General features: G+C 46.3%; 1 protein-coding gene across 2 annotated transcripts; it reads right to left on the bottom strand.

Moving 5' to 3' along the window:
- Nucleotides 1–424: 424 nt before the first annotated feature.
- LOC147101454 (rho GTPase-activating protein 27-like) lies at nt 425–231501 on the bottom strand. Of its 2 annotated transcripts, XM_085966576.1 has the most exons (18): nt 231076–231501; nt 156567–157634; nt 55782–56183; nt 52673–52903; nt 50684–50764; nt 46811–46942; nt 43256–43342; nt 42656–42723; nt 37588–37675; nt 35047–35151; nt 32653–32751; nt 30671–30767; nt 27817–27945; nt 25755–25853; nt 18967–19044; nt 15855–15989; nt 12309–12414; nt 425–7511 (listed from the first exon to the last, which is right to left on the bottom strand). In XM_085966576.1, exons 2-18 carry the CDS (start codon nt 157575–157577, stop codon nt 7313–7315), a joined length of 3147 nt encoding a protein of 1048 aa, XP_085822702.1. In that variant the 5' UTR covers nt 157578–157634; nt 231076–231501; the 3' UTR covers nt 425–7312. The 2 variants fall into 2 exon arrangements, with proteins under 2 accessions (XP_085822702.1, XP_085822701.1); XM_085966575.1 differs by lacking the exon at nt 43256–43342.
- Between the last annotated feature and the right edge of the window lie 12292 nt (nt 231502–243793).

Here is a 243793-nt window from a genome sequence, read left to right as displayed (position 1 = left end):
ATATCAAGGGGCGGTGGTTAGACTCTCGCTTGTTGGAAATAGTCATTGCCTGGCACTTGTGTGGCGTGAATGTTACCTGTCACTTATCAGCCCAAGCCTGAATGTCGTCCAGGTTTTGTTGCATGCGGGCATGGACTGCTTCATTATCTGAGGAGTTGCGAATGGCGCTGAACACAGTGCAGTCATCAGCGACCATCCCCATTACTGACCTCACTTTGGAGGGAAGATCATTGATGAAGCAGCTGAAGATGGTTAGGCCTAAGACACTGCCCTGAGGAACTCCTGCAGCGATGTCCTGGGGCTGTGATGATTGACCTCCAACCACCACAACCATCTTCCTTTGTGCTAGGTATGACTCCAGCCAGTGGAGAGTTTTTAGTAAACAGTTTACATTTTAAAACAAATTCTAAAACGTTAAATGATATGACATTTTAATTTCTTTATTACTGAAAAATGCTAATGTACACATTTTGTTCACCTGCACAATAAAGCTCCAATAATTTCATCATTCATTTAATATACATTCACGTAACAGCAGTGAGGTACCAGAGAGGCAACCAGCAGAATAGATCAAGGGTGGTGAAGCTGCAATTCCTGAATAGAATCTGACTTTATATAAATATATACAAGAACTTGTATTTATACAGAGAGAAGTCTCAGTGCACTTTACAAAGGGGCAGGTGTAGACACCAAGCTTCACCAGGGGGCAAGTGGACACCTAATTTTACATGCAGGAGAGGCAGACGCCAAGCTTAGTGAGGGAAAAAGGTGACAATGAACATTACTAGGAGGTCAGGGGAACACTAATTAGGAAGTAAAGGGGTTTGTTGAGGGAGGGACTGAAGGCACAATTAAACAATAGGCTTCTAGGAGGTTTTGAGGAGCTGGGAGGGAGGTAGAAAGGCCAAGTGGTTTTAGAAAGAGTGTTCCTGAGGACTGAGGAATCATAATCTGTTTAGTGGAGAGTAGAGGATGGGGACAATCATCTCAAATCAAGGAAACAGTGTTCTGGCTGGAGAAGATTACCCAAACAGGTTGAGCGAGCCGAGGGGGTGGTGTGCAGGGTTTGAAAACACGGACAAGGACCTTGAGTTCAATTTTCTGGGGAGCCAGTGGAGCTGAGCAAAGACGGGTGGAGGGGGGGCAGTGGTGGAGGGAGGTGGGGGGATGGGTGAGGGGACTTTGTGCAGATGAGCACTCAGAACCACAGGGCTCTGAATTGCTTTTGAAGGATGGAGGCCAGCGAGGAGACCGTTTGGGAAATGAATCCAGGAGGTGAGGAAGGAGTGGATGAGGGCTGCGGAAACGGGGAGCTGAGGTAGGGGTGTAGGTGGACAGTGTCACAGAGGTGGAAGGAGGCGGTCTGAGAAATCGACCAGAGGTGGAGTGGAAGCTCAGCTCAGGGTCAGAGGATCCTGCGGTTGCACTGTATGAGGGTGGATATCGGAGTACATGGAGCCCCGTCCAACGGCAGCGTATAGAGGGAGACTGCAGCCGGGCGGCCCACCATTTTTTGATATACACTGCTGACTGGTCCAGTACTTAGACAATCAGCCATACAAGTACAGCATTAAAGAACCCAATCTGCTAGAAACCGCAATTTTATAACATGTATATATATTTTTTTTCCAATTTCCATCCTCTTTCTCCTGCGGTACAGAACCATTACCCAAGTAAACCATCGCACTTAGTGTGGGCAAAACTGTTCAACTGTGGGAGGCATTGTTGCCGAGCCCTATCGATGCCCTCACCCTAATGTCCACATGTGCACTATCTCAGCAGGGGTCAATGGACAGCGATCAGGAGCTGGAAACTCAGTTGATTTTTTCCCCCCCCACCCATGAGGCACTGAGTCCAACTGCTTTGCGTGTAGCTCACTGCCTTGGCTGAGAGCAGCTAGCTCAGCATGGACCAGGGACTGAACCTGGGGCCCTCTGGGCCTGTAACAGCTCAGCCTGACACAGGGCCCTGTCGGGGAGCTGGAGCATGAGAATAGGCTCTTCCCTTTTCTAACACTGGATATTTATCACAATCAGGTATTTTAATGCTGGACTTTAAATTCAATATATTAAGGAAACAGGATTTCAAGCTTTAATTTATGCCAAGTGTCCAGCACTATAGTTAAAGGTTAAAAAGTCAAACACCAGCACTCCCTTTAAGAGCATGGGCTGGCGATATCACAGAATCACAGAAACCCCACAGTGCAGATAGAGGCCATTTCGGCCCATCGAGCCTGCACTGACACATATCCCACCCGATCCCCGTAACCCCTACACCAACACATATCCCACCCTATCCTTGTAACCCCACGTATTTAATCCCCCTAACACTAAGGGTCAATTTATCATAGCCAATCAACCTAACCCGCACATCTTTGGCCCTATTCTTAAAATAACAAACCCAGATCCTTAATTTGGCTTCATTTAAAGTAATTTTTAAATAATATACGTAACTTTTGAGTCTTTTTCTAAAGCTATTTACACTTTCTCAGAATGCTATGCTCTCGAGGAACTCGGTAACGAGAGATACACATCAAATAAAGTAGAAGCCATCTGCAGGTTAATGGAAACATACGTTTGAATTTTCTGGGATTTGGGAGTGAGAATAAAACTACATTTAAGATTAACCACAAGGAAATGCGCAGCCTCCATGTTGCCTGTGTTACATTCTGTTGCTTAGCAACCCACTTGCCTCAGTAACAGATTCAAAATGACTCCTCCTCAGCCCAGACTGCTTATTGCAGAAGTGATGGATGCCAGGTTAGCACACTGGCTAACAACACCGCTAAAATAACAAGCACAAGTAGTAACCGTACCATGAATGTGTTAAGCAGTGCGCTCGGAGCAAATTAAACTCGATTGTTTAATAACTTTACAATCTGTGGGTGGAGAACTAAGGCAGCTCCCCTTTGCACACTAAGAGGAGTCCTAGGTTTGCTGATGGGTTCTATTCTACACCCATAAGAACCTTTTCATTTTAACTGGAGTAATCATCGCTAGACTGTCAATCTTTTAAAAAAAAAAACAATTCATTTTTTTTTAAATAAGTGAATTCTCTGTTCTGCGAGTCGTCAATCACTCAGCTTCCTCACGTCCTCAGAGATGCCCAGTGGGTTGCTCGCTGCTCTGCGTGTGAGGGACTCTCCGGGCGATGCGATCACAGAGTCTCGTACCGTGGTGGAGGGGGAGAAGCAGAATATTCCATTGGTAGACTATATGATGTCTAAGGCCTCAGTTATACTATCACTTTCAGTTGAACAGAAGTGGTTTCGAGGGGGCATGAAGACGAAAGGGGCAGTATAGTTCAGAAATAACAACAGAAAATGCTGGAAATACTCAGCAGGCCAGGCAGCATCCGTGGAGAGAGAAACAGAGTTAACGTTTCAGGTCTGGGACCCTTCAGATTTCCAGCATCCGCAGTATTTTGCTATTGTATAGTTCAGAGTCAGGGTGAGGTTCTTCACCTTTGACCCCCACTAGAGCAATAGATGCCAAACCACCTCTAGTAGGTGTGTGGAGTTCATGCCAGGTATAGCAACACTCCAACTCAAAGCAAAGCCACATGTACTGCTCTGTCTGCACTCCTTCGATGTTTAAAGTCGGCGAGGAAGTGGGCAGATTCTGTGTATGCATCCAGATATCCATGCAAAGAGCTCCACTGCTAGTCAGCTCAGTATAAGGCACAGACGGGTGTGCTACTTGGGTCTGCAGACTGAGCAATGCACTGTACAGAAACTGCTTGGGATTGTGGAGTGCTGGTTAACTGAAACCACAAGGTGTAGGCAGAGAGAATTATGAGGCAACCTATTATGAGATCATCTGATACACCTTACAGGGTAAATATTGTGAATGCTCCCAGCACCCACTGGGAGCCCATATCAGGAACTTATACGTGCGTGGCCGCTGGTTATTTTCTGTCCATAATAGAATATATTTCCATTCAATTAATTTTAATTTAAGGGGTGGCCCCATTCAAACTCCTAGCCCCCCCCCCCTCTCAACGTGTGTGGCTCCGTGTTATGAGCACAGCTTCATAAAATCTACCCTCACAACATGTCTCAGAGAATCTGCTGCAGCAGTGCAGTCGGGAGATTATATTGCGAGTCAGGATCTGGCAAAGGGATACTCCCGGTTCAATCAGGAGACTTGTTCAGATTACAGCCATCAGCAAATGAATCACCATGTAACGATGTGATTGACTTTAACCTCTTTCCTTGATAGTTTCCTTGGCGATGCACTCTGGACACTGGCTGAGAGAGGGAGTGACTAGAACTGTCTCCATAGACTCTGCCAATACTGCTCTGTAGAGAACTAAATGGGGAGGGGGGACAGAGAGGTGGGTCACCAAAATGTTCTCCCCACACTTGTCAGTTTTCCCCTTCATCTCCTCAGCCACGGATCTTATGAACACTTTGTGCTGCTCCTGACAGCCCAGTGGGGAGCTGTAACTCACAACTCACCCTGTGAGCAGGTCAGGAGCGAGAAATACTGAAACAGTTGGGTTCTGTTAATATTGACAGTAAAATATGTGTCGATAAAATATCATTCACTTTATCAGTGCTCATACAGGCAGTGGCTATGTTGAGTTTTGACTCCCATCTATTGCAAGTTCTGGTGTATGGGTCATGACATTGCGCACTGTTTTTTTTCCAGATTAGGCGAGACTCCTAATTATCTCCCTTCCAGGATGTCCCCAAGTCCTGCACCTCATGTGGTTCAATGCTGCGGTCTCTGTGCCTCTCTCTCTCTCTCTCTCGAGTGGGCCGGTCTCCAATCTTCGCCCACTTGCCGAGGTGAAGCTTGTGCCCGCTGCCTGGCACCTCTGCTCCGTGAGGCGCTGAAAATCAAAGCTGCTGCCCGCTCGCCCTGCGACCTTCCTGGTCCGCGTGGCTCAGTACCACACCAGGCGGTGAGCTCACCCACCGAGCCATCAGAGGATTTTACATTTTGGGTTGTAATCGCCCTTGGATGGGGTACTTCTGTCAGACAGCGCCGTAACTCAGGCCTTTTTAAAACTGACACAGCCACTGCATGTGAGAGCACTGTACACAATCGGCATGACAGCTGACATTTATAAGCTCTGACACGTCTGATTAAAGCGCAGTGCTGGGAGGGCCACATTCCTGCTGTTGTACTCAAACAGTCACCACAGGTTATACCACACATGTTACATTGGCCAGCAATGCTTCGCACCACTGCTATAACGGATTCTAATGGTAACACAAAGGCTTTAACCCCAATTCCACAGGAATCATTGAATCCTGCAGCACAGGAGGCCATTCGGCCCATCGTGCTGTGCCGGCTCTTTGAAAGAGCTCTTCAATCAGTCCCACTCCCCCTGCTCTATCCCCAAAGTCCTGCAATTTTTTTCCTTTTCAAGTATTTATCCAATTCCCTTTTGAAAGTTATTATTGAATCTGCTTCCACCACTCTTTCAGGCAGTGCATTCCAGATCATAACAATTCACTGCATCAAAAAAAATTGCATCTCATCTCCCCTCTGGTTCTTTTGCCAATTATCTTAAAATCTGTGTCCTTTGGTTACCGGCCCTCATGCCTCTGGAAACAGTTTCTCCTTATTTACTCTATTAAATCACTCCAGCTTTCTCTCCAGTTCTATTTATGCTCGTTTCCTCTTCCAAATCTTTCTCCAGGTCGCTTCCTCGTGTTCATTCTCACCGTTCTGTTTCTCTATTGTGACTTTCCGTCGATTGTCTGCAGCCACTTTTCTCTATAACTGAGCTTCTGGACTGAGCCCCATAACAATACTGACCCCTTCTGGACACATCACTTACTACACCCAGGAACCACTTCCCTCCAACACCAGACATCAGCAATATTCTGAGCTCGTTCTGCCATAATGGATGGAAAAATCAAAGGCAACGTACCCTCGCTTTTCATGGTTGGTACGTGAGGCTCCTCATCGGAAATGCAAAGTCGGAAAATCAGCCCTTATCAACAAATCTTAATGTTTGAAGATTAAGACTTCCTTTTCGATTGGCATTACTTTAAATTGGCGATAAATAACATGGAATAAAGAAAGATGGCGTTGTGCCATCTGCTATTCCGACTCACTCAGAAAGCCAGAATTCCTTACCCCCTCACTCTTCCCTTTCTCCTACAATTCACCATTTTAAAACGAAACACTTGACATCACCTGACCACTACTTCTTCATTTACCTCATTTTCCCTCCTACTCTTCTCAGCTTTGTCGGACAAAGCCCTGCACGATGGGCTTTGACCCTTTATCTAGGTTTCCCAGTTGGAAAAAATAAAACCCTCGATGATCAACTGGTCTGTGAACATCAGGAATTATGGAGTAATGAAACCACACAATGGGATGACCTTTCATATCTCACTAGTTTGCCTGTTCTAACTTCTCTGGCCCACCATTCCATAGTGCCTACCCTCAAATGTCCGGTTTCACCCACAATCAGAAACGTTCTTGTTTGAGTAAAATGACTTCTTTGGTTTGAAGGGTCGGAGGAGGTTGTGCCACTGCCTTACTGCAAGAGCACGGTGTGCTGAGCTCTCCTCCAATAGCGTAAACCATAGCTTGCTTGGTGTGCTGAGCTCTCCTCCAATAGCGTAAACCATAGCTTGCTTGGCTATCTGACTCACCAGCCCTGGAAAATCATTTCCACTCTTACTTTCATGTGTGATATAATCTCCAGTGTTACATTTTTCCTAATTCAATGTGTTTTTAAAAAAAAATGCGCATTGAATTATTAAATACAACATCAACAAGCGGAAATAGAAGAACATGAACATCCAATGTCTTGGGGGTCGGATCCCGATTAATCCTCTTATTACTGATGTCAGGTCTCACATAAAAGTGCTTCAAACAACAGAGAGAGAAGCAGGTTTTATAAAGTGCTGCGTGCTGATTCTTCGCAAAATGCTCCTGTTGGGTAGAATCCCAAGCGCCACCATTAGCCACACAGTGAAAGCTGCAATCAAAAATCTCCAGCAAAAATGGCTTCCAGGAGGAAGCTGAATTAAGCATGGCATCTCTTCCTGGATCCAGATACAAGGAACTCCCAGTGGAGGTGTCCAGCAAAAGGAAAGACCCATTTATACTGGGCCTCAAGGCCCAATACTTCGTCGACTGAAAGTATGATCCGGCTTCTCCTCCAATAGTCTTGAAGTTGAATCAGACTATGACCTGAGGGACAGCCTTCCTTCTTTTTGCATAAGGCCATGACTGCTAGATCCAGTGCACGCAGACACCTCTGGCTCCTTATTACTCTATGTACACACTCACACACACATCAGTCGCTGTGTTGGGCAGCAGTGCCCCACTCAGTCTGTTGCTCATCTAATATCCGCCAACTCGCGGCTTTTGTTGAAAAGTTGCTGGTACTGGTTAAGGACGAACTCTACAATCTGGTTCTGGTAGACCATGTGGACCGCAATGTTTCCTGTCTCTATCTCTGGTTTCAGGAGGGTGGGGCCAAACACGATTGCCATACTCTGAGAGCTCATCCGATTCTGGTTGCGACATTCTATCACACTGGAAGAGAGTTAGAGGGATTATTATAACTTTGAAAGCTATGTGTCATTTTATGCCTCCATTGTTCAACAAATAAAAATTGTGCTTAGATTCGCTACGAGTCAGCCCCACGATAGAATAGGGACAAAACAAAAGTTGAATAAATCGCGTAGCAGACATCGAGGTTTTATTCTCCAAAAATTCGACAGTGCCCAATCCAGTCCTGAATGGATGTCCAGAAACTTATCAGTGGGTGTCATAAGAACATAAGAAATAGGAGCAGGTGTAGGAGATACGGCCCCCAGAGCCTGCTCCGCCATTCATTAAGATCATGGCTGATCTGCTACCTCATCTCCACTTTCCTGCCTGATCCCCATAGTGTCATTTGTTAATGATCAGGAGCAGGACCAATAGCAGATTTTCCCCTCTTTAACCCTGGGCACTAAGACCAAATGTAGCACCAAGTGTGGCCCTGGCTGAGATTACATTGCATTTAGAGCAGAGGAACAGGCCATTCGGCCCAACTGGTCTCTCGCTGTGTTTATGCTCCACACGAGCCTCCTCCCACCCTACTTCACCTAACCATATCAGCATATCCTTCTATTCCGTTCTCCCTCATGTGCTTATCTAGCTTCCCCTTAAATACATCTATGCTATTCGTCTCAACTATTCCCTGTGGTAGCCATTTCCACATTCTAACCACTCTCTGGGTAAAGAAGTTTCTCCTGAATTCCCAATTGGATTTATTAGTAACTATCTTATATTTATAGCCCCTAGTTTTGGTCTCCCCTGTAAGTGGAAACATCTCTACATCTACCTTATCAAACCACTTCATAATCTTACAGATTAGCTAACTCAGCACAGGATGGTGATTATGGCACTCTCCAAGAATCAGTTATTGACTGGATGACCTTGCTGAGCTACTGGCAGAGATATCAATGATTTTCTCATTTTTATCCCACATTTCTCCCCTCCACTGCTGAAGCTTTTGATTCATGTACGGTCTCTAAATTGACACACAGCTTGTCCAACATCCAGTACTGGATGAACTGAAGTGTTCTCCAACTAAATATTGGGAAAACCAAAGCCATTGTCTTCAGTCCCCGCCACAAACTCCGTTCCCGAGTCACTGACTCCGTCCCTCTGCCTAGCATTTGTCTGAGGCTGAACCAGACTGTTCGCAACCTTGGGGTCATATTTGACCCCGAAATGAGCTTCCGACCACATATCCATGGCATAACTAAGGCCGCTTATTTTCACCTCCGTAACATCGCCCGTCTCCGCCCTTGCCTCAGCTCATTTGCTGCTGAAACCCTCATCCATACCTTTGTTACCTCTAGACTTGACTATCCCAACGCACTCCTGGCTGGTCTCCCACATTCCACCCTACGTAGACTTGAGGTCATCCAAAACTCGGCTGCCCGTGTCCTAACTCGCACCAAGTCCCGTTCACCCATCACCCCTGTGCTCGCTGACCTACAGGCTCCCAGTTAAGCAACACCTCGATTTCAAAATTCTCATCCTTGTTTTCAAATCCCTCCATGGCCTCATCCCTCCCTATCTCTGTAATCTCCTTTAGCCCCACAACCCCCGAGATAGCTGCACTCTTCAAATTCTGCCCTCTTGAGCATCCCTGATTATAATCGCTCAACCTTTGGTGGCCATGCCTTCTGTTGCTTAGGCCCTAAGCTCTGGAATTGCCTGCCTAAACCTCTCCACCTCTCTTTCCTCGTTTAAGCTGCTCCTGAAAACCTACCTCTTTGACCAAGCTTTTGGTCACCTGCCCTAATTTCTTATGTGGCTCGGTGTCAATTTTATCTTATAACACTCCTGTGAAGCGCCTTGGGATGTTTTACTACGTTAAAGGCACTATATAAATATAAATTGTTGTTGTACGGTTGGATGAGCACTGTCCAAGGGCCACAATACAATAACTCATTGAAGTGGCTATTCTTGAGCGAGCCTAGATCATGAATGTCAGGAGGCTATATGACTATGAGGCACCACAACCGAGCCAAATTATGTTCTCACACAACATCTAAACATGCAGTAGGACCCCAGTTGCTTTTTCCATCCTTTAGGCTGGAAACAATCAGGCAAACCCTTACCACAACCCCAAATAAGATCAGGTAAATCAGCATGGACTGAGGATCAAACCGGTGGCCTTTCTGGTCTGTATGGTTGCATTTGGCACTGTGTGTTATAACCCAGTGATGACCTCTGCACACCAAATATGCCATCTCTTATGCAATCCTTTCTTTCTGCCTGTATCCTCAGGTGTAAATGACCTGTCTGCTGCTCCAACACATTCTTTTCCGAGACCTCAGAAAGCTGGAATTCCTTATCCCCTCACTCTTCCCTTTTTCCAACAATCTACAATTTTAAAACCCAAGCTTGATATCACCTGACCACTACTCTTTCACTTACCTCATTTTCCCTCCTACTCTTCTCAACTTTGTTGGGGTCCCGCACAGTGGGCTTTGGCCCTTTATCTAGGTTTCTCAATTTGAATAAACAATCCTTGACGACCAACTGTTCCGTGAACATCCACATTAAGTAAATCCAGTCCAGTACTGATCTGTGACTTCACATGCAGCGTGATCAGGTACAAGGCATTCTTAGAGAAAACCTCTGGTTTAGTTGAAGTTCTGGATGCTATTATAGCTCGTGTAGGAGGGCTATCTAACACTTGCTTAGGAATGTTGGGAGTAAAAGAAAGAACTTGTATTGATATAGCGTCTTTCACGACTTCAGGATGTCACAAAGCACTTTACGGCCAATTAAGATAATTTGTTTTATTGATGATGGTTGAGGGATAAATATTGGCCAGGACACCGGGGAGAACTCCCCTGCTCGTCTTCAAATAGTGCCATGGGATCTTTTACGTCCACCTGAGAGAGCTGATGAGACTTCCGGCAGTGCAACACTCCCTCCGTACTGCACTGCACTTTCAGCCTAGATTATGTGCTCAAGTATATAAATTAGGCTGGGAGAAATTCCTGAATTATCTGCCGGGTTCTCAATACAAACCCGCCTCTTCCGAACTTTACCTGTGAGCACAAACCGAAGGATGGGATATGATGCTACGACTACACAAGGTGTTGGCCACCACTGGTCACCACTGGAATTATTCTAACTGTTCCCTTTGGGAGGGTTCGGTAACAACGGTGATATCAGATCTCAGGAATCAAAGCTCTGAGAAAGGGCTGGGCTTTTTTCATTTGAACAATGCAGATTATGCGGCGACATAATAGAAGTGTTTAAAATGATGAAAGGATGGGAGAGGGCAGAAAGAAGCAAATTGTTTCCAGTAGCTCAGGGGTCTAGAATGAAGGACTGTAGATATAAGATTAAATGTAGCGAAATTTAGAATAGGGCAGGAGAAACTTCTTCACACAGAGAGCAATGAGTTTGTGGAATTCACTTCCAAAGTTAGTGGTTGAGCTAGAAACTATGTCAATATCAAGATTAGATTGGAAAGGTGGATGAAGGAAAAGGAGTCGAAGGGATATGGAAACAGGGTGGGTAATTTTTTAAAATTCGTTCCTGGGATGTGGGCGTCGCTGGCAAGGCCAGCATTTATTGCCCACCCCTAATTGCCCTCGAGAAGGTGGTGGTGAGCCTTCTTCTTGAACTGCTGCGGTCCTTGTGGTGAAGGTACTCCCACAGTGCTGCTAGGGAGGGAGTTCCAAGATTTTGACCCAGCGACAATGAAGGAATGGCGATATGTTTCCAAGTCAGGAATGTGTGTGACTTGAAGGGGAACTTGGAGGTGGTGGTGTTCCCATGCAGGACTGCTGCCCTTGTCCTTCTGGGTGGTAGAGGTCGCGGGTTTGAGAGGTGCTGCCGAAGAAGCCTTGGTGAGTTGTTGCAGTGCATCTTACACACTGCAGCCACGGTGTACTGGTAATGGAGGGAGTGAATGTTTAAGATGGTGGATAGGATGCCAATCAAGCAGGTTGCCTTGTCCTGGATGGTGTTGACTTCGAGTGTTGTTGGAGCTGCAGTCATCCAGGCAAGTGGAGAGTATTCTATCACACTCCTGACTTAAGAACATAAGAACATAAGAATTAGGAGCAGGAGTAGGCTATATGGCCCCTCGAGCCTGCTCCACCATTGAATAAGATCAGGGCTGATCGTCGCCTTCAATTCCACTTTCCCGCCCGATTCCATATCCCTCAAGTCCAAAACTCTATCTATCGCAGCCTTGAATATACTCAACTATTCAGCATCCACAGCCCTTTGGGGTAGAGAATTCCAAAGATTCACAACCCTCTGAATGAAGAAATTCCTCCTCATCTCAGACTTGTGCCTTGTAGATGGTGGAAAGGCTTTGGGGAGTCAGGAGGTGAGACACTCGTCGCAGAATACCCAGCCTCTGACCTGCTCTTGTAGCCACAGTATTTATGTGGCTGGTCCAGTTAAGTTTCTGGAAATGTGAATGGAATTATTTACTTGTGTGGAGGGTGAACACCAACATGGACTGGTTGGGCCGAATGGCCTGTTTCTGTGTTGCAACTTCTAAGTATTTCTATCTCTGCCTGTTTTTACTGGAAATGAGATTTGAACAAGACCAAATGGAGTTTTTATACTCTTAAAAGTTTCCTATTGGCAATGTTGTCAGCAATCACCAGGATCCATTTCCCAGAGACATCTGTCCTTATTCCAGATGTGCTAAACTGCTGCACCAGCGAAGAGCATTAAAGGATGCAAAGGACTGAGGTGCAACAGAAACTAAGAAATGGTGTAACTTCACTTTCATCATTTCTTTGGGGTTTCACACTATGTACTTCATCCAGAGTGAAGGCAGGTACTCACTTGCACAGGTGTTTGAAGAGAACTTGCATGGTATCATGGTTGTGTGCAGGGAGTGAATGGATTAATTCTTTCATATACGTCAAACGTTGACCAGGATCTAATATTTCTGTAAAAAAAAAAGGGAAGCATTTTGAATGGGGGCAGGAACATTCAATAAAATAAAATTACTTTCTCCCTCAGTTTTTGCCCCAGTTAGATTTTCTTGTGCCATGTAACATTCAGGGCCGATAGGTAGACAACTTACTTAGCAGGCCCTGCAACTGTCAATCTGACAAGGGTTGATTTGAAGTGCATGACAACACAGTCCCCCTGAGTTTGGGAGCTTCGCATAAGCTGAAGTGCCTGTGTACATGGGAAACTGGGAGCACAAATCCACTTGCTGCCATTTCATAGCACATATCACATGCAATCCAGTTTATAGTTGGTGATCACCACCCAAGGTACACAAGGAGTGGTTAGGATTCATTTATTTTACACAGGGGCTTGTTAGGACATGCAATACCCTACTAGAAACAGCGATGAAAGTAGAGATCCAGAATAGTTTTAAAAGTGAGGTGGATAAATCTTTGAACAAGAAAAACTTAAAAGGGCATTGGGAAAGGCAGGGGAATGGGACTATGTAGCGATCCGAAACAGGCTTGTTGGGCTGAATGGCCTCTCTCTGTGCTATAAAATTCATACAATGCCACCTCAGCAACACAAATCATTTTCTTTTTCCTTTCCTATCTTCAGCTCCATTACAATGTAAACCATCTTACAGCTTGTTTTATTGGATATAGTAGTACTCCGACATTGGCTGCTCATTACGTATTCAAACCCTATTCTTTTCAATACTGAGTAAAAGGTTAATTTAAAAAAAAAGATTTGTTAAATTTCCCATTTTGTAAAGGATCCCTTCTTTGTATGCAGGGTATGACCCTTCTAAAAGGAGATAGAGGAGAAGGAGAGGGACATGGCTTGTTTCTAATAAACCACGAATATCTCTTGTCCCTAATGGTGGCATAGTGGTTAGCACTGTTGCCTCACAGCGCCAGGGACCCGGGTTCAAATCCGGCCTCGGGTGACTATCTGTGTGGAGTTTGCACATTCTCCCCGTGTTTGCGTGGGTTTCCTCCGGGTGCTCCGGTTTCCTCCCACAGTCCAAAGATGTGCGGGTTAGGATGATTGGCTATGATAAATTGACCCTTAGTGTTAGGGGGATTAAATACGTGGGGTTACGGGGATAGGGTGGGATATGTGTTGGTGTAGGAGTTACGGGGATCGGGTGGGATATGTGTCGGTGCAGGCTCGATGGGCCGAAATGGCCTCTATCTGCACTGTGGGGTTTCTGTGGTTCTGTGGTAACTACCAGGAGGCATTAGGGACCATCTAGGTATGACTCTCGGCCCTGAGGGAGATGTGGCAACCTCAATCTGCCAGTAAGCACAGTCAGACTAAACCTATATCAGCACTTTGTGGCCTTGTGTGCAATCCACTGCTAAATTATTGAACCATATTAGCCCAGAACTTCGGGTCTCCACGGGTGAGTACGCACAGGGTAGTCACCCGTAAGCCCAATGGAAGTGCCGGTTTCCTGCATGCACTGCGCATGTGCGGGAAACTGGCACTTCCGTTCCCCTGAAAGAAGGGGTTGACAGGTGGAACGCGTGCGCATCAAACTTACGTTTTTTTTGCAGGTTTTCCCGGGAGGGTAAGTCTCCAGAAGTTAGACATTTAAAAAGCAGTCGCAAGGCCTGCTTTTTACAAGGTAAGTGGTGAATTAATTAAAGTTAAAACATTTTTTCCACAGGTTTATTATTTTTATATACTTTAAAGAAAGGTAAGTTTATTTTTAGCCCCGTTAGAAAATAAAAAAAAAATTTTCAAAAATTTAAATTATTGTTTAAAATAGTTATTTCATGTAATTTATAGTTTATTTTAAAAATTTGATTAAAAAAAAAATTTATTTGAAGATTTAGTGATGTTTTGGGGCTCGTAGTATTTATAAGTTTGACGGCCCTTCCTGTCAAACTTATGAATGAAGCATTCCCTGCTCCGACTGGCTCTCCATGGCCCACGTGATCCCAGGGGACACATCGAACTAACTGCGCCCCTGGGATACGCAAGCACTGTGCGCCGGCAGTTGGAGCAGGCCCAGAATCGGAATTCCACAGGGGCTCACAGCTCAATGGCCGGCGCGCTAGGTAAGTGCAGGTCGGGGGCTTACACCCTTGGGAAGCCCCCGACCCGAATTTCTGGGCCATTGCTTTCATGGGATATAGTTCTTAGGTATCATTTACAACCAATCAGTTCCCACTGACCTCACCATTTTCTCGCTTCCCACCCCAATTCCCTTCAGTGGGTTCGTCCAGCCCACAAATATCTCCACGGAAACCAGCCATTTTGTTTTTTGCTCACAAAGCAAGGAGGGGCACTTAAACCAGGTAACAGGTAACATTAAACAGGTGTAAACAGCCTCCCCTCTCGACAGGAGTACACACCAGACATTGCATCAGCCTCGTGTCTACCCACTGGCAAACTAGACAAGAGGACAATAATTACGCAGCATCCCTTGTGCCTACAAACGTGCATTCACTGCTTCATCTCATGGGTCAAATATATTACATTTCATAGAAAATAATAAGTTATAAAAGTGCTATTTTGCTGTACAGATCAGGGGAGAACTTCAACTCGGAACTCACAGCCTGCCATCAGTCCTAGAACACCAGTGGCTTTAAGTCTCCCTGTGTGGTATTAGTAATGAAAATGTTGATGGCCAAAGGAATATCAAATGAATGCAATATCCGTATATTTTCAAAAATTTTGTGGAGCACATTCATTTTTTATCCACAAATCTTGCTTTCTGTTGTCACAATGTCTCGTCAGCCTTCTGCTAGAGTTCAGAAGAATGAGAGGGGATCTCATTGAAACTTATAAAATTCTAACAGGACTAGACAGACTAGATGCAGGAAGGATGTTCCCGACGGCGGGGGAGTCCAGAACCAGGGGTCACAGTCTAAGGATAAGGGGTAAGCCATTTAGGACTGAGATGAGGAGGAATTTCTTCACCCAGAGAGTGGTGAACCTGTGGAATTCTCTACCACAGAAGGCAGTTGAGGCCAATTCATTAAATATATTCGAGAAGGAGCTAGATATATTTCTTAAGGCTAAAGGGATCAAGGGATATGGGGAGAAAGCAGGGACAGGATACTGAGTTTGGATGATCAGCCATGATCTCATTGAATGGCGGAGCAGGCTCGAGGGGCCAAATGGCCTACTCCTGCTCCTATCTTCTATGTTTCTATGTTTCCTACTGTAATGTCAAGTCTCATAATGTAGTTGTAGGTTTTGACCACAAGGTCACTCCATGGAGTAAGTTCTGAAGCCTCTTTCCCAACTCTGTCACCATCTTGTATATAAAAAAATTATAATCACCAGCTGACCATGGACAATATCACAGGCAATTTACCAATTTTAATAAAACCTGTAACCTGTTGGCAAAAACAGCAACTAGGGTGCTACGCCAGGCAGCATAACCCTAAAGATAAATATTCCACTTTTACTTACTCATTGCGCTAATGAAACTATCAAAATAGTTGAATGGGAAGAGTGGCTCAGGCAGCTCTCGGAAGAAGAGTTTCAGAGCCCCCGTGATAACATGGACATCATCCCATGGACCATCCTCCAGGTTAACATTTTCATCTGTACAGAGAGAGAAAGTAGAAGCAAAGAATTAACAAGTTAAACTTCCACAGACCCACCACTGTGTTAAAGACGCGCCCTTCTCAGGGTTACCAATGGGCTCCTTAATGGTTCGCTTGTCGTGGTTACCAAGGCATGCAGACCAGGAAGGCCCCATGTTCAAATGTTACATGGTGCTGAGCAATCACTAAGCCAGCTGACCTCAGCAGGGCAGTGGTGGCCTTGGGTCACTCCAGTTGGAAAAGATGCCACATTTCAATTTCCAATTACAATCCAGTAACTCAATGCTGGAACGTGTGCATGTGGATGAGGGATGAGAAGAAGATCGGGCTTAGCTGTGATCCCCTACATGGTTAAGTAGCTTGTCAACACTCACTGCCAAACCTGGCCACTTGGGTGAGATACTGGCACTTCAGTATGAGTCAGTATTGCTGGCTGGGTACGGAGAAAATTGGGGAAAAAATTGAAGTAAGATTCCACTTTGTTTTTTTAAAAATTCATTCTCAGGATGTGTGTGTTGCTGGCAAGGCTGGCATTTATTGCCCACCCCTAGGTCTGAGCAGCTTGTTTGGCCACTTCAGAGGGCAGTTAAGAGTCAACCACATTAGTGTGGGACTGGAGGTACATATAGACCAAACCAGGTAAGGGCAACAGGTTTAGTGCCCTAAAAATCATTCGTGAACTAGTTGGGTTTTTAAAGGTAACGGTGGAAAAATTCGGTATCGCCCTGTTTGGGGCGCCATTATCGGCCGTGCGCAAAGTTTAGTGCCTGGCGCTAATTATCGCCTCCGACAGCAAACTTGGCTTTTATCGCCGCTGGAGGTGATTGGAGCGCTAAATCAGGCGCTTCACACCTGTCTTAAGGCGCAAAGGCCAAGGAGCGAGGCGCTACCTCACAGCGCTGGCAAAGATCATGTGATGTCAGTCAGCAATGGAACACAGACACACTGGCACCGGCTAATTCTTAAAGGGGAGTTCTGACGAATGGTCATCGACCTGAAATGTTAACTCTGTTTCTCTCTTCACAGATGCTGCCTGACTTGCTGAGTTTCTCCAGCATTTTCTGTTTTTATCTTAAAGGGGAGGGTTGATCTTGGTCTCCATCCACATCCTGCCCATTGCAGCCTTGAATCTCGGCCTGGAGAGACCTGTACATCAAATCTGCTGGGAAGAACAATGGAGAGAACCAGGGAAAGAGCTCCGAGTGCAGACCCCACAGTCTCTTCTAAATCGATACAAGGGCAAATCAAAATGAACCTGCAAAGTGCTGCTCAGTACCCAAAACTCCTTCACACAGCGTTGAATCTCTCCAGAAGTCTCTCTCTCTCTCTCTCTCAGAATGCATGGTGCACAAATGTCACCAACAAAAAAAGGCAGGAAGTGGTCACCTTTAAATAGCGCTCCCCAGTCCCTTTCTGACTGCAAAACGCTCCCCGCAACCTGTCGTTGCTGGCGGCAGGCAGTAAGGCAGGGTGCGCCACTCAATATCCGGTCTGGGGCGCTACTGGGGCGTTGTGCACTCGACTGACGTCACGATCTGCCGGTGCAAGAGATCGTGGCGGCAGTGTTTAGTGCCGCCGCAAAATGTCTAGTTAATTTCGCGAGCGGCGCAAACATCGCCGCGCCCAGGCGCTAGTTGCTTTGTGCCCCATTAGCGCCCTCTTAAGGCACTAACGGGAGGCGCAAACAACTGAATTTTTCCCCCAACCAGTCAGCTTCGTGGGTCACTTTTACGGATACCAGCTTTTTATTTAAACTGAATTCAAATTCTCAAACTACCATGTTGGGATTTGAATCCACGGTCTCTGGACTATGAGCCCAGTAACATAACCACGACACTACACCAATGTTCCCATTAAGCTGCGTGGCCGCGCAGCGGTCTGGAGGTCCCGCGCAGCTGGCTCACCGGCTTTTAAATGGAAAAAACGCGCATGCGCGGAAATTTGAATGGGCCGCGCATCAAAAACAAAAATGAGAGGGAACATTGCACTATGCTACCTGCTTTATGGCTTGCAAGCCTTCTTTCCAATAATAATGTTTGCAGCATTTAGACAATGTGATCTTCACATACAATGAATTGTTTAAATTATTTCTAGCAGACTCTTTCATCTGAGGCCCCGTTAGAAAATGTTATCACTTTTGGAAATATTTTAGCGAGTCCCAGGAGGTCCCAGAATCAATAGGGATGAACTGCAGGATAATTTCTCATTCGATTGTTTGGATTTATCCAACTTTGCAAGACTGCAGCATTTAGAAATGTAATATGAATCGAAATTCAAATTCAAAATGACCCCACTTGACTGTCACCATCCATTATCTTCCAAGCTCTACCCATCAGGGAGACAAGTTTTCAAACCAAAACAATGATTTGAAACTACGATTTAAAATAAGGAGGGGACCTCCATTTAACATTCACTCTGGAATCAGGACTAGCTTGATTCTAAAACAGAAAAACTCTGCTGCCCGTATCCTAATTCGCACCAAGTCCTGTTCACCCATCACCCCTGTGCTCTCTCACCTACATTGGCTCCCGGTCCAGCAATGCCGCGGATGTAAAATTCTTATACGTGTGTTCACATCCCTCCATGGCCTCACCCCTCCCCATCTCTGTAACCTTCTCCAGCCCCACAATTCCTCCGAGAACTCTGTGTTCCTGCAACTCTGGCCTCTTGTGCATGCCCGATTTCCTTTATTCCACATTGCCGTCCATGCCTTCAGCTGTCGTGGCCCTAAGCTCTAGAATTCCCTCTCCAACCCTCTCCGTCTCGCCTCCTTTTAGACGCTCCTTAAAAGCTACCTCTTTGATCAAGCTTTTGGTAGCCTGTGATAATATCTCCTTATGTGGAGTGGTGTCAAATTTTGTCTGATTAGGCTCCTGTGAAACGCCTTGGGACGTTTTACTACGTTAAAGGTGCTATATAAATACAAGTTGTTGTTGTAGTGCGAACAAGCTCTTCGCCGTGCGATGGGCTCTCACCGTGATTGACTTTGAAACGTAGCTTCTGTATGATAGCCAGATTCCCACTGACTCGGTACAAGCCATCAATGTCCAAACCTAACGAGAGAGAGAGAGAGAGAAGGAGGTCACTGAGCAGTCTTTACATGGCACAATGTTCAGTCAGAAATCAGAGAATACTGGTGATAACAGGTCAGAAGGGTTGACACAAGTCTATCAAGGAGTGACAATGTCATATTATTATGCCTCAGTACCAAACCCAAAATAAACATCAGCATACTCCACATTGATGTGTGAATTAATGCACATAGAACGTACAGAAACAGGCCATTCGGCCCAACTGGTCCATGCTGGTATTTAGGTTCCACACCAGCCTCCTCCCACCCCTCTTCATCTCACCCTATCACCATAACCTTCTATTCCTTTCTCCCTCATGTGTTTATCTAGCTTCCCCTTAAATGCATCTGTGCTATTCACCTCAACCACTCCCTGTGGTAGGGAGTTCCACATTCCAATCACTCACTGGGTAAATGCAATTTTAAAATTTAAAATCATTCACAAGTCGTCCTTGATCTAGTCTATGCTGGATTAGTAGATTTCAGCCAAGGCACTGATTGTGGGGACGATCATTTGGCCTCAGCATACCTGGACCAGACGGCAGAAAAAAGTTCTTGAAGATACAGCCACAACATCATCATATATATTCTTGATAATCAGTAATAATCCATAGTAAGTCTGTTTCAGGAGACTGGCCGAGTTTTTATATGTTTTAGCTTCAGGACTAGATAAGATTTATATAGGAAATAAGTTTTGTATCGAGCATTTCCATCACTCCTCAAAGTGTTACATTTGTCACTCTTGAAGGTGTCGTATAGGCAAAGTGTTTGTCATGCTTGGCCATGCACGGTTCCACTCCTACTTATCCAAACACAACTAGTGCACCTCCGCACTGGCTTCCATTCCTGCCCACGTGCTGTCACCTTTAGAGTCCCCAAGGTTCAATCCATGGCCATTTCCTGTTGGTGACATCATCTGCTGGAAATGGGTCAGTTTTCCAGACATGCTCATGATACCCAGCTCTATTGCTCCACCATCTCCCTTGGCCCTATGACCACCTCCATGCTGTCAGAGTACCCGCCTGGTAACAAGCCATGGATAAATCAAAATTTGACATCAGATAGACTGAACTCATTGGTTTTATGCCACCCTGTGGCTGCCCTGGGCCTCGCACTCCACCACTTCCAACTGCCTTCAATGTGACCTGTCTACCTCCTGCTATAAAGCCCACTCTCGCGCTTCCCATATAAGTCACTCTTCCAGGCTCCTGGTCAGGCCTCCCTTATTCCAGCTTCAGCTCTGATCCTCCTGTGGCATGAGGTGAGGATTAAAGGAGCAATGAATTTATTCAGCATCAGGACCGGGAAGACCAGCTGATTTCCTGGAAACTAACTGTGCTGCTTTACAAGCAGCAGGACCAGTGCTTGGGAAGTCAACTGATGAGCTGGTCCCGACACAGAGAGCCTATAACTCCACTAAGCTCCCACTCTGTGATTAGTTTGTAATTTTAGAGTGAGAAAAGATAAAATAGAATAAATAAAGTTATCCCAGCTTCAGCCCCGTTTCCACCTTCCTAGAATGTGGTTTCCCTCTTCCTTTCTAGCCTGAGTTTCCCACTCCCTACTGGCCCAATCATTCCCTCACAACCCAAAATCTGGTCCAGTACCACCTTTCAGGCCCTCGCTCCCTGGATCTCTTTCATCATGTCCTAATAACCACCATTGGTTCGGCCACAGCTCCATACATAAGATTATATAGGATATACAGCACAGAAACAGGCCATTCGGCCCAACCAGTCCATGCCGGCGTTTATGCTCCACTCGAGCCTCCTCCCGTCTTTCCTCATCTAACTCTATCAGCGTAACCCTCTATTCCCTTCTCCCTCATATGCTTATCTAACCGTCCCTTAAATGCATCTGTACTATTCGCTTCAACCACTCCCTGTGGTAGCGAGTTCCACATTCTCACCAGTCTTTGGGTAAAGAAGTTTCTTCTGAATTCCCTATCTGATTTCTTGGTGACTATCTTATATTGATGGCCTCTAGTTTTGCTCTTCCCCACAAGTGGAAACACTCTCTCTGTATCCACTCTATCAAAACCTTTCATAATTTTAAAGACCTCTATTAGGTCACCCCTCAGCCCTCTCCTTTCAAGAGAAAAGAGACCCAGCCTGTTCATCCTTTCCTGATATGTATACCCTCGCATTTCTGGTATCATCCTTGTAAATCTTCTCTGCACCCTCTCCAGTGCCTCTATATCCTTTTTATATAGCGACCAGAATTGTACGCAGTACTCCAAGTGTGGTCTAACCAAGATTCGATACAAGTTTAGCATAACTTCACCACTTTTCAATTCTATCCCTCTAGAAATAAACACTAGTGCTGTTTTTTTATGGCCTTGTTAACCTGTGGCGCAACTTTTAGTGATTTATGTATTTGTACTCCGAGATCCCTTTGCTCCTCTATCCCATTTAGATTCTTATTTTCCAAGTAATATGCGACCTCCCTATTTTTCTTACCAAAATATAATAGCTCACATTTATCTGTGTTAAATTTCATTTGCCAATTATATGCCCATTTTGCCAGTTTATTAATGTCCTCTTGTAATTTGTTGCAGTCCTCCTCAGTATTAGCTATCCCCCCCAATTTGGTGTCGTGCACAAATTTAGAAATGGTGTTTTTGGTTCCTAAGTCTAGATCGTTAATATAAATTGTGAACAGCAGTGGTTCTTGTGGAAAACCACTGCCCACCTTCTGCCACTGTGAATAGCTACCCTTTACTTCCACTCTCTGCTTTCTGTCCTGCTATTGCTATCACAATACAGTATATATTAATGAGCTAGACAAGGGAACTAGATGGAATATCTCCAAATTTGCAGACGACACAAAGCTGGGTGGGCGTGTGTGCTGTGAGGAGGATGCCGAGAAACTCCAGGATGATTTGGATAGGTTGGGTGATTGGGCAAATGCATGGCAGATGCAGTATAATGTGGATAAATGTGAGGTTATCCACTTTGGTGGCAAAAACAGGAAGGCAGATTATTGTCTGAATGGCAATAGATTGGGAGAAGGGGAAGTGCAATGAGACCTGGGTGTCCTTGTGCACCAGTCACTGAAGGTAAGCATGCAGGTGCAGCAGGCGGTTAAGAAGGCAAATGGTATGTTGGCCTTCGGAGCGAGAGGGTTTGAGTACAGGAACAAGGATGTCTTGCTGCAGTTGTACAGGGTCTTGGTGAGACCACACCTTGAGTATTGTGTGCAGTTTTGGTCACCTTATCTGAGGAAGGATGTTCTTGCCATGGAAGGAGTTCAGCGAAGATTCACCAGGCTGATACCTGGGATGGCAGGAATGACATATGAGGAGAGATTGGGACGACTGGGCTTATACTCGCTGGAGTTTAGAAGAATGAGAGGGGATCTTATTGAAACTTATAAAATTCTGACAGGACTGGACAGACTAGATGCAGGAAAGATGTTCCCAATGGTCGGGGAGTCCAGAACCAGGGGTCACAGTCCAAGGATAAGGGGTAGGCCATTTAGGACAGAAATGAGGAGGAATTCCTTCACCCAGAGAGTGGTGAACCTGTGGAATTCTCTACCACAGAAGGCAGTAGAGGCCAATTCATTAAATATATTCAAGAAGGAGTTGGATATATTTCTTAAGGCTAAAGGGATCAAGGGGTATGGGGAGAAAGCAGGGACCAGGTACTGAAATTGGATGATCAGCCATGATCGCATTGAATGGCGGAGCAGGCTCGAGGGGCCGAATGGCCTACTCCTGCTCCTATCTTCTATGTTTCTATGAAGCCAGCCAGCAATCCATTCTGCTACTTGTCCCCTGACTCCGTAGTCCTTTACTTTATACATTAGTCTATTATGTGGTACCTTATTGAAGGCCTTTTGAAAATCTAGATAAATTCCATCTACTGCATTAGCCTTGTCTACTCTCTTTGATACCTCTTCAAAAAAATCAATTAGGTTGGTTAAGCAAGACTTTCCCTTTTGAAATCCCTGCTGACTATTTATTATTATATTTTTGGTTTCTAGACATTCTTCCATTTTCTCCTTTAGTAGGGATTCCATTATTTTTCCTACCAGAGCGATAGAAAGACCAACTGGCCCAGAGCAGGGATACAAGCTATTCCAGACTCTCACCTGCTCCCTGCCAACACTGGCCCCTTTCCCCCCCCATCTCTTCCCACCTGAGTGCTCAGGCCCCACCCCAGCTCCTGACCTCCCGATCCTTCCTTTGCACTCAAAAAGAAGCAAGATCACTTCTGTAGCTACTAGAGCTTTGGATAGTGTGGGAGGCACAGAGGAGTGGAGACAACAGGAAGGAAGGACTTACAGAAAGAAGAAGAATGAATGAGAAAAGATACACAGCTGACAAGAAAAAGCGTGAACCATATAAAGAGAGAGGAAGAATGGAAGGCAAACAGAAAGAGATAGAAAGAGTTAGAGAGATAGAAAAAGTTAGAAAGAGATAGAAAGGGCTCGATTTTCAGTGTGCCGTGGAGTCGGGATTGGAGGTGTGCAGGGGGTTAAATTCCCGAAATCAGGGGTCCCCGACCCCATCCCGCCCCCAACCCACCTCCATGTCAGTTTCAAAGAAGGCGGGTACTCACCCTGCACTGGGACCCGCCTCCCCGAGGCGGGAAGGGATTAGTGCCAATTAACTGCCTGTTAACAGGTAGTTAACAGGCAGTTTTTAGCCTAATCCCTATTTTTAAGCTTGAACTGTGGGATTCCCGATGGCTCCAAACCACGCCAAGTTGGAGGAGTCGAGCCGTCGGGTTGAAGGGCTTGGAGGGGTCGAGATGTCGGTGTTCAGGAGAGTGATGTGTGCATGAGTGCAAAGATGAGTGTGTTTGGTGTGTCTAAAGTGATTAAATAAGTTTTACATAAATTTTCTTACCTTTTCAGCCTTCCTTCCTTTCGGTTCGGGGAGTCCCTCATCTCACCGGCACAGAAAGCAGAATGGCTGCGATCTGTCAAAAGTGACAGCCTGCAGCTTTCAGTGCAGGAGAGATTTCTAACTGAGTCTGTGGAGAAGGACTCAGGTTAGAAGTAAGACTGTCAGTGTGTGACAGCTTCAAACAACTGTGAAACGCTGATATTTCATCTGTCAAAACGTCTTGACAGATGACATTTCAGTCTGTGACGTCACCTGTTGCCGGGTGGTCCTTAATTGGCCTGCTGAGCCCGCTGGGCGGGCTCAACAAGGTCAATCAAGTTAAAATCGCGTGGATTGGCCGCATCTCGATGGAGGCGGGACTACAACCCCGAAAGTTGTAGTCCCGCCTCCAACCCGACTCCTGAATGAAAATCCAGCCCAAAGAGTTAGAGATAGAAAGAGTTAGAGAGATAGAAAGAGTTAGAGAGATAGAAAGAGTTAGAGAGATAGAAAGAGTTAGAGAGATAGAAAGAGTCAGAGAGATAGAAAGAGTCAGAGAGATAGAAAGAGTCAGAGATAGAGTCAGAGAGATAGAGTCAGAGAGATAGAAAGAGTCAGAGATAGAAAGAGTCAGAGAGATAGAGAGAGTCAGAGAGATAGAAAGAGTCAGAGAGATAGAAAGAGTCAGAGAGATAGAAAGAGTCAGAGAGATAGAAAGAGTCAGAGAGATAGAAAGAGTCAGAGAGATAGAGAGAGTCAGAGAGATAGAGAGAGTCAGAGAGATAGAAAGAGTCAGAGAGATAGAGAGAGTCAGAGAGATAGAAAGAGTCAGAGAGATAGAAAGAGTCAGAGATAAAAAGAGTTAGAGAGATAGAAAGAGTCAGAGAGATAGAAAGAGTCAGAGAGATAAAAAGAGTTAGAGATAGAAAGAGTCAGAGAGATAGAAAGAGTCAGAGAGATAGAGAGAGTCAGAGAGATAGAAAGAGTCAGAGAGATAGAGAGAGTCAGAGAGATAGAAAGAGTCAGAGAGATAGAGAGAGTCAGAGAGATAGAGAGAGTCAGAGAGATAGAGAGAGTCAGAGAGATAGAGAGAGTCAGAGAGATAGAAAGAGTCAGAGAGATAGAGAGAGTCAGAGAGATAGAAAGAGTTAGAGAGATAGAAAGAGTCAGAGAGATAGAAAGAGTCAGAGAGATAGAAAGAGTCAGAGAGATAGAAAGAGTCAGAGAGATAGAAAGAGTCAGAGAGATAGAAAGAGTCAGAGAGATAAAAAGAGTCAGAGAGATAAAAAGAGTCAGAGAGATAGAAAGAGTCAGAGAGATAGAGAGAGTCAGAGAGATAGAAAGAGTCAGAGAGATAGAAAGAGTCAGAGAGATAGAAAGAGTTAGAGAGATAGAAAGAGTCAGAGAGATAGAGAGAGTCAGAGAGATAGAAAGAGTCAGAGAGATAGAAAGAGTCAGAGAGATAGAAAGAGTCAGAGAGATAGAAAGAGTCAGAGAGATAGAAAGAGTCAGAGAGATAGAGAGAGTCAGAGAGATAGAAAGTTAGAGAGATAGAGAGAGTCAGAGAGATAGAAAGAGTCAGAGAGATAGAGAGAGTCAGAGAGATAGAAAGAGTCAGAGAGATAGAAAGAGTCAGAGAGATAGAAAGAGTCAGAGAGGTAGAAAGAGTCAGAGAGTGGAAGACAGACAAAGAGATTGTTACAGGAAGAGAAAGACCAGAGTTTTTTCTTCTGGTGATAATCACCATCATGGGAGACCAGTGAGTAAAATTAAAAATTCAGAAATGGAGCTTAAAAGATGTTGTATTGACAGTGATCAGGAATAGTCCCTGAGACTTCTAAGTGGCAGAATTCCATTACCTCGTTTCTCCACAGCCTGAATGCATTGCAGTACAAAGTGTGGCACTGTGGTGCTCTCCCGTCGGCACAGATCCTCCAAACCACTGCCGAATACTTGATCTGTAAAACACAAACCACACAGTGCTGAACTTCTGACCTTTAAAAAGAACCATGGCAGCCTCGCTGCACAAACACAACTGAAATTGGAAAAGTGAGAAAAGCGAATGAGCATCAGAGCAGTCAAAGCACGGTCAGAGACAGTGCTGGAAACGCTCCAGATAGACCAATGGTACATTCTCTCACACCAGTCTATACTGTTACATTAGCATGGGCAATGTACACATGCCAGTGTACTCACTCTACATTTATATGGACAATGTATTCAAAATAATGTACACAGTTACATTAACATTAGAAATGTACACGTACTTGTGTACTCAGTCTACAATTCATATGGACAATGTATTCAAAATAATGTATATGTTTGCATTAACATTGGTAATGTACAAATGCCAATATATCGGCTACATTAACATGGGGGGAGGTTGTATAGCAATATACCTGCTTGCACTAATGTGAGAAATACACTACTATCAGAATACCTGATCATATATCATGGACAGTATATAAAGCAAATGTGGATTATTAAATTAATATATAGACTGTGATATTCATACACCATTGGACTGATATTTCTACTGAAATTTAGATTGAATTATTATGACACTATTGGAGTCACCTGATGTAAAACAGCCGTCAGTATTGGGTGAGCCTGCATGTGATTAGCCTGGTCATTCACTGAAACACCTCAAGTACCACTGAGGTCTTGTATTACCCAATCTTTATGACCTGAACTCTGCCAATGTTCCCTGATATCATCTGCCATTTCTTGTACTAAACAATTCCATTTTTCCTCAGTATGTTTCCCTCCATTTTTTGTTGTGCTTTTCCTAGTGTTTCCGCAGGAGCACAGGCCTTGTTGGGAGCAGACACAAAGGGCCGAATGTCCCCCTGCTCTGCTATAGTTCCTGTGGCTTTATGAGGCGCACAAGAAGTAAGGGAACTTGGAACTAGAAGTGATGGGTTTACTGAAAACATACACAGTTTACGAAAAATTTATAATCATGTACTTGTTTTGCTTTCTGCAGTCTTCGCCATTATGTTTCCAACAACACTCAAGAAGCTCGACACCATCCAGGACAAAGCAGCCCACTTGAATGGCACCCCATCCACCACCTTAAACATTCACTCCCTCCACCACCGGCGTACCGTGGCTGCAGTGTGTACCATCTACAAGATGCACTGCAGCAACTCGCCAAGGCTTCTTCGACGGCACCTCCCAAACCTGCAACCTCTTCCACCTAGAAGGACAAGGGCAGCAGGCGCATGGGAACACCACCACCTCCACGTTCCCCTCCAAGTCACACACCATCCTGACTTAGAAGTATATCGGCGATCCTTCATTGTCGCTGGGTCAAAATCCTGGAACTCCCGCCCTAACAGCACTGTGGGAGTACCTTCACCACACGGACTGCAGCGGTTCAAGGCAGCGGCTCCCCACCACCTTCTCAAGGGCAACTAGGGATGGGCAATAAATGTTGGCCTTGCCAGCGACGCCCACATCCCATAAATGAATTTTTAAAAATTTAAAAAATGTGCATTTTCACAGGCTCCATTCCTCCATTTGAAACAGGATGTCAAACATTGATCATTAACTCACTGCAGCGCAGTGTCGACTCTGTGGTTAGTTAGTAAACAGAGAGGACTGTAAAACCTTGCAGAATGGTTGGACTTGGGGGCTTTTCCTGTCCAGAAACGATGCATACCTCTCAAGCTGCGAGGTGGTGACAGGGTGAGGTTTGGGCCAGTGCCGGGGGTGGGTTGGCGGGATGGGGTCTGAAAGTTTGTCGGTCAATGATTATGCCAGCTTGGACGTCTTGAGTAAAACTGCTGCTTTTCTTAGTGGCGCCGGTTAATGCCAGGACGCCCCAATTAAAATAAGATGGCTGGCAGGGAATGGCGGCCAGAGGAATCCCCAGTGATCTTTGATTGTTGCTACGCAGTCTCGCGCTCTCGCCCTTACCTTGGATATAACCTTTTTCCCTCACACTCTGCAGGGTCGGTCTCCGCTGCAGGAATTTTTTTAGTTTGGTCTTCACTTTCTTGTGGTCCACAGTTTCAGCAATGCTGATCATAGAGGACCTGTGAGCCGCTGAAGTAAAGAGATCAAAAGAAAGAGAGTGTTAATCTGGGCGTCACTTCCAGTACGGCGGTAGCAAGGTGGCTCGGCGTAAAATACAGCATCAATGCCAGGGAGCTGCACCAATCTTTGCATCACCAAAAAGGAAGATGATGTTGTCCACGCATCATGGTGCAGATTCTCTGTCAGACGTGCTGTGTTCTTTCAGCGTTTTATTCATAGAATCATGCAGCACAGGAGGAGGCCATTCGGCCCATCGTGCCTATGCCAGCTCTTTGAAGGAACAATCCATTTAGTCTCACTCCCCTACACTTTCCCCATAGCCCTGCAAGTTTTCCCCTTCAAGTATTTATCCAATTCCCTTTTGAAAGTTACTATTGAATCTGCTTCCACCACCATTTCAGGTAGTGCGTTCCAGATCTTAACGAGACGTTTGGTTAAAAAATGATTCACCTCATCTCCCCTCTGGTTCTTTTGCCAATTACCTTAAATCTGTGTCCTCTGGCCACTGACCCTCCTGCCACTGTAAATATTTCCTCCTTATTTAATTATTGTTTCTATTCCAAATTTCCAGCATTCAAAGATTTTGGCCTAAGATTCGGCGGGGTGTGATGGAGGGCGGGGTGGGGGCTGCGGAAGTATTTTTAAAGTGCAGTCCCTGTTGCAATGTAGGGAAACGTGGCAGCCAAAATACACACAGCAAGATCCCACAAACAGCAATGAGATAATGACCAGATAATCTGTTTTAGTGATGTTGATTGAGGGATAAATATTGGCCAGGACAGAGAACTCCTTTGCTCTTCTGTGATTAATGCCGTGGAATCTTTTTACATTCATCCAAGAGGGAAGACGGGGCCTCGGTTTAACGACTCATCTGAAAGACGGCACCTCCGACAGTGCAGCACTCCCTCGGCACTGCACTGGAGTGTCAGCCTAGATTTTGTGCTCAAGTCTCTGGAGTGGGACTTAAACCTACAACATTCTGACTCAGAGGAAAGAATGCTTTGGAAAGATTTGGAAAGGAATGATAGCTGGAACAGATTGCCAGGAAGGGTGAAACGAGGCCAGGACACTGTACTCATTCGAGAAACTGCTAGATGCTGTAATGGAAGGATGGAAGTGTTGGCGTTATGGGAGGCTGAGATCAACTGAGCTGAAAGGCCTTCTTCGTCCAAACTGATTTTGTGATTTGGCAGCTCTGGGATGAATCAGTAACATTGGAAATGCAAATTCCCGATAATAGACAATTATGTCTCCTTGGGCAAATTACTGAGAACGGGAACTGGGTGCATGTCACATGTAAAAATAGAAGGGGCAAGGGTGGATATGCACTTGCCACAGTTCAGACTGTCAAAGTCCCAGGAGAGAAGGAGAGTGCCTCATCAAGCTCAAAGGGGCTGTGGAACTCCTGCTGGACAGGCCCAGTGAAGCAATCTTACAGAAATAGCAAGAAAATAGGGAGAGGGGAGGGGGCTGGGGAGCAGAGGTGGAGGGGACGGGGAACGCGGCAGAGAGGGAGCTGGGGATGGGGAGCAGAGGAGGTGGGGGAACCAAAGCGGGAGGGGATGGGCTACTTACTCACTGGTTAACAATTAAGAACATAACATAAGAACATAAGAAATAGGAGCAGGAGGAGGCTATTTGGCCCTTCGAGCCTGCTCCACCATTCAATAAGATCATGGCTGATCTTCTACCTCATCTCCACTTTCCTGAACTATCCCCATATCCCTTGATTCCCTTAATATTCAAAAATCTATCGATCTCTGTCTTCAATATACTCATCGACTGAGCCTCCACAGCCCTCTGGGGTAGAGAATTCCAAAGGTTCACCACCCTCCGAGTGAAGAAATTTCTCCTCATCTCAGTCCTAAATGGCCGACCCCTTATTCTGAGACTGTGACCCCTGGTTCTAGATTCCCCAGCCAGGGGAAACATCCTCCCCGCATCTACCCTGTCAAGCCCTGTAAGAATTTTGTATGTTTCAATGAGGTCACCTCTCATTCTTCTAAACTCTAGAGAATATAGGCCTAGTCTACTCAATCTCTCCTCATAGGAAAATCCCCACATCCCAGGAGCCAGTCTGGTGAACCTTCGTTGCACTCCCTCTATGGCAAGTATATCCTTCCTTAGGTAAGGAGACCAAAACTGTACACAATACTCCAGGAGTGGTCTCACCAGGGCCCTATATAATTGCAGTAAGACGTCTTTACTCTTGTACTCAAATCCTCTTGTAATAAAGGCCAACATACCATTTGCTTTCCTAATTGCTGGCTGTACCTGCATGTTAACTTTTGACATAAAATACCTTTTGCACTATTCATTTATTTGTGAACAAGGTCTATGATCGTGTTAATCCAACACCCATAGGATTTATATGCCGACACGCTAACCAGTGTGGGAATTAAATCCCAGAATATTCACAATATAACTAAGCATGTTAATAAAATGAACTTTTAAAAAATAGAACAATATATGTTAATAGGGTATGACTTCTTTTAAACATCTAATTGTGTGTGATACCCTGTGTATTTGCATGACGTTGAAAGCATTCATCACTCTGTTCTGGGAGACCCCCTCCCGACTCGTGGGACTGGCTATCGGAAAATCTGCGACTAATTCTGTTTTGGGGATGTTATGTTTAATTCTCAGTGATATGCATATTAGAAATCTGTCTGTGTTTCCACCATCGCCCATTGGTAAATAAATAAACTCTACAAACCCACCCCGAGAGACTTACTGCGATTTCTCTTCTCATCCTTATCTTTGCTGTTGTATTTCTCAGGTCCGGCCAGGTCATAAACAGCATCAATTTCGTCTGCGCTGACTGGGTCCAACTTAAAAGGGGAATCAAAAGAAAAATCGTTGAGACAATGTCCTGAATTCTACACATGGATGCCATACATTTGTGGGGCAGAGAGCTAGCTTCAGTCACGCACTGCAGGATGTTTCAGAGTTGTGATCAGTGAGTGGGGGGGGTGTGGGTGGAGAACCGGATGAGGACACGTTCTGCAATGGCCACACCCATTTTCACATTCCACCAATTGCCCGCAGAATGGGACCAGCTATACGCCTGCCATTTCTGGCAATAATAGGCAAATAAGGAGAGGCAGACGAAAATATTTTAACGATCCTGTAGCTGGGAGATCGTTCTGGATCAAAGGTGGAAAAATACTTTCCAAAGCTGGGACTGCCACCACCTAGAGGGATAAGGGTAGCAGGTGCATGGGAACACCACCACCTCCAATTCACACACAATCCTGATTTGGACATATAGCGCCCGTTCCTTCATCGTTGCTGGGCCAAAACACTGGGGCCTAGAAATTCAGTGGCCTGCACCACCAGTTTGCGCCCAAAGAGGGCTTTTGCGCCTCTGGCCACAACCACCGCGATATTTAGCGGGGCGCTAATGGCGGCATTAGCCTGTAGCGCTGCGCCGCCACCGATGACGTCATCGGTGTGCGCAGCACCCCGCTGGCCATATTTGGTCGATGCCGCCTCCTCCGCGCCGGCCGCAAACAGCGACCGGTACACAGGGGCCTACCTGTGGCGGTAGTGGGGCGAGTTAAGGTGGAGGTGCGGGCGGCCGCTTTTTCGGCGGCCGCCTGCCCGCACCTCCGTCCCCGGCCTCCTACACCCCCCCCCCCCCCCGCGGCATTGCCGGCTGTTTCCCGAGAGCCCGGCACTTCTCCTTGGTGCCGGGCTCATTTGCTGGCACTCGCGAGCGGGGATCGCGCTGTTGCAGGCACCTCCCCCTTAACAGTGGGAGGAAGGCCTGCAGTACCGCAGGCTGCCGTGCCGCAGCGGGTGGCGCTGCGGCACTTTGCGCGCCGATATTCAGTTTCAGCGCCCCAAGCGGGGCGCCGAAACCCTTGTTTAGCGGCCGGCTTCCACTTGGGGCGCTGAAACTGAATATCCTGCTGGCGCAAGTGGCTCCGCGCGCAGCGGTAATTCCGGCGCCCAGGCGAGCTGGGTGCCCCAAACTGAATTTTTAGCCCTGGAACTCCCTCCCTAACAGCATTCTGGAAGCACCTTCACCACACGGACTGCAGCGGTGAAAGATGGCGGCCCACCACCACCTTCTCAAAGGCAACTAAGGATGGGCCATAAATGCTGGCCTTGCCAGCAACGGCCATATCCCAAGAACAAATTTTTAAAAATTCTTTGCCCCTCTCGTAAATATATCCCAATTTTGCAAATTTGGAAAATCTAGGTGACAACTCCTTCTGGAAAGAGAGTTTTCCAATTAAATCAACGTATTGAACACTATTGAGAGTTTCTAACCTGTAGCCTTGACAACCAGCATGGAGTCTATACTGGCTGCTGGTGAATTGTCAAAGGCACAAGTCAGCTCTTTAATAACATTTGAAACACAAAGCGAGCCCAGGTGCTTCCAGGATTGGCTTCCAGACCAACCTCCCATATGAATGAAGCTTCACAATACACATGGGCCCTTCCCATAGCCTGCATCACTAGAGCAGCTGAGGAGGGAGGAGGACATCTGAAATGTCAGGTCTCCATGACGGCAGGATATTAGATACATTTCCGAACAAGTAATACTCATCCTCTAGCAATAATTTGGCAGTGTTGAAGAGTTTAAACAGACTCTTTCCTTTGGTTTGTAGACAGTAAATATACCACCTGGTGCATGTCCCCTGCCCACAATGCAATTCCCTATGTCCATCACGTGAAATATATCTTGCTTCGTTTTCAGTCACATACCTCTTGATGGATACTCTCACTGATCATCTTATACCAGTCCCCGATGACTGACTCTGCATCATACTGTATGAGGTACTCTGAGCCCCCTCGGGTTTTCAACTGAAAAGAAAAGTACACACTGTTAATATGCCAAGCGCATGAAGCTGAGAAACCAGTCTGGATGCATTACAGGATCTTTGGGTTGGACACAGAGTATAGCAGCCAAAAATCCCTCGGGGTTCGCACTCCTGATGGCTGGAACATATAAAATTCTGAGGGGGTTTGACAGGGTAGTTGCTGAGAGGCTGTTTTCCCCTGGCTGGAGAGTCTAGAACTAGGGGTCACGGTCTTAGGATAAGGGGCGGCCATTTAGGACTGAGGCGAGGAGAAACTTCTTTACTCAGAGGGTTGTGAATCTTTGGAATTCTCCACCCCCGAGGGCTGTGGATGCTCAGTCATTGAGTATATTCAAGACTGAGATCGATAGATTTTTGGACTCTAGGGGAATCAAGGGATATGGAGATGGGGCGGGAAAGTGGAGTTGAGGTCGAAGATCAGCCATGATCTTATTGAATGGCGGAGCAGGCTCAAGGGACCATATGGCCTACTCCTGCTCCTATTTCTTATGTACTTATGACAGTATTTCATATTGGGTTCGGCTGTGAATCTTCCCCCCATGACAGAATAGCCCAACAATAACTGTCCTCACTCACACATTGAGAATGGTTAGTTGGATAAGGCATTGGGCAACCATGGAACTCTGCTCCAGCACCTTCGGAAGAGGAGGGGAGAAAAGCAACAGGGCAAAAAAGATGGGGCAGACAAACTTGCTATTCATCTGCAATATCATATGTCTAAAATTAATCGTTTGGTCTTATTTATATTCCTGTGGGAAATATTTCAGTTCCAATACCTTTGGATATATGTCAAGATTTTGGCAGTTCATGCTCAGGGGAGACTGGAAAAAAAGCAAGAGGGTAGACTTGCTGGTCCTGTAATCCCCATCAGGCAGTGCGCTCAGAGACTGTGGGTCGGAGAATCAGTTCTGAAGTGTTGTAGCTGTATCACTGACATGCTCTCCCTCTGAGAGCGGCTCCTTGCAGGGATCGCGAGACAAGCGAATTTACCCTAATGAATGGAGAGAGTTCGACATACATTTGGTTCACTAGGGCGCGGCACTGATCCCCGAACAGCCAGCTGTGCCCAAAGACAGGTTGAAATAGGCCGCAAAAACAGCCTGATAGCGAATCGGCAGCCTGCTTTACACGGCGGCCCATCTACTTTTCCACTGAAGTCAAGGGTAAAGAAAATCGGGCGCGGTGTAAAGCGGGCTGCCGACTGGCGACGAGCGTGTTTCACGCCAGGTGGCGAAGACCAATTTCACGCCCCAGAGACCCAGCAGCCACGTGGCGGGTACTGTATGCCCTTTTCTGATGGAGTGCAACATGTCGAACAGATTTTAAAACTTCACCAAACCTTAGCTGAAACTAAAGAGGGCAATTTGATCTTAATTGAGGGCAATTTTGTGATCGCAGTTTCTTGACAAACCTCCTAGAATTTTTCTCTTTAGGCAGATTCAATTACAGCTGTCATCATAAAACAATGTTAATAATAAACAATAACTAGCAGCAAGGAATAACAACAGAGTTCGGACATTGTGCTCAGCGCTCAATGCAAATGGCAAAAACTTTTAGGCCTTGAGGTTACGCTGTGCGATACTAATGGTTAAATGCTGAACACATTTGTCTGAAGTTTTTCTCTGTTATTTTGGAAGTGAGTTTTAATTTAAAACAGGTTAATGAAATCGGACAGAGGTTAACATAAGAACATAAGAAGTAGGAGCAGGAGTAGGCCATACGGCCCCTTGGGCCTGCTCCGCCATTCAATAGGATCATGGCTGATCCGAACTTAGACTCACGTCCACTTCCCTGTCCTCTCCCTGTAACCCCTTATTCCCTTATCAGCTAGGAAACTGTCTATCTCCGTTTTAAATTTATTTAATGTCACAGCTTCCACAGCTCTCTGAGGTAGCAAATTCCATAGATTTACTACCCTCTGAGTGAAGAAGTTTCTCCTCATCTCAGTTTTGAAAGGGAAGCCCCTTATTCTAAGATTATGCCCCCTAGTTCTAGTCTTAAATTTGAGACGAATACCTGAGGTCTGAACCCATGATCAGAAAAAGGACTTTAACCTTAAAACAATTGTTTCAGATTCAGCTTGAAGATGGAGGGTAAATGTTGGCAGTGTTGGACAAAAATGTTTGCCTCCAATTCAACAGACAAAAAAAAATTCCATTTTAATCTCTTTCCTTTCACATTTTCTCTGTTTTTTATTGGCCAGTTTATTGGGCAAGTGATTCAATGAAAACTGGGATCAATTCTTTGCCCCCTTGATATTAACAGTGCACCTCCTCACCTCTAATACGTTCTTTTTGCTCGATTTGTCCTTTGCTGCCCATCCGATTGTTGCTCCTCTCAGCTCGACCGTGTAGTCAGGTATGATCTGGCCAATTGCCTGCTTCTAAGCAAAGAGAAACATTCAATATGAAAGAGGCTGAACGTCAACTTCTGCCATCCTGTCGCTTGTTTCTGTGCAATGGAATTGCCCTCTCTCTAGGATGGTGCATTGCATTTATAAAAAAGAAATTGAGTTATGACATCGGTCATATCCTACCTATTGTTTTGAATGATTTACCAAGCCTTTTGACACACTACCTACAGAATACAGTGTACAGTTTTGTTTAGTCACCCAAGGCACCCACCTAGTTGAGAATTGTAGGACCCGGATTGGACAGCAACTAGGTGCAAGCTCCAATGGGTTTGGAAGAGCTTAACCAGCAGTCCTTAACGGGACTGCTGGAGGCCGCTGAAAAAAAGCCCCAAAACTTTGAAAATGTTTGTATTGTGTGGAGTTGGAGTGCTCCTCCTAGCTCCACAAAAACAACTGCAGGCCACTGCCAGCCCAGGCTCAGCCCCTCTCAGCATCACCTCCCCACACAGGGCCTACACGAGGGCCAATGTCAGTCCAGGCTCACCCCCTCTCAGCATCTGCCCCCAACCCCCCCCGTCACAGGGCCTACCCGAGGGCCAATGTCAGCCCAGGCTCACCCACTCTCAGCATCACCTCCCCACACAGGGCCTACCTAAGGGCCACTGCCAGCCCAGGCTCAGTCCCTCTCAGCATCACCTCCCCACACAGGGCCTACCCGAGGGCCGCTGCCAGCCCAGGCTCACCCACTCTCAGCATCCCCCCCCCCACACAGGGCCTACCTGAGGGCCACTGCCAGCCCAGGCTCAGCCCCTCTCAGCATCACCTCCCCACACAGGGCCTACCCAAGGGCCTCTACCAGCCCAGGCTCACCCACTCTCAGCATCGCCTGCCCACACAGGGCCTACCTGAGGGCCGCTGCCAGCCCAGGCTCACCCCCTCTCAGCATCACCTCCCCACACAGAGCCTACCCGAGGGCCGCTGCCAGCCCAGGCTCACCCCCTCTCAGCATCACCTCCCCACACAGGGCCTACCTGAGGGCCTCTACTAGTGTCACAGCTGGCTCAAATCGCTACCATTGATAACAGCGAGCTGCTTCCGGTTGCCCGCTTAGTGCCCACAGCGCGCCAAAATGGGACCCAGTGCCGAGATTGGCACGGGCATCGCGCTCGCACAGCCAGAAACGCGAGCAATCGCTCTACTGTCACATTGGCCATTTTGGGCGCACGTCCAATTTCTTACCCCTTGATGTACTAAATTTTCCCTTATTGGCCGTGAGTTTTTTTCGCCTCTCCCAGGGGATTACATGACTGCGGGGGTGGAGGTGGGGTGGGGGGAGGAAGGAAGTGTTTAGTTCATGATGCTCCGGCCAACATGGAGTGGGGCAGACTTGATGGACCAGCTCATCTTTTCATGCCTGTCAATTTTGTATGTTTGTAAACCCAAGAGTTGTTGCTTATTATTGAGAATCATGATAAGTACGGACAGCTAGGCTAATGTCTCCATCTTGTCCCGTACATGTTAAAGGTTTATTGTACAAAGCAAAATTTATCCTTATAACTTGCATTTAGAGAAACATTTAGAGAAACAGAAATTACAACATGGGTTAAAAAAATATTGGAGGTCATTTTCAACTTTGCTGCGGTAATCTGGTGAAACGCATTGCCCGTTGGCCATTGTCTCAGGCTGAACCAGACGGTTCACAATCTCGACACCCTATTTGTCCCTTAGTGAGTTTCCAACCCCATGTGCTCCACATTGAAAGACCACCTACTTCCACCTCCTTAACATCGCCTGACTCCGCCCCTGCCTCATCCTATCTGCCACTGAAAGCCTCATCCAAGCCTTTGTCAACTCCAGGCTCAACTATTCCACTGCTCTCCTGGCCAGCCACCCATCCTCCACCTCAGCTCATCCAAAACTCTGCTGCCCATATCCGATCCCGCACACCCATCACCTCTGTCCTTGCTGACGTACATCGGCTCCTGGTCCCCCAATACCTCAGATTCTCATCCTCATGTTCAAGTACCTTCATCGCCTTGCCCCTCTTTATTTCTGCAATGTCCTACAGCCTTACCCCCATCTAGGTCTCACATGCTGGAATTCCCTCCCTAAATGCCTCTCCACCTCCTTTAATCTCCTCCCTAAAACCTACCTCTTTGAACAAGCTTTTAGGGTCTCCTCCTAATATCTCCTTCTTTGTCTCAGCGTCCATTTTTCTCTGATTGCAACTCTGAAGCAATTTTGGATGTTTTTCCTATGTTAAAGTTGCTATATAAAGACAAGTTGTTGATGATAATGACAATGATATTTATTCCATTGATCTCAATGCAATGATAATCGGGCGGGCTCTACAACAGCCGGCCAATCCGTTCCTTCCGATTACTGCCCGGGCGGCGAAGTTGAAAATGACCCTCATCCCATTTCTATCAGTCACTCTTTGGAGTATTCCAGTTTAAATCTGGTTACCAGGCTGCCTGCAGACTGATTCTTGGGATCTTTGTAAAACGTCAGAATTCCACCCTGTAGCACAGTCCACGAGGATGCCCAGTTTTTCCTAAAATGAAAACCAAGGTTCAATGTAGCACGTTCGCCATGCTGAAACACCCGAGCACATTTCCAACCAATTGAACAACTGTATAAAGTATTAGTCTAGCAATCAGCAAGCGGACACTTGGAGACCTTCAATCTAAACGCCTTCTGGCGGTGGGTGGAGTGGGGAGGTGAAGAGGGCAGCTTTCCTCTGACCACTGGTTCTAGTGAAATCATGAATGTTATGTTGATGATGCCACTAACGTATAGCGAGCAGAGGAACTCTTGCCCCCTCCCACTCCCTACCCACGGTCCATATAGCCAGGTTTTGACAGCTCAGTGGGGTTTACACATTTGAGTGGGATCCCCTGAAGAATTTTTGAATAATTGAAGTTTCAGCGCAGAAGGAGGCAATTGTGCCTGCACTAGTGCTGGCTCTACGTCGGAGCCCATCAACTCAAATCCCATTTCCTTGCTCTTTCCCAAGGGAGGACGTTTTGAGGTAAACTTTCAGAATCCTCGCAAGCGATGAGGTACCTTGGAGGCCACAAGCGCACAATGGAAAATGGCGGGCACCTGGAGGATTTTCAGACGCGCACGAATGGATTGCGAGGATTCGGAAAAATCAATCCTTTGGACTACAGTGGCCTAGTGCAGTTGACTGAAGTTTAACAGATTCATTAAAGTGATGAAACCTCATTGGTATTTAAGATACTTGGAACGTATTAATGAGAGACTAATGGATAGGGTGCGGCTAACCATGTGATTCAGAGGATATGCAAGAGTGGTCCAGACCAATCAGTTAATCATCAACATTCACCCTCCAGGTTCAGTTACAAAATGGAACATCCTGTTTTCTCAGAGTGATAAATAATTGAATGCTTGGAGGTGGGAATATTGTGTTTGTAACTATTGAGTGGTGAGAATCCAAGTACCTGTGCACTGCACGTCCTTGAGCATTGATGGTGATCACACAGAGAATGTCATTACTGTTCATTTACTGAGAAACAGCAGCACTTGGTTTCCTTATTTGCTGTATATTGCAGTAATCAAAGTACAGCAATAAAGTATTGCACAGTACTATTGTGTACTAAGGGATAAGTTTTACGAGTTAGCATGACTGGCACAGAGTATCGAATGACAAGTGCGTATATTGGGAACATGGGCAGGAAGGTCAGTATCCTGATTAGCGGCGGGCATGATTTTTGAGCCATTAGAACTAGGCACGCTGCCCCCGCCCCCGCACAAATTACCAATATGCAATTCCTGTTGTGCAATGCTCTGTGCTGGGACACTAAAGTGTAGAATTAACCCCTACAGTCCACATAAAAATGTTGTTTTGTGATATTATCTTTCCGTTCACAAGAAATGTTAACTGCAGTCTAACTTTATTTAGTGTTGGAGGTTTTAAGGTAGAGGTTTATGGGATTGCTTGTCTTTACCATGGGGCTTGACCCCACAGTGCAGATAACATTGAGGGAAAAATTCGGTTGCTTTGCGCCTCCAGTTAGCACCCAAGGGGGCGCTAACGGGGCACAAAGAAACTAGCGCCCAGGCACAGCGGCACCAACGCCTCCCGCGAAATCCAGCAGGAGGTTAGCAGTGGCGGTAGCTGGTAGTGCCCCGCGGCGCTGCGCCTCTGTCAATGACGTCATCGCCATGTGCAGCCCCCCGCTTACGCCCCGGCCGCAAACTTAGCTTGTGCCCCCAGACCTACCGCCAGACGCTATGTCTGACAGGGTCAGGGGGGCGTTTTTGCGGCCAGGGCAGTGATAATTAAAGGGCAGGTGCTGGGCAGCCATTTTTTTGGGGCCGCCTGCCAGCACCTGCCCCCTCTGGCCTCCTCCTGCGGGGTGCCGGCCATTCCTCGAGTGCCGGGCTCTTTTGCCGGCACCCCGCTCCCCGGTGGTCCAGCAGGGCCCCTTTAATCAGGGAAGGGAGGCCTGCAGTAATGTGGCGCTACGTGCTGGCGCGCGTGGCACTGCTGCACGTAGTGCCACGATATTCAGTGGGAGTACCCCAAGAGGGAGGGGGAGCACTTCCAGTAGCACCCGCCTGCTGCTTGGGGCGTTACCATTGAATTTCGGGCACGGGGGCGCTAACATTTTCGGGGCGCTAAAAGTAGCGAAGTTATCGCCCCAAAGGGGGCATGTGCCAATTTTCCCCCCCATCAGGTTTTACAGTAACCTAACTAGGGATAGCTTTAAAAAAAAATTCGTTCATGGGGTGTCGGCGTCGCTGGCAAGGCCAGCATTTATTGCCCATCCCTAATTGCCCTCGAGAAGGTGGTGGTGAGCCGCCGCCTTCAACTGCGTGTGGTGAAGGTACTCCCATAGTGCTGTTAGGGAGGGAGTTCCAGGATTTTGACCCAGCGACGATGAAGGAATAGCGATATACTTCCAAGTCAGGATGGTGTGAGACTTGGAGGGGAACTTGGAGGTGGTGGTGTTCCCATGCGCCTGCTGCCCTTGTCCTTCTAGGTGGAAGAGGTCGCGGGTTTGGGAGGTGCTGCCAAAGAAGCCTTGGCGAGTTTCTGCAGTGCATCTTGTAGATGGTACACACTGCAGCCACGGTATGCCGGTGGTGGAGGGAGTGAATGTTTAAGGTGGTGGATGGGGTGCCAATCAAGCGGGTGGCTTTGTCCTGGATGGTGGCGAGCTTCTTGAGTGTTGTTGGAGCTGCACTCATCCAGGCAAGTGGAGAGTATTCCATCACACTCCTGACTTGTGCCTTATAGATGGTGGAAAGGCTTTGGGGAGTCAGGAGGTGAGACACTCGCTGCAGAATACCCAGCCTCTGACCTGCTGTTGCAGCCACAGTGTTTATGTGGCTGGTTCAGTTAAGTTTCTTGTCAATGGTGACCCCCAGGATGTTGGTGGTGGGGAATTCGCTGATGGTAATCCCGTCAAGCGGAGGTGGTTAGACTCTCTCTTGTTGGAGATAGTCATTGCCTGGCACTTGTGCAGCGCGAATGTAACTTGCCACTTATCAGCCCAAGCCTGAAAGTTGTCCAGGTCTTGCTGCACGTGGGCACGGAATGCTTCATTATCTGGAGAGTTGCGAATGGAACTGAACACTGTGCAATCATCAGTGAACATCCCCACTTCTGACCCTAGGATGGAAGGTCATTGATGAAGCAGCTGAAGATGGATGTGGGATTGCTTAGCTCTGTCTAGAGCATGCTGTTTCTACCGTTTAGTATATATGTAGTCCTGTGTTGCAGCTTCCCCAGGTTGGCACCTCATTTTTAGGTACGCCTGGTGCTGCTCCTGGCATGCTCTTCTACACTCCTCATTGAACCAGGGTTGGTCCCCTGGCTTGATGTTAATTGTACAGTGAGGGATATGCCGGGCCATGAGGTTACAGATTGTGGTGGAATACAATTCTGCTGCTGCTGATGGCCCACAGCACCTCATGAATGCCCAGTTTTGAGCTGCTAGATCTGTTCTGAATCTATCCCATTTAGCACGGTGGTAGTGCCACACAACACGATGGAGAGTGTCCTCAGTGTGAAGACGGAACTTCGTCTCCACAAGGACTGAGCGGTGATCACTCCTACCAATACTGTCGTGAACAGATGCATCTGCGACAGGTAGATTGGTGAGAACGAGGTCAAGTAGGTTTTTCCCTCATTTTGGTTCTCTCACCACCTGCCGCAGGCTGGTGTCTATGTCCTTCAGAACTCGGCCAGTAGTGGTGCCACCGAGTCACTCTTGGTGATGGACATTGAAATCCCCCACCTTGAGTACATTCTGTGCCCTTGCTACTCTCAGTGCTTCTTCCATGTGGTGTTCAACATGGAGGAGCACTGATTCATCAGCTGAGAGAGGGCAGTAGCAGGATTTTTCCTTGCCCATGTTTGACCTGATGCCATGAGACTTAATGGGGTCCAGAATGAATGTTTAGGACTCCCAGGGCCACTCCCTCCCGACTGTATACCACTGTACCGCCACCTCTGGTGGTTCTGTCATGTCGGTTGGACAGGACATACCCAGGGATGGTGATGGAGGAGTCTGGAACTTTGGCTGAAAGGTATGATTCTGTGAGTATGACTATGTCAGGCTGTTGCTTGACTAATCTGTGGGACGGCTCTCCCAATTTTGGCACAAGTTCCCAGATGTTAGTGAGGAGGACTTTGCAGTGTCGACTGGGCTGGGTGTGCCGTTGTTGTGTCCTGTGCGAGGTGGTCCGTTCAGTTTTATTCTTAGTATATCTTTGTAGCAGACTGTTACAGCTGAGTGGCTTGCAGTTAAGAGTAAATCACATAGACCAGATTTCCTTCCCTAAAGGGAATTAGTGAACCAGATAGGTTTTTACAACAATCCGATAGTTTCATGGTCACCATTACTGATGCTAGCTTTTTATTCCAGGTTTAGTTAATTATCTGAATTTAAATTCCCCAGCTGCCATGCAGGGATTTGAACCCATGTCTCTGGATCAATTGTCCAGTAACATAACCACTATGCTATCATCCCGTACCTCCTCTAGACCCATCTTTTTGTTTCTTTACTTGTCCCATTACCATGACCTTTTGCCTTGCACCATCATCCCTCTTGTCTTTGAATGACAGCTGCCTTCTACCCTATCACAGACCTTCCCTTTTGTTCTTTCCTCTCCTCCCCCTTTTCCCTGCCTCTGCACCTGCTTAAGAATCTGCTACATCTCTAACTTTTTCCAGTTCTGATCAAAGATCATCGACCTGAAACGTCAACTCCGTTTCTCTCTCCACAGATGCTGCCTGCCGTGCTGGGAATTTCCAGCATTTTCTGCTTTCATTAAAGAAAAGGACTCGCCTTTATATTTAACTTGCATTATTTAATCTGTGAACTGGTAAGGCCTCTGAGAAACAAGGGGCAGGAAGGAAGTAGCATTGCTTTAATTAGCATCTCGCTTATCATACAAGCAAACTAAACATCAGTGAATTTGGCCACGTGTTTAACTCCAGAACTGGTGCAGCTACGAAACCCCACAAGAGTCTTCGAGCGAGCTCAGAAAGGCTTCTTACCTGATGCGCTTCCCATTATCTGCCACCTTGGCTTTGTTTAGAATTCCAGCTTTGTCCAGCGATTGCGACTAAACAATTGAAAAGAAGCAGATGAGTACAGGCTGAAACGCAGGAGCAACGAACGAGGCCTACAGGCCCAGTCGCATGCCTTGCCCATGACACATCGATCTCCCCGGTGAACAGCTGCGTTATTTGGTGAACAGAAATTAGCTGCAGGCCAGGAATGAATGAAGACTCGAAACACCCCCAGTGGCAAATTGGTTTGCCAGTGCCTCAAGCTAGAGTATTCCTGCAGTAAATGGTAAGAACCTCAGTAACAATGGATAGCCCCAGCCAACAGCAAATGAACGTTAATGGATTGAAAAGATGTCAGGCACAAGGTAGAGATTACACCTAGAAAAGAACCAGATACAGTTAAAAATTCAGAGATGTAAAAAGAAGCCACCAGCAGACAGGATCCCTCATGAAGTATAATTCATGCATCAAGAGTAGGCTTTGATGGGGATACAGCCGCGTGTCATAAGTGGGTTATAGGATTAGTGTAAAAGTGGATCAGTGTGAAGAACGGCAAGGCCTCGCTCACAAGCAGGAGACACTAACGTGAGGGAGCAGGATCTCAACACGGTTCCCAAGTGCAATCTCGGCACTGAAATCAGACGCATTTCGTCTGTGGGTAGCGATTGGCGCCTTAAAGAAACAGAACAGCAATTAATTCACGTTAAAACTGCTCTCAGTCAGTTGCTCGTGCTTACATTATGTGACAAATTTGTACTTGCTTATGGGGATTCTGGAGCAGGTTATGGGAGGGCAGAAGAGAGGAGCCCAAAGGCTAAGGACGCTAGTCAAATCTGCAACAGATTATTTATCCTGAGAACATTTGGGGATGAAGTACCTATTTTAACAAATAAATGGGAGAATGTTTGTGTCTGTAGTTAATGGGCCATGAATGAAATATCATGAATGCTCAGCTTGGAAACAAGTGATCTCTGAGATTGCAGTCGTTGCAGACCGCGCGTGATATGTCCAGTATTTAGTAACGTCGCTCAAGTGGGAATGTCAGGGACTAAACGGGATGAACTGGGTTTCCGCCTTATTCCTGTCTTTGCTGTTGTGTGGTCATTTTTCCAGGATGTTGTGACTCACTAAAGTATTTTTTTCAACTCTCTTCAGAAGTAGGGGGATGACATGAGACAGTTGTGTTGAAACGCCCTGGAATAAATTCCACACACGCACAGCACCGAAAACAAGAATAAGGCACAAACCCAATTCATCATGGGCTAAACTTTCCAACCACAGTGGACAAATATCTGGCCCATTGCATAATCCCTGGCATTTTAAGGAAAATAAATCTTACTATATATCCACTATATTTTGCCTCATAACATATCACACAGTATAGGTCATCTAATGGCCATACTCAATGGCATGCATCATTTGGGTTTTAACATTTCAAAGTCCATTTTTATGCCCATACGTGAGTTACAATTTTGAATTCATTATTAACTGGATGATCTGTGATTCAATTCCCCACACACAAATTCTCATCATCTTGTCCTTATTATAATGGGAGGGTCCCAATACATTTTTTTGCATTTTAAAAACAGGTGCACTGTCCCTTACCAAACTACATACACAACACAAAAATAATGTTCTCTAAATGTTCAGAAATAGTTACCAATATTTTGGACCCGATTCAGACCAGTAAATAGTCAATGCAGTGGTTGAGTCCCCAAGTTCACCGGGTTCGAGAGGCCTTAATTGCCAAGTGCTGAGACAAGTCAGAACTACATGGACTGGAAGCTGGGTGGCTTCAGGATTCTGGCCTCTTGTGCATCCTCCCCTTCCTTCACCCACCATTGCAGTCTAGTCCCTAAGTTCCGGAATTCCCTCCCTAAACCTCTCCGCCTCTCTCGCTCCTCCTTTAAGATGCTCCTTATAACCTCCTCTTTGACCAAGCTTTTGGTCACCAGGGCTAATGTCTCCTTCTTTGGCTCGGTGTAAATTTTTTTCTAATTATGCGTCTGTGACGCTCCTTGGTATGTTTTACTGTTAAAGGTGTCATATATATAAATGCAAGTTGTTGTTAAACTGTAAAGATGAAGGGTGTCAGATAGCTATATAGGTAAATTTATTGATCCAGCATTCTGGAAGGGGGCATGAACCAGAGAGTCTGTATTGAGCTGTCGCCGTCCTCTCTCAAACACCACTCCCTTCAAGCTTGGGAGATCTGAATCATTGGATTTACCCCATAGAGTACTGCCTGTAATATAGAACACACATATAAAGAGACCAGTTGCATCGAGTCCCGACAATGATTTCAACTCGGACCAGTAGTAAGTGACCACGGCCTCAAATTTCCTGTGCCAGTGCTCTGGGAAACCAGTGCAATCTAGGTGGACAGAGGAAGAAAATCCAACAGGCAGCTGGTCTGCGGTGGTACTGTAATGGGAGGCGAGTAATGGCCAACCTACATTGGAGCAAGGTGTTGTAGCGTTCATCCCAGAACCTGAGGCAGGTACGCCAGCAGCTCAGTAAATGACCCGGGCACCCACTCTCAAAACGCCAGTGACCCTGACCCCATGAAATAGGCCGGGGTCAGGGTCACAACTGACGGATGTCCTTCCGGTGACAGAATTCGATGGAGAAATTTTGGGGCTCACATTGTTTCTTGACAGTATCCGTTCCCAGATGAAGTCAGCAGCTCACAGGGGCTGAGTGGGCACAGTAAGTTGGAACATGGTTTTTTCCTTTCTGGGTGAATCCAGGCCAGACTGATGAAAAGTTTCTTCTGCTTAATAATTGTAAGTGGCTTAAAGTGGGTTTGGCCAGCCTTGACCCAGCTCCCTGTGGAAGACAGTCTGCAACACAGAGCCGGCCCTAACCCAGCAAACTTGGCAATCTCACACAACTGTTTCCACCAGAGCAGCTGGCATTGGACATGATCTGCTCCTCGGAGATATTGTTAAGGCAAGTTATTGCTGGGGTGGCGTGAAGAGAACCAATCAGATTGGCACACTGGCACGCGCCCATTTGAAAAAGTGGCTGGGCCCTGACCTGTGATCAGCAGCAGCTGTCACTTTCAATGAAAGTCAATTAACAAAATGGTGAAGTTGTCAAACCACAGAATTGCTTACGGTTCATGAAAGAAGCACAAATCATAATTTTATTCAGGGACTGGTGATGTTAAAAGCAGAATGCAAGGCTCCTCGCCAAATGAGTCACAGGGTAACAACATCCATTGTTTTCCAATAACTTGCAGAAAAAACGTCAAGCTATCCTCTTTATACATGTTTGAAAAAAACTGCTCCAAGGTCCCATAAACTCACACTAGGCTGGTACTGGCACCTGTCTGTGTGATACTCCAGTCAAGATATTCCACTTGTCATAAATCGCAACTTCTACAAGAAGTAACTCAGGAAGTACGACTGAATGGCCAGCTGAGGGCGCCGTCCAAGGAGTATAAATACTCGGGCGTGGGCCCAACTTGGCCAGAGACAATCTGGAAACAGGAAGCTAGTGACTACTAACTAGACCTCCATGTTTTGTTACAAGTCGATTAAAGCCTTGCTTTATGTACAACCAAGTGCGTAGTGAGTCTTTATTATGTCACCACTTATTTTAGCAAATGTATGAATGTGTTTGTGTTCATCATGGTGCTGAATATCCTTAATGGATAATTGGTAACTTTTCACCGTCTACTCCCAGGTCAAATGCATCAGGTTCAAAGAGGGGCACCACCCAACAATTCAACTTTACCCCAGTTTGACTCCAACACAAAGCACCCTGTTGCTTTCACCAAGTGAGACTGCTAATCACACTTACTGGGGACAGGATTGCCAATGCCTAAACCCACCCCCACCCCCCAAATGTCTTCAGGTAATCGGGTCCTTCGGGGGGTGGGGGTGGGGGGCTGTCGATCCCCATCAGTAGCCAGAAGGTCCCGTGCACATTAGTCCGACTGGACAAATTTCACATAGGACCCTTACAGCTAGAAGACAGAAGAGACTTTCACCCCATGAGTCTGGGTTTCAACCTAGGTACCAGAGGTGAAAGGTCAGCATCTAACCCAACTGCAGCAGCCAGCCCCGGTCAGTCAGGACTCCTGAGGCTAAAAACTTTGGAGAGCTCCATGTAGAGATTCCTCACTTCGCTCACCTTCTCCTCAGTATCGGAGCGCAATGGTGGAACTGGCTTCTGCGTCGAGCCGTGGCGCCAGTTAGAGAAAACTAGATTTCCTTCTTGGTCCACTCCATTCCCCGTACTAAGTCGATTGGCGGGAATTCCATACTGGAGGAGGGGTGAAAACATCAGTTATTCTTCTTGCACAAACAGGAACAAATAGCCTAAAGAGTTGTACATGCTCCCTGTCATAAATCACAACTTCTACAAGAAGTAACTCAGGAAGTACTACTGAACGGCCAGCTGAGGGCGCCGCCTGAGGAGTATAAATACTCGGGCGTGGGCCCAACTTGGCCAGAGACAGTCTGGAAACAGGAAGCAAGTGACTACTAACTAGACCTCCATGTTTTGTTACAAGTCGATCAAAGCCTTGCTTTATGTATAACCAAGTGCGTAGTGGAGTCTTTATTACGTCACTCCCTGTACTTGGAAGGATATATCTGAGCAGATGGAAAATGGTAATTTCTCAATCACCCCCTGAAAAGGTGCAGGTATAAAAAAAAGAGGCGCCACTCCAATGGGTTACGGGAGGCAATGATCTGCAAACAGTGAGGAACAGTAACATGTTCTACCTGCACAGGTTAAATGACCGGCTAGGACGGGGGTTATCCCTCGCCTAATGATTATACAGTGGCTGCTGCTGAAAGTGCATGTGTGTGCACATTGGGTGAGGCGAAGACTGGGGTCGGCTGTGATCTCCCCCGCACCCCCCCAAACACACAGCCTACTAACGCTCAAGTCCCGATTTTAATGGGGAGGGGGGGTGTGCGAGTACCATGTGTGCAAGCCCTGAAGCAGAGCGGCAAATCCAGGGAGTCCAGGGATGTGGAGACCCGGTCGATCTTAACGGCCGGACCTCAATTCCATAAATTGTCCCGGAGTCCTGCCCGAACCCGGCCTGTTCTACTATCAGGCCAGTGGGCGGGGGCGCATATTCGTCGGTAGGAGCTCGCAGCAGGGGGACCCATGGGAAACGATCAGGGGGCGCCCGGTGCCAGAAAGTCCAAGTCTTCCTTGTGAGACCCAGAACAACACTCCTGCTCCTCCTGGCCCACAAGGAAACCTCAGATTAAATTTTACAACTCTTCTGGCCCCGATTCCCCCTCCCAGCTGGTCTGGCCTGGGGAATGGGGGGGGGCGGGGGGAATCCGTCACTGCTCCCCAGCTCCCGCCAACGACTAAAATTGCAGTCAGATCTCAATGACATCATCAGGATCTGATCAACATATTTAAAAAAGGACCCGGCTTCCTTCCTGTGGGTGTCCTGCTCGCCTGCTCAAAATAACTGGTTAACAGCAGGACATGGCGAAAAGGCAGCAGGACCAAAGGGGGTAAGTGATTGCCCTCATTTTAACTGCCCCCCCGGCCCGGTTTCCACCAGGTAGGTGGGGAGGGGGGCTAAAATTGGGTGCTTTACTGTCTAAGTTCACACATATCCGATGTACTGGAGGGTGAGTAACACCTTTGAAACAGTACTCCAGCAAGGAGTCAATGCCTTGATGAAAGGAGGAGGAGAGATTTTCACAATACTCAGAATAAAGTTTAAACCAGAACAATAAATAGGGTAAATGCATGATACAGCAACAATTTCCAAAAGATGACCACAGCTACAGTACTGCACTGGAGTGTCAGCCTAGATTTTTGTGCTCAAGTCTCTGGAGTGGGACTTGAACCCACAACCTCTGACACAGAGGCGAGAGTGCTGCCCACTGAGCCACAGCTGAATCACTGAGACCAACATCTAACAGTTCAAGTCAAAACTAACCTTCGGATGCTTTAACTGAGTGAGAGATAATCAACACAGGTCAGATTTTATTCTAAACCCTCGGACAGAATATTTGGGTGATGGTCCAGGAAGATCTAATCCCAGCTCCTGTTACCCTGGCGATATGACTGGAATCGGCCCAGGGTGAGGCCATTCCTCACAGCAATCTATCCTGATCTTACAGTACGATAGCAAAATACTGCGGATGCTGGAAATCCGAATTAACAACAGAAAACGCTGGAAAAACACAGCAGGCCAGGGCAGCATCCGTGGAGAGAGAAACAGAGTTAACGTTTCAGGTCGATGACCTTTCGTCAGAACTGGAAAAAAGCAGGAAATGGAAAGCAGGTTTCGGGGCTGGGAAAAGGGGGTTAGGGATGAAAGAACAAAAGGGAAGGTCAGTGATAGGATAGAAAGCAGGAGAGATTGGGAGACATTGAGAGACATGAAGAGGTATTGAAGGCGAGAGGAGGTGGTAATGGGACAGGTTAAGGAACAAAGGATGGCTCTAGATGGGGTGTGAATTGCGCTGGCAGAATGAAGGACAGCAGCCATGTAGGAGAGAAGAGGACGAGAAAAAAAGCCAAACAAGAATTGTGGATAAAAAAAAGAAAATATATATATGTGATAGGGGCCAAGGTTATGATCTGAAATTGTTGAACTCTATGTTGAGTCCGGAAGGCTGTAGAGTGCCTAATCGGAAGATGAGGTGCTGTTCCTCGAGCTTACGCTGAGCTTCCATGGAACAATGCAAGAGGCCGAGGACAGTGAGGTCTGAGTGGGAATGGAGCGGTGAATTAAAGTGACAGGCCACCGGAAGCTCGGGGTCCCCCTTACGGACTGAACGGAGGTGTTCCGCAAAGCGGAATGTGGTCTCCTCTACATTGGGGAGACCAAACGCAGATTGGGTGACCGAAGTAGGCGGGTCAAAAACCCGAAAGGGGAAGACCCGCCTTCTTCCCGACAGGTTCGGGAAAATCTACCCCGTTAACTCTGTTTCTCTCTCCACGGATGCTGCCCTGGCCTGCTGAGATTTTCCAGCGTTTTCTGTTGTTATTTCTGATCTTACAGTAGGTTGATTAAAAAACATTGCCTTTACTGTAAGGTCCCTCCATTCTAGTGAAAGACAAATATAATCCTCAAACTCACTAGGAGTTCAAACTGGAGAAATCCAGCCAACAATGTAACTGGATTCTGGGGAGTGATCTCACTGGCAACTAAAAAAAACAGATCGTACTGGGAAATGTGAAGCAGCAGTTGAATGGGGCGTTAGCCTGCAATTTGGACTAATTTTATTTATAGTCTCTGTGACCTTATGTAAGTGCTGCCTCATTACAGTCAGAGTTCTTCACACCCATTGCCGTACTCAGCCTCCCACTAATGGGCACTGATACTCTCATCACACAAACTGCAATGAGTCTGTAGTGAACCGGACAGTCCAACGCCCATTACCCTCATTAAATATACAATTGTTGTTGTTTTCCTATCTTCACACTCTTCCCTTGGAGAGAATAGTGCGACATAGTGGAGGAATACGCAGGCTGATTAACAATCTGACAGACTGCGATGTGAACGCTCCTCCAATGGCTGTAACCATCTTTATACCAGCCCACAGGGCAGGAGGGTTTTATGGCCTCCCACAACCCATACTGTGAGGGAGGATCACCCAGACCCATCAAGGCAAGTATTCCCCATTGGATGCCAACCCAGAATACAGAGCCAGAGCCCGCGCTCGCTGGGACTGTCTGGAGTGGGGTTTGAACCCTGCATCTTCTGATTCAGAGGCAGCAATGCTGCTACCAAGGCCATAAATATACAGTAATGTGTTGTCATATGAAGTACACCTTGTTCTCACTAAATACATACTGTTAGCTTACAAAACAACAGTGACTACACTTCAAAAGTAATTCATTGACTGTGAAGTGCTTTGGATCAGCTCGACTGTGAAAAGGGGAATACGAGAGATTTTATTTTTTAGATACATAATAAGGGGCCATAAAATGGCTGCTGTCTCTTTAAGACTGGCAGTTATCGATCAAGGTTCCTTTACCGCTCAACTTCCAATATCTATGGCGATTCCTTACCTGTGGAAGTTCCCACTCGGATTTGGCTCCATCTGGATTGTAGTAATAGAACTTTCCACTGGCGTCAATGTGCCTTATCCACTGCGAGGAACAACACAATACAAACCGAGGTCACACACACCATCACTTTCATAGTACAAAAGGAGGCATTGCTGTCGGACAATTAGCCACTGGAGCCAAGGTTTGAGCAGCTATAACATCGAAAGCCCAAAATCCAAGATTCTGGATTGATACGGAAAAGTGAACTGAGCCACTCATGCTGCAGCCACAGTGCAGGCACCAGATGGCAACAATGCAGCTCAATGGCAGCACTAAGCTATACTGCTGGCTCCGCATGCTTTTAAATTGGGGGAATGCAGTGTGCTGCACACGCACATTTAACTGTGTATGGAGGGCTCTGTTAATCCGTGTTCGATTACAGGTGAAATTTTTAATGTCAGCCAAGGGTGGGCTGGCCTTTTCGTTCTCTACTAACATTTAAAATGAGGGTGAAATGTATTTATTGTTCTCTGTAATTAATGACCCACGAGCAGAAGGGTACATTTTTTACAAATGCTTACTCCTGGATCAAAGCCTCAAGCGGCTGGCACTGCATGTCGGAAGCGTGAATTTGTAAAATTTACATTCAAATCTCTATGTAGAAAGACAGTCTTGCAAGTAACTCAACAAACAGGCCTCCTTGCTAAAGGGTTACTGAGAAATGACCTACAGTGGGTTACCTTGGAATTGGCATGGGAATTTCCTTGAGTGGGGGGATGGGGCTGAACAATTGGTCGATCTAACTTTGAGGGAAGATTGGCAGTAACCCTCCCGGATAGATGGGTCAATGGCATGCAACGTTTGACCATGTATACTGGATAAGAGGCACCGTCCTTGAAATTGATACCAACCCTTAATGCAATCGAATCAGATTTCTTCCTCCGCCAGTTTAACAGACGCACTGGGTCATTTATTTTAAGTAGGTTAGTTAAGATAACAAAGGAAAAAATACGATTGCATTAAGTGTTGCTGTGTTGGTCTCCCATGGTGTCATTTCCAGGCCATAGGGGTAGATTTTCCTGGAGCCGTCAGGCGGGATTTCAGGCGTGTGGGGGGGGGGGAAAATCCTGAATTCGTGGGTCCCGACACCATCCCGCCCAAAACCCACCTCCACGTAAGTTTCACAGGAGGCGGGTACCCGCCCCGCACTGGGACCCGCCGACCCGAGGCGGGAAGGGATTAGTGCCAATTAACTGCCTGTTAACAGGTAGTTAACAGGCAGTTTTTAGCCTAATCCTTATTTTGAGGAGTGTCGTGTGGGATTCTCGATGGCTCCAAACCACGCCAGGTTAGAGCAGGCGGGCCGTCAGGTTGAAGGACTTGGAGGGGTCGCGATGTCGGTGTTCAGGTAAGTGATGGGTGCATAAGTGCAAAGGTAAGTGTGTTTGGTGTGTCTAAAGAAGTTTAAATTACCTGTACTTACCTTAACAGCCTTTCTTCCTCTAGGTTTCGGGAGTCCATTACTCAGCCGGCACAGAAAGCAAAATGGCTGCGATCTGTCAAAAGTGACAGCCTTCAGCTTTCATTGCTGGTGACAGTTCTAACTGAGTCTGTGTAGAAGGACTCAGGTTAGAAGTCAGACTGTCAGTGTTTGACAGCTTCAAACAGTTGTGAAACACTGATATTTCATCTGTCAAGAACTCTTGACAGATGAAATTTCAGTCTGTGATGCCACCTGTTGCCGGGTGGCCCTTAATTGGCCTGCTGAGCCCGCTGGGCGGGCTCAACAAGGTCAATCAAGTGAAAATCGCGTGGATTGGCTGCATCTCGATGGAGGCGGGACAACAACCCGAAAGTTGTAGTCCCGCCTCCTTCCCGACAGCTTCAGGAAAATCTACCCCATAGTCTCTGGAAAAAAAACTGGGCTGTTACCTTCAGATTAGAAAGTGACAAATCTCATACACTATACAGTGCACTACAGCTGCACAAGTGCAGTAACATGATTCTTACTTTTTCTTGGGTAACTTCATTGGTATAAAGCAGCTGTCCATCTTGGTCCATCTCGTAGGACCAGCCTGGCGGAGTCTGTGGGCCAATGGGTTGGTATAATGGTGAGTCCACTGGCGACTGCGGCTCGCTGTACCCATCCTGTGACCAGGGCGATGGCTGCCGCTGATGACCCAAGTATCCCGGAGGACTCTCCCCAATGAATTCGGGGTAATCCTCTTCCGGAGTGGGGGGCTGAAAGGAATGCGTCAAGGGGTGAACTTTCACTATCCAAACCCAAGAAAAACTTCAAAGAAGTGGCTGCATAAAACATCTGATTAGCAATGGGATTGAAGGTTACACGACTAAGTATAGAATGAGATGATCAAATATTCCACAAGAAATTATGGTTCCGGGGCAGTGGGTTGCATCCCTGCACTGCCCAATTTTCCAAGTTTGTTTTAATCACGTTTATATTGATCTATGAAGGTTTAGTAAATGTACAGTTTCTGTTCTCCTCCCCTGAAGACAGTACCTCCTTGCTGGGATATTATTCCACAGATACTGACTGCCCTCTATGCATAGCGCCCTTTCATAATCAAATACCCTGGCGACATTTGCTATACCCACCTGGGCATTCTTCACTTTGGAGCCTAGATGGTGAGTGGCGCTCGGCTATTCTATCACCGGAAACGTCACGGGCAACACGCCCACATTTCCAGCAAGGTTCACAATCGGGAGCAGCACCCTGGTTGACTATTCCTCTCCCTATCCTAGGGAAGCTGGGAACAAATGAAGCATCTCAACTGCTGGCACGGCTAAGATCGGCAAACTCAGCATAGCTTAACGATTTGAGCCTTCTGATCTGTATGGTTTAGTACGGCACTGGCTGGTGTTTTTGGGGCACTGGGTTTTTGGAAGAGCTGAAGGTATTATTTTTGTTTGCCAACTATCCGTGGCTCATGCATGTAATGGGTACGGTGATGCTGTACAGGGGGCATAATAATTTTATTATTTCTTCTATTCATTCTCGGGATATGGGCGTTGCTGGAAAGGCCAACATTTATTGCCCATCCCTCGTTGACCTTGGGAAGGTGGTCGGCCTTCTTGAACTCTTGATAGAATGAGCATATTAAGTGAGACTAAAGTAAATCTGCCCAAAGTGGCAGTCCGAAACCAGAATCAGACACTTGTATTTAGATGGTTTTAGAGCCGATCTCGAAAAGACATGTTTATCCCTTTATAAAAGGATGTTAATCTGTATCCAGTATGTTAAAATAGAATTCACTATATCAACGCTACTTGTGTTTGTGTTCAATGTAGTAGACTTTAGACAAAAGGAACAACCACCCTGAAATTTTTCACATTGGTTCTAAGATACCAGATTTGGGGATTTGACTTTTGATATCATGGTTTAAGTCTCTGGATTTTCTTTGGAAAAGACTTGTTATGTATGATTACCGATGGCGCAATTAATCCAGTATATGGCCCTTTGACAACCAGCCAATCAGCATGGCATCAACAGATGCAACAGTCCGCTCAAACAGTAGCCCAGCATGCTGCGTATTGTGCTTCCTATTGGCTGTGAAGCACTTTGGGATGTCCCGAGATCGTAAAAGTCAATATTTTAAAAACATTCATTCTCGGAGTGTGGCGTCGCTGGCAAGGCCAGTATTTACTGTCCATCCCTTGAGAAGGTGGTGGTGGGCCTTCTTCTTGAACTGCTGCAGTCCGTGTGGTGAAGATGCTTCCATGGTGCTGTTAAGTAGGGAGTTCCAGGATTTTGACCCAGCGACGATGAAGGATAGGCGACATATGTCCAAGTCAGGAATATGTGTAACTTGGAGGTGGTGGTGTTCCCATGCACCTGCTGCCCTTGTCCTTCTAGGTGGAAGAGGTCGCGGGTTTGGGAGGTGCTGCTGAAGGAGCCTTGGCGAGTTGCTGCAGTGCATCCTGTAGATGGTACACACTGCACCACGGTACGCCGGTGGTGGAGGGAGTGAATGTTTAAGCCAAACATACAAATGCATGGTCTTACTTTCTTTTCTTTCTTTAATATTTCTTTGCCCTCACTTGGGGTTTCTTTTCTGTCCTCAATAGCTGAGGTGACTAATAATTGGAGAAATGTCAAAGTTACTCTGCCCTTCTATGTATCGCTTCCCCTTTCCCACCTCAAAATAAAAGAGACAAATTGCTTCACTTTGTCAGACCTTTTGAGGATCAAAAATGTAACATTTTCCAGATAGCTTTTTCAGAATGCATGAGATATTTAAATCTCGGTGTTGGGCTACAAAACAAAGTAGGCCAAATCCCACCATGCAGCATGTGTCAAATCATCTGAGCTATTACCATATTTAACAATTACGATATAAAAAGATGGAATCGAGTGGTTTATTATAGGATTAGGACATCACGACACAAGGAACATTTTTATTAATTACCAGATTGTTTCTTTTAACAGGAGGGCGAGTGGAGAACAAACACATACAGACGCCCCTCACAACCCAATCAAACCACAAATCTAGAAAATTATGAAGGCAATCCACAAAGTTAATCCATGCAAATGTAGTAAAAATGAGACATGAGTCAGGACGTTAGGAGATTAAGTAGGCCGCAATTCTTTTCATTCAAAGGGTCATAGAGTTGTGGAGCAAATTGACAAGTAAGGGCGATAGTGTAAAAATAATTCAAGGGACAACTGGACGAATGTTTGGATAGAAAAAGAGTGAAGAGATATGTTGAGATGGTGAGTAGCTGGGGTTGGTGTATGACAAGGGGAGCTGAATAATTTCACGCTGTTAATAAATTTACTGTTGCCGGGACCCCAGACCATTGTCCCACCCCCATCCCATCAAAGCAGCTATTAATGCATATACACAATATATTTTATAAAGCTGCCCTCTGGGCTCAGGACTTTGCCTACCAGGAAGGCAGATTGGGCATTTGAGCATGGAGGTCAGTGGGGCCCACAGGAGATGACATCCATCAAAATGAATAGAAGGAAAATGCTGTGGGGCGCCGCTGACCTTCGAACCCAAATCCACGATTCTGGGCTCCTCGTGGGTGAAGTTCCATGCCAGGGGCAAAAGATTGGTGAACTGTGCCTTCCAGCAAGACAGAGATGGTCACATACCCTCTGGTCTCGGAGATTATCCATGAAATCCGTTGTTTCTTCCTCCTGTTGTTCTGGTGGTTCCCACGTTGTCTCCCCAGTTACTAGATTGTAGAAGTAAGGCTGACCACTCACTTCATCGAGGTGCGATTCCCATCCTCCGAAGGGATTGCTCGTACTGGAACTGCGGGAAGGCGGGGATTGTGGCTCCCTACTGTCCAAGCTATCGAACGGCGAGTCCCAGGTTGTCTCTCCGGTCACGGCGTTGTAGTAGAAGGGTTGACCAGTTGCTTGGTCAGTATGTGTTTCCCATTCTTCTGGCTGACTGGTTGAACTAGTGCTGGGATTTGACTGTTTCTCCGCAAGCTCCCGCCTCAGCTCTGTGACATTCTGGTACACTGACTCAGAATTTTCTTCAAATACCTTTAAAACAATAATATAAATAAAACAAAATGAGATTCAGCTGATGCCATTTAGAAAAAGAAAAGAAAGAACTTGCATCTCTATAGCACCTTTCACCAATTCAGGACGTCCCAAAGCGCATCACAACCAATGAAGTACATCTCTGGCTAAAACACAGGACAGGTTCCAAGCACACGCAAATGATACCCAAGAGCGACATAATTTTACAATTTAATTGCAGAATTCCTAAAATTAATAAATAAATGTGAGAAAGATCTTGCATTGATATTGCACCTTATCATGCCCTCAGAGCATCCCAAAGTGTTTTACATAGAAGATAGGAGCAGGAGTAGGCCATTCGGCCCCTCGAGCCTGCTCCGCCATTCAATGAGATCATGGCTGATCATCCAAATTCAGTACCCTGTCCCTGCCTTCTCCCCATATCCCTTGATCCCTTTAGCCTCAAGAAATATATCTAACTCCTTCTTGAATATATTTAATGAATTGGCCTCAACTGCCTTCTGTGGTAGAGAATTCCACAGGTTCACCACTCTCTGGGTGAAGAAATTCCTCCTCATCTCTGTCCTAAATGGCTTACCCCTTATCTTTAGACTGTGACCCCCTGGTTCTGGACTCCCCGGCCATCGGGAACATCCTTCCTGCATCTAGTCTGTCTCATCCTGTTAGAATTTTCTAAGTTTCAATGAGATCCCCTCTCATTCTTCTAAACTCCAGCGAGTATAAGCCCAATCGACCCAATCTCTCCTCATATGTCATTCCTGCCATCCCAGGTATCAGTCTGGTGAATCTTCGCTGCGCTCCCTCCATGGCAAGAACATCCTTCCTCAGATAAGGCGACCAAAACTGCACACAATACTCAAGATGTGGCCTCAACAAGGCCCTGTACAACTGCAGCAAGACATCCTTGTTCCTGTACTCGAACCCTCTTGCTACGAATGCCAACATACCATTTGCCTTCTTAACTGCCTGCTGCACCTGCATGCTTACCTTCAGCGACTGGTGCACAAGGACACCCAGGTCTCGTTGCACTTCCCCTTCTCCCAATCTATTGCCATTCAGATAGTAATCTGCCTTCCTGTTTTTGCCACCAAAGTAGATAACCTCGCATTTATCCACATTATACTACATCTGCCATGCATCTGCCCAATCACCCAACCTGTCCAAATCATACTGGAGTTTCTCGACATCCTCCTCACAGCACACACGCCCACCCAGCTTTGTGTCGTCTGCAAACTTGGAGATATTACATCTAGTTCCCTCGTCTAGATCATTAATATATATTGTGAATAGCTGGGGTCCTAGGACCGATCCCTGCGGAACCCCACTAGTCACTGCCTGCCACTCGGAAAAAGACCTGTTTATTGCAACTCTTTGCTTCCTGTCTGCCAATCAGTTCTCTATCCAAGTCAGTACCTTGCCCCCAATCCCATGTGCCTCAACTTTACACGCTAATCTCTTATGCGGGACCTTATCGAAAGCCTTCTGAAAGTCCAATACACCACATCCACTGGTTCTCCCTTATCTATTCTACCAGTTACATCCTCAAAAAATTCCAGTAGATTAGTCAAGCACGATTTACCTTTTGTAAATCCATGTTGACTTTGTCCGGTCCTGTCACTGATTTCCAAGTGCTCTGCTATTACATCTTTTATAATGGACTCTAGCATTTTCCCCACCACCGATGTCAGGCTTACAGCTAACCGTTTGAAGTGCAGTCACTGTTGTTATGGTGACAACCCAGCACCCAATTTGCAAGATCCCACAAACAACAAGTGAATGAATGATGAGTTCATGTGTTTTTTTTGATGTTGGCTGAGGGAGAAATGTTGACCAGAACTCGGCGAGAACTCCCTTCTCCACTTTGAATAATGCCACGGGATCCCTTGCCTTCGCCGCTGATTAATGACTCATCCCAAAAGTTGGCATGCCTGACAAGATGGAAGTCCTAGACATACTAAAATGGTGCAAGACAAATAAATCACCAGGAATAGATGCTATTTACATACATCTGAAAGAGGCCAGGGAGGAGATCTTTGAGGCACGGGCAGCCATTAATACCGCCATTAAAAAAGCAGAGAGAGAAATGTATATGAACGCATTAAGCACACACACATTAATATCATATATCTAGGTTCATACTTTTACAGCATTATCATTCAGATGAACCTGGGGGGGAAAATTCGGTTGCTTTGCGCCTCCCGTTATTGCCTAAGAGGGCGCTAATGGGGCGCAAAGCAACTAGCACCCGGGCGCGGTGCCGCCAACACCTCCCGCAAAATTCAGTGGGAGGTTAGCGGCGGCGGTAATCGTAGCGCCCTGTGGCGCTGGCGATGACGTCATCACTGTGCATAGCACCCGGCTCGCGCACCGGCCGCGATCTTCGGTAGCGCTCCCTGACTTACCACCGAACACTATGTCCGACGGGATCGGGGGGGCCTACCTGCGGCTGGGGCGGTGCTAGTTAAAGGTGAGGTGCCAGGCGGCCATGTTTGTTGCTGGCCGCCTGCCAGCACCTGCCTCCGCTCTCGTCCCTGGCCTTCTTACCCACCCCCCCGCAGAGTGTTGGCTGCACTACATGAGCTTGAGCCACTTCTCTTGAGTGCCGGGCTCTTTTGCCGGCACTCCCGATCCCCGGTGGCCCAGCTGGGCCCCCAGTCGCGCTGCGCAATGCCCCTCCCCTTTAAGAAGGGGAGGAAGGCCTGCAATACCGCGGCACGTAGCGCGTGATATTCCCTCGCAGCGTCCCAAGAGGGAGGCAGGGCGCTTCCAGTAGCACCCCGCTTCCCTCTTGGGGCGCTACCACTCAATTTCCGTCGCGGGGGTGCGAATTTTTCCGGGGGGTTAAAAGTAGCGCCCCGGCGAAGTTAGCGCCCCAAAGGGGGAGCGACTCAATTTTTCGCCCTTGGTGTCATTATATGCGATTGGAATCTATAGCATTGAACAAAGCTCATGGAAGAAAATCAGTGGTATTCAATGGTTTGACCTTTTCATTGAAGCAACATATCCAACTAAATGTATAACACCCATTAGAGACCGCACAGCAGCACATACTAGTGTGAACCACGGACCCTTTCAATACACCCACTGAACACAACAGGACCCTGACCTATCACTGATCTTGGGCTGTACAGATTGTGTGATATTCACAATGGTGCAGCATGTAATGGACCTTGCGGCAGTTACCCTTTCCTTAGAACATACAGTTGTCTTCCCAGCCCTCCTAATACTGGAGTTAAAATAATCACCCACATTTCACAATGGGTAAAAAAAACAACCAACTCACAAATTCAGGCACTTGTAAAATAAGAATGCTGTTACTTTTCTTGCTTCTTTCTGAGGCTCAAAAGGGGAGATTTCCCTCTTCAACACTCAACACAGAACTGGAGAGCATATTGGGAAACGCCACACCCCGGCCTGCGAATGATGACCATTAATCAGAGGCTAGCATGGGTAATTTCCCAATACGCACTGCGGCGAGCGCCATTCTGTCTCAGGACCACCAATGTGGAAAATCTCCCTAAAATGTGACCGTCTACCATTGGTTCAACTTCAATTGGAATGAAAGCAAAAGACTGAACAGTGGTGGCTTAAAGAAAGCCCTCAAAGTGGAAAGTCATCTTTAGAACTCCTACTTTGTATAGAAATGACATCACGAAGACAGGCTGTTGGCATATGAGCTTTGTCCTCCACATGAGCTGGGAGTAGCGGGGTTATAAGGGCAAAGGGCACTTCACGTTTAAAAAAAACCCCACAGCTTCAGCCCTGAAAAGCAGAACTGCCCATTTCACCACCTAATGGAGAGGCTGCCGTGTCAGCATTCTAAACACACGCCTGCAGAATCATGAAAAGAAATATCTGCCGTCTATTGCAAGCTGCCTTATGCAATGTCATCAAATCTATTTCATCGCACGCGTTTAGGTATAGTTCTATTTATATATTGCCTGATCACAACTCTTAGAAACATTTCAAAGTGCTTCAAGTACAATAAATTAACGAATTTGCATTTATAGAGCGCCTTTTACAATGTCCCAAAACACCTCTCATCCAATCAATTACTATTGAAGTGCCGTCACTGTTGGGAAAAGCGGCAGCCGTTTTGCACACAGGAAGATTCCACAAGCAGCAATGAGATAAATAACCAATTAAACTGCTTCAGTGGTGTTGGTTGAGGGAGAACTCCCTTACTGTTCCTTCAATGGAATACTATTCGACTCTCTAAGTACTGCACTGGTGTGTGAGTCGAGATTATGTACTCAAATCCCGGAGTGGGACATCAACCCATGACCTGTTAAGTCAGAGGCAAGGGTGCTACCAACTGAGCCAAGGCTGACACCTAACAATTACTTTGAAGTGCAATGACAATTATATAGGGAAATGTGGTCGTCATTTTGTGCACAGCAAGTTCCCACATTCAGCAATGAGATGACTGGCCAATTAATCAGTTTTTGGCGATGTAGGTGGAGGAAGGAAAGTTGGTGAAGGACACCATGAGGAATCTCTGCCCTCCTTCAAATAGTGGCATGGAATCATTAACATCAAGCTATTTAATGCCAAACTGGCCAGATGGCAACCCTGTACGCTATCCAGTGATCCCTACTGAGAAAGTGCAAATGTATGGACAACAGGCCAGGATCAGGCTCAGCTGTGATATCTTCATAGTTGAATATCCAACACTGTAATGGAGGATTCACTCAGAGCATCTGCACTTACTATCACTAGTGTCCATGTGACTAATCAAAAACACAGCAATTGTATCAGGTTTCCTTGTTCTGTCTTTCAGTCTCCAGTGAGGTTTTGCTAAATCTTAAAACGCGAAAGCCATTTGAAGAACATGCGAAAAGTCAAGAAAAGGCCTTTGGGCTCACTGACACCCAATCATAGAAACATAGAAGATAGGAGCAGGAGTAGGCCATTTGGCCCTTCGAGCCTGCTCCGCCATTCAATGAGATCATGGCTGATCATCCAAATTCAGTACCCTGTCCCTGCCTTCTCCCCATATCCCTTGATCCCTTTAGCCTTAAGAAATATATCCAACTCTTTCTTGAATATATTTAATGAACTGGCCTCCACCGCCCTCTGTGGCAGAGAATTCCACAGGTTCACCACTCTCTGGGTGAAGAAATTCCTCCTCATTTCAGTCCTAAATGGCTTACCCCTTATCCTTAGACTCTGACCCCTGGTTCTGGACTCCCCGGCCATCAGAAACATCCTTCCTGCATCTAGTCTGTCCAGGCCTGACAGAATTTTATAGGTTTCGATGAGATCCCCTCTCAATCTTCTAAACTCCAGTGAGTATAAGCCCAATCGACACAATCTCTCCTCATACATCATTCCTGCCATCCCAGGTATCAGCCTGGTGAATCTTCGCTGCACTCCTTCCATGGCAAGAACGTCCTTCCTCAGGTAAGGCGACCAAAACTGCACACAATACTCAAGGTGCGGTCTCACCAAGGCCCTGTACAACTGCAGCAAGACATCCTTGTTCTTGTACTCGAATCCTCTTGCTACGAAGGCCAACATACCATTTGCCTTCTTAACCGCCTGCTGCACCTGCATGCTTACCTTCAGCGACTGGTGCACAAGAACACCCAGGTCTCTTTGCACTTCCCCTTCTCCCAATCTATTGCCATTCAAATAATAATCTGCCTTCCTGTTTTTGCCACCAAAGTGGATAACCTCACATTTATCCACATTATAGTACATTTGCCATGTTTCTGCCCAATCACCCAACCTGTCCAAATCGTACTGGAGTTTCATGACATCCTCCTCACAGCATACCCTTCCACCCCAGCTTTGTGCCGTCTGCAAATTTGGAGATATTACATCCAATTCCCTCGTCCAGATCATTAATATATATTGTGAACAGCTGGGGTCCTAGGACCGATCCTTGCGGTACCCCACTAGTCACTGCCTGCCACTCGGAAAACGACCCGTTTATTCCAACTCTTTGCTTTCTGTCTGCCAACCAGTTCTCTATCCAAGTCAATACCTTGCCCCCAATCCCATGTGCCTTAATTTTGCACGCTAATCTCTTATGCGGGACCTTATCGAAAGCCTTCTGAAAGTCCAAATACACCACATCCACTGGTTCTCCCTTATCTATTTTACCAGTTACATCCTCAAAAAATTCCAGTAGATTAGTCAAGCATGATTTACCTTTTGTAAATCCATGTTGACTTTGTCCGATCCAGTCACTGCTTTCCAAGTGCTCTGCTATTACATCTTTTATAATGGACTCTAGCATTTTCCCCACTACCGATGTCAGGCTTACCGGTCTATAATTCCCCGGCTTTTCTCTACCACCTTTTTTGAATAGTGGGGTAACATTAGCTACCCGCCAATCCATGGGTACCGTTCCAGAGTCTATCGAGTTCTGGAAGATGACCAGCAATGCCTCAGGAGATCTCCTACCTTGGGGTCCAAATATGCCCAGAATGAAAGCCTTTACTGTCTGCACATTTACCACTTGGCAGATTAATCTACCTAGAAGGACTGGTATGATATGATACCGTATCATGTCTCTCAGAAATATCCCAAAGTGCTTCACATACAATTAATTATTTTGAAGTGCAGTCACTGTTATTATGTAGGTGAAGATGGCAGCCACTTTGCACAGAGCATGGGCCCTCAAACAGCAGTGAGACGAACGACCAGTTAGACCTATTAGAGTACCAATGCAGGTAAATGCTTCGTACTCCTGTCATTCGCCTTTCTCTTTCAGCAAGATGCACAAATTTGAACCGTAACTTGTCAACTGTTACGTAACTCCTGGGTGCATAACTATCTCATTACATCCACTGTTTCTGTGCCAATTAGCCTGGGAAACTCAGCGTGGCACTCCATACAGGATAATGAACGGTCAGTATGAATGACTTGGGGGGTTGGGTGGGGAACAGCCACTATACATTCAACAAGGAAATAGTGCACAATCTGCACGTTACATAATTGCTGTAATGTGACACTCCAATGGGAATAGTGGTTGGATTTTCTTCGTCAATGCCAAAACAACACCACCGTGCATTTATAGAGCGCATTTAAGATTTATATAGCGCAAAACATCCCAAGGCCCCTCACAGGAGCGTAATCAGACTAAATCTGACATCGAGCCACATAAGGAGATATTAGGACAGGTTGGTCAAAGAGGTAGGTTTTAAGGAGCGTCTTAAAGGAGGCGAGAGAGGTGGAGAGGCGGAGAGGGATGTCACGTGTTCCTCAGCTGCACCACTGATTTAAATCAGCTAAGCATAAAATCTGCGGTGGTGATAGTACAGGAGTAGACTCTGACCTGTGAAAATTACGTTGACTGACTGCTAAAATCGAAATCATACCAGTGCATAAGTCAACCTCCTCCCCTGCAGCCTGAAGGGCTTACAATGCAACTTATGCCGCCTTTACGTCACAGCGATACCACTGACAGCAACTCTGACTTTTCTCAAGCCTCCAGCACCACCTCGTGCGACTGCACATTTTCAGCCCCAGCACTAGCCGTCCTGTGACCTCGAGACTGCCGATTAGTGCCATTTTTAAAAATATTCATTCATGGGATGTGGGCGTCGCTGGCAACACCAGCATTTATTGCCCATCCCCAATTGCTTTCGAGAAGGTGGTGGTGAGCCACCGCCTTGAACCGCTGCAGTCCGTGTGGTGAAGGTAGGGAGTTTCAGGATTTTGACCCACCGATGATGAAGGAACGGCACAAAGTTATATGCCCACTAGGCCTGGAACTGCCCATACTTCTCTCACATTGCAGCTTAACAGCAGGGAGACACAAGAGTCTCATCTCATCCATCTCTGCTGCAGTTGAGACACAATTTCTGGAGGTGAAAGGTCAATGACAGACCCACAGTCCCCACTGTGAAACTACTGCAATAAAATACAGAGAACTTCCTCTTAACACGAGTCTTCACACGGTGAAACAGCCTCGCTCCTAAAGATCTAAAATAAAGCAACAAGTTGCAATTTTTATTCATGCAAAACATGTTAAGATCTCTCCCAGCACGGAATCAATGTTTACAATGAAACAATAAAATGCACTGCAATTAAATTGCTTCAAATATAAAGTATTTTGATAAGTCAGAACACATATTATAGATAAATGACTGATGTAGACTAGACAGCAGTGAGAGTTCCCATTTATAAAATGCAATAAAAGAATGACTACACCACTGTTTTCTTCCCGTGTGTGGAATCTTATGAGATTTCTATTAGGTATCAGGGGGACAATGATACCAGGATAGCAGTTAAAGCCTTCACAGTGAGACAGTGGCAGCTAAACAGCCTTAAAATGGTGAAGAGCTACATAGCCATTCCCCAATCTGGACTGAGTCTGTTTGGATCTATTCATTTTTCTTTCCTCCCAAGATTTGCTCAGCTCCGGTCAGTTGGCCCATTCTTCTGCCTGTTCTGGGTGTGTCCAGTAACGTGCAACATTGAGCTACCTGCAGAACTGATGGGCGCGATCCTGCCAGCCCTGGGGAGGTGGGTTTGGAGACGGGACTGCCGGGAAAATGGCAGAATCTAGGGGCGGGTACCCATCCCGGGAAAATGGCAGAATCTGGGGGCGAGTACCCATCCCGGGAAAATGGCAGAATCTGGGGGCGGGTACCCATCCCGCCCCCAACCCGCCTCTGTGCCATCTTCCCGGGAGGCGGGTAGCCGACCTGCGCCGGGTCCCGTCTCCTGGAGGCGGGAAGGAGATTACAGCCACTTGTTAACAGGTAGTTAACAGGCAGTTAAGAGGATTATTCCCATTTTACCCACACAAGTGCGGGCTGCCCGAAGGCTGCGAACCCCGCCAGGATCACCGAGGCGAACAGTGGGTCTGCGGGGGTCTGCGGGGTGCAAAAGTGCGCTGTGAAGGTAAGTGATGGGTGCAAGTGTGGAGAGGTAAGTATGTGAGGTGAGTGGAAAGTGATAGAAAATGTTTACTTTCTTTGTTTCTTCCTGCAGGCTTCAATCGTTGGGGATGTGGAGAGTCTCGCATCTCACCGGTAGAGATGACAGATGGCTGCTGCATTCTCCAATACAACAACCATCTAATTTCTGCTCACAAAAGAGGTTTGATGAGTCTTGAATACAAGAACTCATCAAACTACAGAGAATGTCAGTGTTTGACAGCTTCACAGAGCTGTCCAACGATGACAATTCATCTATCAAAAATTTTTGACAGATGAAACGTCATACGCTGACGTTTTCTGTAACCGGCTTCCCCTTAATTGGCCTGCTAAGCCCGCTGGGCAGGCTTAACAAGGTCAATCAAGGGAAAATAGCGTGGGTTGGCCAAAAGTCAATGGAGGCGGGCCTAAAACCCAACAAGTGGGAGTCCCGCCTCCAAAAGTGCCCCATTGGCAAAATCCAGCCCGATGACCCAGTCCAAAAAAAAACAATCCAAATTTTTGAGTTTGAAAGATCGGACAAACAACATTCAGAGCCGATCTGGAATCTCTGATGTTACTAAGGTACTTGGCATTCAATAAGTACGAAATGCAAAATACTCAGCAGTGATACAAGAAATCAAATAGGAAATTCAGAAGAAACTTCTTTACCCAGAGAGTGGTGAGAATGTGGAATTGGCTACCATAGGGAGTAGTTGAGGCGACTAGCATAGATGCTTTGAAGGGAAGGCTAGATAAGCATATGAGGGAAAAGAGAATAGAGGGTTATGCTGATAGAGTTAGCTGAGGAAGGATGGGAGGAGGCTCGAGTGGAGCATAAACTGGTTGGGTCAAATGGCCTGTTTCTGTGCGGCATATTCCATGTAATCCTATGTAAAGTCAAACTGCCACATGTTTTACTAGAATCACAGATGTCAGCTTTGGCTCAGTGGTAGCACTCTCACATCTGAATCAGCAGATCGTCGGTTCAAGTCCCACTCCAGTGCCGCAATGAGTGTACGTCCTTCGGAGGAGATGTAAATTCGAGGCCCTGTCTGCCCTCTCAGGTGGACATAACAAATCCCATGGCACTATTTGAAGAAGAGTAGGAGAGTTCTCCCTGGTGTCTTGGCCAAAATGTATCCCTCGAGCACCATCGTTTTAACAGATTATCTGGTCATTATCTCACTGCTGTTTGTGGGACCTTGCAGCGTGCAAATTGGCCGCTGTGTTTCCTACATTACAACAGTGACCACACTTCAAAAGTATTTAATTAGCTGTAAAACGCTTTGGGACACCCTGAGGTCATGAAAGACGCTGTATGAATTCTTTCTTTCTTACAGAACCATTCAAGAAAGAACCATTTACCTTCTGAAGCAATGGTAAGTAGAAAGGCAAAACAAGTTTGCTTAATATCACCCGTGCAAATGACAGGGCTGATGGGGTTAGTTGAAGAGGGCTGGGAGGAGGCTCATATGGAGCAAATAGGCTGGCATAGACCAGTTGGGCCGAATGGCCTATTTCTGTGCTCTGGGCGCTATGTAATTCTATGTAAAATGCCACACAAAGCGTTGGCTTTTCCTCTCCCCGATGTAAGTAGCTATTCCTGCAAAATGCCAAGCGCATGGCTACTTGTATACAAAGCTTTTCCAGTTGTCTGGCAGCTATTTTAAGCTTCCTTGTCAGTGAAGGCATTAGCCTATTTAATGAGTGAGTGCTCCTACTAATATACCAGAGATATATTTCAGGCAAATGTATTAACCCTTCAGCCGCTAGCATCCCACTTGTAATTACAGGGCCTAAATATTTTACCAGGACTGCAATCTCAGTATCTATAGGATGTTTAAAACTAATCTGCGGAAACAATGGACCAGATCTATTCTCGAAAAATAACAGCGTGTTAACAACGTGCGCCATCATTAATGTGCAAATCGACCAGCAAGTTCAGGGGATTGAGAGATCCGCCATGAGTAGAGTATCTCCAGAACCTGCTGGTTCAATTCCACTGCACCACCGTTTGCTTCGCACCTCTTGCCCTTAGCCTTCCCGTTACTTTTAAAAACATGCTGGATTTGCACATTAATTGCCCATTAAACGCACCACAGAAAGTGAAGTCGGGTAATTAACAGCGTAAGTACCACTTTAACAACGTGATCATTGAAACTGCAATGCCAATCAACCTCTCTGGCCCAGAAATTAAACAATTTTAACTGTGGAGTCTCATTCCTTCAGGTGGTAAATTGTTCTTAAAGATGTTAAAAATGTAAAATATTAATTTATTCCCTTAATTTTCATTTCTGTCTCTTTTTTCTCTCTCTCTTAATCCTGATTTGACTCTAATTCACCCTCCTTCTCCGTCATTTCTGTTTCTTTCTCAATCCTTAATTCTCATTATTTAAGGAGATACACTGTTGGTCCCGTTGTTCACTGAGGTTCCAGATACCCCATTGCCCTCGCCAAGCCGTTATCTGCTCGCACTACCAACAAGTTACGGTGCAAAAAATCTTTGAGCTGAAGGGTGCAGAAAAAAGTCTAACAACAACAACAACAACTTGTATTTATATAGCACCTTTAACGTAGTAAAACGTTCCAAGGCGCTGCACAGGAGTATTTTAAGACAAAATTTGACACTGAGCCACATAAGGATAAATTAGGGCAGGTGACCAAAAGCTTGGTGAAAGAGGTAGGTTTTAAGGAGCGTCTTAAAGGAGGAGAGAGAGGTAGCGAGGCGGAGAGGTTTAGGCAGGGAATTCCAGAGCTTATGGCCTAGGCAACAGGCGACACGGCCACCAATGGTTGAGCGATTATAATCAGGGATGCTCAAGAGGGCAGAATTAGAGGAACGCAGATATCTCGGGGGGGTTGTGAGGCTGAAGGAGATTACAGAGATAGGGAGGGGCGTGGCCATGGAGGGATTTGAAAACAAGGATGAGAATTTTGAAATCGAGGCGCTGCTTAACCGGGAGCCAATGTAGGTCAGCGAGCACAGGGGAGATAGGCGAACGGGACTTGGTGCGAGTTAGGACACGGGCAACTGAGCTTTGGATGACCTCAGGTTTATGTAGGGTGGAATGTGGGAGGCCAGCCAGGAGTGCGTTGGAATAGTCAAGTTTAGAGGTAACAAAGGCATGGATGAGGGTTTCAGCAGCAGATGAGCTGAGGCAAGGGCAGAAACGGGCGATGTTACGAAGGTGGAAGCCTCGCTCCAGCAAAATGTGGGCCATTATTTCAGTGAGCGAGTAGTCAATCTATGGAACAGGCTCCCTACGGAGATGGTGGCAGCAGATAGTATTGATTAATTCCAAAAACGAATTAGATAGATTTCTTTCAGAAAGTAACATTTTGGGATACAGTATGTGAGACATGATATGTGGTGAGTGTAGCGTTGCTTGGGAGGAACAGGTGACTTTGGACCTATGGTACCCAAAGCCCTCCACCACTGGGGGGTTTCCTCACCTAATGTCCAGGTCTGTTGTAGACTCATTGATAAGAGATTGATTGCTATGATGAGTCCATGGAATAAAAGGGACAGTGGAATCATGGATACGAAATTGGCTAAGTGACAGGAAACAGAGAGTAGTGGTGAACGGTTGTTTTTCGGACAGGAGGGAGGTATACAGTGGTGTTCCCCAGGGGTCGGTACTAGGACCACTGCTTCTCTTGATATATATTAATGACTTGGACTTGGGAGTACAGGGCACAATTTCAAAATTTGCAGATCACACAAAACTTGGAAGTATAGTGAACAGTGAGGAGAGTATAGTAATAGACTTCAAGAGGACATAGACAGGCTGGTGGAATGGGCAGACACGTGGTAGATGAAATTTAACGCAGAAAAGTGCGAAGTGATACATTTTGGTAGGAAGAACGAGGAGAGGGAATATAAACTAAAGGGTACAATTCTAAAGGGGGTGCAGGAACAGAGAGACCTGGAGGTATGTGTGCACAAATGGTCCTCTTGAAGTCTATCACTATCCTCCTCACTGTTCACTATACTTCCAAGTTTTGTGTGATCGGAACGTTTTACTACGTTAAAGGCGCTATATAAATACAAGTTGTTGTTGTTAGTGGGATGAGGGACTTCAGTTACATGGATAGACTGGAGAAGCTGGGGTTGTTCTCCTTAGAGCAGAGAAGGTTGAGGGGAGATTTGAGAGAGGTGTTCAAAATCATGAGGGATCTGGACAGAATAGATAGAGAGAAACTGTTCCCATTGGCGGAAGGGTCGAGAACCAGAGGACACAGATTTAAGGTGATTGGCAGAAGAACCAAAGGCGACATGAGGAAAAACTTTGTTACACAGCGAGTGGTTAGGATCTGGAATGCACTGCCTGAAAGGGTGGTGGAGGCAGATTCAATTGTGGCTTTCAAAAGGGAATTGGATAAGTACCTGAAGGAAAAAAAATTTGCAGGGCTACGGGGAAAGGGCGGGGGAGTGGGACTAGCTGAAGTGCTCTTGCATTATCGTTGTATCATGTGACTACCAGGATGGTAGAAGGCGAACAAGATGGACCGTGGTCTTTGACTAGCAATTCCTATCAGCCTCGATTTACGCTGGGCTTTGGATTTTCTAACTGTGATATTGTAAAGTGTCAAGCAGACAGCAGCAGAATGGGGCGGACCTTGACTGGGAAATTAGTTAGCGAGTTCTTACTTTGGCTCCTTGCCATTTCAGAAATTTTCCACTGTAGTGAAATTAGATGTTACATTCTCTGTTATTATTGAAATAGTAACTCTGAGCACAGAGGACACCAGCAGGGCAGGACGGCATGGGAATTCAATTTTAAAAAGTTCCTCAAGAGCATGTAATCAATTACAGGGCAATCAATAGCAATCCCAGCCCTGTGAAATTTAACATTTTTATGGAATAATGGCCCTCCTCCTTAGCTGCCCGCTAGGTAGCCAGCCCCCATTCCATCCTACAGGGAGTTAAGGCCCCCACAGCACTCATTTTCTGTAACTTCCCCCACCACCACCACCCCTTGAGGTGGGCTCCCCGTGCAGGAAGGAATCCCACCACCAGCCTGTCAGAGTCGGCCTAGTTGGGTGGTCGCAAGTCCCGACCCTCCAACTCTACGCCGGATTTCCACCAAAGTGAGAAAGCCCAGCTATCTGCACTTCAACTCATTTCACTCAGAATTCTTAGTCGCCGGTGTGTGGGCTGCAGTGGGGATCCCCACACGGCCTGCGGGGTGGTCCACACCTCTAGGGTCGACCCACCTTTCTCCGCCACATTCCCGGGCCATGGGAGCCATCTCCTCCCTGCCAGATTTGCCATGCATCCCTCGCCCTCTGCTATTCTACTGTTACCATTTACACCACCTCTGGACCGATCTTCTGTTTCTTTACTAGTCCCATTATCACCCCCTCTTGCCTTGCACCATCATCTCTTTTGTCATTTAATCACTCCTGCCCTCCACCCTATCACAGACCTTCCCCTTTGTTCTTTCTTCCTTCTGACCCCCACCCCACCCACCAGCACGACCACGCTTCCTGTTAATCTCGAACATCTTCCAGTTCTGATGAAAGGTCATTGACCTGAAACGTTAACTCTGTTTTTCTCTCCACAGACGCTGCCTGACCTGCTGAGTGTTTCCAGCGTTTTCTGTTTTTATTTCAGATTTCCAGCATCCGCAGTATTTTGCTTTTCAAAGTAATGTTTGAGGTCCAAATGGAAATGAACACAGATAGGCGATGCTGTAAGCAGGTCTTAGCGTACAGAACGAGGATTCCTTTTCAGCATAACAAAAGGGGAAAAACATACAGTGAAGCACTCAGCCACCTCCTCTCTTTGCACCTGTGCTCATGGAGGCAGCGGTGCTAAAATACCAGTATGTCTGCAAACCCTGTTTTTCCTCCCTTTACGTTCAAGTATTTCACCAGCCTCCACTGTACATAGGCAGGTCTTTTCCATTACATTTCCTACCAGTGAAATGACTTGTACATAACACTGCAATTCAAGGCAGAAATCAACAAAAACCATCAGGACACAGACTAATTCCCCACAAGCATATGAAGTAGACATATAGATGCCAACACTCGTTAACCCATTCAAAGAAGACATAAACATTAAATATTGCCTGGGTCAAATTTGTTGATAATCTTGAAGCTTTGGTTAGATCACCTTGAAACCTCCTCTTGCCAAAGAATCCCAGTTCAGCTTCCTTAACCCTTTCTTTCTAACCTTTTCATACCCAGAATCATCTTTGTTGCTGGTCTCTGCACTCTTTCAATGACAACAATATGCTTCCTGTGGTTAGGTGAACAGAATGACACAGTGTCCTCCAGAGAGATCTGACCACTGCTTTATACAGCAACCACACAACCTCTTTAGATCTGTACTCGGGTAATGTAATTCAGTATTTTCATTGCCTTCTCCTTGAACTGCAGCTCAATGCTGGACTGACAGTTTTATAGATTGATCCACAATAACTCATGGATCCCTTTCTTAATCAGCACACATTTTATTTGTATATGCCTTCTCTTTTGGTCCCTTATTTCCACACTAATTATCTTACACTTCATGCATCGAACCTCATCTGCCACTAAATTGGCCCAATTACTAAAAGTTCTAAATAGCTCTTAATCTGATTATTTTTCTGCCCCCTCTTTTGATGTTGCATAAGATTTGGATTTTTTTTTTTTTTTTTTTTTTAAAAACAGTACTCTTGTAGACATTATTTTATATTTTTTTAAATAATATGATTCTCAAGAATACGATTCTGAAATGGGTCTCCCACTCGTAACCTCGTTCCAATCTGAAAAGTTCCCATTTACAACCGCCATCTGTTTCCTGTTAGTATGTCAAATATTATCTATCTCGCGCCACGCTTCACCCATCACTGATCATGTGTCAGCAAACGTAAAATATGTCCCTCCGATCCAATCCCATGGCACACACTGTGGTTTCCGGTTAGCGCAGGGATAGCCCAGATCTGGTTTGAGCTGCCTCTGACCTCAGCCCCTCTCCCACATGGACAGAACGCAGCAACATAGGGAGATTATTTCAAATTGTGGCACAGCTTTTATGCATCGTAAGCTTTAGCTGTGCACCGTATCATAAATAAAATAAGTGCACGCAAATATTATACAAACAAAAAAGGAAATGCTACAAATGCAGGAGCCGAGTTTCCTCGGCCGTCCCGCCCGATTCCCGGTGTAACTTCGACGGAAGTATGGCGGAACAGCTCAGGAATAGGCTCGCTCCTGGAAACGTCAGGTCCTGACTGAATCTGGGATCACCTGCTTGGTGTTGCAAGGGGCACGACCTCCACTCACCCTTTGCAAGGCCTCTGATGCAGAGGGTGCAGGGCTGGGAGTGGGGGCTCCTTACACTGGGGGCTCCTACTTGCCCATCCCATAGGGGACCCTGTCTGGAGGCCGATTCCCCCAGTGAGAGTAGGCGCACCGGCTTACAGAAGGGCGGAAGCGAGCCATACACGGGTGTGGGGGTGTGGAGGGAAGGTGCGTTCTGCCCAAGGAGCCATGAAGAAGAGGACAATATTTATGTTTAAATTTTCATATCAGCTCCCTTAAGAAGGGGGCTGAAGAGAGCCGTTTTCTCCGAGGTAGGGGCGGTCTGGATGACAGGCAGGTGCTGGAGTTTCTAGCAGCATGGGACCGGTGAGAGCTTGGAGTGATGTGTGTGCATGTTGGCCGAATGCGAATAAGGACCTGCATTTCTTTAGCGCTTTTCACGACCTCAGGACGTCGCAAAGCATTTTACAGCCAATGAAGTACTTTTGAAGTGTAGTCACCGTTGTAATATAGGAAACATGGCAGCCAATTTGCACACAGTAAGCTCCCATAAATAGCAGTGTGATAATGACCAAATAATATATTTTTTTAGTGATGTTGGTTGAGAAATAAATATTGACCAGGACACTGGAGAGAACTGTCCTGCTCTTCTTCAAAATAGCACCTTGGGATCACCCAAGAGGGCAAACAAGGCCTCGGTTTAATGCCTCCTCCAGCGGACGGCACCTCTGACAGTGCAGCACTCCCTCAATGCTGCACTGGAGTGTCAGCCTAGATTTTGTGCTCAAATCACTGGTGTGGGACTTCAACCCATGACCTTCTGACTCGGAGGCGAGAGTGCTGCTACTGAACCACTGCTGACACCACGGTCAAAGCGGATGGCTTTGAGGAACTGGGCAGAAAGTCAAATGATACAGCAAGAATGAAATTAGAATAAGTCCTTGTGGGTTTTAAATAGTCTTCACTAAGAATCTCATAAACAACAAGGGGGACAAATTTTTCCTTGTGCCCATTTTTCAGTCAGAAAAAGTATCAGCTTCAGGGTGCAAAATCCCTCACCCGATCTGCGCCTAGGTTGTGTACTAATAGTGGGAACAATAGGAACTATTGGATATGATATAATGTACAGGCGCTCGCATCATTGAGTTCCGATTATCTGCTAATACATTTTCACTTACAATTCACTTTGCAAAGCCCCTTCATCCTGACTCATTTGCAGGTCCATCAAGGTAGCCTGGTCCCATACACAACTCTTCCCCTGCTCTCCGTTTTAAAATTTGGTAAGGAAAGGCAGAGACACAATTTACGAAATGTATGAAATGAGGACAGAAATACCCTGATTGTTCCACCAGCCTAGAGCCTAAATTGAAACAGCAGCTGATAGACTAACAGGCAAGCACCCATTTTAACCTTTAACAAAGCATCAAAACTAGATATGGAATGGAGGGCCAAGTAAATGGGAAGCTTAAATTCCTTAAGAGTATCATGAGAAATAGATGGTATCCTTAGTCAATTTAGCAAAAAAGTCAGATAGAAAAGCAGTGGGTGTTTCAGAATCACAAAGGGACAGAAGCTGCTCAAGTTCAGATGTCATAAGGATTCAGATCTGGGAGTTGCAAAAAGTTTACACTCAATCACTTATTCAAAAGAACGTACACTTTTTCAAACAGTGAAAACAATGACATCGTAATTAAAACTCACTGCATGGGGGCAAGGAATTGGATTGCCATCCCTTCATCTTTGTGACCTGGATTTAAATCTTGTGGTAACATTTCTTCTCTCTGCTAGATGTAAAAGTCCTAAAATAAAACGTGTTAGCCCAAACTCAACCTAGTCCCACAGCACAATATAGTCATTGGCCCAGAAATTAGGATCGGGGGCTTGCCGCGCGTGCAAGCCCCCGATGTGCACTCACCCGGCGCGCCGACATCTGAAGCCTGGGCCTGCTTGGAATTCCTGTCACTGGCCCGGTTCAGATGTCGGCGCGATGTGCTTACCTGATCCAGCGGCGTAGTTAGTTCGATGTGCCGGCTGGGATCAGGTGAGCACTGTGCAGTCAATCAGGGGAGGGGAAACTTCATTCATGAGTTTGATAGTAAGAACTGTCAAACTCATGAAAAGTACCAGCGCCCAAAAGACTAGTTTAACTTTAAATAAAATTTTTAAAAAATCCCAATAATTAAATAAACTATAAATAACTTTAAAAAACTATTTTAAACAATTAATCAAATTTTTGAAAAAATAATTTTTTTTAAAAATCGGGTCTAAAACTACACTTACCTTACTGTAAAGTCCTTAAAAACAATAAAGCTGTGGAAAAAATGTTATAATTTTAAGTAATTGACCACTTACCTTAAAGAATGAAGTCCTTACGTCTCCTTTTTACATTCGTAAAAAGGAGAGGCCCTTACACACGCGCAAGCCTGTCAAAAAGGAAGTTCAATGCGTGCGCGCAGAGTCCTGCGCGCACGCGTTGGACCGCAGAACCCCTTGCGCTGTGCATGCTGAAATCCGGCACTTCCAACGGGCCCACGCGTGAGTACCCCGTCCGTACTCACGCGTTGGGACTGGAATTACTGGCCCAATATAAATTAATGCTCAGTTACATTCAGAGACATCTTAGGGATGTTAAAAGTTCACTCCATAGTAGAAAGAGTTCTTCTCAACGTGTGGTTAAAGTATAGTTGGCACAGAGAAGAGAGAACTTTATTCTGTAATTGGTTGTGCTCTACTTGACCTGGGCGTGCTCTACCAGGTGTCAGCTGTGGCTCAGTTGGTAACACTCTCACCTCTGAGTCAGAAGGTCGTAGGTTCATATTCCCATTCCAGAGCCTTGAGCACAAAAATCTAACTGACACTCCAGTGCAGTACTGAGGGAATGCTGCACTGTTGGAGGTGCCATCTTTGGGATGAGGCATTATACCGAGGCCCTATCTGCCCTCTCAGAATAAAAGATCCCACAGGACTATTTTAAAGAGCAAGGTAGTTTTCTCGTTGTCCTAGTTAACATTTATCCCACAACCAACATCACTAGAAAGCAGATTATCTGATCATTTATCTCATTGTTGTTTATTTGTTCAAATAAAGTAACCTTTCAGTGATCAACTCCGAACATGAACACATGAGCACGCAGGCACATCTGTCTAATTCTAACTATCAGAGGGGATGCAAAGTATCCCGTGGTACTATTCGAAGAGAAGCAGGGGAGCTCTCCCGTTGTCCTGGCACAACCAACATAACTAAAAAGCAGATTATCTGATGATTTATCTCATTGCTGTTTGTGGGACCTTGCTGTGCACAAATTGGCTGCCATGTTTCCTACATTACAACAGTGACTGCACTTCAAAAGTATTTCGTTAAAGAGAAAGGACACCTTAAACGTGAACAAACTGGACACAAAATTTACATTTATCTCAATAAAGAGCTAAAGTTCTTGATCCTTCCTTCTGCTGGATAATCAGCTGAACTTTTGAAAGCCACTGGACTTGCATGGAAATAAGTGTTTCACCTTAACAGTAACAAAGGAACAACTTAGTTCCAGGATTCCAAATATCTACATTTTATCTACTGAGGAAGTATAGGTTTCCCTTGGAAAAAGAAACCCAAGCCATTAGCTTAATCTTAAAATATTGGTTGAAAGTGTGATCAGCAGAATACACGAGAGATCCACAAAGTAACGTTGAATGTTACGTTGCATCACAGCCAAGTCCGAACCTGTTCTCTTCTGATGTTCCCATGTACTTTCCAGAAAGGGTCACTGGCTATTGATCAAGAACAGGACCCCAGCTGATACTTTTTTCCATCTCTATCTGAAGCCACTATGGTCGGTTTGTAGCACCCCACCACTGCCCTGGCTGAAATCAGCTAACCCAGCACAGGCCAGATTTAGCCCGTCAGCTTCCTGGAGTAAAATATATTTTAAGATATTTTGATCTGATAATCACTGAACTGATGGTCTATCGCAACACACTAAGCATAAACCAAATGAGCTTCACTTTTACGGCTTGGTTAACACCTTTGAGACACACTCAAGGCTGCACTATTCTTCATTATATAAATATATATATATATATATATATATATATATATATATATATAACTGACATGAATCAGTCATTCATGAAAGAAAGACTTATGAAATAATACTGAGCGGCCTACGGGTGGCGCTGTCCAGGGAGAGTATAAATACTCTGGCACGGGCCCAGCTTGTGCAGGACATTCTTAACAGGAACTAGTGAAGGACACAACTAGACCTCCATGTTGTAAAACAGTTGATTAAAGCTTTGTTTAACGCTTAGACTAAGTGCGTAGTAGTTTTCTTACGTCACACACGTCAAGTTGTGGGGGCTGTTTCGTGCTGCTGTCTTCAATGTTGGTATCATAATGGATAATAAACAGCAGGCTCTCATAGCCAGATCACATCACTTGAGCCGCAGTAATAATTGGGCTTTTTTCCTCTCCATGTTAAAGGAGAAGAGTTTACTCCATATGGATTAAAATAAGTACTGAAATATATAGCATCATCAAAACATCTCAAAGTGCTTTGGCTCAGTGGTAGCACTCTCATCTCTGAGTCTGAAGGTTGTGGGTTCATGTCCCACTCCAGAGACTTGAGCACAGTGCAGTACTGAGGGAGTGCTGCACTGTTGGAGGTGCTGTCTTTCAGATGAGATGTTAAATCGAGGCCCTGTCTGCTCTCTCGGGTGCACGTAAAAGATCCCATAGCACTATTTCGAAGAGGAGCAGGGGAGTTCTCCCCGGTGTCCTGGCCAACATTAATCCTCAATCAACATCACTAAAATAAATTATCTGGTCATTATCTCATTGCTGTTTGTGGGAGCTTGCTGTGTGCAAATCGGCTGCTGCATTTCCTACATTACAACAGTGACTACACTTCAAAAGTACTTCATTGGTTATAAAATGCTTTGGGACGTCCTGAGGTTGTGAAAAGCATTATAGAAATGCAAGTCTTTTTTTTTCTCAAAGTGCTTCATACACTGAATTACTTTCGGGCACAGTGACTTGATACGTATACGTAAAGCTGCTTTGACACTGGCACTTATTTAATTCGGATTCTGGGACTCATTAGCCAGTTCCCTACATTTAAACTATTCAATGCAGGTTTCTTATCCTGGCAGCTGAATCACATGCCCGTAAACAACTGGATCTGTGATTCTGGCAGGCTAAAGGAGCTGGATTTAGCAATGTGTACATATGGAGTGAGGGCAGGGATGTAGGTTTCCCAGAATCTAAATTATACAGGTGCCAGTATAAAAGTAGCTCATGGTACAATAGTTGGTGTAATGGGTTAGAGCCTCGGTCACCTGGGTTTGAATGCAGCTCTGATAGATGGGGTGAAAGTCTTCCATTTCAGGCTCTTTCTTCAAATGGTTTTGGACAATCACAATCCAGGTAACTAGTGGCAACGGGCCCATACTCCCAAAATCTCCTGCCATTTGGCAAGATACTGGCCTCTCACTCATAAGATGTTAAGGATGGCCAGTGCAGGAAAGATTGGCATGGGTAGCTGGCTGGATAGGTACTGTTGTTGGTTTGTTCTGTCTCTCTCGTATGCTATAGTTTACCTAAAAGTGCTAAGTGTCAAAGTCCATTGATGTCCCTCACCTGGATGAGCATAAAAATACACCCAAAATATCAATTGAGATAGATGAGATACATGGCAAAAAAATTAAGAGAATTAAGGAAATTCAAAGTCATAGGTGCAAGAGGAAGTCAACAAGTTTCCATTGCAATCAGGCAACATTGAATTTAAACTGTACAGTTTGGAAGGAAATACACTTCTGACAAATACATTAAAAATAGAAGGGCTGCATATCAACAACCACATACTGTGAGATAGGTGACTTTTAGATGCTTAAATAAAGAATAAACCGATAAACAGATGGTTAAAGAATATATATATGTGTGTGTGTGTGTCGTCCTGTGTTAGTTTTAGCTCAGTGCCTTGACCATAGGAGTATTAATAAAGTGCTGCAACCAATGTGGGAGCCAACACATATCAACTATTCATCCCTTTGATCATTTGTTATTTTGCATAATATACTGAAACATAAAGATATTTATGCCACTTTTTAAGTCACACAAACAGTTTGGTGTCATATCAAGGTGAGTTACACTGGTACCCAGAACCTGTTATCAAAGGGGAGCAATTGGCGTGAGGTGGCACAGGACTGCCACACAATGGACCTGTTTGGCCAAGGATGCAGTCTATCTGTCCCAATATAAACATGTGCAGACTCGATGGAGAGAAATTAATATAAAAGATGCATGGGTTGTGTTCGTTTACCAAAAAACCCAGGTGAAGAGCCAAGGCCTATAGTGCAGGACAGGAGCGGAGGTAAATCACAAAATAGATTAGTTAAAGCCGAGCTTAGGGTTTAAAAGCCTGTAAGATTATAGGAGGAATTGAAGATTCAGGGAAATAAATAACTCCACAGTTTTGAGGCTCTGGGAAAGAATGGTTTAGGATAGGACACCCCATGTGGCGAGCATTGATTATAAGAATGAGGCAGAGAGGGTGGCCGCGATTTCCCCTACCTGAGCGGGGTGAAAGCGGGAGATGGAGGCAGCGGGTGACGAACCTGGCGATCCCAGCCAAAAATAAGATCTTATCATTAAGGGCCTTGTTAGGCCCGCCCTGCGCGTTTCCCGTTCCAATTAATGGGAGTGGGTCCGGTGACGTCACCGGATGACACGCTTCTTGCCGGTCTATTTAAAGGGGCCATGGCCCCGTTTGCTGACAGATTTTCTTTGGTGAAGCTTGAGTTAGTGAGCGGAGGTCTGTAACATGACGTCTGAAAGGCAGAGATTTGCGCCTCACTTCAATGATGAGTCCCTCGAGCATCTTGTTGAGGGAGTGAGGGCACATAGGGAGGTTCTCTTCCCTGCGGATGGCAAGAAAAGGCTTCCCCAACAGACTAAATCAGTGTGGCTTAATATAGCCGAAGAGATAACGGCGAATTCAGTAGTGCGTTGCACCTGGGTACAGTGCAGGAAAAGGTTAAATGATCTTCTAAGATCAGGAAAAGTAAGTATAAACCTACACTTACCTTGATGATGCTGTGCCTGTCATCACATCCCCACCACTGTGCATTGCCAACCATCCTCCTGCACAAAGTGACTCAGCCCATGATCCCTTAGACCTTCATCCATCCATCCATCTCTCTCTATTTACATTATAAGGCCCCCATCTTAATTTCCACCCCTCACACTCAGCATCATCGTTATGCAATGAAAGCAAGTAACAACACAAAAGGAGGCTACTTGGTATCGCTAAGCCACTCCATCAAAGTCTCCCTGCGAAGCTGTATGCCATTCCATTAATAATGGTCATTCCATCAGTCTCTTTAAACCTTCTCTTCTTTGCCTCCTGACAAGAAAAGATTGCCCACAATAAGAGGGAGAGGGAAAGAACAGGAGGAGGCCCTCAGTCCATCTTTCATTTGTCAAGCACAGAGGGGGCAGCACTCGATATTGCTGGTGTGGTGGAGTTTCCAGAAGTGGGGGACGGAGAGAGGGGCTCAATAGAAGAAGCTGGTGACAATTATTATCCATACAGTTGCATGCCTTTCATCAGTCACTCATATGGGGGTTATGTGATCAGAAAATTAATGGTGATGATGTGTATAATGGTATGTGTCTGCACTTAAGATGTCATGGGGGAAAAATTCAGTATCGCCCTGTTTGGGGCGCCATTATCGGCCGTGCGCAAAGTTTAGCGCCTGGCGCTAATTATCGCCTCCGACAGCAAACTTGGCTTTATCGCCCCTGGAGGTGATTGAAGCGCTAAATCAGGCACTTCACACCTGTCTTAAGGCACAAAGGCCAAGGAGCGAGGCGCTAACTCACAGCGCTGGCGAAGCTCATGTGATGTCAGTTAGCAATGGAACACAGACACACTAGCACCGGCCAATTCTTAAAGGGGAGTTCTGATGAATGGTCATCGACCTGAAATGTTAACTCCGTTTCTCTCTTCACAGATGCTGCTTGACCTGCTGAGTTTCTCCAGCATTTTCTGTTTTTATCTTAAAGGGGAGGGTTGATCTTGGTCTCCATCCACATCCTGCTCATTGCAGCCTTGAATCTCGGCCTGGAGAGACCTGTACATCAAATCTGCTGGAAAGAACAATGGAGAGACCCAGGGAAAGAGCTCAGAGTGCAGCCCCCACAGTCTCTTCTAAATAGATACAAGGGCAAATCAAAATGAACCTGCAAAGTGCTGCTCAGTACCCCAAAACTCCTTCACACAGCGTTGAATCTCTCCAGAAGTCTCTCTCTCTCAGAATGCGTGGTGCAAAAATGTCACCAACAAAAAAAGGCAGGAAGCGGTCGCCTTTAAATAGCGCTCCCCTAGTCCCTTCCTGACTGCAAAACGCTCCCCTCAACCTGTCATTGCTAGCGGCAGGCAGTAAGGCAGGGGGCGCCACTCAATATCCAGTCCGGGGCGCTACCGGGGCGTTGCACACTTGACTGACGTCACGATCTGCCGGCGCAGGAGATCGTGGCGGTAGTGTTTAGCGCCGCCGCAAAATGTCTAGCTAATTTCGCGAGCGGCGCAAACATCGCTGCGCCCGGGTGCTAGTTGCTTTGCACCCCATTCGCGCCCTAAGGCGTTAACGGGAGGCACAAACAACTGATTTTTTCCCCCCATATATTTAAATCATGTCTTTACTCTCCAGCAGGTCCATCAGGAGACCCCCCCTCCCCTACCCCCGTCCACTGTCCAAGAACAAGACTCCTCAGAGGAGCCTCCTGCCTTGGAGGGCGCAGCGTCACCTCACAAAACACAAACCAGCACCAGCGCAGAGTTGCACACCTCGGTGGGGCCATTGCGAGGTACAGTAATGTTGTCACCTGGTGTCTCACAGATCACAAGTGAGCACGATCAGATGGTTGAGACAGTGACAGCAGTAGAGACTCCTCGTCGGAGGGTGCAGGAGTCTCCCAGCTCTGCTCGGCTGCATGCAGGCGCTGAGCCTCGGGGACCATCCAGGAAGAGGGCGATCCTGGAGCTGCAGGAACAAGTGCAAGAGGTTCTGACTGGTTTTGTGACTGCACTGACTACAAGTGTACAGAGAATGGAGGAGTCCATCTCCAACATGAGCAGCACTGTGGCACAGTCACTGGTATCTATAGCTTCCTCGATGGATAGGATGGCCACCTGCATGGAGGAATCACAGCGCCAGTGTAATGGCAACATGGTTTCTCTTCTAAATAGATGGCCATCTATCGAGGATAGATGGACATCTATAGAGGAGAGAAACCAGAGGCTCATAGATGTTCTTTCTAGGAGGGATGTCAGTATAGACGTGGGCCCCAATGTCCACACTGAAGTGCAGCAAGGTGCTCTCCAGCTTCTTGCTAGCAGGCAAGTGTGGGTGTCCCATGAGAGGGATGATGGTGGGAGGGGACATGGAAGTGGGGGCTCCGCTCCAAGCGCTCCAACTTCCACCCCCATGCCAGCCCCTCGGTCAGAGCAGCAGATGCCTCCCCGGAGAGTGATGGGCGAGTCTGCCCCTGCACAGTCGCAGGAGGAGCAGACTTTGGCGGGGCCATCACATGCCCCAAAACCCAGAGGACGACCGCCAAAGGCATCTAAGCAGTTGCAGCAGGGAAGTGAGGAGGTGCCTCTACCTCTGCTGAAACCACAGGGGAAGCACCACATTGAAGCATCCAGAAAAGAAAGATCCCACACAAATAGTCACAATGGTTTTCAGTCAGGTGTTTATCAGTATCATTATGATGGTTGTAAAAATATAGAGCTATGTAATTAAATCATTTATTTCTCTCACTCTGCAGTCGCAGCCAGATGTGTGGGATAGAATGGAGGTGACAGAGTGTATGGTCAGGGCTGATTTCATCATCAGTACCATTGCTGCATGTCCAAAGAAGGAAGTAGTCATTGATTGGATGGTTTATGTTGCTGGTGTGGGTGATGCCAACATCTGGACGTCTGTGCCAGGCAAATGTGTGACATCCACAAAGTGACTGGAACCTGGCATTTATGAGGCGTCCCTGGCGTTACGACCAGCAATGTTCTCATGCACTGGTCTTAATGGCTGTGCCGGCTCCTCCAGGTCTTCCTAATCGGCGTTGCCAACCTCATGTTGCTCCTCCTCCTCCGATGAGGCTCTTCGCTCTGCGCCGTCTTCATCATCGAGCGCCAGTCCTCACTGCTAAGCGATGTTGTGAAGGGCGCAGCCGACCACGGCTATTCTGGATACCCTCGCTGGTGCACACTGAAGGGCCCCCTCCAGATTTGTCCAGGCATCTGAACCGCATTTTAAACAACCCTATAATTTGCTCGATGATAGTTCTTGTGGAGGTGAGGCTTTGATTGTACCTTCCATCAGCCTCGTTCGCTGGCCTCCTCAAAGGTGTCATCAGCCATGTCTTGAGGGGACAGCCCTTGTCCCCGAGCAGCCAAGCTGAAAGCCTGGTCGGCGCTTCGAACAGCTGAGGGTCGGTGGAGCGGCGCAGGATGTACGAATCATGGCAGCTGCCAGGGAACTTGGCGCACACATATATGGTGATTTTATTGTGGTTGCACATCAGCTGAACGTTTAGGGAGTGAAAACCCTTGCGGTTCACAAAAGCTCTCGGATTGTGATGGGGTGCCCTGATCACCACATGTGTGCAGTCAGTCACTCCCTGCACCCGTGGGAAGCCAGCCAGAGTGGCGAAGCCAATGGCCCGCTCAGTCACACTGGCTTGATGAGTGGTAAACTTTATATAGTTGCCCGACTTGTTAAACAGGGCATCGGTGACCTGTGTGATGCATCTGTATGCGTCAGACTGGGAAATGCCGCTAATGTCTGCGGCAGATGCCTGGAAGGAGCCTGAGGTGAAGAGGTTGAGGGCAAGGGTGACTTTGACAGCCACTGGTAATGGCTGTTCACCCCTTCTTCTGGGCTGCAGGTCTTCCTCCAGCAATGCGCAAAGGACGGTGACCACCTGGCGCGATAGCCTGAGTCTCCTTCGGCACTGCTGCTCCGTCATGTTTAGGTAGCTCATCCTCTGCCTATAGACCCTGTGCTGGGGGTAATGCCTCCGGCGCGGTGCATCCCTGCGCTGACGTCCTCCGCCCTGTGCAGCATGAGGTGGTTGAGGAGAAGGTCGGTTGCTGCTGGTGGTGGTGTGGCTGGTTCTGCTGCTGTTCCCCAGCAGACTCGGAGGACCAAGATGAGAGAACATAAATCGTGCCCATTTTGATTGTTGATATGCCAGGTCCAGCTGAGTTGACAGAAGCAATCTGTCACAGGTCAGAAATATTCTTCAAAGAAGGTTGCAGTGAATATAGAGTTCACTACAAACAATTCCAAAGTGTACGAGGCTGAAAAGACTCACTGAAGGCTACAGCTTCTGACATTGGAAAGTGAACAGCTGTAAAATGGTAGCTTTTTATACCACTTTTGCAAGCAATGGAGAGTCATTGAGAACCCGACCCCACTTACCTGGCGTGTTCCCCGAGGGACAGAAAACTCATCAAATAGTTGGTAAAATTGTAAGTGCCTGCTTTTAATCCTCTTAAATAGCTTTAAACTACCTGTTAAAGTACCTTAATTAACTGTCCCGCCACTTGGTGTGGGGTCTGTGATACGCAGGTGGACCCGACGGTTGAGAAACTTCAAGGAGGCGGGTTCAGAGCGGACTTCCGCCCCGCTATCAATCAGGGCCATTTTGACAGCGGGTCCGCCTCCAAGCCCGCACTTGCCGGGCTGGGAAGATTCCGGCCAGTGAGTGGGGTAGCAGAAAGGAAACGAGAGTTTAAGTAAGGGCCCGACAACCACCGGAGAACTTTGAAACATTTCTGCAGGATCTTGTGTTGACGGGGATTAACTTTCACTTTCAGAAGGTTGTAGGTTCAAGCCTTGTAACTGACTTAAGCACATAATGTAGGCTGATGGTTTTGGACATTCATTCATTTCCTGTTTGTGGGGCCTTGCTGCACACGAATGTCTATATACCCAGTGGCTACACTTCAAAAACAACCCATCGGCTCTCAAGCACTTCATGATGCTGTGATAAGGCAATATATAAATGTACATTCCTTTTTTCTAAGTGACACCAGGATTAATTGAAAGACAATAGTTCGACTAAGGGGCTTACAGAATACCATAATGCTTAAGAACAAAGTCAATTCATAGGAACATTGGAACGGGAGGTGGTCATTCAGCCCCTACAGCCTGTTCCGCCATTCAATTAGTAAAAAAAAAGGGTCTTTCTAGCCGGCAGTTTTAAAATTCGGATGAGTTTTCCTTTGCCCCACCATTGGTGGCCGTGCCTTCAACCATCTAGACCCTAAGCTCTGGAATTTCTTCCCCAAACCTCTCCGCCTCTCAACCTCTCTCTCCTCCTTCAAGACTCTGCTTAAAACCTTCCTCTTTGACCAAGTATTTGCTCGCCTGTCCTAATTGCTTCTTCTTTGACTCGGTGACAATCATTCGTCTGATGATGCGCCTTGGGATGTTTTATTCTGTTAATATGCTCCATAAATGCAAGTTGTTGTTGTTAATTGTACACGTACACTGGTACATTCGCACAGGTCTCTGATTTCACCCCACAGTTTATATTAGAAGGATTGGATCATATTTCACAACTCATCCCAATGAAAGCAGGTGTGTGATATAAATGAGCCATCAAGTTACACTTTTAGCACTAGTCAACTGATAGCCTGTTTGTGCTATCATATTATAAAATGTGAGGATTTAGACATTAAGCTAGCAAAACTACATGTCAAACTAGTTAACAGCCCAATGATGTCTTTACATAAGTAGGTCGCTGAAATGTTATTTTGATTCCAAAACTAGCTCCCAATGGTTACAACTCACATGGCTTTGGGTTAATGAACAAATTCTCTGGCTGGTTCAGTTAAAGTGAGATGTACGTATATCAGCCCTACACGAGGTGAATTGGCAGAAGAAATGAAGAGGCTGAAATGTGGGTACGTGGGCGGCGGTGTGCAATTCACCCCCGCCTGCAGTGGCAGAAAGTACAGAGATACTGGGACGGCCAACATTGGGAGATAAATGCACTTGGAAAGGTGAAGCAAAATAAGGCCAAGTGGGACAATGAAGTGGCGGTCTGAGGAGACAGCACTTATAGAATCATAGAAAGTTACAGCACGGAAGGAGGCCATTTCGGCCCATCGTGTCCGCACCGGCCAACAAAGAGCGATCCAGCCTAATCCCACTTCCCAGCTCTTGGTCCGTAGCCCTGCAGGTTAGAGCATCCCAAGTGCACTTTCGATAAGGTCCCACATAAGAGATTAGCGTGCAAAATTAAGGCACATGGGATTGGGGGCAAGGTATTGACTTGGATAGAGAACTGGTTGGCGGACAGAAAGCAAAGAGTTGGAATAAACGGGTCGTTTTCCGAGTGGCAGGCAGTGACTAGTGGGGTACTGCAAGGATCGGTCCTAGGACCCCAGCTGTTCACAATATATATTAATGATCTGGACGAGGGAATTGGATGTAATATCTCCAAATTTGCAGACAACACAAAGCTGGGTGGGAGGGTAAGCTGTGAGGAGGATGTCGTGAAACTCCAGTACGATTTGGACAGGTTGGGTGATTGGGCAGAAACATGGCAAATGCACTATAATGTGGATAAATGTGAGGTTATCCACTTTGGTGACAAAAACAGGAAGGCAGATTATTATTTGAATGGCAATAGATTGTGAGAAGGGGAAGTGCAAAGAGACCTGGGTGTCCTTGTGCACCAGTCGCTGAAGGTAAGCATGCAGGTGCAGCAGGCGGTTAAGAAGGCAAATGGTATGTTGGCCTTCGTAGCAAGAGGGTTCGAGTACAGGAACAAGGATGTCTTGCTACAGTTGTACAGGGCCTTGGTGAGACCGCACCTTGAGTATTGTGTGCAGTTTTGGTCGCCTTACCTGAGGAAGGACGTTCTTGCCATGGAAGGAGTGCAGCGAAGATTCACCAGGCTGATACCTGGGATGGCAGGAATGACGTATGAGGAGAGATTGTGTCGATTGGGCTTATACTCACTGGAGTTTAGAAGATTGAGAGGGGATCTCATCGAAACCTATAAAATTCTGTCAGGCCTGGACAGACTAGATGCAGGAAGGATGTTTATGATGGCCGGGGAGTCCAGAACCAGGGGTCACAGTCTAAGGATAAGGGGTAAGCCATTTAGGACTGAAATGAGGAGGAATTTCTTCACCCAGAGAGTGGTGAACCTGTGGAATTCTCTGCCACAGAGGGCGGTGGAGGCCAGTTCATTAAATATATTCAAGAAAGAGTTGGATATATTTCTTAAGGCTAAAGGGATCAAGGGATATGGGGAGAAGGCAGGGACAGGGTACTGAATTTGGATGATCAGCCATGATCTCATTGAATGGCGGAGCAGGCTCGAAGGGCCGAATGGCCTACTCCTGCTCCTATCTTCTATGTTTCTATGTTTCTACTTTTTAAATGTGGTTAGGGTTCCTGCCTCTACCGCCCTTTCAGGCAGTGAGTTCCAGACCCCCACAACCCTCTGGGTGAAGAAATTTCCCCTCAAATCCCTTCTAAACCTTCCCCCAATTTCCTCTTCTGTCTGACGGTCACCCATTCCCTCTCTGCCTGCACACTCTTAAGCTACAGGGCAACCACCTCCCGAAACGTGCTATCCACGTAGCTCTCAGCCTCATGGATGCACAGCGGTGACTGCAGCCGCCGCTCAAGCTCTGTAACCGGTGCTCGAGCTGCTGTAGCTGGCAACACTTCCCGCACATGTGGTCGTCCAGACCACGGGAGGTGTTCAGGACTTCCAACATGGCACAGGATGTGCATTCCACGGGTGTGAGCTGTCCTGACATACCTCTAATTAACCTCTAATTTACAAACCTAGCTGGAATTCAAGTAAAGGTTGGAAAGGGAAAGTAAGAGTAGTCTTACAGTAAGTGCTGCAGATTTCCATCAAGTGGCAGGTAAAGGGATAAATACATTGTTCAAATAGAATAACCTTCCAGCTATCAACTCTAAACATGAACACTCACGCACATACGTCTAATTCTAACTATCAGAGGGGATGCACAAGATTCCCATGGCACTATTCGAAGAAGAGCAGGGGAGCTCTCCCGTTGTCCTGGCTAACATTTATCCCACAACCGATATCACGAAAAAGCAGATTATCCGATCAATTATCTCATTGCTGTTTGTGGGAGCTTGCTGTGCGCAAATAGGTTGCCGCGTTTCCCTATATTACAACAGCGACTACACTTCAAAACTGGCTGTGTTGCGCTTTGGGATGTCTTGAGGATGAGAAAGGCAATCTTTTAATCAACTTCCCATGATCCAAAGAGAATAGCAAAGAACTGAAAACAGTAAAAAGTATAACAAACAGTAACAGACCCGTATCTGAACAAAATAACCACATTCTGGACAAAAGCCAAATCTCCTGTACGACCAGTTCTTCCCCAGTACACATACAATGTATGTTCTCACTCTCATTTCATGTAAGCCCTAACAGAAAAGAATTTGTTTGCTTATTGTTTGCGGTTACTGTAATTTGTAAATGGGTTCTTTATGGGGCATGACCAAAAATATAAACCTTGAATAGCACAGCACCAAACGCCACAATTCTGATAACATTTGAAACTACTGCAGCTTTACTCTCACCGCTAAAGTGTCATCAGAACCACTCCAACATGTTCCAACCACACATCACACCTATATTCTATATTTACAGCACCGGTGATGGAGTAAGTAACAACAAAAGAACATGTGAGAGCGGCGCTCAGAATAAGGCCAGACAGCCACTTGCTGCTGCTTTACCTCCTTTTCCCTTGTTGCCCTCGACAGCAGACTTACTGGTCCGTGTGTCACTGCTCCATTCACAGCCTCAGCGGGCTCAGATCGTGACAGAGGTTGTGATTGAACACCTTTCCCTCTCGTCCTGTCGCTTTCCGGGACAGCAGCCAGTGCGTTACCTCCCCTGCCGTAATCAGGCCATAGAACTTTTTCTGGCACTCGTCTGCAGTCTAGCAGGGGGTGAGAGTGACAACGCCACCTCCCTCCATATGACACACGAGACACGCTTCTGAGACTTCCTCCCATGGGCACCCATCCATCTCTCTCTCTTATTTGCTACATTTCGTCTGAAGGTTGGTCTCAGTAAAATAATGTGCTCTTTCCTGCTTCCTTCAAGGCCCTGCTCCCTTCTTTGGGTGCCTCTGCCAAGTCCTCCACTTGAAGACATTCTTTAAAAGTGCCACAAAATCTCACTTGAGCCTTCGGTGGCATTTACCTTACAATTACAATGAGTCCAGTTGCTGCAACCTTTAGCCATTTCTAAAAGGTCTGCCATACAAATTTCCACCCCTCCTCCAACACTGTATTCCTGAGTTACATGGAAATTGCACTACTGAAACCCCAGTGGGTATTGAAATTAGCTGACCCAGCATTCTCTACAGATGCAAATCACGTCTCCAGGGCACAACAATGACCATAGTTTTTCTTCATTACTGCGAGGAAGTGCCGGGCCTCTGCACAGTCAGTCACCATGATCACTGTGTGGGGAAATTGTAGACGCAGACTTGTGTCTCATCACTCCGTGGTGCTGTGGGTTTGAGCACTCCAAAGTGGCCCTCGAGCAAGGTGGTGCTTGGGATTTTGGCTTTGAACAAAAAGCTAGTGAGGAACAACTGCAATGATTACAACAACGTACATTTGTGTAGTCTGAACAGTGCAACTATGAGAGCACTTTGCAGTGTGATGGGCCCTGAATGGAAGAGATTGCTGCGATAGTGCAGTTTTAGAAGGATTTGAAGGCAAGAACAAACATCTTTAAGCCCATGTTTTGGGGCATGGGGACCCAGTAGAGCTTGGTGAGTAGAAGGATAATGAGCTTTGGTTTTGCTAGTATTTAGTTGGAGGAATTATGGCTTTTCTAAGTCTTAACATTGGGCAGACCATTGGAGAGAACAGCAAAGGCCTTGGGTCAATGGAGAAGGTTGGGAAGTAGGGCTGTGTATCCTTGGGTATAGATGGAAGCTGATCCCATGCTTCCGCATGATGGTACTGAAAGCAAACTTCTAAACAAGGACGAGGAGAGGACAAGAGATGGAAATCTGGGGTACACCAGAGGTGACTAATCAGGCATGGGAAGAGAAGCCAATGGAGGCAATGCAATGTCCAAGATTCACAGGTAAGAGTGGAGTGATTAGAGAGCAGTGCCACAGAAGAGAGACATTCGCAGAGGATGGGGAGGTTGATGGTGTTGAAGGTGATGGTGAGATGGCAGCGACATGGGATGGTAATTGTAACTTTGATCAGCACTGTCCAATTGGAAGGCGTCGAGCGGGGAATGATCGGAGCATAGCCGAGAGGCAATAATTCAGTAAGACAGGTGCAGCAACAACTTCTGCTTAAAATTTAAGAGTGAAATATTCCAAACTGTTTCACGAAGCGGCAGATGGAACAAGGAGCACTGGTAGGTGGGTTTTAAAGGTGGTTTTAAAGGTGTAGGGTTCAGGGAAACAATTCCAGAGTGTGGGGCCTAGGTGGCTGAAGGCGGGTTGATGCTCAAGAGGCCAGAGTCAGAGGAACAGAGAGTTTGGGGGTGGGGGGTGGGGCGAGGGGTTGTGTACAACTGGAGGAGACTCACTTTCAGACATCTTTTAAACATAGGAGCCTGTATATTTTGTTTAAACCAATCAACAATCAGCCTGTGCAAATGGCCAGACATTACTCTGAAGTGGTAGTAGCAGCCTCCTTCACGTGGCATGCTCATGACTCTTTGCAAGAAGTTTACAAAAACATAGAAGGCAACTAGTGCATGATTCTAAACACGGTAATAGACTTTAGTCACTGATCGAGCCTTCTAATGTATGATTTTCCCTTGTCCTTTCCAGCAGGCCAAAGGTTAATTCAGGCTATGAGGAACCCAACTTCCAAATGAGTCCTCTGACCCACCCATCCTGGCTGAGCTGAAACCCATCCAGGCAAGGAGCTTGGCAGAGTCAGGTGGTTCTGTGCTGTAAACATCTGTGGTATGGTTTGAATATCTCCCAAACGTACAGAACTGTGCAAGACCCCGCCACCACCCATAATGGCCCAGTAATTCTGGGCACAACGCGTGAGTACGGACGGGGTACTCATGCGTGTGCCCGGAGGAATTGCCGGTTTTCAGCATGCACAGCGCATGCGCTGAAAACCGGCATTTCCTGTCCTCTGACCCAAGGGGTTAAGAGGCAGAGCACGCGCGACTGCACAGGCAGCGCGGCGCAGTGCAGTGAAATTCCTTTTTTTTTCCCCCCCAGAGTTGCGCGCGTGTAAAGGCCTCCGGTCTTTACACGTGGAAAAACCAGACGTAAGTATTTAGTTTTTCAGGTAAGTGGGCTTTTAGTACAATGTAGAATTTTTTTTCCACAGGTTTGTTATTTTTAAAGAATTTACAGTAAGGTAAGTTTAGTTTTAGACCCTATTTTTTAAAAATTTATTTTTTTCAAAAAATTGATTAATTGTTTAAAACATTTTTTAAAACTTATAGTTAATACAATCAGTGGGATGTTTTTTAAAATTTTATTTAAAGTTTAAGTAGTGTTTTGGCAGCCCATACTTTTCATGAGTTTGACAGCTCTTACTGTCAAACTCATGAATGAGTTTCCCCTCCCCTGATTGGCTGCACAGTGCTCACCTGATCCCAGCCGGCACATCGCACTAACTACGCATCTGAACCGGGCCTGTGACAGGAAATGCGAGCAGGCCCGGGCTTCAGATGTCGGCGCGCAGGGTGAGTGCACATCGGGGGCTTGCACGCGCAGCAAGCCCCCGATCCTAATTTCAGGGCCATTATCTCAAAGTACTGTGTACTGTACCCTGACCTGAGAAAGCATGGTAATTTGGTACAACTGAATAAAATAAACTTGAAGAAACCAATGCAAATCTGCCATTCAATACATATGACACCTGTTAATGTGTAAATGTACCCCAGAATGCCAGGATTTCAGAGAAGTTTTTGAAATATCCTGTTTGAAGACGATTATTTTTCTCTTGCTTTGCACACTCTGCACAGCCAATTTCCTATCCATGTTGTAGTCAGAGCAATGTTTTGGGCAGGAGACTATTGGTCCATCTAGCCCACCCCTCCATCGGTTTCCTTCCTATGATTCTAGAACGAACAACCCTGTATCCCCTTTCCCTTTCCCCAGTCCTTTTTGTAAACATGCTGTGGTTTTCTGTCCCATCACCTCAGCTGGTGATTTGGTCCATGATTCTACCTCCCTCTCACTGAAAAAATGTTGCCTAAATTTCCTATTTTTCTTTCCCCTGATCCTTGAATCCTGTGCCCAACAGATAAACCTTTCCGTTTCCAAATTCTCCACACCCCTGAGAATCTTTAAGAGCTCAGGTTGGTGAGTGAGCCTGTTCCGTGGGAGAGTGTCATGTGCCTTCCTGACGTCCAGACAGATAACCTCCGCTGCCTCACACTTATAAACCAGATCCGCAACTAGGATTCCCAACCTCCCCGGAATGATCGGGCGTTTCCCAGAATCGGGGGTTCCTATCCCGAGCGCTGCCTCTAGCAGCCCGAGAGATGAGCAGTTTAAATTTCCCACCGCAGTGTGCCCACATGAACAACGGACACTCATGGGAGGTCCCGGAAATAAAGACTGACTGTTGGCCTGGCGTCAGGAGTCAGAACGAGGTTAAACTGCATTAATTTTAAACAGGATCATTTCCTACCTTTTCCATGGAGCTCGTCACCAGCTACAGCTCAGAGCTGTCACCCGCAGAGAGCCGCGAATGGCTGGGGGGGAGTCGAGACTCGAGAGGGGAGGGGAATTTGCCCTGAAATCGTAGGGATAGGGCTGAAATCGCAGAGCGATGGGCCTGAAATCGTGGGGGGCTCAAGAGCTGGGAGGAGAGGGAGACTGGGGAATGGGGGCTCGGAGGAGAGAGGGAGACTGGGTACTCATGGGGAAAAGATGGAGAGAATGGATTCCCCTTTTCCCCACCCTCGGTTTCCCCTCTTCGCCTGCTCACGGGTGGCCTCCTGGTTGTTGGATCTTCTCACACAACTACTGCTGGTGTGAAACCATAAATAACGATTCTCAACTACAGAGAACCCAACCGTTGTAAGGTACATCCAATAATGTGTAGAAGTTACATGATCCGATGTCATGTAATCCCACTCATGTAATCCAACATCACATGGTTAGATAACACATGGTCAGAACCAACATTCCCTTTAATGTGCCCAGCGTGCCGCTCTCTGGACCTCCCGCGCAGCCGGCTCGACAGCTTTTCAATGCGAAAAACCATGCATGTGCGTGGTATTCTAAATGGGCCGCGCAGCCCTTTATAGGGGTCTGCACCCCCCAAAAAATTACCGGGAACATTGGTCAGAACATCATGTGACCAAAGCTCTGGGAATTCAATAAATTGCTCAGACACAAGTAGGGTTTGCCACCTCTGGTTGGACGTACTTCTGCAGGTTTCGTCACATGATCTCCTGCCTCCATTTGCGCCCCACCCAGTCAAACAGCCTTTTTCCCCCCCATCTCCAATATTTTTTTTTAACTAATAAACAAACGTGTTCAAAGAAAACCAAAAAAAAAACACACTATTTTTAATGCCTCAATGGTTTTTCTCCCTGGTGGCCCCCAGCAGTGTCCAGGAAATTAATTTTTAATTCCTGGAGACTCCAGGGCAACCTGTAGACACAAGTTCCCCTGCTCAACCCATGCTGGCTCTCTCGAATCGGCCCTGGCCTTCCAGCTGATCTCCTATGCCGGCCCTCAGCAAAGTCAAGGGAGATTCAGCCAGAAAAAGTGTTACCGTTGGCTGGATCACAAGTGTATTACAGGAATTCAGATAGAACAAAGTGGAGGGTCATGGCCTAGTGACCAGCCTAACCGAGTTTTCACATGTATCGATCAAAATCCCTCCCTTAGTTCCCCCGAGTACGGAAGAAACCAAGTGGGGCATGTGGGGGGTGATTCTACTGCCCGACGTTCAGTCCTAATGCTATTTAGTTGCACATAGATGCACCTAATTAATGACAAATCTGACTGAGTATCAATCACCAAAAGAATAACGAACAATAATTGATGTTCAGCACGAGTTGGGAGACCACCCCTATTCTAAACGTACAGACCCAAACTCGCTCTAGTGGTGTCTAATAAGAACTTCTTATAAATCGTTTTGGTTTGTATACCATCCCTGCAATAACCGTATCATTGTCACTTCCAACATAAGAATCGCTACCTTTGGCACAGATGCACAGGAAGCCATGGGAGAAAAAGGGGAAGCAGCTGTCCGCAAAGCTGATAGTAAGCAGCGCTTTAAGTTGCAAACTTTTGAAAAGCGGGCAAATGCACAAGGGCAAACTAATGCCAGTCGTGCCCTGTTGGTGCCGGGGTTTCCCTTACCTGTGAATAGACTATAGAAGTCAAGTAGCAGTCCATATTCTTACAACCTTGATACGCCATGGAAATAACATCAGCCATATCAACACTAAGTAGGATCTCAGGCAGTAAACACCTCACATCGTGGAGCCCATCGCAACACTATAAAAGGAGGTTAACTATCACATCTGACCGTGGCGTCATTTCCTGGCTAGATTTCTGATCAGGACATAAACAGCAAAGTGGAACCTTTCTGCTGTCAAGAAGAGAAAAAAAAAAAGTTTAAAGCTTCCTGAGCCCATCGCTTTAATGTGCGGTCAGGGACAAAAAAAAAACGGAACACAGAGCGTTTTGCGACTAATTTGCTACGGCCTCCGGCATCCGGATTCGACATGCATCATCGCACAGCTACCACACTCAACGCATCTTTATACACAGGAGATGTGTTTATAAAGAGCACATCAGAATACTCAGGAACTTGCAACTTGTTATTCATGAATATTTAACAGTGGGGTCACATCCGTCCGCAGTTATCAACACCAGATAATACTTTCACACTTCTCCACCACTTAGTTTGCTGACTGAAGCACCTTCAAACCCGCCAGCGGGAGCGGGGTGGAAGAATCACTCGCTTTATTAATAAATTCTCTTTTTAAAATTAGCCCTTCTGTTTTTATTTTTCTATTAAAAGAAGAAACCAGGCTGGTTATGCCCCAGTCTCCGGCCCTTCTGATGGACATCCTGCGAACGACCTTACCATCTGTGCCCGCCCCCACCCACCCCTTGCCAGATCTAGCCTATGCCTCCATGGTTTACAGGTTGGCACAGTTCCTATTGCTTCAGAGTATTGTAGTGCAATTGCTCTCTCCCACAACAAAGTATGCAAGCAGAGCGCTTATCAGATATATAGCCCAGTCTGATCAGATACCACATGGATCCCACCTTGTAGGGAGTCACGAAGCAACGTGGGCTGATTTGATTCAGCTCCCTCCTAACTCCCCCATGGCTACAGGCAACCTGGGGTTAATAGGCAAACATGGAAACCTGACGGCCTATTGGCCGCATAAGCACTGTTAAAAAAACATACTGCTTCGACCCCACCCACGCCCACACCCACACCGAGTGCACTGTCAGCCTCTCTGCCTCAGCCCCAGCTTACACCTCTGGTTATGAAACAATCTTGACGCTATTTGTATACATTACTGTTTAGCCCTGTTCCTGGGACTAGGGACAGGGTCACTGGCAAGGCTTGGAAGCTAAGCAGAGCCAGGCCTGGTTAGTACCTGGTAGAGGTGACCATCAGGGAAGACCAGGTACAGAAGGTCACGGAAGGAGCCCCGAGGAGGGGCGGTTGGTGAGAAGGTCACGGAAGGAGGAGCGGCTGGTGAGCAGGCCCGGGCGTTGGGCTGAAGATAGGAGGAATGGTGGAAATGGAATGGCGGCGCGCACCGACGCAGCGGCTTTGCTTCTCCCAGTCATGGGAGCTTGCAAGATCACATTTTGTTGTTCACGTACTTGTGCAATGACAATAAAGTTGAATTATTATTAAATGTAGCATACTGCGGGGGCGATTGTTCCTAGGTCTGCCAACATTATCCTGGAGTTTCCAGGAATTAAAAATTAATCTCCAGGACACGACTGCCAGCAACTTTGGAGAAAAATCATCGGGGCATTAAAATAAAGTGTTATTTTCATTTCCCGACCTTCCAAAACCGGCATCAGTGGAGTTCCCATTTGGTTAAATTCAAATGAGGGCCAAACCTGATATTGGTTCTGCCTTCCCGATGCTGACTTTGGGTGGGGGAGGTGCCACTTCACACTCGAAAGTAAAAATTGCTGCCCGTGTGTATTTACATATGTAACGTAATCAGAACTAGACAATGCACTAAAAACGTTACACAAGTCAATAACAACTTGTACGGAAGGTGTCAGCTGTGGCTCAGCGATAACATTCTCACCTCTGAGCCAGAAGGTTGTGGGTTCAAGTCCCACTCCGAGACTTGCGTACATAATCCAGGCTGACACTCCAGTGCAGTACTGAGGGAGTGCAACACTGTTGGAAGTGCCATCTTTCAGTTGGGATGTTAAATCGAGGCCATGTCTACCTTCTCAGGTGGACATAAAAGATCCTATGACACCTTGCTAGTGTTCTCTCTGGTGTCCTGGCCAATGTTAATCTCTCAATCAACATCACATGTTATTTGGTCATTATCTCACTGCTGTTTGTGGGACATTGCTGTGTGCAAATTGGCTGCCGCATTTCCCTATATTAGAACAGTGAGTACACTTACATGGGACGGACTCGATGGGCTGAATGGCCTCGTTCTGTGCCCTATGACTATGGCCGGGATCTTACCTGAAGAGGCGTGTTGGGGGTGGGACTGCTGCCTTTTGGGTTCTAGTCCCGACGTCCGCTGCACAGACGCTATTTTGCGTCAATTGGCCTTGTTAAGCCCGACCTGCCGGCCAATTAAGAAAAAGCCAGTGTCAGATGACGTCAGTTGATGATGCGTCATCTGCCGGTTTTCTTAAAGGGGCCACCACCATTTCTTTTTGACAGATGATTTTTTCAATGTTTGACAGCATTGAGATGCTGCAAACACTGACAATCACTATACAAAGGTGAGCCCTTGCACCCAGACTCTCCAGTGACTCTCTCCTGAGGCTAAAACAGATGGCAGCTGCAGGTGAGGTTACAGAAGCAATCTGTCACTGGTGAGAGAGGTTCTCAAAATGAGGTGGGACTACACAAACACTTCAAAGCTTGTCATGTACAGAAAATTCTAAACACATTAAAAATGACTTTCCCAACATTTTCTTACCTCTGCAACTCACCAGTGTCCCATTAGATCCTTCACACCACTTCTGCAACTGTCTTCAATGCCGAAACATTACAGCAGACCCACAGCACGCCACACTTACCCTGGCCGGGGGGGGGGGGGGGTTCCCGACGTTGGGAAGCCCGCAGTAGAAGTGTCAAAATTGGAAAAAGCCTGTTAACAGGCAGTTAAGTGCCTATAATCCTCTTCCCGCTGCTAGGATTCGGGTCCCTGCGCAAATTGGGTACCCCACTCCCGGGAAGATTAATTGGAGGCGGGTTGGAAGCGGGTTTGGGACCTGCTGCCAATCTTTTTGATTTTGCCAGCGGTCCGCCTCCAAACCCGACGACTGAGCGCCGGCACCTTCAAAAGTACTCCATTGGCTGTAAAGTGCTTTGGGACATCCTGAAGTCATGAACGGCGCTATAGAAATACGTATTCTTTCCTTATTCCTTGCTCTCTCTCTCTCTGTTGGTCTGCTTCTCACTGCACTCACAGCTTCCTTCAATCAGGTCAGTAAGCAGGCTCTTTCCTCACGTGGGCATCACAGAGAGTCATTAAATACATCTGTAGTCGAGGCGAAGCTCAGAGACAGGGAACCTGGCAACGCATCACTCGTGCGAGCCCCTAGCTAAGCAGTTAGGCCTCCTGTTGGCTGGTATTTCCGTTGCTTACGGATTCAGTGGAGTGGTGCACAAATTCACTGTGTCCCACATTATACGACTTGTGCACATGCAATTCCCGATCTCAATTCTACATTTCACACTCTGAGATAGGCTGGAGCCGTTGAACGCAGCTCTTTCCCCTGGAGGGATAGTGAGCCCAAATTACTCTTACACTACTGAGATAGCCTTGGCCCAGAATAGTGTAAAGTGTGGGGATGAAAAATAAATAAATGAGAGATGGACCCGATATTGGTGACACTATAAATCAGCCAGGAAGTGCTGTTAATCTATTTCAATCCACTTGTCACTGATGGGCAATTCATTGATGCCGATCTGGGAACGACTCCATTTGCATCGCAATCAGCGTGAATCAGCTCTGTACAATTCACAGCCAGTTTGGAACACCACCTGGGTTTTTCCAGCCCAGCACTCGTGCATTGGACCTTAGTGCTGCAATGGCATTGTTATGGTGCAGCACCATGGAAGGGCACTGTGAGCCACAGAAGGACACAAGGGGGGAAAAATTGGGTTGATTTGCACCTCCCGTTATGAAAAGCACCTAGCGCCCGGGCGCGGTGCCGCTAACAACTCCGGTGAAATTCAGCAGGAGGTTAGCGGCGGCAGACATGCACAACGTCTCGCTCGCGCCCCAGCCACAAACTTTGTTCGTTCCCCCTAACCTGCAGCCGGACAATTTGCCGACAGGGTCAGGGTGCTGTCTTTGCGGACGCGGCAGCGCAAATTAAAGGGCAGGTGCCGGGTGGCCATTTTCTTTTGGGCCGCCTGCCAGCACCTGCCCCCCTCTGGCCTCCTCCTGCTGCGGGGTGCCGGCCGCGATTGGGCAGCCCGTCACTCCGCTTGAGTGCCAGGCTCTTTTCCCAGCAGCCCGCTCCCCACTGCGCGCAACACGAGGCCCCTCCCCTTTAATCAGGGAGGGAGGCCTGCAGTACCGCGGCGCTACGTGCCGACACGTGTGGCACTGCTGCACATAGCACCGCGATATTCAATGGGAGCTTCCAGTAGCATCCCGCCTCCTATTTGGGGCGCTACCACTCAATTTACAGCGTGGGAGGCACTAACTTTTTCGGGGTGCTAAATGTAGCCCCCTGGCGAAATTGGCGCCCCAAAGGGGGCGCAACCCAATTTTTCCCCCAAGTTACCAAAGACATGCCTGGATTATCTATGCAAACGATTATCCCAACCACTGCTTCAAATGTATGGAGATTAGAAACTGCTGTGGAAAAATATCCATGTGCTTTCCTGTAACTCTGTAACCCCCTCCAACCCTACAACCCTCCGATATCTCTGCACTCCACCAATGTTGGCCTCTTGCGATCCCTGATTTTCATCGCTCCACCACTGGCACCCGTGCCTACAGCTGCCTGGGCCCGAAGCTCTGGAATTCCCTCCCTAAACCCCTCCACCTCTCTACCGCTCTCTCCTCCTTTAAGATGTTCCTCAAAACCTACCTCTTTGACCAAGCTGTTGGTCACCTGTCCTAATATCTCCTTAAGTGGCTCAGTGTCAAATTGTATTTGATAATGTTCCTGTGAAGCGCCTTGTGATGTTTTACTATGTTAAAGGCGCTATATAAATGCAAGTGTGTTGCTGTTGTAAATTTATAGCAGAAATACATGTCGCATAGCTACACGACTGTAACTGTATAACTATGTATGACACAGTGTGCACCTGCAAATAGCCTGTAATATATTGAATCAGTGGGTGGTCGGGGGGGGGGGGGGGGATCATGCCCAATTTTTCTGCTAAGGTGCACACGCGCGTGGCCATGCAGTAATCTGAAAGGTCCTGCATAGGACGCTCACCGGCTTTCGTACTGTAAATACCGCGCATGCGCGGAAATTTAAAGGGACCACGCATTAAAAGAAACAGGTCGCGCAGAACAAAGCCCGGCTCACAGGGAACATTGGTCATGACCACTCACCACCCACCCCCAATCATTTTGAGGTTGGCCAATTTTGTATGTAAACGACTCAAGTAAAACCGACTGCAAATAATTTACTCACTTAACTGTGAAGTTCCCAATCGTGATCACTTTGCGGTTTTGAATGACATCAGGAAAGATATATTGACCTTGGAGGGGGGTTACAGCGCAGATTCACCAGAATAATACTGGAGCTTCAAGGGTTAAAGTACGAAGACTGGTTGTATACCAGTGTGTACCATCTAAAAGATGCACTGCAGCAACACGCCAAGGCTTCTTCGGCAGCACCTCCCAAACCCGTGACCTCTTCCACCTAGAAGGACAAGGGCAGCAGGCACATGGGAACACCACCACCTGCAAGTTCCCCTCCAAGTCACACACCATCCTGACTTGGAAGTATATCGCTGGTCCTTCATCGTCGCTGGGTCAAAATCCTGGAACTCCCTCCCTAGCAGCACTGTGGGAGTACCTTCACCACACGGACTGCAGCAGTTCAAGAAGGCGGCTCACCACCACCTTCTCGAGGGCAATTAGGGATGGGCAATAAATGCCGGCCTTGCCAGTGACGCCCACATCCCGTGAATGAATAAAAAAATAAAATAAACCTGGTTTGTAGTCCCTTGAGCTTAGAAGGCTAACCGAGGTTTTTAAACTGATAAAGGGATTTGATAGGGTACTTAGAGAAACTATTTCCTCTGGTGGGGGAACTAAAACTAGGCTATTTAGGAGTGACCACAGTAAGCATTTTGCCCACACATAGTGTAGTGGAAATCTAGAACTCTCTCCCCCAAAAGGCTGTGGATGCTGGATCAATTAAAATTTTGAAGAGAGAGATCAACAGATTTGTATTGGGTAATGAAAGAAAAAAGACTTGCATTTACATAGCGCCTTTCAGGACCTCAGGACGTCCCAAAGTGCTTTTACAGCCAATTACGTACTTTTGAAGTGTAGTCACTGTTGCAATGGTATCAAGGGATATGAAACAAAGACAGGTAAACGGAGCCGAGGTACAGGTCAGCCGTGATCAAATTAAATGGCGGAACAGGCTGGATGGGCTGAATGGCCTACTCATGTTCCAATCTCAATTCCACAGTAGATGACCTATCGAGAATCAGGCCCATTTGTTGCTGGTTTTTAGTGCCAACTGAAACTGGACCGGAGAGCAAAATTCGGAGTGCCTGCTTTCCAAGTGCCGGTATAAACACAACATTCGGCTCAGGTTTCTGAGGAAAGGCTACACCTAAAGCGTTAAGATTCTACAGTAATGTGCTCTTTTTTATATTATAAAGTTCAGGATTCATACGCAAGCACGCGTTCAATCAGCAAGATGCGTAAATATGGTTAAATTGGGCAACTGTGCAGGAGAAGGTTGTATTCAGGAGAGTTGACATCTGTGTCTGGCTCCCAGTGTCTCAGTCAGTAAATGAACTGCAGAATGCGGGGCCTGAACCATACAAACCAACAAAGGCACAAGTTCAGTCCGCATTCTGCGCTTATAGTTAGCTAGGTAGTGATAAAGGTGTCATAGCTGGCCTCGGTACCCCTGGTTAAACCAGAGGGAGGGGGGAGAAAATAAAGTTCAGCGATTCCTGAAAAAGTACTGGAAAGCACAGTATGTGGATGGCGGGTGAGTTCAGGAGTGGGGGATAGCTGGGATGCACCCTGCCGACTTTCACTATCCAGAATGGGTGCTTGGGAGAGACACTGCAGGGTGTCTGTGGATTCACCAGACTGATACCTGGGATGGCAGGAATGACGTAAGAGGAGAGATTGGATCGATTGGGCTTGTACTCGCTGGAGTTTAGAAGAATGAGAGGGGATCTCATTGAAACTTATAAAATTCTAACAGGACTAGACAGACTAGATGCAGGAAGGATGTTCCCGATGGCAGGGGGAGTCCAGAACCAGGGGTCACAGTCTAAGGATAAGGGGTAAGCCATTTAGGACAGAGATGAGGAGGAATTTCTTCACCCAGAGAGTGGTGAACCTGTGGAATTCTCTACCACAGAAGGCAGTTGAGGCCAATTCATTAAATATATTCAAGAAGGAGTTGGATATATTTCTTAAGGCTAAAGGGATCAAGAGATATGGAGAGAAGGCAGGGACAGGGTACTGAATTTGGATGATCAGCCATGATCTCATTAAATGGCAGAACAGGCTCAAGGGGCCGAATTGCCTACTCCTGCTCCTATCTTCTGTGTTTCTATAAGCCATCTGCTGGGCCTTCTAGAGACGGGGGGAGAAAACTGCAACGGGGAGCAAAAGAGGAAGAAAAAAAACCTGTGCATCGCTAAGGCAGGTGATTCATCGGGGTTTTAAGGATGAAAATGTACTTCATTCAAATTGTTCGGGTTTGGAGCTATTGAGTTCAGGCCCCATTAACCTCTCTATTTATGGTCAGGAATTTCGGTTGTACAACAGAAACCCCTCAAAACAGTGCACCTTTAAATGAAAACAAATCCATTCAGTTTTTGACACAATTAACAGCTGCTGAAGTGGAACCAAACTCTTTATCCTGGATTTCAACACTGTTCTTTGAAACCTTGTGTACTTTCTGTAGACAAAGAGGTTATGACAAAAAGGCCAGTAACCCTTCCTTTACCTCTGTGCTTGTGTTGTCATGAGAGCTGCACTTTATTAATATACTCCCCCACATCTCTTCCTACATTACAACAATGACTACACTTCAAAAGCACTCCATTGGCTGTAAAGCGCTTTGGGACATCCTGAGGTCGTGGAAGGCACTATAGAAATGCAAGTTATTTCTATCTTTCTTTCGGATTTCCAGAGCAGATTTAAAATTACTTCTGAGTAATTGGAAGAGTGTATAAGCCAACACTTTCTACAGTATTATACCCTTGGTGCTTCTCTACTCTGCTGTGCTGGTGAATAGTGACCATGTGTTGGCTCTTATAATTATATTGCTATGAACCAATCCCTTTGAATTATCGACCTGTGAAAACGTGGGCCTACAATTCTGTTGTGAGATAAGGAAACAGAGAAACTATTTTCACTGGTGGGGGAATCCAAGTCAAGAGGGCATAATCCTAAAATTAGAGGGGCACCATTTAGGAGTGAAATCAGGAAGCACTTTTTCCACACAAAGGGTAGTGGAAATCAGGAACTCAGTCCTTTAAAGGCTGTGGATGTTGGGACAGTTAAAATTTTCAACAATGAGATTTTTGTTGGGTAAAGGTATCAAGGGATATGGATCAAAGGCAGATAAAGAGAGTTCAGGTACAGATCAGCCATGTTCTAAGTGAATGGTGGAACAGGCTCGAGGGGCTGAATGGCCTATTCCTGTTCCTATGTTGATACTGGGAGCCAGACATAGATGTGAACTCTCCTGCACACTAAACTACAGAAGCCTCTTCAATATCTGCAATAAGTAGTGCGTGGAGAAGGGCGGGTCAGCTAATTTAAATAACCAATTCCGATATAACTCAGGAATACGGTGTGGGAGGAGGGGTGGGACTATAGATGACAGGCCTTTAACAATGGCTGAAGACTGTGACAGCTGGCTGCGGGAGTTGAACTCATTGTAGCTTTGCTCCGATGCTAAAGTTGCACTGTAAACAATTTACATTTACACAATGTCTGTAGCATAGTGAGGCACCCAAAGAAGCTCACAAAGAGAGTGAGTGGGGGTGGGGGTAACGAGCACCAAACAGCAGTAAGATAGGGATGACAATAGTCCAGATTTTCGCCCCTTCAATGGTGACAGTGCAACCATATATAAGTATTGTATAAGAGATACGTTTGATGAGGGAAGTAGTGAGTATTTCTATTAAAATACTAGCCTGCAAAAGTTATGGCACTGTTGAACTGAACTGACACCATCAAGCTGGTGTGTGCTACTCTTTGAATATGTAGTTAACATCCTTTCCATAATTATTTGAATTTCTTTATTCTCACATACCCTTCTACCCTTTCCAGGTGCATTGTTCCAATTTTATTTCTGCACAAGGTCAGCCAATATCTCACTCCCCCTCCTCCTGCCTCTGGTGCAATAATAAACATACTGTAACTCCAGCCATGGGATCATTTACATCCATTTGAGAAGACAGATGGGGACTCCATTTTACTTCTCATCCAAAAAACAGCACCTCCGATACCGCAGCACTCCCTCAGTCAAGATTTTTTTTTAGCTAAGTTGTGGCAGAGTTCCTCCCTGTACTATCGACAGACTTGCATTTATGTAGTACCTCAAGACATTGCAAAGCGCTTTACAGCCAATGAAGTACTGGCGAAGGGTCATCGACCTGAAACGTTAACTCTGTTTCTCTCTCCAAAGATGCTGCCTGAACTGCTGAGTGTTTCCAGAATTTTCTGTTTTTATTTCAGATTTCTAGCACCTGAGTATTTTGCTTTTGTTGAAGTACTTTTGAAGTGTAGTCACTGTTGTAATGTAGGAAACGCGGCGGACAATTTGCGCTCAGCAAGCTCCCACAAACAGCAATGTGATAATGACCAGATAATCTGTTTTAGTGATGTTGATTGAGGGATAAATATTGGCCAGGATGCTGGGGATAACTCCCCTGCTCTTCTTCGAAATAGTGCCGTGGGATCTTTTACGTCCCCCTGAGGGAGCAGACGGAGCCTCGGTTTAACGCCTCATCCGAAAGACGGCACCTCCGACAGTGCAGCACTCCCTCAGCACTGCACTGGGAGTGTCAGCCTAGATTTTTGTGCTAGGCTGACACTCCAGTGCTCTGTGTAGGGTACATCAGCAATGTTCATAAAGTAAGTGATTGTGAATGCTGCACATAGTGCAGAGGATATCGCCTCTCCCAGTCACTGCCCAGTCACCCCTGCTGCAACGTGTGCCTGTGAGAACGGTATTATGCTTGGATAGGATGCCCTCCCAACTGTTTAATGACACGACAGGGTACTGTATACTAGTTATGTTACTGGACTAAAACTCCAGAGAACGCGAGTTCAAATCCCACCATGGCCGTTTGCAACTTTGAATTCAGTTTAAAAGCTGGCATCAGTAACAGTGACCATGAAGTTGTCAGATTGTCGTAAAAGCCTAACTGGTTCATCAATGTCCTATAAGGAAACCTGCCGTCCTTACCCGGTCTGGCCTACATGTGATGCCAGACCCACAGGCACGTGGCTGATTGTTAACTGTCCTCTGAAGTGGCCTAGCGCGCCACTCAGTCGGGACAACTAGGGGTGGGCAATAAATGCCGGCCTTGCCAGTGACGCCCACCTTCCGAGAATAAACTTTAAAAACTGACTCTCACACATAAAGAATGGCGAGCTGGACAAGGCACAGGAGAACCAGCATCTAAACATGAATCAGCACATTCAGGAGAGACGGGGAGAATAGGAAAGAGGCAGTGATTTTATGTACACGACCAGATAGAGACACTTAATCAAACTGCAGTAACTGACTGATTACCAAGTGGGCACTCAGTCCCAGTAATCCAATTTTCTCAGGGCACAGTGTCACCTTAAAAGCAGCACCATACTGTATATGATGCACATTTACTTAGAGGCTGTACTGGTTTTACGTTGGATTGTGGGGCCTCAGAGTGATTTCAACACAGCCAGCTGTCATTTTACCTTCTGATCAGCTGTGCTGCCTCTGTCTGACCACAATTGTGACCTTAGAGAGTACAGTTTGGAGAAGATTCATAAAACCACTGATATTTAACAACATAGGGCTGACGTTTTTTGACTTTTTCTTTGACTCACTGATTCTGCTCCTCTCCCCATCAGTCACCCCAAAGCTGCTAGCATTGAGAGGAAGTGCTGTATTACCCATAACTGCATCGCAAAACTGGAGGGCTGTCGTACAAATGCCTGCTTCTTCCTCGAGCAGGTCACAGCCAGGGAAAAGAGCCACACAGAAAGGATTTTGTCTCACAACAGCGACTGAGAAGTTAAGCCGTTCAGAAATCTGAGAGTCTTAAACACAACATAACTAACTACACAAGTACTGCACGAACTACCAACACTACAGTGCACCACACCCAGGCTCCCTCACCCTCACAACACACGCACCTTCCCTGAAAAACTCCTGCTCATTAACCCAAGAAAACAAGACAGAAAGGGAAGGGAAAGAAATCCTTACCAACTACTGAGACCTGCTGTAACTGAGGCCAACTCCACTGCTTCAGTTAATACAGCTGGGTTTATGCTGCAAATCCCGAGTGTGTCTCCCGTGAGAAGCAGGTGCTTTAAGCCCTTGGACTGCTTCCAGCTAAATGCCTGGCGTTTAAGTGGGTTATACAGACAATCTCGTTTTACTGCCTCCCCTGCTTTGAGAGTGCACAGCATGGCTGGTTTCATTCACGCCCCTTCCATGGCTGCAGAGCCAGTGACACAGGTACAACGCTCCCTACACCTGACTGGGGAGGAGCCCAGTAACTCCTTAAAGCAGTGACAACCACCTCAGTAAAATACACAATCGTGGGCCTGCGAGTGTTTGGGAAATCCTTCATTGTGCTCATGAATCAGTGAGGAATGTCTTTGGTTGATTCAACGTCGCATCGAAAGGGAGGTCCTATCGCTTCAGTGGGCCTTTACTTCTTTTTCCACCAATGCCAATCCTGTTGCGAGAAGCCAGAACTAACCAGGTCTTGGGGCATCAATGTCCATTCGAGTGGCCCAGTCAAACAGCCTTTTTCTCCTCCATCTCCAAGTTTTTTCACGATTGATTGTCAAAAGTGTTCAAAGAAAATGGGTCACTCGCAAAAGTATCCGTGAGATTAATTCTTGGAGACTCCAGGACAATCCTGTAGGTTTGACAAACCTCGGATGTAATAGATCCCACAGCATTATTTCGAAGAGGAGCAGGGGAGTTCCCCTGGCGAATATTTATCCCTCAACCCACGACAGTAACACTGATTATCTGGTCATTATCCCATTGCCGTTTCTGGGACCTTGCTTTGGACAAATTGGCTGCCACATTTCCTACATACAGCAGTGACTACACTTTAAGAGTATTTCATTGACTTTGGGACATCCCAAGATCATGAAAGGTGCTGTAAAAATGCAAGTCTTTCATTCTTTCTTTAGCTGAAGGCCTCCAGTAGGCCGACAAGACAATAGAGGCACAGGGCGTTATAAGCCAAGGCTTCTTCGGCAGCACCTCCCAAACCCAAGTCCTCTTCCACCTAGAAGGACAAGGGCAGCAGGCGCATGGGAACACCACCACCTCCAAGTTCCCCTCCAAGTCACACACCATCCTGACCTGGAAGTATATCGCTGGTCCTTCATCGTCGCTGGGTCAAAATCCTGGAACTCCCTAATTAACAGCACGGTGGGAGTACCTTCACCACATGGACTACAGCGGGTCAAGAAGACGGCTCACCAGCACATTCTCAAGGGCAATTAGAGATGGGCAATAAATGCTGGCCTTGGCAGCGATGCCCACCTCCCATGAACGAATTTTAAAAAAGCTTTCTGTTCTTTGAATTATTCTCCCCTTGCCCCCCCCCACCCGCCCTCCCACCCCCACAGTTCAGAATTGTACGTCACTGGACTGCGGGGCTTTTGCAAGCCTGATACCCCACCAAGGAATACATTTAACAGAACGACAATGGATGTGACCAGCCTGGTGATTGACGCAAGCCATTTCAGCACATCGTCATGCTCGCATCACAAGGCTATTTTGTGTCAACTACACAGGAATGCTGAACCATCTCATCACATTCAGGTTACAGAATCAAATCAAATCAACTTTTATTGTCATTGTTAGTGCACAAGTGCAGTACAACGAAATGTAGGCTTGCGGCTCCCGAGAGTGTACATTTGGATTAAGACATTTGGATTAAGGAGCCAAGTATCCTGACATTAGACTGCAAGACCCACAGATACAACCGGTCTATCCTGTTATCAGGTGTACAGAGGTTGTTGCAGGAGAATTATATGTTAGCACTCAAAGGTAAAACTCCCTTAAATCAGTAAGAGAGACTAGAAACACCTACTGTACACACAGTGGGCAGGGTTTCCCCAGCGTATAGGAAAGCTTCGACTGAGACAGCGACCATTTTGAAATTGGCTTAATATCAAAAATGTTTTGCCATTGATTTTTTTAAAAATATATGCCTGGAATTTGTGGAATGTCACAACAATCCAACCCTGAAGAAAACACTGCACAGTAACATTGTTCTATCTCCTACAAAATCAGTTTTCTTTGAAGCATGAGTTAACATCAAGTCTGGAACAGGGAATAAATCAGGAGACTTAGTGCTCCGCTACAGGATGTCATTTACCCAATGGAATTTTAATTGCTTGATCTATTTTCATGGCTTTTCCAAGCTCAGGGAATAATTAAACAAAAGCAAAATACTGCGGATGCTGGAAATCTGAAATGCAAACTGAAAATGCTGGAAATACTCAGCAGGTCAGGCAGCATCCGTGGAGAGAGAAACAGAGTTAACGATTCAGGTCAATGACCTTTGGTCAGAACTGCTGACGAATAGTTTAATTCGTCAATTCATAAATTCAAGGCATAAATTTTTTTTTAAACGATCAATGGCAAAATAGTTTTGATATTAGGCCAGATTTCATTGGGAATAGTTTAATACGAGGCTTCACCTTGTGCCAAAGTTATGGTGTGAGCAACATGAATACACACTCAGGACTTCATCAGATCAGCAATCCTCTTGAACAGAAATAATATCCAAGAATCTCAATTTAAAAGCTGCTTTTATAGTGTTCGTTTAATGCTGTTAAATCTGTTTTGCATGCACTCGTGACAGACTCACAGGGAGTCATTTTAACCCCCAAAAAAGGCTGGGTTTGGGTGGGGTGGGAAGCTAAAATGTAAAAAATTTCAAACCTGAACTCCTCCCGCCTCAAAACCGCCCACTTCTGGTTTTAACAGAGGTGGGATGAGGGGCGGGCAACCAACCCGCTCCCAGGAGGCGGGTCCCTCATTTAAATATTTTAATGAGGCTTCGTGCCTAAGATTGTATCTGAGCTCCAGCTTTAACACTGGCCAGCCGGGTTTCCCAGGCCACAGGAAACCCGGCAGCTGAAGGGAGGCGAGGACTGCTGGATGGAACGGGTAAGTGCCTTTCCAGCACTTCGTGGGCCAGAAGGAGCAGGATGTCCAGGATAAGCCAAGAAAACACTGCACAGTAACATTGTTCTATCTCCTACAAAATCAGTTTTCTTTGAAGCACGAGTTAACATCAAGTCTGGAACAGGGAATAAATCAGGAGACTTAGTGCCCCGCTACAGGGTGTCATTTACCCAATGGAATTGAGAGGGGATCTCATCAAAACCTATAAAAATCTGTCAGGCCTGGACAGACTAGATGCAGGAAGGATGTTTCTGATGGCCGGGGAGTCCAGAACCAGGGGTCATAGTCTAAGAATAAGGGGTAAGCCATTTAGGACAGAAATGAGGAGGAATTTCTTCACCCAGAGAGTGGTGAACCTGTGGAATTCTCTGCCACAGAGGGCGGTGGAGGCCAGTTCATTAAGTATATTCAAGAAAGAGTTGGATATATTTCTTAAGGCTAAAGGGATCAAGGGATATGGGGAGAAAGCAGGGACAGGGTACTGAATTTGGATGATCAGCCATGATCTCATCGAATGGCGGAGCAGGCTCGAGGGGCCGAATGGCCTACTCCTGCTCCTATCTTCTATGTTTCTATGTTTCTATGTCCCCTGCAGCCCGCAATCTCCCCCCCGCCGGTCCGCAATCTCCCCCGCGGACCGCAATCTCCCCCCCCCACCCCGCAATCTCCCCCGCGGACCGCAATCTCCCCCCCCCCACTGCGGCCCGCAATCTCACCCCCCCTGGCCCGCAATCTCACCCCCTGGCCCGCAATCTCACCCCCCCGGCCCGCAATCTCACCCCCCCCGTCCCGCAATCTCACCCCCCCGTCCCGCAATCTCACTCCCCGCGGCCCGCAATCTCACTCCCCCGCGGCCCGCAATCTCCCCCCCCGCGGCCCGCAATCTCCTCCGTGGCGCACTCACCCCCACAATCTCCTTGAAGGCCCCTCACCCATCTCCTCCATGGATCCACATGATCTCCTCCCCCCAGTTGGATCTTTCCGGCCCTCCCCACCCCACCCCGATCTTCTCCCTCCTACCCTGATCTCTCCAGGTCCCTCAAATCAATGTCCCTCCCCCCTACGAGACCCATCTCTCCCTCCCGCCTCTCCATTCCCCAGTTGCGGCCTGCTGCCGCTGACCTACCCTCCCACCAGACAGCCAGCCTCTCAATCTAGCTGGCTGCAGCCGGGAAACAGATCCCAAAAATGGTAATCAGCTTCTGCCCTTAAATTAGGCAGGACCTGAGGGAAACTGTACTTTCCCTGACTGCTTAACTGACCCCCGCTCCCTCCCCGCAAATATCGGGGCCACAGACCAAGGAACCTAGAACCAGAATTCAACGAAAGAAGAAGGAGGAACTTGCATTTATATTGCACCTTTCATGACCACAGGACGTCCCAAAGCGCTTCACGGCCAATACACTTTTGAAGTGCAGTCACTGATGCAATATAGGAAAATGTGACAGCAATTTGAGCACTGCAAGGTCCCACAAGTAGCTGAGATGATCTGTTTTTAGTGATGTTGGTTGAGGGATAAATGTTGGCCGGGATACTGGGAGAACTCCCCTGGCACTTCTTCAAATAGGGCCATGGGATCTTTTAGGTCCAGCTGAGAGGACAGATGGGGCCTCGGTTAAACACCTTCTGAAAGAAAGCACCTCTGGCAGTGCGGCCTCGGGTGACTGTGTGGAGTTTGCACATTCTCCCCGTGTTTGCGTGGGTTTTCTCCGGGTGCTCCGGTTTCCTCCCACAGTCCAAAGATGTGCGGGTTAGGTTGATTGGCTATGATAAAAAAGTTGGCCCTTAGTGTTAGGGGGGATTAAATATGTGGGGTTACGGGGATAGGGCTTGGGTGGGATGGCTGTCGGTGTAGGGACTGGGTGCTAGGGTTTGGATGATCAGCCATGATCTCGTCGAATGGCGGAGCAGGCTCGAAGGGCCGAATGGCCTACTCGTGCTCCTAGTTTCTATGTTACTGCACTGAAACATCAGCCTACATTATGTGCTCAGTTCTCTGCCTTAAACCCACAACCTTCTGACTTAGGTAAGAGTGGGACCACCGAGCCAAGGCTGATACGTAAAAGAATAAAAAAGCTTATAAAGCCACCAGCAGAAAAGAAGAAGCATGTAAGTAGGTAGAACAATTAAAACTCCATTGGGTAATTGGTGTCATGTGGTGTGGTACTAACCTTTATAGACCGGAAAGTCAGAGCTTTACTTCCTGATCTATAGTGAGCCTTAGCTCAGTGGTAGTACTCTCACCTCTCAGTCAAAGGTCGTGGGTTCAAAGTGCACACCAGTGATAATCTAGATTGACATTTCAGTGCAGTACTGAGGGGGGTCTGCAGGATTGGAGGTGCCATTTTTCCAATGAGACATTAAGTGACGGTAGTGCCTGCCCTCTCAAGTAAAAGATGTCGTGGCCAACGTTCCCCCTAAGGTGTGCGCGGCCGCCCAATTGGGAGGTCCCGCACAGGCCTCTCACAAGAGTTGCTGCTGGAGGAGATGATGAGCATGCACGGCCACGCAGCAAATTTAACGGGACCGCGCATGAAAAAAAATATTAGAGGGAACACTGGTCATGGCACTAGGTGAAGAAGAGCAAAGCATTTTTCCTGGTGACCTGACCAACATTTATCCCTCCACCAAAACAGATTAATCTGGTCATTTATTTCATTGCTGTGCGCAAATTGGCTGCTGCATTTTCCTACATTACAACAGTGATTGCACTTCAAAAGTGCTTCATTGACTGTAAGGTGCTTTGGGGCGTCCTGAGGATGTGAAAAGTGTTGTACAAATGCAAGTTCTTTCTTTTGTTGCTTGCAAAACTAATCTAATCTAGGCTAGCAGCTATGGTGTTACAGCTTGTTAGTGTTTATGCTTTAGAGAGGGTGAAAAAAATCAGCCAGTATTCCCGATCGCTAGCCCTGCTGGAAAATGATCATGTGTTTTTTTAATTCGCGCTCGGGATGTGGGCGTCGTTACCAAGGCCGGCACTTAATGCCCATCCCTAGTTGCCCTCGCGAAGGTGGTGGTGGGCCTTCTTCTTGAACCGCTGCAGTCCGTGTGGTGAAGGTACCCCCTCAGTGCTGTTAGGGAGGGAGTTCCTGGATTTTGACCCAGCGACGATAAAGGAATGACATTGGGTGAGGACCAGATGGGATCATGGTTGAATAGCCCTCTGACACTGTCGAGGCTCACATGTACAAAATGACCATTTGAGTGAGGCAGCAGACAGCTGATGGTAGTCATGGAAACATTCAAGTGCTTCTGGTGAAAAGGGGAGAAAAATCCCACAGGACTTATTCTGAGTGAGTGCGCTGGGATCATTTACGGCACCCAAGAATTCAAACTCAGTGCTCCTGCCATTGTTACATTGCGCCAATTCCCATCGTCATTTTGCAATCTTCATACATTCACTTCTCTATTAAGCTGATACTTCCCTCCTCTTCCTGAAAAAAAAATCCCGACGTCTTTCTTTATTGTCATGCTTTACATCGATCTGGCTTTCTGTTGTTCATTTGCTTTTCAAAGTGCCTCCCTTTGTAACAGCAGGCGATTTGTTGGAGCTCGATACGCTATCAGAGATAATAGGGCCGATTTTAACGCTTGGGAAAGGGGCCAGGCGGGTGGTTAAAATGGCGGTTGGGCGCTTCCTGCTGCTTTCGTGCTGGCCACCATTTTAACAGCTGGGTTTTCAACAGTGCCACAGGCAGGCGGGGGGCCTCATTAATATTTAATAGTTGGGATCTGATGACATCATTCAGACCATGACGCGACTTTAACTGCTGATCAGGAACAGGGCCAGAAGTGGTCCTAAAGTTAATTTTGTTTTGGTTTCCTTGTGGGCCGGGAGCTCCGGGCCCCACGAGGAAATCTTGGACCACCCCGCTCCACCTGCGATCGCCTCCACACCTCCCCCAGCACTTGCCTTATTATGCCCAGTACTGTTCCCTCGGGTCCCTGGCTGCAGCCTCTTGCTGCCCAAAATCCTGCTCCCAACCATCGGCCAGGCAGCGACTATCGCCGGATTTGGGCGGGAGTCTCCTGGGCCTCACACCCCCCTCAGCCCCTGACACCCCTACACAGTGAGGGATGCTGCCTAAATGCCCCAACAGTCCGAATATCCAAACCTTTTCCCTTCATGCCACTTCTGGTTTGGGAATAAAAACAGACAAGAAAATAAAGAGCTTGCATTTCAATAGTGCCTTTCACATCCTCAGGACATCCCATGATTGTTTTGTCAAGCACAGTGGCTGTGTTGTAAGATATGAACATAAGAAATAGGAGCAGGAATAGGCTAAACGGCAGATCGAGAAACGTCTAATGAACCCGCTAAGCATCCATCCGCTGACATCACTGATAGTAATTTCTGGGATCTTGTTTCTTGTTTGTCTACAGGGGAGATGTTGAGAGGCTGTTTCCCCTGGCTAGGGAGTCTAGAACTAGGGGGCATAATCTCAGGATAAGGGGTCAGCCATTTCGGACTGAGATAAGGAGAAATTTCTTCACTCAGAGGGTTGTGAATCTTTGGAATTCTCTACCCCAGAGGGCTGTGGGTGCTGAGTCAAGTATATTCAAGGCTGAGAGCGATAGATTTTTGGACTTTTAAGGGAATCAAGGGATATGGGGTTCGGGCGGGAAAGTGGAGTTGAGGTCGAAGATCAGCCATGATCTCATTGAATGGTGGAGCAGGCTCGAATGGGCCTTATGGCCTACTCCTGCTCCTATTTCTTATGTGATATCAGTCGGACTCCTAAGAAAATTAAAGGACAAGAGACGGCCTTTGGGCCCCCCAAAGCTGGTCCTCTCTCTTGGATCCTAACTACCTCAGCCTCCAGCTTTATTTTCAGCAACCATAAAGCCTGTGTCTTTGCTACTTTACCTGGTACATATTCAACACATTTATCACCCTTTGTATGAAGGAGTTCTTTCTGAAAGAAAGCCAATCTTAAGTCACTTTTCACTAGTTTATATTCATGACCTCTGGTCCTACAAAACATGGGTTATTTTAAAGTAATGTTCAGGGTTTTCCTCAAGATATCTCATATTTTATATACTTCATGAGATTTCCCTGTAATCTCCTTCTCCCTAGGCTGCAGACAATGACACTTTTCACCCATATCCTGTACACTTGGAATCTCATACACGTTGACCTTCTCTGCATCCTTTCCATGCTTGCATATCTCTTTTGTATTATACCCAGAAGGACACATGCACCTTCAAATGTGCATAATTATGTGTAGCAGAAGGATCAGACTTAGAGGTCTTGGCAGTAGACATATTCCCTTTTTAGATCTCACATGACAATGCAGCTCTACTACTGAGTGACTAACTGGCCAGAAATAACTGCGACTAGACAGATAGGACAACACATATTGGAGCACTTCCTCTTAATCCACTCATGTAGCTTAATCATAAAAACTGTCTGAACATCCATAATTATAATTTGGAAATGAGAACAGCATTTATTTTATAACACGTTAATAATAAACAAAGGACAACTAAAGGGCAACCTTAATGAGATATATAAAACAGTGTGAATGTTTAAGCTAAAGATAAATCCTGAAAATCACCTTAAAATAACCCAGGATAGAGTTCCTAAATGAAAAGTTGTCAAGAATAAATTTAAAACAGCTATGCCAGATTTTTGCAATAACAGTAAGCTAGTTTGGTTTGTTGAATGAGCATCACAATCTTCTACGGGGTCTAGTGTTCATATACGGGTTATTAATACACCAGATAGTAAACACGTGCGCGCTTCACCTTTCGTGAAGAGCCACTGGATAAGGATTAGCAGCAGGGACCTGTGGCGAATTTTCCTCCACTTAGCTCGAGAACGTGAAGGTCCACTGCAGTGGCCATTGCTGCCCGAGTTGAGATAAACTAACTCAGCCATGACCAGAGACTGAGCCTGGGATCTTCCTTTACTATGAGGATCTGCTGCACATTCAGCAGACATTCCTTACGGAGCCATCAGGAAAGTGGCTTGTGGCAGTAGTTTTCCTCTACAATTTGACACATGATGTTAGATTTGGGTATACCCATGATAATTGACCTCATAAGTAAGTTTAAATACTGTTCTAAAGTCTGCTCAGCACAATGATGGACATTCAGACCATTTGTAAGCCTTGGCCACAAGCGTGCACAATGACATTTTGCAATATCTGCTCTCCTATCTAGCTAACTAAGCTATTTCTGGGCTGTCAATCACATGGTAGCAAGCCTACACTATTATGAGAGATTAATAATTGAATGCGTCTACTGCTGGGACCTGCAATACTAGTCTTTCTGCTGCAAATAGCAGAGTTGGGTTGTGCATAAAAATAAAACAAAAAAGATGACACAACCGTGGTTAACAAGGGAAATTAGGGATAGCATAAGATGCAAGGAGAGGACATATAAATTGGCCAGAAAAAGCAGCAAACTTGAGAATTGGGAGCAGTTTAGGATTCAGCAAAGGAGGACAAACGGATTAATTAAGAGGGGGGACATAGAGTAAGCTTGCAGGGAACATAAAAACTGACTGTAAAAGCTTCTATAGATATGTGAAGAGAAAAGGATTGGTGAAGTCAAGCGTAGGTCCCTTGCAGTCAGAATCAGGGGAATTTATAATGGGGAACAAAGAAATGGCAGACCAATAAAATACATACTTTGGTTCTGTCTTCACAAAGGAGAACACAAATAACCTCCTAGAGGTGTCGCGGAACATAGGGTCTAATGAGAGGGAAGAACTGAATGAAATCAGTATTTGCAGGGAAATGGCGTTAGGAAAATTGACGGGATTGAAGGCCAATAAATCCTCAGGGCCTGATAAGTACCCTAGGATGTAGATTAAGGAAGTGGCCCTAGAAATAGTAGATGCATTGCTGGTCATCTTCCAAAATTCTATAGACTCTGGAACAGTTCCCATGGATTGGAGGGTAGCTAATGTAACCCCACTATTCAAAAAAGGTGGTAGAGAGAAACCGGGGAATTATAGACCGGTAAGCCTGACATTGGTAGTGGGGAAAATGCTGGAGTCCATTATAAAAGATGTAATAGCAGAGCACTTGGAAAACAGTGACAGGATCGGACAAAGTCAACATGGATTTACAAAAGGTAAATCGTGCTTGACTAATCTACTGGAATTTTTTGAGGATGTAACTGGTAGAATAGATAAGGGAGAACCAGTGAATGTGCTGTATTTGGACTTTCAGAAGGCCTTCGATAAGGTCCCGCATAAGAGATTAGCATGCAAAGTTAAAGCACATGGGATTCGGGGTAAGGTACTGAATTGGACAGAGAACTGGTTGGCAGACAGGAAGCAAAGAGTTGGAATAAACTGGTCCCTTTCCGAGTGGCAGGCAGTGACTAGTGGGGTACCGCAGGGATCGGTCCTTGGACCCCAGTTATTCACAATATATATTAATGATCTAGACGAGGGAACTAGATGCAATATCTCCAAGTTTGCAGACGACACAAAGCTGGGTGGGCGTGTGTGCTGTGAGGAGGATGCCGCGAAACTCCAGTATGATTTGGACAGGTTGGGTGATCGGGCAGATGCAGTATAATGTGGATAAATGCGAGGTTATCCACTTTGGTGGCAAAAACAGGAAGACAGATTATTATCTGAACAGCAATAGATTGGGAAAAGGGGAAGTGCAACGAGACCTGGCTGTCCTTGTGCACCAGTCGCTGAAGGTAAGCATGTAGGTGCAGCAGGCCGTTAAGAAGGCAAATGGTATGTTGGCCTTCATAGCGAGAGGATTCGAGTACAGGAGCAAGGATGTCTTGCTGCAGTTGTACAGGGTCTTGGTGAGACCACACCTTGAGTATTGTGTGCAGTTTTGGTCGCCTTATCTGAGGAAGGATGTTCTTGCCGTGGAGGGAGTGCAGTGAAGATTCACCAGACTGATACCTGGGATGGTAGGAATGACGTTATGAAGAGAGATTGGGTTGATTAGGCTTATATTCGCCAGAGTTTAGAAAAATGAGAGGGGATCGCATTGAAACTTATAAAATTCTAACAGGACTAGACAGACTAGATGCAGGAAGGATGTTCCCGATGGCGGGGGAGTCCAGAACCAGGGGTCACGGCCTAAGGATAAGGGGTAAGCCATTTAGGACAGAGATGAGGAGGAATTTCTTCACCCAGAGAGTGGTGAACCTGTGGAATTCTCTACCACAGAAGGCCGTTGAGGCCAATTCATTAAATATATTCAAGAAGGAGTTAGATGTATTTCTTAAGGCTAAAGGGATCAAGGGATATGGAGAGAAGGCAGGGACAGGGTACTGAGTTTGGATGATCAGCCATGATCTCATTAAATGGCAGAGCAGGCTCGAGGGGCCGAACGGCCTACTCCTGCTTCTATCTTCTATGTTTCCAAGTGCTCGATACAAGAGTAGCAACGGACAGGTATTAATTAATCTGTAAACACGTAAATACACACACTGCCTCTGCACTAACTGTCTGTTCGACACTCCATAATAATTCCAAAGAACAGCTGCTATATTTTGCATCAGGAGTGCAATACCGATGTGTCTGTAGTGCAAAGTGAGATTAAAGGATCAACCGATGAAGAAAACAACAACAACCTGCATTTTGGTAGTGCCTTTAACGTAATAAAATGCCTCAAAGTGCTTCAGGGAGGCATGAGAAAAACGAACACCAAGTCAAAAGGAGGACAGATTAAGAGGGTGACCAAAGGCTTGACCGAAGAGATGGATGTTAAGGGAGGACTTAAATGAAGAGAGGAGAGGTGCAGAAGCAGAGGGGTTTGAGGAGGAAATGTTAGGCAGCGGAATCTAGATGGCTGTAGGCTTGGCTGCCAATGGAGGGATGCGATTGCTCATAAAATCTAATGCATACGGCTCAAACGATCTCTGAGGAGCCTCAACTACTCGTCACACCTATACATAAAAATGCATGGAAATGACAATCTACGAGCAGGCCATTCGCCGCAACCACTCTGTGTTGGTGTTTACCCTCCATGCAAGAAAATAGTTCTAATCACATTGCTTTCCCATATCTTTCCCATATCCCTTCAACTTTTTTCATCCGCCTATCCAATCTACTGTTGAATGTTGACATAGATGCTGCCTCAACCACTAACCCTAGAAGCGAATTCTACAGCCTCGCCACCCTCTGTAAAGAGGTTTCTCCTGCCCCCCCACCCCGTTCTAAATCTCTTAGTTTTAATTTTGTGCCTATGGCTTCTCATTCTTGACCCCTCAACTACTGGAAACAGTCTGCTTCTACCTGCCCGCTCCCATCCTTTTTGTAATTTTAAACACTTCTATCATATCGCCCCATAATCTACATTGTTCTTATGAAAAAAAAGCCCCAATTTTTCAACTTTTTCTTCATATTTGTATTTCTTTGTACAGTGAATCTAACTCCGTACTCTAACTAATTTTATATAGGCTCATCATTATCTCTTGGCTTTTATATTCTATGGCCTAAAAATTTGGTTGCTTTGCACCTCCTGTTAGAGCATGCTAACAGGGTGCAAAGCAACTAGCGCCTGGGCGCGGCACCACCAGTGCCGCCCGCAAAATTCAGTGGGAGATTAGCGGTGGTGGTAACCGTTAGTGCCCCGCGACGCTGCGCTGCCGGCAATGACGCCATCGCCATGCGCAGCGCCCCGCTCGCTATCTTCTGTAGCACTCCCTGACTTACTGCCGGACGCTATGTCCGACGGGGTCAGGGGGGCCTACCTGCGCTAATTAAAGGCGAGGTGCCGGGCGGCCATTTTTGATGCTGGCCGCCTGCCAGCACCTGCCCCCATTGCCATCCCCAGCCTCCTCTGAAGCCCCCCCCCCCCCACGCGGAGTGCCGGCTGCGCTCTGTGAGCCCGGCACTTCTCTTGAGTGCCGGGCTCTTTTGCTGGCACTCCGATCCCTGGTGGCCCAGCTGGGCCCCGGGTCGCGCTGTCAAGGCCCCTACCCTTTAAGAAGGGGAGGAAGGCCTGCAGTACCATGGCACAATGTGCCGCAGAGCGCGGTGCTGTGGCACTTAGCGCCCAAGAGGGAATATCGCGGCGCTAACGATGAATTTTGGCGCGGGGGCGCTAATTCTTTCAGGGCGCTAAAAGTAGCGCCCCAGCGAAGTTAGTGCCCCAAAGGGGGCGCGACTCAATTTTTCCCTTATACCTCGTGATAGAACCTAGAATTCTATTAGTTTTTACTTACAGCTTTATCAACCCGAGGTGTTGCCTTTAAATGTCTTGTGAGCGAGTACCTCCAAATCCTTCTGTTCTTCCCCAGCACCAAGCCTACTTCCATTCGGAATATAATTACAGCTGCCATTTAAAAAAAAAACTAAAATGCACACCTCATTTGAATCCAGCTTGCTATCCTTCCCCTAATTCCATACCCATAACTCATTTCCAGTCATTTCCAAGTGACATCTTGTCAAAGGCTTTCCTAAAGTCCAGGAACACTGCATCCACTGCATCATCCCCCATCTACCAGTCAGTAGACTGAAGGGTGTGAGAAGGGAAGTAAGGCTGGGGGAGTTGCAGAGATAGGGCTGAGTGAGGCTGTGGAAGGGCTGAGTAAGGCTGTGGAAGGACTGAGTGAGGCTGTGGAAGGGCTGAGTGAGGCTGTGGAAGGACTGAGTGAGGCTGTGGAAGGACTGAGTAAGGCTGTGGAAGGGCTGAGTAAGGCTGTGGAAGGACTGAGTAAGGCTGTGGAAGGACTGAGTAAGGCTGTGGAAGGACTGAGTGAGGCTGTGGAAGGACTGAGTAAGGCTGTGGAAGGACTGAGTGAGGCTGTGGAAGGGCTGAGTAAGGCTGTGGAAGGACTGAGTGAGGCTGTGGAAGGGCTGAGTGAGGCTGTGGAAGGGCTGAGTAAGGCTGTGGAAGGACTGAGTAAGGCTGTGGAAGGACTGAGTAAGGCTGTGGAAGGACTGAGTAAGGCTGTGGAAGGGCTGAGTAAGGCTGTGGAAGGGCTGAGTAAGGCTGTGGAAGGGCTGAGTAAGGCTGTGGAAGGACTGAGTAAGGCTGTGGAAGGACTGAGTAAGGCTGTGGAAGGACTGAGTAAGGCTGTGGAAGGGCTGAGTAAGGCTGTGGAAGGGCTGAGTAAGGCTGTGGAAGGGCTGAGTAAGGCTGTGGAAGGGCTGAGTAAGGCTGTGGAAGGACTGAGTAAGGCTGTGGAAGGACTGAGTGAGGCTGTGGAAGGACTGAGTAAGGCTGTGGAAGGACTGAGTAAGGCTGTGGAAGGGCTGAGTGAGGCTGTGGAAGGACTGAGTGAGGCTGTGGAAGGACTGAGTAAGGCTGTGGAAGGACTGAGTAAGGCTGTGGAAGGGCTGAGTGAGGCTGTGGAAGGACTGAGTGAGGCTGTGGAAGGACTGAGTAAGGCTGTGGAAGGACTGAGTAAGGTTGTGGAAGGGCTGAGTAAGGCTGTGGAAGGACTGAGTAAGGCTGTGGAAGGACTGAGTAAGGCTGTGGAAGGACTGAGTAAGGCTGTGGAAGGACTGAGTAAGGCTGTGGAAGGACTGAGTGAGGCTGTGGAAGGACTGAGTAAGGCTGTGGAAGGGCTGAGTAAGGCTGTGGAAGGACTGAGTGAGGCTGTGGAAGGACTGAGTGAGGCTGTGGAAGGACTGAGTAAGGCTGTGGAAGGACTGAGTAAGGCTGTGGAAGGACTGAGTGAGGCTGTGGAAGGGCTGAGTAAGGCTGTGGAAGGACTGAGTAAGGCTGTGGAAGGACTGAGTAAGGCTGTGGAAGGACTGAGTAAGGCTGTGGAAGGACTGAGTAAGGCTGTGGAAGGACTGAGTAAGGCTGTGGAAGGACTGAGTAAGGCTGTGGAAGGACTGAGTAAGGCTGTGGAAGGACTGAGTAAGGCTGTGGAAGGACTGAGTAAGGCTGTGGAAGGGCTGAGTGAGGCTGTGGAAGGACTGAGTGAGGCTGTGGAAGGACTGAGTAAGGCTGTGGAAGGACTGAGTAAGGTTGTGGAAGGGCTGAGTAAGGCTGTGGAAGGACTGAGTGAGGCTGTGGAAGGACTGAGTGAGGCTGTGGAAGGACTGAGTAAGGCTGTGGAAGGACTGAGTAAGGCTGTGGAAGGACTGAGTGAGGCTGTGGAAGGACTGAGTGAGGCTGTGGAAGGACTGAGTAAGGCTGTGGAAGGACTGAGTAAGGCTGTGGAAGGACTGAGTGAGGCTGTGGAAGGACTGAGTGAGGCTGTGGAAGGACTGAGTGAGGCTGTGGAAGGGCTGAGTGAGGCTGTGGAAGGACTGAGTAAGGCTGTGGAAGGACTGAGTGAGGCTGTGGAAGGACTGAGTGAGGCTGTGGAAGGACTGAGTGAGGCTGTGGAAGGACTGAGTGAGGCTGTGGAAGGACTGAGTAAGGCTGTGGAAGGGCTGAGTAAGGCTGTGGAAGGGCTGAGTAAGGCTGTGGAAGGACTGAGTGAGGCTGTGGAAGGACTGAGTGAGGCTGTGGAAGGACTGAGTGAGGCTGTGGAAGGGCTGAGTAAGGCTGTGGAAGGGCTGAGTGAGGCTGTGGAAGGACTGAGTAAGGTTGTGGAAGGACTGAGTAAGGCTGTGGAAGGGCTGAGTGAGGCTGTGGAAGGGCTGAGTAAGGCTGTGGAAGGACTGAGTAAGGCTGTGGAAGGACTGAGTAAGGCTGTGGAAGGACTGAGTAAGGCTGTGGAAGGGCTGAGTAAGGCTGTGGAAGGACTGAGTAAGGCTGTGGAAGGACTGAGTAAGGCTGTGGAAGGACTGAGTAAGGCTGTGGAAGGACTGAGTGAGGCTGTGGAAGGACTGAGTAAGGCTGTGGAAGGGCTGAGTAAGGCTGTGGAAGGACTGAGTGAGGCTGTGGAAGGGCTGAGTAAGGCTGTGGAAGGACTGAGTAAGGCTGTGGAAGGGCTGAGTAAGGCTGTGGAAGGACTGAGTGAGGCTGTGGAAGGACTGAGTGAGGCTGTGGAAGGACTGAGTAAGGCTGTGGAAGGACTGAGTAAGGCTGTGGAAGGACTGAGTAAGGCTGTGGAAGGACTGAGTAAGGCTGTGGAAGGACTGAGTAAGGCTGTGGAAGGACTGAGTAAGGCTGTGGAAGGACTGAGTAAGGCTGTGGAAGGACTGAGTAAGGCTGTGGAAGGACTGAGTAAGGCTGTGGAAGGACTGAGTAAGGCTGTGGAAGGACTGAGTAAGGCTGTGGAAGGACTGAGTAAGGCTGTGGAAGGGCTGAGTAAGGCTGTGGAAGGACTGAGTGAGGCTGTGGAAGGACTGAGTGAGGCTGTGGAAGGACTGAGTAAGGCTGTGGAAGGACTGAGTAAGGCTGTGGAAGGACTGAGTGAGGCTGTGGAAGGACTGAGTAAGGCTGTGGAAGGACTGAGTGAGGCTGTGGAAGGGCTGAGTGAGGCTGTGGAAGGGCTGAGTAAGGCTGTGGAAGGGCTGAGTAAGGCTGTGGAAGGGCTGAGTAAGGCTGTGGAAGGGCTGAGTAAGGCTGTGGAAGGGCTGAGTGAGGCTGTGGAAGGGCTGAGTGAGGCTGTGGAAGGGCTGAGTAAGGCTGTGGAAGGACTGAGTAAGGCTGTGGAAGGACTGAGTGAGGCTGTGGAAGGACTGAGTGAGGCTGTGGAAGGGCTGAGTGAGGCTGTGGAAGGGCTGAGTGAGGCTGTGGAAGGACTGAGTGAGGCTGTGGAAGGACTGAGTAAGGCTGTGGAAGGGCTGAGTAAGGCTGTGGAAGGACTGAGTGAGGCTGTGGAAGGGCTGAGTAAGGCTGTGGAAGGGCTGAGTGAGGCTGTGGAAGGGCTGAGTAAGGCTGTGGAAGGGCTGAGTAAGGCTGTGGAAGGGCTGAGTAAGGCTGTGGAAGGGCTGAGTAAGGCTGTGGAAGGACTGAGTAAGGCTGTGGAAGGACTGAGTAAGGCTGTGGAAGGACTGAGTGAGGCTGTGGAAGGGCTGTGAGGCTGTGGAAGGGCTGTGAGGCTGTGGAAGGACTGAGTAAGGCTGTGGAAGGGCTGAGTAAGGCTGTGGAAGGACTGAGTAAGGCTGTGGAAGGACTGAGTAAGGCTGTGGAAGGACTGAGTAAGGCTGTGGAAGGACTGAGTAAGGCTGTGGAAGGACTGAGTAAGGCTGTGGAAGGACTGAGTAAGGCTGTGGAAGGACTGAGTAAGGCTGTGGAAGGACTGAGTAAGGCTGTGGAAGGGCTGAGTAAGGCTGTGGAAGGGCTGAGTAAGGCTGTGGAAGGGCTGAGTAAGGCTGTGGAAGGACTGAGTAAGGCTGTGGAAGGACTGAGTAAGGCTGTGGAAGGGCTGAGTAAGGCTGTGGAAGGGCTGAGTAAGGCTGTGGAAGGGCTGAGTAAGGCTGTGGAAGGACTGAGTAAGGCTGTGGAAGGGCTGAGTGAGGCTGTGGAAGGGCTGAGTGAGGCTGTGGAAGGGCTGAGTAAGGCTGTGGAAGGGCTGAGTAAGGCTGTGGAAGGACTGAGTAAGGCTGTGGAAGGACTGAGTAAGGCTGTGGAAGGACTGAGTAAGGCTGTGGAAGGAATTGAAGATGATGAGGAGTTTAAATTTGGGGGACAAAGGACCGATATACATCAGCAAGGATGTGGGTGATTTATCTTAAAATAAAACTGTAGTCAGACATAGTGATGAAAACTGCAACCCCCCAATCCTCCCCTCCCTTATCACGTTCTTTATAAACAGCGCAAACTGTTTCCTATGCAATTAAATGTTCTGATATTCAGTGGCAGTGGTTATGTCAGCAGGTGCAGCTGCCATTTTGCACAGAGTAAGATCCCACACACAACAGTGAGACAAACAACAGTTAATCTATTTTTTGTGGAATTGGTTGAAGGAAGATTGCTGGCCAGGACTCCTTGCTCTTCTTCAAATGGTGCCATTGGATCTTTAACTGCACGATGGTCAGAATTTCCTGCCATAACAAGAACCGTCATGTGGTTCAATTGTCTGAATGACGGGCGCAGTCTGATTAGAGCAAAAGTAAAAGAACGAACTTGCATTTATGTGGCGCCGCATCATGTCCTTAGAACGTCTCAAAGCACTTCATAACCAGGAAATTGCTTTTGAAGCGTAGTCGTTGTTGTTTGGTGATAGCCGGTTGGTGCACAGCAAGATCCCACAAACAGCAAATGAAATGAATATAGAGCGAATTTATTTTTTTTGGTGGTATAGGGAACAAAGCAGACAATGAAACGATGAAAAGCTGTCAATAAATCACTCTGGCTCTTTCAGAGAAATTCCACAATTAGTTTCTGTTCTGACTGAGGGGGAAGTAACTGCACAATGACAAGGGGCAGTCAATGCGCAGTCTTCTGGTACAACAAACATCTGAGGAAGCGTGCCGCACTGACACTTCCGTGCAAAGCCGCAGTACAGGGTAGAAAGCACTTTGTAAACTCAAAACAGAACTAAGAGGAAAATGCTGAATGTCCTTATCTGTAATATCTAATTCTATATTAGGAAGTCGAGTGGACCACGGGACTGTTTCAGACTCAACCCAACAAAATGCAAGCATGTGCGTTCTAAATTTGAGAAGCAGGCCATCAATCAACCGAACATCACATGGAAAGGTTGACATTTGGGAGATTGCAGCCATCCAATCTATCTTGGTGGAACAACTCGATCAGTTTTTAGCAGAGAGTGTACATCAAAATGCAAGGAGGTTTGGACAAGAAATAATATCCTATATAAACTGTAGACACTACAGCCCTGCACAGTACAGCACTTACTCTGTGTTACTCAATGGCTGAATACTGTGCCCCAGTCTGAAGCTGTTCCGCCCTGATGCAGAGCTGAATGAAGTCCGCTGCCACGTTATCCGCTGGTTACCCCCCCACTGGCACTGCTCCACTAGCAACTTGCAGGGAAGGAGCCTGTCTTGGCAAATGTTAAAAACAATTACAAGACCCCTTTTACGAGGCTCTTGCCATCCTCTGTTCAGTCAAGCACCCACCAGCTGAGCCCTTCGATCAAGGGAAGCACGGTGACATGAATCTCGTCATTCATGTGGAAATGACTTATGAAATAATACTGGGCGGCCTGCTGGTGGCGCTGTCCAGGGAGAGTATAAATACTCTGGCATGGGCCCAGCTTGTGCAGGACATTCTTTTACAGGAACTAGTGAAGGACACAACTAGATCTCCATGTTGTAAAACAGTTGATTAAAGCTTTGTTTAACGCTTAGACCAAGTGCCTAGTAGTTTTCTTACGTCACGCAGTTCCACTGATTGTTCCACCACTCAATTATCATATCAAGGCATGGTGTGTGGACTTGCCATTTCTCAGCCTGGGAGACCAGCCAGCTGAGCAGGTGCCATCTAGAAAAGACCTCCTGGGGCTCAGATCTGCGCAAGGATGGCACTGGCGAGAAGAAATGCAGGTTCAAATTTGATGATCGATATGGATGTGCAGGAACTTCACAAAGCGCTGCATAACAGGAGCAGGCCGTTCAGCCCCTCCAGCCTACTCGGCCATTCAATTAGATCACGGCTGATCTGTACCTCAACCCCATTTACTCGCCTTTGCTCCATATCCCTTCATACCTTTACCTAATTTAAAAAATCTATCAATCTCCGTCTTGAAAGCTCCAACTGTCCCAAACTTTTGTGGGAGAAAAATCCAGATTTCTACTACCTTTTGCGTGCCAAAGCATGCAGCTGCCTTTGTGCACGGGACAAAGTCCTGCCAACCATCAACATGGGCACATGTAAACAGTGGACCCAGCTGGCAACACGCTATGAATGAACAGTTTGTGTGCAACACTAAATGACTACACATTTCAAGGAATGGATAACCAAACCCGTTCTTTATCAACATTCATTAGGGGTACTGTAGCACAGTGGTTGTGTTACGGGACTAGTAATCCAAAGGCCTGGACTAATAATCTGGCAACAGAAGTTCCCACCATGGGAGCTAGGGAATTTAAATGCAAATAATTTGCAAGAAAAAATCTTGCATCAGTGGTGGTGACCATGAAACTATTGTAAAAAGACATTTGGTTCACTAATGACCTTTAGGGAAGGATATCTGCCGTCCTTACCCAGTCTGGTCTATATGTGACTCCAGACCCACAGCAACGTGGCTGACTCTTAACTGCCCTTTGAAAAGGCCTAACAAGCCACTCAGTTGTATATCACCACTTTCTCATAAGCAATAAATGCTGGCTTTGCCAGCAATGCCCACATCCTGTGAATGAATAAAGAAATTGTTAAACCATTACCCTGACCAAAATAAAAATGCTCTTTTGAAGTAAAGTAAAGGGATGGGCTGTGATATGCTGCCCTTTGATCATTAATATCATTCATACAGTGTGATGCAGCTGCCTGCCTGGATATAAGCACAGGAAGGAACACAGGAACAGGAGCAGGCCATTCAACCCCTCGAGCCTATTCCGCCATTCAATTAGATCATAGTCTATCAATCTCAGTTTTGACCCAGCCTCAACAGCTTTTTGGGGAAAGAGTTCCAGAATTGCACTACCACTTGTGTGAAGACGTGCTTCCTGATATCACCCTTCAACGGCCGTTTCCCCCTTGTTCTGGACTCCCCCCACCAGATGAATTAGTTTCTCCCTGTCTACCTCATCAAATGCTTTCATCATCTTAAACGCCTCAATTAGATCACCCCTAATCTCCCATCTTTGATCGGCTTGTATTTAGATGAGAGCGAAATGGTGACAGTGAAATCAGCTCAGGAGGGGGTGTTGTGTACGCTCCCTGTTTAGATTATATTGAGATGAATTTACTGGGTGGACGGAAGAGATTTAATGAATTCAAAACTAGTAAAGATAATATTCAACTGCCAGGCCAGGGAAATCACTGGGAAAATGCTTCAACAACTCAATGGGGGTAATAGTGATTTTGGGAAATGGTGTAAAATAGACGATACTGATTCAGCCGCCTGTTATACATTTCTCCTGATTTTCATTTTCACTAAAATGGAGAGAGTAGCCTCCATTTATTTCAAACCATATAAAAATAAAAGTCAAAAATTTGAATATTCTTTTCACGTCTAAGGGCATTTAAGAGGCATGTTACACATTGAAAATTTACAGAAATGAGAAGTTAGCTTTCCTTTCTTCGTTTTAGTTTTATTCCTTAAATTAAAAGTTACAAAAGCTGACTGAAGATCTCATTCACTAATAAACCAGTGCATCTTTTTTTTATAAAGTTCAATAACATAACAGGATATCCTGCTGCTCGCGTGGGTTCCAGACAGTGAGCAGAACGAGGAAACATCCCAGTAAAGCTGCTTCCTGTGCACTTTCCATGGAGTTACTGACCGAGCCATTTGTTGTGGCAGAATGCACATTTTCTCGTTATTCCTCTATGATTATCTCTGACGCACACAAGTGGCCAGTGCCCACCGGGGCTGTAGAAATGAATGGTGAACAAAAGCCAGGCTAATACAAGAGCAAAATACTGCGGATGCTGGAAATCTGAAATAACAACAGAAAATGCTGGAAAGGCTCAGCAGGTCAGGCAGCATCGGTGGAGAGAGACACAGAGTCAACGTTTCAGGTCGATGACCCTTCGTCAGAACATTTTAAACTTTGCGTGATAGTGTCATCGACCTGAAACGTTAACTCTGTTTCTCTCTCCACGATGCTGCCTGACCCGAGTATTGCCAGCATTTTTTGTTGTTATTTCAAAAGCCAGGCTAAATATGTCTCCTGGGCAAATGTAGGGAAAGAAAGACTTGCATTTATATAGCACCTTTCATTTGGGGGCGGTAACCGAATTAGCGCTAGCCATTCAGCGCCTGGCGTGGGAGTACCGCCCCGACCGCTAAATTGGGCTTACCGCCCCGGCAAGGAAGGGAAGCGCCATCTTGGGTGCTCCACTTCCACGTGGTGTCTGGGGCGCAAAGCGTGGTAGCGCCAGAGCACTGCGTGGCTGCTCCGCATAGCGCTGACGTGTTTCATCGCCCCTCCCCTTCCGGTAAAGGGGAGGGACGCTGCGCACTCTGCAGGCCGTTTGACGGCCTCCACTAGTCCACCGGGGCGGTGTGGTGCCGTGGCCGCAGCCTGGCACCGAGATGCGGTGCCAGGTTGCGCGATGGCGGCCACAGCCCAAGCCAAGGGCCGCCATGAGGGGCCGACCTGGAGGCCGGCCAAAACAATGAAATGGCAGTGCGGGGCACAGCCGGGCTTCCCCTTTAATTACCGCCTCACGAGTGGAAGTCGGCCTGGTTCACGACCCGTGAGGCCGTCACTGACATTGCCCGCGGCAGCTTCGCATGGCGCAGCCAAATTTCTGCCGCGGGGCGCTAAGGGGTCGCGTCGCTCGGCGATGACGTCATTGGCAGCGGCGCAACGCCGCGGGGCACTACCGCTGAATTTCATGGGAGGCGTTAGCAGCGCCGTGCCCGGGCACTAAGGGATTTGCTCCCTGTTAGCGCTCCCCAGGGGCGCTAACGGGAGGCGCAAAGCAACCCAATGTCTCCCCCATATTATTTTAGCTGTATTTCACTCCTGGAATGCCACACAGATGTGCCACTTTCCCGACCACACCTTGTGGTGAGGTGTCTAATGCCTTTGAAAGTATTGACAAAAGATTCACGGTCAGGCTGCAGACTTGACCTCTGCAGAATGCAGCAGGCTGCGAGGGTGGAAACTATGCAAGATATCGGGCTCTGGGTGTGGCATTGCACACAGTGAACTGACAGTACAAATATAACTCATCGATACCATAAGCAGCTCAGGAATGTAGCGTACACACAGTGATGATGCACTGCCGAGCACCACCCAACCGGTTTCACCTGTGGGCATTCACTAGGCTGAGAATGATTTTTCGGTCCCATACTTCCCAGATTTCACATACCTTACCTACTATCTGCTTTGTGATTGGTTGCTATCCAGCTACTACAAATATAGTTGTTTTATTACATCTTAAGCTCTTTATCCTTGCTCCACGTTATCTAATTTTGTACAGAAGACCTCAGGCCTTCAAGACAACACACCCACACCCAGTAGTGAAATGCGTAAAGGCACTGGCCAGTAATCCATCAAGAACAGTAGGCCCCAGGCTCAGTGCCTGATCCGTGTACAGTTAATTAACCTCAGCCATGGCAACAGTTGATGGACCTCAGTTGGCATCAAGCACCCCTTGGCGGGAGAGAGGAAGAGCAGCCAGCATTACCCTTCTTCATCACTACCCAGCAACCCCTGTTGGTTGAGGGCTTGGCTGTGATGACCCTCATGGTCAAACAGCCTCCGAACACTCGCTGTCCAAGCTGACACATGAAGAGTGGCTTTTTGGGAAGAGGTATTGGAGGGCTGTCACTATCCATGGAAACATGCCCAGCAAGATTCTTAGAAGACAAGAGGAAAAAGCATTAAAAAAGAGCGTTACGCTATAACTCGCTGCAGTCAGGTCTTTGAGTAACAGCTGTATTTGTATAACTTTTAACTACAGCGGTTACTCAGACAGCTGTGTGCAAGTGCCTTTTTTTTGTAGTAGCAAAGGTTACAGCAGTCTATTGTTTTTATTGAAGTCATGAATGAGTCATAATCTCAGCATTACATTTTAACTTTTAAGTCAATGGTATCAGTTTGCTCCATTTCCCGCATGAAGTCTGAAGCACTGCGTAAAGGGAAGATCCATCGGAGCTGAAGTACATCATTATGGGAGAGCTAGGAGCCAACAAAAAACCCTTCCAATTTTCTCTCCTCGTCTCCTGAACACACTGGGGTAGATCTTGGCTTTAGTGTAAAACGGGTGATAGCGAATCGGCAGATGGTTTTACATCTCTCTCTATTTTTAGATCCACTGACTTCAGTGAAAACAAAAAATGGGGAGATGTATAGAACGGGCTGCCGACTCGCTACCAAGTCAAAATCTGCCCCACTGACTGTAGTTGGTCCAACATTCCCTCCACCATTCAAACTTACTCCAGGGTCCTTCTCAATGTTATGAGAAAGTGCACTAACTTAAAAACAGCCACAGGGGGGCGTGAAGCAGGGTGTATGTGTGTAAGCACACATCTGCTGAGCTCCCTCCTGGTGACCAGAATATACAGGCCACGGTATAACTTGGGTCTTGCGAGCTGCCCTTTATATTCTGCAGCTACCAGTCTCAGACAGGTAGTGTGGTATAACTGCGGTCTAAGAGATCAACACCTGACTGTTTCACAGTTTCAATCCTGTTACTAAGATTCTGCCTTGTCCTTTGCAATGCTGCATTATTTTTTACTTTTATATGCTTATTTTTGTTAGGAAAGGGTATTGAGGGATATGGAGCTAAGGCGGTAAATGGATTTGAGGTACAGATCAGCCATGACCTAACTGAATGGTGGAGCAGACTCAAGAGGCTGAATGGCCTCCTCCTGTTCCTACGCATTCCAGATGTTGGTCTGAGTGACACATTTTTCAGATTATTTTACATGCAGAAAAAACCTCCACGACACATCAAGCTTACTGCCAAGCAAAGTGTTGGGCTGGTTGCTAGGGCAGCACACAATTTGTCCGCCCAATCGATGATTGAATTGTTTAGCTACATTCCTGCATTTCAGACACAGTAATGAGAGAAACATTCATAAACAGAGCTCAAAACAGACTGAACAATTCAGTTTCCCAATACTAACAATAACTTGCATTTATATAGCGCCTTCAACGTAGTTAAACGTCCCAAGGCTCTTGGAGAAGACAAGAAACAGGTAGGCAGTTCAACAAGCAGAATAACACACAGTTGCATGTTGGAATGTTTCCAGGGAGTGACTCAGAGGGAGATTTCTTTCTATCTCACCATCTCTTACCTTTGGCACAGATTTACCACAAACAAACAGGTAAAACCATCGTCATAATGTTCAAAGCATCTTCTGCAGCTCACCAGGGTATTGATGGCAGACTGGCCGACTGAAGTACAAGAGCACAGGCAGAATTTGACATTTATCTGTATGACACGTAACGTTACAGGGCACTGCTTTATTTACTGGGTCTTCAGAATCCTCCATGGCCTTCCCCTCCCCATCTCTGTAACCTCCTTCAGCCCTGCAACCCTCCGATTACTCTGCATTCCTCCAACACATACGCATCCCCACTCCCTTTCCCCCACCATTGGCGGCCGTGCCTTCAGCCATATGGGTAGGCCCTAAGCTCTGAAAGTCCCTTCCTAAGCCTCTCTGCCTCTCCACCTCGCTCTCCTCCTTTAAGACCCTCCTTTAAAAGCTTTTGGGCACTCGTCCTGATATCTCCATCTTTGGCTCAGTTTAAATTTTTGTCTGAACACACTCCAGTGAAGCACCATGGGATATTTTCCTATGTTAAAGGTGCTATATAAATGCAAGATGTTGTTGTTACTGAATAATAAAGTGAATTTTAATAATGTTATTTCAACACACAGACACGCAAATAGGCCAGGAATCTGGAAAGAACATGAAGGGCTTCCCTGGTGTAACACATACGGTGATCCCATGAGGTTAGATTTTTGTCTTCATGGCCTGGGCAATAATATGAACATAGAAAAATGATGGACAGGAGAAGACCTAATGGTTCATCCAGTCTGTCCTATACAGCTGTGATGAACTTGTGCATCAGAATACATACACTTCCCACCTGCCCATGGCCATGCAATCTCCTGGGAGAGGCAAATATACAGGTTAAAAAACCCAGGCTAATTCACAGAATCACAGAATCACAGAAACCCCACAGTGCAGATAGAGGCCATTTCGGCCCATCGAGCCTGCACCGACACATATCCCACCCGATCCCCGTAACCCCTACACCAACACATATCCCACCCTATCCCCGTAACCCCACATATTTAATCCCCCTAACACTAAGGGTCAATTTTTATCATAGCCAATCAACCTAACCCGCACATCTTTGGACTTTTTTAGGGGGGAAAATTTTTTAGGGGGGAAAAAACTGGAAAATTCCTCTCCAGCCCCCTTTAGGTGATCGAAACTCGTCCAGGAGACCACACTGGCCCTAATTTACAGGCTACCTACCTCTTGTACAGGGTGACCTCCGCCCCAGCCAGAAACAGGGCCAGTTCTCGCTTGAAGGAACTGAGTGAATCAGCATTCACCGCACGAGCCGGCAGCCTGTTCCACAGACCATGTGAGAGAGAGAAAAAAAAAATGCAAAAAAGATAGAGGCAGAGGTTATGGTGTTTTACCCCCCCATTTTTTTTCTCTCTCACATGGCAGCTGTCAATCATTCTGCCAGTGCCATTTACACTTCATCTAGAGTCATCTTCTGTTTCTTAACTTGTCCCATTACCATCTCCTTTTGCTTTGCACCATCATCCCTTTTGTCTCTTAATCTCTCCTGCCTTCCATCCTATCACAGACCTTCCCTTTTGTTCTTTCCTCCCCTCCCCCCCTCTCCCTGCCCCTACACTTGCTTAAAAACCTCTTCCATCTCCAACTTTTTCCAGCTCTGACGAAGGGTCATCGACCTGAAACGTTAGCTCTGTTTCTCTCTCCACAGATGCTGCCTGACCTGCTGAGTATTTCCAGCATTTTCTGTTTTTATTTTATAATTTTTCTATGATACATTGCCAGTATTCCACAGGGGAGCGCAGGATCGCTGTGATGGTTGTGGCAGAAATATCATTTTAAAAAAGAATTCATAGAGTCATACAGCACAGAAGGAGGCCATTCGGCCCATTAGATCTGTACTGGCTCTTTGAAAGAGCTATCCAATTAGTCCCACTCTCCTGCTCTAACCCCCTAGCCCTGTAAATGTTTCCTTTTCACGGATCTATACAATTCCCTTTTGAAAGTTACTATTGCATCTGCTTCCACCGCCCTTTCAGGCAATTATACACTAACTTAGTACGGCAGCACCTCAGCATGAATCTTTTGTGTGTGTGTGTGCCTGCGTGATGGAACATAGAGTCATAACGGCACAGGAGACCAATCGGCCCATCAAGTCCGTGCCGGCTCTCTGTAGAGCAATCCAGTAAGTCCCATTCCACCACTCTATCCCCGTAGCCCTGCAAGTTTATTTCCCTCAAGTGCCTATCCAGTCTCCCCTTGAAAACATTGAGGGGGAAAAATTCAGTTGTTTGCGCCTCCTGTTAGCGCCTTAAGAGGGCGCTAATGGGGCGCAAAGTAACTAGCGCCCGGGGGGCAGCAATGCTTGCGCCGCTCGCAAAATTAACTAGACATTTTGCGGCGGCGCTAAACACTACCGCCACGATCTCCTGCGCTGGCAGATCGTGACATCAGTAGAGTGCGCAACGCCCCGGTAGCACCCCGGACCGGATATTGAGTGGCGCCCCCTGCCTTACCGCTAGCAACGACAGGTTGAGGGGAGCGTTTTGCTGTCAGAAAAGGACTGGGGGAGCGCTATTTAAAGGCGACTGCTTCCTGCCTTTTTTTGTTGGTGACATTTTTGCACCACGCATTCTGAGAGAGACTTCTGAAGAGATTCAACGCTGTGTGAAGGAGTTTTGGGTACTGAGCAGCACTTTGCAGGTTCAATTTGATTTGCCCTTCCTTGCTTCGCCAGCGCTCTGAGGTAGCGCCTCGTTCCTCGGCCTTTGCGCCTTAAGACATGTGTGAAGCGCCTGATTTAGCGCTTAAGTCACCTTCAGGGGCGATAAAAGCCAAGTTTGCCGTCGGAGGCGATAATTAGCGCCAGGCGCTAAACTTTGCGCCCGGCCGATAATGGCGCCCCAAATGGGGCGATACTGAATTTTTCCCCCGAGTGTCTCTGCTTCCACCACTTCAATCGGCAGCGAGTTCCAGGTCCTCACCACTCGCTGCGTAAAAAAGTTTTTTCTCACATCATCCCCTGTATCTCTTGCCCAAAACCTTAAATCTGTGTCCCCTAGTCCTTGTACCATCAACTAGTGGGAACAGCCTTTCCCCGTCTAGCCTATCCAAACCCGTCATAATCTTGTACACCTCTATCAAATCACCCCTCAACCTCCTTTGCTCTAATGAAAAGAAATCCAGCTTCTCCAACCTGTCCTTGTAGCTAAGATCCCCCATCCATATTTCATATCAGGCACCCATAGTCTCGGAGGAGGTGAGGTATGCCAGTTAGATGCAGAGTAAAAGCCTTTACTTTACCCCCGACAGACACAATACAGCACCCCCTAATGCACTAGTGTGTGATATTTTCCCCATTACCCACAGGCCCATCCTGTGGGCCCTCAAAAAGATCGTCAATTATTTCCAATTGGTTGTGCGCTCATGGCCACTAGGAACTGGATTGAGGCTTCCCAACCAATTTCATGTAGAGCCCTTACATCCAGCAGAGAGACTGGATGTGAACCCCTGGTCCCAGAGGTAACAAACCAACATCTAACCCACTGCACCACCCAATTCCTACGTTGATATTAATAACACCTCGACTGCTCCTTCATGATGCAACATAAAGTAAACATCTCACAGCAAAACAGGACGAGATGAATCTAACAAGGAACTCTCAATGGTCTCAAAATGTGCTTGGCCAGCATGTGTGCTGTAATGCTAAATTAACAGAATTTAACACAATGGCTGTTATTAGGGTCACTGAAGTCCAGCTCATCGTGGCACAATACCTTACTGGTGTGGTGATGCAACACATCAGAGGCAGTGCAACAAAGGTTCACTGGATTGATTCCTAGGATGAGAGGGTTGTCCTATGAGGAGAGATTGAGTACAATGGGCCTATACTCTCTGGAGTTTAGAAAAATGAGGGAGGATTTCACTGAAACATATAAAATTCTTAGAGGGCTTGACATGGTAGATGCTGAGAGGCTGTTTCCTCTGTCTGGAGAGTCTAGAACTCGGGTCATAGTCTCAGGATAAGGGGGTCGGCCATTTTGGACTGAATTGAGGAGAAATTTCTTTACTCAGAGGGTTGTGAATCTTTGGAATTCTCTACCCCAGAGGGCTGTGGATGCTCAGTCGGAGTATATTCAATACAGTGATCGATAGATTCTTGGGCACTAAGAGAATCAAGGGATATGGGAATAAGACGGGAAAGTGGAGTTGATGTAGAAGTTTAGCCATGATCTTATTGAATGGTGGAGCAGGCTGAACGGGCCGAATGGCCTATTCCTTCTCATATTTCTTTCTTACGTTCTTATTTCCTACCCATCATTTATTTAAATCATAGAATGGTTACAGCGCAGAAGGAGGCCATTCGGCCTGTCGAGCCCGTGCTGGCAAATTCTGCCCAGAGTAAGCACTGGCAAGTCCAGAGTCATTCCCTCTGTCCCATTTGTTTTTCCCTCCATTTTCTCCCTTCCTGTCCTGAAGGCACTGCCTAGTGTTGAGGTGCGGTTCCACAGGCAGTGGCCCCCCCCATGTCTTGCCCAACTGGCTCTTCTTCAAGTGCAAGCCCAGATAGTGACCGTTAGTAGGCTATTCAACTGTGGGGGGGCTATCTGTGATTACCACAGCCAAGCCAGATCCTGCCTTCACCCTGCAACAATACACTAGTCATTTCTAGCACTACTGGATAATAAGCAGGAATACTTTATGACTCCCTAAGGGAGGTTAGTTGTAGCACCCCAGCTGTTGATCAGCTAACTCTAAATAAGTATCTTTATAATATACATAGATACATAGATACATAGAAGATAGGAGCAGGAGTAGGCCATTCGGCCCTTCGTGCCTGCTCCGCCATTTAATGAGATCATGGCTGATCCTTTAATTCAGTATCCCGTTCCCGCCTTCTCTCCGTAACCCTTAACCCCTTTTGCCCGTAGAAATATATCTAATTCCCTCTTAAATATATTTAATGAGCTGGCGTACACTGCCCTCTGTGGCAATGAGTTCCACAGGTTCACCACTCTCTGAGTGAAGAAATTCCCCCTCATCTCTGTCCTAAATGGTTTAGCCCTTATCCTTAAATTATGTCCTCTAGTTCTGTTCTCACCCGCCAAGGGAAACATTCCTTCTGCATCCAGTCTGTCTAGACCTGTCAGAATTTTATACACTTCTATGAGGTCCCCTCTCAATCTTCTAAACTCCAGTGTGTACATCCCTAAACTACATAGTCTCTCCTCATAGGTCATTCCCGCCATTCCTGGTATCAGCCTGGTGAATCGCCGCTGCACCCCCTCCATGGCAAGAACATCCTTCCTCAGATGAGGCGACCAAAACTGTACACAGTACTCGAGGTGTGGTCTCACCAGTGCCCTGTACAGCTGCAGCAAGGTATCCCTGTTCCTGTATTCTAACCCTTTTGCTATGAAGGCCAGCATACCGTTTGCCTTCTTGACCGCCTGTTGCACCTGCATGCTCGCCTTCAGTGACTGGTGTACAAGAACACCCAGGTCTCTCTGTACTTCCCCCTCTCCCAATCTATTGCCATTTAAATAATAATTTGCCCTCCCGTTCCTGCACCCAAGGTGGATAACTTCGCACTTGTCCACATTATAGTGCATCTGCCATTTATCCGCCCAATCGCCCAGTCTGTCCAAATCGCTCTGGAGCTTCCTGGTCTCTTCCTCTGAGCCCACCCCACCTCCTAGTTTAGTGTCGTCTGCAAATTTGGAAATGCTGCATCCGACTCCCTGATCCAGGTCATTAATGTAAATTGTGAACAGCTGGGGGCCCAGGACAGATCCCTGTGGTACCCCACTTGTTACTGCCTGCCATTCAGAAAATGAGCCGTTTATTCCAACTCTCTGTTTTCTATCTGACAGCCAGTTCCCTATCCACGCCAAAACTTTCCCCTTTATCCCATGAGCCTCAATTTTCCATGCTAATCTTTTATGTGGGACCTTATCGAAGGCCTTTTGGAAGTCCAGGTACACCACATCTACTGGCTCTCCCCCATCTATTCTACCAGTTACTCCCTCAAAAAATTCCAATAGATTAGTCAAGCACGATTTACCCTTTGTAAATCCATGTTGACTCTGTCCTATCCTGTCCCCATTTGCTAAGTGCTCCGCTATTTCATCCTTAATGATGGACTCCAGCATTTTGCCCACAACTGATGTAAGGCTTACAGGTCTGTAATTACCTGCTTTTTCCCTACCCCCCTTTTTGAATAGTGGGGTAACGTTAGCTACCCTCCAATCCATCGGCACTGTTCCCGAGTCTAATGAATTCTGAAAAATCATCCTTAGTGCATCCGCTATCTCTAGGGCCACCTCCTTCAGTACCCTAGGATGCATGTTATCAGGCCCTGGGGATTTGTCCACCTTCAATCCCTTTAGCTTCCTTAACACCATATCCTTAGAGATATTGATTTGCGTCAGTTCCTCCTTTGCCAATGTCCCTATTTTTCCCGATATCCCAGGGAGGTTTTTTGTGTCTTCCTTCGTAAAGACTGACCCAAAGTATGCATTTAGTTGATCTGCCATTTCCTTATTTCCCATTATATATTCCCCCGTATCTGACTGCAATGGACCAACTTTGGTTTTCACCAGTCTTTTCCTTTTGATATATTTATAAAAGCTTTTGGAGTTAGTTTTTATATTTTCCGCCAGCTTGTTTTCGTAAGCTATTTTGCCCCTCTTGATCATGCCCTTTGCCCTCCTTTGCTCTATCTTAAACTGTTCCCAATCTTCCGCTCTGGCGCTTTTTTTGGCTATTTTATACGCCCTATCTTTGGATTTTATGCTGTCTCTAATTTCCCCTGTTATCCACGGTTGAGTCACCTTTTTAGATTTCCTTTTATGCCAGATTGGTATAAACAATTTTTGCAATTTTGTCATTCTATCTTTAAATGTTTGCCATTGTTTATCTACCTCCAGTCCTCTCAGGAACGTTGTCCAATCAGACCTACTCAGTTCCCGTCTCATGGCATCATAATTCCCCTTGTTTAAATTCAGGACCTTAGTCTCTGAGTCAATTTCTTCGCTCTCCATTTCGAGTGAGAAATCGATCATGTTATGATCGCTCTGACCCAAGGGTCCCCGTACAACAAGATTACTGATTAGTCCCTTCTCATTGCACAGTACCCAGTCCAATATAGCCTGTTCCCGAGTTGGTTCCTCGACATATTGATCCAGATAACCATCCCTTAAACACTCAAGGAATTCCTCCTCCTCATTATTTTTACTGATTAGGCTAGTCCAATCTATATGTAAGTTAAAGTCACCTATGATGACAGCTGTGCTCTTATTGCACGCTTCTCTAATTTCCCTCGTGATGCCCTCCCTAACCTCTATTTTACTATTTGGAGGCCTATATACCACTCCTATTAATGTTTTTCGCCCCTCGCTATTTCTTAGCTCCACCCATATAGATTCTGTATTAACTGAGTTAATATCCTCCCTTTCAATTGCATTTATCCCCTCTTTTACTAGCAATGCTACCCCTCCTCCCTTTCTTTTTTGTCGATCCTTCCTAAATACTGAATACCCCTGTATGTTAAGCTCCCAGCCCTGCTCACCCTGCAACCATGTTTCCGTAATCCCAATTAGATCATAATTATTAACCTCTATTTCCACAGCTAATTCATCTACCTTGTTCCTGATGCTTCTCGCATTAAGGTATAAAACCCTCAGGCTTTTTTTATGCTCACATTTTTTATGAATTAGTTTGGCCCTTTGTTTTTTGTTCCTCACCCTTTTACCATTTATTTCTGTCTGCCTTTCACTTTCCTCTATTTCACTACATAGGTTTCTAGCCCCCTGCCATACTAGTTTAAATGCTCCCGAACTGCTTTATCAAAAATTACCCCGAGAACATCAGTTCCATCTCTGCACAGGTGTAGACCGTCCCTTTTGTATAGGTCACACCTACCACAAAACTGGTTCCAATGCCTCAAAAATTTAAAACCCTCCCTCTTACACCACTGCTCAAGCCACGTATTTAGCCTAACTATCCTGTTCTCTGTACTCTTACTAGCACGTGGCACTGGTAGTAATCCAGAGATTACTACCTTCGAGGTCCTACTTTTTAGCTTGGCTCCTAACTCCCTAAATTCTACTTGTAGGACCTCTTCCCTTTTTTTAGCTACGTCGTTGGTACCAACATGTATCACGACAACTGGCTGTTCCCCCTCCCCCTCCAGAATGTTCTGCACCCGCGCCGAGACATCCTTGACCCTTGCACCAGGGAGGCAACATACCATCCTGGAGTCTCGGTCGCGACCACAGAAACCCCTATCTATTCCCCTTACAATCGAATCCCCTATTACTATAGCCCTGCCACTCTTTTTCCCTCCCTTCTTTGCAACAGAGCCAGTCATGGTGCCATGAGCCTGGCTGCTGGTGCCTTCCCCCGATGCGTCACCCCCCCCGACAACAGTACCTAAGACGGTGAACCTGTTGCTAAGGGAGACAACCCCAGGGGATTTCTGCACTACCTTCCTGCCCTTGCTCTGCCTTTTGGTCACCCATGTACTGTCTACGCTGGCCTTAACCTGCGGTGTGACCAACTCACTAAATGTGCTATCCACACCCCTCTCAGAATCGTGGATGCTCCAAAGTGAGTCCATCTGCAGCTCAAGGGCCGTCATGCGGTCCCATATCATTCAGTTTTGAGAGTGAATTCAACCTGAGTGATGGACAGACACTTGGTAAGACTAATTGGATCGCTCTTTCCAAAGAGCTGGCACAGGCGCGATGGGCCAATTGGCCTCCTTCTGTGCTAGAAGATGCTATGATTCTAGGAACTGAGTGATCAAGGAGCGAACCCGGCCTGTCTAAGTGTGTTAGGTTCGGTACCAATCTTCCCTCTAATTGTTTTTGGCGCCAGGGGCTCTCTGTGGGCCATTCAAAATAGCGCACGCGGGGTTTTTACATTGGAAGGCCAGTTGCGTGGGATTCCTGGAGCGCGGCCGCACAGCTTTTAGGGAACGTTGCTCAGCGCCACACGACTGAAATCATTGGTCTACAAGGTTTTTTTTGTGCAAGGGAGTCGTCGTTTTCTGTAGAATTCCTTGCTTCATTAATTCAGAGAAGTTGGAAACTCCTGAACGACAACCCCCTCTTTGGGATTTTCCAGGGCTCGGGTCAGTGAGTCGGGGAGTAATTACTCAGCGCATGGGTGCACGCTGCACTTCAAAAACCAAAGAAGATTGTTTTTTTCAATATTTACCTTGGAGCGAATTTGATAACGGATGAACTAAATCGGAACCACAAAAGGATCTGTGGTCATTAGTCAGGTATATCTGACAATCCTTTTACAGTGAACCTGCAGTGAGTGTTCAGTCTTCCCAGTGAGGTCAGAGTTCAGTTCAACCTGTTTGTTCTGCCACTCCTTATCCATGTTAGTATCCCATTGGTTGCAAAGCTCTGAGGCATCCTGAGGACGTGAAGCAAGCTACATAATCACAAGTTGTTTCTTCTTTCAGTTACACGAAACCAATTTGAATTATTCAGGAATTAAACAGGCAAAAAATGTTAGACGTTCTGGTGTCCCCCCAAGGCTTTATCTTTGGCCCCCTCCTATTTCTCATCTACATGTTGCCGCTTGGCGACATCATCTGAAAACACATGTACACTGACGACACCCAGCTCTCGACCCCTCCACGGTCTCTAAATTGTCAGACTGCTTGTCTGACATACAGTCCTAGATAAGCAAAGATTTTCTCTAATTAAATATTGGGAAGACCGAAGCCATTGTTTTCGGTCCCCACCACTAACTCCGTTCCCTAGTCACTGACTCCATCCCTCTCCCCAACATCTGTCTGAGGCTGGACCAAACCATTCGCAATCTTGGTGTCATATTTGACCCTGAAATGAGCTTCCGACCACATATCCGCAGCATAACAAAGACCACCTACTTCCACCTCCATAACATCACCCGTCTCCGCCCTCGCCTCAGCTCATCCGCTGCTGAAACCCTCATCCATGCCTCTGTTTTCTCTAGACTTGTCTATTCCAACGCACTCCTGGCTGGCCTCCCACATTCCACCCTACGTAAATTTGTAGTCATCCAAAACTCGGCTGCCTGTGTCCTAACTCGCACCAAGTCCCGTTCGCCCATCTCCCCTGTGCTTGCTGACCTACATTGGCTCCCAGTTAAGCAGCGCCTCGATTTCAAAATTCTCACCCTTGTTTTCAAACCCCTCCATGGCCTCGCCCCTTCCTATCTCTGTAATCTCCTTCAGCCCCACAATCCCCTGAGATATCCGCGCTCCTCTAATTCTGCCCTCTTGAGGATCCCTGATTATAATCGCTCAATCATTGGTGGCCGTGCCTTCTGTTGCCTAGGCCCTAAGCTCTGGAATTTCCTGCCTAAACCTCTCCGCCTCGCTACCTCGCTTTCCTCCTTTAAAACGCTCCTTAAAACCTACCTCTTTGACCAAGCTTTTGGTCACCTGCCCTAATTTATCCTTATGTGGATCAGTGCCAAATTGTTTGTATTAAAATACTCCTGTGCAGCGCCTTGGGACATTTTACTACGTTAAAGGTGCTATATAAATACAAGTTGTTGTTGTTGTGTCAGAATTTAATGAATTTTGACATTATGCAACGCCCACTTCAAAATTCACACACAGTGAATACTCAACCCATTAGTTCCATAGAAATCTCTGCCTTGGTAGCACTCCCGCCTCGGAGTCAGAAAGTTGTGGGCTCACAGTCCCACTTCAGAGAATTGAGCACGAAATCTAGGCCGACAGTCCAAGTGCAGCGCTGAGGGAGTGCTGCACTGTCGGAGGTGCCGTCTTACGTTAAACCGGGGCACCGTCTGCTCTCACAGGTGGAAGCAAAAAACTATTCGAAGAAGAGCAGGAGAGTTCTCCCTGTTGTCCTGGCCAATATTTATCCCTCAACCAACATCACTAAAAACAGATTAATTGGTCGTTACTGCATTGCTGTTCGTGGGATCTTGCAAATTAGCTGCTGCATTTCCTACATTACAACAGTGACTGCACTTCAAAAGTACGTAATTGGCTGTAAAGCATTTTGGGACGTCCCGAGGCCGTGTAAGGCGCTATATAAATGCAAGTCTTTCTTTTTTGTCCTTCTTTACTCAGGTTGAATTCATCCTGAAAATCGAATTATATTGCAACAATACTTATTGAAGTGAAAAAGCAACAAGAGGGAAAATTTTCAAGAAGTTATATAAAGGCAGTGGAAAACATTACTCCGAACCTGAGAATTCAAAAGGTCAAGGCCACTGACTTGTGATGAGTATGTCAAATTCCATTTTTATTACATGGGATTTTGAGACTTTTTCTGGTGCTTTGGCGTTCTCATACTGCGAGTACATCTAATATTCTTTGAAAACCGCAGCCCAAGATCCAAGGTCCAATCCCCATTTAAACTGCACCTGCAGGGAAGGCCCCGCTCAGGATGGGAGGCCAAACTATCTGCATCACGCAATGGGGCCCCCCAGTGGATCAACTGAGGAACTGCACTTATGGGTCCTTTTGCTACGCCTACAAATCAGACAACAGAAAATGCTGGAAAAACTCAGCAGGTCAGGCAACATCCGTGGAGAGAAATTTGAGTTGACGTTTTGGGTCGAACCCTTCTTCAAAAGATGTTGCCTGACCTGCTGAGTTTTTCCAGCATTTTCTGTTGTTATTTCGGATTTCCAACATCTGCAGTATTTTGCTATCACACAGAAACACACAGAAACCCCACGGTGCAGATAGAGGCCATTTCGGCCCATCGAGCCTGCACCGACACATATCCCACCCGATCCCCATAACCCCTATACCAACACATATCCCACCCTATCCCTGTAACCCCACGTATTTAATCCCCCTAACACTAAAGGTCAATTTATCATAGCCAATCAACCTAACCCGCACATCTTTGGACTGTGGGAGGAAACCGGAGCACCCGGAGAAAACCCACGCAAACACGGGGAGAATGTGCAAACTCCACACAGACAGTCGCCCGAGGCCGGATTCGAACCCGGGTCCCTGGCGCTGTGAGGCAACAGTGCTAACCACTATGCCACCGTACAAATCAGACAATCCTGCTCTCTTGAAGAAAAGAGAGAATTTGCATTTATATAGTGTCTGTCATAGCCAATGAAGTGTAGTTGTAATGTAGGAAATGCAGCAGTCAATTTGCTCACAGTAAACACCCACAAACAGCGATGTGATAATGACTAGATAATCTGTTTTTTGGTGATGTTGATTGAGAGGGATAAATATTGGCCAGGACACTGGAGAGAACTCCCCCTTCCCTTCTTTGAAATAGTGCCATGGGATCTTGTACGGCCACCTGAGAGGGCAGACGGGGGCCTCGGTTGAACGTCTCATCCAAAAGACGGCACCTCCGACAGTGCAGCACTCCCTCAGTACTGCTCTGAAGTGGCAGCCTAGATTTTGTGCTCAACTCAATGGCCTGGGACTTGAACCCACAACCTTCTGATCAGAGGCGAGCGTGCTACCCACTGCGCCAAGGCTGACAATGAAGGAGGCAGTTTGGTTTTAGACAGGGTAAGACAGAGCAGGGTATTAAAATATGTCTATATTAATTTAAAATATTAGACAGATTAAACTGAAAAGTGAAAAACTTAGTTCTAAGCTCACAGATAAAAATGTGTGCCTAGGGAAAGGTATACTAAATATTCACTACTTACCGTCAGTAAATACCATCTGTTCTGGTGTAACTGAAAATAAGGCAGGTGCATCAACATAAAGATATAAAGCTGCTTTCACATTGCAGCTCGAGTTGTGGGAGAATGACCTGAATGCACTTTAAGTCCCTGGTGTTTACTCCCAGTTCTCCAGCCAGTCTCCGTGCGGTTCACAGTGTCTAATGCTCACACACAGACTGGGCCATGGCAGTTTGGCCACTGTGCGTCTGTGAACTGCTGCCTCGGGATCTCAGCACTCAGTTACATCAGACTCCCAAAATATCCAAGGCTACAGCAGGGTGCGCATGTAGATGCCAATATCATCACAACAACATTTATACAGCACCTTTAACGTCGGGAAACATCCCAAGGCACCTCGCAGGAGCGTAATCAGACAAGAACTGATACCTTGCCAAAGAAGCAGACATTACGACAGGTGACCAAAAGATTGGTCAAAGAGGTAGGTTCGAAGGAGAGTCTTCAAAGAAGGAGAGGGGGGCAGGGAGGTTTAGGGCGAGAATTCGAGGGCTTAGGGCCTAGACAGCTGAAAGCACGGCCGATAATGGTGGGGTGAAAGAAGTGGGGTTGCAGAAGAGTCCAGAGTTGGAGGAATGCAGAGTTCTCAGAGTGTTGTAGGGCTGGAGGAGGTTAGAGAGATAGGGAGGGATGAAACCATGAAGGGATTTGAACATCAGAACAGGAGTAGGCCATTCAGTCACTCCACCATTCAATGTGATCATGGCTGATCTGCAACGCAACTCCTTTTATCCGCCTGAGCTCCAAGTCCCTTGATACCCTTCCCTCACAAAAATCCATCACTCTCCGTCTTCAAAGCTCCAATTGTCCCATCATCCATAGCCTTTTGGGGAGCGAATGCCAGGTTTCTACTACCCTTTGTGTAAAAAAGTGCTTCCTGATTTCCCTCCTAAATGGCCTAGCTCTACTTTTAAGATTATGTCCCCTCGTTCTCATATCCCTCACCAGAGGAAACAGTTTCTCTGTATCTACCCTATCGAATCCTTTGAACATTTTAAACAGCTCGATCAGATCATCCATCAACCTTCTAAACTCTAGGGACTATGAGCCTAGTCAATGCAACCTGTCCTCATAATTTAACCCTTTATGCCCCGGTATCTTCAACAACACCTCCGAATCCCGTGATCTCTACCACCAAGAAGGACAAGGGCAGCAGGCGCATGATAACACCACCACCTCCAAGTTCCCCTCCAAGTCACACACCATCCTGACTTGGAAGTATATCGCTGTTCCTTCATCGTCGCTGGGTCAAAATCCTAGAACTCCCTCCCTAACAGCACTGTGGGAGCACCTTCACCACACGGACTGCAGCGGTTCAAGAAGGTGGCTCACCACCACCTTCTCAAGGGCATTTAGGGATGGGCAATAAATGCCGGCCTTGCCAGCCAGTGTCGCCCACATCCCGTGAATGAATAAAAAAATCATTCTGGTGAATCTGCGCTGCACACCTTTCAGGGCCAATATATCTTTCCGAGGAAGAGAATCACAATGTCACAACAGGAAACACGCTGCCGCTGGAGTCGGCTAGACCAGTGACAGTCTGGAAGACCCAGTTAAAAAACAGGTCCCCATGGCTACTGCTCTTATACAACCTGGAAGCTTTAGCTTGGTCTGCAGGTACTGGGTGCTGGCAACACAAGATCAATATAAAAGCAGCTTAAGAAAAGATGGGTCAAGAAAAGGTCATTCTGCCCATCAAGCCTGCTCCTTCAATGGGCCATGTAAAACCTACTCTCTCATGGGCTCTGTGCAGCCCCTGTAAACTCCTGACAGAGAGCAGTGTTCAGACAATTCCACAACAGACTGACGTGGTTTCGTATAGCTGCATTACCCTGGTACTTAGGTTTTACTGGAGCTAAAACACTTCTTACAGACAGAAACAATAAATCAACACTTATCTGAGGATCATTTTGCTTGCCCCAAATAGATACCGTGTATCTGTCCCAGGCAGGTGGGCAGGTATGTGTATATCGGTCTCAGTCAGTGAGATAGATGTGTCTGTATCTATGCCAGAGAGATAGAAAGGTATATGTGTATCCATCTCATCAAGTAGACAGATGTGTCTGTATCCATTCCAAACAGGTAGACAGGAGCATGCACATCATAGTTAACTGCCCCAGATGTGTCCTACACAAGTCCTAAATAGATCTGTCACCTTGGAGTAGTTCTAAAAATAAACATGATTTCAGAGATTAATCCACAAATCACAACAAAGTGTGCACAAATGTGACTATATTGCAACTGGATTTCCTTTTACAAGATCACTAAGCAATCTTCTGTCAAATTGTTAAGGATATAGAAAAAATTAACCCAGAATATTACTGGAATACTTCCCATGTCTCCATCATATTAGCCTTTATTACAAAAGGATTTGAGTATAAGAGTAAAGACATCTTACTGCAGTTATATAGGGTCCTGGTGAGATCACACCCGTGTACAGTTTTGGTCTCCTTACCTAAGGAAGGATATACATGTCTTAGAGGGAGTGCAATGAAGGGTCACCAGACTGATTCCTGGGATGGGGGGATTGTCCTATGAGAGGAGATTGAGTAGACTCGGCCTATATACTCTAGAGTTTAGAAGAATGAGAGGTGATCTCATTGAAATGTATAAAATTCTTATGGGGCTTGACAGGGTTCAGAGAGATCCTAATAACCCCCACCCCCATTGCAGCATCCAATTTTTTCTTAAATGATTCCAGGGTTTTTTCCTTCACTACTCTATCAGGAAGTTTATTCCACACATTGAGCACTCTGTGAGAACTAGAATTTCCTGATATGAGTTCTAAAATAACCTATTACTAGTTTGAACCTGCGTCCCCTAGTTCTACTCCTGCAGTTTAATTTAAAGTAATACTCCGGGTTAATTTTCCCTGTATCCTTAACAATTTAACATAAGATCGCCTCATTGCGTCAGTTTAAGCTGAAGACCCCAAGTCTCCCCTGTCTGTCCTCATAACTCAGACCTCTGGCCCTGGGAATCAGCCTCGTGGCTCTTCTCAGCACTGCCTGCAGCAGCTGAATGTCTGCCTCATTTCTTGGGTGACCAGAACTGGACGTGGTATTCGAGGTGTGGTCTAACCAGAGCACTTTAAAGTTTAATCACGACCACCTCGGACTTGTATTCCACTGTTATGACAATATAGTTCGACATCCCATTGGCTTGTTGATCGCTGCTGTTGGACACGTTTAGCGTTACATCTACTGACATTCCTAGGTCTGTTTCAGCTTCATCCTGAGCTATTTCATCACCATTCATACAGTACACTTGTCGTTTAGTTTTCCTTTCCATGGGTAGAACGTTCCCCGTGTCTACATTATATTTCTGCCCACTTACATATTCTGCCCAATTCGTTCTGTAATTTCTGAGCTGTCTCCTCTGATTCCACCGCCCCTCTTAGTTTGGTATCATCTTCAAATTTGAACAATTTAATTACAAATGATTTATTTTTTCCCAAAACAAAATGTACATTGCAAAATATACACAGGAATGCTAAAGCCTGCTAACAGGGGGCTTTCAGCATGTTGCTGTCCTGTCATAGAATCATAGAATGGTTACAGCACAAAAGAAGGCTGTGGTAAACCACTGTTTGTATTCCTGTTTGTCCTGTTTGTATTCCACTGTGTACATGCCTGGACATGCCTCGGCTGACTCCTCCCACAGGTCCTAGTATAAAGGTGCCTGCTCCCCAGCCCTTGTATCCTGGACCGGTCGACCACTCGAGGCAGACCTCCATTCTGTTGTTAATAAAAGCCTTTAGTTACTCTTCTAACTCTCAGTCTTTTATGAGTAATTGATAGCACATCAATTTTATTAACAACATTTTTATAATGGAGAAGATCCTCACACCAGCATGCCTGGACTTAGATCATCGGGAGGCGGACTCATCCACCAAGTTTACTCACTGGCTTAAGTGTTTTGAAAAATTCCTGACCGCCTCCGAAGCAATCAAATCGGACGAGGACAAACTGGATGTCCTGACCTCCAAAGTGAACCACCGAGTGTACTCGGTCATCCAAGACGCGACCTCGTACGCGGATGCTATCAAGCTCCTCAAGGACCAGTACACGTGCCCAGTGAACGAAGTGTACGCCAGGCACCTCCTGGGGAGTCGTAAACAACAACCTGGGGAATCGACCGTGGAATACCTTCAGGCACTGTCTGTGCTTGGCCGGGCCTGTGGTTGTAAGGATGTAAAGGCCGCCGTGTACACAGAGGAACTTATCCGGGACGCTTTTGTAGCGGGCCACAGATCCAATTACACACGACAGCGACTGTTGGAGCAGAGTAACCTCGACCTCAACAAGGCCTCTGAACTCGCACTATCGTTGGATGCAGCCTACCAGGGCATGGATGCCTACTCCTCTGCACCGTGGACGCCGCGGGGAATGACAGCCTGGGACACGGTAGGACCGCCTCATAGCGCCGTGCCACCCCAGCCACACCCCAACAACGGCCCAACTACCGCAGCAGTGTCCCAAGGCCAGACAGCAGTGCCCCAAGGCCAGAAATGCTACTTCTGTGGCCAGGCAAAACACCCCAGAGCGCGCTGCCCGGCGAAAAACGCGATCTGCTCGGGCTGCGGGAAGAAGAGACACTACGCTAGCGTCTGCAGGGCCAAAGCCACCCGAACCCCAGCAGCGCCGCGTGTGGGCCATGCGGGCCGCCATTTTGGACCTCCCCGGCCGTGTGCGAATCACCGGTACAGCAGCCATTTTGGACGCCTCCAGCCACATGGGGATCATGGACGCCGCCATCTTGGACGACAGCCGGGACGCAGCAGGCCCCCGACACCGCCTCATCTGATACCCGCAGCGACACACCGACCCCTACGCTGGCATCCGTTACACTGGACCAAGCGAGACCGCACCAACTGGCCAGTTCCACAATGGACATTAAGGTAAATGGTCACGATACAATCTGCCTTTTTGACTCTGGGAGCACGGAGAGCTTCATCCACCCCGACACGGTGCGGCGTTGCTCTCTCCCAGTCCTGCCTGCGCAACAGCGGATTTCTATGGCCTCCGAGTCCCAGTCGGCGGACATCGGCGGCTACTGCGTGGTGACACTCGTAGTAGACGGGACCGTGTACGATCATTTTAAACTTCTGGCCCTGCCTGACCTCTGCGCTGCCGTCCTGCTGGGGTTAGATTTTCAGTGCCACCTTAAAAGTGTTACGATGGCGTACGGTGGACCCCTACCCCCACTCACAGTCCGCAGCCAGCAGCTTCCAAATTGCCCGCCGCGCACCAGGTGCAACCTCTCCACACTCAGAGTCACCCCCCCCACCACTGTTTGCTAACCTCACCCCCGACTGTAAGCCCATCGCCACAAAGAGCAGGCGATACAGTGCCGGGGACAGGGTTTTCATTAAAACCGAAGTGGAGCGGCTCCTGAAAGAAGGGATTATTGAGGGCAGCACCAGCCCCTGGCGAGCCCAGGTTGTGGTCGTTAAGACCAGCGAGAAGCAGCGCCTGGTCATCGACTACAGCCAGACAATAAATCGCTACACCCTGCTGGATGCCTACCCACTCCCCCGTATAGCTGATATGGTCAACCAGATCGCGCAGTACCGCGTCTTCTCGACCATTGACCTGAAATCAGCGTACCACCAGCTCCCCATCCGCCCTGAGGACCGCCAGTACACTGCCTTTGAGGCAAACGGCCGCCTCTATCACTTCCTTAGGGTTCCCTTTGGCGTCACCAACGGGGTCTCCATCTTCCAAAGGGAGATGGACCGGATGGTAGATCAAAATGCGTTGCAGGCCACTTTCCCATATCTGGACAATGTGACCATCTGCGGCCGTGACTTGCAGGACCATGACGCAAACCTCGAAAAATTCCTCCGCACCGCCCAACTCCTAAACCTGACATATAACAAGGAGAAGTGCATATTCCACACAAACCGCCTCGCCATCCTTGGCTGTGTTGTGGAACACGGAGTCATCGGCCCCGACCCCGACCGGATGCGTCCCCTTATGGAACTTCCACTGCCCCACTGCCTCAAGGCCCTGAAGAGGTGCCTAGGGTTTTTCTCCTATTACGCCCAGTGGGTCCCCTACTATGCGGACAAGGCCCGTCCGCTGATCAAGTCCACCTCTTTTCCCTTGACGGCAGAGGCCCGCTTAGCCTTCCACCGTATCAAGGAGGACATTGCCAAAGCCACCATGCACGCAGTGGACGAATCCATCCCCTTCCAGGTGGAAAGCGACGCGTCCGACTTTGCCCTGGCCGCTACCCTCAATCAGGCGGGGAGACCCGTGGCCTTCTTTTCACGAACCCTCCAAGGCCCGGAGACCAGACACTCCGCTGTTGAGAAGGAGGCCCAGGCGATTGTGGAGGCTGTGCGTCATTGGAGGCACTACCTGGCCGGAAAACGATTTACCCTGCTCACTGACCAGCGTTCAGTTGCTTTTATGTTTAACAACAAGCAGAGGGGCAAAATCAAAAATGACAAGTTCTTGAGGTGGAGAATCGAACTTTCCACCTACAACTACGAGATCTTGTACCGGCCAGGGAAGCTAAATGAACCCCCGGATGCGCTATCGCGTGGCACCTGCGCCAGCGCGCAGATCGATAGACTACGGGTCCTCCACAATGACCTCTGCCACCCGGGGGTCACCAGGTTCTTCCACCTCATCAAGGCCCGCAACCTGCCTTACTCTATTGAGGAGGTCAGGACCATGACCAGGAACTGCCAAGTCTGCGCTGAGTGCAAACCACACTTTTATAGACCAGACAGGGCCCACCTGATAAAAGCCACTCGCCCCTTCGAGCGCCTGAGCATTGATTTTAAAGGGCCTCTCCCCTCCTCCGACCGCAATGTGTACTTCCTCAATATTATTGATGAGTACTCCCGTTTCCCGTTCGCCTTCCCCTGCCCGGACATGACCAGTGCCACGGTCATTAAATGTCTGAACAACCTCTTCACCCTGTTCGGCTTCCCCAGCTATATCCATAGCGACCGGGGCTCATCGTTTATGAGCGACGAACTCCGTCAGTACCTGCTAACTAGGGGTATTGCCACAAGCAGGACCACCAGTTACAACCCCCGGGGGAACGGACAGGTGGAAAGAGAAAATGCGACAGTTTGGAAGGCCGTCCTGCTAGCCTTAAAGTCTAGGGGCCTTCCAACCTCCCGCTGGCAGGATGTGCTCCCCGATGCGCTCCACTCTATTCGGTCACTGCTCTGCACTGCCACTAACGCCACCCCCCATGAGAAAATGTTTGTCTTCCCAAGGAAGTCCACATCAGGGACATCGCTACCGCCATGGCTGACGTCCCCAGGGCCGGTCCTACTGAGAAGACACGTGAGGACCCATAAAACGGACCCCCTGGTCGAGAGGGTCGACCTCCTCCACGCCAACCCCCAGTATGCTTACATCGCATACCCGGACGGGCGGGAGGACACAGTCTCCATAAGAGACCTTGCACCCTCGGGGACCACAGTAACCCACTACCCACTACCACCCCCCCCCACGATCCGATATCCAGCCCCAGCAGACGGCAGGCCTGGGCCCCGCGACCCGCTCGACATCTACGAGGACGACACACCTGTGCCACAGCCTACGCTGGACTCGACGCCGGAAGCTTCACTACCCCTGCCGTCGTCACGCCGATCACAGCGGCAGACAAGACCTCCGGAGAGACTCCAATACACTAACTTTTAATACACTTCACCCCGCCGGACTCAATTTTAAACAAGGGGTGAATGTGGTAAACCACTGTTTGTATTCCTGTTTGTCCTGTTTGTATTCCACTGTGTACATGCCTGGACATGCCTCGGCTGACTCCTCCCACAGGTCCTAGTATAAAGGTGACTGCTCCCCAGCCCTTGTATCCTGGACCGGTCGACCACTCGAGGCAGACCTCCATTCTGTTGTTAATAAAAGCCTTTAGTTACTCTTCTAACTCTCAGTCTTTTATGAGTAATTGATAGCGCATCAAAGGCCATTCAGCCCGTGCCGGCTCTCTGCAAGATCACGTCAGCTAATCCCACTCCCCCGACCTTTCCCCGTAGCCCTGCAAATTTTTTTCTTTCAGGTACTTATCCAATTCCCTTTTGAAAGCCGCGATTGAATCTGCCTCCACCACTCTTTCAGTCAGTGCATTCCAGATCCTAACCACTCGCTGCGTAAAAATGTTTTTCCTCATGTCGCCTTTGGTTCTTTTGCCAATCACCTTAAATCTGTGTCCTCTGGTTCTCGACCCTTCTGCCAATGGGAACAGTTTCTCTCTATCTACTCTGTCCAGACCCCTGATGATTTTGAACACCTCTATCAAATCTCCACTCAACCTTCACTGCTCCAAGGAGAACAACCCCAGCTTCTCCAGTCTATCAACGTAACTGAAGTCCCTCATTGCTGGAATCATTCTGGTAAATCTTTTCTGGACCCTCTCTAAGGCCTTCATATCCTTCCTAAAGTGTCGTGCCCAGAATTTTACACAATATTCCAGTTGAGGCCGAACCAGTGTTTTATAAAGGTTCATCATAACTTCCATGCTTTTGTACTCTATGCCTCTATTTATGAAGCCCAGGATCCCGTAAGCTTTTTAAACTGCTTTCTCAACCTGTTCTGCCACCTTCAACGATTTGTGCACATATACCCCCAGGTCTCTCTCTTCATGCACCCCCTTGAGAATTGTACCTTTAGTTTATATTTCCTCTCCTCATTCTTTCTACCAAAATGTATCACTTCGCATTTTTCTGCATTAAATTACATCTGCCACGTGTCCGCCCATTTCACCAGCCTGTCTATGTCCTCTTGAAGTCTATCACTCTCCTCTCTCTGTTTCCTATCACTTAGCCAATTTTGTGCCCATGCTGCCACTGTCCTTTTTATTCCATGGGCTTCAACTTTCTGGCAAGCCTATTATGTAGCACTTTGTTGAACACCTTTTGGAAATCCATGTACACCACGTCAACTGCATTGCCTTCATCAACCCTCTCTGTTACCTCATCAAAAAACTCAATCAAGTTGGTTAAACACGATTTGCCTTTAACAAATCTGTGCTGGCTTTCCTTAATTAATCCACACTTGTCCAAGTGACTGTTAATTTTGTCCCCGATTATTGTTTCTAAAAGCTTCCCCACTACCGAGGTTAAACTGACCGGCCTGTAGTTGCTGGGTTTATCTTTACACCCTTTTTTGAACAATGGTGTAACATTTGCAATTCTCCAGTCCTCTGGCACCACCCCCTGTATCTAAGGAGGATTGGAATATTATGGCCAGTGCTTCCGTGATTTCTTCCTAGGATGCTTCCCATCTGGTCCTGGAGACTTACTTAAAGTGCAGCCAGCCTTTCTAGTACCTCATCTTTATCAATTTTTATCCCATCCAGTATCTTCTCTACATCCTCCTTCACTATGTCTATGGCAGCATCCTCTTCCTTGGTGAAGACAGATGGAAAGTATTCATTTAGTACCTCTGCCATACCCTCTGCTTTCATGCGTAGGTCTCCCTTTAGGTCCCTAATCGGCCCCGCACCCCCTCTTACTACCTGTTTACTATTTATATGCCTAGAGAAGACTTTTGGATTACCTTTTATATGTTAGCTGCCATTCTATTCTCATACCCTCTCTTTGCCCCTCTTATTTTCTTTTTCACTTCTCCTCTGAACTTTCTATATTTAGCCTGATTTTCAGATGTATTCTCGACCTGACATCTGTCATATGCACTCTTTTTCTGCTTCATCTTACTCTATCTCTTTCGTCATCCAGGGAGCTCTGACTTTAGTTGCCCTACCTTTCCCCCTAGTGGGAATGTACCTCAGCTGTACCCGAACTATTTCCTCTTTAAAGGCAGCCCATTGTTCCACTACAGTTTTGCCTGCCAATCTTTGATTCCAATTTACCCGGACCAGATCCGTTCCCATTCCACTGAAATTGTCCTTCCTCCAATTAAGTATTTTTACTCTAGATTGCTCCCTGTCCTTTTCCATAGCTAATCTAAACCTTATGATACAGTGGATATAATTACAATCGGAGATCAATTTACAACTTGTAGATGGCAGGAGCTTGTTTAAGCTGCTTGGTTGTAGTGGGCATTCGCAGGCCCAGGTCCAGGAGAGAACTGTGCACATGTGTACAAACTCCACTCTCTATCGGCAAAGTTTAAATCTTCGGAGAGCATAAACGTAAATGCTCATGCTCTTAAAACATCTGAAGAAGCTCTGGGTAAGTTTAAAAAGTGCTGCAACAAAGACATTTTGTACTTTAAGCACTGTTTTACTACAGGTTGGACCCCGGTAATCCGGCACCCTCGGGACAAGGCCGGTGCCGGACCACTGAAAATTCCGAACCACTGAAGGTTAGGTAAATAACACCTAAAATAACATTAGGTACAATATTATGTTTGTATATATCACGGGAAACGGTGGCGCCACAGAGCGGCTGCTCCGCAAACTAAAGACCGCCGGTTTCAATTCGTGCCGGACCACTGAAGGTGCCGGACCGTCGGGTGCCGGATTACCGGGGTTCAACCTGTACAGGAATCCCCCATGTGAGCAAATAGTAGTAGTTATTAAATGCATAATTTCTAAAACAATGCATGTTATTAATTTGCTTCCTATCAGAGCTCAGAAAAGGAGTACATTTTGACAGTTGCCCTCATTCACTGCAGTTTGGTCAGAAGGAAATAGCCACTCCCCCTAGTCCTGACCAGTTGTCATGTCAAGTTGAATTTCTCCACAATGCAATACCAGAGTTAAGAAGCCAAAATAATAAACTACAGTACAGGTATTAACAATTGGCTAAAAGTCATTCTAAATTGTAAGTGCCCCTTCAGAAGGAGACAATAACAAGTTGGTCTGTACAAATATGCACATTAGGAAAGCTAGAGTGGGGAACTATAAGTTAGACCTGGGCCTGTGTGGGCCTGATTTAAATCTAGGCCAATAGGACCGGATAGGAGGTAATTAAGAGGTGACCTTATGGAATTATAAGGTAGTAAAGGGAACGGAAATCCTGAAAATGACTTTACACTAAATTGTGAAAGTAGGACAAGGAGACACATGTTCAAAATAGTAAAAGGCAAATTTAGGACTGATACTTTCTTCACACAGTAAGTAATCAACACTTGGAATGGACTCTCAGATGGAGTAGTGGGGAAAATGCCAGGGAATCATTTGAGAACTAACTGGATACTGCAATGGGGAGACTGGATGTTTGAACTAAGGTGGCCCAAAGGCCTTCCTCACCCATAATTAACTTGTGACTAAAAAGCAGTCACCCTGATTTCAAAGTTGGAATGTCAACACATTTTTTCTTTGTTTATACTATTTCGTTGTATCTCACATTTCTAAGCATCCTCTTCTGTGCCCTGCTCCAATCAGCAGGTCAACATGAACATTCCCCTTTAAGAAGGAGCTGTGGGAAAATGATCTTTTAATGTAACACCAATATGCTGGGGGAGGGGGAGGGGCAAAAATTCTCGCCCAGAAAGAAGGCTTCTTTTTAAAATCTCAGTGAATATTGACACTACTGTGTCAGCCAATGAGTTGGAGGCAAGGTGGGACTTGCAGCAAACAGAGTCTATTTAAACAGAGCCTCTATGAACTACAGCAAACAGAATTCATAACCGAAACTACAGCAGAGTCTCCCAATAAAAGCAGGATTATTTCTCCAGAACAATGCAGTGAGTGGAGGGTAGTTACAGAATGCAAATTGTGTGTGTAAAATTATAGTCACTTACAGCAATGCAGTCTCCAGGCACGATTGACTGGGGAATCAGGAATCATCTCCATTCTGGTCAGGACTTGAGGTCTCATTAAATGCAGCCTTTTTAAATTCATCATTTGTACCAATTGCTACAAGGTGTTATGGCCATGAGTAGTTTTCGTCATTCAGTGCTCGACATGCATGCTGAAGAGACTCTGGTCCCATTCTCCACCATAAAGAGTCATTCACATGCTTGTATCCCAACGGTCAGGTTTCACCGACAATTGGAGGGCATGGAATGTGTTGCACTGGGGCAACATCGCAGCTGGGATAGCAGGAATGACGTATGAGGAGAGATTGGGTCGATTGGGCTTGTACTCGTTGGAGTTTAGAAGAATGAGAAGGGATCTCATTGAAACTTATAAAATTCTGACAGGACTGGACAGACTAGATGCAGGAAGAATGTTCCCGATGGTCGGGGAGTCCAGAACCAGGGGTCACAGTCTAAGGCTAAGGGGTAGGCCATTTAGGACAGAAATGAGGAGGAATTTCTTCACCCAGAGAGTGGTGAACTTGTGGAATTCTCTGCCACAGAAGGCAGTGGAGGCCAGTTCATTAAATATATTCAAGAAGGAGTTGGATATATTTCTTAAGGCTAAAGGGATCAAGGGGTATGGGGAGAAAGCAGGGACCGGGTACTGAAATTGGATGATCAGCCATGATTGCATTGAATGGCGGAGCAGGCTCGAGGGGCCGAATGGCCTACTCCTGCTCCTATCTTCTATGTTTCTAAGGTACAGGTTGTCAGAAAGCCTAACCTCACCTTGCAGTGAAGCACAACCCATCAGCTAGTTAGAGCAAGTCCTTGGCCCAGGCCAGCTCACTCCCTCCCTCCTCTGAAGGGCAATGTGGTCACACAAAGACAGCAGAGAGGAATTAAAGAGAAACGTCAAGAAAGAAAGCCCTGCATTCAAATGCATTATCCAAACTCTCAAAGTGGAGTGCAGTATAGAGTGAAATACTTTGAAGCAACGTGGCGGCAATTCTGGGCACAGAATGATCCTACAAATAAGACAAAAGAAAAGTTATCCTGTTTCCGATGCAATTGGTTGAAGAATAATTCAGGCATAAATCCAACAACTTCTTAAAACCTAATATTGTAGGAATTGACGAATTCCAACAAATAACGGAGATCGACACAAGAGAACAATTAAACAGGTCTTTACTCAACGGAGATGCCACGAGGACTGCCTGGACAGCCCCGTGGTTTGCGACGTGACGTCATCGCGTTTGCCCGCGTTTTCCCGTGCTCTTAAAGGGGCCACGCCCCGTACATGCAAACTCTATATACAAAACCCAGTAATGCCTAACACAATGGTACAGGTTTAGGCTGGTGTTAGAACATCGTTAAAGAGAATTATATACAGTTAGCCAGAGTCATTCAGTGGTTCTGCCACAATATAATATTTCCTTCTGCTTGAGGTTGCAATCCTGTGAGTTGACTTATAATTTCTAGATTAAATGATCTACAAAACCTGAAGTGTCTCTGTTAATTCAGAGCCCTGTTGGGGATTTTAAGTTCCTAAACAGATTATACATTAATCAGGTTTTTTACATAACATCTGCAGGCCACTTATAGTCATAGATAGATACGAATATATTGAATAATTAAACAGGATTATACAACTCATTTGGGGGGCTGTAGTATTTAAGCTATGTAATAGTTTTATTCTGCCTGTAAGATTATAGAGCACATTGAACCTTGATAATTGGTTCATGATAAGTCACATAGTCAGCAAAATAATCAGTCGGCCATGTTTGATGCCAAACCCTTCTCTGAGCACGACTCCTGCAGACAGCCTACCCCTGTCCATTCCAGCTTGCTCCTTGCAACCAGCCTACCCCTGTCCTTCCAGCTTGGTCCAAGCAACCAGCCTACCCCTGTCCATTCCAGCTTGCTCCTTGCAACCAGCCTACCCCTGTCCTTTCCAGCTTGGTCCTGCAGCTAGAACCAGAGGTGTTCAAATGCTGTGATATAATAAAGTAAGGTTGTCACATTGCATGTATAATTGGGACTTTTAGACAAGTGCTAATTAACTAACTAATACTACCCGAAACCCAAAACTGAAGCAAATCTCCATGGTACAATTCCCGGGAGAGGTAAGACTGGTGATCAGAGCACAGAAACAGGGAAAGTACTGACAAAATAAACCAAAACTGATGTGGAAAAAGAAAGCTGGGCAAAACAGAAAAGAGGACCAAAAAGAGAAAAGCACAGAGGAAAAAAAGTGATTACGAATGAATGACTACTGCCCTCCACAAACAGATAAAAGCACACAAACAGGCCCACTCAAAACTGCATATCTGTACTCCTTCCACAAACCCTCAATGCTCCTTCTGTGCGTACATACCTTTGCTGGACTGCAGACCTCTCCTTTTTGTGTTTTAGTCTTTGACTTTGGTAGGTCCGGTATTGCTTCGTAAACATTTTCAGAATCAGAAAGTTGTGTTTGTGGAAGGGGCTTGGAGTTTGCAGAGTCCTTTGTTTTCGCAGTTCTCGGCTGTTCCAATATCACAGCGCCAATCTCTGCAGAAGAATTACTTTTAGAACTGACTTCATGGCTAAAGCTGGCACGTCGTGGTGGGTTGACCTTTTCTGATGGGCTAATGTCTTTTGCCATATTGAGCCCAAGGTTGGGATTGAGGCTTTGTGGATTAGTAGCTAGCTCTACTGGAGAAAGTATTCCTACTAGGCTGAGTCTTTGTGCATGGTGAGCTTGCTGTTTGGGGCGGACCATGATTGTGGAACTTTGCCATTTCGATGCTTTGGTAGAGGTGAACTTTTGATTATTGAATTCTTTATTGTTTATAAGAGCTCTGTTCACTTCGCTGTAACATGGCGCCAAATCTGGTGCCACACTAGAACTCTGTGAAGAATTTGCTGAGACGTGCAGTGTCGGAGGGCTATTGTTGCCTAGTAGATTCAATGAAGGATCTTTGTCCTTAGTAGGACTTGAATTGGGCTGGTTTTCTTTCTCCTGGATTGGATCTGAACTGGAAACATTCTGCCCTTGTTGTTCTTGGTGAAGCAGCTGATCTTTCTCAACATCATAATGGTTTTTAAATACACTTGGCGTCTCGCTCACCTCTCCTCCATTTTGGCTTTTGGTAGCGTCAGATCCATCCAGGGACTGAACCCCAGGAGAAGATGGTCCTTCCGAAGACAATTCCCTCACGTAATATGCTGGCACGTAGAACGGTTTGGATTGGTCATCCTTCTTAACATGCCACCAGTGGTCATTGGTTCTTGAGACAAGAATATATTTCTCATTTTGCTTAATAGAGATGAGTCTTCCATCCCTTGCTGTGTACTGATAGTTAAATTCAACCTGAACAAACACTTCCTCTGTGACTGCAGACATCTCCAACCCAGTTTAAGTGCTTTCAGCGAGATTCCTTTTAGGGAGACCACCTCATTGCTGTAAAAGAAAGAAATGTCAGTCAGTACCTCATTCCATAAGCAATATGCAACAAATTCTGATGCTGGATACAGTTCCATGGGTGCTGTCCAGCTCCAGTAACTTACCCAAGCAACCAGCCTTCATGTGTGTGCCTATAGGGTGAATGGTGTCAGCAGGCTATTCAACCATGGACAGCATCACAGTTAAGCCCAGTCCTGTCCTCACCGGGCATCTACACATACATGCACGCATGCACACACCCACATGGTCACTTTCCAGTGGATAGCAATCAGGACAAGGAAATTGGCTGATTTCCGCCCCCCCCCCCCCTTCTACTTGTGGTTAACTAGCTCCTCCATTGCCGGTCCCACTCACACCAGCTAACTCAGCACAGACTGGCAGTCGAACCAGAGAGTCTTTTCCACATGACTCACCCGGACTGGGTGAGGCACTTATAAAGAAAGAAAGACTTGCATTTATATGGCGCCTTTCACGACCACCAGACATCTCAAAGCGCTTTACAGCCAATGAAGTACTTTTGAAGTGTAGTCACTGTTGTAATGTGGGAAACGTGGCAGCCAATTTGCACACAGCAAGCTCCCACAAACAGCAATGCGATAATGACCAGATAGTCTGTTTTTGTTATGTGCATTGAGGGATAAATATTGGCCAGGACACCAGGGATAATTCCCCCAGCTCTTCTTCGAAATAGTGCCAAAGGATCTTTTACATCCACTTGAGAGCGCAGACGGGGCCTCGGTTTAACGTCTCACCCGAAAGACAGCACCCCTGACAGTCAGCGTAGCTTTATGTGCTCAAGTCCCTGGAGTGGGACCTGAACCCACAACCTTCTGTCTCAGAGGGAAGGGTGCTACCCACTGAGTCACAGCTGACACACAGCGATCAGCTGAACATGTGGGGAAGAGATCTCAGAATCTGTGCAGCATATGAACCATTACCAAACTTACAGCCGCCTCACTTCAGTTCAAGTTACACGTTCAAGGGCAGCTTTCTGCTAGAACGACGACAGTACTGAATTCCCTGCTGTTGAAATTATCATTTGCATTTCTCGACAGCGTGCAAATAGAACCTCTAGGAAAATTAATTTTGGAGCAGCTGAAAATGTTGTCAAGGTTTCGGACTCCCTCTAGCTGGAGTATTAGACTGCTACTAGAAAAAGAAACTAAAATTGCATTCAAAATGTTATTGGGCCATAATCTGCTGCAGCAGGGCACCTAGCGGCATCTGCCATTAGTTAGACTTGCCCGTGCACGTTTAGGTTTTAAAAAATTGTGTGTGGCAAGTTGCTGAAAGTGCGAGCTGATAACATCGCAGCGAGCGAAACCGGGCATCTGGGACCTGAGTCAACAGGGCAAGCAACAGGTTATCTCCTTAACCAATCAGATTGAAGGATTGTAAAATAAACAGTGCAAGGATGGAGAAGGAAATGTAATTTAGAATGGTGAATTTAATGTCAAATCAGATACAGAAAGAGAAATAAAGAGGGAAAGAAAGATTGGGTTAAGAGAGAGAAAAAGGAAAAATTAAAAAAACATTAAAAAAAAAATACTGTAGTACATTTTAAAAAATCTCCAACAATTAAAACCTGAAGGAATGAGACTCCACACTTGTAAACACATATCTCCCTGACCTTAATCTAACGCCCTGCTAAGCATCCTCATTTCCCCGTTGTAAAATTCTCGACATTTTTCCTCTGTGAGGGGCAGTATAAAAATGCAAGTTGTTGTTGTCACGAATATCCCATGTCGTAAAGTTGCATTCATTTCTTCTCAGCATTCTTTAACTACCTGAGTATTCGCATCAATCTCGAGTAACTTCCTCGACATATCTTAATTCCACTGTTGTCTGCTTCCCTTTGTCTCACCTCCTCACTCCCCTCCCAAAGAACTGGCATAGGCATTCAGCACCTAGTTTTATGATGATGGGAGTCACCTATTATTTTGAAGGTTACTTCCTTATTAAAATAATAAAACTGCTTGCTTGGTTACATCATAAACCTTCAGGATTTAAGTGTGAGCCAAAGATTAAGGCCCTAAATTTTCCTGGATCGTGATCCTGGCAGTTACGCTAGGGTCAGGTTCAACAGCGCCCTCTAGTGCTGACCCTGCCAAAGTTAACAGAGTAAATGGGAAGATAACATTAACATGAGGGAGGCGGGTGTAAGTGTTACTACGACCACATCTCTGGAACCCACCTGCCCCATGCCCACAGGAACATGAGGCTGGATTTTCATTCAGAAGTCGGGTTGGAGGCGGGATTGTAGTCCTGCCATCGAGATGCGACCAATCCACACGATTTTAACTTGATTGACCTTGTTGAGCCCGCCCAGCGGGCTCAGCAGGCCAATTAAGGACCACCCGCCAACAGGTGACGTCACAGACTGAAATTTCATCTGTCAAGAGATTTTGACAGATGAAATATCAGTGTTTCACAGCTGTTTGAAGCTGTCAAACACTGACAGTCTTATTTCTAACATGAGTCCTTCTCCACAGACTCAGTTAGAAATCTCTCCTGCACAGAAAGCTGCAGGCTGTCACTTTTGACAGATTGCAGCCATTCTGCTTTCTGTGCCGGTGAGATGAGGGACTCCCCGAACCGAAAGGAAGGAAGGCTGAAAAGGTAAGAAAATGTATGTAAAACTTATTTAATTATTTTAGACACACCAAACACACTTACCTTTGCACTCATGCGCACATCACTCACCTGAACACCGACATCTCGACCCCTCCAAGCCCTTCAACCCGACGGCCCGACTCCTCCAACTTGGCGTGGTTTGGAGCCATCGGGAATCCCACAGTTCAAGCTTAAAAATAGGGATTAGGCTAAAAACTGCCTGTTAACTACCTGTTAACAGGCAGTTAATTGGCACTAATCCCTTCCCGCCTCGGGTAGGCGGGTCCCAGTGCGGGGCGGGTACCCACCTCCTTTGAAACTGGCATGGAGGCGGGTTGGGGGCGGGATGGTGTTGGGACCTCCGATTTCGGGAATTTAACCCCCTGCACGCCTCCAAACCCGACTCCACGGCACACTGAAAATCGAGCCCATTAGCTTTGCAGTGCCATGGTGGGAGGGCTCACCCCTACACCCACACCCGACCCCAGCAACATTCCCCCTGGCCTCTTGAGCATGAGGGCCGACCTACACAAATCTCTAAAAGAAACTATTTACCTTGCTACCAGTGGGGCCCTTATACACCCTCGTGGAGGCTTGCATGTATCCACTCACTCAGCGCAATGGCCACCAATATAATGTCAGGTCCTGTCAGGTCCTAAATGAGGATTAGGAGTGGAAACTTCAGTTTAGGCAGTCCTTGTCCATGGCCTCACCCTTGCTCATCATTTGCCGTGCAAGGGGCAGATGGAAGTTCCACCGCTCATAAGGCAATGAGGAAATGGCAAAGACCTGGACTAACCGCCATTTTCAAGGTGGCTGTTGGAACCTTTGCCGAATTTCAAGGCCTATTTTATCACAATTGACTAAGGTTAAATTAACCAGTAGTGGTTGCATAAAGTCAACTTTACAACCAGTGAGTGTTGACATTGAAGAGTCAAAGAACTAATTCTTCTCAGCTCAGCTCCTCAATCCCTGTTTTGAGGGATGGGCCTTAAAAGGAGTGTAAATATGCATCTTACACTTGGTTGGACTGCACCTACTGCACTCGGCAGTTACCCTGATAAGAAACGCTGAGATTAGCTTCTGACAAAAACATTTCAGAGCCTGAGGCCAGTTTTATATCAATGTGCTGTTAATACTACTCACTCGATGAGGTGGGAGATTCACTATCACTGGAGCTTGGGAAAGAAATCTTGGTCATCTGCTCCAGTACTCTATATGGAGGAAAGAAAATAAGTCGTCTATCTCTTGATTATTTTTTTATCATATGGCAGCTCAGCTCTGTTGGTTGTACTCTTGCCTTTGAATCAGAAGGTTTGATTTCAAACCGCACTCCAGCACTTAAATATATAATTTGAGTGCAGTATTGAGGGAGGTGCTGCATTGTTGAAGATGCTGTCTCTTTTGGATAAGGTGATAAACTGAAGCCACATTGGTCTGCTCAGATGGATATTAAAGATCCCACGGCCTTATTCAAAGAAGAGCAAGGAGTTCTCCCAGTGTCCTGTCCAAACATTCCTCCCTTAAACACCACCACTAAAAAGGGCAGATAATTGGTCATTCACCTCACTCGTTGTGGGCAGTTGGCTGCCACATTTGCCGACAAATGACCGTACTTCAAAAATATTGCAGTGGTCGTAAAGCACTTTGAGATGCTCGGAGAACACGGTAAGACACTATGGGGGTCAAAACAGGGCAATAGCGCACCAACAGTCCGTTTTACAGTCAAGCCAACGGAAGTGAAAATCAGATGAAGTGTAAAGCAGGCTGCTGCTGTGCAATCGCCTATTTAGCGTTACCATACAAGAGAAATTTAACTCGGTGTATAAATGCAAGTTCTTTCTATTAGAAACAAGGATCGTTTACAAATTTGACAATTTTTTGATTCATCGCAGCTTTTGGTGGCATAGCATTCCATGCAATAGTCAAGGGATTATAATAATCCAAATGATGGCATAATGTCTCGTTAGTAGCGTAGTAACGTCTTAACATTGATACTGGTTTGAGGCCCTGGTGCTCCTAAAACTTAATTTGAATACTGTTGAGGGTATTGGATGCTTTGCATTCATAGGTGCTTGTACCTTCCCATTGAACTTGTGCCGGTCTCAGGAAATCAACCTTCGTGCTCTGCTCTGTCCTTTCTACATTCCATGCCAGTTGCCGGTGCCTGTGAGAATGCTGGGATTCTAATGGAGTCTCAATTGCTGCGATCTATCTCCAGGAACCCCTCAATGGTGCTTAACTCCATAAAAAAGGAGCTAACAATTAAAACCAGAATAGCAGGAGAACAGCACCTTGTCCCAAAGTGAGGCAGGTGAGGGTTGCCCCAAGCCCAGGATATCCAAACCTCCTTCTCCACACTTGCTCCCCTGAAGAGCCTTAGCTAGCAACATGCTCCAACCTCCTAATCCACAAAATATCCAAGCACATACAAGCCTGGCCAGCACATATGCAAGATATCAATGTAGGAAATACCACATGAACACAATGGGGCTGATAATGTGGTCTCAGCTACAGACAGCACCAGGAATACTGGTCCCCAGGTGCTGGATGCGCCTGCACTTAAAGGAGCCGATGTCACCACATCATGCAAGCGCAGCTCAGTATAATGTTCAAATGTTGCTCCCACTGTGTAGCATGTAATGCACTGAGATTGTACAGAATCCACAGGGGCAGGGTCTTGGGGGGCCAACAGGATGTAAGCATTGCTGGTGTCGCCATCTTGAATGGACAATGTTTGGCACAGGGGGGAAGGCGAGGAGGTGAGAAGTTTAAAATAATGTATCTGGGAAAAAAAAATCTGGACAGACATTGAGGGTGAGCTAAATTGGGACTTAACTTCACTTCTTTCTCTCTAATATTTCGTTTGTAGGGTCATACACAAGTATTATATAACTATGGGGCAGAATTTGGGGTCGGTATGATGGCCTACTCTCAGATTACGCCGTCATTGGAGATCGATGGCAAGTTCAGAATTTCCGCAAGCGCTCGACAGATCATCCGCTGCAACTGTCAAATCCTCATTGCTGGTGCAGAGTTGGGTGAATTGCTCTCCAACCGCTCAGCAATTACGCAGGAAAATTTTACAGCTGGTGCAAACAGGCGCAGGAGCCTGTTTGCACAGCACAAGGGGAGGGGGGATATGCAGCAGCTTGAAATATACACCAGTTATTTACATAATGATAAAAATGTAATTAAAAATTATCTTGAAAATAAATACCTATATCCACCTAACTAATATCTCCTCTTTCTAATTATTACAACTGATCCCAACACAACTCGCGGAGACAAATGGTAAAAACAAACTACCAAAGCACCGACGTCCTTTTCATTTCAGTGCAAGATTACAAGAATGTTTTTATTAGAAAAAGATGCCCCTTGTGCAGTAGCTGCAATGTATTTCACAAAACTGGCTCACCCACAGAAAGAAAGGGAAAGAACAAGTGTCTAACGTTTTTGGTTAACTGTTTGAAATGCCGATGACATGGCTGATTTTTCCTTGAGGCTTTCATGTTTTGAACAAATTTAACAAACTATTAATGAAATGCAATTTTCCCTGCAGTGAAGCTTTTGCACACAGAAAACCTGGACACACAAGCAGGATATTTACATTGCCTCTGCTAACATTAAGCATTAAAAAAAATCATGAATGGGCATCAGAGATTTCTGTGTCCTGATTGGCGCACCGCCCCGCATGATCCCAGATACGCATACGCACATGGCGCGCCCCTGGGATCCGTGGGCCACTGCGCTGCGCACAACTCTGCAGTGAAACAACGCAAGTTTCCGACGGACAGGGGTCTCGTACCAGGTAAGTGCGGGTTTCTTTCGGAGGTCGGTGGCGTACTCCTTAGCTACGCCACCGACCGCAATTTCAGGGCCATTATAAACAGCTGCATCTAGCACACATCTGTGTCTGTCCCACTTCAGGTGTCAGACATGCAAATTTCTGTATGGAATTAATTGATAAAAAAGACTCAGCCTGACCTTGAACTGACCTGATGATGTACCAAGATAAAAACAGAAAATGCTGGAAACACCCAGCAGTATCTGCGGAGAGAGAAACAGAGATAAGGTTTCAGGTCAATGACCTTTCATCAGGACTGGAAGATGTTAGGGTTTTTAAGCAACAATTACAGAGCCAGGGGTGAGTGGGGGGGGGGGGTGAGTGGTGGTGGGGGGGTGGTTGTGGGAGGTCGGTGATAGTGTGGAGAGCAGGAGTGATTAAATGACAAAAGGGATGATGGTGCAATCAGTGCAAAAGGACGAGTGTCAGCTTAGGCTTTGGGAAGACATTTTTTGGTGGAATGTGACGGAGTAGAAAATAGAATTTGGGGAAATTTGTTTTAATATAAAACAGAATGAAGGAGCTCATTCAAAGTTATAAAGTATCATCACCTCAATGATGGCACATTGCAATTTATTTTTTGTGAGCATTAAAGAGGCCTACATCAGCTCTATAGCAGTTAGTAAATTATAAAGGGCTGGATTTTGCCAATGGGGAGCTTTTGGAGGCGGGACTCCCACTTGTCGGGTTTCAGTCCCGCCTCCATCAACTTCTGGCCAACCCACGCTATTTTCCCTTGATTGACCTTGTTAAGCCCGTCCAGCGGGCTTAGCAGACCAATTAAGGAAAAGCCAGTGACAGAGAACGTCAACGTATGATGTTTCATCTGTCAAAAATGATGACAATTCATCTGTCAAAAATTTAACAGCTCTGTGAAGCTGTCAAACACTGACATTCTCTGTAGTTTGATGAGTTCTTAAATTCAAGGCCTCATCAAACCTCTTTCTTTTGCAGAAATTAGATGGTTGTTGCACTGGAGAATGCAACGGCCATCTGTCATCTCTGCCGTGGAGGTGCGAGACTCTCCACATACCCACCGACTGAAGCCTGCAGGAAGAAACAAAGGTAAGTAATCTTTTTTAACACTTGCCACTTACCTCAGATACTCACCTCTCCACACTTGCACCCATCATTTACCTTCACAGCGCACTTTTGCACCTCTCTGATCCCCGCAGACCCACTACTCGCCTCGGTGACCCTGGCGGGGTTCGCAGCCTTCGGGAAGCTCGCACTTGTGTGGGCAAAATGGGGATAATCCTATTTTCTGCCTGTTGTTAACAGGCAGTTAAGTGGCTGTAATCCCATCCCGCCTCCAAGGAGACGGGGCCCGGTGCGGGATGGCTACCCGCCTCCTGGCAAGATGGCACGGAGGCGGGTTGGGGGCGGATTGGGCACCCGGCCCCAGATTCTGCCATTTTCCCGGCAGTCCTGCCCCCAAACCCGCCTCCCTAGGGCTGGCAAAATCCAGCCCAAAGAGCGAGTGAGTGAAAGCAATAACCAGATAATGTTACCAATAGCATGTACAAACATGGAAGACTAGATGGTACTGTGTTTAGCGAACCATCTCTTCACTTCTAAGCTTTGCTTTTAAGTTCCACTTCCACAAATGTGAAATACTTAACCCTACCAGGGGCTGGATGTCCCAGTCTGTTTTGCCTTTGTAACATATTTTGGCAAGTGGTGAAATACTTGGTTTTGTTCTGATATTGTGCAAATAATATTTGTCCTCATAGGCTAGACGAGTCGGTACTTTTCAGTCAGTGACGCGGAGAAGATTTAACTTCAACAATCTGTGGCCATCTTTGAGAGGTAATTTGGAAGATTCCAAGGGTTCGCAAGACACTATTTGCCAAGTCTTCATCAGACAAATACAACCAGAAGATCCTTCAGATCAACAAACCGGACATTTTACTCCCATCAATAGTTTTAGTAACAAAATCAACATGAGTGGAAAACTAGAAGAAATTTGCGTTTTAAAAAACTGAAAAATGAAAAGGATACTGAGTTACACCCCAGGCTGTATTTGGCAGCTGTTAAATTTGCCTATTTATTACAGGAGACTCGGCAAGTCTGTAAACTGGGATTTTTTTCCAGTTGTCAAAAGTAAACAAATAATAAATAATAAAAGGAGATTTCAAACCTCCGGCCTTGAGCTACGCTCTGATGCGTATTTGCAGAAGTAAAGTACAGTGACCAAAATTAGTTTCATAACTAGCCAGATCATGTGCTGAAAGGCACAAGACTGGAGTGCACAAGTCTAGCTGTCAGCAGTAGAGGGTTTTTCTTAGTTTGAGATGAATGAGGAACAAATGCAAACATTCCCTTTGAAGAATATTTGTTCCCTAATAAAAGTTCCTCCTAAAAAAATTTCACTAGAAGTCACAGGTATTCAATGCTGTTATCATGCTTTCAACTTGCTGCTGGTTGAGGCTGGGGCTCCAACAACCTACAATTATTTAAGAGGAAGAAATACCCATACTGCACCTCTCGCCGAGTACCCATACCGCACCTCTCGCCGGGTACCCATACCGCTCCTCTCGCCGGGTACCCATACCGCACCTCTCGCCGGGTACCCATACCGCACCTCTCGCCGGGTACCCATACCGCATCTCTCGCCGGGTACCCATACCGCACCTCTCGCCGAGTACCCATACCGCACCTCTCGCCGAGTACCCATACCGCACCTCTCGCCGGGTACCCATATCGCACCTCTCGCCGGGTACCCATACCGCACCTCTCGCCGGATACCCATACCGCACCTCTCGCCGGGTACCCATACCGCACCTCTCGCCGGGTACCCATACCGCACCTCTCGCCGGGTACCCATACCGCACCTCTCGCCGGGTACCCATACCGCACCTCTCGCCGGGTACCCATACCGCACCTCTCGCCGGGTACCCATACCGCACCTCTCGCCGGGTACCCATACCGCACCTCTCGCCGGGTACCCATACCGCACCTCTCGCCGGGTACCCATACCGCACCTCTCGCCGGGTACCCATACCGCACCTCTCGCCGGGTACCCATACCGCACCTCTCGCCGGGTACCCATACCGCACCTCTCGCCGGGTACCCATACCGCACCTCTCGCCGGGTACCCATACCGCACCTCTCGCCGGGTACCCATACCGCACCTCTCGCCGGGTACCCATACCGCACCTCTCGCCGAGTACCCATACCGCACCTCTCGCCGAGTACCCATACCGCACCTCTCGCCGGGTACCCATACCGCACCTCTCGCCGGGTACCCATACCGCACCTCTCGCCGGGTACCCATACCGCACCTCTCGCCGGGTACCCATACCGCACCTCTCGCCGAGTACCCATACCGCACCTCTCGCCGGGTACCCATACCGCACCTCTCGCCGGGTACCCATACCGCACCTCTCGCCGGGTACCCATACCGCACCTCTCGCCGGGTACCCATACCGCACCTCTCGCCGGGTACCCATACCGCTCCTCTCGCCGGGTACCCATGCCGCACCTCTCGCCGGGTACCCATACCGCTCCTCTCGCCGGGTACCCATATATAATAGATGCACCGTGCACGCTCCACCTAGTTGTACCAGGTGGTGATGATGAAGAGGCCCCAACGGAGTAAAAGGATAAATTAATTTTGTAGGACCAGGAGGAGTAGAGATGTCCTCCACTGCCTCAAGTTTCCCCCCCACCGCAGAGTGGGTGTAAGTGAGGTGCCACTGTTTAATTACCGGCTCACGCACACGAACTGTAATTCTGCGGTTATATTTGTAACATCTGGGATACTGCATTTAGTCTTAGCACCAAATCTCAGGAAATATACATTGACCTTTGAGTGGGTACAGCACAGATTCACCAGAATGATACTAGGGTTTAAAGGACTAAATTATGAGGATAGTGTGGCGGTACCACTGGCTGTCCCTTACATTGAGATACATAATTCCCTTTAACTTACCTTACTGTATGTATAACTTACCTGTTTGGGCCGTTGCCCCTTTAACCTACCTGTTTGGGCCGTTGCCCCTTTAACCTACCTGTTTGGGCCATTGCCCCTTTAAGACACGCCCTAGCGCGCTGACGTCACGTGACGTACCACGTGACGTACATGCGGCAGCCGCCGGCCCGACTCGGCCTTCCAGGACGGCCGCCGGCACAGCCCGGACTCGCGACTTCGGCCGCATCAGCCAGCCGACGGGAGCGACGCGATCTTCCGCTCCCGCGGCAAGCACCAGCTCAGCCTGGCCTCCAGCTCCCGCTCCCGCGCTCGCGACTTCGGCCTTAACGGCCAGCGATGCAACGACGCGCATCAGGTGACGCCCTAAGCGCGGGAAACGCGAACAACGTGATGACGTCACAACACAAACGCAATGACGTCATCACGCTCTCCACAGGACTGCGAACTGAGTCCTCGTGGCGTCCCCGCTGGGGAAAGACCTACACCACGGTGCTCCTACAGTCAGCCATCTTACCCGCTACCTTACCTGTTGTATTTAACCTGTTCCTGTAAATAAACAACTTATTTATAGTTCGTCGAAGTCAAACTCGATTATTTAGTGGCGATTCACTCGAATCGCTACAATAGGTTACATAAACTTGCCTTGTATTCCCTTGAGTTCAGAAGGCAGAGTGGTGATCCAATTGAGGTGTTCAACATGTTAAAGGGATTAGATGGGGTAGATAGAAAGAAACAGTTCCCTCTGGTGGGGGAGTCCAGAACAAGGGGTGATGTCAGGAAACACTTCTTCACACAAAGGGTACTGGAGATCTGGAACTCTCTCCCCCAAAATGCTGGATCAATTGAAATTTTTAAGACTGAGACCGATAGATTTTTGTCAGGTAAGGGCATCAAGGGATACGGAGCAAAGGCAGGTAAATGGAGTTGAAGTACAGATCAGCCATGATCGAACTGAATGGTGGAGCAGGCTCGAGGGGCTGAACGTCCTACTCCTGTTCCTATGTGTGTTGTTCTACAGGAAGGAAAACAGTACGACATGAAAGGATAGAGCCTAGTTGGTGGAAAACAATTACATTTACCAGCCAACCCCATCTGTGGAACTAACACTGATCCCACTCAGGTGAAAAACCCAGCAGGTATCCAGGAGGGTGAAGTGTTTGAGAGCTGCCAGCACAGGAGCGGAGAAGGAAAGGGGAGGGGCTTACAAGAAAAGAAGCCCATTAAGGATTATAGGATAAATCGAATGTCCCCTGCCAACACGGAGCTTCACCTGTCACAACTGCAATTAGGGAATATGTTCGCGTGCCTATCCCATTTTGGGAGTGCATGGGAGAATTCCCGATATGTGGTCCCAGTGGTGTAGGGAGACTTGCAATGCGACAGCCCGTGGGCTCTGCGGGAACAGCATCTTTCACGAATGCTACCATTTCTGCTTTGGAGTCCAAGGTCTAAAGTCGGCTTCAACTCTCTAACACAGCGCTTACAGGCAGCCACCAGGGAGGGATTCAATCAGATCATTGTCCCTCAAAGAAATGGCCTCCAGCAGCAACCGACTTCAATTCAAGAGAAAAAATCAGAGAATTGGGATTGATTTTAATTGTTTTCTATTTTAAGTTTTTGTTTTGTTTGAGCAGTGAGTGCTAAGAGGGTTAAATGTGGAAAAACTAGAGGAGCTTAGTCAGGGAATATGAAGGGTAAGGAATTAAAATACAGTCTCCTGTCGAGTCTCAACATTTGCCTACCCATCTGAACAAAATAAATCTCAGGGCTGGACGGGGGAGATTGGGATATCGTGGAGTCAGGGAATACTCTTTCTCCTCCTGGAGCCACAGCAATGTTTTCTTACTTTTCTTATAAAATTTACCTGTTGGTGGTGGCTGTTGCTTGGGCCCAGATCCTGCTCCGCACATCAGAAATTCATTTCCTAGAGGGGTCCTTAAGCAGGCATTATGCCCATCATTGACATTTTAGGCAGCTGCCTGGGATGCCCCAAAAATAGGCCCGACTAATTCTCAACAGTGGCCCGAATGAATGTGCAGATTGGGCGCAGGCCGCCCCACTACTAAGCAGGTCAATGCTGTGCCTGTTTTTCACCCAATAAATGGGGGTAACACCAGTGCGGCATCGGCAGCGGGTGGAGGCGGAGCTGAGCGGCAGAGCGACTACAAGAGGCCCCAGAGGCTCAGGTAGGCCCCAGTGCGGCATCGGCAGCGGGTGGAGGTGGAGCTGAGCGGCAGAGCGACTACAAGAGGCCCCAGAGGCTCAGGTAGGCCCCAGTGCGGCATCGGCAGCGGATGGAGGTGGAGCTGAGCGGCAGAGCGACTACAAGAGGCCCCAGAGGCTCAGGTAGGCCCCAGTGCGGCATCGGCAGCGGGTGGAGGCGGAGCTGAGCGGCAGAGCGACTACAAGAGGCCCCAGAGGCTCAGGTAGGCCCCACCAATCTCCAATCTCAAGGAAGGAGAGAGGTAAAAGTATTCAAGGTGTGACGTCACCACAAAGTGGGTAAGTGATTGGTTGGTAAGTATTTCTCCCTTTTTAAGCTTAAATCTCCTTGGTTTATAGTTTCTAAGGTGTGATATTCACCATCTAGAATCGAGGCAGAGGGTATTTAAGAATAATATTAATAAATTTAATTAATTACATAGAATGGGAGATCAGGCGATGTGTTGCTGCTGCAATATGTGGGAGCTGGTGGACACCATTGATGCTCATGGTGATCACATTTGCAGTAAGTGTTGGCTGCTCGAGGAACTCCGGCTCCGTGTTGAAGAGCTGGAGACCGAGCTTCAAACACTGAGACACATCAGGGAGGGGGAGAGTTACCTGGACTCTGTGTATCACGAGGTAGTCACACCAATTAGATTAATTAATTCAGATGTAGTCCGTGGCCAGGGTCAGGATGGTGTGACTAGAAGTGAGGCAGGTACAGGGATCCAGGAGGTAGTGTTGGAGGAGCCGCAGCCCTTGCACTTGTCCAACAGGTTCGAGGCTCTTACTCCCTGTGAGGATGGGAACAGGGACTGCGGGAGGGGGGGGGGGGGGGGGGATGAGCAACCTGGCCACAGCACCGTGGAGCGGGGGGCCATTCAAGTGGGGGGAGTTAAAAGAAATGTTGTAGTGGTAGGGGATAGTTTCGTTAGGGGGATAGATAGAGTTCTCTGCAGCCGAGAGCGAGAGTCCCGAAGGCTGTGTTGCCTGCCCGGTGCCAGGGTTAAGGACATCTCCTCTGGACTGGAGAGAAACTTGGAGTGGGAGGGGGAGGATCCAGTTGTCGTGGTCCATGTTGGTACGAACGACATAGATAGGACAAGGAAGGAGGTTCTGCTGAGGGAGTTTGAGCAGCTAGGGGCCAAATTAAAAAGCAGAACCAGAAGGGTAATAATCTCTGGATTATTACCTGAGCCACGAGCAAATTTGGCTGGGACAAATAAAATTAGAGAGTTAAATGCGTGGCTCAAAGACTGGTGTGGGAGAAATGGGTTTTGCTTCCTGGGACACTGGCACCAGTACTGGGGCAGGAGGCAGCTGTTCCGTTGGGACGGGCTTCACTTGGCCAGTGCTGGGACTAGAGTCCTGGCGGATCATATAACTAGGGCTGTAGAGAGGGCTTTAAGCTAACTAGTGGGGGGGAGGTTCCTAGAGAGCAAATAATACAAATGACAACAGAGAAGGTCATAGACTTAGGTAGCAGTGGGGAAATTAAAAACCAGAGCATATCAGGAAGGGGCAGAAGGTATGGAGTAAAGGGTAAAGTAATAAAAAGGGCAAAAGCAGGAACTAAGTGTCACAAAACATCTTTGAAAGTTCTCTATCTGAATGCACGTAGCATTCGTAACAAAATAGATGAGTTAATGGCACAAATAACTACATATGGGTATGATCTTGTGGCCATTACAGAAACATGGCTGCAGGGTGACAATGCCTGGGAATTAAACATACCAGGTTATTTAACGATCAGGAAGGACAGGCAGGAAGGAAGGGGAGGTGGGGTGGCTGTGTTAATAAAGGAAGGAATCACTGTAATACAGAGAAATGATATTGGGTCAAAAGATCAGGACAATGAAACAGCTTGGGTGGAGGTAAGGAATAATAAGGGGAAAAAAACACTAGTGCGCGTAGTCTATAGGCCTCCGAACTGTGGCAACTCTGTTGGACGGAGTATCAATCAGGAAATAGTTGAGGCTTGTAATAAGGGAACATCTATAATTATGAGGGGATTTTAACTATCATATTAATTGGACAAATCAAATTGGGCAGGGCTGCCTTGAGGATGAGTTCATTGAGTGTATTAGGGATGGGTTTCTTGAGCAGTATGTAACTGAACCGACCAGGGGGCAGGCAACCTTAGATCTGGTCCTGTGTAACGAGACAGGATTAATTAAAAATGTCCTAGTAAAGGATCCCCTTGGAATGAGTGACCATAACATGGTTGAATTCCATATTCAATTAGAGGGTGAGAAGGTTGGATCTCAAACAAGCGTGCTAAGCTTGAATAAAGGAGACTATGAAGGTATGAGAGCGGAATTGAGTAGAGTGGATTGGGAAAATAGATTAAAGGGTAAGACGATACATGATCAGTGGTGTACATTTAAGGAGTTATTTTACAACTTCCAAAAAATATATATTCCACTGAGAAGAAAGGGGTGTAAAAGAAAAGACAGCCATCCGTGGCTAAGAAATTAAGGATAGTATTCGACTAAAAACAAGGGCATATAAGGTAGCCAAATCTAGTGGGAGGATAGAGGATTGGGAAAACTTTAAAAGACAGCAAAAAATAACAAAAAGATTGATTAAGAAAGGGAAGATAGATTATGAAAGTAAATTAGCAAAAAATATAAAAACAGATAGTAAGAGTTTTTATAGTTATATAAAAAGAAAAAGGGTGGCTAAAGTAAATGTTGGTCCCTTAGAGGATGAGACCGGGAAATTAATGGTGGGAACTATGGAGATGGCAAAAACACTGAATGAATATTTTACATCAGTCTTTACAGTAGAAGACACTAAGAATATCCCAACACTGGACAAAGAGGGGGCTAAAGGGGGGGAGGAGCTAAACATGATCAAAATCACTAAGGAAGTGGTACTCGGTAAAATAATGGGACTCAAGGCAGATAAATCACCTGGACCTGATGGCTTACATCCTAGGGTCTTGAGGGAAGTGGCGGTAGGGATTGTGGATGCATTGGTAATAATTTTCCAAAACTCCCTGGACTCGGCAATGGTCCCGGCAGACTGGAAAACTGCTAATGTAACACCCTTATTTAAAAAGGGCAGTAGACAGAAGGCTGGAAACTATAGACCGGTTAGCCTAACATCTGTGGTAGGTAAAATTTTGGACTCCATTATTAAGGAGACAGTAACAGGACATTTGGATAATCATAATTTAATAGGACAAAGTCAGCATGGTTTTATGAAGGGGAAGTCATGTTTGACAAATTTGCTGGAGTTCTTTGAGGAAGTAACATATAGGGTGGATAAAGGGGAACCAGTGGACGTAGTGTATTTAGACTTCCAAAAGGCATTTGACAAGGTGCCACACAAAAGATTATTGCTTAAGCTAAAAAATCACAGGATTGGGGGTAATATTCTGGCATGGATAGAGGATTGGCTATCTAACAGAAGGCAGAGAGTTGGGATAAATGGTTCATTCTCAGACTGGCAATCAGCAACTAGTGGTGTTCCGCAGGGGTCAGTGCTGGGTCCCCAACTCTTTACAATCTATATTAACGATTTGGAGGAGGGGACCGAGTGTAACATATCAAAGTTTGCAGATGATACTAAGATGGGGGGGAAAGTAGTGAGTGAGGAGGACATAAAAAACCTTCAAGGGGACATAGACAGGCTAAGTAAGTGGGCAGAGATTTGGCAGATGGAATACAATACTGGAAAGTGTGAGGTTATGCACTTTGGCAGGAAAAATCGTAGAGCAAGTTATTATCTTAATGGCAAGAAACTGGAAAGTACTGAAGTACAAAGGGATCTGGGGTCCTGGTGCACGAAACTCAAAAGGTGCAGCAAGTGATTAAGAAGGCCAATGGAATGTTGGCTTTCATTGCTAGGGGGATAGAATATAAAAATAGGGAGGTATTGCTTCAGTTGTACAAGGTATTGGTGAGACCGCACCTGGAATACTGCGTACAGTTTTGGTGTCCATACTTAAAGAAAGGACATACTTGCTCTCGAGTCAGTACAAAGAAGGTTCACTCGGTTAATCCCGGGGATGAACATATGAGGAGAGGTTGAGTAGATTGGGACTCTACTCATTGGAGTTCAGAAGAATGAGAGGCGATCTTATTGAAACATATAAGATTGTGAAGGGGTTGGATCGGGTGGATGCAGGGAAGATGTTCCCGATGATGGGTGAAACTAGAACTAGGGGGCATAGTCTTAGAATAAGGGGCTGCTCTTTCAAAACTGAGATGAGGAGGAACTACTTCACTCGGAGGGTGGTAGGTCCATGGAATATGCTGCCCCAAAAAGCTGTAGAAGCTACATCATTACATAAATTTAAAACAGAAATAGACAGTTTCCTAGAAGTAAAGGGAATTAAGGGTTACGGGGAGCGGGCAGGAATTTGGACATGAGTCTAGGTTCGGATCGGTCATGGCCCTGTGGGTAGCGGAGCGGGCCCAGGGGCCGTGTAGCCTGATCCTGCTCCTATTTCATGTGTCTAATTCTGTTAGATTCAGGAGATGGTTCTGTGTTAGTGGATTGGCGGTTAGGATCAGATCAGCCATGATCTTATTGAATGGCGGAGCAGGCTCGAGGGGCCGATTGGCCTACTCCTGCTCCTATTTCTTATGTTCTTATGTTCTTATGTTCTTATGTTCCCGATTTTTATCTCACTTTTTTTTGTAACGGTTGAAGAGAAGTCCAATGCACCACCACAGGGCAGTACAACTCATCTCAAGTTAGCCGAACCCTTTTTATACATGGTGGCGTAAGATGACTCTCAGGCTTCCGAGAACATTACCCAGCCTGCAGCTTAATTTCTAGTAAAATAGGGACAAAGGGCTCAACGGGCAAAGGATGACCTCCTAGATGACATGGCTGCCGCCATCTTGGAGATCATCAGCAAGTTCGGATTATTCTGCCACCATTTAGGCATTTGTGAGCACAGTTGCAGATCCAGCTACGTTCCTGCCCTTCACAGATGGGTTAAAAAATGTGTCATTTATTCTGTTATTCTAGTTGCAGAATTATTACAGGTGTGTCCTGGAAGGGCAGCTCTCTCTGAGTAATAATTGATTTGGATTACACATCCATTAACTTCAATTCATAATAATCCATTAACTTCAATTCATAATAAAAACAAAGTGTAAATATTCTGGCTGCGCCCTCCTCGCACGGAATCTTTCCCATTTAGAACACACACTGGAAAATTTTCAGTGTGCCCTCGTTATGCAGGAAAATTGTGGGGGACATTTCAAAATTCCCAGCAGGTGAGGTTGTGGGCCAGGATTATACATTCCTGAAATTTTCCATAAGGGCCTTACTGGCATCACAGCAGGCTGGAGAAGCAATGAGAAATACCTTGATGGTAGAAAAATGCCATGGGTACAAGCTTAATTTTCTCCACAACAAATCTGCCGCTTGCTCAGAATATTGGACAGAGAACGTTGTGAACAAAGCATTTAAGTTAATAATTTGTTAAATAGAATGCAAAACTCAAAACACATCAAGCAATGGTTTACACTTTGCATTAGTGATTCTAATGTATCTCCAGTAGTGACAGCATACGAGAAAATCTCAGATGGGAAATAATGTAGGCTTAAATAAAACCACTTGCAGCAATGCAAACGTATGTCTCAGATTCGATTGCACACTTTATCTCTGCCATCTGTCTGGCTACGTTGGACTGGCAACTTAGTGTCTACTGGCAGGAAGGTCGACCGACAAAGAAAGAGAACAGGAAATATCACTCATTGAAATAACCTTGAGCAGTATTGTACAGAAACAGATATTGTGCCAACAGTGCAGCATCCACAAAAGGGATCTTTCTCATTTCTGAGCCAAATTTTCACATAATAACAGAAGAAAAATTAAAAGGTAAGAAAGGGCCATGAAGCTCATTTCTCCAGTGCCCTTAAATTTCCCAATAACGGTCATCCCTCAAATATCTTAATTTCCCATCAAAGCTCATCCCTCTAGTTACTATTGAACCTCGTCGCTCTCGAGGACCTGGACTCTCCCATTGAAGTTCACTTTTCTAAGACTCTGGGGGGAATTTTCCAGGGGGACAGAGGTGCAATCGGTGGCAGGTCAGGTGGGAAAAAAAAATTTTGACAGCTGTCACGTGCCTTTACCAAATGTTGGGTCTGCCAACGCTGAGCAGACCCAGCACGCAGTGGCGCGGGAGGCAACTGAAATCATTAGTGGCTTGTTTACAGCCACTTAATGCTTTTTTCCCCAGCTTTTTGATTTTGACAGGTCGCCCACCGTTTTCCCGCTGTGCCTAGACCTTGTCAGTGAAGCTGTGGCAGGAGATCACTTGCTATTGTTTCAGCTGTGCCTAGGCCTTGTCAGTGAAGCTGTGGCAGGAGATCACTTGCTATTGTTTCAGCTGATGAGTTGACAGCTTCATATGTCAAGTCAAAGCTCCCAGCTGATTCAGCTATCTTCCCTTAGCCACTAGCTTCTCTAAACTGCATTTCCACTACAGATTCAGAAAGCTGCAAGTCTTTACACAAGTCTCCATCCAGTCTGACCTCATGAAGAACACAAGAACATTAGAAATAAAAGCTAAAGTAGGCCATTTGGCCCTTTGAGCCTGCTCTGCCATTCAACAAGATCATGGCTGATCTTCTACCTCAACTCCACTTTCCCGCACTATCCTCATATCCCTTAATTCCCTTCGTTCCCAAAAATATATCGACCGCTGTCTTGAATATATTCAATGACTGAGCATCCACAGCTCTCTGGGGTAGAGAATTCCAAAGATTCACAACCCGCTGAGTGAAGAAATTTCTCCTCATCTCAGTCCTAAACAGCCTACCCCTTATTCTGTGACTGTGACCCCGGCTTCTAGATACCCCAGCCAAGGGAAACATTTTCTCAGCATTAACCTGGTCAGCCCCCTTAAGATTTTTATATATTTCAATTAGATTACCTCTCATTCTTTTAAACTCTAAGGAATGTAGGCCTAGTCTACTCAATCTCTCCTCATAGGGCAATCCCCTCATCCCAGGAAGCAGTCTAGTGAACCTTTGTTGCACTCCTTCTAAGGCAAGTATGTCTTTCCTTAGGTAAGGAGAACAGAACTGTACATAGTACTCCAGGTGTTGCCTCACCAATGCCCTGTATAATTGTAGTAAGACTTCTTTAATCTTAGGGGGAGAAATTCGGTATCGTTCCGTTTGGGGCGCAATTATCAGCTGGGCGCAAAGTTTAGCGCCTGGCACTAATTATCACCTCCAACTGCAAACTTGGCTTCTATCGCCCCTGGAGGTGGTTGGAGCGCTAAATCAGGTGCTACACACCTCTCTTAAGGCGCTAACGCCGAGGAGCGAGGCGCTACCTCAGAGCGCTGGCGAAGCTCATGTGATGTCAGTCAGCAATGGAACACAGACACACTTCTTAACCAGTTCTTAAAGGGGAGGGTCGATCTTGCTCTTCATCCACACCCTGCTCATTGCAGCCTTGAATCTCAGCCTGGAGAGACCTGTACATCAAATCTGCTGGAAAGAACAATGGAGAGGCACAGAGAAAAAGCTCAGAGTGCAGCCCCCATAGTCTCTTCTAAATCGATGCAAGGAAGGTCAAATTAAAATGAACCTGCAAAGTGCTGCTCAGTACCCAAAACTCCTCAACACAGCGTTGAATCGCTCCAGAAGTCTCTCTCTCTCTCTCACAGAATGCGTGGTGCAAAAATGTCGGCAACAAAAAAAAGGCAGGAAGCGGTCGCCTTTAAATAGCGCTCCCCCAGCCCCTTTCTGACTGCAAAATGTTCCCCTCAACCTGTCGTTGCTAGTGGCAGGTGGAAAGGCAGGGGGCGCCAGTCAATATCTGGTCCAGGGCGCTACATGCTCGACTGACATCACGATCTGCGGACGCAGGAGATCATGGCGGTAGTGTTTCGCGCCGCCGCAAAATGTCTAGTCAATTTCGCACTCAGCGCAAACATCGCCGCGCCCGGACGCTAGTTGCTTTGCATCCCATTAGCGACCACTTAGGGCACTAACGGGAGGCGCAAAGCAACCAAATTTTCCCCCCTTATGCTCTAATCCTTTTGTAATAAAAGCAAACACGTACCATTTGCTTTCCTAATTGCTTGCTGTACCTGCATGTTAACTTTCTGTGATTCATGTACAAGGGCACCCAGGTCCCTCTGAATGCAAACATTTCCCAGTCTCTCACCATTCAAAAAATATTCTGCTTTTTTGTTTTTCCTAACAAAGTGGATAACTTCACACTTCCCCACATTGTATTCCATTTGCCACGTTCTTACCCACTCAGTCAACCTGTCTATATCTCTCCGCAGCTTCTTTGCGTTCTCCTCACAGCTTACTTTCTCACCTAACTTTGTATCATCAGCAAACTTAGATGAAGGGACTGAGTGTAACATATCCAAGTCATGAATATAGATTGTAGATAGTGGAGGCTCAAGCACTGATCTTGCAGTACCCCGCTAGTTACAGCCTGCTAACCTGAAAATGTCCCGTTTATCCCTACTCTCTGTTTTCTGTCCATTAACCAATTCTTAATCCATGCTAATATATTACCACAATCCCAGGAGTCCTAATTTTGTGTAATAACGTCTTGTGTGGCACCTTATCGAATGCTTTTTGAAAATCCAAATACACCACATCCACTGGTTCCCCCTTATCCATCCTACTAGTTACATCTTCAAACAATTCCAACAGATTTGTCAAACACGATTTCCTTTTCATAGAACCATGTTGACTCTGTCTAATTATATTACGATTTTCTAAGTGCGCTGTTACCACATCCCTAATAATAGATTCTAGCATTTTCCCTATTACTGATGTCAGGCTACCTGGCCTATAGTTCTCAATTTTTTCTCTTCCTCCTTTCTTAAATAGCGGGGTTATGTTTGCTACCTTCCAATCCTTAGGGACTGTTCTAAAATCTAGGGAATTCTGAAAGATTAATACCAGTGCGTCCACTATCTCTGCAGCTACCTCTTCTAAAACCCTAGGATGCAGGTCGTCAGGTCCAGGGGATTTGTCGCCACTTAGTCCCATTAATTTCTCCAGAACTATGTCTTTACTCATACTGATTTCTTTAAGTTCCTCATTCTCTCTAAACCCTTGGTTCCCCATTATTTGCAGAATGTTTTTTGTGTCTTCTACCGTGAAAACAGATACAAAGTATTTGTTTAATGTCTCTGCCATTTCCTTATTGCCCATTATAATTTCTCTTGTTTCTGCCTCTACTGAGCCCACATTTACTTTCACTAATCTCTTCCTATTTACATACCTATAGAAATGTTTATAATATTTTTATGTCTCTTGCTAATTTACTCTCATTCTTTTTTCTCTTTCCATATCAATTTCTTGGTCCTCCTTTGCTGAAATCTAAAATCCTCCCAATCCTCATGCTTACTACACTTTTTCGCAACATTATAAACCTCTTCCTTTGATCTGATACAATCTTTAACTTCTCTTGTTAGCCACGGTTGGACCACTTTTTCTGTGGGGTTTTTGTGCCTTAAAGGAATGTATATTTGTTGTAAATTATGTATTATTTCTTTACATACTAGCCATTGCTTGTCTACCGTCATACCTTTTAGTTTCCCAATCTACCTTAGTCAACTCGCCCCTCACACCTACATAGTTTGCGTTGCTTAGATTGATGACCCTAGTTTCAGATTTAACTAAATAACTTCCAAACTGAATATAAAATTCTATGATATTATGGTCACTCTTCCCTAAAGGCCCCTTTACAACAAGGTTATTAATTAACCTTTTCTCATTGCACAATACTAGACCTAAAATAGCCTGTTCCCTAGTTGGTTCTTAAACATACTGATCTAGAAAACTATCTTCCATTAATTCGTCCTCCACACTATTACTACAAATTTGGTTTGCCCAGTCTATATGTAGATTAAAGTTATCCATGATTACTGTATTACCCTTGTTACATGTGCCTCTAATTTCCTGGTTTATACTCTGCCCTACATTACAACTGCTGTTTGGGGGCCTATAAACAACTCCCACCAATGTTTTCTGCCCCTTGCTGCTTCTTAGCTCCACCCAAACTGATTCCACTTCTTGATTTTCGGAGCTAAGATCCTTTCTCTCTACTGTCTTTATCCCATCCTTTAATATCAGGGCTACCCCTCCTCCTTTTCCATTTTGCCTATTTCTTCTAAAAGCTAAGTATCCTGCAATATTTAGTTCCCAACCTTGGTCACTTTGCAACCACATCTCCGTAATGGCTATTAGATCAAACCTATCAATTTCTATCTGCGATATTAATTTGTCTATTTTGTTGCGAATGTTTCGCTCTTTCAGATATAGTGCCCTTAGCTTTGACTTTTTTCTATTTTTTCCTGCTATCACCTTAGTCACTGAATTCCTATTACCTTTGTTACTCTCTCTGTCCCTTCCTGACCCACTCAGCTTATTTTTACCCAAAACTCTACTCTGCTCTAGAGCCTTGACATTTCTCTCGCTGCTTTTAAATTTACTCTTTCCTGAATCCTCCCACCACACCCCCCCCCCCTTCATTAGTTTAAAGCCCTGTCTACTGCCCTAGTTATTCAGTTCGCCAGGACACTGGTCCCAGCCTGGTTTAAGTGGAGCCCGTCCCAACGGAACAGCTCTCTCTTTCCCCGGTACTGGTGCCAGTGCCCCATGAACTGACACCCTCTCTTCCCACACCACTCTGAGCCATGCAGGCTCATTTAAACCTCTAGCTGCAGACACTTACCGCAGATGTGGTTGCTTGGGATCTCGCTGATCTCCACAAACTCCCACATGCTGCAGTTATAGCACACCACCTGCCCTGCCATCTCTATCTAACCGTCTTAAGTTAATTAATTTTTTTTCTCAATTATTTAAGTTTTTTTACTTGATTGGTTTATCTAGTTTTAGTTACTAATTTAATAAAGTCAAGTTATAGCAATTTACAGTTTCTTAGATAGCTTAGAGACTAAAAAACCTGTAATTACCTCTCTCAGCATTGACAGATCGCTTCTGTCATCTCTACTTCACCTGCCATCTACTCCATCAGCATTGGTGACTTTGAAACTCTCTCACCTTGGTCCTCAGAATCCCACCACAATCAGCCCCAACACCAGCAGCACCAGGCACACCAGCATCACCAACAATAACACCAATCTTTTCCGCAACCAACTGATGCTGCACAGGACAGAGGGTATCAGCACCCGACCATATTGCTGCCTGGGAGGTCAAGGATGGCCTCACCATGGCCAGATTTACTTCACTTGACACTGTACACCCTGGCTGCTGCATGATCCGCCAGGTTAGCACCAACACCATAAAGCATCCCTACAATGCCCAAGCCATTCCTTTCACAATCCTCACCATTGCAGGTGGTACCGTCATGTCTCACCATTCACTGCAACTCACTAAGCCACTTCCAAAAGCTGCACATAAATCTGTCCAATAACGCAAAGTGTTGAAAATAAAGGTTTCAATGTTTGACAGCATATTCACAGAAACTTTACATGAATATTGCATAAAACACCCAAGTGCCTACCCTTGTGTGTTGTTAGTTGGTATGATTGGACTAGGATGAGGGTGAGTGTGAGGGGTGGCTAATGAGATGGGGAAGTGATAATGTAGATAGAGAGGGATGGGTGGAGGTGCAAGGTAAGTTGGTGAGAGTAAGGATGTGCGGGGCTAGGGTAGGGAAGGCAGAGTGATGGAGATGTGATAAGTGTCACAGCAAGATGAGGTTGAGTGTGGTTTTGCAGTAACGTTTCGTGATCTACTGAGATCATTGAAAGGTTTGAGCTGCTGCAGCCTGATCCTCCTGACAACATCCCTGCTTGTGCCCTCCTGTGCAATGTGCAACCAGGCTGCGTTGGTGTCCTGGGGAGGTCTCTTCTGCCCATTGGAAGTGAAGAGAACCTCCCTGCGTGCTGCGACTCCCTCCATAAGCATATGGCGGAAGTCATGGGAGAGCCTGGGTGCAGCTGTGCACCTCTGTGCAGTGCTTGTCAGTCTTTGCAGCACCTCAATACTGTAGAACATTGACAGCACAACTGTCAAAATCAATTTGCACATGGGCCCTTTAAGGAAACCAGCTGATGATGCGGCATCAAAAGACATCATCAGACCGGCTTCCTTCAATTGGCCGGGAAACGTGCTGGGTGGGCTTAACAAGCCCAATCAAGGGAAAGTCATGTCGGAGGCTGGTATGGAGACAGCAGTGGGGCCGGGACCCGTCACCGACCTGGCCCACCACAGACCTGCCGAGGTTGGTAAAATCCAGCCCTCCAACTCCCTCACTGACTTTCATCCCTTCAGCACCCTCACTGTCCCACTGAAACCCATTCCTTTAGTACTCAAACTGTCCCATTGAAGCCCATCCTATTAGTACACTAGGCTATTCCAAATAATTTTCATTCCTTGAGTAATATGTTTTCCTAATATTTGATTTAAATTTACTTTCACTAATTTACACTTGTGGCCGCTAACTCTACTGTCTACTTAATTTGAACTAATAATACTCTAATTCCGTATTTAATATGCAAATTTGGCAAAGTGAAATAAATTGATTCAGCGTGCTCCATTACCTCTAATCTGTAGATTTTTAAATAAAATATTGATGGGAGAGTGAAGTTTCATTTTAAATTTAATTTTGCAGTCCATGCATTCAGTAGCAGAGTACGAGCTACCCCGGTGAACGTGTTGTGTCAAGTGGTATTGAACAACATAGAGAGCAGAAAGGTCCAGGTTCGATTCCAATTCTGTGGTGAGTTAGCCGATCTCAGCCTGGTCACGACAATTAGATTCAGTCCTGTTAGACTAGAATGGGAAAAAAATCCACTGCTGTTCCTGATCTTGATCACGACCCAGTGGCCCCTGCTGGAAAGTGTGCATCAGGTGAGGGCAGGACCAAGCTTGGCTAGGATACCCTCCATGGTTGAAAAGACTGATCATACTCATTGGCCCAGAAATTCGGGTCGGAGGCTTCCCGCAGGTGCAAGCCTCCGACCTGCACTTACCTAGCGCGCCAGCCGTTGTGCTGTGGGCCCGCGTGGGATTCCGATCCTGGGCCTGCTCCAACTGCCGGTGCACAGTGCTTGCGTATCCCAGGGGCGCAGTTAGTTCGAAGCGTCCCCTGGGATCACGTGGGCCATGGAGAGCCAATGGTAGCAGGGAATCTGTATTCATAGATTTGACAGGAAGACCTGTCAAATCTATGAATACAATTCAGCCCCAAAACATAACTAAAACTTCAAATAATTTTTTTTTTAAATCACATTTTTAAAATAACTATAAATTACATAAAATAACTATTTTAAACAATAATTTAAATTTGAAAAAAATTACAGTTTCTAACGGGGCTAAAAATAAACTTACCTTTCTTTAAAGTATTTAAAAATAATAAACCTGTGGAAAAAATGTTTTCATTTTACTTAATTCACCACTTACCTTGTTTAAAAGCAGGCCTTGTGACTGCTTTTTATAAGCGTAGCTGCTGGAGACTTACCCTCCCAGAAAAACCTGCAAAAAAAACGGAAGTTCCAGGCGTATGCGCTGCCTCTCCGGCGCACGCGTTCGACCTGTGAACCCCTTCCTTTAAGGGAACGGAAGTTCCGGTTTCCCGCGCATGCGCAGTGCATTTTCGTTAGGCTTACGCGTGAGTACCCAGCGCGTACTCACCCGTGGGGACCCGAATTTCTGGGCCATTATCTAGACTCACACGAGAAGGTCACTTGGACAAGGTACCTTCAGAAGAGGGGAGAAAATGTACCAAGATAAAGCCCAGCAGATTAATTACACAAATTCTTGCCTTTCCAAATGTTTATTTTTCACTTTGATAGCCATGGCTCAGTGAAAGCACTCTCACCTCTGATTCAGAAGGTCGTGGGTTCAAGTCCCATTCCAGAGATTGGAGCACAAAAATCTAGACTGACAATTCAGTGCAGTGCTGAGGGAGTGCTACACTGTCAGAGGTGCTGTTTTTTGCATGAGACATGAAACTGATGCCCTGCCTGCTCTCTCAGCTGGATGTAAAAGATCCCACGGCACTATTTCAAAGAAGAGCAGGGGAGTTATCCCCGGTGTCTTGACCAATATTTATCCCTCAATCAACATCATTAAAACAGATTATCTGGTCATTATCACATTGCTGTTTGTGGGAGCTTGCTGTGCGCAAATTGGCTGCTGCGTTTCCCACATTACAAGTGACTACACTTCAAAAATACTGAATTGGCTGTAAAGCGCTTTGGGATGTCCGGTGTTCGTGAAAGGCGTGATATAAACGCAAGTAGGGTTGCAAAATTCTGGGAATTTTTAAAAAGAGGAAACTTTCCATGGGAATTTTGAGTTCTTTTGCACACTGAGGCCTAGAAATTCAGTGGGCTGCGCCACCCGTTAGCGCCTTAAGAGGGCGCCAAGTGGGTTGCAAGCCACTGGCCACACCTCCCGCTAAATTCAGCAGGACGCTAGTGGTGGCGCTAGCCGTTAGCGCTGCGCCGCTACCGATGATGTAATCAGTGTGCGCAGCGCCCTGCTAACGCCCCAGCCGCGATATTTAGATGCGCCCCCTGATTTATCGCTGGATGCTATGTGCAACCGGTTCAGGGGGACTTACCTGCGGCGGTGGAGGCGCAAATTGAAGGAGAGGTGCGGGGCGGCCATTTTTGTTGCTGGCCGCCTGCCAGCACCTCTCCGCGCTGCCGTCCCCGGCCTCCTGAGCGCCCCCGCCACCCCCCCCCCCCGCGGAGTGCCGACTGCATTCCAAGAGCCCGGCACTTTTCCTCGGTGCCGGGCTCTTTTGCCGGCACTCGCGATCCTTGGGGGCCCAGCTGGGCCCCAGATCGCGCTGCACAAGGTCCCTCCCCTTTAAGAAGGGGAGGAAGGCCTGCAGTACCGCAGCACGACGTGCCGCAGCGTGTGGCACTGCGGCACGTTGCGCAGTGATATTCAGTTGCAGTGCCCCAAGAGGGATGCGGGGCGCCTCCAGTAGCGCCGCGCTTCCCTTTGGGGCGCTCTAACTGAATTTCCGGCGGGCGGCCGCGAATGCTTCCGGGGCGCTACTTTTAGCACCCTGGCAAGGCTGGCACCCCAAACGGGGCTATAGTCAATTTCTAGGCCTGATGGTTTTTATCTCTGACCCTTATATTATCTTTGTCATCAAAATAGACATACTGTTCCATACAAATAAAAACAGGCTTTCAAAACTTTATTTAGGTTATAATTTTGAACTTTATTAAACCCCCACAAAAAAGACCCATCTAAAATAAAATAAAATAAAAAGTGGAGCGTCAGCTTAGTTAGCCTGTAATTTGTTCTTATTTTGTCCCTTTGAGTCTTCTACTCCTCATTGCTCCTCCTGATTCTCTGACTGGCTCGGACGTGTCTATTTCCTCCTCTGTGTCACGGTTTAGTTGTGTGGTGGACACTTCTGTATCTGGCTCAATATTTGTAGGTTCGCCCGGATAGCCACCAGTTTCTCCACTCTCGTTAGTCAGCCTGTTGCGCACCTTTTATGCGTATTCCCAAAAAGTGACCAGTTTTGTTCAGAGGCCGCTGATGAAGGTGGGATTTGGAGTATCACCGATGCAATGGGTGACAGGGCCTCATATGCACAAAGTCTCTTCCACCAGGTATGTGCACTGATATGCTTGCATGATTCCCATATCCCATCCCCATTCCAAAGACCTTGCTTGGTAGAGAACTTTGCCAGACTCCCCAGAACTTTGCCCATGTCCAGATTGAGGTTGCGTGAGAGGGTAGAAATCACACTAAGTGCTGTTGATCTGTTCTCCAGAAAGTATTGGTCTCCCAACATGCTTTGGGTCTAGCATGTATGCTGCAGCATGAATCGGCTTGACACAAATTCTTGACACGCCTGTATGAATTGAACAATTGCCTTCTCCTCTGCTTTGAGCAGCAGGGATGTGGGTAGGGCAATGCTGATTTGTTCTTTTAAATCAGCAAAAAGCCTGAGAACATCTGACAAGACAGTGTCATCTCCTTCAATCTGAGCAATTGCAGATGCTACTGGTGAGAATAGTTTTAAGGCTGCTAACCACTCTCTCCCAAAACACATCCTCCAGCAGTATTTTCTTGATGGTGGTTTCCATATCCCCAGACTGGGATATTGCCATTTCTTGCAGCGACTCCTTACCCTCCAGAAGGCTGTTGTACATTATGACAACACCACCCTATCTAGTGTTGCTGGGCAGCTTCGGTGTGGTGTTCTTGTTCTTTGTCGTTTGCTTGGAGTTGTAGGTTGCTGCAACTACCTGTTTTCCCCCGACATACTTAACAACTTGCTTGGCTCTCTCGTACAGTGTTTCCATGGTTCTCAAACCCATGATGTCCTTGAGGAGCAGGTTGAGCCCATGAGCTGCACACCCAATAGACGTAATATGAGGGTATGCCTCCTCCACTTAAGCCCAAGCAGCCTTCATATTCGCAGCATTGTCAGTAACTACTGCAAAGACCTTTTGTGATCCAAGATCGTTGATGACTGCTTTCAGCTCATCAGCAGTGTATGTGCCTGTGTGTCTGTTGTCCTTCATGTCTGTGCTCTTGAAGAACACTGGGAGGGGAGTGGAGATGATGTAGTTTATGATGCTCTCCCCTCATATATTTGACCACCCATCTGAGATAACTGCAACACAGTCTGCCATCGCTATCATTTCTTTGAGCTTTCCTTGGACTCTGTTATACTCAGCCTCCAGCAAATAAGTAGACAAAGCATGTCTGGTGGGAGGACAGTATGCAGGGCGAATAACATTGAAAAATCTCTTCCAGTACACATTGGCTGTGAGCATGAGGGGTGAGCCTGTTGCATATGCAGCTCGAGCAAGGCACTCATCTGCATTCTTCTGGCTATGGTTATCCATTGTATCAAAGAATCTTCCAAGTGGGCCAGTGGTTGCTGATGATAAGGAGCCTGATGCTGAATGAGAACCATCATCTTCTTGAATGGAAGCAGAGGAACTCTGGGCTGACTGCTGTGAGCTTTGAGTGAAGTTGTTGCATTTGGATAAATGCTGCTGCATCTTTGTGGCATTCTTTACATATGGCTTTGTACAGTGTTTGCACATGTACACAGTCTATCCATCTTTAATGCCTGGGGTAAAATGCTTCCACACATCCGACGGTAAACATGGCATTGTTCTATGCAGAGAAATAAAGGGCATTCGTCTCTGTGTCAAACTGTGGTCGATCAGCACGATTGCAACAGGGTGAGTAAATTTTTCCTGATGCTCCATGTGATGGAAGCATGACCTGTGCACGCACGACGCTACATCACCAATAGAGGGAGCTAATTGCTCATCCACCCAATCAGGACACATTTATTCACAGTCACACACAAAACTTGTAATTATTAAAACAAGCCAAGTAAGAAGATAAACATATATTGATTAAGAAATTCCTTAATAATTAAGATTCCATCTCTTAGTAATTTTAAGAGAGGACCTGTGGGAAAAAAATGAAAAACACAAAAAAAAATTATGCTAGCATGTGCTTTTTTGGGCAAAATTCCCCAAATTCCCAAGCTAAACTTCCCGTGGAAAATTTCCGGAAATTTACCGGAAACGTTCCACCCCTTCGCAACCATAAATGCAAGTCCTTTTTTTTATCCCTTTGAGCAGTTTGATACTTCAGAGGTCATCATTACCCCCATTTAATATATAGTCCATGTTGTGGAAGTGCAATTTAGGTCTCGTGAATGGAGGAGAAGTCCCAGGTTAATCCAGGGCAGGTGAAAAACCAAAGGCTAAGTACAGATGAAGTTTTGTACATGGAGGTTGAGCTGTATTCAAAGAATGGAGAAGACCACAGTGCTAATTTCCAACTTTGCCCTGCCAGTGGAGAGTTGCCGACTGGCTGCACATATCAGGAGATCTCGGGCAATTTCCTGGTATGTCTGCCAGCGCAAACTTGGAGAATCGGCCCTCATATCAGATTTCTCCTCATTTATTCAACCTCTACATATAAAGGAACTGTACTAACAATAGCACTGAACATTTCTATGATCTAACACGGAGTACAATGGTACAATTTTAAAGGGGGCGCAGGAACAGAGACCTGGAGATTTATGTAGACAAGTCTCGGAAGGTGGCAGGATGCGGTTAAAAAAGCAGATGGGATCCTTGGCTTTATTAATAGAGGCAGAGAGTACAAAAAACAAGGAAGTTACGCTAAACCTTTATAAATCACTTGTTAGGCCCCAGTTGGATATTGTGTCCAATTCTGGGCCCTACACTTTAGGAAGGACGTCAAGGCCTTGGAGAGGGTGCGGAAAATATTTACTGCAATGGTACCAGGGATGCAGGACTTCAGTTATGTGGAGAGACTGGAGAAGCTGGGACTGTTCTCCTTAGAGCAGAGAAGGTTAAGAGGAGATTAAATAGAGGTGTTCAAAATTATATGAGGGATTTTGATAGAATTAATAGGAAGAAACTGTTTCCCCTGGCAGGAGGGTCGGTAAGCAGAGGACATGGATTTAAGGTAATTGGTAAAAGAAACAGAGGTGCGCTAAGGAGAATTTTTTTATGCAGCAAGTTATGATGATCTGGAATGCACTGCCTGAAAGAGTGGTGAAAGCAGATTCAATAGTAACTTTCAAAAGGGAATTGGATAAATATTTAATGGGAAAAAATTGCAGGGCTATGGGGAAAGAGCAGGGCTGGGACTAATTGGATAACTCTTTCAAAGAGTTGGCACAGGCACGATGGGCCAAATGGTCTCCTTCTGTGCTGTATGATTCTATGATTCCACAATGCCAACACAGAGTATAGCACAATCAAGTGATTACTATGCTGAGCTGTTAGATCAAGACGCTAATCAACCTTTTAGATATTGTTAAAGAGGAGCAGTTCAGTTTATGCGCTCTGAAGCCTTCCCTGGAAGTTTACACGATTCCGACATCCCACCCACACACCAAACTGCCCCTCCAGAAGTTAAGCATGGAGCTGCGGAGGACACAACTATAAAGTAGCACAGATTCTAATCCATGTGATTTGGCTTCTAAAGCTTCACACAGAGCAATAACCCAACCCTGCAAGATCCCGCTCTTCGCAGTCTGGGCCCTCGATATCTCCCTGACCCACAGAACCTAAAGGTCATCACCATGTCAAAATGGTGATGCAGTTTGCCTATATTCCTTCAACCCGTCCACCCTCTTGTGTGCAGTTACTCAAACAAAATTTCAATTCCCATTTTCAGTTGTTGCTGCCGAGTTATTTTCTGAGGTTTGCTGTAATAATCTCCTTGCATCAGGTCTAAAATTTTTTTTTTTTTTTTTTTTTTAAAAAGCAGACACTAACTACATTTATGTAGGATAGCTGAGTGATGCTCGACAAGTGGCTCACAATGAGTTCCTGTTGAAGGATGTCCAATAGACTCAACATAGCACAGGAACAAAAATAAAGGGAACACTCAAGGACATTCTGAACTGCATCGTCAGCCCCCGTTGATGTTGATTAACAAACTATAATGGGTCAAAAATCAGTTCCAATTTGGTTTGCACTACTTTATAATCTGCCTGAATCTCAGTGCTCAATTTTATCGTCTAACCTATTTTGCATAATTCCAAGTGCAAACTCAGATGGGTCTACGGTCGATACTTCTGGTAGGAGAAGAAAATTATGTGTAAGTCAAATTTGATGGGAGGGGGGCAATTAAAGTGGAGCACAACGAGGATGGGCCCAAAACTTCAGAAAGCTTCTGGAGAGCATTAAAAGGACATGGCAAGCCATCAGCAACCTTGGCCAAGGCAGAAGGAGCAGGGGATTAAGATGTATTACATAGAATATGACAGCGCAGGATGAAAGGAAAGGGACACGCAGGTGCAGGCAGGCGTGAGTCTGCAGACAATAGACATGCAGCCAAGCACTCGGCCTGCTCTTTGATGGTTGCTGACGTCGCGGTGATGCTGGACGAGATGCTAGCAGGGAGGGTTGCCTCCTTCTGTGCCACTCCACAGCACCATGTCATAGGTCAGTCTGCAAGAAGATGCAGACAAGTTTCAGGCTATGCCTGACCATTAATGTCCCTGTGCGTATGCCAGTCCAATGCCACATGGTCCCAGTAGGTGCCCTTGCAGCAGATGACACAGCTCGGCATCTCCCCACTGTTGATCCAGATCCTGAGAAGGCAGGTTACCACAGCCATTCCTGAGTAGGTTTGCCCGGGCCTGCAGATATAGTTGGTGGCATCTTAGTAGGTGAAGCCAAACAGGCAACGCTGGCTCCTGATCAAGTCCTTGAGCCCACAACCTTCTGACTCAGAAGCAAGAACTCTACCAACTGAAGCAAGGTGACCCTATTGTACAAGGTATCTTTAATTTCCTCATCTCAGCAACTAAACACTTTTCCATTAACGATGTAGGAACACCTGGAACATCTGTACACTCTGGTGCCTAATCCAGATTTCATTTTGTGAATAACAGGAGCTGCTCAAGCTGACAAAGTAATTTCTTGAATTTACATTTAATATAATTCCACTTGCTTTGTCTTGTAAGATTCGTAATACCTAAAACTGAATAAATGTCATTGCTGCACTGCACTCGCGTTAATACATGTCCTTTAATCACGGTCTTCTGAGCGACACAGACATGCATTTACATCAAAGTTTATTCTGGTTTGCTCGACTTTCCAATGTCGCATGGTGTAGCTAGAGAAAATGGTAATTACAGTAAAGAGAGGTGAAATTGTGCCATGGATTATCAGTAGTGAATTTTAATTTTTTTTTTTTTTTAAATGTACTCATTCATGGGATATGGGTGTCACTGGCAAGCCCGGCATTTATTGCCCATCCCTAATTGTCCTTGGAAAGGTGGTGGTGAGCCGTCTTCTTGAACCACTGCAGTCCATGTGGTGATGGTACTCCCCCAGTGCTGTTAGGGAGGGAGTTCCAGGATTTTGACACAGCAACGATAAAGGAACGGCAATATATTTCCAAAGAAGGATGATGTGTGACTTGGAGGTGGTGCTCCCATTGGCTGCTGTCCTTGACCTTCATGGTGGTAGAGGTCGCGGGTTTGGGAGGTGCCTTGGCAAGTTGCTGCAATGCATCTTGTAGATGGTACACGCTGCAGCCACATTGCGCTGGTGATGGAGGGAGTGAATGTTTAAAATCATAGAATGGTTACAGCACAGGCGGCCATTTAGCCCATCCAGCCCATGCCGACTCTCAGCTAGTCCCAATCCCCCACCCTTTCCCTGTAGCCCTGCAAATTCTTTTCCTTCAGATACTTATCCAACTCCCTTTTGAAAGATAAGATTGAGTCTGCCTCCACCACCCTTTCAGGCAATGCATTCCCGATCTTAGCCACTCGCTGCGTAAATTTTTTTTTCTTACGTCGCCTTTGATTCTTTTGCCAATCACCTTAAATCTGTGTCCTCTGGTTCTCGACCCTTCTGCCAATGGGAACAGTTTCTCTCTATCTATTCTGTCAAGACCCCTCATGATTTTGAACACCTCTATCAAATCTCCTCTCAACCTTCTCTGCTCTAAGGAGAACAACCCCAGCATCTCCAGTCTATCCACGTAGCTGGAGTCCCTCATCCCTGGAACCATGCTTGTAAATCTTTTCTGCACCCTCGCTCAGGCCTTCACATCCTTCCTAAAGTATGGTGCCCAGAATTGGATACAATACTCCTGTTGAGGCCGAACCAGTGTTTTATAAAGGTTCATCATAACTTCCTTGCATTTGTACTCTATGCCTCTATTTAGGAAGCCCAGGATCCCACATGCTTTTTTTAACCGCTTTCTCAACCTGCCCTGCCACCTACAATGATTTGTGCACATATACCTCCAGGTCTCTTTGTTCATGCACCCGCTTTAGAATTGTACCATTTAGTTTATATTGCCTCTCCTCATTCTTCCTACCAAAATGCACTTTTCTGCGTTAAATTTCCTGCCACATGTCCGCCCATTCCACCAGCCTGTCTATGTCCTTTTGATGTCTATCACTATACTCTCCTCACTGTTGACTATACTTCCAACTTTTGTGTCATCTGCAAATTTTGAAATTGTGCCCTGTACACCCAAGTCCAAATCATTAATATATATCAAGAAAAGCAATGGTCCTAGTACCGACCCCTGGGGAACACCACTGTGTATCTTCCCCAGTCGGATAAATAACCGTTCACCACTATGTTTCCGGTCACTTAGCCAGTTTCGTATCCATGCTGCCACTATCCCTTTTATTCCATGGCCTTCAAATTTGCTGGCAAGCCTATTATGTGGTACTTTATCAAACGCCTTTGGAAGTCCATGTACACTACATCAACTGCATTGCCCTCATCAAACCTCTCAGTTACTGCATCAAAAAACTCAATCTAGTTAAACAAATCGGTGCTGGCTTTCCTTAATTAATCCACACTAGTCCAAGTGACTGTTAATTTTGTCCCTGATTATCGTTTCCAAAAGCTTCCCCACTACCGAGGTTAAACTGACAGGCCTGTAATTGCCGAGTTTATCATTACATGCTTTTTTGAACAAGGGTGTAGCATTTGCAATTCTCCAGTCCTCTGGCACCACCCCCGTATCCAAGGAGGGTTGGAAGATTATGGCCAGTACCTCCGTAATTTCCACGTTAACTTCCCTCAGCATCCTAGGATGCATCCCATCTGGTCCTGTTGACTTATCTACTTTGAGTACAGCCAGCCTTTCGAGTACCTCCTCTATCAATTTTTATCCCATCCAGTATCTCAACTACCTCCTCTTTCACTATGACTTTGGTAGCATCTTCTTCCTTGGTAAAGACAGATGCAAAGTACTCATTTAGTACCTCTGCCATACCCTCTGCCTCTATGCGTAGGTCTCCATTTTGGTCCCTAATTGGCCCCACCCCTCCTCTTACTACCCATTTACTATTTATATGCCTCTAGAAGACTTTTGGATTCCCTTTTATGTTAGCTGCCAATCCATTCTCATACTCTCTTTGCCCCTCATATCCTTTTTCACTTCCCCTCTGAACTTTCTATATTCAGCCTGGTTCTCACTTGTATTCTCAACCTGACATCTGTCATATGCCCCCTTTTTCTGCTTCATCTTACTCTCTATCTCTTTCATCACTCAGGGAGCTCTGGCTTTGGTTGCCCTACCTTTCCCCCTTGTGGGAATGTACCTCAACTGTACCCGAACCATCTCCTCTTTAAAGGCAGCCCATTGTTCGATTACAGTTTTGCCTGCCAATCTTTGATTCCAATTTACTCGGGCCAGATCCATTCTCAACCCACTGAAATTGGCCTTCCTCCAATTAAGTATTTTTACTCTAGATTTCTCCCTGTCCCTTTCCATAGCGAATCTAAACCTTATGATACTGTGATCACTGTTCCCTAAATGTTCCCCTGACACTTGCTCCACCTGACCCACCTCATTCCCCAGAACCAGATCCAGCACTGCCTCCTTCCTCGTTGAGCCAGAAACGTACTAATCAAGAAAGTTCTCTTGAACACACTTCAGAAATTCTTCCCCATCTCTGCCCTTTACACTATTACTATCCCAGTCTATATTAGGATAGTTGAAGTCCCCCATTATCACTACTCTATAGTTCTTGCATCTCTGTAATTTCCCTTCATATTTGCTCCTCTATATCCTTCCCACTAGTTGGTGGCCTATAGAATACAACTAGTAGTGTAATGGCACCTCTATTGTTTCTTAACTCTAACCAAATAGATTCTCTCCTTGACCCAACGACATCCTCTCTCTCCAGCACTATAATATTCCTCTTAATCAATACTGCCACCCCACCTCCTTTCTTTCCTTCCTGGTCTTTCCTGAACATCTTATATCCAGGAATATTTAGTACCTGTCTGGTTTTATTCTCATTATACCTTTTGGCAGCAGTTTGATACAACTGAGTGACTTGCTAAGCCAATTCAGTGGGCAGTTAAAAGTCAACCACATTGCTGTGGGTCTGGAGTCACACGTAGATCAGACCGGGTAAGGACGGCAAGTTTCCTTCCCTAAAGAACATTGGTGAACCAGTTGGGTTTTTACGACAATCCGATAGCTTCATGGTCACTATTACTGATACTAGCTTTTTATTCCATGGTAACATGTTTGTATGAAATGCCTTGGTCTGCTATTTGACAAAAGGTGCTAACCCATTTAGGTGCCTGCTTTAAAATGACAAAGGGAGAAGATTCATACAAATATGTTAACGTGTGTTTCTGGTATGGCACTGTGTGATTTCATCCCAAAAATGACTATCTGCTTACAATTCATATCTGGACATGTTACTTTCTGCTTGCCACAGATTACTGCTCTACTGCAATTGTTGTATAACTATTACAGGTTTATTGTTTAGTGTAAAAGGGCAATTCTCTGAATGAGCATCTTTGGCAGTTGTGCGCATCAGGAAGTGGCCAGCGCACCACTAATTTTAATGAATGAAAGATCTTAGAAACATAGAAAAATAGGAGGAGTAGGCCATTCCGCCCTTCGAGCCTGCTCCGCCAATCAATATGATCATGGCTAATCCTCTATCTCAATATCATATTCCTGCTCTCTCCCCATACCCCTTGATGCCTTTTGAGGCTAGAAATCTATCTATCTCCTTCTTAAATATATTCAGTGACTTGGCCTCCACAGCCTTCTGTGGTAGAGAATTCCATAGGTTCACCACCCTCTGAGTGAAGAAATTTCTCCTCATCTCAGTCCTAAATGTCCTAACCCGTATCCTGAGACTTTGACCCCTCATTCTAGACCCCCCAGCCAGGGGAAACATCCTCCCTGCATCCAGTCTGTCTAGCCCTGTCAGAATTGTATACGTTTCAATGAGATCCCCTCTCATTCTTCTAAACGCTAGTGAATACAGGCTTAGTCGACCTAATCTCTCCTCATAAGACAGTCCTGCCATCCCACGAATCAGTCTGGTGAACCTTCGCTACACTCCCTCTATGGTAAGTATATCCTTTCTTAGGTAAGGAGACCAAAACTGCACACAGTACTCCAGGTGTGGTCTCACCAAGGCCCTGTATAACTGTAGTAAGACATCCTTGCTCCTGTACTCAAATCCTCTTACAATGAAGGCCAACATACCATTTGCCTTCCTAACAGCTTGCTGCACCTGCATGTTTGCTTTCAGTGACTGGTGTACAAGGGCACCCAGGTCACTTTGTACATCAACATTTCCCAATCTATCACCATTTAAATAATACTCTGCCTTTCTGTTTTTCCTGCCGAAGTGGATTGGCCAAGCACAGCAGCAATTTCCTATTTATTTGAAACTGGAGGAGGAGTTATTGGAGCTATGACAAAGGTAAATTGTATTAAACTGAAGAACACTGATAAGTTGTGTTCTAATGCCTCTTGCAGCTGTCACAGAGGAGTCCTTAGAGTGATGGTCATCCTAATGCTCTCCTCTATGTTGATCTGCCTCCAAAGAAGTTAGGGCCACCTCTCCAGAAATGTCCGTGTCCAGGCCTTTTTGGATGCTGAAGTTGTGCAGGACACAGCAGGCTGCAATTATGTGGGATACACATTCTGGAGCAGGTGAGTTTCCCCCCCAGTGTCCTGGCCAATATTTATCCTTCAACATCACTAAAACAGATGTTAGCTACAGCACCTTTCATGACCTCAGGACGCCCCAAAGCACTTTACAGACAATGAAATACTTTTGGAAGTGTAGTCACTTTGCAATGTAGGAAATGGAGCAACCAATTTGTGCACAGCAAGATCCCACAACAGCATTGTGATAATGACCAGATACTCTGATTTAGTGGTATTGGTTGAGGGATAAGTGTTGGCCAGGACACCAGGGAGAACTTCCCTGTTCTTCTTCGAAATAGTGCCATGGGAACTTTTATGTGCGCCTGAGGGGGCAGACGGGGCCTTGGTTTAACGTCTCATCCAAAAGACGGCAACTCCGACAGTGCAGCACTCCCTCAGCACTGCACTGGAGAGTCTGCCTGGATTTTGTGCTCAAGTCCCTGAAACAGGACTTGGACCCACAACCTTCTGACTCAGAGGCAAGAGTGCTGCCCACTGAGTCACGGTTGACACTCCATATGTGACATGTACATACAGATCTCCTTCATCAACCAATACTGCTACAAATCTGATTAATAAAGCAAGATAGATTGTGCATGTTGCAGAGAATGGATCGTCAGTTCAATAGGCATCACGAGCTGAAATAGTGACCACACCAGGTGCAAAATCTGCTGCAGCTTGCATCTTTACAATGCGGTTTTTGTGGGCTACTGCCAAGTTTAAAATTATCTTTTGTTCAAGGAGGTATGGTTAATAATTCAAATAATATGATGTGTTACATATTAAAGAGCTTTTCGTGCAACTTTTTAGTGACAGAGATTTCCCTTTCATTTTTAAAGAGTTTGGTTGTCCTCGGAACTGGTTGTCCCAGTTGTGTGAAGCTTTGGCAAAAGATGGAAGGACGAGTCTCCGGGCTCTGCTGCGGAGTTTTCTCGGGCAAATGTATCATTTTGAGGGCGGTTTAAGCTGCAGCTCATCAGGCAGTGAATTCCGCAAATAACATGTAATCTGGCATCAGTGATTCAAGCCACGCGCTTTGTTTGTGTTTACAGCGACCTTCCACCTCGAAGGACCATGGCCTCAGCGCAGAAGTGGTTTGGTTACTTTGCCACGCTGCAACACGATGAGTGTTTGAAGAGTCCAATTTTGCAGCGACAGTCCTTGCCACATGATGGAGCAGGCGTAAATCATAGGGCACTGTGATGAAGGCCGCACAGTATTCATTCTTGAAGCCCGATGCTCTTCTCTATTTGTTCTCACCCGTTTCCTCTTTCTGAGCCACCTCTCTTCAGCCTGTATGGTTCTTCGATGCAGCCCAGCCCTCCAGTATGCCCCAGAGGGCTGTGAATGCTGAGTCTTTGAGTATATTCAAGGCTGAGATAGAAAGATTTTTGGACTCTAGGGGAATCAAGGGATATGGAGATCGGGTGGGAAAGTGGAGTTGAGGTCGATGATCAGCCATGATCTTATTGAATGGCGGAGCAGGCTCAAGGGGGCCGTGTGGCCTATTCCTGCTCCTAGTTCTTACGTTCTTATGGCCTGCTGTTAGCCTCATCTTTCCAACTTGTGCTATCGATGCTAAAAGTTTTCAAGTCCCTCTTGCAGACATCTTTAAACCTGAACCTAGGTCAGCCCAGTGGCATCGCTTTGTTTTGCGAAAGCTTGATTTGCGACGTTTGGACGTGACTGAAGACATGTACACCTGTTTTTCTCAATCATAGAATCATGCAGCACAGCCGGAGGCCATTCGGCACATCGTGTCTTTGAAAGAGCTATCCGATTAGTCCCACTCCCCTGCTCTTTCCCCATAGCCATGCAACTTTCTCCTTTTCAAGTATTTATCCAATTCCCTTTTGAAAGTTACTATTGAATCTGCTTCCACCGCCCTATCAGCCAGCGCGTTCCAGATCATCACAACTCGCTGGTAATCAAATGTCTGTAGCTCCCAATAGGTCTCCACCAGGAGTGGCAGCACCAGCTAACATGAAAGGGGAAGGCAGCATATGGAGGTGGTGGGTCTCTGTTTGACCACCACCTCCCCCGGACCCCTTTGCACAAATTAAAAGTGGCGTGAGTGACATTCAGATTCTGAAACCTTCCCCCCCCCCACCACTATTCCTTTTGGATTGGACTGGAAGTTAAATACAAGCGGATCCACTCCTGGTAAACAATACAGGGAAATCCAGTCCAAGCCTTATACCAGGTTACTGAATGAAACAATGCTAGTTTGAAACAGTTGCTCCTCAGAAACAAGCTGATCAGCTCCTGAATCACACGATAAAATAAGCTGCAGTCTACCCGGGCTGTGTAAATCATGACTGATATAGCAAGGTTAGAACCTCAGCGATCCTAGCAGGCGAATGCTTAATGTGTTTTAATAGTATTCCTCTATTGGAACACAGGCAGTAATACCTCCGTTAAATGGGTCAGAAGTGCAGGGTTCAAACCCCACACCAGACAATGCCGGTGAGCTAAGTCTCTGAATTCGGGGTTGACATCTAATGGGGAATACTTGCCTCTGATGGGGTGGGTGACCCCTTCCCCCTTCACTGTATGGGTTGTGGGAGCCCACAAATCCCTCCCGCTGTGTAGGACTACCCACCGCATGGGCTGGTATAAAGATGGTTGCAGTCACGGAAGGAGCGTTCACGTGGCGGCCTGCCAGACTGTTCTCCAAAGGAAGTAGCTTGAACTTGCAAAAACACCAACAACCTCTGTTAAACGTGTGCTCGGCATTAATTAGGGTCTTGTCTCTGAAGTGAAGACCTGTGACTGGAGGGCTTAGTCCATCACAGGTGCAATCGCATTGGTAGAATTCAATTTCTCTGCAATGGTCCTACAAGGGATCAGCACCAGTGATAGACTTGTCGCAATGCACTGTTTTTACAACTGTGGCATAAAACCAAACAGGCTGCAACTCTCGGGACTCAAAGCCATCAAGAGTGGTGCGGTCTGTGACAGAGGGTGGTGCAGCAAAATGTGGTTTGCTGAAGGTTAGTGCCTTGCTGAAGCTTTTTTGTAATAATACATGCCTGACCCACTTTCTGTTCATCTGCACTGCAGCTCTTTTCAAGTAGTTCTAAGTAAACATCTACATTTATTTCCATATGGTTAGCAACTGTATGAAGCCGGGTTTCAGCCTCGTGCATGCAAACCAACACTGACACTGACAATTGTGTGTGGAATAAACTCTCAATAATGTTTCCTACATTACTGCCTCTCTCTTTCTTCCTCTGTCTCTTTCCTTCTGTATCGCTCACTGCCTTCCTCCTGGTCTCTCTTTCTCTCCAAGTCTCCTCCTCTGTCTTCCCTCATTTCTCTCTCTCTGCTCTGTGCACAGTTTTGGTCTCCTTATCAAAGGAATGATATACTTGCCTTGGAGGCAGTGCAACAAAGGCTCACTAGACTGATTCCTGGGATGAAAGGGTTGTCCTATGAGGAGAAATTGAGCCTATACTCTGAAGTTTAGAAGAATTAGAGGTGATCTCATTGTAACATACAAGATTCTGAAGGGGAATTGACAGGGTAGATGCTGAGAGGTTGTTTCCCCTGGCTGGAGAGTCTAGAACTAGGGGGTATAGTCTCAGGATAAGAGGCCGTCCATTTAAGACTGAGATGAGGAGGAATTTCTGCACTCAAGAGAATTGTGAATCTTTGGAATTCTCTACCCCGAAGGGCTGTGGATGCTCAGTCATTGAGTATATTCAAGGCTGAGATAGATAGCTATTGGACCCAAGGGGAATCAAGGGATATGGGGATCGGACGGAAAAGTAGAGTTGAGGTCGAAGATCAGCCATGATCTTAATGAATGGCAGAGCAGGCTTGAGGGGCCAAGTGGCCTACTCCTGCTCCTAATTCTTATATTCTTATGTTCTTATTACACCGGTAGCTACAATTGAAAAAGTACTTCATTGGCTGTAAAGTGCTTTGGGGCGTCCAGAAGTTGTGTAAGGCGCTATATAAATGCAAGTCTTTTTTTTCTTTTGTAATCGCTCTCCATCTTAGAATAAAACAATTTTATTAAAATGTGCCGTTGCATGTGTCGATTCTGGCTCTATTAAAGGGGAAGTGTATTATAATGAAACACCCCATAATACCTCGGTAGACCCCATAACACACTGGTAGACAAGCAATGGCTAGCATTTAAAGAATTAATACATAAAGGAATGTATATTTATTGTAAATTAAGGCACATAAACCCCACAGGAAAAGTGGTCCAACCGTTGCTAACAAGAGAAGTTAAAGATAGTATTAGATCAAAGGAAGAGGCTTATAATGTTGCCAACAAGAGTGGTAAGCCTGAGGATTGGGAGGATTTTAGAATTCAATGGCAGAGACATTAAACAAATACTTTGTATCTGTCTTCACGGTAGAAGACAAAAAACATTCTGGAAATAATGGGGAACCAAGGGTTTAGAGAGAATGAGGAACTTAAAGAAATCAGTATGAGTAAAGACATAGGGGTCGATTTTGTGGAACCTGTCAGGAAGAAGGCGGGACTTCCCCTTTTGGGTTTCTGACCTGCCTACTTCGATGTCCAGCCAATCCACGCGATTTTCCCTTGATTGACCTTGTTAAGCCCACCCAGCGGGCTCAGCAGGCCAATTAAGGGCCACCCGGCAACAGGTGACGTCACAGACTGAAATTTCATCTGTCAAGAGGTGTTGACAGATTAAATATCAGTGTTTCACAGCTGTTTGAAGCTGTCAAACACTGACACACTGATTTCTAAGCTGAGTCCTTCTACGCAGACTCAGTTAGAAATCTCAGCAGCACTAAAAGCTGCAGGCTGTCACTTTTGACAGATCGCAGCCACTCAGCTTTAAGTGCCGGCTGAGTGCTGCGCTCCCGACGCCTACAGGAAGAAAGGCTGTTAAGGTACGTAAAGGTAAGTAAAAGTTCTTTACACACTTTAGACACACCAAACACACTTACCTTTACACTCATGCACCCATCACTCACCTGAGCACCGACATCGCGACCCCTCCAACTCATTCAACCCAACGGCCCGCCTGCTCTAACCTGGCGTCGTTTGGAGCCGTCGGGAAACCCACACGAAACCCCTCAAAATGGGGATTAGGCTAAAAACTGCCTGTTAACAGGCAGTTAATTGGCACTAATCCCTTCCCGCCTAGTTTCGGCGGGTCCCAGTGCAGGGTGGGTACCCGCCGCCCTGAAACTTACGTGGGGCGGGGTTTTGGGCGGGATGGTGTCGGGACCCCCAAAGTCGGGATTTCCCCCCCCCCAAACGCCTGAAACCCCGCCTGACGGCTCCCCGAAAATCTAGCCCCATAGTACTGGAGAAATTAATGGGACTAAGTGGCGACAAATCCCCTAGAACTGACGACCTGCATCCTAGGGTTTTAAAAGAGGGAGCTGCAGAGATAGTGGGTGCATTGGTATTAATCTTCCAGAAATCCCTACATTTTAGAACAGTCCCCAAGGACTGGAAGGTAGCAAACATAACCCTGCTATTTAAGAAAGGAGGAAGAGAAAAAATGGGGAACTATAGGCCAGTTAGCCTGACATCAGTAGTAGGGAAAATGCTAGAATCTATTATTAGGGACGTGGTAACAGGGCACTTAGAAAATCATAATATGATTAGACGGAATCAACATGGTTTTATGAAAGGGAAATAATGTTTGAAAAATCTGTTAGAGTTTATTGAATATGTAACTAGTAGGATGGATAAGGGGGAACTAGCAGATGTAGTGTATTTGGATTTTCAAAAAGCATTCGATAAGGTGCCACACAAGAGGTTACTACACAAAATTAGGACTCATGGGATTGGGCTAATATATTAGCATGGATTGAGGATTGGTTAATGGACAGAAAACAGAGAGTCGGAATAAACGGGACTTTTTCGGGTTGGCAGGCTGTAACTAATGGGGTACTGCAAGGATCAGTGCTTGGGCCTCAGCTATTTACAATCTATATTAATGACTTAGATGAAGGGACTGAGTGCAACGTATCCAAGTTTGCTGTTGATACAAAGTTAGGTGAGAAGTAAGCTGTGAGGAGGACGCAAAGAGGCTGCAGAGAGATATAGACAGGTTGGCTGAGTGGGCAAGAACATGGCAAATGGAATACAATGTGGGGAAGTGTGGGACCTGGGTGTCCTCGTACATGTATCACTGAAAGTTAACATGCAGGTACAGCAAGCAATTAGGAAAGCAAATGGTATGTTTGCTTTTGTTACAAAGGGATTAGAGTATGTTACAAAGGGATTAGAGTATTAAGAGTAAAGAAGTCTTACTACAATTATACAGGGCACTGGTGAGGCAACACCTGGAGTACTGTGTACAGTTCTGGTCTCCTTGCCTAAGGAAAGACATACTTGCCGAGGGAGTGCAGCGAAGGTTCACTAGACTGGTTCCTGGGATGAGGGGATTGCCCTATGAGGAGAGATCGAGTAGACTAGGCCTATATTCCCAAGAGTTTAGAAGAATGAGGTGATCTAAGTAAAACATAACATTTTTAAAGGGCTTGAAAGAGTTAATGCTGTGAAAATGTTTCCCCTGACTGGGGAATCAAGAACACGGGGTCACAGTCTCAAAATAAGGGGTCGGCCATTTAGGACTGAGATGAGGAGAAATTTCTTCAGTCAAAACGGTTGTGAATCTTTGGAATTCTCTACAGAGAGCTGTGGATGCTTAGTCGTTGAGTATATTCAAGACAGAGGTCGATAAATTTTTGGGAACCAAGGGAAGGTATATGGTGATAGAGCGGGAAGGTGGAGAGGAGGTAGAAGCTCAGCATGATCTTGTTGAATGGCGGAGCAGGCTCGAGGGGCTACATGGCCGACTCCTGCTCCTATTCTGATGTTCTTATAATCCCAATGGCTATGGGGCAGGGGGCATCGGCACTCTTACTGATATCTATCAGGTGTCCCTCGTCTCAGTGATTTACGCTTTAAAACTTACAGGCAGCAAGTTTGTATAGAACTTGTCCTTGTGACATCCACAGTCCCTTAGTTGCTGAAGGCACAGGTTCATTGAGCCACACAGACCAGGAGGTCCCAGGTTCACTCACTGGCCTGCGCTGGGTTAGCTGATTTCAGCAGGCAAACCAGTTGGCCTCAGTGCTCCTGGTCTAGGATGGGAATAAAAGCAACCAAGGCTCTCCGTGCCTGCGAATAGCCAGCGGAGATTCATTGTCAAGGCTTACAATAAGGATATTTCCTTCTCAAAGAAGGGAATTGTAAGAAATAGCTGTTAGATTCAAAGATGGGTTTTAATTCTTAGACCAGGGACTGACAACAGGCAAGTGGAAAAAGATAGCATAAATGCCAGCAAGGTCGAATATCAAGCATCAAAAGACAAATAGAAATGATAAGGGAATGGTAAAATGCAAGGAAACAGGGAAGATAGCACCTGCTAGATAACAAGGAGCCACGAAGCCATAAAAATGCCCTTGAAGAATCTTGACAAAACACTCCTCAGAAAGATAAGAGGCCTTGTACAATAGGATGGGGATCAAATTGTGTGTTTCTGTTGATTAAATGTGCTTGCCACCAGGCGGCTGCTGCCCCACGGGCAAGACGCCTTGCAGGTCGCCGCAGACCGTTTTTACATCTTAAAGGGGCATTTTATATTTAGTTGCTAGATTGTTTTGTACCTTTTTACTTTTTAATTTTTACTTGAATGTATTTTTCAAAGCCAAAGCCATAAGCGGAGGGGAGCTCCTCCCACTTTTTAAGATGCACTAATTAATTTAAGACCATGAAATCAATTAACTTATTAAAACCAGGCTTTTACTGTGGCCACGTAAAATCCTGGTTGATGTAAATTTGTGCAGAGCCACTGATCCGGACAGTGGCAAAACACAGCAATGATTGATTATATTTTTAATCTGACTCTTTTATTTTTATGATTCAATTTTTGAAAGAATCAAAGGGGGAAGTGTTAGGGAATATACTTTAATAACATAGATTTTAATATGATTAAACTAATGATTTAAAGAAATCTGATTATGCTTAAGCTGACCACGTGCCAAAGGATGGTGTGATGTATCAGATCCAATCACAGCTGGTAACGTCACATCGGCTGACTTAAAAACTGAGAACAATGAAAATGCTGATTTAGCTTAAACTGTGAAAGTGCTGATCTTAGCTTAAAACTTAAAGTGATGATTCTGCTTAACTAGAGAACAAAGGAATGACTGATGTACCAGAGATCCAATCAGTGTGATGTAGTTGAACCAACCATAGCTCTGCATGCATGCTGCTGAGCCAATGGTAATAAAGGGGGCGGGTACATCTGCTGCTGTATAAAAACCAGCCATTTTGAATATGATGTTAGTCGGATAAAGGAAGTCAAACAGTGTAAATCAAGTGATGCAATAAATCGACTATTTAAAACTTACCACCGGACTCGCAAACTTTAATTTTAGTGTGTTGACCTCAGATCAGTGTGGTCCACTGAAATTAATTACCCGATCTAACACTGATGAAGAATAGATCCGGGGCGAGATGCCTGTGGAGCCATCCCCATGAATCATGCCTAATGTAGATGAAAAGATGACACGTATTACCTAGATGAGAGTTCAGAATCTTAACTGCATCACTCGGGGCTGGGGAACTTAGCAAAATGTTAGATGCTTCTTCAAAATGGAAGAGTGGAAAATAGTCCCAAACTATAATTTCATTTAAACTGCTTTTATATTGTAGCCCAGGTCGTGGAGGAATAGGCGAACTGGCTCACTCTCCCGCATTAACCTTCAGATTATGGAGCTGGTCTTTCTGGGTACACAGTAGTGGCATCATGACATTGCATCATGATGTCACCAGCACCCAAAGCTGCCCATTTACTCCAGGGACACCGGGGAATGTCAGCGAGATCCAGTAAAAAAATATGGGTCTTCCTGGCGACTGGTCGATAAGTTTCCAGCCGATTTATTTTAATGTGGTCACTGGCCGTGAGAGACTCGTGTTATGGGAGTGGACAGTCGTAAACGCAAAGTAAAAGCAGCATTGCATCGTGGCCCAGCAACACTCTATGCATTTGAACCACAATGATGTATTGGAGAGTCGGGAAGGTGCTGTCCAGTATTGTAATGCTGGCTATGTAGCTGTGCTTTCTGGTGGATCAGTGAAATGCAAGGGTCCAACCCTGGATGGTCCAGTATTGACTACGTATCCATGTATCCTGGTCATACGGGCTTCCATCTCAAACCAGGGATGGGCAGGGATGCACATTCATGGATTAATCTAGGTCTATGCAGTATAAATTCTTAAATGTGGAGGACCCCTGAGAGATTTGGTACACTCCCACAGACCAGGTGTCCTAAAACGTCCAAATGACATTGTCAGTGACCCAAAGATAAACAAACACAGTGGAGGAGAAATGTTTGCTAGGAATGTCCACCTGTTGGAATTGCAGAAGCACTGGCAGAAATCCAGTTACCTATAATGACCTTGTTGCCCTCCCCCCCACCCTCCAGCACCAAGATCTGCATTTACACAGAAAATGACCACATCAAGGAAACATCAAAGAGCTTCATGTTCGATAACTGACTCTGGTGCAGAGACTGTTGTCACGTAGGTAAAAAGCAACAACCAGATCCCACAAACAGCAATGAGATGAATGATCAGTTAATCGGTTTGTGTTGGTTGAGGAATGTGGCCAGGTCACTGGGAGAATGCCCCACTCCTCTTCAATTGGGGTATTTACCATTCACCTTGTGAAGGAAAAAGCCATATTTCAGAAAAATACACCATCCTATGATTTCTGACATTATTAATACATGATATACTGGGTTTAAAAGTCTGGAAAGCCTTGGAGACACAGTCTGCAAACAGAAAACAGGTTTCTGAGATGGGATGATTTGATAACAAAGTTGTAAAAACCAAAACAAGCTTTGAAATGGGAATTAGTTAAATATACCAAAACAATTACCCAATGAAATGGCAGTTTGGCGATTCCAGAGGGTCTGGAGTTTGGGAATAACACAATGGAAGACCCAGTTCAAGGTGTTATAAGCCAACACGTTGAACAGAAACACAAACATTAAAAGAGGCATGTGCCTTTGAAAAGATGACATCAAGTAAAAGAAACACCTGCTGGTCAAATAGTTTTTATGTTAAACTTGGAAGACGGAAACACGATTAAATATGCAACCAATTAAGATAGCTAGAAAACAAGCAAACACTCTGGTTAAAGTGGTTTTAATTTACATATAGTAAATATGATACCTGCTGCACACTTTGAAGATATGACTTCAATAGATACACCAAGCAATTATATTATGTTTGTATTGAGCTTGGAGCAGTTAGGAGACTCAACATCTGCTAAAAACCAGTTAAGCCAATATTAAGAATTGAATGAAAGAAATTTATAAGAACGGCATCAAATAGAAACCATTGCTGTCATATTGCTTTTATGATAGTTTTATGAACACCTAAAAAGGTAGAGATATAATTATGTATGCAGCAGTTGAATTGACAGTAAGAATACAAAGCATTCAAAACAGAGGTATCAATAAAGACAATTAGCTTATATCAGCAGAGAACTTAAAAGAATAAACCACTGCAAAAAGGATATAAAAAAGACCTTTCCAAACAGAAAGTCAGAGCTCGCTGAACGGGCCAAGCATTTCTCAACTTTACAGGCACCATCTGTAAGTTTTTAACCTTGAGTCTCGGGTAATCAAAGTAATTGATTTTGATGGATGTTCTAGATTTAGAGATAAGTAAGAAATAAGAAATGTAACAAAGTAAAGATTTGAGAATAAGGATCTCTGAGAAATAAGAAATGTAAGCTATTTGTATTCTGAATTGTTAATGTTGCGAGTGACTCAACAGCTGTTAACTGAATGTCGGCTCTTAAATAAAACTATATATTATTAGAATTGTCTCAAAGAGTATTTCTGTATAAACTCGCGAACCCAATTTCTGTACACTCTTTTGTAAGGAGTTGCAGAATTCTGGGGGGTATTCTGGACCCTCATAATATCTGGAAGGTTACAGTCTAGTTAAACTTATTAAAAGTGCTATCTGGAGGGCGGTAACATCTTCAGCCATTCCATTCCTTTAGGGAGAGATAGCTTGAACCTTTAGACCCATTTAAGCGTCTTATAGAATTCGGCTATCTCTAACTTAAGCTGAAGGTGAACGTCTGTGGAATATGCCTGATCTGGGGTAGCCCGAGACAGGGCTAGGACTTGTAATTATCCCTTCAACCTGAACCATAGAACATGTTGCCAGGGACTCAGCTTAATGTCTCATTTGAAGGGCAGCACCACTAACAGTGCAATACTCCCCTCCCCCCAGTGTTGCACTATACAGAGGCAAGAGCGTCACCAACTGAGCCAAGCTAACAGCCCATTTTGGCACAGGCTATTGGAACTAGTCTCTGCTTCCAGTGTTGTAATAACCAACAACGAGGAAGCTGAAAGCATGTACGAAACCATTAACAGATTATCTGGTCATTATCTCATTGCTGTTTGTGGGACCTTGCTGTGCACAATTTGGCTGTTGAATTCGCTACATTGCAACAGTGACAACACTTCAAAAGTACTTCATTGGCTGTAAAGCACTTTGGGGCATCCTGAAGTCATGACAGGTGCTATATAAATGCAAGTTCTTTCTTTCACTACTTCCTATGGAGCCCGGACATTTCACTCAACCAGCAGGGACAGTTTAAACCCATGATGTAAAATCAACTAGTAATTATGTGATACTGCAATGGAGACTGGTAGAATACACATGCACAGACATGTTCGACTGCAGCGTGATGAGATTTGAGCAGCAAACTACACAGTTGGTTGGCTCCTCACAAACAACACACCAACTATCAGTTATGTCACGACCCAAAAGGAAACGGGATAAACAAAGCTTCCTCTCACTCTTCTATTATTTAGTTGCACAACAATAACCAGGAAACAGAACATCTACTTCTGACCAGAAACTGCCTGACCAGTCTTCCTCTGTTGCCTCATCATAAATGCATTGGGAGTGGAAAAGAAAACAAAATGTGCAGGCCCCAATGTTTTCACAATCTGTAATCCACGCAAAGTAGCAACCAAAACACTACTGTAATTAAATTAACCAGCATCTATCCGGTTACCCAGTTACTCAGATTATAGATGCTTGCCTATTTTGAGCACTTCCAGGAGCTAATTTTCTGATATAATGGCCGGAATTTTGAAGTTTCGACCGGCTGGATGCAGTAGGCCCGGGAGGATCCCCGACCCCGGGGGGGAGCCCTGAGGGGGCCGGGAGGAAGCACTCCTGCTCCTCCCAGCCCACAAGGATTGCTCCCCGAGAACCAAGGCCCAGGATCTCCGGCCAGCCGCAGCAGGTTAAATCAGGGGCTTCCAGCCTCATTACAATATTTAAAGTGCCAACCCGCCTCCTGGGATGGGGTTGGCTGCCTGCCGCCCTAACCCCGCCCCCCCCCACCCCATCCTGCCTCCATTAAACCCGGAAGTGGGCGGGTTGGGGTCGGGATTCACATTTTTTATACGTCAACCTCCCACCCAGCCCCAACCCTCCAGTTTTATGGGGCTAAAATTCCCCTCACTGTCAACAAAGAGGCATTCAAATATTAAAATGTAATTTTTCTTGTTCCTCTGTTAGGACCCAAGAGTCTGAGAGCAACACATAGATCAGCTCATGTTACTGGTGGTCGTGTACTGAGCTAGCTACCACTTCTCCAAAGTGTTTTCAAGCAATTCCCTGCCAAATAGCACAAAATCTTCTGCATTCAGCCTCTCCCCTTCTCCTTCAACTGCCTGCTGCTATCACTTATTATCACACCTACTCTTCCCTCCCGAAGGTTGGGGTGATCTGGGCACCTATTTCCCCTGTTGCCACATCAATCCAAAACTCCAAACTCTTGGCCTGAACACTTCCCTCTGCAACTGGACCCTGGATTCCTAACAAACAGACCCCAGTCTGTCAAATTAGGTAACCACACCTCCAACCCCACTGACCCTGAACACGGGGGCACCACAAGGATGTGTGCTGAGTCCCCTCCTCTACTCCCTCTTCACCCACGACTGTGTGGCTGTTCATGGTTCCAACACCATCATCAAGTTTGCGGATGATACCACGGTAGTAGGCCAGATCACCAACAACGATGAGTCAGCCTACAGGGAGGAGGTCCAGCATCTCGTGAAGTGGTGCACCGATAACAACCTGGCCCTTAACATCAAGAAAACCAAAGAAATCATTGTGGACTTCAGGAAGTCTAAAGGTGGAAGTCACACCCCCATCCACATCAATGGGGCTGTGGTGGAAAGGGTGGACAGCTTTAAGTTCCTTGGAGTCCACATCACGGAAGACCTCTCCTGGTCCCTCAATACCTCCTCTCTGGTGAAGAAGGCCCAGCAGCGCCTATATTTCCTAAGGAGGCTGAAGGGATGTAACCTGTCACCCCTGATCCTCTCTAACTTTTACCGCTGCACAATAGAGAGCATCCTGACGAACTGTATCACAGTATGGTATGGCAGCTGTAGCTTCTATGACCGGAAAGCCCTGCAGCGGGTAGTCAAAACTGCCCAACACATTTCCGGCACCCAGCTACCGACCATAGAGCACATATACCAGAAACGCTGTTTACGGAGGTCACGGTCCATCATCAAAGACCCTACCCACCCCAGCCACAGTCTGTTCGCCCTCCTGCCATCTGGGAGACGCTACAGATGCATTCGCACCCGTACGACCAGATTTAGGAACAGCTCCTTTCCCAGGGCTGTCATCCTACTGAACTCCACAAATAAACTCTAAAGCCTGCACATCTGCCAATGCACTTTATTATGGTTATGTTTATGTTAATGTATTACAAGCCAAATGTATGTTGAATGTTTAAATGTCTTAATCTAAATGTACACTCTCGGGAGCCGCAAGCCTACATTTCGTTGTACTGCACTTGTGCACTAACAATGACAATAAAAGTTGATTTGATTTGATTTTGAAATGGCATTTTCAAACCGGCTGGTGAGGGGGCAAAGTTAGATGCCAAGAGGGTGATCAGCAGCTGGGACAGCTTGCCAGGAAGGGTGGTTGAGGCACAGACTCTCAACTCATTTGGGAACCAACTGGCTGCTTAGTGGGGAGATGGTAGAGTTGGTACTGCAGAAGGATGATATCAAAAGGGCTGAAAGGCCTCTTTATCTTCTTAATACGATAGTACAATGAGCTGCTATAGGAGATACATACCCCTCTCCACCGCAAATTTTCTCCCATCATCTCCTGAGCCACAGGCTCCTGCAGGAATAGGCTTGCATGGGTTTCCAGCAAGGCCTCTGGTACCTTGACCAGGATATTCCACCATGAAAGATGTCACAGATGAGCCCAATCCTGTTCTCGGCCAATAACTACACATGCACATTTTTCAGCACAGCTGATGGAAGATTGTGAACAGGCGCTTCAGCACACCTTTTTCTGCTGAAATTCGGTGACTGATGGCTGGTGCCATCACCAATAAGACAGTAAGCAAGTGGCCCCTTTTTAGGGGGCACAACCAATAAACCACAAATTAAATCAAATTTAAATGAAACTTAACAAACCAAATCAAAATTTTGTTTCTGGGGGTGATGAAGCACTATCATCCCTCCAGTGCCCACCGGTCGCGGAAGGCCTCAAGCGTACTGGTGGACACCGCATGCTCCATCTCCAGGGACACCCGGGCGCGAACATAACCATAGAAGAGAGGCAGGCAGTCGGGCCAAACGACCCCCTCGACCGCCCGCTGCCTGGACCTGTTAATGGCCACCTTGGCCAGAAAGTTGTTCCTTGACCGGGAATGGAACCCAGGTTGTGGTGGTGAGAGCAATAAATCCTAATCACTAAAGCACCAGGGAATGCTGCACCACAACTATCTCCAGCACAAGCCCAACACAACTCCAACACAAGCCCAGGGACCTCGAGGGCAATTGTGGCGCCCCAACTTCTACACTGACTCAGCACACACTGGGAATCTTCTGATCGGTTTAGTATTACGCAGCGTTTACCCACACAGCCATCAGGAGAGCTTGGAGAGACACTTCCGCAGCAGCTTCTATATTATTATTTGGCTGTCGGCTTCTGTAGCCTGGGCTTCCTATACAAACATAGAAGATAGGAGCAGGAGTAGGCCATTCGGCCCCTTGAGCCTGCTCCACCATTCAATGAGATCATGGCTGATCATCCAAATTCAGTACCCTGTCCCTGCCTTCTCCCCATATCCCTTGATCCCTTTAGCCTTAAGAAATATATCTAACTCCTTCTTGAATATATTTAATGAATTGGCCTCAACTGCCTTCTGTGGTAGAGAATTCCACAGGTTCACCACTCTCTGGGTGAAGAAATTCCTCCTCATCTCTGTCCTAAATGGCTTACCCCTTATCTTTAGACTGTGACACCTGGTTCTGGACTCTCCCACCATCGGGAACATCCTTCCTGCATCTAGTCTGTCTAGTCCTGTCAGAATTTTATAAGTTTCAATGAGATCCCCTCTCATTCTTCTAAACTCCAGCGAGTATAAGCCCAATCGACCCAATCTCTCCTCATACGTCATTCCTGCCAGCCCAGGTATCAGTCTGGTGAATCTTCGCTGAACTCCCTCCATGGCAAGAACATCCTTCCTCAGATAAGGCGACCAAAACTGCACACAATACTCAAGGTGTGGTCTCACCAAGGCCCTGTAAAACTGCAGCAAGACATCCTTGTTCCTGTACTCGAATCCTCTCACTACGAAGGCCAACATACCATTTGCCTTCTTAACCGCCTGCTGCACCTACATGCTTACCTTCAGCGGCTGGTGCACAAGGACACCCAGGTCTCGTTGCACTTCCCCTTCTCCCAATCTGTTGCCATTCAGATAATAATCTGCCTTCCTGTTTTTGCCACCAAAGTGGATAACCTCGCATTTATCCACATTATACTGCATCTGCCATGCATCTGCCCAATCACCCAACCTGTCCAAATCATACTGGAGTTTCTCGGCATCCTCCTCACAGCACACACGCCCACCCAGCTTTGTGTCGTCGGCAAACTTGGAGATATTACATCTAGTTCCCTCGTCTATATTTATTGTGAATAGCTAGGGTCCTAGCACCGATCCCTGCGGTACCCCACTAGTCACTGCCTGCCGCTCAGAAAAAGACCCGTTTATTCCAAATCTTTGCTTCCTGTCTGCCAACCAGTTCTCTATCCAAGTCAGTACCTTGAACCCAATCCCTTGTGCTTTAACTTTACACGCTAATCTCTTCTGCGGGACCTTATCGAAAGCCTTCTGAAAATCCAAATACACCACATCCACTGGTTCTCTCTTATCTATTCTACCAGTTACATCCTCAAAAAATTCCAGTAGATTAGTCAAGCACGATTTACCTTTTGTAAATCCATGTTGACTTTGTCCGATCATGTCACTGTTTTCAAAGTGCTCGGCTATTCCATCTTTTATAATGGACTCTAGCATTTTCCCCACTACCGACGTCAGGCTTACCGGTCTATAATTCCCCGTTTTCCCTCTGCCACCTTTTTTGAATAGTGGGTTAACATTAGCTACCCTCCAATCCATGGGAACTGTTCCAGAGTCTATAGAATTTTGGAAGATGACCAGCAATGCATCTACTATTTCTAGGGCCACTTCCTTAAGTGCCCTAGGATGTAGATTATCAGGCCCTGGGGATTTATCGGCCTTCAATCCCGTCAATTTCCCCAACACCATTTCCCTACAAATACTGATTTCATTCAGTTCCTCCCTCTCATGAGACCCTATGTTCCCCGACATCTCTGGGAGGTTATTTGTGTCCTCCTTTGTGAAGACAGAACCAAAGTATGCATTTAATCGGTCTGCCATTTCTTTGTTCCCCATTATAAATTCCCCTGATTCTGACTGCAAGGGACCTACGCTTGAATTCACCAATCTTTTTCTCTTCACATATCTATAGAAGTTTTTACAGTCAGTTTTTATGTTCCAGGTAAGCTTACTCTCATACTCTATTTCCCCCTCTTAATTAATCCCTTTGTCGTTCTTTGCTGAATCCTAAACTGCTCCCAATCCTCAGGTTTGCTGCTTTTACTGGCCAATTTATATGTCCTCTCCTTGGATCTTATGCTATCCCTAATTTTCCTTGTTAGCCACGGTTGAGTCACCTTTTTTGTTTTATTTTTATGCCAAGCAGGGATGAACAAATTCTGTAGTTCATCCATGTGATCTTTAAATGTTTGCCATTGCCTATCCACCGTCAACCCTTTAAGTAACATTCCCCAATCCATCCTACCCAACTCGCGCCTCATACCATCGTAGTTTTCTTTATTTAAGTTCAGGGCCCTAGTCTCCGAGTCAAATACTTCACTCTCCATCTTGGTGAAGAATTCTATCATATTATGATTGCTCCGCCCCAAGGGGCCTCGCACAACGATTGCTAATTAATCCTCTCTCATTATATAATACCCAGTCTAAGATGGCCTGATCTCTAGTTGGTTCCTCGACATATTGGTCCAGGAAACCATCCCGTATACACTCCAGGAATTCCTCCTCCACAGTATTGTTACTAATTTGGTTAGCCCAATCTATATGTAGATTAAAGTCACCCATGATAACTGCTGTGCCCTTATTTCACGCTTCTCTAATTTCTCGTTTAATGCCATCCCCAAGCTCAGCATTACTGTTTGGGGGTCTGTATACAACTCCCACTAACATTTTCTACCCCATGGTATTTCTCAGCTCTACCCGTACAGATTCCATGCCATCAGAGCTAATATCCTTCCTTACTACAGGTAGACTATCCTTTATCCGAAAACCTCGGGACCAGCCGTGTTTCGGTTTTCGGATTTCAGAAGGTATTTTATAAGACTGGGAAATTTGTCGGGGGTGGGGGTCGGCGGGGGGGGTTGGCGGGGGTCGGCGTCGTGCGCACGACTTACGCTGAACGAAAAAACTTTCGGTTTTCAGAGGATTTCGGTTTTCGGAAGCGCGGATAAAGGATACACTATCCCTTATCCGAAAGGGTGGGGGTCGGGGGTCGGTGGAGAAAAGAATATCGGACAGGCCGCTGCAGCTATCGGACGGGCTACTGTATTGTTGGGTTCACTCTCCCGGTATACCTCCTTCACACTGCCCGGCTCGGCCTGCAATCTCCTACCCAGGAGGGAACTCAGTGACCCTCTGCCCTGCTCAGCGTAAGTCGTGCGCCACTCTGGTCATGTTGTGCGCACGACTTACGCTGAACGAAAAAACTTTCGGTTTTTAGAGGGTTTCGGTTTTCGGAAGTTCGGATAAAGGATAGTCTACCTGTATTGTGTTAATCTCCTCTTTAACCAGCAATGCTACCCCACCTCCTTTTCCTTTTTCTTGTCTTTCCTGAATATTGAATACCCCTGGATGTTAAGTTCCCAGCCTTGGTCACCCTGGAGCCATGTTTCCGTAATCCCAATCATATCATATCATATCATAACCGTTTACATCTATTTGCGCAGCTAATTCATCCACCTTATTATATAGCTGACGGAAGATGAATTTCCATATCGTTTTAGATAGGCTGCCTGGAAGACAGTTTTTTCTTTCCGCCTGAATCTTAGAGCATGTCACTAGTCTAACTGCACTGATGGCACCGTAATTTTCACTGTGTGAAGGTAAGCCTCAATACTCATGTTATATCATGATATACAACAGTATACAACTGGCCCCACACGTGTCTCATGTTATGAAGTCACCGGTTGATGACATTGTGTGGAAACAATTCAGCCGCTCCACAGCTGGTGTGCTGGGAGTTCACATCATCAAATTCCACACTCACTGCTTATTGTAGCACCACTACTGGCAGGAAGGTGTCATTACAACGTGACAAGTTTACATAGAATCATAAAGCACATCGTGACTGTGCCAGCTCTCTGAAAAAGCTACCAATTAGTCTCACCCACCACATAGGCAGTTTCTGTTATTAATAAGAACATAGAAATGTATAATGGAAAAATAAAAACAAAATGGCGACCGAGCAGTGTGCGCATGCCCTGGTCCAATTATCCTCCAACCCTGCTGCACCCGAGACTGCACTTGGTTTTGACTCCGTGTGCATTGCCATGGACGATCAACTAGTATTAATAAAAATGAGAACTAGCCACAGTTTGTATATAACCATGGAATACTTACTGGAGCCTTCATTGAAGAACGGAAAAACAGCTCAAGGCTTCCAAGCCACAAATTCTGCTTCGACAGAAAACGACACTCCCGCATCAAAGGCCAATCTATATCCATCCTTTCAGCACATTGCTGGTCGAGCGGTACGTTTTACTATCAATTTCATGTTAATTTAACAAAAGCACTGAAAGCTTGTGCGGAATAAACAAGTTTGTTTCAAACTATTTAAATGGGAAAAATAAACTAAGAATTAGACAAAAAATTAAAGGTTTATCTTAACCCTTCCTTGTTTTAGATTAAATAGCAGACGAGAGAAACTAGCTGTAGTAGAAGTAGCAGGATTTCACTTCTTTAAAAAAGAAAGAAATGAAAATAATGCTTAAGACTGGAACTGCTGTTCTTAGTCTGCACACTGGGCTAGTTATATGAAAGTAATATTGTGCGTACCAGATCAACAAAACTGAAATTTGTACCTCCCTACACCAGCAACACGTTACACTTATATAGTGCCTTTAATAATAGTGCCTTTAATATAGCAGAACATTCACAAAGCAGTAGGTAAGAGACTGAGCAGGTCTCCCCTGGCAGGTGGATGTAAAAGGTCCCGCGGCATTTTGAAAAAGAGCCAAGGATCTCTCCTGGCCAACATTTATCCCTCATTTATTTCATTGCCCCTTCTGGGATCTTGCTGTGTGCACATTAGCTGCCGCGTGTCCTACATTACAGCAGTGACTACACTTCAAAAGTACTTCATTGGCTGTAAAGCGCTTTGGGATGTCCTGAGGTCATTAAAGGCGCTATATAAATGCAAGTACTTTCTTTTACTTTACGATCAAAGAGGTAGGTTTTGAGGCTTTTGAAGCAATGGAGTGATGCAGCAAGATGACGAAATTTAGGAAGGGAATTCCAAAGCAGTGGGCCGTGATGACAGAAGGCGCTGACACTGATGGTGGAGCCGAGGGATTGGGATACACGTTACTCTCACCCGCAAGAGTGGAGTATGCCAGCTGGGAATTAGGACTTCACGAGGTTGCAGAGGAACAAGGCCATGGACAAATTTATAAATGAGGATGAGGGTTTTGCAATGAATACATTGGAGGATGGGGAGCCAGTGGAGCGCACCAAAGACTGGGGTGAGCTAGGCTTTCCACACGATGTAATGTGGGCGAGAGAGTTCTGGATATGTTGGAATTTGCATAGAGTCAAGCGGAGGAGGCCAAGCGGGGGAGCTTTGCAAAGGTCGAGCCTGGAAATGACAAAGGTGTGAACTGGGGGTCAGTTAATGGCATTTGGGGGGGGGGGGGGGGTCAGTTAATGGCAGTGACAAATGGTGGAAATGGGATGGATGCTCTCAAACATTTACATGCAATGCCAAATTGAAATGTTGACACAGAATTGCTGCCTAATCTGGAAATTCTCCCAACATGGAAGATGCTTCCTTTTAGAGGAGCACAGCTAACTGTTGACACACTCGTCTCCCGCTGCCAGCTCCATTTTTTAAATAAAATGGTTGGACCCAAAGGTAAACAATGGCAACCCAAGAAAATGTGGGTTGACGACTCTTCTGGCGTTGTTCGAGCAGAAGTAGATGGCCCTATGCGTTTGCACGCTCAGTGTTGTAAGGTTTGCATCAGCTGTGCTCTGCAGTTGAGCAGAGTGTCCAAAGCTGGAGGTCAACCTGGATATGGTCCACTTGAAAAATCATTCAGTGCGAAATTGCTGTCAGAGAACAAAGGAATGGAAATTGGAGAACAGCGCACGGAGAACGCTGTACTGTGACAATTAGTGTTTCTAGGGAGGAGTAAAACAGCTTTCAGAGTTGCACCTGAAGCATATAGGCTAATAGTGACTAATGAGGAAAACAAGTCAGGCTCTGAAGCCTCAGAACTTGAAGCCTCCATAGAGCTTTGGGCCTAGAAATTCAGCCGCGCAGCACCCGTTTTACACAAGGTCGGGATCAGGCTCAGTACTGAAGCTCCCCGTGGTAGAATAGCCTGCGGACACTCACTGTCCAGGTTCACACATGAAGGTTGACCAATAAGGTGAGAAACCGGAGAGCATCTGGTGCCTGTGGAAGCAATCAACACTTTCAGGAGAGGAGAGAGAGGGGAGAAAATTTGCTAAAGAAAGGAAATAGAAAAAAGGTATCCAACTCTCCACCATCATGCTGACCAGTGAACAAAATATTAAAACCACCAAACTCACTTGATACTCACATCTAGTTTTTCCACAAAAATTAGCAAACAGTGGAAAATATTCCCTAAAATTCATCAAAAGCAAACACGCCACCTTCATGCAAATCACTGGGACGAGATTCTTACCCGCAAGATAATTAGTAGACATTTGCATTGGACTGGAGTACCGCAGTCCAAAAAGTTACTGCGTTGACGTGTGTTTAGCACCAGCAGTCAGCTTACTTTAAAATGGAACAGGAGGCCATTCAGCCCATTGAGCCTGTTCCGCCATTCAATCAGATTATGGCTGATCTGTATCTCAACTCCATCCACCTGCCTCGGTTCTTAACACTCAATACCCATGCCTAACAAAAATCTATCAATCTCAGTTTTGACATTTTCAGTTGACCCCCAGCCTCAACAGCTTTTTAAGGGAGAGAGTTCCACATTTCCACTACCCTTTGTGTGAAGAAGTGCTTCCTGACATCACCCCCTGAATGGCCTAGCTCTAATGTTAAGGATATACCCCCTTGTCTGGACTCCCCACCAGAGGAAATAGTTTCGCTCTACCTCCCCTATCAACTCCTTTAAACTTCTCAATTAGATCACCCCTTACTCTTCTATACTCAAGGGAATGTAAGCCTCGTCTATACAACCTGTCCTCATAACTTTAGCTTTTTAGCCCCGGTATCATTCTGGTGACTATGTGCTGCACTTCCAAGGCCAATATATCCTCCTTGAGGTACGGTGCCCAGAACTGAGCGCAGCAGCTTACAGTTGGACATACTGGACGAATGCTCAACACGTTTGTAGGACATCTCTCTGTCCACTAATTTAATTTGGATGTTAACCTGTTCATTTTAAGTGGTTAATGCCTCTATTAAAATAGCAAAGGAATACCGCACAAATGCACTAATCATTCAGCCGCCAATGCTAATCCCTAGATTTAAAATGTTTCACATCAACACTCTGCCCGCTGCTTTGAAATCCATTTTGATCGAATAAACACAGCTCCAACAGTCCTTTCATTTAGAGATTGAGGTTGCCATTAATTTACCCTGCATTGTAAAAATGTACATGGCTATGTGTGGGCCGCACAAATATTCCTTTAGTGTGGCAGCACGTTGTTTAATGGTAGCTCATTCATGTACAGACAAGCTGTGCAGACTGAGGTAGAGAATGCGACTTTAGTGGGTTATTAATTGAGCTAAAATATTTACCCCGAGGTTATGAAAGTGACCATCGTTTTACTTTGCTGCATTTCGATCGCTGCTTCCTGCCCAGTGATACGTTGCGCAAAACTCTTTTCCAGACAGTCATGGGTTGAGTTATGTTTGAATGCAGCACAGCCTGCAATGCCTCACGAGCCTTGGAACTGAATCGTTGGCAACAGTAGTTCAATCATAGAGGTAAACAGCAACCAAAGGAGAACAGCTGATCCAAGTCAGCTCCAGACATTTGCATAGTCCTTTGCATTGCTTCATTCCTCCATTTGCCGCTGGCTCATGTTCCGCCCACACCAACTGACAGCTCATCTCATCGGATGTGAACGCCCTTGGCTGCTTGTCTTCTCTAGTCCCTGCCCACCTGACTGCACCACTCATAGAAACATAGAAGATAGGAGCAGGAGTAGGCCATTCGGCCCCTCGAGCCTGCTCTGCCATTCAATGCGATCATGGCTGATCATCCAAATTCAGTACCCTGTCCCTGCCTTCTCCCCATATCCCTTGATCCCTTTAGCCTTAAGAAATATATCCAATTCCTTCTTGAATATATTTAATGAATTGGCCTCTACTGCCTTCTGTGGTAGAGAATTCCACAGGTTCACCACTCTCTGGGTGAAGAAATTCCTCCTCATTTCTGTCCTAAAAGGCCTACCCTTTATCCTTAGACTGTGTCCCCTGGTTCTGGACTCCCCGACCATCGGGAACATCCTTCCTGCATCTAGTCTGTCCAGTCCTGTCAGAATTTTATAAGTTTCAATGAGATCACCTCTCATTCTTCTAAACTCCAGCGAGTACAAGTCCAATCGACCCAATCTCTCCTCATGCGTCATTCCTGCCATCCCAGGTATCAGCCTGGTGAAACTTCGCTGAACTCCTTCCATGGCAAGAACATCCTTCCTCAGATAAGGCGACCAAAACTGCACACAATACTCGAGGTGTGGTCTCCCCAAGGCCCTGTACAACTGCAGCAAGACATCCTTGTTCCTGTACTCAAACCCTCTCGCTACGAAGGCCAACATACCATTTGCCTTCTTAACCGCCTGCTGCACCTGCATGCTTACCTTCAGCGACTGGTGCACAAGGACACCCAGGTCTCGTTGCACTTCCCCTTCTCCCAATCTATTGCCATTTAGATAATAATCTGCCTTCCTGTTTTTGCCACCAAAGTGGATAACCTCACATTTATCCACGTTATATTACATCTGCCATGTTTCTGCCCAATCACCCAACCTGTCCAAATCATCCTGGAGTTTCTCGACGTCCTCCTCACAGCACACACGTCCACCCAGCTTTATGTCGTCTGCAAATTTGGAGATATTACATCTAGTTCCCTTGTCCAGATCATTTATATATATTGTGAATAGCTGGGGTCCAAGGACCGATCCCTGCGGTACCCCACTAGTCACTGCCTGCCATTCGGAAAAAGACCCGTTTATTCCAACTCTTTGCTTTCTGTCTGCCAACCAGTTCTCTATCCAAGTCAATACCTTGCCCCCAATCCCATGTGCCTTAACTTTACACGCTAACCTCTTATGCGGGACCTTAGCGAAGGCCTTCTGAAAGTCCAGATACACCACATTCACTGGTTCTCCCTTATCTATTTTACCAGTTACATCCTCAAAAAATTCCAGTAGATTAGTCAAGCGGGATTTACCTTTTGTGAATCCATGTTGACTTTGTCCGATCCTGTCACTGTTTTCCAAGTGCTCTGCTATTACATCTTTTATAATGGACTCTAGCATTTTCCCCACTACCGATGTCAGGCTTACCGGTCAGTAATTCCCCGTTTTCTCTCTACCACCTTTTTTGAATAGTGGGGTAACATTAGCTACCCTCCAATCCATGGGTACTGTTCCAGATTCACTCGAATGTTGGAAGATGATCAACAATGCATCTACTATTTCTAGGGCCACTTCCTTAAGTACCCTAGGATGTAGATTATCAGGCCCTGGGGATTTATCGGTCTTCTGTCCCATCATTTCCCTACAAATACTGATTTCTTTCAGTTCCACCCTTTCATCAGACCCTATGTTCCCCGGCATCTCTGGGAGGTTATTTGTGTCCTCCTTTGTGAAGACAAAACCAAAATATGTATTTAGTTGGTCTGCCATTGGGGTCAGCTTAACCCCAATGAGCAATATCACAAATGGAGCGCCACGTCGCCCCCAGTGACTCACCTGACATGCACAACTCAACAACAACTTGCATTTATATAGCGCCTTTAACACAGTAAAAAGTCCCAAGACGCTTTCACAGGAGCGTTATCAGACAAAAATTGACACCTAGCCAAAGGAGGAGACATTTGGACAGGATCTTGGTCAAAGAGTTGGTTTTAAGCAGTGTCTTAAAGGAGGAAAGAGAGGTGGAGGGGTTTTGGGAGGGAATTGCAGAGCTTAGGTCCTAGACGGCTAAAGGCACGGCCGCCAATGGTGGGACAAAGAAAGTGCAAGAGGCCAGAGTTGGAAGAACACAGTTCTCGGAGGGTTGTAGGGCTGAAGGAGATTACAGAGACAGGGAGGGGCGAGGTCACTCGTTGTAAGAATGAGTCACAGGGACCATGCCAGATCTCAGCTTTGATCGCCCATCTGTGTCGAGTTAGCTGGCAATACAGACGCGGAAATTGGCCTCAGCACCGCTGCGCTAGGGAGGGGAATAAGTAGCCAGGTTACCCACTCCTGATTGCTGTCCAGTGATCCCTGCTGGAAAGCGCGCACGTGTGAATGTCAAGTGAGGACTAGATTGGGCCCAGCTGCAGTGACCCCAATAGTCAAATAGACTGCCAACACTCGCTCACAGATAAAGAATGCTTACTTTGACATGGTACTTATCTTAGCAACACCTTTGGGTGAATAGAGGAGGGAAGGGACGAAAGTTAACAACAATGGAGTATCCAATGATTCTAAGCACACCTACCAAAAACACAGCTCTTACATAACAAGTTGATACATCTATCGATGCTTCAGTACAAAATCCCCATAAAATTCTCTTCTTCAGATGTGGGGTTTTCTGGTGCACATCCTGTGTATGTGTAAAAGTGCAAAAAGAGAACAGAAGCCCAGAAATGATACCCAAATACAGAATCAAATAATGGCCCAAAAATAAATCCTCTGCATTTTCCAAGTTATAACGGCTATGCTCCTTTTAAAATGGTGGTGCATTTGCCTCATGGGGGTTAACATTTTCTCTTTTATTATGGGTTCTTTTATTGTTCTGACTGTCAGGAATAGACCAAACCTGGTCAAACAGAAGACAAAGGTGGTTTTTATATTGGGCAAAGCAGAGGGTTTTGAGCAGCCAGCAGCGACCCCAAAGTAAATTGGTCAAACTCGCTAAAGCAGGAGGCTGTCAATTCCTGCGGATTTAGCTCCATTGTAAATGTACTAATCTATAGGAGAGACAGTCTGGATTTACAGTTGCGCTAGAAATACCAACTAGGAAAAATTGTCATCAGCTCCGTTATGATGTCACCATACATAGCGACAGGAGCCATCCAATGTAGTTTACAAAAACCAAACATAATGGGGAAGATTTTGACCTTTTGTAATGAGGTAAATGGGCGATAGCCAGCCGGCAGCCCCTCTTACACCTCCTGATGTCAACAAAGTGACGTGGAAATAAAAATCGGGAGATGTAAAACGGGCTGGCGACTCACTGTATGCCGTTTGACACGGTTGCACAAAGCCAACAAAGTACAAGATACTCACTTTCTGCAGAACATGAGCAACATTGTGGAAGTAAGATGATGTCATCTACACCCTTGTCATCTTGCGGGCATAGGCTCTTAACATATTCTGAAGCCTTTGTTATGTTGGCCGGGATTGGTTGATGGATGGATCGCACAAAGGGTTGCAAGGTCAGTAGATAACAGGCTGCAATGCGGTGAAAACTAGAACATTTCAGAACTGAAAGCTCTTAAAAGGGAATGGCCATCAGGGTTTCTATGGCAACAAAATACTCCCTGAACTGGAATTAAAATACAGCAAATATCTGCATCAACAACAGTGGTGAAACTGTGAGTTTAACCACAAACTTTCAATCGCTGCACTTTTCAGAGAAGACGTAAGTGCTTCTGTTTTTGGGGAAGCACCGGTGCTTCAGGTGGGTGTGGCTCACCTCACCCTGTCCTCCAGGCCTACAATGCCCCTAAATTCTACATTCCTCTGACTCCAGCCTCCTCCCCTTCCTTTCGCTGATAGCCATGCCGAGCTCCCTCTCTGGAATTTCTTCCCCAACCCCCTCTGCCTCTACTCCTTTAAAACTCACCCCTTAGGCACTCCTCCCAACGTCGTCTTCTTTGGCCTGGCAGCCATTTTCCTCACACCGCTGTGAAGCACCTTGGGGTATTTTTTAACCGTGCTCTTTCTCCTTCTTCCTTAGGCAGTCCCTCGGAACCGAGGATGAATGCACGTTAATGGGATGACAACTTCCATTTCTGGCTGTGGATGTTCCCTTCCCGCTGGGAAAGGTCCATACTGCCGCCACCAGCACTCGCAATCTACATTTGCTGTCTCCATAAGATCCTGTAAAACCATGGCTTATGGTGGTTCTCTGTTCCCCCAGCACAGCACTGGCATCAGAATCAGGGCTGCTAGTGGTGCGTAAGAAGTGACAGGAACATTGGAATTGCTAGAGGGAAGACGACCATGGTCCATCTAGTTCGCCCTCTACCATCTGCTAATCACATGATACGACAATAATGGAATTGACTAATCACAGCAATCGATCTCTATCAATGAGTCTACAACAGACCCAGACATGATTCACCAGGCTGATACCTGGGATGGCAGGAATGACGTATGAGGAGAGATTGTGTGGATTGGGCTTATACTCACTGGAGTTTAGAAGATTGAGAGGGGATCTCATCGAAACCTATAAAATTCTGTCAGGCCTGGACAGACTAGATGCAGGAAGGATGTTTCTGATGGCCGGGGAGTCCAGAACCAGGGGTCATAGTCTAAGGATAAGGGGTAAGCCATTTAGGACTGAAATGAGGAGGAATTTCTTCACCCAGAGAGTGGTGAACCTATGGAATTCTCTGCCACAGAGGGCAGTGGAGGCCAGTTCATTAAATATATTCAAGAAAGAGTTGGATATATTTCTTAAGGCTAAAGGGATCAAGGGATATGGGGAGAAGGCAGGGACAGGGTACTGAATTTGGATGATCAGCCATGATCTCATTGAATGGCGGAGCAGGCTCGAAGGGCCGAGTGGCCTACTCCTGCTCCTATCTTCTATGTTTCTATATTTCTATGAGGTGAGGAAAACCCCCAGTGGTGGAGAGCTTTGGCAACCAGAGGTCCAAAGTCACCCAAGCATGCTACACTTACCACACGTCATGTCTCAAATTGCACATCTACTGTATCCCAAACTGTTATTTTCTGAAAGAAATAAGATCTCAAGGATTATAGAGCACTAATGTGCAAATGGCAGCAGCTCACAGCACTCACCCCTCATCCTTCCAGATGGACAGGCTGCCACTGTAAATTTGAAAAGGTGAAAAGGCTAATTCTCAAGTATACAAATTTAATAGAAGTTTCTATTTGAAGACTGCGCAACGTAAACACTCCACTACTATTAGGCACTTAGACATTTAAATACATGCAGCTGACTGCAAACGCACAGTTGTCTCACCATTCACTCCAATTAATGATATAAACCATGGCAGCGGAGAAGCACTTTACTGTGGGTCTTAGGAGCTCGGCCAGATTTGCCGTCTCTGCTTCTATGCAGAACAGCACAGGGTGGAAAGATAAGACAGGAAGAGCAGTGCTGGGAGGCTGGTATCACTCTCTTCTCCCAAAACTGGCACGGCAAAAGCACCTATTGAAAAGATCACAATGGACTCTACCCACAAAATTCATAAATTAGGAGTTGCTGTTTGCCACGTTGACAACTTTGCACCTTTACAAGTTTATTTTAGTAAACAGGAGTGGGCAAAAAAAAAAATCTGTGAACTAAACTTGCTAAATGCAATCAAAGAGGCCAATGGAATGTTGGCTTTTACCTCAAGTGGGTTGGAATACAAAAGGGGAGAAAGTGATGCTTTAGTGATAGAGCCTTGGTCAGACCCCATCTGGAGTACTGCATTCAGTTTTGGTCACCGCACCTCAGGATGGATGGGGGTGCAGTGCAGAGTCACCAGAATAATAATGGAGCTTAAAGGGTTAAATTCTGAGGACAGATTGCATAAACTTGATTTGCATAAACTTGAATTTAGAAGGTTGAAGAATGATCTAATTGAGGTCCTTAAAATGAGAATGGATTTCGATAGGGGATTCAATAGGGTAAATAGAGAGAAACTAACTATTGGGCCGTATTTTCCGATGCCTACGGTGTACGGGCTGTGTACACGCCCATAGGGACATCGGAAATGCCAGTTTCAGGCAATGCGAAGAATACTCTTGACAGATCGGACGCCTGCCTTAGAGAAGGGCCTCTGCGGGGGGGGGGGGAAAAAGAGTTCCACTTTCTGCAGAACCTTCGCCTGCAGAAAGCCCTTAGAAATCTTACGCCTGGTAAAAGCAGGCCTGCTTTTACCAGCATAAGAGTTGAAAATAAGTTTAAAAAATAAAAAATTTTCACTCATTTATAATTTTAAAATACTTTTTAAAAAAGTTTATTTTCAGCCCCGTAAAAAACTTTGATTATTTTTTCAAAAAATTACATTTTTGTTTAAAATATTTAATTTATTGTAATTTTAACTCATTTTAAAAACATGATGGTTTAAAAAAAAATTATTTAATGTGTTTTACTGTGTTTATGGCGTGATCTCCATTCATATATTTGATGGGTCTATCAATCAAAAGTATGAAGGGAGATTCCCTTCTCCTATTGGCTGGCCTGGCCCACGTGATCCCAGGGATGCTTGCGAACCGCATGCGCCCCTGGGATACGTGGGCCCTGCGCATTTCGACTGTGGAGAGGCCCAGGAGCGGAGGTGTACGCACCTCGGGAGCCCTCGGGTAAATTCGTAGATTTTTTTTCCTGACAGGAGGCTTCCTGCGTGCAGATGCCTCCTATCGGAAATTACGGGCCATTATCTCTGGTGGGGAATCCAGAACAATGAGGCGTAATCTTAAAATTAGAACTAGACCATTTAGGAGTGAAATCAGGAAGCTATTTTAGCACAAATGGTAGTGGAAATCTGGAGCTCGCTCTCTCAAATGGTTGTGGATCAATTTAAATTTTCACGACTTAGAACTTTTTTTTTTAAGGTATCAAATGATATGAAACCAAGGTGGGTAAATGGGGTTGAGGTACAGATCAGCCATGGTCTAATAGAATGGCGGAGCCAGGCTCGGGGTGGGGGGGCTTCTCCTGTGTACATCATCAGGGAAAACTGACTTTGAAGCATGTCCATGGATGCCAGTTTGACTGGGAAAGCTGAAGGGAAGATTACTGAAGCACTCGCAGTTAATGACGGCCATATTAATTCAGCAGCTTGAGGTTACTTAGCTCGACACATCCAAGCTGGCTTTGCTGATTGGATCATCAGCAGCACTCACTATTTCAACAGAAATATTAGCAGCAGCAGGAAAAGAGGGTCTTAAATCATAGCTTCTTGCACGGTGTGATTTTACAGAGTATTGATGACTATTTAATATTTAATTTTCATACAAAATCTGCTGTATTGATTTTCTGCACAGTTGTGATGCAGATGGTTATAATGTACAGACTGAGAGAATCTATAACATTTCTTAAATGTACAACAGTCTGCGAATGCATTTTAAAGAGTTATGATCTTGTGTCATCCTTTTTAAGCACAAAATCCATCAAAATTAGAATGCCCTTTCACACCACATCAGACCAGAGTAGAAACAGGACATTAAAAAAAGTCTAACAATTATACAATTGCAAATAGGATTGAGAAGGTCAAATATCCAATGGGATACGATTGCCTTAATTTGCTGGGACCACTGAAAATATCGTCTGCAGAGAGCAGCAGGCCAGCATTGAATAGCAAAATGTACATTTGATTATCTTTGGAGGTCAGGGAGTATGTAGATAGAACTTTCTATCAAGAGATTAAATAGACAGTAGATGGTCTGTGGAAGGATTGAACTGAATGGAACAAATGGCTTTTGGTAAAGCTACAAGACACAGAACATCCAAGTGTAATGTCCTCATTTGTGAAGAATTCCAAGATGGCAAACCTAGACAAGTGGCATCTGCTTTTTTTTGTGGAAGGTGTGTTTCAAAATTATATAACCCTGTTCTGTTATGTAATCTGTCAGCTGTTCAATAGCTACATTTTATTATGTGTACCAATGATAACTGGATTTAAACAGCATTGGTCCAACACAACACCAGTGTTGACGAAGGGTCACAGATCTGAAACATTGGGGTCGATTTTCCTGGAGCCGTCAGGCAGGGTTTCAGGCATGTCGGGGGGGGAAAATCCCGATTTCGGGGGTCCTGACACCATCCCGCCCAAAACCCGCCTCCACGTAAGTTTCAGGGGAGGCGGGTACCCGCCCCGCACTGGGACCCGCCGACCCGAGGCGGGAAGGGATTAGTGCCAATTAACTGCCTGTTAACAGGTAGTTAACAGGCAGTTTTTAGCCTAATCCCTATTTTGAGGGGTGTCGTGTGGGATTCCCGACGGCTCCAAACCACGCCAGGTTAGAGTCGTCGGGCCGTCGGGTTGAAGGACTTGGAGGGGTCGAGATGTCAGTGGTCAGGTGAGTGATGGGTGCACGAGTGCAAAGGTAAGTGTGTTTGGTGTGTCTAAAGAAGTTTAAATTACCTGTACTTACCTTAACAGCCTTTCTTCTTCTAGGTTTCGGGAGTCCATCACTCAGCCAGCACTGAAAGCAAAATGGCTGCGAGCTGTCAAAAGTGACAGCCTTCAACTTTCATTGCCGGTGACAGTTCTAACTGAGTCTGTGTAGAAGGACTCAGGTTAGAAGTCAGACTGTCAGTGTTTGACAGCTTCGAAACACTGATATTTCATCTGCCAAGACCTCTTGACAGATGAAATTTCAGTCTGTGACGTCACCTGTTGCCGGGTGGCCCTTAATTGGCCTGCTGAGCCCGCTGGGCAGGCTTAACAAGGTCAATCAGGGGAAAATTGCGTGGATTGGCCGAACGTCGATGTAGGCGGGACTAAAACCCGAAAGTTGTAGTCCTGCCTCCTTCCCGACAGCTTTAGGAAAATCTACCCCATTAACTCTGTTTCTCTCTCCACAGATGCTGCCTGACCTGCTGAGTATTTCCAGCATTTTCTGTTTTTATTTGGTCCAACACATTTGAATTTAAGGTGTTTATCTCCAATTTTCTCCTTTCCTCTTCTGAAGGTGATGACTCATGGGATACGATTCCAGTGGCACCAGCAGCCTCACCCAAGTGGCCATTGTTCATATGGGAGCCTAAAAAGATGATTGTCAATAGGCTATTGTACCATGGAGGGCATCACAGCAAACCTGATCATCCTCCACACACATTTGCCACCAGGGATCATTGGATATCAATCGCAAGTGACAACTCTCCCCACCCCATTGCCTAGGGGCACGGAGGACTACTGCCTAGAGTACAGGGTCCCAAACTTTACTTGTGTACCCCTCTCCAGATCTACCAGCTGCCCACATACCCCTACCAACATACAGGTTTTAGAATGGACAGTTGCTAGGCAACTGAAACCATGCTGTATTGTACGGTGATTGGAGGTAAGGACTCTGTACATAGAACATAAGAAATAGCAGCAGGAGTAGGCCATTTGGCCCTTCGAGTCTGCTCCGCCATTCAATAAGATAATGGCTGATCTTCTAACTCATCTCCACTTTCCTGCACTATCCCTATATCCCTCGATTCCCTTAATATTTAAAAATCTATCGATCTGTGTCTTGAATATACTCAACGACTGAGCCTCCACAGCCCTCTGGGGTAGAGAATTCCAAAGATTCACCACCCTCTGAGTGAAGAAATTTCTCCTCATCTCAGTCCTAAATGGCCGTCCCCTTGTTCTGAAACTGTGACCCCTGGTTCTAGACTCCCCAGCCAGGGGAAACATCCTCCCTGCATCTACCCTGTCAAGCCCTGTAGGAATTTTGTATGTTTCAATGAGATCACTTCTCATTCTTCTAAACTCTAGAGAATATAGGCTTAGTCTACTCAATCTCCCCTCATAGGACAATCCCCCCATCCCAGGAACCAGTCTGGTGAACCTTCGTTGCACTCCCTCGATGGCAAGTACATGACTCCTGTACATCATCATCTCTGTATCTGTGTTCTCATTGATATATCTTGAAGCAATTTAACTACTTTATATAACAAATTCCCAGAGTTTTAAAGCTTTGTCTGAGTAGCCCATCATAAAAATGCAATAAATAAATAAAATAATAAATCCACCATTAGACAATTTCTCCCAGGTAACCCCCCCACCCCCAAGAGATGTCTGGCATACTGCCAGGGGTACGTGTCCCACAGTTTGGCAACCCCTGCCCTAAAGGCATCGCCAACATCTGCCCTAGATGAGATCAGTTACTGAGCGTAAAGCAGCACTTGGAGACTCTGTTCTGTAAGACTTGGTGCTACACTGAGCGGTGTCTTTACCTACAAAGGTGTTGGAAGCTCACTACTTAAATATCCAAAATAACAACAGAAAACGCTGGAAGAACTCAGCAGGCCAGGCAACATCTGTGGAGAGAGAAACAGAGTTAACGTTTCAGGTCGAAACCCTTCTTCAGAACTGAGAAAAAAAGCAGGAAATGAAACAGATTAAAAGGCCAGTTTGGGGGCTGGGAAATGGGGGAGGGGATGAAAGAACAAAAGAGAAGGTCTGAGAGGTGAAGAGACATTAAGAGATATTCAAGACGAGACGAGATGGTAATAGGACAGGTAAAGAGACAAAAGACAGCTCTAGATGAAGTGTGAAATGCGCTGGCGGAATGAGAGACAGCTGCCATGTGGGAGAGAAAAAAAGGAAAAGGCACAAACCAAAGGTGTGGATAAAAAATATATAAAAATATAATAGGGGCCGAGGTTATGATCCACTTAAATATCCAATGTGGCAATAAATTCCTCCTTTGTACGCAATGGGTTAAAAAAGCATTGCCTCACAAAACATAGAACTGAAGTGTCAGTATAACAATGTCAGGCGGTCACCATGGCAACATTGCTCAGTAAACACTAGAATACAAACAGTATAGAGACACTACCCATTCCATACTAGAGAATGCTGCCCATTTGGAGAATTTCACTTTTGAATGGAGACAAAGTAAATTTGATAAAAACCCTGAGCTGAAATCAGGCCACATCTGATTCACTGCCTTTTGAGGCCGTGGCTTGTTTGCAATTTTCATACCTCAGTTTCACCATTTTCCACTTTTATATTTAATATAACATCTTTATTATAGTGTTAGCTGTGGCTCAGTGGGTAGCACACTCGCCTCAGAGTCATGGTTGTGGGTTCAAGTCCCACTCCAGGGACTTCAGTACATAAAGCTGGGCTGACACTCCAGTGCAGTGCTGAGGGAGTGCTGCACTGTCGGAGGTGCCGTCTTTCGGATGAGACGTTAAACCGAAGCCCTGTCTGCTCTCTCGGGTGGACGTAAAAGATCCAATGACACTATTTTGAAGAAGAGCAGGGGAGTTATCCCCAGTGTCCTAGCCAATATTCATCCCTCAAATCAACATAACAAAAACAGATTACCTGATCATTATCACACTGCTGTTTGTGGGAGCTTGCTGTGCGCAAATTGGCTGCTGCGTTTCCTGCATTACAACAGTGAATCCACTTCAAAAGTACTTCCTTGGCTGTAAAGCGCTTTGGGACATCCGGTGGTCGTGAAAGGCACTATATAAATGCAAGTCTTTCTTTATATTCAAATTGGCAAATGAAATTGCAATTACTTTTTTTTTTAAACAAGAAAATGTCCATTAAGAAAACATCTGCAGAAGTACAGAGAAAATGGATACCTGGAAGTGACTGATCAGAAGGCACTTCAAGTGACACCAAAGCAAGAGAGCTGATCGCAGGAATGTCAATCAAGTGGAGTGACAACCACTCATTCTGGTTTTAAAATGTGCCTGATTTGATGCTTACTAGAAGTTAAACAGCTCCCTATCTCTGAATGGGTTTGCAACCTGTGCCACTTGCTGTGATCAAAAATGTCACACGACATTTCCCCTGATGTTGACATCTCAGAGAATGAAGCTCAAACAATTCAGAGCCATCACTTGAACCCTTAATTTAGATTATGCTCCAATCACTACCGGGATTGTTTTTTTTAAATATGCATGGTCTCTATTTAACACTTGGATGTTAACAGGAGCCGTCAATGTGGACACAACAACCACCGGTGCACTCATGACATGTAAAGGCGTCCACACTGAAGCTTTAACTATTGCTAATGTTATTATTGTAGCTTGGTAACAAAATATTACATCAGGGCAATTTATATATACACATTCTAAAAATAATAAAAACGCCACAAAATAATATAGACTTTTATTTCCTTTTAAAAAAAAAAATACTAGAAACTACATTTCAAACAAATAATGTGATGTTTAACTTTAAACACAAGGGAATTATGCCCCTTTGCAACTACCTTTAAGTTACACCATTCAGGGTGACCTGATTAAGCAGTGCTCTCGGTTTGTTTTGCGTTCAACTAGACTCATGGAAAACGGCTTTTAGGTCAAACTTCCAGCACTGCCCTATTTAATGTAAATATATGTACCAACCCATCACAGTGCGGAAACACTTCCTCAAGTCTCTCGCTCACTTTCTCAAACCTTGTCTTTTAACGAGCAACAATGTACGCTCCAAACAATGAACATCACTCCGAGGCGAGCTAACAAAAACATGTTATATTATCAAGATTTATTCTTTTCAAACATTTAAAAAAAAAGAGATTGCTTCTCCAATAACTCGTAAATACAGAATCCTCGCTAAAGCGAGCTGGCAGATTTTAAATAATTAACCTCTGATTTAATTTGTTTTACCTGAAATTGCAGCATCTGGGTGAAACTTCACCTTTTAGAAAGGGCTGTGCTCAAACGCCTCAGCCCAGCAAACAGGTTCTTCTAAACGTGGCTGGAATTCCTGCATTTTTCTCCTTACTGTTGGGGCGTTTTCTGGTCGGCGTGCCCTTGGATTTCTCTGTAATAATCCCCCCCCCCGGTGTGGGGTATTCTCGGACAGGTCTGTGCTGTGTGGTCTCTGGCTGTGCGGTGATCTTGGGATGTCCCGGAGCAGCCCCGCTTATCTGCCTCTCTCTCGCTTGCTCGTCTTTCCCCCTGCGGGTCAGGACTTGTTCACAGTGGCTCTCTCTCCCCTTCACTCTTCGTCTCTGGCTTCCTGTTGAAGCTCGAATCTCAAAACTTCCTCAGTCGCCGAGTTTCACTCTCTGTCTGACAGGGGTTTATCTGCAAACTAGAGAAACAATATTTTAAAAAATCAGTTTAATATTTATTGTAATAAAAGTTTACAATAATTTATAAGTCATGTTAATAATAGGTATAAGTTAATGAATAAGGTTGTTAGAAGTTAAGTAATAGTACTGTAATTAATAAGTTGGAAGTTAACAGTAATTAAGTTAGAAGTTAGTAATAGTAATTAAGTTAGAAGTTAAGTAATAGTAATTAATAAGTTAAGTAATAGTAATTATAATTTCGAAGTTAATTAATTATTGATTATAAGTTTTTTTTAAGATAAAGGTTAGAAGTGAATTAGTAGTAATTAAGTTGAGTTACTAATTGTGCTAGTTAGATTAATTATTTTATTGAGGAAGGTCGTGTGGGACAGTATCACGGATGCGGCTCGCTCCATCGGTTCATCACAGGGACCCCGGGATCGGGGTGGCTACAAATTACAGGCACGCACTAGAATGATAATTAATACTATTAATTTTTACAATTAGCCGCTTCATTAACCGGCTCGTCCAGGAGGCTGGAGATCCGGCCGGATGTGATCAGCTGGAGATGTGCTGTTCGGAGGATGCGGATATCTACCCCGCTCCGTGCCAGCTGGCTACAGAGACTGCTTTGCCTTGGCCTGGATCCAACTGCTACCTCAGGGCTTCCATTCAGGCCCAAGGAAGACAGGGCAGAGGAGCAGCGGTGGGAGAGCGGAGACCTGTAAGACACAACAGCCCCTAACACGCCAACCTCTTCATTTAAAAATCTTCCCGAAAACAATGACCCCCCCCCCCCCCCAAATTGAAGTTAATATATGGACATGAAATCCGAGCCACCCCTTCCCATTGTCCTGTTACAAGTATTGAACAATTGAGGCAAAGTCAGGGACGGTGAGCTGATTGCGGCAGGTAAATACTAGGCACTCCACCCCTGCCAAGGGGCTGGGATCACATATTTTGCATTTTTCAAATAGTCATGAACATAAACTGAAACCCTTAATAATATCAAGTTTCCACAACACCAAGGCACAGAAGCAATTGAAATGGATTATTTCTATATTATTAAAAATTGGGTGCTGCTGTTAGGTTTAAATTTAATAAATTATCCAGCCCAGAATTATACAGCTGGCAAAACTCACTGTTGCCTGGTAAAATTGGCTCATTAGACTCCAAGAGGTTTGCGCACAGTGGCAAAATGTTGAATTGACTGTTGATAGAGTCATAGAATAATACAGCACAGAAGGAGGCCATTCGGCCCATCGTGTCTCTGTCAGCTCTTTTAAAAGAGCAATCCAAATTTGTCCCATGCCATTGCTCTTTCCCCATAGCTCTGAAAATATTTCCTTCTCCAGTATATATACAATTCCCTTTTTGAAAGTTACTATTGAAGTCTTCTTGTACCATCGAGTAGAATGGAGGCAGCCATTTTACCACATTTATTATTCAGCTTTGGAGGGTACACATGCTCTACTACAATATTTCCCCAATACCTACCATTTGGGGCATTAGAATTACTGGTCTCCTGGAAATGTAAGCCATATGATCTTCCAGTACATAGGTACTACCGTCCTCAATTTATCTCATGCTCACTCATTTCTGGGCCTCTTTTGCATATAAATTCTTTCCTGTTATATCCCAACAACATAAAGTATAAACTCTGGCACTTTTGCCATTTAATTATTTCCATGCAGCACATATTTTTTTCAAAAGAGATCCATGGGAGGATGTGTGGAGGATAATGGTTCCCCTGTGACCTTTTATACAAATGTTTTTCAAGTATTTCAAAATAGAGAAAACAAAATCTTAAATAATGGATTTGCGAAGGGCGCGACCTTATTAATACAAACATCTTCCTGGAATCACTATTACTCAGATAACTCAAATTAATTCCTGTGAGATATATTTGATGTGACATTTTTACTTGTATGAAGTGGTCAACTAGCACAGATAAGTTTAGTCCATTATGACATTTTGCTTGGTTTTTTATTTAATTTTAACTAAAATCTCTGGAATCAAGTCACCATTGCATGACGGACTCAGTAGTCCGATACCTGCCCTAATTGGGACCTCAGTACTCCAGCCAGATTGACCGGCCAGTTGGGTCATTGATAGGACCTGAGGGGGCAGACCTGTCACTGGGGGCTGGAATTCTTTCCACTTGGCTCCAGATAATGCTGAAGGGCTGCCCCCTAGGAGCAGGATAGCCTTAGATGGTCAAGCACTGGGAAGTCTAACAGCACTCCGTAAGCTGCAGTTTTAGCCAGTTAAATTTTGGCAGTTCCCCCTTCCATAGTTGTAGGAAACCAAGCTTTGGCTATTGCCAACTTGTGCTTAATTTCTTTGGACTTGGGGAAGTAGGGCATCTCCCTATGGGGAAAGAGCGTGCATTCCATATCAGACAAATAGGAACCCTGCCAGCGTAGATTACCCAATAGCTTGGTTTGGAGACTCTTAAGCTGACTGAACTTCCTTGAGTGTCAGATGCTTGGTTGACCAAAAAAAAAGAGCATTCATTATCACTGTGAATGCTGGGATAGCCCTACCTCTATAGTATTCGGTTGCTTTCTATCAATCTGCAGTGACGGAAAGCATGAGAAACTGCCATAGCAGCACACCCTCCCTCAGCCTTTGAATTCAGAAATAGAACATAAGAAATAGGAGCAGGAGTAGGCCATACGGCCCCTTGAGCCTGCTCCGCCATTCAATGAGATCATGGCTGATCTTCGAGCTCAACTCCACCTTCCCGCACTATCCCCATATCCCTTGATTCCCTTATGAAAAAATGAAAGGATAAAAAGGAGAGAAAGAAAAGAAAAGTGCCAGATGCCGTCCTTGGCTGTGTTTTGACGGGGATGCAGGCACAAGCCTTGTTTTCACTTCCTGCTTGCATTGTGAAGCTGAGGAAGGCAGAAATCAGCACATTTACTCAGACACGTGCACGAAGTGACACTCGTCAGCCTCCCAGTGTGAGTTGCAATGACTGAAATATCTGAGGAGTGGCCATTTCTCTTTCACCATGAAAAGATGGATAGTGGTACAGCAGGCGGCAGACTTTGTTCTAAGTTTAAAAATCAGAGTTTCACGGTGAAGCCATGGTTGGATTTGACATGGCATGAACAATGTACCACACCATGAGTTGAAGGGGCTGTGCTATCTCTGGAGGTTGTTTCTGAAGCATGCTGAATCCCTGTGTTAGAACCCCACACTAGGAAGGTTTGCATTGTGTTATAAATTCCCAATGGCTCCAGAGAGTACCTGAGTCAAAGAGATCAGGAAGCTCCCTTCTCCCTTCTCTATGTTGAGGTAGCTGATCCCAGCTAGAATGACACCAAGCCCAGGGGGGTTAAAATTCACCTCTGAATCCTGGTTAGGCGGGGGGGAATAACTCATCAGAGATCCTGTTCCTCACCACAACCCAGTGACCCATGGTGTAAATGTGTGTTTGTGGACAAGGCAGAGCTCTGCTGTGAAGCCCCCAGTGGAGGAATAGCCTAATGTCAAGAAGCGCACATTAGGTGAGCTAATGGAGTGTGACTGGCACCTGTGGATCCAGGCCCAGTAAGGGGTTAATGCCTTTAGATGGGGGGGGGGAGAGAGGGGGGGGGAGAGAGAGGGGGGGGGGAGAGAGAGGGGGGGGGGAGGGGGGGAGAGAGAGGGGGAGAGAGAGAGGGGGGGGGAGGGGGGGGAGAGAGAGGGGGGGGAGGGGGGGAGAGAGAGGGGGAGAGAGAGGGGAGAGGGGGGGAGAGAGGGGAGAGAGAGGGGGAGAGAGAGAGGGGGGGGGAGGGGGGGAGAGAGAGGGGGGGAGGGGGGGAGAGAGAGAGGGGAGAGGGGGGGAGAGAGAGGGGGGGAGGGGGGGAGAGAGAGAGGGGAGAGGGGGGGAGAGAGGGGAGAGAGAGGGGGAGAGAGAGAGGGGGGGGAGGGGGGGAGAGAGAGGGGGGGAGGGGGGGAGAGAGAGGGGAGAGGGGGGGAGAGAGAGAGGGGAGAGGGGGGGAGAGAGAGAGGAGAGGGGGGGAGAGAGAGAGGGGAGAGGGGGGGAGAGAGAGAGGGGAGAGGGGGGGAGAGAGAGAGGAGAGGGGGGGAGAGAGAGAGGGGAGAGGGGGGGAGAGAGGGGAGAGAGAGGGGGAGAGAGAGAGAGGGGGGGAGAGAGAGGGGGGGAGGGGGGGAGAGAGAGGGGGAGAGAGAGGGGAGAGGGGGGGAGAGAGAGAGGGGAGAGGGGGGGAGAGAGAGAGGGGAGAGGGGGGAGAGAGAGAGGGGGGAGAGGGGGAGAGAGAGAGGGGGAGAGAGAGGGGAGAGGGGGGGAGAGAGAGAGGGGAGAGGGGGGGAGAGAGAGAGGGGAGAGGGGGGAGAGAGGGGGGGGAGAGGGGGAGAGAGAGAACATTGGTGAGAGAAAGGTAAAAGAAAACCGAGGGGGACAGAAAAGAAAAAGAAGCAAGTGCTTCATCCACCGCAGGTTAATGCTTCTTCAGTCTTTTGTTTGTAATTTTTAAATTATTGCAATTTTAGTAGACTGCCATTTTAATGCAGGTTTAAGATGAATTACTTTATTTAAATTTTAAAATGATTGGTTCTGTATTTTCACACCCATTTTCACTTCTGTCCAGAATTTGTTTTCACATACATTAGGAGCACTCTGCAAGTGCACAATTTCAGCCCCAGTCATTGTACGACCCTTAACAACAAGCTGCAGCTTAAAGTAGGAACACACAGAACGCCTCCTTCAGCTAACTAGCAATCTAAGGCCCCTGGTCTGGACAGTTGCCGGTTAAACCATTGTCTACAGTGAGTGAGTGTGAGTGAGTGTATGTGTGTGTGTATGTGAGAGTGTGTATGTGAGAGTGTGTGTGTGAGTGTGTGTGTGTGTCTGATTCTGTTTCAGTGAGTGTGTGTGTGTGTGTGTGTGTCTGTCTGTGTGTCTGATTCTGTTTCAGTGAGTGTGTGTGTGTGTGTGTCTGTCTGTCTGTCTGTCTGTGTGTCTGATTCTGTTTCAGTGAGTGTGGGCCAGTTCTGAAGTACATGAACACAGTGAGCTAAAAAAGAGACCAAGTCGAGAAAGTATCCTGTAGAACCAAGATGATGAGCAAGTTCGAAAGAGTGTCTTGGTGAACAGCCTGGGTTGAAGACAGCGAGGAGGTGTTTAATTTGATCTTTTTTAACCAGTGGCAGAAACTGCGTTGGCTCACAGAAGCAAGAGAAAATAGCGTGCAGCAGCAGAATATAAAAAAAACACAGTCGAGTTTTCATCACTGGGAGGAAGGAAGGGAGAGGACGGAGGTGTCAATTTTAAAAGGCTGTCTCAAGTCGAAGATAATGGTGTAGAGATAAAATATGGTAAACAAAAAGAGTTAAAAACAAGCTCAGAAATTTAAAATCCAGAGCAAATAAACACATTTACTTAACTGTTAGCTTGCAAAAGTGGGGTTCCCTGGGCTCTAGTATGATAGCAAAATATCAAATAGATGCTGGAAATCTGAAATAACAACAGAAAATGCTGGAAAAACTCAGCAGGCCAGGCAACATCCGTGGAGAGAGAAATAGAGTCAACGTTTCGGGTCGAAACCCTTCATCAAGACTCTACATTGGGCTCTACATTGCTATCCTAGTATTCATCAACTGCAATGCTATCCCTTGGTGACATCATCCATGCGTGGAGTCATCTGCTACACGTACGCCAATAACCCCCAACCTCCCATTTCAGAATAAGGGGGCGCCCATTTGACACGGAAATGAGGAGGAATTTCTTCTCTCAGAGAGTCGTGAATCTTTGGAATTCTCTACCCCGGAGAGCTGTGGAGGCGGAGCCATTGAATATATTCAAGGCGGAGATTGACAGACATTTGAACTACAGGGGAGTCGAGGGGTGTGGGGAGAGAGCGAGCAAGTGGTGTTGAGGCCAAGATTGGATCAGCCATGATCTCATTGAATGGCGGAGCAGGCTCAAGGGGCCGATTGGCCTGCTCCTGCTCCTGTTTCTTATGTTCTAACCCTATCTCCCAGGCACAGCTATCCTTGGTATCCAGACAGTCACCCAGATCACAGTGCTGAGTCCTGAAAGAACAAAGAATACAGAAAGAGCTAATGTTGGCAGTGCAAACCTACCTCATTGTATGATCGCAAATCAAATTAGTTGCAGCAGTCTGCAGATGAAGGCAAAAGTGTTTGGCAATAGCGGGTAGGATAGGACCCATGAAATGTCTGATGAAATATTTTCAGTCTGGTAGTAATATGAGCAACAGGATTCTGCAATTCATTTTATTTTCAAATGTTTCTCTTAGTTTTGACTGTAGGCCAAGATCTGACCATTCAGTTCACTGTTTGCCTTTTTTAAATGTTGCTGTGTTTTTCTGCTAGTCAATACGGAAGATGTCAGTGTTGGAGAATGGAACACTTCACACTTTCGTCACCTGGTTTCGGTACCATTCACACGTCCAGGTCAGGTACAGCACAAACTAGATGGAGAGTAGAGTTTCATCCTACTGTGGCTTAACAATGTGCCTGATCTTCAACCTCACAAGAGGAACTCCTACTGCACCACTGTGAGTTTTTCCATTTCCTACACTAGCAATCCTTGAGTGAGACTGCTAATTTAGTGTTCAATTAAAAGGATTTTGAGCTGTAGATTCTGCAGGCTCAAGCTGTCCAACCTCATTTCATTTCGAGCTTTTACAGGCCAGCAGAGAAAGAAGATTTCAATCCATCAGTGTGGGCTGGATTTCAATCTGGGTCCCAAGAGATAAAAAAGACAGCATGCCAACCTCTATACCACCCAATCCTTCATCCATTGGAATATAACAGCCCTTCTCAGGCCACTCTCAGAACGACAGTGTATATGAACTACCTCTTATGATGCAAGTCCCTTGTTCAATAAATAAATTTCAACATGTCATTGTAAAAGGGATTCAATACATTGGGTTGTTTTCCTAATAAAGAGAGGTTCAGAAAAGAACAGTGTTTAATGTTTTTTCATGCCCAAATGTCCATCCAGGCATCTTAATAAAATGGGTGACTGTGCATGTACACATTACACAATAATCCCTTCCACTGTCCATGTTATAAAGAATTCTTTACTCAAAGAGTGATAAATATTTGGAAGAATAGGCAGGGTGGTAGAGGCCAAAACACTAGGGATATTTAAAATGCAGCTGGATGGTATAATGGGAAGGTTAGGATACTAAAGGGACAAGCTTTAATAGATAAATGGGCAAGCTAGGCAGTACTGTTCTGTTTTAGCTTACACTGTCTGATTTCAGATCACATTGTTCAATTTTAAACCTATCTATTAATTTCTAGAACACATTACACAGTTTCAGACCTCACTTCCCAGTTTATCTTAAAAAGTTGGATGGCTCTGTCAAAATAGAGCACGAAGGAATGGCATACAAAGTATTGGCTATTAACATTACCGACTGTAATTGCTAGGCTAGAACAAATGATCTTTCAGATGGCTAGATTGGCTCACAACTGCTCATAGCACCTTAGCTGCAAAATCCTGAGATAATAGCAGGTTACTGAATGTGTGATTACAGCCCTGCACCTTCACACAGTGAAACTGTGAATGAGAGAAGACATACACATCCACTATTCAAACTGACTTCAGCTTATGTTAAAAACAAAATCAATTCACTGACCTATTTGTATACTCACCTTCTAGGAACATGGCAAGAACAGCATTACCGAAAGAGTAAGGGGTAGACATAATGGGGGCAAAATTGGGTCGCGCCCCCGTGTCCAGAATTCACTGGTAGCACCCCAAGAGGGAAGCAGGGTGCTACTGGAAGCGCCCCGCCTCCCTCTTGGGGCGCTGCGAGTGAATATCGCGGCGCTACGTGCCGCGGTACTGCAGGCCTTCCTCCCCTTATTAAAGGGGAGGGGCCTAGCGCAGCGTGACCCAGGGCCCAGCTGGGCCACCTGGGATCGGAGTGCCGGCAAAAGAGCTCATGGAGAGCAGCCGGCACCCCGCGGAGGGCTGAACAGGAGGCCTGGGACAGGAACAGGGGCAGGTGCTGGCAGGTGGCCAGCAACAAAAATGGCCGCCCGGCACCTCCCCTTTCATTTGCACCGCCCGGCCACAGGTAGGCCCTCCTGACCCTGTCGAACATAGCGTCCGGCGGTAAGTCAGGGGGCGCTACTGAAGATCGCGACCGGGGCGCTGCGCTCAGCAATGATGTCATCGCTGGAGGCGCAGGCACTAACGGTACCCGCCGCTGCTAACCTCCCGCTGAAATTCGCGGGAGGCGTTAGTGGCACCGCGCTCAGGCACTACTTGCTTTGCGCCCCATTAGTGCCCTCTTAGGCCCTAAGCTCTGGAATTCCCTCCCTAAACCTCTCCACATCTCCACCTCTCTCTCCTCCTTTAAGACGTTCCTTAAAATCTACCTCTTTGACCAAGCTTTTGGTCACCTGTCCTAATATCTCCTTCTTTGGCTCGGTGTCAATTTGTTTGCCTGATTACGCTCCTGTGAAGCGCCTTGAGACATTTTACTATGTTAAAGGTGCTATATAAATGCAAGTTATTGTTGTTGTCTACAGTAAAATAGCCTTCCAACACTCACTGTGGAGGCTCGTAAGTGAAAAATAGGCACTTGGTGTCCATGGGTCCAAACCACAATCCTAGCAAGAATCAAAGTCTTCTGAAAAGGAGGAGAGAATACTAGGGTGAAGCAAGGAGGAAAAATATAGTCCAGACCCAATGTGGTCAAAGCAAGTTTTTCCCATATCCCAATTTCATTTCATTAGCTGCAATACAAAAAAAAAGTTAATTTACAGGAAGCTTAAACATATGCATTTGGGGGTGTGTGCAAACATAGCACAAATACTTACACTACTATATGCAAATACTGAACAATTGCCATCCATCTCTCTATCCTAGCAATGTGCTCTGGTCATACTGGGCTCCGGTTCCACAGGCACCTTCAGCCCTACAGTACCACACTGAAGTAGCCATCCTTCAAGTGTGAGCCTAGACATTGCATGTCAATGGGGCATCCCAGAAAAGCCTGATCCTGCGCTCACCTGATGACCACACAGGGATGGTCCGACAGCAACAGTTTGCATTTATACAGCGCTTTTAACATGGTAAAAAAGTGGTGACGAAAGGAAGTGTACTCCAAAAAATGGACACCAAGCCAAAGGAGATAATAGGAGAGTCGATCAAAAGGTTGGTGAAACAGGTGAGTTTTAAGGAGGGTCTTAAAGGAAAAGAGGGAGGTGGAGAAATGGAGGTGTTAAGGGAGGGAATTCCAGAGCATAGGGCCTAAATGGCTGAAGGCATACCCACCGATGGTGTGGAGAAGGAGGACGAGATGCACAAGAGGCCAGAGACAGAAGAAAGAAAAGTTGGGGAGTGGAGTGGGGGTGCTGTGGAGAGAGTTGTAGCACTGGAGAAGGTTATAGAGATAGGAAGGCAGATGCTATATGCTATCCAGGGATTTTTTTTTTAATGGAGGCATCGGGCGACTAGGAAGCAATGTAGGTCAAGGACAGGGGCGGTGGATGAACGGGACTCAATGCGGGATAGGATACGAGCAGCAGAGTTTTGGATGAACTGAAGTTTACGGAGGGTCGAAGATGGGAGGCCAGTCAGAAGATCATTGGAAGAGTTGAGTCTGGAGGTGACAAAGGCATGTATGAGGGCTTCAGCAGCAGATAGGCTGACGGGGTGGAGATGGGCGGTGTTGCAGAGGTGGAAGTGAGCAGTCTTTGTGTTGGAGAGGATGTGGGAAGGTCAGCTCGGGGTCGAAGAGGGCACTAAAGTTGCAAATAGTCTGGCTCAGCCTGAGAAAGTGGCTGGAGAGGGAAATCGAATTGGTGGCAAGGGTGCGGAGTTTGTGGTGGAGGCTGAAGACAACGCCTTCAGTCTTCCCAATGTTTAACTGGAGAAAACTGCAGCTCATCCAAGCCTGGCTGTTGTACAAGCAGTTTCCCAACACAGAGGCAATGGAGGGATTCAGAGAGATGGTGCAGAGGTAGAGCTGGGTGTCATTTGCTTGCAATTGGAAGCTGACCCTATGGTACTCCCTACACAGCTGACCGTTCTACTGGGACCACAATAGGAAAAAGTGGAAAAAAACAATTGGAAAATGTCCCCACAGACAAATGGTGTACATTCTGTGTGTAGTGACTAATCTAGAGTCAAAGGTTGTACCTTGTTAATCTGAATAACATCATTGCTGCTTTATTTATAAATATGGTCATTCACAAGTCAGAGCTGGATAGCAAAATCCTCAGCAAGTGTAAAAAAAATAGCCCCAGTTCTGCTGCCCTCAATTGGAAAGTTCCCTTGTGCAAGATACTCCAGCTAGTTCCATAAATAAGTCAGTCCCAACATTTTTCCATTAATCTCCATGTCAATTTGTTCCGTAAGAGCAAAGTGACAATAAATCTTCTTTATAAAATAAATATTTTTCAAAGCTACACAGGACAGGGTTGCTACTTATATCAGATGACGTTTTTGACACTTCTCTCCAGGAAACGTTACAGCTGAGAGAAAATTGCAGGGCTGGGGGGAAAGAGCAGGTGGAGTGGGACTAGTTGGACGGCTCTTTCAAAGAGCCGGCACAGGCACGATGGGCCAAATGGCCTCCTGCTGTACTGCATGATTCTATGAACTGGAGCAATGAATCTGCGTGTCTGAGTTATACTCCAAAAGGTGACTTACATCTCTTCCCAACAGACAAATAACTGCAGCCAAACTTTTGGTTTACGGTCACTGGCCTATGACTTTCTAACTGAGGGTCATCGACCAGTGAATAGACGCATGTTTTTAAGTCCGCACGTGCAGCACTCTGCCTTGCTTTAGCAGTGAACAGTATGGATGGGGCAGTATAACTTGGTATTATCCAAAAATGCTACAACTAACAAATCAGTTGGTGCAACTTTTAATGTTTTTGCTAATTTTATCACCTCCCCCTCTACTTCTAAAGGCATTGACTCTTTGGGGAAATTTTAACCCTCCTCAGTCAGCAGAAACCTGACAGGTGGGCAGTTAAAATCGCCCTGGCTCTAACCTGTCCGAAAGTCGCCATGATCGCAACATCTGCAATTTTAACCTGCTCTCCTGAGCAGGCAGCAAAGACACGTGCCCGGAGCCAACAGGCTCGTTCTTTGCATATGCATGTTGCGGCCTGATGACATCATTGAGACCTGACTGTAATTTTAACTCGGGTCTGAGTGGGGAATCTACCTGGAGTTAAAATTGTGGCCAAAAGTTGGATTACAGTTCTACAAATGCTGGCAGCTCACCACCTTTCATGTGTCAGTCTATAGAGTGACTGTTGGCAGGCAATTAGACTGCAAGGAATATCGTATCTAAGCCTCAACCCACATTCAGTTGATATTCAGATATGTAGAAGTCACTGGATATCAGTCATTGCGATCAGCTAACCCAGCATTAAAAGAAAGGCTTGCATTTATATAGCACCTTTCACAACCACCAGACGTCTCAAAGCGCTTTACAGCCAATGAAGTACTTTTGGAGTGTAGTCCCTGTTGTAATGTGGGAAACGCAGCAGCCAATTTGCGCACAGCAAGCTCCCACAAACAGCAATGTGATAATGACCACATAATCTGTTTTTTTTTGTTATGTTGATTGAGTGATAAATATTGGCCAGGATACCGGGAATAACTCCCCTGCTCTTCTTCGAAATAGTGCCATGGGATCTTTTACGTCCACTTGAGAGAGCAGATGGGGCCTCGGTTTAATGTCTCATCCAAAAGACGACACCTCCAACAGTGCCGCGCTCCCTCAACACTGCACTGGAGTGTCAGCCTAGGATTTATGTGCTCAAGTCTCATGGAGTGGGATTTGAACCCACAACCTTCTGACTCAGAGACGACTGTGCTACCCACTTTTTTTAAATATTATACTTTATTGAACATTAAGAACATTTACAACATCGTGATCATTACATTGTATGATACAAATCAATTCCACCGCTCTGCACAGCCACTGTGCTACCCACTGAGCCACAGCTGACACAGTTAGCCCATAACTGACCAGGCATCAAAACCTGGCTATCCCTGGTCTGTATGGCTCTGTAAGCAGGAAAGCTTTTGTTATCAGATTCATCCACTTACAAAAAAAAATTGAAATTGTATTGTAAAAGGTGATTATTTGTGTGTTCTGTGTCACAATCCCCAGTGTACCAGGAGGTAAATAGTTCTGCGCAATAAATGAAAGTCAAGCTATTTTGTGGAACTTATGGAGACCACATATGTTGCTTACAGTGCATATCATCAGTGAAGTATCATTATTATGGATCACATACACCTTTCATGGTTGTCCCTCACTGGGGAACCATATCCAATTC

The sequence above is a fragment of the Somniosus microcephalus genome, chromosome 24, assembly GCF_052327205.1.
Source record: "Somniosus microcephalus isolate GS21.2 chromosome 24, FLI_Smic_1.0, whole genome shotgun sequence".
NCBI classification, from domain to species: Eukaryota; Metazoa; Chordata; class Chondrichthyes; order Squaliformes; family Somniosidae; genus Somniosus; species Somniosus microcephalus.
This window is presented reverse-complemented; position numbering and strand designations above follow the sequence as displayed.

Excerpts from the sequence above, each read along its gene's own strand:
- LOC147101454 (XM_085966576.1), bottom strand. The coding sequence starts at position 157,577 with ATGTCTGCAGTCACAGAGGAAGTGTTTGTTCAGGTTGAATTTAACTAT. Across the intron at positions 43,343-46,810 it reads GCTCCGATACTGAGGAGAAG|GCGCCAATCGCTACCCACAG; the intron begins GTGAGCGAAGTG and ends TGTTTCTTTAAG. Across the intron at positions 35,152-37,587 it reads ATCAGTCTGCAGGCAGCCTG|AAGCAGGCAATTGGCCAGAT; the intron begins GTAACCAGATTT and ends CTCTTTGCTTAG.